The sequence below is a fragment of the Ischnura elegans genome, chromosome 8, assembly GCF_921293095.1.
Source record: "Ischnura elegans chromosome 8, ioIscEleg1.1, whole genome shotgun sequence".
Classification (NCBI taxonomy): Eukaryota; Metazoa; Arthropoda; class Insecta; order Odonata; family Coenagrionidae; genus Ischnura; species Ischnura elegans.
Window position 1 is genome coordinate 90,312,388 of NC_060253.1, and position 288,358 is coordinate 90,600,745.

Genomic DNA, 288,358 nt, shown 5'->3' on the forward strand with positions numbered 1-288,358 from the left:
AAGCACCTACCTGACACAAAAATACCAAGGTTATGTGGTTTTGTAAAGCTTCGTAAGTGAGGAATATGAGTGTTTTGATGAGGGTGGGTGGGAAAAAGCTTAAGCAGGTAGAGAATTTCAACTATTTAGGCAGCATGTTGGAGGAAAACGGTTACAGTAGTAAGGACATCAGGAAAAGAATTGCGCTTGCAAAGGAGGCGTTCATGAACAGGAATGACTTACGGACGGATCGCTATATTACAGTTTAAGGAAAAGGTTAGTGAAGATTCTGATCTGGAGTGTAGCTCTTTGCGGAAACGTGTACACTTTGGAAGAAGGATGAGAGAAGACTGGAGACATTCGAGATGTGGGTGTGAAGAATGGAGAAAGTGAAGAGGACGGAAAGGAGGAGGAAGGACGAAGTGCTAGACATGGTGGGTGAGGAGAGGCAGCTTTTATATGAGACATGGAGGCAGAAGGTATGAGTAGGGGGAGTACTTAGCGGGAAGGGGATATTGAAAACAGTGTTAGAGGGTAGAATGTTAGGAAAACGAAGGAGAGGAAGGAAAAGAATAAGATGTATTATATATAGAATGATATAAATTAGGTCTTACTGTGAATTGAAGAGGGAAACAGAAGGGGAAGCTCCCAGAATGCATCTTAAGTACTCCATGGAAACCTACCATAATCAGTGGAATACTATAAAAATAAACCTGACAAACAGGACCAGGTTTTCAAGATGGCCTCTTCTTTGACTCTACTCTCTTGCCCAATTTCCCACTGTCTTACCATCCTCTCTCACCGCGATTTTACTTCCATTCTTCTTGCTTCTATCTCTCTCTAACCCATTATGTAATCCCTGGATTTCGAGACTGTATTGCGTCCTTATCCTGCCTGGAATCCATTTTACAGCAAAGGAAACTTTACTCCAATAACATGAACTCTAACGCATGAATGACTAGTTCAGAATTGTCGCTTCCCACAATGAAAGGTCGTTTGTTCCTTAGGTCTAAGATATGTATCGGTCATTTGTTTTTGCTATAGGAATTTATAGTAGATGAATAGCGAGTAGCCTCAAGTATTCAGAAGGGAGCAACTGCTATTAACAACAATAAATTGTTGTGTAAGTGGTTATTCTTTTACTATTTGCATATTATACCACCCAAAGCAACTTGCAGATAAGGAAACAGTTTTGAAGCAGCTGATAATAATTAACATGCTATGTTTTTTACACAGAATAAGCCATAAGAATTCTAAATGTTTTCCAATCATGAAATTATATTTTAACTCTGTTTTTTTAATCATATACCAGCGTGACAAGGGTGCATTTTTTCGCAAAAAACACCCTCATCATTCCTTCTGCCATCTATTTCTCCATTTCTCTCGTGTCTTCTCAACTACTCCCTCAATCACCTTTGGAATTAAATCTTTAAGCCATTATGACCTCTACGAATCTCATTCCTCTCTTCAGTCCAAAGATAGCATTATTTAGTGTTTACAACATAGGATCATTTGCATCAATGCCGAACGCACTTCCTAATTTGATAGAATACTTAAAAATAATGCCTGGAAAGTTCCATGCGAATGTAGATATGCAACAGATCTGCTCTAGTTTTCTCAGTGAAGAAGTCAGGAACAGTAAGTAGGAGCAGCATTGAAAGTGATTTAACAGCAGCAGCGGGTGATATCAACAATTTTTCAATTTCCATTCCACATAAGTGGGAAAAAATTTGACATACCGTCACCAAAGACTCTCAACATCGGAAAATGGTGAAAAATAGAGGGTTTTTTCTTTATAAAACTCATAGGAAAAACAAAAATATGCCATTTTAATTTCACCAATCATTAAACTCAGTATAATACATTTCAGGACGTGTTTATCACTTAATGTTAGTTTCCAGCAAATATCGACTTCAAAAATAATCTATACGCTCACCAGTAAGAGAGCTGTACTTTTAACTCGAATAGCCTAAGCATTGACATAGAGGTAAAACATGCGATAAAGCGTTTTCTTGATATGCTTGGTTTGTTAGTCTAGAAAATACTCAATTGCTCCATGCTGCGATTTTTTTATTTCGCGAATCACGATTGCTCAAATTTAAGTATTTCTAACGACTTTAAATAAGAAAAAAATTATTTAGGTAGCATTGATGCTTAAGTTTCCAACGTTCTCTTGTCAATGTGAGTGAATTCCTCGCAGTCACACTCGCAAAAACACTGCTTCTTTTTGGATTCTGCAATTTTCCGGCTTCAGAAATCTATTATCAAAGAGAGCCCGAGGCATTTTTTTCCTCAGTGGAATTTCGAGAATTTTTCGCGCGAAGAACGCCAAGCCCAACGCCCACGAGAAAAAAGTGGTCACAAAACTAATGTAAATTCGAGGCACGCTCCTCCCTGACAGCAACGATTATCCGCAGAAGTTTTCTTCGCCTCAGACGAAATATCCATTACTGCTCACATGAAAAAGATGGATCAAGTAAAGACTAGATATTATTTATTCCAGGAAATAAAGAAAAAGCTTATTTTCATCCAGCATTATATTTTGTCAAAAAAGGTTTGGTAGACAATATAATCAGTATTGTGTGCTTAATTTCTCCACACATGATTCTTTAGGTGTGTAAATAAAACTTGTGTATGCTGCATGAAAATAAACTGAAGATGGGTGGGCAGAATTTGACAGTACAGAAGAAATTTGAACTGCTAAAGTATTTTGACGAACAATCGAATATGTTTATGATTTTTAGTTGTATCCTGCATGCATGCATTAGATAAGCCTTAGATTAGGTTACGGAGAGAACGATTACAGTATTACTAAATAATGATGTCTCATTATTTATATACATAGCGCAAGGATAAAATAGGCAAGAATATATATTCCCCAAAACACATAATTTTCATAAGAATAAATCAAAGATTTTATGCAAAGGGACACTGAGATATTAAGAAAAAGTGGTTTACAATTCAGACGAATTAAGCATTTTTTCTGAAAATCTAAAAGACTTGCGATGGTACAGATCTACCCTTTATGTTGCACGTGGATTTGAGCCGGCGACTTTTACTGGAAAGGACTGCTAAAGCTCATTCTCTGAAATAATTTCATGCAATTCATATGCAAAAATCAAGTTATAAATAAAAAAATTGGTTATAAATGTTGGTATATATGTGTATAAAATTTCAATGTTTATTTATCTGAGTTACCATGTGCATTGTTGTTTGTTGATTTTTTCAGTTAGAAATTCTTACAAGAGAGAAGCTTTTAAGATTCTAGTTACTAATTAGTTTCCATCAAGCTTGATAACCAACCCGAGAAAAAAATAAATACGCATTCAAATGTCCTAGCGGTGGCGTTATGTAGGTGGATTATTACAAAGGCGCAGCGAGGGGGGGGAGTTTGGGGATGAAACCCCCCGTTAGAACTGAACGAAACTTTTTAATTTGGTCCATTTTACTTAATTTTTCTGATGTACTTATAGAAGAGTGCAAGAATTATTAAAATATCCCTCAGAAAGCCATAAAACTCACCATTTTGAACCATTTATATAAAAAAATTTCTGGGGGAGGGCCTCCGCACCTCCCACTTCTCCTAGCGGGTATACCACACACCTCAGGTCTAGTTGCTCCCAAAACCCCCCTAGCCTTAATTCCTACCTGCACCCCTGGATCATTAAAGTCTGTCTATTTTATAATCGTACACGGCCATACATGAAAGTATTTTATTTCTATCATTATCTACTAGAATGTGAGAGCACATCGAATGTACTGAAAAAATTTAAGGTTATCGAATTCAATAAAATATTAATTCAAATATTTTTAGAAAATTGAGGGGCATCATTTATCAAACAATGACTCAAAATAACATTATTTACTAAACCAAATCCGCACAGTATTGCATGCATAAAAGGACAATCAGAACAACTGAGAAAAGCATTAAAGAAAATAACAGATTATCACATTGCACGTGATAATAACAATTATTTGTAAAATTATTCATTTACCAACTTTAAAAATCCCATTTACAAAGGTTTTAGAAGTTATTTAGTGATTTTTCAATCACAAGTAAAGATAGCAATTTAAGTAATGTGCGACAAGCACAGTATTATCTAAAAAGCAGGATATCACGACATAAATCTGATATAAAAAGTCAACAAATATTTTGCGCTCTACATGAACTTGCATGTAACTACCAATATTCTTCTAACATTGATAATACGGCGATAATAGATTATGAACTTGTTCATTATTTCAAAGGTTTTTGTTTTTGTATTGCAAAGTGTGGAAGCTTTTGATTGTTTTTATGCACATTTTCAACATTCCATGAAGGTTATAATATAATATGAAACATTAGCATGGATAATTATAACTTTAATTATTGACATGAACCTCAAAGAGTATTTAAATTTGTACTGAAAAACTATCTAGGTATCGAGATAAATTTTTATTTTAGGAGATGTCAGTTCGTGCTCACCGTGAATTCGTGGTCACGTGCATGAATGGGAGCATGGAATGTTAAGGAGATTCTCTACGTTGCATTTGTTTAGGCGTTTTCCGTGAGATGGCTCGCCGATCGAGAAGGCTTCACCGCGGCCGAGGGTACGGTTTCCATTGTGACGGCGATCCTCACGGTGAAGGAGAGGGAAGGCCAAGAGAGTGGTAATTTCCCAGTGGGCGGTCGAGAGGGCGGTATCAATGAGTGGGAAAGACATGACTAGTGTGGGAAGGGACGAACGGGGTCAATTGAGAGCATCGAAGAAAGGGTTGGATGGGGTAGATACGAGGGTAATACCTAAAGTAAAGTCTCCAATTTTTAAGGAAAAAACTACTTTCGATGATATATATATATATAATGTTAAAGATTGATCTATTATCTATTTTCTACATAATTGCCATTTCGTTCGATGCATTTCTGTAAACGCAGTTACAGTTTTTGTATGCCCAAGTCGTACCAGTTCGCCGCCGTGTACGCAATCTACACGACAACGCTCGTCCACCCTTTGCCCGCTAAACCGGCGCTGTCCTGCAAGGCTTTGGTTGGGACATCGTCCCAATAGTCCGGACATTTCCCCAGCGACAGCGATTTCGACCTGTTTCCTAAGTTGAAAGAACATTTGGCCAGATAGAGATTCAGCTCTGACGAAGAGGTGAAAGATGAAGTTCAACATGGTGGCGAACTGGTACACCATGGACACACAAAAACTGTCACAGCGTTTACAAAAATGCATCGAAAGAAATGGCAATTATGTAGAAAAATAGATAATTGATCAATATTGCAAACGATGTATACATCGTAGAATATAAATATTTTTTCCTGTTTCTAAAAATATTGGAGACCTTACCCTCGTATTAAAAAAAGGGAGAGACGAAGAACTATCGCTCATGAATTAGAATTTCATCACCTTAATATTTTCGACGAGAATAGCTCAAAAAATGGCTAAAGATTACTTCAAGTAGATTTTTCGTGAGCCGAAAGTCTTCTCTTTTGTTTGCTTGCTATTTGCCTTGACGATGTAACTACCATCCTAAAAAAACTTTCATTTCTTAACAGGCTTGGTTAACTTACGTGTTTCGGCGATTTTTATTGGGAATAATTCGCAACCATTTTTTCCATATTCAGTTCACAGATAAAAGAATTTTTTTCACATATTACATTTAGAAACGCTTTCCAAAATTCAGTATAAATTATCAAATACCAACGCCAACACTATTCCCGTGGTATTAATCAGCATTTCGTATTCCTTCTATTTCTATAATAATCCTTCTGAAAATGAGACTTAGGAAAACTACCATTCAGTATTGGTATTCCTCCAGTATTTCCAGGCATTCCTAATGCACTCATTGGTATTCCTCCGGTGCTTAACGGTATCCGTACTCTATGAATTCAGTTAATACGTTAATAGCTACTATTGGGTGCTAATTTCTCGTTCAAATGTTGTAAAATAGTTTATTCCAATTTCATCTTAAATTAGCGTGAAGACTGAGAAAAACGTATTTCAACATTTTTCAAGATTCCGGCCTCATTTGCGGCGAGGATGAATTCCCTGCCTGCCAAACAAAAGGACGCAGGCTCGAGTCCCGCCTGGATAACCAAGCATGGGTGGTTTTAAAATTGTTCCCCTCCTTGTTTGTGATTGGCTTAAGTGAAATTTCTTGTAAATAGAGGCACCTATTACCAATGAATTATGAAAAAAATAATTTCCGAAGAACTATATATTGTGATGAAACAGTTGTATTCCAGTGTCACACGGAGGCACATTTACTTCGGGGAATTTTGTAGCAAGAAAAGTGCATTGATTCCATTCCTTATAAACCAACCATAGCTACAGGTCCTGCCATTGTCAAATACAAGGTTTTCCAGCCATTTTATTAACATGGTATCAATTTTAGTGTTGACAATATTAGGAATCAACCTGCATAATAAACATGTTCAGTACTTGAAACGTCGAGTAAACTGGGCAATTAATTTTTTTCAATCGTCAAGGAGTACAATTAAGTACTAAGTACCATTTTAAAATATTTATATTTCAAATTGACCGTGCTATGTTTTATCATAATATCAATTAAGAAAAAAATTAAGTTTCAAATTGAATTATAGGCCATACGAGACCGAAATGAAAAGTGAAAAATGATCAAAAATATGCTTTGACTAAAATATAGAGACTTAGTAATTTGTTATGACACAGGCTATTATAACGGTAACTCATTGCATCTAGTAATTTGTTATGACACACACTGTAGTAACGGTATCACACAGCATTTTATTTTGAATCAAACACACGTCACATTTAAGATGTACCACTTAGGCATTTGAAACAGTTCGGATCATCCCAGTACCTTTGGCGGGTCCGACCCACTATATCACCCTGGATATGGAATAACAGAACCTGATTTCTCGCCCACTCCAAAAGACGTCGCCGAGTCGACCAAGACCGCGTTAATTTACAGGTGGAGAGAAACGAAATAATAATAAAGAAAAAAGAAATTGGCGAGACACTTCGCGCCGGGTATTCGCAGGACCGGGAAATTTATTCATCCCTCGTCCACACAACAATGCCGGGGAGACCCCGATAATGAGAAAGTGGACCCAGCATGGGCGGGTTTAAGCTCTTGCTTCGCCCGTCCCCTGTGATTTCGCCTGGGCGCGCCGCGCAGCATATAAAGTCACCGTCACCGTTTTTCTAGAATCCTCCTTCAGTGACGCCCTAACCGATTCCGGGCCCCATTCAACTCTGTACTCGCGACCCCCGCATTCAACCACTCCCGGCCCCCGCATTCAACCATCCGGTTATTTATTCAAATGCGCCCGCGGCCCTAAGTGCGACAGGTCTAATGGAAGGGGAGAATTATTATGCGTTTATATACAAATTCCCTGTGGTCCGTACGGCATTCTTTTAAGAGGCATGGCGCGTTTTTTTTTTGAGGGCGTGGGAAAAAGACGTGTGACCCCGCGCTTCCAATTACGGGTCATCATCTACGGTGCAGTACCATTGGGTACGGAGGAGACGGCACTCCAGGAAGTGATGGGAGGGGTGCGTTGCCATGGTTCCCCACTCCACAGCGTCCTCCCACACCCTCATCACACTACACTTCCGAGAAGACTCCGCCCCGATTTGAAACGCATATTTCTTCCCAATCTCCGATACCGTCCCACAACCCTCACCGTGCCATTCACCACTAAGTTTTCTCACCCCCTCTCACAAAAATACCAGGTCTGGTCGGTTCCATTTGGTATTTCATGTAACGTGGAAGTGACGGACAGATTGGGTCCTTTACGGCGAGAATGAGGAGTATGGGAGGATTGGAGAAAAAATTTGTTTATAAATTTTCTAAATTAGTGTTAATAGTTGCACGATGACATTTTGTTTGATTCTCTGTTAGCACTGGGATAAATAATAAATCAATGGTTAGTTCGCCCTGTCACCTTTGACACTTACAATCCTATTTCACTTATTAAGGGGCATTTTACGGTTTGGTCATTAGGAATTTAAAGAAATGTAATGCAACTAGGGTAAGTAAGTACTCACAATTTCTAGCATTTAATTTTTATTACAATGGTGGTTGCAGTATTTAATACCAGCAATCATCACATCTTCTTGTTTTTAATCCTACTGACTGAAAAATAACTTTTGGCACAGGATACACTCCTTCAAAATGGCATATTTATACGTAGCCTAGACCAAACCAGAGGCTGGAAGGGCATTTTTATTCCCTCAATAAAAGTAGTAGCACTCAAAATTGACCCTAAAGTAGATGTGTTAGACATCAAACTCCCTTTGAAATGAACTCAGGCATCGAAATTGATATCAAAATTATGACGAGCACTCAAAATATTTCATATTTTTAGGAAAAATAATAGAACCCACTTCCTATAGGAGTAGAAAAGTAAGATAGGTACAACTGAGCTATGATGATAGCTATCATTCTTACGCCACATTGATGCAGCAAAAAAATTAAAATAAATACATAAAATGGATGAAAAACATTTTTGAAAACAATTTTAATGGTTCCTTTGAGGAAAATTTCTCTATAATGGAGGTGACTGAGAAGTTTACTGTAGTTTCCAAGTTTTTACTGGTGACATAAACTCAGTATAGATAGCTAAGGCTACTTAAGCTCTAGTAAAAAAATCCGTCAATCCTCAATCATAGGAAATGTCATTTATAGTAATAATAAGGCCTTCATCGCTGATTTCAGATATATTATCCTGAAAAATGACTTTTGCATTGTACAAAGACCCGTGGATAACCCATCCATCTCCCTTAGGTGATTTAAAACTCAAGAATATCTTTCTCAGAAAAATCAATAGCTCCTAAAATCGTCTTCAAGGGGTGTGGGATATATATAAACGGCATACTAATGGTGATGAATCGTCGCTGGAATAAGCATCGGGGTGGAAATCAAAATGATGACCATAACTTCACATATTCCTCATATCGGAGGAGAAGGCGGAAGAACAGGCTTTAAAAGAAAAGAGGCAAAAAAGAAGGCCGTAAAATTCGGAATGGACACACGGAGCAGATGTAGCTGAAATTATATGGAGTCCGAAGGAGAGCAAGGGAGGGTAAAGGGGGGATGGGGGAGAGAAGAACCCCTTCCCTGAAATGATACACGGGGCACAGTGCGCTATCTGCCTCTCCTCATCTCTTCCTGCTCACAGACTGTCGCCATGGCTAACCCACCCACGCTTCAAACTCCTCGGAGCAGCTCCGTTTGCCCGCCTTATCTGCGCCGATATCCTACACCGCGTTTCATCGGCTCGCCTGGCATAGGTTGGTCGGTTGGGCGAGGGCGGAGGAGCAAAATTTACCTCCTAGACATATACTCAACCAACCGTATTTTTTTCCCCTCTTTTGCTGACCCTCCGCTTTCAACCCTCGGCAAAATTTCTCATCCCTGTGTCCTGGAATCTCCGCACACCTTCAGAGATTCCACCCCCGAAAGAAGTAGGTAGTGTCATTTCTGTGAAAGACATTCCATGTCCTCATCACTGTGCTCTATAAAGCCACCTATAAAGATATGCTTTATAAGCAGGATATTTATGGAATAATCGATGTGATTTGAGCCACTTTTTGAGGACTTTTAGATTCATAAATATTCCATCTTTTAGATAAATTCTCGTACCTCGTGTCCTGGCATCTCCGCACACCTGTCAGAAATTCCAGCACTAAAAGCAGAAGGTACTGTCATTTCTGGGAACATTTCAGAACGTGTCCTTATCATTGCATTCTTAAATCTACCACCTGAAAAGATGTTTTTTTATGAACACAATATTTCTGGATATAGCGATGTAATTCTAGTCACTTAATGAGGATTTTAGGACTCATTTCTATGTCGTAGGTTAATGTTACTAGGAAGATATAAGCGTCGACACATGCAACGTCATTTTAAGGTGTAACGCTGCATAAAAGAGAATAATTAGCTTCTCATACACGCTTTTAACCAACATTTTTTTTCCTCCCTCCTGAACATCATATTTCAACCCTCGGCAAAACCTCTCATCCGTATGTGTCTCGGAATCTCCACACACCTTTTAAAGATTCCTAAGCCGAAATTCGTAGGTAAATGTCACTTTCGGACATTTCAGGGTATGTCCTTATCGTTTTTATCTAAAACCTGCCATTAAATGTTTAATGTTTTAAATATATTTAATGAACAGAATATTTTTTGAAGTTATTGACGATATTCAAGTCAATTAGGATATTTAGATTCAAATCTTTGTTGATTTTTAACACTATATTTTATTCATTAATGTGTCCTCATCATTATGTTCTTAACAGTTCTACCACATGAACATATAATATGAACATATTATATGTTCATGTGGTAGGATAAGGATATGAACAAAATATGTCTGGAATAATCGATGCAATTCAAGGCATTTTGTTTAGGATTTTTAGATTCATTTATTTGTTTTGCCCTAATATGCTTGAGGAAGGTATAAGGTCCTTCTTGTTTTAAGCTGTAGCGCTGTTTAAAAAACCAACATTAACTTTTCAGACACGCTTTCAGCCAACTGTATTTTTATCCTCTTTGCCGACTCTTTGCTTTTGACCCTCGGTAAAATTTCTCATTCTTATGTGTGCAGGGATCTCCGCAAACCTTCAAAGATTCCGTCGCCGAAATACGTAGGCAAATGTCATTTTTGTGAAAATTTCAGAATATATTCTTATCATTGTGCTCTTAAGTCTGCCATTTATATAGGCGTGTTTTATGAACCAAATAGTTTTAGAATAATTAATGAAATTCAAGCCAATATTTGAGGATATATTCATTTCTTCGTTGTTATCAAATTCTTTCATATTTTATTTATGAATACGTCCGAGTCGTTGTACTCTCAATTCTGCCACCTATAAAGATATGTTTTATGAACAGAATACTTCTGGAATAATCGGTGTTATTCAAGCCACTTTTTGAGGATTTTTATGTTCATTTCTTCGTTGTACCTTAGTATTTTTATAAAGATATTTTTCGACCCTTACAATGTCATTTTATGCAACTACGCTGTATAAAAAAGCAGAATGAACTTCTCGTACACGAGTTCAACCAACCATTATTTCCTCTTTGCTGACTCTCTGCTTTCAACCCTCGGCAAAATATCTCATACCTATGGGTCGTGGGGTCTCTGCACTCCCTTCAGAGATTCCAACACCAAAAGAAGTAGGCAATGTTATTTCTTAGAACATTTCAGAATATCTCATTACCATTGTGTTCTAAAGTCTGCCACCTGCAAAAATATTGTACATGAACAGAATATTTTTTAAATTACTGATGTAATTCATGGCACTTTTTGAGGATTTTTTTAGGCTGATTCCTTCCTCGTAGCCTAATATTTTTAGGAAGATATAAGCGTCGGCACATGCAACGTCGTCAAAAAAATTGTGAGAAAAAGTAATCATAGGCATCTCACCATTGCAGCTTATGAAGTTTCAACAAATGAATGCCTTAATTGGTTAATTGGCCTTAATTGGCCCGAAACTGGTTTTCGTGGAATGTACTCTGTGTTCCCTTCCAGTATTGCGAAAAAATAAATGGAATTTAAATACTGATGAAAAGTGATAGAAGTTATGATTTCCAAAATGGCAAAAGTTCACAACAAAGGATTTAGGGAAAAATAGATTTTATGCATATTTTTGGTGATACAAGCGCTGTTACTCTCATTAATATCTATTGCTAGATATTATATAAAGTAAAGTATGCGCCGGCCTCGGTGGCGGCGGGGTAACGTCCTCGGCTACCAAACAAGAGGTCGCGGGTTTTGACTCCCGCCTGGGTAGGTTTCCCCGGACCGGGGCAAAGTTCTTCTTGTACGTTTACTTGCTACATTTGTTGAATACCCCGGTATAAAATGGCCAATAAGAGCTGTATCCGGTGATTTGAAAATAAAACAAAAAATAAAATAAAATGTGTTCTTGGGGTAAATTCGAATTTTTGGCTTCGCCAGCATTGAATATGCACGAAAATAATTGGTTTGTCTCAAAAATTTGTTTGACAGATTTGTACTGTTTTGGGATTAGTGGCCTCAATTATCGAATCTGCGTTCCTCCGTTATACTGATTGAAGGTAAATAACGTTACCCACTGTATAAAGCTCGGTCAAATGTTCTGGAGTTTTGAATTATCTTAACTTTACTTACGTAAATTATCTTATCTTATTATCCTACTGAGACTGAGACCAACAATAACATGTTGCACCTTTTCTTACAGCTCATGCTCAAAGATTGCCGAGATAAAAGGATAACAGCGAATATTAAACAAAAGAATCTAAACCTCTAAATGGGTTATCACTCACCGCGCATTTAAAATGTTTCATGAAATTCGCCACTCGTGCCGCTGACGGACAAAGTGATCCGAGTTTCACGGGGAAATATAGTATGATTAGGAAAGTAAACAGAAATTTACTTACATTATGATGCGATACATCAAGTTCAAAACTTTTCAATGATAGTCCTCGCAATAACAAACATAATGTTACAAAAGTTGAAATAAAAGTGGATCCCATTGCACTTATCACCACGCCGCGCCGTGGGCATTTTCGAAAACCGATTAAAATGCGGCCGAAGTGGCATAAGAAATAGCCATCTATGGGATGGAATTGGGCCTCCTCTATGGAGTCCCCTTGAGGGTAACAATGGGTCAAACTTTCTTTTAAGTGACCCTCCCGTGATCCCAGTGATTTGCGTGATAAAATGGGGACGTATGAATCCTAAGTCGATATCGATGTGAGATACAAATGTAAACGGAACATTCTTCCACCCGAATGAAGGTTCTTGCGTGGCACTTACTTTGCGCGCATTCATAAATCCGATGCCGATAAGATTCGAAAGTCTTCGGCACCCCAACCCGCGTTCAAGTGACCATTCACTAACGTGGTATCTCTTAGGGGAAGTAATATTTTTTCTTCGTACCAATGTTACCGGGCAGTAACTTGCATGGTGTTGAGGTTTTGTTTTCTCCGTACTTTCTTCTGAATGGAAAGACTCATTGAGTACTTTGAGGAAAGCGCATTCTGGTGAGAGGAAAAACTTAGACTGAGGATTCAGCCAATAGCACATAAAAACATCGCATTTTATAAAACTGAATGGATGGAAAAATTCTCAAAATGAATGAGAAAATTTTATATTCTACTCATACAAATATTATCTCAGCCTGTGATTTTTCAGAGCAACAATTCCTCTTTGAACAAAATTTTCAATAATGTTGGCATAAAAATTTTCATTACTACACAACCATTTAGAAAATTTCTAGTTTTTTTATTCAAATTGCAAACACATCACCTCATCTATTTTGATACCACCTCTCTCTTTTCTTTCATGACGAAATTATCTATATCATAAGCTTTTGTTAACTTGAAAGGCATCAGATAAATTAGTCTGATGAAAGTAAAATTACCTTTGCTAGGGGTCACGAAAGCCAATGCTGGTAGGCATTAGATAAACATTTCTATAATGATATAACAAAATACTTGGATGTTTTCCACTAATTACTTATTCTACTAGTCAGTATGCTTCGCTGCTTGAGCTCAGGTAAACATATCGCCTCCTTAAATTAATTTTATAAGTGGCAAAAGTGCCAAGTATTTCTTTCTAGTGTCACGATGAAATACCGCGAGTACTGACCTCTACGGTTTCAGTAAAAAAATCGCACCTACTTTAAAATAACACATCTCAAGCAGGGGATTTAAGCCCCTTTGACGGAAAAAGTGAGAAACATCTTCACTTATCTTAAGGACTATGGACGTGACCCGCGGAAAACAGTAGAAAAGGGGGAGGAATTTAATAAGATGAGAAAAAAAGAAAACGTTGGGTCATCTCTCTAGTATTTTCTCCATGAAAACGCTATAGAGATAAACTAATACCCCAAAAAAAGATATTAACTTCGCCAGGACTCAAGAAAGTCAAGATTATGGAATTACAGCGAAAATCACTCTACTTACCTATGATAATAATTTCATTGATTTTCGTGAGCACTAGGCCCATAAGGAAATAACTGTAGAATTTAAAAATTTTTAGAATTGATACATTCATAAAAGAGAAAGTAAAAAGCAAATAAAAATTTAAACAAATGCGGATCGCCGGCTGCATGAAGACCATTCGATAAAACAATACTTTATAAAAAAGAGAAAAGATTACACTGTGATATAACATACCATCTACAAAAAAATAAAGTGACAATAGTGTCGAACAAACAATATATTGCAAAATTCACTAGCTCATTCTTAACTTTGTGGTATCCCGTTAAAGATTTCTTGGAGAGTTCACTTTTACTTATACCAGCACTTTTAAAGTAGTGGGATAAGTAAAAGTGAGCTTTGCAAGAAAACTCAACATGATGTTATGCAACCAAACAGGTTACTTAGTAATGGGTTTTTAATGTTTTAACAATTTTCATAATCGAAAAACTTCATTTGTTAAGAAAGTTTTCTTTTGTAAATTCATGATTTTTCAATATTTTGGTTTCTTTTGTGAAATAAAATAATTGTGTTTTTATATTTCGGAGGGGGTGTCCTGACCCTGGCTATTTCCCCTGGCTACGCCATTGGTCTAGTCCACTTCATATTAAGTGCCGAGCCCGGGATATCACCCCATCCGATGGGAAAAGCGAGAAACATCTTCACTTATCCAAAGGACTATGGACGTGACCCGTGGAAAATGTAGAGGAGTGGGGAGAGGGGGCGGGGGCGAAAAAAATGAGAGAAAACAAAAGGAGTAGACGTGAATGAAACATGATATTTTTAGTGTTGAAATCCCTTTATGGCCGGCGAGAGCCAAAGGTCCGAATCGTCCATCCACAATCTCCGCCCGTACCCTATCTCTCTCTTCCTTTCTCTTAAGTCTCCATCGCCATTCCTCCCTTACCTGACTCCCTTCATCCCAAATCTTTTTCAATGGACCACACGTGAGTTGACGCCCCCCACCCATGCCTCGTCTTTTAACTCAACCCTCGGAGAGAGAAAAGAGCGGCGTCTTCACCTCCCGGAAGTTATTTTTATACGTACAAGCACCCTCCGCTTCGTCCCATCCTCCTGTCCCCGCGTGGTTGATGCGGTAGCGTATCTGTAAGAGGGGTCGCCCCGGATGGCGGGGAGAGGCGCCGACAGCCCCGTGAGAGATACGGACTCTTTTCCACCGTCCTCATCTTTCTCCTCATCTCGGGGAGCGAGGGACGAAATGCAAGAGGGCAGAGTAGGACGGGTTGGCTAGGAAAAAAATATCTGGGCGTAGAGGTGAAGGGGGTGAGGAGGATGTGACAGAGATATGCAGGGTGTTTTAGAGTTTTTGTGTTTAATGCTGGTTCTGTCATTCCATTAATCTAAAGAATATTTGAAGAATCGATTAATGTAGGATAAAATCGTTAAATAAGGGTGAGGAGGATGAGACAGAGACTCAGGGGGTGGATATCGTGGCGGAGTTTTTGAACCTAATGTTGGTTCTATCATTCGATTAATCGAAAGAAAATTTAAAGAATCCATAAGTTTTGAGTATGATCAATCATGAGTATTGAGTATGGAGGTGATGATGGTGAGGCAGAGATATTGAGGGAGCAGCGGATATAATGTTGGTTCCACTATTCGATTGATCGAAAGAAAATTTATAAAGTCGATTTATGTATACTACAATCGATAATTAGGGTGGAGTATAGAAATTATAGGAGTGAGGAGGACGAGACAGAGATATGGAGAGTGGATATCTGACTTTGTGTCTCATATTGGTGTAATCATTCAATCGAATGAAAATTTGAGGAATCGATTAATGTGTACTACAATTGGTTAAGAGGGAAAGAGTACTGAGGTGAGGAGGTTTAGACAGAGATATAGAGGATGGATTTCGTAATTTTGGATGTAATGCTGGTATGTATTATCTTTTGATAAAACGCTAGAAAAATCGAATAATCGATAAATGGTGACTGAAATAAATTATGAGAGCGGAGTAAAGAGGTGATGGGGAAAGGAGGATGAAACAGAGATATGGAGGGAAGATTTCGGAGTTTAATATCTGATGCTGGTTACATCATTTGATAAATCTTTGGAAAAATTTTAATAATCGATTAATGTAGACTACAATCGATTATGGGGGTGAAGGATAGAGGTGATGAGGAGGACGAGTGAGAGATATGGGGGGCGTAATTTCTAGTATTGTATCTTATTTTGATTCCATCATTCGATTAATCGAAGGAAATTTTTGAAGAATTGATTAATGTAGACTACAATCTATTAAAAGGGAGGTCTATAGAGATGATAAGGGTGAGACTGAAATATGGAGGGGGGATTTTGGAGTTAATAATCTAATGTTGGTTTCATAATTCGATTAATCGAAAGAAAATTTGAAGATCCAATTAACGCTGGCTACAATCGATTATGAGGGTGAAGAATTGATGTAATGAGGATGAGGGGGATGAGATATTAAGACATGTATGTTGGATCTCGGCTCCATTATTCGATTAACTGAATGAAGTTTTGAAGACTCGATTAATGCTGATTACAATCTATTATAAGGCTGCGGTATTTCGGTGATGGGGATGAGGAGGATGAGACAGATAGAGGGCGGGCTTAGGAGTTTTTGCATCTTAATTTGGTTCCATCCTTAAATGAAACGAAATAAAATTCGAAGAATCGATTAATGTAGACTACAAAAAAATATGAGTTTGCAGTATAGAGGTGATGGAGAGAGGAGAGATAAACAGATATATGTAGGGTGGTTTTCGGAATTTTCGTATCTAACGTTGGTTCCATTATTCGATTACTAGGAATATAATTCAAATAAGCGATTAATATAGGCTATAATCGATTATTCAATTCATAGATTCGAACTTCGATGATCTAAAATACAAATATTCCATTCATCAGATCTAAAAAGGAAAATTCAATGAATTGTATTCGTAATTGACGATTCAATTGTAGCGACCAAGCTTGTGAGTAAATCAGGCACGGGTTTCATAATATTTCCTATTTTGTTGCATGCCCCTCATTTTTTTTTAGTTTTCCAGGAGTATCCACCGAAGTTTTCAGCTACTCACGGGCATTCATGATGTCGCGAGGTTAGGTGCGTAAATATGACGGCGCTGGCAATATTACCCCGTGAAACTTCACTCACAAACCATATGGAATCTAATTTTTTCGGAAGGGTAGAACCTTATAAAAGTGCAATTATGAGGGTGTGAAATAATTCCGCAAAAATATATAATTTATACCACTGGAATATTCTCTCAAAAGATCAGAAAACAAATAGCAATCCCATTTGTAAAGAAAAATATTGAAATCATTTATAGTCACCTCCATTAAAACCTGCCTATACATATCCTTTCAAAAATATCTCTCAAATCGAACGAGTGAAATTCCAATCCCGTGGTGAAAGTATTCTTCCCATCATTTATTTGGTCTTATTAAAAGTAATCAGATTTTATGTTGCGATCCATGAATTATTTGTGCTAGCCTTTCAGGCGATAAGGAAAGGTATACCTGAATAATTGTATCATACCCATCATTTATTGTATTGATTATTAGCCTAAGTCCTGCAACCGGACTCATCATTTCCATAACTGCAATTTCAAATTATCTCCAAAGTAATGAAGAGGACACATTACACCCTTTCAATCGGTGGTATTTCACCAAAATTTCTGCGACATATAACTCGGTGAAAACTTAACGTATCATATGGAAGGCAGGGAGCAGATATTTATTGCTATTATCCCGCAACAGAAATATAAAAATGTTACAACTGAGACAATACTGAAAACATTCAAATTTTAGGTACACGCAAATTATGACGAAGGCTTAGAGAAAACTTCAAGATGTAAATTGAGGGTGAAAGCGAGCAATTCAGAATAAAAACTCTTTTGCAACATCTTAAGAGCCGGCAGCAAAATAAATATTTATGTCCAATTATTACACGTTGGCATTCATAGACGTAATAGGCACAGCTATCACTATCATTGACGATATCCCTAAAAATGATGATGTGAGATTGTGATCGCTTCATCTTCCGCTGCCACTATCGTTGAGCATGTGAGGGAAAAATCGGGAGTTACTCAACATATCTTCAGCTGACGAAGAAGCCTGAAGTGCTTCGATAGCTTCGACGAGTTTATTTATTCAATGTGAGTGTTTCTTTTTTGTGTCTCTGTGTTTATCGATATTAACTTGAACTATTTATATTACGTGCCACGTGCATATCATATTTTCCATATATATATATTGTTACTTATGAAAGACACCACAGGTGATATGAATATAAATAAATGCCATGATAGGCCACAAAAACATAGGCACAAATAAAAGAGGACTCACACGTTAGTTTCTTTCAAATTTTCGACCTCTTAGGGTCTTCGTCGGGAAGGAGGCAAGAAGACAGTCTCTTCTTGCCTCCTTCCCGACGAAGACCCTAAGAGGTCGAAAATTTGAAAGAAACTAACGTGTGAGTGCTCTTTTATTTGTGTCTATGTTTTTGTGGCCTATCATGGCATTTATTTATATATATATATATATATATATAGTGGTTGCTGATGTTAGGGTGAGGGAAAAAGTTTTAGATTCAAGCTGGGATTGGTAATTCGTGGAAAAGAATAGGGGGGGGACACAGTTTTTCAGGTGGGTTGTTGGGCTGGAGGATTTGGGAGGGTGATGAGCAATAAGGGGGATGGGTTGGGAAAGGTTATGTCGTTAACAAGGTTTCCATTTATGACTATTTCTCGAATTTCCAAGGCGTCCATCCTTCTTCCTTTACTAGTAAAATGGAGTATTTCGGGTTCGAAATTACTTCCGTGCCCCATTTCCAGGAGGTGCCGGGCGAAAGCTGACGTATCGACCTTGTTTTACCAAAATGCCCTGTGTTCCTTCACCCTGGTGTTGAAGTCTCACCCCGTTTGGCTGATGTAGCATGAATCACAATCATTACATTTTAATTTATATATGCCAGATTTTAATTTTGGTTCAATAACATCTTTAGCATTATTTGACAGTCTATCCAAGGTGTTATTATTATAAAAAGCAACTCTATATTTGTTTTTGGGGATAGCTTGGGGTACAGCATTAGACAAAGGGCCTATAACAGGTATTTTACACCATTTAGTTGAAGTTCTGGGTTCGACGGGTAGCAAGGAACTTGACTTGGTGTGAGCAATATGTGTTGGCGCTATACCTAAAAATGATGATGCCATTGTGTAATCATTTCATCTTCCACTGCCACTATCGCTGAAGTTGCGAGTGAAAAATCGTATCAAACAGGCTTTACTGAGTCTTGAGTGGGGAGGGATTATTTTTGGATCGTGTTCAACCTGTGTCCATTCATCCCTATCCCATTCATACTCTGGGGCCATCTATCGCGCCCACCACGTGACTCGGCATGATCCCCTTGTGGAGCCAATCCTTTTGTCTTCAGCGTCCAACTCGGTCGACGGCTCGTTTTTAATGGATAAAGAAACAAAAAAAAACAAATTCTCATCAGACAGAGAGATCTTTCTTACCCCGTCCCACGAATTATGAAGAACACAGAGGCGGGTGTTGATGAAAATTGTCTTTGAGAACGTTATAAACTATGAAGTACGTCATAATTTAACAATGAGGGATCTTGCAAACCTAATTGTGATAGGGGATTGTCCAAACCTAATTTCGGAAGTATTGTCGAATAAATCCTGCAACTAAAGTCGAAGTATGCTAACTGGGTTTCAAGGGTAATAAGTCCATTTTTCGCGGAAGAATTAAGCCTGAAATGAAAGAAATATTTAGACTAACCTGTAATGCTTTTCTCTATCTTTTGATATTGTTCCATTTCAATATGAAAGCGGTGCTCTCAAATAATTTTAACGAGATTATGATATAAGTATTTGTTTGCAACCGCATAAACCGTGATGGACTTAGGTCATGTTTGTTATTCCATTAGGATGGTCATGTTTGAGCTTCCACGCGAGACAGACGTGGGCTGGTGCTTCGCTCGAGACAGGCAGGTGCCTTAGTGATGTGTTCAGTTGCGTCCAGAGTATAAGTGCATTCAATTACGAGGATAACTTCCTACTCAATTTAGAAGCTCGAGTTACTAATATTAAGTGGAAACCGCAGTTTAAAATGGCTAATTGCAGTGTATGTAATGTGAATGTTCTTAAGCGCCAGCTAAGGATTACCTGCAGTGAATGTCAAACTCAGTGTCACGCTACTTGTGTTCACTTGTCCAAAGAGGATATCGAGTATATTGGCGCTGAAAAGCAAAGTTGGCGTTGTCCTACCTGTGCTGCGGAAAAACGTAAGAGCATGTCAGTAGTTCCACTGACGGATACGGACACTGCTAGTATCTCTCATATTATAAACCTTCTAGAAGAAGCTAAAGAGGACAGGAAACGCATGGAATTGGACTTGAACAAGGCTATTGAGTTTGTGCACAATAGATTAGATGAAAATACTAAAGTGCTTCAAGAAAACTCAACGCAGATTGCTGAATATTTAGCGACAATAGACTTACTTAGGCAAGAAAATGTTGGCTTAAAATCTCGAGTGAGTGAATTAGAAAAGAGGTTAGACGACCAAGAGCAATATTCTCGCGTTAATGACCTTGAAATACACGGCATTCCCCAGCAACCAAATGAAAATACCTTAGAAATCGTGAAAAGTGTGGGGGACGCCCTTGGTGTTAAAATAACCGACGATATGGTGAACACATGCCACCGATTGGGAAAGAAGGGACACGAAGGCGGAACGAGAGGTATCATAGTCAAATTTGTCCGTAGGTATACAAAAGAAGAAATTCTTCAAAAGAGGCGAGTGAAAAGGACCTTCTCCACACGGCACCTGGGCTTGGCGACCGATACTCCGGTGTACATAAACGAGAGCCTGAGTCCAGGTCGGAGGAGACTCTTCGCTGCTGCGCGTCTTGCGAAGAAAGAAAAGGGATACAAATATTTATGGCTAAGGCATGGGACAATACTCATGAGGAAGAAGGAGAATGATCACGTAATCACTCTGAAATCCTCTGATGACCTGGAGAAACTGTAAGCATTCTGTGAGTGAGTTATGTATGTCTTCAACCTATCTTTACTAACAAAATGCAGAGTACTGTTAATGATAATGGATTTAATGGTGGCAGGTTCCTTGTCTTGCATCAAAATATAAGAAGTCTAAGAGCTAATTTTGATAAATTTGTATTTCAACTAATTAATCTCGATATAAAACCCGCTGTAATTGTTTTGACAGAAATTTGGGTCAATGACACTGAAGTATCTATGTATCAAATAACTGGCTATCGGAGTTTTGATGTGTGTAACAATAACTATAGGGCTGGAGGAGTTATTGCATATGTAGCAGATACTTATGAGTGTTCTTCTATTGATCTGGGTGAATTAAAAACTGCTGATATGGTTAAAATATCAGTAGGGATAAATGATTCTTCTTGGATAAGCATTATTGGTGTATATAGACTTAATTTTAATCCTGTTGAACATTTTTTGAGTGAATTGGAGAATGTATTAACCATCTCTAGTGAGAGGAATTTAATTGTAATTGGTGATATTAATTTATGTTTATTACAACCCAACGATATTTCCTTTGAATATCAAACCCTTATGGCTAGTCATGGACTGGACCAGCTTATTCGAGTACCAACTAGAATTAGCAAAACGGGTAGTACATGTATAGATCACATTTTTTGCAGAAGTAGAGATAACTATAAGTATGAGGGAAGAGCGGACGATTGGGGTTTAACAGACCATCATGCTGTATCATGTTCTTTAAATATTAATGTACCCATTAATATATACGAACGAGTTTATCGAAGCCATTGCCGGATAAACTTTAACCATCTAAATAATAGTTTGCTAAGATGTGACTGGAATGATGTTTATTCACAACAAAATGTCAATGAAGCCTATGAAATATTTATAAATAAACTGAAATGCTGCATTGAAAAAGCTGAATACGTGTCAGACAGTAACAGATCGGGAGGAATGAAGAGGCCATGGATGACTTACGCTTTGTGCGGGAGAATTTCTAGGCGAAATTTTCTGTATAAAAAAATGAGGAAACACCCTGAAAATGAAAAGCTAAATAGGTACTACGTATCGTACACGCAAAGATTAGAATATGATATTAAAAAGCGCAAAGAAAAGTATTACAGGGACCTATTTGATAGTAGGTAATGTCAATAATACCGCTGCTCAATGGCGCATTTTAGATTCACTCACGGGAGGAAAGCAAGGAAATGAGAATTGTGTAAAAATTAGAACTAGTAATGGTATCGTTGTCACTAAGTGCCAGGACATTGTAAACGAATTTAGTTCACATTATGGTAAAGTAATTCAAGAATTGACCCAGAACAATTATTTTGAAAGTAATACGAATAAATACAAAGATATATTCCCAACCTCCAATTCAATTGACTCACTGTTTTTTGTTCCTACTGATGCGAAAGAAATTAGCAGCATTATTAAGGAATTAAAGTCTAAAAAATCTAAAGGTGTTGATAATATTTCCACACAAGTTATAAAAGAAGTAAATGCAAATATTTCGGAGGTCCTTGCCCATATTGCTAATCTAAGTATGTATACTGGAATATTTCCTAAACAATTAAAAACTGCAATAGTGATACCAATTTTTAAAAAAGGTGATAAAATGAACGTAAATAATTACAGACCAATATCCCTATTATCTGTATTTGCTAAAATAATAGAAAAAGTTGTTAAAGTCAGACTTCTTAAATTTCTAAATCAGCATAGTTTTTTCAATAAAAACCAATTTGGATTTATGAGTGGTAAGAGTACAGAGGATGCATTATTAAAATTCTGTTCAGAGCTGAACGACGGACTGAATAAGAACTGTAGAGTTGCTGGCTTATTTGTAGACATTACCAAAGCCTTTGATTCCATTAATCATAACATACTAATGAATCGATTATGGGAAGCGGGTATACGTGGAACCGCACATTATTGGTTTCAAAGTTATCTTTGTGATCGAGATCAATGTGTGCGTCTCAAAAATTGCTACAGTGAAAAGATTCGACTCACCTGTGGTGTCCCACAGGGTTCTGTGTTGGGACCCATACTGTTTTTAATATATGTAAACAATTTATGTGCTGGCAGGTTTAAAGGTCAATTAACGTCATTCGCAGATGACACTGCACTAAGTTACTCTGTTAATAGTGTTGATGATCTATATGAACACATACAAAGTGATCTATTAACACTCAATATGTGGTTTTCGGCTAATTATATGTTGTTAAGTGAAAAAACGAAATATATTATGTTTAGCATGAGTAAATCTACCTCAAACAAAAGTAAACTATACTATCAATGTGCAAATTGTATAAAAGATAATGTTACTTCCTGTGATAAATGTATTTTGATCGAACAGGTTAGTCACATAAAATATTTAGGTATATATTTTGACCAAAATTGTAAATGGAAGTCTCACATAAATAAATTAAAATCAGAAATGATTACTATTGTAAGAAAATTCTACTTCCTCAGATACATATGCCCTGAATCAGTGTTAAAAATGGTATATTATGCTCTCGTTAATTCAAGATTGCAATACGGAATAGCCTGCTGGGGTGGAGCATATTTTATCAACATTAAACCATTGATAGTGGCGCAAAAAAGGGTTATCAGGGTTATAACACGATCGTATAGGAAAAGCCACTCATTTCCTCTATTCAAAAAATTAGATGTCCTCCCACTAAGGCATTTATTCATTTATAAAGTCCTTAGAATATTCTATAACCGTAGTGGTGAAAAGGCCCGACCACAAAACTATGACATTAGAGCTTGGAGAAACTTCCATATACCTAGGCCGACGACCGAAATTTATCGACAGTCATACAATTACTTAGGGCCTAAATTGTTTAGCATGTTGCCGAGTAATGTAGCAAACTCGGAAAAAAGATGGGGATTTAAATCCGCCGTTAAAAAATGGCTTATGATGTGTGAGGAAGTAGAGTTTCTACTAAGAAAGGTGGGTTAAAAAAGTTTACAATAAAAGGTATATTGTATATTCTATGTATGTAATTATGCGTTTATATAAGAAAAATAAGAAAAATAGTTATCCTTGTCCAAATATTTGAAATACGTTTTGTAATAATGAATGCAATCGGCAATAGAACAAATAACTGAATACAAAGAAATTTTACTTCTCATGTGTGCTAGCACCAGACCTATGTAAAAAGTTTATGATGGTAGCCCCAAAACTACTAAAAGGGGTACCTATATATTCCAAAATATTTAAGTATGTTCTAAAATGTAATATTTGATTGTAAATGGAATAAATTATATATTATTATTATTAAATACGATTGCATACGTATCCAGAAGGCTGGGAACCTTAGGGTCCCGCACTTTGTTATTTGTCCTATCCCCATGGTACCACCTTTATGGATAGTTACTCGAATGCTGCTGTAACGGAGTAAGAGGGCGACTTCTTCAAAAGAAATAAATTACGGGTAAGGATTTAAATTATTTTCCGACCGTCATAAGTTGGCATTAGACCTTTAAACTGTCTGCCATTAAGTATAAACCTTTTATGCCGGTTGGGCATAGGAGGTGAGGTGAGGTATAATGCGAACCAAATATGAAATATTTTGTTTACACCAGCTTTAAGTGTCATCGTTAAATAGATTCCCTTACTTTATTAATAAAAGCAAAATATTTTATTTTAAATATAATAGTTTTATCATTTTATTGTATTGACAACCAACTTTGCATATTTACTTAATCATATTTGGCCACTTACGTGCAGACGACTGCGTTTCCACTCACATAAATTATAACCTCAACTAATACTTCCCTTATTTCACTCTGTCTTGCGAGTCAATAATGAATTATGAACACTAGAAATTATGTGAATATCCTTCACGCTGGGTTTTCTCCTTTGCAATAACCGAAAATGCAAGCACATCGATACTTCCTATGAAACTTTAATCAATCAAAAATTCAACAGTATAATTTCTTAACTATCGAAGTAATTTTGATGAGCGTATACGTCTAGATTCATTTCGTCTCATATGTGGGGAATTACAATATCTGTTGAGGGATATCATCTCTCATAAAGGATGCACAAGTTTCGATAGTAGCGTATTTCACTGATGACTCCCGTTCTTAGAAGATGATAACAGCCTATATACATACATGCACCGTATATAGATTGGACGGGATATATTATACACTTATTAGATATATTATACACATATAGGTCTGTCATTTCAATATTTTTAATTTCTTTTATCAGTTGCTTTTTTGCATTTTATTTTATCCTTCACAAGTATTGGTGATTTGGACCACAAATCATTATAGTTTGAGTTTATGATTATAATTTTACATTTACAAATAATATAGAAGGTCAAATAATATTTAAATATTTTATAAATTATTTTCCTGAGTCAATTGGCAGTAGCCTTGCCATAAATCGTATATCGAGCGTCAATTTTTTGCGGCTAGTATGAAAAACAATGAACGTAATGATAATTAAAATCACTCAGTGTATAACTCCCCCACTTTGGGTTAGAGACTACGAGATGTCTACCTCAACCGAAGACTATGCCCTAAGCTGCCTGTAATCTATATATTTTTGCACTTGGTGATGAAACATGTGTTGTAGTGTATTGATATTCAAAGACGTAGAAAGTACGATATCTTTGGGTATTATCTAATAAAACCCGTGAATAAAGTGAAAATATATGTTAACAAGATTACAATACTAATTAATACAAACTTGTGTGGAAAAAATATGCGGAAAAAGAAAGAAATATTTAGATATATAAAGATATATCGTTTCATTTAAATGTGAAAGCAGCACTTTTCAAAGTCACTCCAGCTTCAAGATTTCAACTGTTCATCCCCGCCTATCTTCCCTCAAAAAGTCATCCCATAAGCCTCCAGGATATCCAGATAACTCTCTCCCTCAATTCCTTTTCGTTTCACGAGACCTCATCCACCCCCTTCCCTTTCACCTTCCATCGGATTCGACCTCCCGCTGGTTTGACAGCCAACTGTCCATACGCCACTATAGCGCCACTCCCCGGAATCACATTTGACCTCCAGGCCCCGCTCCGAGCTTCCTTCCCCGCGAGACATGTTTGGCGACAGCACTGATGGCCATAAAGTTCGAAAGGACGAGCGGTTCGGAGGATGGGAGTGAAGGGAAGTTGAGGGAGTGGCGGAGAGGTTTACGTGGAGGGTGGAGGAATCGCGGGTATAGGGATGGAGGGGTGGGGGAAAGGGTTGGGTCCAAATGCGAAATGGAAGGGGGAGGAGAAGAAGTTAGACAACTTTTCAGAAGGATGAATGAAATTCTTAGTCACTACCATCGCCTGGTTCCGGGAGTAGTGATGTTTGACAAATGTTACGAAGATGCCTGTTTTGGTTCGGGGTGTTCTAACCGGATTTCCAAGATATTGTTGGGCATTCCGCTCGTCAACTACCTGCACGTTGGATAGCGCATTTTCAAAATAGCTCGATTGATCAGGGTCACAGTGATAGTCCCATTCATTATTCCTCGTGATAAGAAAATAGTGCCGTCGTTTATGGCATATGTGAATTTCATGTGAAGATGCACCATCTTCAAACACCCTTATAGTGGCTCGCATGATATTATGCAGTATTAATATATTTTATTGAAGTATTTTTTACCACCAAAAAACGGCACGAAGGCTTTTATATTGACTGATCGGAGTAAATAAAAGAAAAAAATAGGGATTAATTCATAAAAAAATGTGTGGAGCACCCGTAAGAAGCAGTTTGTTTTGAAACATTAAAAAAATCTACTCTCAATATTATATTTCAATTTGTGCAGTGCTAAAAATTGACTGGCTATTCTCTCACTTTTTACACTAATTATGCTATATAAATACAATTTAATGCTGTATCACCATATTTTATAGAGTTAAATCAATGTGCTTTACCTCGAGCTATCAGGGACGGTATTAGATGCGCAATAAAGGATTTTGGTCGCTGCTAAGGCGTAAGGTTGCATTCTTTTCTTGCTTTCCCTCATGATATTTTACTTCGATTTGTCCTTGGCTCTTTCATGGGAATACAATTTTCTAACATTTACCAAAAACGAAAACGCTAATTTCAATTTCTGTAAGTTACCTAATTTTATCATGCTACGTAAAGTGAATCTGCGCATTAGTTCAACGTTTCCAGGAGCGTGTTTGGTGAAAGTTCATAACGTCTGCATTTACGTGCAGTTCATACGTATTTATTTCGGGATGACCACGTCGCACAGTGGTCCCAAATCGAAAAAAGCTGGCCAAAATTAATAACGCCGTAATTTTAGCTAAAACAGCAACAAAAGTGGATATCTCCCACTGATTTTGATCGTCTGAATCTGATTTTGGCATTATTTTTACGATGTCTCTTCATTTTATCATTATTTGAGCTGTTATTATTTAAACAATTTTTAGAAAATCTCAATATAGATGTCTTTGCGATTGGTGATAACTTGGTGTTCATGGAGAGTTTAAATTAGTATAATTTTAAGGTAAAAGATGTATAAATTGTTGTTAAAACCCATTATAGAATTTACGACATGAAATTGGTGAGATTCGAACCCGCGACCATCAGCATAGTTGGTGAGATACCAAAATCGGAAAAAAGTGCTCACACTCACTCATTTTTGGCTTCAATATATTTGATAAGTCACATAAGATGAAATAAAATGACTGGTATTAAGAGCATTGAGGAAAATAATGTTCGAATTGCAATAAAATGGCTATCATGTATCACAAAGAACAAATTTAAAAATAATCGTCTCCCGATGTCACACCATCGGACTCATTATCGTTCTGCGAATCACTTAAAATTAGCAAATTTTCACCTAACCTGATAGGCTGACCTCGTTTTTTTGTAACTCCTGATGTAATTAAAATGTATGATTCAAATATTTGCAGGAGTCTTCGAAAGATATCTTCATAATTTAACATTCTTGGGTATTTTCTTGTACAATGCTCTCGGAATTTCCTCATGCCTATGTTCCTGGCCTCCAATGCTTCCTCCGTTAGAACTTCAATTGTAAGAAAGGATTCTTTGGAAATTGCTATTCCATGTATCAGCACTTTATGTACCATGAGCAGAGTATACTAATACCAACCATAATCGATGCACAGCTCAGCTATTTCAATGCAATACTGGATGAAGGCTTCATTATTTATCTCATAGCCGCAGGACAGAGATTTTAATATCACTGAAAGTCTATGAATAAGTCTTTCACCGATACCCGTCGTGAAAATTACAAATCACATTAATAATTACATTTCATACACATAAAGCATTTATTCGTAGATTTTTCAAAATTATAAAATCGGGTCCAATATTTCTTACTTATTGATTATAATTTTATATTTACACGTAATTTCATCTTGCCTGAAATGAAATCCTGAATCAAAACTTCACTTTTAAAAATATGATGATTGAGATTAATAAGTGATTATTTTTATACACTGCATATATTCACCGACTGTGCATACACGGTAATCATTTGCACTCACTAGATGCGAGAAGGAGATATTGATATGCCTCTGGAGGGAATTTCATTTCCTTCTGCAACCAGCTTTTGAACATCTCTTTGCAATGCTCATCTGTCCTCGAGCTTTGATTCCACTTTCTCAGGTATTTCGAGAAAACATTCTTCGCACAAAACGCGTCAGAATATTTTTTGCATGCTTGATTTCATTCAGTCGAAATCTTGTTTTCAAATATTCCACGATACATTCCTTCTTCTTCGCTTATGACTATTCTTTCCTCTCTGTATTTTTATTGTACACCGCAAGGTACGAAAAAATTTGCAGCACCCATAATTCAAATTTAACAGGAGTATTTACGGCTGAAACGATGATTGTGATTTCTATAAGTTGTCTATTTTTAACCAATAATAAACCGGAAATTATGATTTGACATTGAATAAAAGATAAAAAGCTTATATAGACTTGCCTCTGAGTTTCCGGCGTATCCTGAAATTTGAATGCCAAATATTGGCAAACCAAGTTCTTTAATTATCTGGACAGGAGAAGTTTCTCGAGTTAGCCGTGTTAACACAGTTCGGAGCACAGCACTTGTTCACATAGAAATTCATTAAGTAAAACTGAGTGGGAAATGTTCACCACATCCATGCAATGGCTATGGTGAGGGAGGCCGTCATCCTCATTCCATTATTATTAAAAAATGCACTTGCAAGATTCACGCTCCATTGGTGGGTTTAGACGAATTTTTCCCTCCGAATTCAATCCTATCTACGTCTATGGGCTGTTGAAATGATTCTGTGAATAATTCTTGGCATTAGGGAGCATTTATTTCTCTTAGCGCCAATACCTTATTTCGGAATAACGTGCTGACAACGCTGTACAGCATGCAAGGGATCTCTTCTCTATAAAAATATGAGGAAAGTTTTGCAGAGAAAAGCATCTTGTGGTTACTGTAAGGTTCTCGCATGAGGACTTGAGTAGTCACTTTTGATCACTCATAATGTTTCTCATTAAGAGCATGAAAACCGGCCCTCATTGGTTTCATGAATATTTGAAGGTGAGAGCACAAACGAGAAGTGTGCATACGATAGGCGTGAAGCACTTGATTTATGTAATCGTACAGGATGTAGAATTATGCTAAGTATACACCATGCAAGTTTGACTACCGATACAGGAACATTTGAGCGATAATGCCACTGTCTCCCGCCGGCCGCCGGCCAGCCGCCCTCAGCGGAGCGGTGCACCGCTCAACTTAAAACCCTCTAGATGTCGGATAGGCAAGTAAAGGCAAGATTTTTTTCTCCATCTTGTTGTACATACTCTTCCTAAGGATTAAGCATAGGAATCTTTGAGGGGCACGGAGGGGCACGAAACTATATTGACACATTTGACTAAAAATAGGCCCAAAAATAGCTAACATTATAAATAATTAAATATAGTTATAATAAAATCTGAAACGAACAAAAAATACTATAATATTGTGAAAAAATATGCAAACTTACCGTATTAAAATTGACAGATGAATCCCATTAAATTAAAATAGTCATTTATTAAGTTGAATTACCCTAAAATCGACTATTTCTACGCCTCGGGCGTTTTAGGCTGAACATGCCCATGTTTGACGGGTTACACAGGTCAACATAATCATCAAACAGACCTATCAGGTACAAAATATTATAGGCCATATCCTGCAGAATCCGAATACATAATTCAAAACTTCCTCGTAAAAAGTCGAAAAAATGACTTTTGGCCAGCTTTTTTCGATTTGGGACCACTGTGCGTCGCGATCATGAGGTGTACTGTATGCTGCTGCAATACACCTCATATGAAGATGCGCCATCTACATACACCCTTAACGTGGCTCGCATGATATTATGCAGTATTAATGAATTTTACTGAAGTATTTTTTACCACCAAATAACTGCTCGAAGGCTTTTACATTGACTGATCTGAGTAAATAAATGGAAATTAATAGGGATCAATTCTTAAAAAAATGTGTGGACCAATCGTTAGAAATGACTTTAGGCGCTGCGGAGCTGTGAAATTTTAAGATGGGATTCAGGGAAGATTGCAAAATAGAGACAGAGGAAATGGGGCCCAGAGAAGGATATTTTTAGTCCAGGTAAAGTTCTGGAAAAAAAGAGAGCTTTGAGAGAAGGAATCGGGGAAAATGAACCAGAAAATATTTCCGTAACTTGCGATGAGGAGCGTATAAAACAGAATAATTTTGTCTAATGCCTCATTTTTGCTTACACCTGAATCAAGCGATCAATTTCATGTCACTCAGAGTGATATCTCCAGGAATAGGTTTTCGAGCAGCAAAGGGGTTCATCATCGACCCATCTTTTTCTGAATAAAACAGTCATTCCCACCGTTCTTTCTCTCATTGCATATTTCGTCACTTTCCATATTGACAACTGTCGTTCAATTAAAACCCAAGCTTGGCGTCACAATCGCTTTTAACGGCCGTGAGGTCTGACTCGCTAAAACACAGTAACATCGATGGTTTTAGCGATGAGAATGAGTGCGAAAGATCCACAGAGAAAAAATCATCCGCCTTGATCGGTGTTCGAACCCGGATCCCCCGATTTCCGGTCGAGTGCTTTAGCCAGTTAAGCCACCGGGACGACAAACTTCCCTGTGGATATTTGTGGACACTACCGGACAAGTTGTTGCTGGACTGCTGGGCATATGATACCACAATCAGTCCAATCGTGCGCACAGCGCCACAGCCGGAGAGCAGGCCCGGACATAGAACACAAAGAGGTTCGCTCTTGACTAGTTTAAAGTATACCGGGACTAGCCGCGGTGATAACTTTTTCACCGTCAAAAAAGTTATCACCGCGGCTAGTCCCGGTATACTTTAAACTAGATGAGAATGAGGACGTGCCGGGTGATGGGAAAAGGGATGAGATATCCATCCCTGGAGCCATCGTGGGAAATGATGGGGTGAAAATGTCATTTTTCCGTCACCATTAGAGCGATCACTGCAGCTCTCGATAGGAAGAACGGAAAAAATGATCGTTTGAATCATGCATTAGATATAAATAACTATGAGACGCTGGCACCCCTGCATCGCGTCATCCCGACCGATTCGGAATATCGTTCTCCCACTCGAGAAAAAGAAATGGGAAGAGATATACAACGGAAGAGAGGAGAGAAAGAAAAAAAAGTTATTATCATTGGCCAGTAGTTTCCTAGGTGGGGCTAATGGTGGCCATTTGAGCCCATACATTGATTTAGTGCGTTGTAAATGATCAATGCAGGACTCAACTCCGGAGTCTTCCTCCTCTTCCATAACCTCGCCGCATGCTTCGCTACAAACGTCCTCAACTCATCCACCCTCTCGTCGATTTCTCGGTATAAAACGCATGTGAAGATCTCTCCCCTCATATCCCATACACCCCCCGGAGAATCCATTATGTCTTCCCATTACCCATTCATGGCCCCCGCCCAATCTTCATGGGTGAAATAATAAAAGAGTTTTAAAAAAATAGGGAAAAAAGAAAGGGATGAAGAAAAATGCAGAAACCTTCTCCGACTCTATTCACCGGTTTCTGGCTCCGACATAGCTTCCCTCTTCGACGTGTCCGCCATCGCTCGACCATAAATATGAGGGTCCTCTTCTTTTCGGTACTGCCTACCACTCATCCTCCTCTCTTCCCTGAGCCATAATCCACGCCAATGGTCTCATCCTACTACGCTCCCAGAATGAAAAAAAAGGAATACCTTCCCGTCACCCCTTTTTCTAATGGCTCCCCCCAAACCATATCTCCCGTTTTTATCTCCGAGGGATATCTTCACCCTCAGGAGACGCAGGTGACTCCTCGAGAAAGGATTGTTGCTGGGCCCGTGCTCAAGCGGACTTCTCTCTCCCGCCCCACGAGCATTGTCCCCTCCCCCGCACCCACAGCAACCCTTCCGATGCTTGACGGGAGGAGTACGAATCACGTCGTCGAGTGCTGAGTCGCCGCATGATTTTGGCACCCTGAAAGAAAGCATGACGACAGGGTGAGACCCAAGTGTTTAACCGTTTATAACCCAATGTTGCTTCTATGCAACATCGAAAATGTTTAAACTTTCAGCTCTATATCGGAGATATCTAGACTACCCATTATTTTTTAGTGTGCATTTGAATGACGAAATATTCAGCTGCCAGGATAATTATCATTGAATGTAAAATCTTCAAGTTTTCAAAATGAAAAATCTTGACATTTGATTTCTCCCAGAATCAGCTCTGGGTTAGAAAGGGTTAAGTCGAATGAAATGTTTATTTATATTGCGCTCACTCAGAGTTTCAATCTGAAGGTTGGTTTGGATATGTGAGGGGAGAGCTCACCTCGGACTAAACCACAGGGGTGAGTATAGGGGGGCCAGTTCCTTAACATGGACCACCATGCACTTCGATTACAGACTAATTTAGGGTGTGCGAAGGCTTCACCCGGGATTTGAACCTAGGATCCCAAGAAAAGCATCTAAACACTCTACCCACTACAGCGCTTCCCGGTTATTTGTATACCGCGTCATGAGAAGGTCCTGAGTTCGAGTCCTTCACAGATTACAATTTAACCCTCTCATTAATGGCTCCCTAAAATATTTGATTGTCCATTTCTCGATAGATATGTATTCCTACACCATTTTTCCCCTTTTCTTCAATCATATTCAAATGTGTGTGCACTTAAAGATGATGTAAATTGATTAATGAATAGACGGCCATATTGTTGTTATTTCTAATTTTCGGATGTTATAATGGCATATATTCCTTCAACCACAACATCAACCATGAGACGACATTTTTAATGTTTCTTGATGGACAATGCTTACATTTTTACTGCTCCTTATAAGTAAACTGGATGGATATCTTCCTTACCACTGGTTAATTTCACGAGAAATTTAAGTTTTCTCCAACTAGTGATTATCTAAGCCAAGGTTTTATTTCTAATTACCATATGTTGCCATTTTTAGTTTTCAGATGTCCTTTATTTGGCGACCAAATATTTTTTATGTTTCCTCTGTGCAACAATACTCTTCTGATCTGATGTTAATTAAATGAAGTGTCTTGAGCTGAAGTCATATTTTTCACTTACGCCAAACCAGTGTCTTCTACAACTATGCTTTAAGAATCTAACACACATTGGCTTATTTCACTTAGGCTCAGCGGACCTACAAACGCATGTTCCTATCGCTTTCCTATAAGGCCCTACTGTGAAAGATGAATGAAATGGTTATTTTTTACCGCTTCATCAGCAGGTCCTGTCAGGACGCAAGTTTATCCTCTCGTTTCTGGCTCTCCACCACCTTCCCTTGCCAATTTTTTTTGTGTTCCTAAACCATTTTTCCCATTTTCCTTACTTTTATTGAAATATGAGAACACCTAAGAATGCTATACTTTTATGAATGATTTTACGGCCATGCTGGCTTATTTCACTTGGGTTCAGGGTGCCTTCAAACGTATTTTCCTATCACTTTCTATGAGTGCATATATAGCTAAGTGTATACTTAGTTACCTTCTTGCATCTGCATCCTTGCCTCAAGTAGAGTTGTGAGCTGTCCTGCGGTTATTCTTTTAGCACCGCAGTGGGCCAAACTGCAGGGGTATTCTTTAGAGTAAACGCCCGCGATAATCCTTGAAAACCAGAATTTACAATAAAATTCTTGGTGGCGCAGGTAGCAAAGCATTGTGCTTGACATCCAAAGGTCCTGAATTCGTATCCCAATGAGGCCTTATTTCCAACCTCTAATTTTCGGCTCCTACACCTCCTAATTCATCGATATCATTTTCAATTTTGTGATAATATATCTTCCTTTCACCTTTTATCCATATTACAATGCGAAAGTGGTGCAGAAAAAACAATATGAGCAGTAGTTATTTCTAAACGTACGTATATGATAAATTTAAAACAGCTTCATATCCTAATTACTACTTCAGAGTTGCAAATATATATTATTCTCAGTTTCAAAATATCCACAAAATGATACGAAAAATAATATTTCCGGTTACAGAAGTAATTCTCAAGAAGAATATATAGTGTCTATTTCAGCGAAACACTCACTGTCTTTTCACTAGGGATAAGGTTTTTGTGGATGTAATCGAATACCAATTTCGTGGTACACGGTAAAACCTCTCACAGACAACTCTCACTTAACAACTTTTCTGACTTAAAAGTAATATTATTTACCCCTGAGATCTACATACATGATATGCTTGTTTTGAGGTACAATAACGATCTTCTCCATGAAAAACCCATTACATTATTGCAGACGCGTAGTCTCGATCCCAGTTGTCACTGGCGTAGCCAGAGGGGAGTCTGGGGGCTCCGAACCCCACCCCCCCCACCCCCGAAATATAAAAACACAATTATTTTTCTCCATAAAAGATAACAAAGTATTGAAAAATCATCAATTTATAAAATATTTTTTTTAACAAATGAAGTTTTTTCGATTATGAAAAGGATTAAAATTAGTTTAAAACACTCTTCTTAGTACACTGATTTTCAAAAAATTTTCCCCCTGATTTTGAACACCCCCCACCCCTCGAACGAAATTCCTGGCAACGCCACTGCCAGAAGTTGAGTGGGGAGAAAAGAGTGAATAGTTTCGACCCATTACGTGTGTCTGACGTGTGAAGAGGTTTAAATATTTCGCTTAAAATGAAATGGCCATTTTGCATACGCCGTTTTCTTAGTTTGGTGAAAAATATGAGAGCCCCATGCATCTAGTGGCGGTAGGCCGAACCTCTACTTCATTCAACCATACTTCGTACTCGATGGGTGGGTCGAAACTAATACGTTTGGCGGACATGATTGACTTTGGTTTCGTTTCGCTTCAGATTTATACTTTAGTTTCGACCCGAAGTAGTTTTGACTGTGATTTCGTTTCGACCCTGAGTTTAGCTCCCCGGGTCTAGATCCATTTCGTTTCTTTTCGTAATCACGTTCCCAGGAACAAAACTATTGAAATATTACTGGTTTGACTTTTAGTTTTGTTTTGAATGCCATCCCTGCCGGTATCAACTCGTGCGAGATTGCTTTGACGTCACATTCGCCAACGAATACGCACGAAATTCCTCGCTGGATTTTGAATGTGAAGTTCACCTGGCACACGTTTGATGCCATCACGCATCACGGTTAGCCAGTTATGGCATTTTGATGCCCTCCTGATTACTTTAGCCGCGCTGACCCGTTTGGCACCTTCCATGATCCATCGACTGAGTTTATCAAGGAGGTTGTAAATATTATGGAGGGGGCACCACTGGTTCCGAGCGTTGAGCACAGTGTGGCAGGAATGGAGCTTGGGTAGGATAGTCACGCCTACTTTAACCCAAACATTGATAATCCCATAAGAGTCAATGCTAACTATTTAGTGAAATATTCGGTCATGATCGTTGTTACGTTAAAATAAACTATCGCAAACGAACACAGTACACCTTTTTTATATTATTATGTGAAGGCCTCGTGAAAATATGCCTCGAATGCCACGGTTCCGCTGTGCAACTATAGTCTGTTAACTTTATGTCTACGGGTGAGCTTTCGTGAGATCCCGGACACTCTCGGATGGCTTCGCTTATAGGGGAGGGGCCGTACCGAGAAGGAGAGGAGGAGCGAACAAAACGTTGCCAAATGTACATAGCCGCCCTACTTTGTCACTGAAAACGTGTGAGTCATAGGTGGGCACAGGTATTTTGGCCCCAGCGCCGAGACAATATACCAAATCATTCGGAAGGTATTGGGAATAATCCTTTCACAGAAGCAAATTACATTGTCAGCATCCGCGTTGAATGAGACACCGCTAGTGAAAGGCATACTTAGTCACATACAAGGTGAGGTTTGGCAACACTGCTCCATGATCAGATTCACGAAGTTCACTCGGCGGAGATCTGAGAGCGACACACTGAGGCCACGCCTACTGTTTGCTGATTGGCAAAGGCAAAGTCAGATGTCGAGAAACTTTCCCTCCTCTCATCCCCACTTGCTTCGGCCACACCAGCTCACTTGCAGAGATAAAATGAACAGAGTATAGCGCAGCCGAAAATAACATTTTACAAGTGTAAAATATCCATTCCCCTGCACTTCTACTGGTAATTAATAAGATTACAGCCAATGGAAATCATACGATAGCGGACTAGTCGGAATAATAGTACGAAAGTATGTTCACGACGATATATTATCACCACGATATGACTATAAGGGCTGTTTAATATACACGGTAGTATGACGAACGATCGGAAAACTCCTGCGGCAATGAAGAAGTAATTGTTGCATTTTCATTTTATAAATCAGAGGCGATATAAGGAAAACAATACTTGATTATACACGTACACTGTTTGAGACCGTGAAGTCCGAGAATTGTCAAACCGTAGTCCATCGACTGAGTTTATCAAGGAGGTGTTAAATATACTGGAGGGGGCACCACTGGTTCCGAGCGACCTACAGCCAAATCAAAATGGCGGAATTCTGACCACGCTTTTGACTCGAATACAGCGCCTCCAAATATTTACAACCTCCTTGGAGTTCATTCGCCCAATTTTGCCTACTTTTCCTCCAAAACGTCATATAATATCGGTCAACCTTAGGTAGAGTTTTTTATCCGCAGTTGCATAAACGATTCTCATTTTTTAGTATTTCATCCCTACCTGTGAACAAATTTTTATAATCAATATATATGGGTAAGAATTAGGTATTGAGAAAATGGGAACGTAATGAGTAATATAGGAGAAAAAATGTTAGTCATTGCTGCTAAGAGAGAGGATGTTATATATTATTTGAACGCAGTACCATCTATTGGCTTGATATGACACTGAAATTTAACATAGGGCCCTATATTACAGCAGAATGTGATGCGTGATGCTATAGTCACCCTTTTATGTGTAGCCACTATATTTGAAATTAACTAGACTTAATTTCAGCTTTATGAGTCCTTCCCGACTCATGGGAAAAAATGATACGTAGAAGAAAAAATGCTTGGACAAGTTTAAAGGAAATAACCAGAAAAGAGAAAAAAATAGGACCTATGAGTATGCAAACACGAGAAATATATGAAAAAGAGCTACAAAGAAGTGAAATAACTTCAATACGCAGAAATAAATGGCCGCTTTATGCAAAAAAATAGTAGTGTAATTAAAAGTTAACTAACCAGGAAACCATATTATGGAATCCGACACAATTAAAAATGAGTGAGTGATTTTTAATATGGGGGAAGATGGTTTGGTAATATGAATGGTAAGACAACTGATCCACCATTACGATATATGGATTCGAATCCAACCAAATCATATTTTCAGACCAAATTCAGCTCTTGATGCAGGTAAACAAGAATGAGCTTATGTTTAGTGCAAATCCAATAACTTCTTTTGAGAAGGTGGAGCCATAAGAATAAGAATTTATGAGTTCTTCCTGGTGCACCACTGACAAAGTGAGTGAGATTACGGATGAACACGTTCTGTTTTGAATAAAAATAGCTCTCTCCTCACCCTCCGACGCGTAACTCTTTCAAGAGAGGGCCGAAAGAGAATTCCTACCCGTGAGGAATGCCCTTATGCTATTTACAGCTCCAATCCTGGAGCCAAGCCGTCCACACCGCACACTCTTATGGTTTTTGAAGGGGCTGAAAGAAAGGTGTGGGAGAGGGTGAGAAAAAAAGCACGCGAGCAGGTATCGTCATGAGGAAGAAGCACTCGCATAAAACGCTCTCTTCTTTTATACGAGCCCTTTGTCATCCACGTCTACTTCGAGGAGAAGTCCTTGTCAAGAGTTGCGGTTTGTTCCAGGGGCTTCGGGCTCTTCCCGCAGGGGAGATCAGTCGAGAAGGCAGGGTTCACCGAGGGCACAAAAGTTAGAATGCCCTTTGCACCTCAACTCAACGTGGCCTCTTTTAAATGCTAAAAGCAGTGGCGCCGACTCCATGGGGCCTGAGGGGGCCCGAGCCCCCTCAAAAATTCGTTATGGGTGTGAGGAAAAAATGTGTCAGGCTTGTCGATTTTCCGCGGAGTCCTCTGATATCGAGATTCGAGTTATCAAGGTTCTAATTTTAAACAAATGACTCTTCTAAAATACTTAAAAAACTTAAAACTCACTACTTATAAAATTTCCCGCGGCAAGATCCCCGGTTTGGGCCCCCCAATATTTTTTGTAAGTCGGCATCCCTAGCTAAAAGTAGGTATAAACACATATATATAAGTAAAAACTGATGTGATCATATTATTACACAATATCATTAATAACCAGACAATGATAATAGGCCAGATATAATTTTGATTGTAAAGCAAAATAGAACTTGTTACATTACTGATATTGCTGTAACACTTTCGTATAACATCGAAAAGACAATAGCCGGAAAAATAAACAAGTACCAAGAATTGGCATTGGAAATTAAAAGAATTAGGAAAATGGAACAGGTTTTTATAGCTCCAATTGTCATCTCTGCTACCGGTATCGTCCCAAAAAATATACAAAATAAACGATTTTGGGACAGCATAATTAAAGAAGGCATCGAGGTCCGCCTCAATCTCAAAATTTTCAATCGCGATACTGGCTTTTATATTAGCAATACATGGAGTCCTGTAATCAGTTGCATAAAACATAAAGGAATAACATAAAGAATTCCAAAAGACCTTCAGCCAATCGGACGACACCTGAGCCTTATTGTTGAGCTCGCTAAACGGTCGATCCAGTTCAGCGTGAAACTGGACTTTCATCGAGTTACACGCCTTGAAAACGGGAGACAAGTCGTCTTCCAAAACTTTGGCCTGTACGACTGAATTTACCTAGTTGAAAACCCGAGAAGAAATCCTCAATATACAAAATAGTTTTAAAATACTCAACCTTCATCCAAATACATTCATCAAATTGCAAAAGGCCGTAATAATTCAACCCGCCATATCGTAAGAAAATTTCTCAACGCAGTAGAGCTGTAAAGAGTTACTGTGTGGAAAACCCGTATTTACTATAAAAAAATAACTCAATCAAAGCTGAATAAAATGTAATGAAAAATATAATAATATTAACAATGAATTATCCAACATAAATCAACACTTAAACATAAAGTCATAGAAAATGCAATACCCTACTATAAATACACACCTAAACAATCCTTAAAAATGATTTCTGTAAGATTTTTTTAGACCGATCATTTATCGCCGATAAAAAAATCGATAAAAACCACAATGAAACGTACTTGATATATATTGCTATACCTAATACATACAACACCACGAAAATCTATCCAAAAAAATGGAAAAATATGAATGAATAATGTACTTAAAGAGGAAATATATAGATTATGAAAATCATAGAAATTGGACATCATACAATTATTATGTCTGCCAGAGGTGTAGTGCCACACTCAATGCATCAAGGTCTCAAAAATGGCGGATTATCGAAAAAATTGTTCTTTAGCATACAAAAAGCAGCAAATTAAATTACATGTTGAATTGTCAGACTATTTTAAAGTCATAATAATAAGACGAGAGTGCTTGCTAAAAACCGTACGTCGCCAAAAACCAGCAAAAATACTGCGGAAAAAAATAATAACGATGGATTTCATTACAGATTAGATCAATAAAATTATCATTTATATAATGATTTTTCTGGAATATAGGTACCCCTGTGGACAATTTCTACGTTTTGAGATCACCGACTCGACCATCACAGATTAACTAGGTAAATATGGAGTACGTGTGTCGCTACTACAATCACACAGATTACATCCTTGGTATTGGATAAAATAGTTATTAACCGATGATGTGAATTAAGGAATAAAATCAAAGTTGTAAGATACAATAGTTTAAGGACTTGTGTTTGAGCTAACAGAGGATTTGTTGCATTTCATAGCATAAACACACTTTTCTGATCTGCAGCAGTTATTTTTTACTTACGTTCGTTTTGAACTACACATAAGAAAATTATATAGTTGTTTTATAAAAACACCCAAGAACGTATTCTGCAGCAGTTTATTATAATTTTTATGCTTATTGAGTACTTGAACAGTGGCGGAAAAAATTAACGCAAAGCTCGTCGGCATCTGAGAGCGGCAAGTTCAGGAACTATTTGTCTTCCAAAAATTTGCCCTCGTAATGCTCTCATACAACCGGGAGTTTTAAAAGTAATATACCTTATATCGGGGCAATAATCTTATCTGTCGAATTAAGACAACAAGCAATAGATCCCAACTACGAATTCTTCGCCATATTCTCCGAAATATGCTTCGCCCACGACATACCTTGGATGGAGTTTACTTTCGTCGGGACATCAGTGGACACAGCCGACGTATTGGGCATTGAGACTGCCGTAGACCACAATTGTTCCGGAAGTGTAGTGGGCAAAGTATCATGCTACGAAGCAGAAGTTCTACGGACCAAGTCCCAGTGACGGACGGACGGACTTGATGCACTTGATACTGTAAACACTTTTCTGGTGTTAAAACTTTGCAATACCTATCACAAGGTCCATGGGATGTTGCATGGCTATTGAATTCTTATGCGCATATTGATTTACTGAAATTCAACTACTATATTGCATAACCATTTGGGCAGTTGACTGTGGTGTGAATTTTGACCGCCTTTTTTAAGTCGTCCTGCCCAGCTTCAAGGCCCCTAACATTAGCTTTATGTGCGATGTGTTTTGATTGTTTATGTTTATATTTCAAGTTTGTTACTGCGTCACTGTAAATTAGTCAGACTGTCATCAGCTATTAAATGTTTACATTCCTGTGACTGTACCAGGATGTGAGAAATTACTTAAAGAAACAAATTTCTCCCAATACTGACATTAAATTTTGGGATTATTTATAGGGTCTAATTGATTTGAACAGATTTATAAACGCTTAAATGAATAATTGTTCCTCTTTTAAGCATTGATTTTTACGGAGAGTATGCTGAGGTAAAGAAATATGTTCAATCAACTCAGCCGGGTTTTGCAAATATAATAAAAGATCAAAGTTTTTACAAAACAATTGAGAACAATGCTTTATTTTCTTCGAGGATCTGCAAATTTTTCGGCCATAAATATTCAAAACTATTGATTAGCATTTTTATCGAAAATTAGCACGCATCGTAAAGGCCTTTTTAAAATATTTGTGTGCTAACGGTGTCATAGCACATAGCTCAGCTGAGTTAGAGTAAGCAATGGACAATTTTCTGTGATCAGCATGTAATGGGAAAAGGTTTTTGCAGAAAGGGGTAATGATTTTTTCACAAAAGAAATTCAGCGTGAAACTTCATAATCTTAAACTCCACTTTTCTTAAAAGAAATCGGTTATTGCGACATGACCTCTTAAAATTGCTTCATGTTGAAAAAAATGACTTTTTAATTTTCGCATACATCATTTAGTTCTATCGGTATCATCGCGGTGTGAGATCCTCAGGCACAGTTGTAGGAAAAAAACGTATTTAACGGCTGAGCAATGTTGCGGCACGATTTGGAAAAAAATAGTGTTTACAAAATTGGCGCATGAGTCTAAGTTGAGATGGGTCATTGGGCATGAATCCGTGTAAGTTCAACTGCTATAGATATTTTTAGAATAATTATACTGATAAGTCAATTTTCCGACTAGATTGCTGCGATAAAATCTCGATGATCTGACACCAGCTTTCATCAAAGGAAAAATTAAAAATTCACTCATCGGTGTCATAAATGCCCCAACCACCCTTTTAAAAAAGTAGCATTCGTTGCATCTGATTTCTATAACATTGCCTCCGTCTGATATTATATGGCCTCAAAAGAAGTATATTTACCAATGCTGGACATAGGTATAACTTCTTTTTCGCGAGGTAGCATGTTGCACGAGCACGTATATATTTACAGCCACTTAGTATGTTCACTAGAATTCATTTCTTTTGCTATAAATGATTAAAAAGATTTACTTCTCTAGTTTTTCTTCAACCCAGGGTATAGATCATTTACTTTTTTACTCGCTAACTGTTTGCAATTTTTGCAGGTTTATTTTTTAAACAACTTTCCGTATCTATAGGTAGATTTCAACCCGTTTTAAATTCATTCTACTGCACTTTAGTATCCCAATCGTCAGAGAAAGATACTCTTCCTTCTCTATTGTCCGCACGTATGTAATCCGTATGTGTCGAGGGTTTCAAACGCTGATCCTTTTCCCTTTCCTTTGCTCCGACAACATGACGACAGGTAAGCGAAGATTACTCATGTACTCATTTGAATACATTGAGTGTAGCCCTGAGCACTCAGGTCTTAGCTATTAACCGAACGATGAACACGATAACTTTCGTGTGCATTGGTTTTTCAGAAGATAACGAATATCCCACCCAAGGGATCATGTAGGTGAAAAATCAGACCTTGCAGGTCCCACAAGTCCTCCGTGTGAAAAATCTTTTTTCTCACGTGTTATCCGTATGTTTCGAGGGTTTCAAACGTTAATCCTTTTCTCTTTCGTTTGCTCTGACTAAATGACGATAAGGAAGCGAATATTACACGTGTAATGATTTGAATACTCTGGGTGTAGCCCTCAGCACTCTGGTCTTAGCTATTAACCGATCGATGAACACGATAGCTTTCTTGTACGTTGGTTTTCAGAAGAGAACAAATATCCCACCTAGAGGATTATGTAGGTGGAAAATCAGACCTTGCAGATCCAAGAGGTCCCCCGTGAGAAAAGATCTCTCTCTCCCTTGCTGGCTGCCCTAATTGGTCACCAAGGCGGGCTACTTCAACAGGGAGAAGGGGAGAAAGCGTCAGGATCTTCGTCATCCACGGAGTCAAAACTTATTGGGAACGACGCGTAAACATGGCGACAGGGAGTCGAATATGGAAGCCTCGCCTGATTAGAGATTGGACCTTAAAAATACACCCAAAGGTAGGGTCGATGGAAGGATTTGGATTTTTTGAGGGAACTGAAGCTATGACCGATTCCCACGAGGATAGTGTCTTTGGTTATATGACTGGGAAAGGACATGGAGTAAAGAGCTGAGAGGAATGGAGGATATCTCGGGCGGGGAGAAAAGGCTGGCTGCGGAGACACGTATGGCAGTCAGGCGAGGGCACGTCTGGTTTAGCGCGAAGGTCGACATATTCGGATTGACGTCCGAAGATGCGGAGATAACGCTAAGCGAGGTTGACAGTGGAGGTAGGCAAGGCGGTGCGGGGTCAGTGAGCTAAGATAAAAGGGACGGGAATCCGGGTTAGGTGGTGTGTCATGTGTAAGGACCACGGACTGCTTTCCCGGTTGGTTGGGAAGGTTGTTTTCAGGGAATATAGGTGGAGGTATTGCTAATGAACAATCCCCACCTCCCAGATCACTCCAACAACGCGGGATGAAATTTGTGGGGAGATGGAAAAAATGAAATTTCCCACGACCGAATTTTAAAACGTACTGCTCAACACGAATATGAATATCCGATGAAAGAGAGCGCTACACATGGAAGGCTAGACCCTAACCGACAAGAGGCTCTCTCTAGACACTATGGAATAAAAACTTTGCTTTTTCCAAGTATTGATTTATTTTGTATATGAGATAAAATTAATCACAATGCGGGAAAAGCAAAGTTCATTCCTTCAACTCCTATGATAAAAGACTTCTACCAAATTACGCCCGCTACTATTACTAATAGCCTCTAACCTTCCACTTCTTGCATACCGATTACATATCAATCACAGGGAGGGAAATGTACTCAATCTATCGATTAAAAAGATTTTTGCTCTAAGAAATGGAAAATTTACGAATTATTTAGGTTATTTTCTACGAAATTCTATCGTAAAGTTACCTACAAAAATGTTTCACCTTCTGACCTATACAAAGTAGTGGTCATCACATGGCCAAAAACACGGAAAACATAAGTCACAAATCGAATTTGCTACAGTACTTTCATACGAAAGAAATTTTTCAAAAATTTCACCGAGTATTTTCATAATAATTTGTGATAAATGGATGTCTATAGTTGTTTCTGCCGTATTTGATGGATATCAGGTTCTGATGATAACAGAATACCATTTTCGTGACCTTCAGTCAAATGAAATAATTTCACGTTTTCATGTAATTTATGATTCGTTAGCCTGTTTCATCTCAAAGTATTGAGGCTGAAGAGAGGTGTAGAAATATGAGTGGATTAAGCGTCTTTCTGTGTGAGAGCCAGTGGATTTTAGCCAGGGGAACCCCTCCACCCCCGAAATATAAAAACAATTATTTTCCTTCATCAAAACAAAATATTGTAAAATCATGAATTAATAAAATTATTATATCACAAATAAAGTTTTTTCGATTATGAGAATTGTTCAAATTAGTTAAAAACCCTTTCATTTTCACCCTGTATTTTTAAAAAATTTCCCCATGGTTATGGACCCCCACTAGCGAAATTCCTCGCTACGCCACTGGTGAGAGCTGTTTAAGGAGGAAGAGAGAAGAGAAGAACGTCGATGGGAGAATGTACAAGTAATAAAATATCTTCAAAAGTTAATGCTAAAGTTCTTTCCTTCCGCAATGTCCTTTTTGTTTCGATTTCATTGGGAACTTTTAGATTTTCCTATCGTTCGGGCGGCCATCTTGCAAATTGACGTCATTGACCACAACGCCTCCATCGGTGATTTCAGTCCTCATGCGCGAAGCTCAAATCAGCGATGGTTGACTCTCAGGGTCCCACGTGGATTATTGGAGAGTGGCACTTTGAGAAAACGTTTTTTCGTGCAAGATGCTTATTATCTGCGACGGATTGTCTGGCAATCTTCACTTACTTGATTCGCCATCAACTCCACACCTTCCCACATCTCTGAGGCCTCAGCACTTTTCTTTCTTTGTATTTTTCCACTACCACCAGACACCATGCATCTCCCAGATTATAGCAGTTCTAATCTCTTTATCTTCCATCTTAAATGTAAATGTCTTCGAATCAACCCAGCGTCCCCGACTCACGAAAGGTTGATAGTTACTATTCCTGAGCAGAAATAAGAGGTTTTCTCACCCTTAATCTTGATATTGAAATGTTGTTACCTTATGTTGTTAGAAACACAGATACAGTGATAGATAGAGGAAGAGGATATCAGACCTTTTACTCTTCATGTCGTTTTGGATATCACCGGAAAATAACTCAATGCTACAATCTCCTATAGAGGCGACGTCAAAAAAACTAAAGACGCAATATGGTAGCAGAAATTGGTGAAACAATGAAGCTTTTCCTACCTCAAGAGTTAAGCTATTTAAACTCACTGGAAGGGAGGTCAACTTCAGCCGTTTAGTTGGAGAATGAATGTGAAAGTTTATGATGTAAAATAAAATGGCTAAAAATAACATAATAAAATAATAATAAAAATCGTAAATATTAATTTATTATCATTAACAAAATATGAAATAAAAGTCTACAGGTTTCAATTATCTAAATGGATTTTGATAAAGATAATTACTTCCTAATGATTATGATCACCAGGTATTGAGATTTCCTTCTCTCAGAGATATGTCACACCAAACAATATTTATGTTTCTGGCTTTCTCCATAGCCAGAAAATAAACTAGATGAAAACTTGATCAAAGAAAAATACAAATGATCTTCGGTATATTTACATAGTTGTACCAATATTCTTTAATTCGTAATGGCAAAGATAACAGCAGAAAAACTCTGAAAAAAAAACTTTTAAACCGATATTTAACTGCCAATGCCGTGAATGTGAAAAATGCATTAAGAAATGGGTATACATACGTAAAAATAAAATATTTATCATAAAAATACCGTTTAATAATTGAAGCCTGATCAGCAGGCCTAAAGATTTCCTTCCCTTATAGATACTTCACGCTCAATTATATTTATGGCTTTGGTCTTCTCCGTAGCCAAACCTAAACCAGGTGAAACCTTGATCAATGAATAGAAATACTCGTTAGCACATTTATAAAGTCCTTTATTCTTATATTTTTAACGGGAAAAAGAGCAGCGGAAAACCACTCGGAGAAGAAGGGTTGAAACTGATATCGCTACAGCTCTTGTCGTAAGTATGAAAAAGATTTATAGAAATATGGACAAAAAAGTAAAAATAAAATATTTATCATTAAAAAATTCCGTTAAATAACTGTTCTGATCAGAAGGATTTAATATTACCTATGCTTAAAGATACTTCACGCTTAGCAATATTTATAGCTCTAACTTTCGCCATGGTCAGAAACTAATGCAAACTTTATCAATGAAAGTGCAAATTGTCTTTAGTATATTTACAGAGCTGTATATTCTTTTATTTTTCATAAGAAAGAGAACAGCAGAAAACCACTATGAAAGAAAAGGGCTTTCAAACTGATATTTTTACGGCCTATTTCGTAAGTATGAAAAGACTCCAAACCTTTCTGCCTTAACCTGAAAATTCTGAGTGGTGTGAAAGCACTATTTCCCATACCCAGAGGAGGTAAAAATAGTCCCCCTTTCGAGGTGTCAAACGCAGTCGCAGCACGAGGCATTTTCCTCGCGACATCCCTTACCTCCCCCACGTCGTCATCCCCGTCTCCTCCGCACTATGCGCGTCTCCCTTCCTTCCCACACCACTCCGCGATCTTCTCCGCTCCCTTTTAAGGCCCTGCCACGCTTTAACCTCTGCCCCGGTTGGCGGTCGGTCGCGCGCTCCGGCTGCGCCGCACCCACCCACGCGGCGAACGCGAAAATAAAAATATAACCTCCCCTTTCCCCGATCCTTTCTGAAGCCATTCCTGTCCCTCCCTCCCACACTCGTTGTTCGACAAAGGGCAAACGGGAGGAAGGGGGGGGGGAATAGTGGTGTGGTGAAAGGGTGTACAAAAGGAGTACAGAGAACAGGGCGGTTGCATTCTCCGTCCCAGCTCTCGAGCTAAAGCGAGCAAAAGTCGACATTTTCCTTTACCGTGGTTTTCTCCAAGCGCCTTTGCTTACTTGACCTGTTCAACGGTTAAACCATGTTATAATTTCTTGGATTAATATCTACTACACAGTGAAATGCAAAGAAAGCTCTATTATTCCACATAAATTTAATCCTGTACGACCTAGGTTGCAACATGGCACTTCCATCATTTGGACTCAGTCATTAGTCGATTCCATGAAGTCTCGCCGGTAACAGCAAATTTTAATGAACGATGGCGATAGAGACTTCATGAAAGTCAAAACCGGGAAAATTTCAATAGTTTCGATCCATGTAGCGAAATGTAGGAACGAAACAAAATGGATTAAAACCCGGGGAGCTAAACTCAGGGTCGAAACGAAATCGGAGTCAAAACTACTCCGGCTCTGCAAACTCTGGGAAGAAACGAAACGTAGATAATGTTCCGCACCGGAGGGAGCACGTGCTTTACCTTTGGATAGTTTAGTTTCGACCCACATGTCGAGGACGAGGTATGGTTGAATGAAATACAGGCTCTGTCTACCTCCATAAGATGCATGGGGCACTCACATTTTTACCACTAACAGGAGAACAGTGAACGCAAACTGGCCATTCGATTTTTAAGCTTAACGTTTTAACCTCTGTACAAGTATGTCAAACGTATGACTGGGATTGAAACTTAACTATGAGCAGCGAGGTTTCGATTAATCTGCCGCCCTCGGTGCCGGTGGGGCAAAGTCCTCGCTTGCCAAACCGTAGGTCGCAGGTTCGAGTCCCGCCTGGGTAGGTTGCACCTCTCTAGGGTATGGGTGTTAAAGTATCTCTGTCAGTTGTTACAATCCCACGATGTGAAGGCCTCATAATGCTGTTTTAAGGGGTAATTGAAATAAATAAATAAATTTAGTTTCGTTCCTTGGAGTAAAGTTTCGCCCCGGGTCGAAACTAAACTCCTTGGTGATTTTAATTTTGCGCGGGAACGAAACTAAACCTAGGCCTCGTATTTGCGTTTCCTTTCGGGGCGAAATGAAACATTTTCGTTGCACTTGACAACCGAGTTTCGATGAATAATATTTATCATCAGGCAAACTACATAAGTTAAGATGTACTTATTACTTATGGTTGGTGATGATGACAATCCATCGAAATCCGGGGCACTTCATTTTAAAAAAGCATTGGAATAAGTAATAGGTATAAATCCAAGAAATCTTAAAATGAAATACCACATAGATAAACGAGAGTTAGTGATTTTTGGTCATCAACCATTACCCTTGGCAGTTGTTCTTACTGAATATGGAACACTTCCTCATCCTCTTAGTCAGTTGTTGTGTGATGCCTTTCCAGTTTTTCGGGGTTGATTACAATCAAAATAGCTGTGGATTTCATACTTCCACCTCCATTTAAATATACTGAGTGCAAAAAGTATTCGGTCAGCCCTTGTTTCCAGCTACTGCTATGTTGAATCCGCTGGACTTGTTTTTATAAACTGACTCCACTTTTCTAGAAATTGAATCCAATAGCCGAATATGCAAAAATTTCGCTCATTGAATAGTCATAATTTTCTTCAGTGTGATTTCATCGTGTCTTTGGCAACTTGACCTGTTCAACGGTTCAACCATCACCTGCTGACAGTGGTTCTTGCTGGATATATGACGCGCCTCCTCTTGGTATCTTGTTACATGATAACTTTCCTTATATTTTCGGAGTTAAAAACGATCAAAATAATCGTGGATTTCAGACCTCCATGTAAATACATCGAGTGCAAAAAGTATTGCTATTTTGACTCCGTTGGACTTGTTCTTTGGTCTCAACATGACTGTAGTATTATCATTGTCTGCTCTGGTAAAGATGCAAATTGAAGGAACGAGAAACTGAAACTGCTTTGACATGAATTGAATTCAATTGACGAACATCCATAATTTTCGTGCTTTGAAAAGTTCAACCATCACCTATTGACAGTTTCCTTGCTGGTAATGGGACACACCTCTTTATCGAAATATAACGCCTTTTCATTTTTTCGGTATTGAAAATGATCAAAATAGTCGTGCATTTCAAACCCCCGTGTAAATACTCACACTAAAGAAAGTAAATACTCACACTACACACACGTGTAAAAAATCACACTAAAGAAAATTAGGGTGTTTGTGGAGAAAATTGCTGTGCCTCATGAGGTTGTAGTGGAGACAAATTTATGCATAAAAATGGTGTCGCAACTCCTTAGTTACTGAGCTATGGCAACGCAAACATTTGTTTTGAATGCACTTTGCACTCACTATGAAAACGGTTTTCCTTGGGTACCTACCCTTTATGAAATTTTCTTTAGTATTCTGGACTTTTAGGGACATTAAATTATTAAGGGTGGGCGAAAATGTGCGATTTTGACTGCCTGAAACAATTAATCTCAAACTAGGTAAGATTGTTCAATCGCATTGTTGATAGTCGTTCAAAGCTCTCGTTATATTAAGCTCAAAGATCCGGAAAAGTCGGCGGGCAGCTGATGGCATTTTCATCACTAAAGGAAAGGTTTGGAAGGAAAAGGTCAGAAGAAAAACTTGGCATTTCCAATAGCTTGAGCTACAAGCAAACTGAAGAGATTTACACCTTGATTCAACGGCAATCGGGTATGTGCGTCAAATTCATTAATGATCTTAAAAAGATGAACATTATCTCCTTATTACTATAAGCTAGAGGGCCTTAAATCTAAAACAAGGAGGGAATGCATGCTTACCTCCTTTTTATATAAACTTTTCAATTGTAAAAAGCCGGAATATATCGTGCAGTTTTTTTCAGTCTAAATAGAAAAAATCGAAATGTTGTCATTCGAATGTCACCAGATTTTTTAATTGTACCATTACATCGAATCACTACAAATCCTTTTCTGTTGCTGGGACATGGATATGGAATAGTTCTCCTGGACTAATCAAAAGCTCCAAATCTTTGATGTCTTTCAAAAATATACTGTTCATTAAAATGTTATTACAAGAAAAATTAAATTTTACCAATATGCTTGTATTTTCTATTACCATTATTATATCATTTATCGCAAGTATACAATTTTTCCGTGTGCTCAAGCTCTGATACTAATACCTTTGTATGCTCTTAGTGGACCAAGGGTTCAATAACAATAAACATTTCTTTATCTTCATATTATCTTGCAAGAATGGCGCCGAGGACGCCACGACTAAACCTTTTATTAGTAGCCGCGTTGGGTATGTATGGCTCAAGAGGTTTTTTAATGAATAAATTTACATACTACTAAAAGTTAAATATTTTAGTACTTTGCGTCCCATGCAATCTCATATTTGCCTATTTCTTTCCGGTGGGTCATATTATTAGGCTTACAGCGTGGGAGGAAAAAATAGAGACTCGGGGTGTTATCAAAGCTTATTATATTATTCTTCCTCACTTATTCCCTTCATTCACGTGATACCTTATTTCCTTCTAACGTCGCCTAGTGCTGTAAAGAGCTAACGTAAATTTAAGCAACTGATGACAAATATAAATTGTAAGTAATAGTGGCGGGCGTGACTCGTTAGCAATCCTATATCATTAGAGTTTATGGAATATAAACTGTGCTTTTCCCACATGATGATTTATTTTCTTCGACCATGTTTTCGTTAAATTTTCAATGTGAGGTATACAGGAAAATTGAGCGATAAAAAAGCGTTAAAATTGGAGTTGGAAATATCGGGTTAGTAAGGGTTTGGTGGTCAGGGGAAGGTGGCGGTCGGGAAAAGCAAAGTTTTCATTCCTTCAACTCCTACGAAAAGATGTAATATTTAGCGCAAGAAATGTGATAGGATAAAAGGTAAGTTTATCACCAAGAGGGTTAGAGTTACACTATCAGTAGGACGATGGGCCTTTTTGACCCAGTACGTTTTCTTCATTTACATTTTTTCATCATTATGTCGTATTTGTTGGCACATTTAAGAAAGGAATGTTAATGAATGGCATGAACTTACTATCAATTTATTTCCTGAAAATGCAATTTAAGTTGAAGTAAAACTACAGTGAAATAGATTATGATTTTGGCTACCTGTGAAGCAAGGGAAGCTCCTCAAACGAAGTATAACAATCAAGCGGAATATTAAAAATTTCCCTTATCGATCTAAGTGTATTTATAAGCGATATTAATCCTGTAATCAATACATGCATCCGTAACAGAAGAAATAGTAATGAATGGAGAGAAAATATGACCTCAATGCCGGTAGAATCGATCAGAATGTCCCGTGCCATACACCCGGTGTTTAGAAAATATTTAGTGAACATCCGTAATTGAGGTATAAAATGTTCCTAAAATAATGTTTAAACATATGAGAGGAATAGAAAATTCCAAGTTGAACATTCAATGTATTTTAAAGCTTGTACTACAGTATTTCATATCGAAACGAGAAAGCAGGTAGTAATCCACCGAAATGAGGGAATTCGCTTCTCATCTCAATATGGATATTCAAAATTTCCTAAGAGAAAAGCCTAAAGTTATTTTTAAAATAACAGTCTTCCACTTCGAGGAAGGGCATGGCTGGAAAATGAGCATTGTCGTTCACTCGCTGATATCTCCCACGTACCCTTTTATCTTTCTTCGTCCATCATTCCTGTACAGAAGAAATTTAAAGAAGAATTGGGCAAGGAAAAATAGTATTTTGCAAGATTTAGGAACTGGTGACGGCAAGGAACATAATGATGGATATTAGGATAATATTTGCAAGTTTTTTTACATGGAGCATCGCATTGTATGGATGCGAACGAGGAAGTTGATTAAGAGATCAGAAAATTACTTGGAAAGCTCCGAAATATGGTTATGGCCAATGGCGGTTTTGGGGGGGGGGGGCACTTAAAAGACGCTTAAAAAATAGGCAATAGAATTTAATACGTTTACAATTACGATCGTTTAATTTTGTGTATTACGGAGTCTCAATAACTTAATTTAATATTAATAACTTCCATATCAAAATTAAGAGAATATTTTATACAGTAATAGATGTATTTTGTATGTAATCTGAAATATAAGAAGACCTATCAGACCCTTGTGCCCCCCACAAAAAAATTCTGGATCCACCCCTGGTTATAGCGACAAATGGAGAGGACTGAATGGAAAGATGAGATTTCGAATGATGAAGTACCAAAGAGAATAGATGAAGAAAGAAGTATACTGGGAGAAATTAAAAAGGGAAAGGCTTAATGGATAGAATAGGTGTATTTTAATGAGTGACTGCGTAAGTTAATAATGGAAGGGAAAAGAGGAAGAGAAACGAGGAGGCACGGATTGCAGACGGGTATCTAAGAAGGAAGGAATTACAGAGAAATGAAGAGAGAGGCCTTGAACTCAGTGTTCTAGAGTCAGCACTTTCATCGAAACCTGTCCACGGACAGAATCACCAATGATGGTGATGATAACCGAACTTATCGAGGCACCTCAAAATTATGAACCACCTCATCACACTTTCTGCGTCACGTTTGAACAACTATTCAAAGGTGGAGAAAGAGAATGTATATGCACACACGAGTTCGTGGAAAAGACCAACGGACAACGGGCGAGAGGAAATAATATATAAATTTCCGACTGCGGTGAATCCCCTTTGATATCCACTCATTGGACGATTATCAGAATAAAGAAAGGTTATTTCCACATCCTCCCATAACCCCGAGCATATAAAATGCCCAAAAACATCCTATCGAATGACAATGGGGCATAATTCGATTTTTCGGTTCCCCCAAAAACCCAACGCACGCGTCCCATTCATTCATCCCTTTGGGTTCGCGACAATCGAAGGAAATTATCGACGATCGATACGGTTGTTTGCAGGGGGATCGAAACCACGAGAAATCCACCCACCAGGAGAAACTTGAACAGACTTGTGGAAGAGAAATGTTCCCACAGAGTGTGATCTACCGTAGAGAATGAAAAGAAGAAGAAAAAAATCACCCATCCCAGGCGTTCGTCAGTTTTGTCTGTCCTTACGTCCATCAGTCTTCACCGCACGTAACCCAACCACCTCCAACCTCCCCCATAAGGCTGGCTCTACGTATTCGGGTTCCGCACCTATGTTCCCATTCTCTCACACACCCGTAGGAGGCCATAAAGGCAAACCCATCTCACCCTTTCCCCATGCCGACATTACCCGGCGCATAGCTATGATGATCGAGGAGAACCATTGGCGGTTATTAAGAGAGCTAACACTCGTCTGGGGAGAACGCATAAGGTCGGGGATGGAATAAGAGGACCATCTTACCAAAGGCACGATTCCCGACCGTGAGGATCTTCTATCCCAGCATCCCACGCGGGAGACCTCACCCCCATCTCCCCTCCGTCGCGGGGAACAATCGGCGACTTGAAAAGCACGGGACCATTGTTGTGGCGGCGACAATGGCAACCGACAACTACACCTGTTTCAAATGCCCCGGCCTCCTCTCCTCCCTTCCAAACCTTCCTACCCCCTCCATTGTCGTGGCAACTGCCATTATTTCCCCCTCTCTCACTCCGAAGACACCGATACAGCCTCTCCTCCCCTCCCGCATAGTCGGCACACCTTAGTCACGCCGAGGGGTTCCTCAGTGCGGAGGGAGAGAGACACCTCCGACGCTTTCATTTCCACCACCCACGCGCCCCTATCTTCCCCATCCCAAACTCTAAGTCATCCCGCGCCCCGCCAATGTCCCAGTCCATCCCGGGGAATACCATCGATGATCGCTATTATCAAATCTAATAGGGTAGTTTCCTTCATCAAAGAAAACGAAAGGCATTGATTTCGATTCATTACCCGCCATTAGTGTATGCATAATATACAAATTATTTTGTTTTATAATTCCCAGTTTAGACGAATCGCAATGGTCAATTTTAACTGTATTTGAAAAAGGCCAGATTGGCGACCATGAGATGTCACTCTACGTGGCGTCACAGGGACCTAGTTTCCATACGAGTAGGTAGGAGTTTTACATCGTCTGAGATTACCAATGCATGCATGAGGCACAGACTTCAAGGAAACATCTCTTAATAATCACCTATTAAAACTGCCTATGGTCGGAAAGTTTTCTTCGTTTGATAAGGCATTAATAATCCTTATTTAAGCCAAGCGCTACCTGCTAGAAGGGTACTCTGCCACCTGCTAGCATCCTGCGTCGTATCAGCGCTCAAACCCTCGCCCCAAGGTCACCTCATTTGCGGCAGCGGGACCCAGAACGACGTCACACGGGGTTTTCACAGCTTTCATACTTAGCCGTCGCGTTTTCGCGCGCTTGAAATTTTTAACTTTTTATTTAATCGCGAGAAATAGATGTCGTCATTTAAAAATCTAAAAGCGTGGAATTCGCACTCCAGGAGTAATAATCTTTCGATATAGGCAATAAAAAAATAACAAGAAACCACCCTCATCACCACAAGTGTTGCGTTAAGGCCGTTTTACACGGGGCTCGTACTTGCGCAGTCTGACGTGTGTACGAAGCCTCAGTCAAAATTGCGTCGTGTAAAGCGGTGAATTGCTAGAACACACGCGAGAATGCGTGAACGTGAGATGGCAAAATAGCCCCTGTTCTAATTTCGTTCATGCATCCGCGCCATTCCACGCCATTTTAGAAATTAATGCAGTTCTAACCTGCGCAATTCCGTGCCCCGAGTAAAACGGCCTTTAGGGTACGTGGTAGCCTGGGTCCTCCGTCCTCCTTCTGGTAGTGACAACCATGGATTTGTGGAGAAAAAGTTGTATGTCAATTCAAATTTAAATGAGGAGGTGAGAAGCCAAGGGTTGCAAGTGATTTTTATCGCAACAGAGTTAGGTAAAGTTAATTGCTAGAAGAAATACACAAAAACTTGGTTGCCAAGGGTTACGAGTGAGCCTATGTTCTGTGGTGACATCTAGTGGAACATCAAATGCACTCCTAAATATCTAGCTGATCTCGTTTGTTTTCTTGACCTAATTTCTGTACCTAACTCCGTTTGGAAAAAAGAAATAACTTGTACACCTTGGCTTCTCACACACTCAATTCAAAATGTATCACACACTCTTTCCCAGGGGAACTTATGTCCTAGTTGACATTTAGCCGCACCAACGATTCATCTAAATTTCTTTCTGCCTGTTCTGAAGCTCCAACCTTATCGAAATTTGATTTCAGTTGGTCCCACCATCTCTTTCTTGATCTTCCTCTCGGTCTTCCTCCAACTCGGTTTGCTTTTATATCTCCCTTCATCTCACATTTGTCTTCTTTTCTCAGTACGCGCCCAAACCATATAAATCACCGTAGCATAATTTGGTGTTATTATTAACTAGATTCACTTGAGGAGAGGTCAACATTAGGTGTGACACCGAAAAGGGAATGAGAATAGCTAGGGGTTTGTTTCGACTGTTTTCACTGCGGGTCAGTTTTTATCATAATCACTTGTGAAACTCAAAGGAAAGTTAATGACTTTGACCACGTAATCCGCAATAATTTCCTTTAGTTTCATGTGACTGTTGGATGATTTCCTAAAATATTAATATACCAAAAATGATACTGTCTGCGTCGTAATGACAGACGCTTTTCTTACCTGTGCAAGGAATGAAAGCTTAGCATGGAACTGTCCTAGACTATGGACAGACCATTCAACTCATAGTTTTGGAACCGCTACGCTCTCTGCCAGTGGCATAACTATGGAGGGGGATAAGGGGATAGAATCCTCCCAAAACCTCAGATAAATAAAAATATTATTTAAAACTATTTTCTACTTTTGACATATAATAACTGCACCTGCGTAAAGTTAAATTGTAAGAGCCAAAACGATGTAAGATGTATTTCCAGGCATGTCATTTTTCAAAAATTTTCCCCGGAACCTCCGTTGTCCATGGGGGTCCCCCCATCACCCTCCATCCCCTCTAAAGCCTATTCCTAGTTACGTACCTGCTCTCTGTTGCTCATCACTCATAGCTTGAATTATAAATTCACACCCAGGGTCTCAAATGTTCATAAGGTGATTAAATTGCATTTTATTCAGAGAGAAGTCCTAACAGCTTTTTTGCACTTGCACTGGGCGCCGCGATGACAACCAATGAATTCCCAAGGGAACGACTCCGTTGACAAATATTTCAATCATGTTAAAAAGTTGATCGTAGGTTCCACCACAATCTTAATTTTAATGCAGTTGATCGATTTCCACACCTTAAAAGTTAATTTGATGCTTAACTAGTGACAACTGCCCCCAAAAAGTTAGTGGATTGGAAGAAATAAAATGGATCTCTCCCAATTAATTCCATTAGCTGTTTCATAACTTGCACGCGGCAGACGGGATATTAAAATATTTTCCCAGACCAATCTCGGTTATAATACCAATGAATCATGGATTAGATAATTTAGAAAAAAATTATAAATGATCTCTACACTGGAAAACCTCTCATGATGGGTATAAATACACAGAAAGGCACAATGTGCAATCTTAAATCTCCAAGACAATCTTGAATATTGGCGAGAAAATCCTCGTTAGTTTCTGTAAAGTATATTGTGAAAGGGAAGAAAAATGAGATTTAACAAGGAAATAAATTAACCTTCTACAAAGGCAAACTTATTACTTATGGAATTATTCCTCGGAAATTTTTGTCAAATTTCATGTCTTCTTGCAATAGTAGACTGCCATGCGCTCCGCCTCAGTCATAGGCTATTCTGTGGAATTCCTTCCACAGTCACTATGATTCCTATTTATTTCGTCTCTTGTAGTGTAGCGCTAGGATTAATGGATGTACAAGTATTCCGTTCTTCTTCCGACATGAATGGCCTTGGATTTCAATTCTGAAGGAGAGGTTCAAGTTTCCCATGGTTATGTTTAAAATCTTAAGTTAAAGGTCATTAAGAAATATTTTTCCAAGCATGACTGATAAAAGTTTTCGTGAATTCTACTTAAAAACATATCTCATTACGTTTGCATACATTCTCTTCCACTATATCTGTATCTTGGAGATTTGAGGAGTTTCAACGCTGAGAAACGTCTACGTTTATCTTAAAAATTACCTTCCCTGCAACGTGGAGTAATAAACGTGGAATACTTGGAATCATAAACGTGCTAATTCATGGAAATATTGATTTTTAGCAAGAAATGTGAGCACACGACTACATGTCTGCAATTTTTTGTAACGAGTACCATAGCTCAATTAGATAAATTGTATTATACTGTCTACATAAAGTTATTATACTGTATTTGCATATATAAAAAAATACATACATTTCATGGAATGATAACATTTGAATACTTAGAGTATTCATTTATTTCACAATGCAATAATAATTTTTGCAACATAGGGTTCCATTTATTAATTAGGTAAGTTGAGAAAGCCCCCTATTTGACCCCAAAATACCAGCTTTCGAATGTTTATTCTAGAATTTCATTCAAATTTATCAGGCCAAATTTTCTGCAGCCACTTTCAAACAAAAAGTAGGAAGTAGGAATGCAGTTATCAAAGAATAAAATGATGTAATGATTTCAACCGGGTATTCATTTTTTTTGTAGGTGGAGGGACTTAATCAAATAGCACTTTAATCCATCTTCATTTCCGAAGAGAAAAACTATCTATTTTGTATTAAATGCACTAACTCAGTCATCCAAAATCCCTTTACTAAATGTTCTAAAATTCTTCTATCGTATATTGTCTCACATGTCCGTTATCATCGTAACAGCTTTTTTACGCTAAGCTTATGTGGGGTCATATCGCTGCTAATATGACTATGCAGTAGGTAGGAAAATTTGAGGAGAAAACGTACTTAATTTAAGTATGCCGTGACTAACCACGGTGATAACTTTACGGAGTCACCCGCAATGCGCAAACTGTGCAAAAATTCCACACAGAAAAAATCATTCGCAAAAGGGATCATTCAAAAATCCATACCGGTCAAGGCTAACGATTTTGTCCCGGTGGAATTTTCAGAAAAATTGCGCCTAACTTAATAAATTAATTTTTCTATTCACGAGATGCAAAAAGCGACATTTCGGAGCATTGATAGATTTTGTGATAATTTTAAGCACCCATAACTGCTGAGTCTTCTACTACCAACAGAAAAATTGTGTAGATGAAAAGAAATAGAGTATTTTTTTCATCAATAGGCATAAAAAAAATGGAGTTACAAAATTACCATTCCACAAAAATTGTGCATTATCAATATAAATAACCATTTTCAGAGAATACCATAACTTGTGATTTCAAAAAACAATTAGTGTGAAACAAATTTTCTAAGACACAGAGGAAAAACATCGACAGAAAATGAAAACAATTCTATGCAGACTTTAAAAAATCTCTGAGTCACAATTTCACCGCGATGCAATTTGTTTATCCCCACAATTCAAGTAGCTGGAAAGAATCGAGATCAAGGTTGCTGAAGCAGTAATAAATATACCAACAAATTCTTGCCATTATCTTTCAGCGGTGCTTATATACGAGAAGAAAAAAATATTTTTTCCCCATTGACATAATACGAATGTTTACAAGGGTACGATACATGGCAGAAGTTAAAACTAACACAATAAGTCCCTTGAAAGTGATTAGTGTGTACTACATGGTACGAAGCTGTACAAACAGGAGTTGAAAGAGGTGTCATTGATTTTTAATCAAATCATTTATCACCGTTGTATTTGCGTTTCTACCTTTTATTCGCAAGATAACCTAAGGTAGTAGATTTAACTTAGACAAGCACCACCAGTCTATGGGGTAAGACGTGAAAGGCAAGACGGAAATCCATTTCGCACTGGACGTTCCAGTGTCACATCCAGGAACCATTACACCCTCTAGGGTCTAGATAACATTGGAGATAAGCGCTTACCATGTTCGAAACCCATTAATTACCTACAATCAACGCAATCCTGTCTTCAAGCAAGAAGAAAACTCTGCGGCAGTTTACAAGTGTCTTGATAAGTAAGACCTTATATGGAGAAAAAGGTTTTCAAGCTTAGATGCTGTATATATTTCTATCAGAAAAAAAGACGACAAAATAAAACAAAGCAATGCGCGAGGAAACAAAAACGTTAACGAACTTAACGAATTTAACTTAGATAAAACTGTTTGAGATAAAAATTGATACTTGTCTTATACGAATAATGTAACTAGAAACATCATGAGGGCACATCACCGCTTTCAATGTCTGGATTATTTGCAAATGATTACCGGGGCAGAAGCCAAATCACCTATGTTACATGAAATTGGCACTGCACTTGGCTCCAACAAGTGGAAAAAGTATTAACGTACGCCGAGGGATGCGGGTTCTAGTCCCATCTGGTTAGGTTGCCGCCATCCAGGGTATGGCTGTTTGTGAATTTCCTCCGTAGTTGATTGTTTTAAAGTCCTTGTTGTAAAGGCCTTAAATGTGTTGCTTACGAGGAAATGAAGATAAATAAAATTAATGAATAATGAAATATTAGGATCCTATTATCCACATTTTAGTGCTCTCATTTTGACTATTTACATCGGTGGAGGTCGTATTTAAAGGCAAAATATTTTAGCAACATGTGCGAAGAGAATTTGTCTTGAATCGCCCAGTCTCAACACCATCTCCTCAATAGGTTTTTCACCACCGATCGCGCGGCAGGTTTGAGTGGGATAGGCGTATGCGCATACTTGACTGAACTCGCCCAATGTATCAGTCATCGCTGGGCACGTCAAGGGTCATATTTGGAATTCCTTAGCTTCCTCCCGGTCCCACCACCCTTCGTTAGTCTGTCGGCGATCATTACCGCCTGGACTCCTCGGGGTTAGAGGCTGGCACTGCGGTCACGTTTGAGGTGGGGTGTTCAGCCCCCACGGGGACTGCATGACTGCGTGGATTCCCCAGGGTTTTCCGTCTAGGGTCAGCCGAGAGGGGGAACCGTGAAGGGTGTTGCCAGGGATAGGGTCTGTGTTGCGGGGAACCACTGGCATGAGAGTGGGGTGATGAACCACCCCTCATTCATCCCGTAGCCAGTAATGTCAAATGCATTATTATACTCTGAGTAGCATTGCACTATCCAAAGTGCAAGAGAGTCTTTTTTTAGGGATGGATTTCTAATCACGAGATTTTTTAGAATTTTCGTTTCAGGTAAACATTGAAATAGGCTTGTACTTGATTATTAATAATAACAATAATTAATTCTCTTATTTGTCTAGGAGAGAACTCCTTTGGAACAAAGTATCGATTTACAATGGCGTGCAAGACAATTAATTCGGGAATAAGCCAACAAGACTATAAGGAGACAAATAAGGGAAATTTTCATAGGAATTGCTAACAGTATACATAAAGGTAACAACTATATCATTCAACAGTATAAAAAATGAACTGAATAGCTTCTTCTAAAACAAAAATGAACATTTAAGATATCAATAAATAAATGAAGCATTAACTCAGTCATTAACAGCGAAACAAAACTCAGTTACTCAGTCACTGCAACAAAACTCAATAAAAACGTAACAAGAGTATTTTGAAATCAACTTAGGTCGATTCTATTTATTTATAACCTCAGCACAGGTAAACATAAAATTTTCTGCAGTATATGGACCGTGGACCGGCGCATCGACGCGATGAGGATATTAGGAAAAATAAGTTAATAATTTTCGAATGATAGTATATTACACAACCTAAATACGATAAAATTCTGTGCTCCGCAAGATATTTGGAATTTCATTATTTTTATTATTATAATTTTCCTGAAATACCATAAGATACAGTTGTGAATGAACCATTAAAAATCAACAATCCTTGATATTGACGCATCATGCCGCTATTACCGGATAGAATATAAATATTATTTTAATGTATATGTTTCATCAAAAGCATCAGAAGACCTCAACGAGGGTTTAAAAAGTAATATGTAGCATTGGTACTGAAAAAATTGACATGGACGACAGAGTACTATTTTCTAGTTTTAATCTTCCACTGAAATGGTGCGGAATCTATAAATCGAAATTTTTATATTTTAGTATAAGTAAAAGTAGCTAAAACTTAGAATAATAATTTTCAGCGTACTACATTCGCTAAACGGACACAATTAGTAATCAAGTACCACAGAGTAAAATTTGCTCAAATAGAGGTTCAAGGGAGGTATCATCCTTCGCCAACTAGTGACTGAATGGTAATAAATCACTATTTTTTATAATAGAGCTTCCTATAAAGTACTTTACGGAGCTGCGCAATACAGCTAATTGCGTCTCACCCTTATTCCTGACCTCGGTCAGCATCATTTGCACTCATGTTTCTATAGGAGCCGATTTTCCTCTGATTACTATCAACTGCACAACTATCTGAGCCATTAAAAATTAACTTTTACCCTAATATTTACGCCTCATGTCACTTTAACCCATTCAGTGATACATTTTTTCTCCCTGTCGGTATAAATTATATGTTTGCCTTTTTTACGTATAAAATCGTCTCAGGCTTGATTTGGTGGAAGTTCGATATATCATGATGAAAGAAAACAAATGGTATTTCTACACATTTTAATATCAAAACTCAACAACCGACCAAGGTTTCAACAAATTGTGTCATTTTCAAGAAAATTTTAAGGAAACCTTAAAAATGACACGATGAGTTGTAATCTGGGTCGGTTGTTGAGTTTTGGAATTAAAAGTGCTGTTAAAAACATTGAGTCATTTTTAAGGTTTCCTTCAAACTTCCATGAAAATGACACAATGTGCTGAAACCTGTGTCAGTTTTTGAGTTTTGGTATTAAAAATAGTGGAAATTACCATTTGTGTTTTTGCTACTTAAATTGATATTTAGTTTTGTGAAGACTTATGCCAAAACCTTTCGTTATCTTTTATACCGAGGCTTTTGTGGTCTATGCTCGTCAATATGGACAGATTTACTTATGACGGCGTAAAAATTCCTTAAAGGTCAAGTCCATATTTGTGGAAATTATATCCGAAACGGTTTGTGGGCAGAATAGAACAAAGGAATGATGAGAACACCTTAATATATTTGGTACTGCATTTCAAAAATTGCTTTACGTGTCGCATTCATTTTGTATGTGAAATCATCCAAATGGTGTGTTCCTATGTATATTCCTTGTGAATATTCATTGGTGTGAATAATTCTTGAAAATGATTTCTACCAGGACTCTCTCTGAAGATCAAACTCTCATACACTCGCTTGAGCCACTGAACACCCCTATCCCTGTGAACCCCTAACATTTAGCGTTCCTTACTAAAAATATTTAAGCCGATTTTTATTCTGATTACTATGAACTGCATTACTACCAGGTCCATAAAAAATCAACTTTATCCTTTATATTTAAACATTGTAACATTCTAATAGACAGAATAGAACAGAGAAATGATTAGAATACCTTTACCTGTTAGATCCTAAATTTCAAAAATTGCTTCACGTGTGGCATTGAATAGGTACTTGCGTAAAAATAGCCCTTTTTTGACTTCGGTATACAATTTTATTACTTCGTTCCCTTATTTCTTACCTCAGCCTGTATTCTTCACATTCATTTTTCTATTTATGCGGATTTACTCCGATTACTATGAACTGCATTACTACCAGGGCCATTAAAAATAAACTTTTTCCTTAATACTTATCTGTTGTCGCCTCAACGGTCAGAATAGAACAAATGAATGTTTAGAATACCTTTCACTGTTATATCCTGCGTTTAAAAAATTGCTTTACGTTTCAAAATCATTTCTTATGTGAAATCATCCTATGGGTGGTATATTCCTGCACACTGATTTCTACCAGCACCCTCTCCGAAGATCAAACTCTCATACACTCGCTTGAAATTTTACACCTTCGAGAACCCCACCCTATCCCATTCCCTGTCAACCCCTAACCTCTCGCATCCCTTCCAACAAACTCGCCCGCCTCGCTCGCCAGGTTATCGGGTGTCGAAATCTCCGAAGGATTCCAAGAGGTGCAACATCTCGAGGGGGAAGAAAAATCTCCTTTTGTGAAGGCGTCTTGTTCTCGCATTAGCATAATCGTGCCACACTCGGGTGTCGACGGTGAATCCTACACCAATTTAAAGTTAATAGGAAAAATGGAAATATATTTGGGAAAGGTTTTATTCTTTTCTTTATCGCTTCGAATGTTATCGGCACCCCGAATTTCGCCTCGTGTTGGGCGTGCACGGAAGGTGACGGAGGGATGAATTTTTTTTCCCTTCCAAATTTGTTTCGTCACCTCTAGGTACTAGCATTCTTCCAAATTGATCGATGTGTTTTCTTTCCAGTGTCACCATGACTACCGAGATATGAAGGCTATCTATACATGACTACTCCAAAGGTTTCTTCGAGGAGAAAGATTAGTAGGCTCTGGGAAATGAAACCCAGGCGGTTAGGGTAGTTCCTGAAAATTTGGCTTAAGTTACGCTTCTGTAGTGAAGTTGGCAAAACCCAACACTAGACCTTAAATAATAGAGAACCATAGCCCTGTCCCTGTTATAAAAACTAGGGTGGATCAAATACCATTCAGCAAATAGCTTTGCATTTGCTATAGCTTCTTCCTGCCCAAAAAGTTGTGGGTTAGTGTAAATTTACTTTAACCCAATCTAGATATTTAAAAAATTCTCATCATTTTTGTTCAGGTATCTTTTTGCGAGTTATTAATCGGGAAAAGGATGAATAAAATCTGATGAATAAACAAAAGTAAATCATTTTATTACTGATCAATTTCGCTGGACTACTATTTGTAATCTGAGGATCAACAAAAGTGCCAGAAACGCTTCACAAAACGTGACCATGGATGCAGAAGGAAAATTGTTCTCTTTTTTTCATGCATTTTAATTTTTATTCGGTAAATCGTAAAACAAAAATTTTTTTTACATCTCACAGAAGATTGAATCTGCTCATAAATACAAATAAAATATTTGCGAACGAATAAAAAAACGAATGAATTCTACAATAGCTAGTAATTTTTCATCAGTGACTGGGCGGATTTCATGAAGAGTAAAGAGTTACTTTCCCTTGGCGTCCCCGTTCGAATGTAAATTTACTTTAAAAATTGGATTTTCACGGAGAGCTCAGTCTGCTCTCCTGTCATTTGCTTATCTTCATTACCTCAATACATCGTAAAGAAGCGGAGGCATTCATCTCAATTTGGCCTTAAGAGAGTGAACTTTAATGGAAAAGGAAAGAGGACTTTCCTTATTAAAGGCGGAGGGGTTTAATACGCGTGCGCGTGATCAGTATTTTAGATTAAGAAACGACTGCGCCAAAGTTCAAATTGTCACGTGCAGAAAGCGTTGCTGTACGGAGTGCCAGCATCCTTTCAAGGAAACGTCGTCATGGGTGTGCCCAAAGTGGTTTTGTCCATGCAATTCCCATCATGCACTCTTCGCGAGGGAGTATATTCATTGATAAACAGGGCCTCTGCCCAACCGTCGGAAAATTTTGTATCTAAGATGATACTCTCTCTGTCGTACCACCTGCAGATACTCCAACACTTACGATTCAAAGACATTTTCAGACAAGATTTTGAGTGCCAAGTAATATTCAAAGCCAAAATATCAATAACACTCAAATTCAACATTCTGAGCACCATTGGTATCGAGCTCACCATGAATAAGTTCTGATTATAAAAAATATATCAATTTAGGAGATAGTCCTGAGTTGGCCATCCGTTGGCTTTTAAAGTTACCCTTTGGTTATGGTGTATTTCCAAATCGGAAGATTTGAATCTAGCATATCTACAACAGCACAAGTTTACTTAGCAGGAATACGGAATGAACAATTTTCATGAATATCTTTGGGGATATAACAGCTGTTGCTTTGATTATCTTGGGATTGGGCAGAATCTAAAAGTATCATATATTTTAAGAGGAAATAATGAGGCGACACTTAGGTAGCTTTGCTCAGAAAAAGCTATTAGTGTCAAACAATCGCTAAATGTACTTGAGGTGTTTTGAAACTCACAGATTCCATTATTCTCCGTAACGAACGTTCACCATCCAACTTGTTCATCTTATTTGACGAGGTAATACTTAGTCAAGATAGAGTTTTTTTCATTACTCAGGTGATAAGAATATCTTCAGTTACATCAAAAACAAAGTAAGATTAATTTTTCTCCGTAGGCGAAGCCTCCCCCGTTCGTTTTTTATCCATATAAGACATATTAAGATTTAAACGAGGATTCGGGTCAGCGTGGTAGCTAGAGTGTTTGCTTCCTACCCCGTGATTTATTACTCAGGTGATAAGAATACCTTCAGTTACATCAAAAACAAAGTAAGATTAAATTTTCTCCGTAGGCGAAGCCTCCCCCATCCGTTTTTTTTATCCATGTAAGACATATTAAGATTTAAACGAGGATTCGGGTCAGCGTGGTAGCTAGAGAGTTGGCTTCCGACAACGTGAGCTCGGATTCAAATCCCGGCGTTGGAGGAGAATTTTCAGAGACTGCCTGATCCCTGCTTAAGTGTTTTGAGTAGGGCACTTCATGTACAGCACTCCGTCGTTCGGATGGGACGTTAAGCCGTGGTCCCCTTGGAACCTTGGCTAATTCTGGCGCTCGGTTTCTCTCCTCCCTTCCTTAGTTTTGACAACAAAAATTCTGCATCAAAAGCTCGAATTCCGAAATCAACTGCTAATATTGACCTCGAACAATTATAAAATGCATCAACGTTCTATGAGTTGTCATCTACAATAACTTCATTAATAATGAAATTCAGCAAAAGGACAGGTACACACAGTCTAAATTCACATTCCCCTAATATGAGGAGGACATTTTGAAAAGAAAATATTAAGTGTAAGTTCAAAGCGAATCTTGACGATGAAAAGGAGAGACAGTCTTTTGCTCTGATGGAATATTTTTTCCTTTGCGTAAAAAATTTAATTCTATTTCAAGATTCTCCATTTTGATGGCACAGAATTACTTCCTACTATGCAGCACGCTTAGCATAATCCCTGCGCTCAAGAACATCTACCAGATTTTAAAAAAAATCCTCTTCGCATTGGTATATCAACACTTCAATAGAAGAATTCAATCGATTCGGCTTTTACTTTGTGAAAATCCATGTTGAAATGAAAATACACAACCTTGGTAACTTTTCACTGGAAAATTATTTATTGGTACGACGCGTTTCGATGCTGAGGCGTCATTCTCAAGTACACGGTTTATTATTTGGACAATACAATAAATTTTGGCCGGGGGGAGGGAGAAGGGTTATGCAGGGGGGAAATTTGGGGTGGAGTGGGAGGGTTCCCTTCAATTACTTCTTACTTTACCCTTCAATTAAACTTACCCTTTCACTTCAATAGAATATGCTTCCATAGACCTCTAAATATCCTTAGCAAACTGAACTCACGGCAATTAAGTCTATTATTTTATTGACCCCTTACCTCAGTCCTAAACGTTACCTCAAAAAATTGTACCTACAAGAGTATATATACATTTCCCATACAGGAACTATGTTCACTTGACCCACCGAATCCACGGTTAGCTTACGACCGCAAGCTCACTTCCCTATGAAGGCTACTTTAGTGACCATCAGTGAATTATGTTTTTTCCATGTTTCCATTCACCCTAAGGTTCATTAACTTACTTTAAAATCTTCCCATCAAACCGTCTGGTTCCAAGTGTCTATTCAAGATGATATAGAATGACGTATGCCCCTCAGCCATCTTTAATTACACCAACTGAATTTAAAACCAATATCATATCCCGAATCAGAAGAATGGAAACCATCACTTTATAAGTAAAAGGCATTACATTCGCTCAAAAATATCTCCCAAAGAGTTACTTAACGGGACCATGTTCGTATTCTTTATTAAGTTTGATCGAGGATATAGAGCTGGGTTGATTATTAAAGCGCCGATTAAGCAGCGTATTATTAACATAACTTTAATGCGCTAGATATTCTTCACCGATAAATGCGTAACATTAATCAGTGAAGAATATATAGCTATATGAGGTACGTCAAAGACTGTAAGGATGCTTTAACCCGTGTTAAGACTGTTGCCCTCCGTTAAGTGAGATGACCATATATTAAAACCGATGTAATAACCATCGATGATGAAGTGTGTAAAGAATCAATAGGAATTACGCATTATGCAAAAGATTTAAAGACGCAGTGGCTCGGGTGTTTATAAATTGGTCTTTACCAGAGAATATGCACATTGCATGTCAGTGCCCTCATACCCCTAATGTGCATGCATGAATGCTTGAGATTTAGCATAAGAAAAAGTGCCGTTTTTAGATTTATATTGCATATAATAATATTGAACATAGAATAATATTGAACATAATGCTTCGGAATTAAGCATAAAAGAACTCGTATTTTCAAATATTAGTTTAACAAAGGAAACAATTCTGTCAATTCAAAATTTACCGTTGTGCAACCAACATCATTGCGTCACCTTTTACCTCTACATTTGACATTTAAGGAGGTAAGTCCACATCACAGCGCCATGAAGAAGCCAAAAATTTCCCTTTGTAACAAAAACATATTTTTTCATCGTTAAAAACTCAAACCAAGTATAGAAAGCCGAACAAGGTAAAAATTGATTATTTACTTGTCTTTTTTATAATATGACACCTTTTACTGAAATCACGGCCCACTGGAGTGTCATTTTCTTGCAACTAACGATATTAAGCAGAAATGATAGCATTTTATAACTACCAACGCAATTATGAGTCCGGTGATGAGCCTTAGTTTTATTTTCATCATAAGTTTTAAGCTATATGAAAAACATTTTCACTGAAGACGATGCACAGCAAATTCTAGCATTTATAAATATTTCTCCTATGCTTACATAAGCTTACATAAAAATATGTATTAAACAGAGGTTTAGATGCAATATGTCAAATATAATGCATATAATGTTGTGGCAGTCATTCGAAACAGTACTATCAGGTGGCTACATTGAAATTTCCTAAAAATGGCATAGGTATACTTAGCTCCTCGAGCGGACCCCCTTATGGGGAAGTATTACTGGAATCCATTGGTCCGTTATTATGATAACTATCTCAGAACATCAATACGGTGTTAGGAATCGGTGACATGCAGTTAATCGAAGGTTGGTTTGGATAGGTTCGGGTTGAGCAATTCACTCCAGAATAATCCACAGGTGAGTGAATTTCATAAATCAGGGTGTGGAGGCCATTTTTTTCCCTTAACGACCGTCAGAATTGTTTTTGTAGTTACTTATCTCTTCTATCGATACAGTTTGCGATACCAAAGAAGCTGTAAATTATCCAGCAGAGTTTTTGAACTCTTTGGATTTGCCAGGCACGTCATCGCACCGTTTACAACTGATGGTTGTATCTCCAGTTAAATATGCTTCGTAATTTGAACCCACCATGCCAATGCAATGGCACGCGATTAGTCATTTTAAAAATCCATGAAAAACGTTGTCGAAGCCAGTATTTTGAATGGAAAATTCTAAGGAAAAGATATTTTACTACCACAAATCCCTATTAATCCGATAGATGTGCCAATCGATTTCAAACGGGTTCAATTTCCAATTAGATTGACATTCGCAATGGCGGTCAATAAGTCTCAAGACTAACGATGTCTGTTTGTGGCTAAGATTTGGGTACACCGTGTTTCTCACATAGACAATATGTGGCATGTTCTCGCGCGGGTAAACTATCCAGTTTGTTTGTGTTGGCTAAAGATGGATCCAATGAAAATATCGTGCACTCCATTACACTAAGAGACTGATAATGTTTCATTTTTTTAACTGTCACGATTTGTTAAAAATATGTAATTGATTAATATAATAAAATATAATCAATTCAAAAAATTAATGTTTGGTGTTCTGTTATTTTTATCTGGTCATCATCTTTCAAAAAGCACCATCCGTCTTTCAGCCACATACCACATCCCCACACACCTACAATAAGTTTGTTATTTTTTATTTGACTTCCAAAATATTAACTAAAATAATTTAAAGGGAAAAACAACGTTTGCCGGGTCAGGTAGTTAAAATATAAAAAAACGGGCATGCCTTTGGTTCATTATTTTTGTACTGAGGTCACATAAAAAGGTTAGGAGGATATGAGAAAGTCGTAAGGAGAAGGATGCATTACGAATTTCGGAGGCGATACAGAAAGGCATTAGTCATCCAAAGGACATGTTAGATGTATTCACATGAATCATTCGCCGTTGCAGCTAAACGGCCAGGTCAATTTTGATGAGCAAAGTAGTTTTGATGTAGCATTTTTTCAGGAAGATTTTAGGCTCCAAATTAATCGCAATGTAATCTCGAATAATACCATCAGTTGGCACACTTTCATACTTACATTTTGAAAAAGCGCACTCGTAACAACTCATTAAATAAATGCATAGTTGTTCTCAGTATTATACTGGAAGTCTACTTGATTGCCAAGTGTATTTTACCACTGGCTATAAAAGTCATCAATTATAAATTGCAAGAATTTTATTCGCGGGGAGAGATTTACAGTCGCGCTCATTCGCTTTCCGGAATAAACCAATCAACCCTAACTTTTCACTTTTTAATGGATTTATTTCACAATCGGTTTCACCGCATAAAGGAATCATCATATGAATTGCCATATTTTTAAATTTCTCACATATAATTCATTAAGTCTATTCAGATTGAAAAAACAGACTCAGTAAATATATTTTGTACGTTTTATGATGCGTGATAGCAGAATTTTTTAATCGAAGTTAGAGGGTTCAAAATGGATAAAAAATTAAAATTTACATTGCTGCAAGAGCACAAATTCTAATGGTTTATGTCAAACGACACCAGGGCCACTTTCAATAAAGGATATTTGCTGTCATAGCCAACAGCTAAGACAATAATTTAATTATACTCCCAATATTTTCCTCGTGTTTCAGAGGTATTAGGTCAGCTCTTTTCTTTCGAGCTTTTCGTTGTCATAGCTAACACTTTAGATGGTAATTTCATTCTACCTTTGCCTCGTTTTACTTATGATGTATGATATTAGTCCTTTTTTTCTAATGCATCGAAATTCCATCAAGTGTGGCCATATACCATCTCTACGTGTTCATTTAGTGTTTTTAGAATCACTTTTCAATTACGCGTACTTTCTCGGTATTTTGGTAAAATTTAAGCCAATATTGAACTCAGGCCAAAGGAAGACCTAAGGAAAAAACACCAGTCATGTAGAGGGCGTTGGAGACACCGTAGCGTGGGGAAGTGACACAAAAAGAGAAGCCATGATGAGAGCTCAACTTCTCCGATGCGTTGAATTTAATCATGGGCGTGAGTCCTCGGTGAACTAACTGTGACAGTTATAAACACCCCCGCTGGGAGCCCGCTGTCAAGCAAGTCTTTTGACATTTTTCACAATACGTGACTGCCGGTATATTCAGTGATTTTTTAATTGAAGAGGTCATTGGTCCCAAAATAAGGCATTAAGATGAAAAAAGAACAAAGCAGGATTTCCTGCGCTGATTTTTTGTTAAATGCGTAACAAATAAAAGTATATAAAATATATGAATCTGTGCTCAACAGCAATGGAAATTTTACTTTTATATTCACTTGAAATCCTCTAAAATCAATAGATAACTTCTGCTGTCATCATCAATTCCAAATAAAATTTACTGAGTTTATATAAATATGAATGTATTTAATTTCGTAATTATTCTATACTTGACGCGCTAAATATAATTAAATAAACACTTAATGAATTTTAGATTATACAAATTAAATTGTAAGCTTTTTTTAAGTAGTGAACGTTTTTGCTATGTTAATTAAATTCTTGAAACTAACCATTGTGTCACTCCTTAGTGTTTTACAGGCCTCAGAGACAACGCTATTCAACTCATCTTGCGTATCTCCTCTTCCAATAATATTTTCACGGTTTCCCTATCACATTTTATGCTTCTAAAGCTAGCTGAAACAATTTTAAAAATATAAAACAACCTTAATTTTTAGTATTTACCGAAGTGAACAATCAAAGAATTCCCTAACTATTACCAGGCTATTTCACGTCGCCAATTCCCATTCCCTGCATTCCCATTTAACTGCAAGGCTTTTCCCCGTCACCAATGGGCCACTTTCAATACAGGATATCTGCTGCCATAGCCAAAAATAACTTTATTTTTTTAATACATACCAACCTCAATTTTGAGTATTTACCAAAGTAAACAGCCAAAGCATTTCCAAATTACTGCCGCGCTATTTCACGTCCACGTCATCAGGGTTCACGTCACTTTCATTACATGATTTCTGCTGTCACTGCCAACATTTTTAAACAATAATATTATTCCTCCTCTCAAATTTTACTCGTTTTTCTGGGGGATGAGACCCATCTACACTTCCAATAATCAAAATTTTTAGTATTAAGGGATGAAGCAACCTTAATTTTGAGTATCTACCAAAGTGAACGGCCAAATAATTCCCTTATTTCTACTATGTTATTTCACATCACCACTTTAACATAACTTTGCCGGCTTCGGTGGCGGCGGGGTAACGTCCTCGTCTGCCAAACAAGAGGTCGCGGGTTAGAGTCCCGCCTGGGTAGGTTTCCCCGGTCCAGGGTACGGTTGTTATTGTAAGTTTAAAGTTGTTACACTTGTTGAATACCCCGGTATAAAATGGCCAAAAACAGCTGTATCCGGTGGTTTGAAAGTAAAATAAAAATATAAAAAATAAAATAACACAAAGATTTTTGCTGTCACAGCTTATCTGCTATCATGGATACCCCTTTCGAATATAATCTACCGAGATTTTTAGAAAGATTACTGCATTGATGTTGATTTTACACAATAATTTTATTCTACCTCTCTCATTTTTCTCTTGTTACAGAGAAATAAGACCCACTCACAATACCAGTAATCACGGTTTTTTATTAAAAAATATGCAGCAGCCTTAATTTTGAGTATCTACCATGGTAAATAGCAAAAGCATTCCGTTATTACTACCAAGTTATTTCACGTCACTAGGACCACTTTTAATACAAGATTTCTGATGTCACAGTCAACATATTAGACACTAATTTTATTCTATCTCTAATTTTCCTCGTGTTCCAGGGGGATGACGCCATTTTCATCTCGGGTCATATCCATCCACAATCCCAATAACCTTCTAAGAGAGTTTTCCCCGATCGCCCATCACACTCCTATTCACGGAGCGTATCCACCCTTTTCTCTGATTACATCGCTTCATTCACAGTCTCACATCAATGCCACATCCATCGCCCGTACACTCTTTTAACAGCCTCAGTGACATGACTCAGCAATTGTCGCCCCGAAGGAAAAAATCGGTGCGCTTCAAGCGAACTCTTACAAACCTCCCTACCGGGAAGTCTCCACCCACATCTGACTGTGATTATCACCGGGAATCTCCAACTTCGAAAATATATACACACACATGCTTCAAGGTACGACTCATGGTTCCCTACTGAGTTTCCACGCATTTTTCACCTCGCGAGTGCTGAATAGATGGCAAATGTTAACCGCGTGAGAGACGCAGCAGTAAAAAGAAACCTTATATGTATATAGATGAACTCACCCGTTATACCGAAATGCCTCGACTTGAGTTCAGCTTCTTCACCATCTTTTGCTGGGTAGTGAAGGCATGATATCTAGAGACGAGCTATGGCGCCTAGCAGGGAGTACCTAACTGCTATGTAAATGGGAGATGTTATTAGGGACTGATATGATTAATTGGCAATTATATACTCGTTTTAGAAACATGAATTAACTTCTGCTTTCCCAGGCAACTCCCCGAGAGCCAAGTTAACTTTATACCTGTAAACGAAATGAATCATATTTTTTCCCGAGAGTATTATTTTAAATCAATATTTTTTTGCTTTTTAATACGAGTTTTCAAGCTTTAAATTACAGTTACTTTTACCACGCCTTAAAAAGTCACTTACGTGTTCTTTTTTTTTTGTTTGTACGACCAGGAAAAGTCTTGCAACTCAAATTCTGCCAACTTCCCGATCCGCTATTGACTAGAACTTTCAAGTAAACACACTGTCACAACCAGATGACAATGAATTTTTACAGTATTTCTTGGTCTTTGAAGGCAGTATGAGCCATAATTTTCGACAGTGAACATGTGAAGAGATTGATCAGTAGCATTGTTAATTTTAAAGATTTAATTCTTCGCTTTTCAACAAGTTGTACTACGGCAAAACGTATAATGCGTCGGATTACTTATCAAAAGATCTTAGGTTTAAACAAAGTCACTGTTAACACTTTTTCTTTATGTTTACTAAAATTTTTGTGTGACGCGTCATTCATCGTTTTAATCTTTACAATTTTGTACTTTTTTCACAGAAGTTTTTGGCGGCCTAATATGCCTCTCAATAATAAAATGAAATTGAAAAAATTATATCAGTAGTTGTTGAAAATCCGATAAAAACACGTTTTTTTAACTAAACAGAAGAAAAAAAAATTATTTTCTGGAGCAAAATTTCACAGGTGTTACACGTGAAACGCATTATTTGCTGCAAGTGCTACAGGGTTGGAGACAAGAGAAAAAAGTCATGAATTTAACATTTATTTTAAATAATAGACAAGGTTAATATTGAATGATATTTAGCTTATAAAATATAACATACCTGAAAAATTATTGCATTTATTATAACGTCAAGAAATTCAGCAGTTGAATCCCGGTGAAGCAATTAGGTTGTGCAAATTTCCTGTACACGAGTGAGAAATTTTGAAACGCAATATGGAGGTGTTCAATATTGATGTACCGTCCAACCTTTGGACAGATGAACGTCCTTTGGGAAATCCGCATCGGTTTGCATCGCTCGAGATCGGATTTGACTTCATTTCAAGACACTTTTCGATCGCAAAACATCGCATTCGAATTGAAGGCTTTCTCTCCGTAATATCGCTCGTAGAATGAACTTCCCTAACGAGACTGAGAAATTTATGCGGTCATCGAGACATATATTTCAAAGATACGAATAATCCGTCGGGAGATGAGCATTTATTTTTACGACTGGAGTGCGGTAAGCTATTGAAGACGTGGCCGCTTTCATTTTCAAGCCATCTTCTGGGGTCGCCCGGGGAGGTCACCCCTTTCATCCGTGTCGCTGGGTTCTCTGCGTAGGAGGACAATCCAACCTCTGCCCACTCCTCCAACACATTCTCCACAGCCAACCACCCGCGGTGCCCGTACCGCAACAAAACCGAAGGAGTCAAAAGACCACGGATTCATACTCATCATTGGGTAACAATACGGTAGAGCTCATGTCACCCTAGCTCAATACTTTCACTAATGGAAAAATAATCGATGATTTTTGTTGTACCAATGATGATTGGCTAGTCGGATTTAGATTTAAATAGAAAGCATGAGACGCTCAAATTTTTGTTTAAAATTATTTTTGTTTCTCGGTGGTCAATTTATATATTTTTATATAATTTATAACCTCAATAGTACATCGTAAAAATATAACAATGATGGATTATTCTCAGGAATAGAAAGCACTCAAAAATTCACAATCAACCAAAATATATCACAATTTATGACTGGCAGCTATTTATAAACGTCAACAGCAAGCAATCCGAATAATTAACGATCACCGATTTCACTTTTTTGAGTCATTGATTAATTTTTGCTATAATATGTTTTGCAAAATATCGCTCATTAAACGAGTTTAATGTACACATATCATCGTGATGAAATTGTATAATCGATTGATACTAAACATTAATCAATTAGTACCGCCAACAGCAAGCAGTCGCAGTAATTGACAACCACAGATTTTAATTTGTTGATGAATCATATCGATATCAGAGTTCATTGATTTATTTTTAGTACCTAAAGATTATTGTTTAATATAGTTCATTGGATAAAGTTTATACACCTGTGCATACCATCGTGAATATTCCTACGAAACATTAATCAATTAGTACGAGGTATGGATGTTTATAAACTAAAATAATTATTAATATATTTACCCAAAAGTATGTATACCTATATTTTTTCATTAATAGACTCAATAATATTCCAATTCCGTCGCAACTGTACATTATTAATATAGATTCGAGTACTAGTAGAGATAATCAATAAAAATTCGTCAAAATGCATGCAAATTACGTGGAATTTTGATGAGTATGATATTTTTCATTCGGTAACATCTCTTGTAATCTCATGGCTCAAAACATTGCCGCGGCATTAATCATCTCTCGTGACAATTGCCTCTCTTCGGAAACCTTAGCGCACCCTCTTCATCCCTCTCCGGTGTGGTCGCTCTCGAGTTTGATGTCTGCCGATTGTTTATCGCGCTGGTTCCTTAGCTTGAGCGGCAATAGAATTTATGCCAAATATAGGAAACCCTACCATTGGAGCACTAGCCAGGAGATTTATTTGATGTGGCGACTCTGATATTTAAGATGGATGGATGCACATATATCCTTCCTTGCGGATGAATAAAAACATATGTGATGGACAAAGATAAAAAGGAAGATATAAAATTCCAAATAACACCAAATGTACATTATATGTACACCAATAGCAGACATTACCAAGTCTGCAAATTGAAACGCATGCAGCAGCATTCCTGGGAGGAAAAATTTCTCACAATGATGTAACTCTAATTTCAAATCCTATTTTGATTTTTATTTACCTACTTTGGCGACTTTTCTAATAGCATAGAGAAACTTGAAAGAATTATGCGGCACCAATGTATTTCAATAGCAGCCTATCCAGAACTTATTGCCGTTTCCATTAATACTGTTATTTGGTTGTAAATTCTAGGGAATTGTTTCCAAATAACTCAAGGCAAAGGCCACAATCATCTTTAACCTATTTTCATCAATTTCCGATTAAAATATTCCATTTTTTATAATATGCTCCTCAGTTTAATCATTTCGGTGTATTCTTTTATCCCTGGTAAAAACTTCCTTTCAGGGTGATGCAACTCTTCAATAAAATCTCTTTTCTGGAAATCGAATTCCTATTTTGATAGGTAATCCTTGATCATGATTTTTGTTTTCGTTTAGATGACTTAATTCCCAAATTTTATGGTTTTCTGGAAATAAAATTAAAATTTTCATCCATCAGCTGCCCCTCATATTAGCCTTTACTTATAGATTTTCTTTAGCCCTATTCGGCTTCAAACGACAAAAGACTTGTTGCAATCCAAAAGCTATCAATTGAGCAGCTCAGAAATATTTCATAAGTTATCATAATTCTGTTTAGTTATTCTCTCTAATATTTTCCGTAAAGTGATGAAACCATGAGCAGCGTGGTAGCTTAGCATGTAAAGGGCTGCTGATAGAGGTGTGCTGGGTTCTAATGAAGGGTGAAGCCCTCTGACACCCGCAAAGAAAATTCTCAAAGTAAGAGGTGGCTCATGGAAGGGAATTTCCCCTCACCCCTACCCTGAATGTGTGAAATTCACACGCCAATGGCTTAGTTCGGTGTGAGCTCTACCTACACCTATCCTAACAACCTTCGGGTTGGGTCTCTGAGTTAGTGAGATAAAACCATTCTTTTATCACCATTATCATAAAATAAAATTTAATTTAACCATCACAATTTTAACGTAAAATTTATGATTCGGTAGTATTACAAAAGCCTGAATTCAAAATAAAACTTTTTCATTCCTTTTTTCTGTGGATGATTCCCTTGTTGAGCCCATTCCATTCCATTTCTTCGAAAGATAGGGAACATATTTGGGCAAGTCAAACACACAAAAAAAAACATTTTATCGGAGCCTTTTTCAGTGCTATTGAAAAATACGAACTTGGCTGTGGGAGAAATTGAGAACCACACGTAGAGGCTGCTGCTGATCCAAACTTAATTTCAAATGGCCGTTAGGTACTAGGAAGAGAAGGAGTTTAAGGACTCTAGCAGTTAAACCGAAAGTCCCGGAGACCTCTCCAAGACAAATATTCATGTTAGACAATATAATGATTTAAATAGTGACGAAGAAATTCCATGTGGATATTCATGTCTATAAAGCCATTCAAAAATAAACCACCAAACCAAGTAGCTGAGGTTTAATGACTTTTTCTGAATCTATAAAGCCCATGGCAGATAGAAAATTTAGCTGAGTTAGCGGGCGAGTTCCTTGCATCATAGGTAACCATGACAAAATATGGAAATGGAGATGTAAATGAGTATTCTCATTTTTTTAAATACTGACAAAATATACAAATCGAACACTACCAAATGATATTTAACTTCTGCATCGCCAAAAATTCCCTTTTGCGATTTACTTAGTTCTCTTAAGCACCCTAACTTCCCTGAGGTAAGTCAAAATTTCCTTGCATTCTAACGCTAAAACGCTATCTCCATATTTTTGTATGCCGAAAATAATAGAAAAAATATCTTTTTGCAATAGTTTTAGCTCTCATTCAAATTCATACGTCAATGGCCTGGTTTCGAGTGAGCTCTATACTCACCCATTCATATCAACCTTCGGGTTGATTGGCTTAATGAGTCAGATAAAGCCATCCTTACCACAAATAGTAATAAATTGAATTGAAATCCTAAACGTTCAATATACCCCAACATTTTTGCATGGTTATATTTCTTGCGTGCTGAGAGAATATGTTTTTGACATATTTAAAGGGGTTCTCCACCAATAAAAACAATGTTCAACAAACGAATTCTTCAGCACTAAATTATGCCGCGATTGCTATGAAGTATTTCGCCTTCAACCGCTGAATTAACCTGGTATTAAATATGAAATTAGCTGGTGAAACAAATTTCGGTGGTGATTTTATACTCACAGTCAGACATTGATTCAACTCCAAGTTTGTATCGAATAATTTAAGGCATTCACAAATTCTGGTTTAGGATTGATATTTTTGAACGGTGCGGCGTTCAAAATTATCAAGCCTAGACTGGGAATTATACATCACTCGCCAAGTGAATTAACTAAAAGTTATGAAAAGAATAGAGCTCTTTACAGACAAACTCATGGGCGTGTGCATTTTACATGCTCAGGTAGGGATGCCAGCTCCTTTTCCGGGGGCCACCGAGCAGTGTTAAGATTTTGTTCGGGCGTGTCCGAAGATTTAAACCGTGAGTATAATCGAGGCCCTTCGTTCAGTAACAAAGTACTCTAGCCACTAGACTACCTCGGTCATTGTGTTCCTATCAAGCGGGTGGTAATAAGAAGGCCATATTCGCAGATTTCCACGAACACTTTCGGCGACGTTCCGCGATGAATCCCCGCGGGAAAGCGGGGCCTGCAACCCAAGACGGCGACCGCTGATGTCCGCGGTGGACGCTAGCATTCAGAGCCACGCGCTCTCCCGCGCTCTTTCCGCGACCACGTGCTCGAAAGGAAGATGGCGGACGGCGGGTCGCGCCACACTTCGCCCCGGCCTCACCTCCCGCCGACCTCAGGAATTCCTGCGCGTCCAAATATTGTGCGTCGTGTTGCCATCAATTAGCTTTTCGTTCCCGTGGCGGCGGCGGCGCGGCCGAACGGAGCGCGGATGAGTCAAGGTGGGAGGGTGGGTTGCTTGAGAGATTAAGTGGGAGGAGGAGTAGGATGGGGAAGTATGCGAGTAGATTGGCAGCGCAGGAATGGAACGCAACGGGCAAATATCTATGAATGGGACGAGGGCCAAGCTAGCCTCTGCTCTATTAAATATATCTACGTATTCTGGAATGGAGACTATTTATTAAAGGTATTCCAGTGGTTAAGATATGTGTGGCGACCGTAGGTGGTGCCATAGCATTTTATATTGTTGTCATTGAGACTGGAAGGATAATTTGTTTATGTATCTAAGAAAATTCACTAACTTTTGCTTTACTTTGTGGTACTTATTCCATTATGAGTTTCCTGGATATCAGGCAATTACTCATACCACTTTTTTTATCAGAGCGCGACCCGGATTTCAATGAAGATGATGATAATTCATTGAAACCCGGGAAACTCTGATAATATAAGTGGTATAAGTAATTGCCTGATATCCAGGAAACTTATGTATCTAAGTCAGAGACTGGATTGTAGAAGGGTCTTGCTTATGGAGCACCAATCAATTACTTATGCAAACGTGGAGAGCTTATGATTTATCCATCTCCGCATATTTATACATGGACCATTTCACGAATCGATCCGACTGTCCAACATCCACAAAATGAACTTCTACCTTCAATTCCTCGAACTTAAGGCCAATTCTCTTTCCTTCTATATTTAGACCCTAGTTTTTCCTCCCTCTACTCCGCTCACACAACATTCTTCTCTTTAGCGCAGGTTTTTAACATTCTCTCCCCACACAGTACTCGTTCCACCTAAATTCTCTTTCTACTTCCTATATTAGATCAAAATTTTTCCTCTCCGCTCACCGAATCACTTCGTTATTTCTCCGCTATCTCCACTAAACCTTAGCCACTCCTCTCTAAGCTATCATCTCGAACGACTCCAATCTTTTGGGCGAGGTGGAGAATTTGTATGGGAATGAAATAAGGGCCACGAACACCTCCCCTTACAATCTACTTGCGCGGCAAGCTACATGAATATCTCCATCATTGCACCACTTTTGAAATTTTCACATTTTCCGTGACACCTAGAATCCGTATCACTACCATTATTTCATTTCATTTGAGCTTCAATCCCATAATAGGTCAGGTATTTCTCAAATACTTAGTTTGTACAAGAAGAAACAAATTCAGAAACAAACTCAACAAACAATGTCAATCTAAAAGGAAAATACAAAAAAATCTCCAAAAGGGTTGCAAAAACTATAAATCTCCTTTCTGATCCCGAGGGGTTGATAATTCAGTTTCTGTCTTCTAAAGATTTGTTAAATTGAGTTTTTTATTCTTGGTATTGGCCTCGATTTTGGATGTTGGTTAGTGTCATGGAGTGAAGATCTTTATGAATTAAATGCAAAAATTATTGGCCGACGTTTCGGTTTATTTTTGTACCTTCTTAAGGTTTTATTCAATGAATATGCTTTGTTCATTCATTGCAATAAAGAAGGTATTTATTTATTAACCACCACCATATTTATACCACTGAAAACAGCGCTACTTGGCCTCTACATCAGGGTTTTCATCATATTTAACAGTTTAACGTACACGAGCATCCATGCCATGGGTAGGGGCAGCCTACCCAGAAGGGACTCGGATAAATAATATATATTATACCGGAAAAAAAATTAGGACTTAATTCTCAAAAACCGACATTCCACGCACTAATCAAGGCCAAAGATGTGTTACACATCATGGGAAATTTAGAAGAATGAAGGGTTCAAAGTTGACGGAATAGCAGGAGATAACATGAATAGTAAAAAACGAGACAAGGGGTTAAGTTTGAAACGAATAGGAAGGGGTGGGCACGAATAGGGGATGACGGAGGACGAGGGAGGGAATGTAGTGGGGTGGAGGGTACGGCGGACAAGCGAAGCGCGCGTCGAATTTAGCCAGACCGCAATTTTATTTTTTCCATCCCTCCACTCCCCTTTACCTCAAAACCCTGTGGTCCATCCTCCTCCCCTTTTTTACCCATTCCAACAACGTTCCGCAGCTTCCCAACACTTCTCCCAAGCCGAAAAGAAAAAAGGAATAAAAAGCGAAAGTATTCCTTCCCTCTTCCTTCCTATTCTTCCCATTCCCCGTGTACTCAAGGGACCGCCCACGTCCTTTGATTAATGCCAGCAATTAGGGTGCCTTACGGGTTGTCCGAAAAATAACTCCTTCATCTTCTTCTTCCTCTTCTTTCTTTCCAAAAATTCACCCCTCCTCTCCCCCTTGCTTCCTTTCATTTTGTACTCATTCTATGGCTACAATTTTTAGCGTTCCTTAACATCCTCGTGGACCGAAGAAGAAAGCGTCACATCACGTTCATTCTCCACGTATTACACTATCCCATTCAAAATCGCCGTCAATTTTGCCAAACGTAAAGATTTCCTCGCAATTGCACATACAACATGTGTTTTGGCTTGGTACTAGAAAGAAATTGTGTGCTTTCTCGGGAAGGATACCCGGCACTGCACTACAGGCTTGACAAGTCACTACGAAATCGACAGTTGTCCTCACGTAGCCCTGAGGACGACTGGATCAGAGAGCCTGAGTTTTGGGAACAATGTGCTGCAGTACCCGATGTGTAAATAATGAAAAAGAATAAACTCACCAGGTAAATCTAACAAAAGAGTTACCGTATAAAAAGCAGATAGGTTTCTATATAAAGCCTATCTCTATTCGCAGCAAGAAAGCGAAATGTGCCGAAAGTTTGAATGATTTTATTGTCATTAAAGGCAAGGTGATGTTATAGCCTCCTCACTTCACTAGTCTTAACCATTCTTAGTTTCTGACCGATTAATCTTTCATTTTTAAACCCCGAAGTCTCTTTTATCTGTGCTCCAAGAGTAACACGCAATTTGGCTGAAACCTCGTCGTAGTGAGCTATGACTCGCGGCTGAAAGGCGGTTTTTTCATATTTTTGACTAACCTATTTTGAATATCAAATCACCCTTGAATACCAAACTTCATGCCAAGGCCACATTAAGAAGGTGATAACCATGATATCTGTCCTCTATGCAGTAAAAAAATGTCTACGAATGAGATCTGCTCTCACTGTACAGCAAAATTATTTAAAGGCAAAGTGACGAGAAGGGGGAACGGGGAAACGTTTTTTCTTTGTGGCCCACTCAAAAATATTTTATGAAAACTAGCGTTTGAAATTTTCTAAGCGACGCCATTTCTACTTTTGCCAGTAAAAAGTTGTGAAAAAAATTGGGCATCTGCTCCATTAAGAAAGCTCTCAAATGCCGCAAATTGCCTTGAAAAATATGCTTTCTATTCCGAGATATTTAAAAAACAGTGAAATTCGAATTTTCGAGCTAGCCGGCCCTGGTGGGCATCTAGCGGGCTGAAAGTGTGGGGAGGTAGGTCCTTTTTGATCCCAAATCCTATGCCCCAAGTCTGGGAACAACCCCAGAGGGGGACTTTTCATCCTCTCATTCGGCTATGCTCTTTAACGAAAGGCATCGGGGCTAAACAAGAAAAAAGAAACTGATTCTTACCACCTTCTATTGCGGGCAAGCTTGCCACAGAGCCAATCATCTAGTAGGACCCCGGGAGCCCAGACGGGTGCACACTTAGCACGATGGAGGCAATGGCAGTGTATGAGAAAGAAGAGACACGTTGGAGGGTGAAATAGGTTTTGCGCCCGCTTACTGGCCCCTGTTCCCTAGCAAAGAAGCCCAGAAACAATCCGCTCCTGCCCGTCATTCAGGCACCATCCTCAATGAGCCAAAGGCCTCGCCTCCCCTCAGAGAGAAACACACCACACGAACAAAAGCATTTACCTCATCACGGTGGAAAAAAGCGGCCAATTTCCATCCCCCGGGTGTCCCACTCGATACCCCCCCGTTCTCCCGAGTCACCCCGCTCCGGAAAGCACTTAATCATTAACTTCATTTGACGTCGGCCCTTTTTTTCCAGCTGGGCGGGGGGAAAACCAACACCGTTTCTGGTCCGGGAGGCGCCCCAGCCGAACCGCCTCTGATCGAAATCTGGAACGAAGGCATGGTGATGAGTATATACTCGTTTTTCGGGAGCGAGAGGCGGCTTCGTTACGGTCGTGATGCGGTGGAAGAGAAAAAAATCCGAGAGTAGCCAGCCGGCTACGTCTCACAGCACGTTCTCCTTGGGCGCGAGTGCCCGTCATCAAATCGGGAGCACTCCTTTACGCAATAATTACCTGCGTTCGTTTTTTTCTTGCTCCCTTTCAGCCCGGAGGGCCCTTAAACTCACTCCGTGGTACCTCTTTCCCCCTAGCTGGCACTACTGTATCACGTGCCCGCTGTTTCGCTCTCCCATACCATAGGAATAGCCTCGATTTAAATAGAAACAAGTATGATTTTTGGCTTCTAGTGTAACATGTGACCTAGATTAGCAAAATCGGAGACGGAAGTGATGGGAGTAGTGCGTCTGGTAGGCTAATTTCAACGATAGCGTTCGATTACACGTCCTATATTTTATTGTAAATGTTTTATTCGTGTGAATATACAATGTTGCACAATACCTTGAATATTCACGAAGATGGAAAAATGTTTGGATTTTAAAAATATCCATACATGCGTACATTCCCTTTGTTAATTTTGCATTTCTGTGCATGTGTGAAACGCAATCGTATGTGGCTTTCAATTGGTCTGCCGTGAGTTGTGATCAGACTTACCTAAAGCAGCCATCAGTTTGATTGATTGAATGAATGAGTGAGGCATAGGCAATAGATTTAAATGACTTGATGGGCTAAAAGGGTAATAGAATCGAATCCCATCCTTGCCTTTATTGATTCAAGACTAATAAAAACAGATGGAACAATGGTAACAGAAAAAAGCATACAGCCTCTATCAAATAGTAAAACCTCAAGCGTAAAAGAGGAAACCCTAGGTTTTACAGAGGTAGCACATTCCTGGTGAATGCAGCATGGCCATGTCCGATAGAAAGCGGTGTCTTTAGTAATTCAGACAACACGAAACATGGCGTTACGGGAGCAGTGTTCAGGTTAGCCCCGGCGAGCTTCGTGGCTAATGAGTTCCTGCATAAGGTCCCCAATAGAAGAACTTCCCCACCCCCAGATACAAGCCACTCCCTCCCAAACGAGGCGGCCGGGACACAAGCGCCCCTCCCCCTTGTGACTCGGCACTAAATTAAATTGGGCGGCACTCATTGATGAAGAGGCATCGCTACGCTCACTACAATGAGGTGAAGAGAAGAGGGGTGGAGGAACCATGGAAACTTTAGTAGAGGAAAAGTCCGGTCAATATCTATACCTACAAAAAAGAGATTGTCTGTTTGTATGTCCGCTATTTATTTCCATACGGCTTCACAGATTGCAACCAAAATTAGTACATGGGTGCACGTCATGTATCCAAATTCCGTAGTGCTACTTTCAGCTGCGTCCGACGCGTTCTTTGCAACGTTTTCCCATTAACGTTCGTTACGTTACGTCATACAACTTTTGCAGTGGGAAATCCTGTCAAGTAGGTGCACCTTTTGACACGCTCAAAGAGAAAACAAAAATCCTATGTTATCATGAAATTCATGTTCCAACTTCCAAGTTCCTGCTAGTTGACGAATAAAGCTTGAATACTTCATAGCACTCTAAGATAGAAGTGAATATCGTCATCTTCACAACTCTGTAGCCTGTGATGATCCCATGAACATATTTCCATTGAGTGATTCTCCTTATTTGTCGTAACTCTTAGCACAGCTCTCTTCACATCGAGTATGTATCTCTCCGGTCTATCTCTCTTTCAGATCCCTTGTTTCAAAGAATTGAAATAGGTAGTCCATAAATTTCTTTTTTTCTCAAATGGTTAAGCTTTTGCAGTCTTATTAAGAGAAGGAATATCATCATCCAAGTTAGCAATCCGAAGATTAGTTTGACATATCTCTCTATTCAACTTTCCTATCATCTCATCTTTTACTCTTACAATTCTTCAGTTTTTAAATCTTCATCACCTGCTCCATGTATCTTCCTTTGCCAACTTCCCTTCAACTTGTCCTTCAACGGCAGTCTTCCTAAGACCATGAGCCCGAAGAAGTTGTCCCATCTCTTTCTCAATGTTTCCGAGAGATTACTCATCTCTCCTGCGCTTCTTTAGATTTCTACATAACTGAAACGGTCTATCCATTTGACGCGTATAATGGTAAAGTCAAATGTTTATACTCATTTTCTTTTCTAGTATTGATTCACACAATTTTTATGCTCTTGTCTGTGTGCCAATGTTTTTATGAAGGTATCCTGAAGACAATGGCGGATACAGGATAGGGAAAAGGGGGAGGCTAAGTGGATGGTAACCTTCCAGCAGTATTGCGGGTTCGAACAAAATTACCAATCCATCCGGTGTAAATTGGATATTCAAGAGGGGGGCTATCGCCCCCCATAGATCCGCCACAGCCTAAAGATCGTTACTATCTTATAGCGTGGCATTTATCTCTGAAATATGTTGAATCCATAGGCATAATCGTCTGGAATCCAAGTTTTACTAAGAAATATTTATCCTCACCTACCCAAAAAATTTAAGTTGACCAAGAAATTTATTTTGGTATTTAAAGATATAACCAAAATTGAATTTTTATAAACAATAATTACGGTGTCAAAGATCAAAATAGAAGGATTTGGTGCTTTCCCGTTCGTTTGTTCGTTTGTTGTTCGTTCGTTCGTTCCATTGTTCATTCTGGCACCTCTGCCATTCGCCCTGATGACGACGGCATAGAAGGCCGTCGAGACGCTGGCTGCAATGTCCATCCTGACCCGGCTGATTTCCCGAGAAGACCTCATCATAAATATAGAAATTCATAATACGTGTAAAATAATTTTTGATTTCCTACAACTCGCCATGTCTTCTATTATCCAACGCACCACTGATTGCCCTATTGTTCTTGGTTTCGGTATTTCCCTTTGCTCCCGTTTCCTAGCTGCCAACGATGATGAACGGTTGTGATAGATACTTATGCATATATTCTTCACTTTCATGAGAAAAAATTCTTTGTCCATAATGTCTTATCCGCAGCCGATTGTTCCTAAGATCATAATAGGTACTTCATAGTTCATAAGACAAGAATGGTTTAATACTTCAGCTGGCAACAGAAAATGGTGCAACTTCAATTTTCAAAATCTTCTTTAGAATTTCTACTTTTATGCTCTAAATATTCTTTAACAGCCAGTGTTTAGCCATTTTTAGGTAATGGTTAATACCTCATCAAATCAATTGCTTATTTCAACGGGACTCGTTTGGGAGATGAAACCGAATCAATCTTTAAATGGCTGTTTACTGTTTTCTTTCGCGCTCTTATATAAAAAAGTTTATAAGTAATTGTGTATATCCAGGAAAAGCTTACATTTATTCCAACTGTATGTGATCTCATCAGATCAACTATTTAATACAGCGAAACTCGTTTGAACCTTAAAACCAAATCAATCATTAAATTGCAGTTGATATACGTACCCCAAATTCATATGAACTTCTTTTACCACATGAAATTAGGTCTAGTTACAACTTCCCGTCGAAGTGCGGCACAACTCCAATCGAAGAAAAATAACAAAAAGTAACTCCGATGGGAAGGCCGCAATTAAGGCGGGCGGTAAGAGGATATCGTGTAGCGTGGTATGTGGACTCGGAAGCAAAAAATTAATTGGAGGAAAAGATTAGGGAGAGAGGGAGGGCTGATAGGCGGGGTAGCAGTTTGGTTTGTTTGTTCTACAGATCGCCCGACATCCTGACTCCCAAAGCGAGTGTCGAGCACTCATTTTTTGCGGAGTGACCGGGAAATCCAGCCATTTCATGCCGCCAAACGCTGGGCCCGAAAGGACCCAAAATTATTAATGACTGGCTCTTCGGACGTGTGCCTTTCCATTGCCAAACACACGTAAGCACAAACTATATATTTTTTCCGAGAAGTTAGAAAGTAATCTCCCGCTCTTGGAAGGCTAAACATTTTTTTAGGAGGCGTGTTTGATGAAAATCATCAATGGCCTCGAATTTGCAGATAATTCTCTAGTCACACTACATTGACTCATAAAGGCCTGGTTATGTCGTGCGCACGCGACATGAATTGACGGATCACTTCATGACGCTGCATACACGTTTCAGGGATCTTGCCAGGTTGTCAGCTGACCAAAGATTAAGAGTATCTCAATCAAGTTTTAAAATAAGTTTTATTTCACAACGGCAGTTTGTACACCCAAGTAGTGAAATAAGGCGGGGAGTGCAAATCTTCTCGAAGCAGAGAGAGAATCGACTGTCTTAAAGTGGGGCTTCTTATTGGTTACGGCTTACCGTGGGTTTCTCTTCAGGATGGCGGAACTAACCCGCAATAACTAACACCGAACCTTGATGATGATGAACTCCCCCTGTCCTTCTGTGCACTTCCCTTTTATTCTACATTGGCCCAAGCTGGAAGGGGAGGGCCTCCGCTAGGCGTCCACACCTCCAAGATTAGAACCGAAAGTTGAACAAATATGAAAGGGCACATCATGACACAAGGCAACGGAATCCCACGGGACTGCGGGGAAAAGCAAAATAGAAATAGCTCCCGCTAAAAATTGGGAAACGAGGTTAAGTTGTGAAAACAGGCAATGCTCTCTCTCTCTTCCTCCTTCCGGCAAACGGCACTCATACACACCGCACCTTGTGCTCACAACAGTTACACGGTGCATTAACATATACAAGTTAATGTCTGTTTGCCTGAATGATTTTTGAGGGCCGGAACGGAGCATGCACTAATGCATGAACATAATTCGGACTGGTTCTACCTTCCGTTCATGCGTTCGCACACGTGGTGTGACTACACGGTGCATTTTCGGGTTCATTCACGCGTTCATACATTAACTTGTACGCGACATTAACCTGTACCTGTTAATGTATCGTGTAATTAGGCCTTAAGACTGTTATCGAATGACATTGAAGCAGATTGTTTGGACAGAGCCGTAAGGCGAATGGTAGTGTTATTTTGAGTAAAGGCATATTTTAATGAGAATCGGCTGCGCTTTTTCTTCAAATGTTTTCTGCTCTGGACACATAGTCACAGATACACCAATATTCCATGTTATTCTCTGCATTTCTTCAGCGTTTTCTTCCGCGTCAGCTTGTTGTCATCAGGGATTTCTTCAGGGTTGTCTTCAGCTGACGCGGAAGAAAATCCTGAAGAAATGCAGAGATCAAACCATCGCCGCGGAAACCTACGTTCTAACATTCCATGTTCATCTTCAAATTGCTCTAAGGACCTTCACAACCAATGTAAAGGGGAAAATTTGGACTTTTTTGAACAATTGGAAATTTCTCAATTACACCAAAACAAAAATGCATGTGTGGTAAACGACCTTTTTGTACCCCTCCCACTCCTCTCTTTTGCTGTCGTGTCTCCTGAACTTCAGGCTAAACACGTCAGCCTACTGACCCTGAGAAAGCCATTGCCTTGTTTTCTCTCCCTTCTACCTTCAAACGACCTGTCTCCTACTCCTCCTCACCTTCCGTAAAGGTTTAAATAAGCTCTCAAAATGTGTATCTTCACCTCTGAGAATGGCATACAGGTGAATAGTGTCGAAATCTGGATCAGATCGTTAAAACATTTTTGGAATACATGATAATAATGTATTTGTGATTATATTTCCTGTCACACAAAAAATTCGACATCCCCCCTTAAGTTGGTTTCCTGCACAATTCGATTCGAAGATGCAACGTCTGCTGGAGGCAGTGCCATAACCAGTGGAGAGGAGGCGATAGGATACAAACAGCCTTATATATTGGAGCGAAAACTTCCATGGCGTTCCTCAATGGATGGAAGTATCTTCCGGGGTTTCCAACCGTGTTCGCTGTTTGTTGTGACAACAGTTTCGCCAGCGTTCCAGCAGGCGTCTTCAGGTCAAAGTCTTTAGGAGTACATGTCGATGGGTATATGCTCCAGACAGATATCCCATAGGTGCCTCAAGAGATTAACTTATCGATCTTTTCAGAGAAGCGTGCCAGCTTTAATAATATATCTAATGAAATGTAACATGGAAATCTGGTTCAGGAAGGGGTAAACATGTTGTTGATGTCCCTGGACAGTCCCCGAAAGCGTACACGAACCGAATGCGATCAATTTGTTACTTTAGTCGATAAAAAATTTATTTCAGTCAAAAATTATAAGAGGAGAGTATATTTCTTGGAAGATATCTAATAAAATATTGAAAGAATCAATCGCAGTCTTCAGGGACACCGTAAAAAAATTTAAAACCACCAGCACCCAAGCAGTTTATCAACGCGATCACCTGCTCAAATCGTCGATTTTTGGCCGCCAGGTGTCAGAAACTTCGTTGGATTCACAAATATCTTTCAAATCCACGCCTTAAATGAAGAAACATGAATAACAGCACACTCATCATAAGCCAACAATAAATTATATTTACCATTCTCGCCCCTATTATTCAGCATCCTACATTACCGCACAGCAATTTTGAATTCTAATTCACTTATTATTGGAATTTAATTATATATTCAGCAAAGCATTGATGTGTGCGGCATAAGAGAGAATATAATTTTCTATTTTCACAGTATAACAAAGCAAAAGGAGTGCAGAACTAATGACATTAGGGTCCTCACTAAATGATTAATGTAGAGAAGGCCAAAATAGCAGAACATACCACAAGTTAATAAAAGAAAAATAGGAAAATAGTTGCAAGAAATAAGGCCCTAAAAAAAACGTTTCTCAAATGGAATTTAAGCTTAAAAATAAAATGTTTCACCTGAAAGACGATATTTTAGGAATTCAACGAAATTTTAGGGTGCGCCCGCATTTCGATGCTCTTTTTTTTTCTCCGATGCCCGCACGTAAAATATTGTAAACATTCACTCAGGCGCGCGGGCTCATTTTTATCCGCGCAACGAGCTTTTTGAACCCGTGAACTGAGCTAATCGACTCCATTGTCTCCCCTCGGAATACATTAGAAGCAGGGAGAGGTAGGCAGGGATGCGGGGCCTATTTGGGGAAAGCGATTATTGAAAAAGGAAGACGGGGCAAAAAATATTAGCTGTCAGAGTCGGATACTTGAGGTCCATAACGAACCTCCTGAGCAAACAACAACACCGTGAGCAAACTTGGGTCGGGCTTGGGCTCACTCTGGAAGAGAAGCCATCGTCTTCAAACATATTGACTCGACATTGGGTCGTTGCCAAACCATGGCTTCCCAGCGGTCGCTCTCCGTTCTGGGCAAGTCCATCAACATGGCCATTTTTCAAATATAAGCTTCGTTTTATGGGTATGAGGAGCTTTGCACGTACGTACTTATGAAGACTTAAAGTTAAGCATATTCAAAGGGAGATGTTGAAATGTCTGCCTCGTTTAACCCCGTCGTTACAAGAAGCAGGCATTATTTACTGCAGGGTAAAATAATTTAGGAGCTCTATTTTTGCTCCCACTTGTATGACGCTTGCTTAGCATATTTTAAACATTTGAAGAAATACTTGTAATTTTATCAAATATTTGTTAAAACATTTTGTAAAATTTTTATGAGTTACCCCAATAAATCTTTTATATAAAAATGGAAGCTTGTTTATCAAAGATTAAGACACTTTGAGAAAGCTTCTCCTAACACCATGAAAATTGGTATGATTATATATTTTTTCAAAGCGTAAGCTTTTGTACTATGTAAATTGCTGAAATGTGCCCTCAGGAATCCAGAAAGATTCCCTTGGGGCTCCAAATGGCAAAAACTTGATTCGTTTCCTGCCTTTTTCGTAATTAAATATGTGTAATTCCATATACTCCCATGAATGACTATCCCTCTTTTGTTGGTAAACAAAAGTCATTCTATTATTGATTGCTTTATGGGTAAATGAAAGTTACCTCATGTCTCATCATATATTAAGTCCTGGAAATAGATTAAACAGTGGTGAATTCAATATTTTCAACCACTTATATTTCCATCATGTTGGGTAGGTACTGTGAATTTACATGAATTACTTTTTCTCTTTCTTTTAGGTATTTTTATAGATTCTGAAGTAGAGATATACAAACAAAGAGAGGTTTAGCTCGCACCTCATACTTGTATACGCAACAATTTCAATTATAAAAATACGAGCAGTGAAATATATCTTATCCAAATAAACACTTTGATGCATATTTTCCCTCGTTTACTTATATTTAGTGCCTGCAAATAACATTTTATGCACTTCATGACGGTAGGATGATAATTATGGCTATGTGGGAGAATCATCACACTCATAGAAAGAAATAGCAAAGCAACAGGAAAGGCTGCGGAAGAAGAGCAGTAATAAAAATAAATAGTATTTTAGGTAGCGAAAAAGAGATGTCCCGGATGATTGCTTCATAAATTGTGAAAACTATTACACAGTCAATATGTATTCGCCTAATCGGGGTATTCATAATAAAATAGACTGTGGTACTTCTATTGCTTATTTACCAATCAAATTAGAACACGGCAAAACATGTAACAAAGGCTGGTACTAACTTTTTGCTCGGTTTCTCCAATTAGCCTCCCAACAAAAATTCACGCACGTACGACAAGCGGTTCGTAATTTTCTTCCACTCAGAAATTTTCCGCGGCTCATCCTGTGCATACAATTCCCGGAGAACGTTCCCAAAAGGGTCTTTCATAATATTTCACCCTCTCCACGGAGAGCTCACATTTTTAAGTCCCGATAACGCCCTTTCATTCATGCCTACACACCCTCCCAACCCAACCCTACTTCCTCTGAACATTATATTCCCCTCCCCCGTGACTTCCTAGCCCACCCTTAGTTTCCACACCCCCGCCCAATTACACCGCCGTAGTTCCTCCCTCGTCGTGCCTTGTCCCATCAAAACTTCCCGGCGTGCCCCGCGGGATAATGTGCTGGGAGGAAGTGAGAGATCAACTCGGCCAGGCACTCCCACACATTTCCCGCCCTCGTGGACCTTATACTCTTCAGGAGACGATATTTAGCCCTATAATTCCACATCTCTCGTCATTGCCACCCCCTCATGCATGTGGTACAGCGTCTCTGGATGTTCCTTTGTGAAAGAATGCTGTTCAATATCCGTGAGGGATGTAAAAATCGTTTCCGGCTTGATTTGGTGGAAGTTTGATAAATAATCTTGATTCTGATTAGATAGAAGATATAAATTCTGATTAGATGTTTCACGAAATATTTTTATGAGAGAGCATTTGCAGACGCTTTACCTTACATTAAGGCCGCTATACATGGTGAATGATCATGCGAATGATCGTGCTGAATGGTCACGTGATCATTCACAGGATCATGCGAGCAAAATAGAACATGCTCTAATTTTCACTGAATGATCATGCGCATGGTCATGCTGAATGATCATGTGATCATTCACAGGATCATGCGAGCAAAATAGAACATGTTCCAATTTTCACTGAATGATCATGCGCATGAAGGTTCATTCGCGCATTGTTTCGTTATACACGGTGAATGACCATGCGCATGATCATGCTTAATGATCATGCACATGAAATCATTCGCCGTGTATAGCGGCCTTTAGAATGACCTTGTATAAAATGCAAAGGTTAATTTCAAGCTAAGCTGAAATTGCATGGATATAAATTCAAAAAGAACCTCAAGGTACTCATTTACGGTTTTTTACTGCTTTTTTGTATACGTTGAATGTAATGCACTCATTATACGTATAGAATTGCATGAAATGAACCAATTTCATTGAATGAAAGAACATTCTGAGACCCTGTACCACATGCATGAAGGGAAGGCAATAACTAGAGTCCATTCTTTCAAGACGAACTCATTGTAAACAGACATTGTTTCTGTTTAGATATTATACGAAATATTTTCATTCCAAAAGAACCCCTGTCCCTTCTCTCACGAATCCATGATAGAAACAACAAACGGTAAATTCCACACTTTAATTCAAAACTCAACTACCGCCCATGTTTTCAACATACTACTACTCAATCAAAAACTTGTAGATGACACAATGTGTTGAAACCATGCTTGATAGTTGAGTTTTAATTAAAGTGTGGAATTTATTATTTGTAGTTTTTATCATGGATCCGTGAGGGAATGCACGTGGGTTTGTTTGGAATCGATTTCCGCGAAATTGCACCATATTTTTTAAATATTTATGTTTCCATTTTATGCATGTTTACTTTACTGTATAGTAAAATGTTAGCGAATGTTCTTTAATGAAAATACTTCGTGAAAATTCTAAACATAATACGGGTAAACCCTCAGTAAGTTCGTTTTAAATGGATTTCCATGCAGTTCCACAATGGCTCAATCATGAATTATGACTCGTACCATGAATTAAGCATTTTACGTACACTTGTTTTTTTGTGTTGTAGGTAGGAAGTATAATTTTTTTAATAGATTTATTTTAAGCTTTCCTTTATGACTTCCCCATTACAACAGTTTAAGTTGTAAGCGTTGTAAATAAATAATCAATATTCATGCTAGTTTCTCACATCCATTTTAATGCTAGTTCATCTCTTCATCCCGAGCATTGTCAAATTTATGCATAAAGAAATGTACTTTTGCAGAATGCTATCGATTTCCCTATGCAACATTTTCACGATTGAAACCGCACACAACGCACACATCCATCACATCAGTCATAGCCATCGTAAAAATACATGGCCATGCATAATTATTAGGAACGGAAACGGAAAGTGCGCATTTTATGCATATATTTGCATAAAACGCACTAATGTTAAATGAATCCATTTTATTGGTATTCAGAAATGTATTAAAATATATGGTGCACTTAAAAAACTGAGTTCATTTCCACATTCAATCCATACAAAAAAAAACAAATTTATCTTATTTATGCAAAATATGTGCATATATATTTCTCGTATTACCTATATAATGCGGGTTATGCGAGGCCATTAAAATGCTGAAACAGTGTGAAAATTTAATCTATTCCACACCCTACATGAGGTACACAACTTTTCCACAGAGTTGGGAGCCTTCGCATGGCACGATCCAACCCGCATGTCTCCCGACCCCAAGTCATCGCCACCCTCTCATCTGCCGAGTCGAACGCCTGAGATTGTAAATATGTGAGGCGCGATCCGCTCGTCGTGGTCGAAGAATGGATAACGCCCTCGCGTTTCTCTTGTCTTCGTCCACAGGGGAAGAAATTATGTCGGAGGAGAGGGAGAAGGGTTGAAATGACTTCGACGAGGGTGAGGCTCCTCGGCCACTTCCCGAAGACCGAGTAGGGCGGAGGTCCGATCTCAAAAAATGCTCTCATCTCGTGGAAGAAGATGAGTTGAAATCTTTGGGTCGCGGAACGAACCTTGGCGCACCTCTTTTGGTGGCGAAAACGCCCGACTCCCACTGAGCGGCGGGAATGGGGTGTTTTAAGGCGGCTCTACGGTGACTGTGGAAATCTCCAGTGTCGGTAAAAGTACTATGAAAAAGTAACTGGGCTAAATTACAGATACTTCGTAAAAAATTATCAATTACAAGTACAAATTATTTATTTTAAAAAGTAATCAGTAAAATTAAAGTTACAATAGAGGTGAGAAGCCAAAGGGTACAAATGATTTTATTTCCAAACAGAGTTAGGTACAGAAATTGGCAGGTGAAGTATTCAAAAACTTGGTAGCTAAGGGATACGAGTGAGTTTCAGTTGTGATCTGACATTTCGTAACAAATTAATTTTAAATAATAACCTTCAACAATTCCGAACTATTTAAGCTGCAAATAACTTTTTCTCAAAATAATGACATTATGACTTGTACCACTTGGCCTCTCATCCCCTCAATTACAATTACTTCTTGTAACTGTAACGTTTGCCCACTCTAAATACCACCTGCAAATTGTCGAATATTGGCGTGAAAATGTGGGATAATTAAGTCATGGAAATGGCTTAAGTTGAAATTTCAATCCGCGGTGCATGCAATTATAACTGCTGTACAACACAAAGGGTGTCATATTTTGTACCCACCTACCTAGGCTACAACATAAGCAAATTATGAGGGAGAAAGTAAATATAGATAACGGGTTAGTAACGATTACAATGAAAATAATGAGAAGGAGAAAAGGAGAAAATTACAAATAGAGTCAGTTGAAAATTACAAATAAAAATTACATTTCGTAAAAAGCAATCGTTACAAGTAAACATTACTACAGAATCGTCGCAAGTAATCCGATTACTTCTATTCGATTACTTACCAACACTGGAAATTTCCGTCTCCTTACTCATAGCACACGCAAACAACTTATTTTTCTTGGCATTGGTTTTCAACTAATGCCCTTTCTTTTGTACATATTCATAATTATATATTCCAAATATTGGTATACTGCAGCCCTTCATTCTTCTCTTTCCAACGCTTCAGTTCTCTTATGTTCTTCCTTGCAACATTCTCTACCTGCCCCAGGTCCCTATTTATGTCTAGGCCTTCCTCGTGTGACTTCTTCAATTTTTTCCTCAATTATCCTTGTCACCAAGTCATTCAGTCTTTCTCATGGCCTACATTAGATCCATGTCGTACGGTGCTCCACAATTCCCTATCTTCTACTTTTCTTGGCTAAACTATGTTTCTCATCCTATGCGTAAATTCTAATTTTGGTATATTTTTTCATATCCTTTTTATACTGTTTTTTCGTGGCATATTATCGTACATTCATTGTTGATTAGTCAATATTCACTCTTGAAACATTCTTTGGTTATATTTTTTGATTTCTTGAGATAAAAAAGTTTAATATTACGGGGTAAAGTACACAAATTCGTCTCAGTACATATAAGAATGAAGAAGGAAGAACTTGCACATGAGCTCATTTGGTATAGTAAGTTATAGGAGCTTAAGTAAAAAGAGTAAGTTAAGACGTGCCAGTGGTTTGCGTATTCTGCTTAGGTTGCGAAATCGAGAGAAAGTTCCTAGAGGAAGACGCTTGAGTAAATAAGTAATGGCCACAAGAGGGGATGCTCTTTTGCTTGCAAAAGTTCAAGTGAGGGCCAAAATTTTTCATTTTGAGTTCAAAGATCGAATCTGTTATTGATGGAAATCACTTAAACGCCATGCTTCGAAGTGCCGTCGTAAGCATCCAAAACTTATGATTTATAGTTTTTCCGAAGAACTCTCACCTTCAAAATGTTTTTGTAACCATATATATTCTGCCTTTAGAACTAGACTTCAATAAAACTCTTATCAACCTTTTTTAAGCGTACATTGAGGCATATCGCATTGAGTGACGTCATTATTATACGTAGTATTTGCATATTTGGAGTCATTACTTTACATTACATTATGATGATGTGATCAGGAAAATCAGTGACAATAAGGATCAGGGACAATAAGTGACGTCATTTCTCTATTATATATAGTATATGCATATTTGAAGTCATAACTTTACATTACGTTACGTTAATGTGATCAGGAAAATCAGACCAGAATCGTTGTGACTATCGCAAACCCCTTGCTTTCCTCGGAACACTATGCATGTGCCAAATGCGTATGCCAAAAGAGGTTCCTTGTTGGCCAAGTATAACAACAATTTACATATGAAAATAAAATACAGCAATATTGATAATTTCCATTTTTATCATGGTTACAATACTATCTTACAATAACATCATATTTCAATATATGCACTTTTAGAATCAATTCGAAAATAATGCTCCACAATATATTTCAAAGCTAAGCCGCAAAAACCGTTAGGAAAATAACATGCAAGAAGTTGTAGGGCCAGAAAATATTTTTCCGAGAATGTGGAGCTACTTCGTGCATTTTTACCTCTTGAATAGTGACTCAAAATATATTAACAGCCTCATTTTTTTGCAAACATTGACAACACTAACAATTGGGCACAATAAAGTATATTAATAGATCCTTAGGCGGATTTAGAGGGTACATGCCCCTCCAATACGTTTAAAAAATATACAAGATTTTTAATACATATACTAATAAATTATATATTTTCATGTAAAATTTATAAATATTTCCATATTAATTACTTCTATAATAAAATTAAGAGTAGGTACATTTAGTAGCTAAATTGTTGCTTATAATTTTTAATCCCAAATATGAGAAGATCGTTAACCTGTCAGACCCTAGTGCCCGCCACTAGATAAAATCCTGGATCCGCCCTTGAATAGATCCTGTAAACTGTAAGTTAGGATATCGGGGAAATGTCTCAACGATATTAGAAAATTTGGGAAGTTCGGAGGATGGGTGAATACTGCTGGATTCTTCACTCTGAGCACACAGATCTTCCCCTACGGGAAATAGCAGGAGCAATGCCACGGAGTCAAAGATGTTTGTAAAGGCTTGGTACCACTTTTCTTGTCTGCATGTGTTCGTTGTATTCATATTACGATATGTTGTTGGTTTAGACCTACATTCTACTTCAATATGATTCGTTGCAATGTAGAAACTATTTATTGATACAGACGAAGCATATGATTTGCTCCGTGACTGTGAGTGAGACCATATTTTAATTATCATTTTAGAATTCAGGAGGCAGAAACATGCTGAGAAAAGCAAGTTTAGAGAAAAAACTTTTTCGCTCTTGCGTGCATGTGAAGAATAATGGAGAAGGTGAAGTGGACGAAAAGGAAGAGGAACGTGGAAGTACTGGAAATGGTGGGTGAGGAGACGCAGCTTTTAGATGAGATGCGGAGGAGACAAGGTATGGATGGAGCGAGTACATAGCGGGGAGGGGATGTTGAAAACAGTGTTAGAGGGTAGAAATGGGGTAAACTAGGGTGGGAAAAGGAAAGAAGAAAAGAATAGGAATAGATACGATGAAATGGAGTAAGCCTTATTCTGAAGTGAATAAGGACATACTTGAAGAAATGGGATTTTCCCAAAATACTTCTCAAGAACTCCATGGAAACCTTCCTTCGCTCCATACAATCACTCCAATCCTTCAATTGATTTCAAAGCACTGCAGGAACTTTTAACTTCAATGGATATGATTTTTATGACGATACGGAAGATGATTAGACGAATTGAACGATCACAAATCACACATCCCTATGCAATTGTAGTGTTCACTCCTATTTCATCCCATTCGCCCAAATACACGCTGGGGGTCAAAGAATGAAAACTCGGGTGATTCCGAAAATCTTATGAGCATTGAATATTAATTTTCCATGTGTCTATAAAACTTATTCTTGGCTACCAATTACATTGAGAGTCATGATACAACGTCAGTTCGATGGAAGCCATCCAAGGCGGTTTTAATTTATGTGAACCATCAGTAGTCGCACTAATTAATTGAACAAATTGGACCAAATACCTTAAAGCCCCAACCGTTTCTTTACTAACGTTCTCACCAAACTCAATCGGCAACACACCTACCCACATAGTTTGGGGAGGTCAAAGATTCAATAACATAGCAGTTAGTATAATCGAATGTCTACATATCATCAATTGGCTCTCTATCCGCTGATAAAATGGCTCATGACCATCGAAGGCATCGCAAGTCCTCATCTTCTGGTTCGATGAATCAAACTCCTACACAGTTTCTTCGTTTGATAAATATTGTAGACTTTACTGGCATCATACTTTTTAGTATTTTCTATAGTTTAATACAGTGTGTCCCAAAAAGAATGACCCGATTTTAAATAAGATTATTTATTAGGAAGAAGGGCTTAATATCAACATATTGTATACTAAATTACTCACAAAAGACAAAAGTTTATAAAAACCCATCATAAATGTTCGATATGTCCTCCATTGGCTGCGCGGACGACATCTAGCCGATAGCTGAAGTCATCCCAAATTGAGCGTAAGGTGTCTTCTGTCTCTAAAGCTACAGCAGCTGATATTCTTGTTTTTAGTTCATCAATGTCACGAAGTAAGGGAGGAACATAAACACGCTGTTTAACATTTCCCAAAAGGAAAAAATCGCATGGTGTTATGTCAGGGGACCTAGGAGGCCAAGAGTGTAAAGCCTGGTCTCGCGATCCTGTACGTCATCTTCAGCGAGACTGGCTGCACCTTATTGTTAGACCTAATTGTTAGAACAATGGTCTAAGGGTTTCCACGCTCCACATCAGCACTCGTTGTGACATTCAGCGGATTTTTATAAAACTCTAAACAATGCCAATCACATCTGGCGCTGTTTCGCTTGCCTAGTGACATTTGTTTCAATATTATTACAAGTTCAAATCGGGTCATTGTTTTTGGGACACACTACTTACCAAATCAATTGTAACAATGAGAATTATCAACCAAAAAACAAATAAAACGACATTCATCAGCACTAAGCATGAGCCCCGAGTTGGAGGTCGAAACGTTGGCTAAAATGGAGAATTTAACCAAGTAGGGATCCCGAGAAAAGTTTACCCTCATTATTTGCTGGGAAAACATAAAATCTTATTTCATAGAGTTGACCTACCTTCAGTTCCTGCAATACTTTCGTGTGCATTAGCGGTGCACCCGTCCACATACAGATAAGGTCTGCACGAATGGACGTTGCCCGGAATAACCGAATTCCTTCAAAAAATATTTCTATCAGCCGAAAATATCTGACTCTTAAACAGTCCTCAGTAAAACGTTTCACTGCACCACCGAACCATCATTTGTTCACACACTTTTTAAGCTTAATGTTGCAATTTAAAGCTGAAATGCTGATTTGACAACGCAAGCAAAGTATGTGCCTACACTTTGCATTTTTTTCTATTTATTTCTGATGAGCAAGCGATCTTATGCAAGTTTTATGCATGTTCTCACGAAAATAACACATACTAAATAAAATATGTTTATTTGTTCTCTCTGCCATTAGGAAGCCTGTTGGTACTGAAGAGGTACTTCTGCACTAATAATAGTAAAATTCTTGAGCTACTATGATTGCAGTCAACTATGTATACCAAGCTCTTCGGTCTACGCACTCAGCGATTCCCTTCTCTGAACCCCTCTCCTACCCTTACCCGCCCCCATAAAACAATATTCTATCGGTGGTGCATTAATCCATACACACTATAGGGCTACAGACATCGATCAACCTAAATTGTCTGCAAATGTGTTTCGGCTAATGGGAAAAATTTGTCCTTTCGAAATAACCTATCTTCAAAAAGCCATATTCCATCGGTGGTCCACATAGGCCTGGACAGTGGACAATGCATCTAAATATCGGAAAAGGCCACTTTATTTAGATTCCACGAGAATCTGATTTAAGTTTAGAACAAAAGCAATACATTGTATTCTGATAATTATCGTGATGCACCAAACGATGGTAAAAACGGAAATATCGCGATTATTTTACCGGGATATTTAATTTGATCCAAAATAAGATATCTTCCTCTGTGTTCACTTCTAATTTTAAAATGTGATTTATGAACAGTTTAAGTTCCTGATTGATGATTTTCATTCAATAAGGCAAAACCATCTCTGAGGATGAACATGATACCTAATGATGTTACTGATAAAAGGTACTCTAATAAACTGAGAGAAAAGAAACTGATACGCTAAATCAAATATTAAACACCTCAAATTAGCTAAAGAAAACGGAAAATAGGAATATTTGGCTTATCTAGTCTGGGTTACCAATGATAGTTACCGCTCGGATGTAAGTTATTGTCACCATCATAATTCGATATTAAAAATTTACGTATTCCCATATTTAATTTCAATAACGCCCACCTACACTGACGCTCCTCCACAGTAAAGACAACCCAACACCCCAACAGTTCCGCACTCTTTCCAACTTCCTCCCCATTACATTCAAATATCGCTCGGAAAATACGACTACATTTTTGATATTTCGGGAATGAGATTTTTAGTTTAGAACATCGACTATACGTAGTTGCTAGATGTACATCGTGATGTTTCGCTCGACAATAAAAACAGAAAAATTGCCATTATGTTATCGGGATATTAATTTCGGCCCAAAATGTAATTATAGTTAGTTATAGTTTTTATTATCTATATTAGTTATCCGATATTAGTTATCGCCATGGTCAAATATCGGTATTGAAAAATAGTATACCTATTCCTACTTTTCATTTTAAATAACGCCCTGCCACTTCATTTAGATGTTTCGGGAACGAAATATTAAGTTCAAAACATTGACAATGTATGGTAGTCCGATAAAAAACGTGATATATCGCTCGATATCAAGAACGAAAATATCAGGATATTTAATTTTGCCCGGAACTAAGACGATATTTATTGTTCCAATATTAGTTATTGGCATCGTCAAATATAAATACTATCGTTATAGGTATATGTCGATAAGTATATCGATAGTAAAAATTTACGAATTCCGATATTTAATTTCAATAACGCCCACCCTCCCATATTGACGCTCTTCCACGGCAAAGACGACCCAACACCCCAACAGTCCCGCACCCATTACAACTTCCTCCCCCTTCCCTTTTAACCGCCCCATCCCCCACACACCACAGCACTTCCTCCGCTGGGCGTTGTCGCCTATGGCCTCTGACCCCAAGAAGGGTAGGTGGTGAGGGAGGAAAAGGCAAGGCAAAGCATTGCGGGATGGGCACACTCCATTGCTTCGGAGTGGGAGGGTTGAGTATTTTAAGTCGTTGTATATACGCTTCGTGGAGGGTGAAGTGGAGAAAAATGGGGGGGTTATAGGAGGAGGAGGGGAGGGCGCCAGGGGGACTACGATGACGCCGACCAGACTCTGGAATGGAGGAGAAAGCTCGAAAAAAGCAATGAGTTTTTAATGTATTGCCACGGAGACGTGTAATAATGCTTTTACGGGAACTTGAACCAACGGAGCTCTCTTCTTGGCTGGTGCCCTCGGGGCTAGAGAGCGCTAATCTATTTCCCCCGTCCCGACGCACAAATAGGGAAATCTGTCGTCCCGCGCGCGGGGTGGAATTTCACGTCTCTCTTGTTTTTTTTTTCTCGATTTTTTTTCTCATTCGGAAGGAAAGCATGGGAAAGTTGGTAGGCATGCTTTTTTTAAATGGGTAGTTTCGCGACTGCACGATGAAAAATAGGTAATTCTGGCGAGCACTGTCAAAAACAAGGTTTTGCAGTGATAGATGACATTTAACTAGGTTAAAAATCAAAATTCGAGCTCACAAAATGTTGATATATAGCCTTTATATTTTTTAGTAAATAGTTTTTTCCGACTTTTTGAGCCAGTATTAGCGCCGTATATATGTACTTGTGATGATTTGATTTCATTTAAAGCATTCCTTTGCTAATAACTTAAAATGCAATATAGTTTAAGTTTTATCATGATTATATTCGTATTGCGCATATTATATTAGTGTTTTTGTCGAACCGACATGCATATTCATATTGTAACCAGCTTTACTACGATAACGCAAAAACTGCCATGAAGTACTGTGGTGAAATTTAAATTTCAAAATGCAATTTCCATTTCCAGGTAATATTGAACGCAAAGTCAATTTTTGTGGCCATCAGTCACTAATTTACAAATATAAGACCCCCTAGTTTGAATTTTTCACGAACAAAATGCCATGGAATTCGCTTCTTGCTCCAGCGTAGACTAGTAAAAGATACAACAGGGTGAAATAAAAATAATATTCGGAGCAATAATTAACAAATGACATACACTGAAAGGGGTGTGAGGAAAATGGATTCTGCATGTCCTAACTCATCTTACCCACCATTATCAAGTGGTTCATAGCCATCACAGACAGAGCATTTTTTATTAAATAACCAATCATTATAATATCAATTGTCTTATAGTTCTATGCATCAATTCAAAAGAAGCATTATTTACCTCAATTTATTTTAAATCTACAAAATACTAACATAGGTAAAATATTCTGCAGCTGGAACTTCATTTCATTTTTCCCTCCCTTAAATCCTTTTCAGCGGAGAGATCAGGACTCCTGAGTGGGTCCTCTGAAAGACGACACACCGGGACCGGGAACAAAGTAGAGATTTATTCGCCCGCGCTCCCGGGGAGGGGTTTGGATGGGAAGGAACAAGGAAAGAGGCACCGCCGCGATTTTTCGCGATTGACATCAAAAATGAAAATGTAATTCTAAAATCCTAAAGCAGAAGACGGCACAACTTAGTTTGCCACATTATAAGACATGATGGCCTGATGAAAACAATCGTGCAAGGACAGGTGGATGGGAAGAAGGGCAATGGACGGCTCCGAATGAGTTAAATAGGACATATTGTAAAGAATGTAAAAGAGAATAAATACGTAGCTATGAAAAGCCTAGCGGATAAGAGAGAGGAATGGAGAGCTGCGTCAAATCAATCTTAGGATTGTTGAATAATGATGATGATGAATTCAAAAATCCCCATGAAAGACTTTTCTCAGACCTGGAGACATAGGAAGCATTTATTACACATTCTAGATTCAATTTTACAGTAGATCAAATTTTTACGGCCCCTGTCCTATTCTTTTACTCTGCGATTAAGAGCGAAATGCATACAGACAGTCAAGGAATTTGGCCATGATATCTTGGTCGAGAAGCTAAGTTGACTGGGGGTAAACAGGTTTTTTTCTTGTTAAGCCCTATATAGATATTACCATTTGCCTTTTATGGTCGAATAATGATACCGACTCATAAAGAACCCCTCTCGTCCAACCATGTCTAATAAGAAGTTGAAGGATAAAATGTGGTCATTATTTCAACATCACAACCGAAAAATTAACTGAATTAGTTAAAAGCCTTTCTATGAAATACCTTTAGGCTGAGAGTAAGATGTTTGAAAATAAAATGCCATTACATAGCTGACAGAAGGCACGAAGCCAAAACTTTTATCGGGCAGAGCTTGGGTGGTATGCGGGATACTTATACTGATATTAGTTTTTTCTTTAATTCGCATGCATTGTAAAACAATCCATCTCATTGTCATCAGTTATGTCTGCATAATGCTAAACGTTCAATTCATTGCGAGTAGTCGTTACAAGAGGAAAAAGTCAATATATTAATGCCAAAATCACATAAAACATGACCTTTTTCTTAAATGCATCTTGAAGTAAGAATTAGATGCTTCAATCCTATATTTTCACCAATTCTTGGAATAACTTATCCCTCCACCAAAAATCTCCTCACCTACTCTTTGCCTATTTCCATGGGGTACGTATTTATTCTGAATGGTGCGTCTTAGTTCTCATGACACTGCAATGTAATGAAACATATTGAGTCGCTAAACAAATTTTATGTGTGCATATAATGCATAGTTTTCAATTTTTATTTTCATTTATTATTCGTTTTTTGAGACCGAGAATCTTTTGTAGCGAATTATTCAGGGTCTCAAATGATACTGCTTTCTCATTTTCCGTTTCTTTTAGCTAATTTGAGGTATTCAAAATTGCTTTAGCACATCAGTTCCTTTTCTCTACTGTGATTGTTTACTTTCAATTTTTTCGTCTATGAGAGGTTCCATATGCACTTCAATTGTAGTTATGTTCATCAAGAGACAGCTTTGTCTTCTTGAATTAGAATCATCGAAAGGAAATTTAACTGTTAATAAATAAATTTTCAACATTGAAATCGAACATATAATGGTGGCATATTTAAATTATGATTTGTGACAGCTATTATCTGCAGCTCAGATCTTTATTCCGACTTCCAATCTTTCGCTTTAGGACCTGAAGTTCCTCTAGTAGCATACGCCACACTAGTAGAAATATCAATTATTATCATCCTTCACGGAACACCTCAAAAGCCAAGAATATGTGACATCGTTTACATAATGCTTCTTGAAGAAAAAATTATCCTCGTTTCCAAATGGCTGTGATGTCATGCTAATTCAAAATGGAAATTCAGAATGCGAATAAAAGCTTCGCAACAACAATAATTGCACTTGACTCTAAAACAACGAACAGGCAATGTAATTTAAGAGTAAAAACGACTTTTTTAAGTTTCGTTTTCAAATGCATTCCTTAAATCTTTCGTCTTGCCACCAATACCGATATGCCACGTTTCTCCTCTCCCTGTTCTCTTTATACATGAAGGGGGAATGCCTCTATCTAAATTTAATGTCTTCAGGCAGGCAAGTTTGTTTAAGATGAGCAGCATCTTGAACCAGCTCTACGTTAGGTATGATGGGTTTTTCTCGGGAGCTGACCAATTGGCGGATCTTTGTAAATGAAATACGATTACTGATGACTAATAACGAATCTCGAATAATGGGAGGCAAGCTTTTATGCATATCTTAAGGTGGCTGAAGCATATGTATTAGATGGTAATGGAGGATGGTTCCTCATATTTTTTAGGAGCTACATCCACACAGTCTCTGTAAAAATATAAACAATAAAAACCCGTAATAAGAAAAACCCATAAGCGTATGATACCTATTTCAAAACATATCTTTGCTACTCATCATTTCATTGCCATTAGTGATGAAATTATGAGGATATATTTCACTTAAAATTCTTTTCTTCCACAAGAGCCGTCAGGAAATTTTCCTTTGAACACCAATTTAGTGCCACCATAATAACATATTACAAATGAAAATTTGTTTATATCTTGATAAGGTGAGTAGAAGGAGGACAAGACCGGCCCCGTTTAATCTTAACACCAATCCAACACCAGCATATATACACCAATTTACTTGAAAACCAAAAATTCTGATTCCTTCATAGCAGCATTATCTTCCCCCGATGTAACGAATTCTTCCAACAGTTTATTGCTGGTATCAAAAAACGTTTCCACAAGTAACGAGTCTCTATGCTTTCAGGACCTCTTCCTTTCTGTACCTTGATTCATATCAGCATGACGACCTAATATACTTGATACTCCATGCCGTTACATTTTTTCCCACATTTGCCTTTTATGAAGGCACTCAACCTTCATGCATCTTGCCATCTTTTTTTTTACACATGCCAAAGTTTTAAAACTGTAGGTTACCCTTGGATAAACTCAGAGAGTTTTGCGCTGCATGTATAAGCGTTTTCTCGTTTCAATCGTCATTCTCTGCTATCAGAAATTCTTGATTGACGATTTCCTGGCTCCCATTATCCTCCATCACTCATCTGCCACACCTCAGGTCAATCTTATCCAATATTATCTTTAGCGTCGTTCGTAAGCAAAGTGAGGTCTGGTGGGATGATGTGGGCTTGGCCCTCTTAGACGCTGTACGGTGAGATGGAAGGCAGGCATAATACTACCCATTGCCTCACGGCCCGTGCAAATCAGTATAAGTACCTATTAGTCATCTTCTCTAATACTTCCGGATGTCATTTACGTTGCTACGCTAATTTCTATTTATCAATAACGTACGGATTTTGCCGTAAGGATGTTGCTATTTGTGTTCATACCTTTCCTCCCTTTATAGCTTATAGTATTCTTATTTTTTTCACTATGACAAACAGCTAACCATTCATAAACCATTATAGCTCATTGTATCTCACTTTTCTGTCCACCTCAAGATCTCGCGAAATTTATGTGCACATAATTTATTCCAAAAAATCTTTTTCGTATCCCTGTCTGTTTTCTGTATGTTTTTTGCCGTATCTCAATGTTATATTTTAGCTAGAATCAATTTTATAAACTTGGATCGAAAGTTACTATATAGCGTAGCCAAGCCTTTATTTCGTCGAGATTGAGTACATACATAAACGTCGGTATACACAACGTAGTAAGTTCTTGACTTTATCATTTAACTATCTACGTAAAATGGGCGCGTAATAGCTGCCGGCCATCAAAGAAGTTCCACAAGGTTGGACAAACAATTCTTATTCCGGATGGCCAATCATTAATATACTTAATTATCAATGGCTATGAATGTTTACTAATATATATGGCGTGTTTGATGATAGCATTAGATGCTGCAACCCGGGTCGTGCTATTTAAAATTAAGTGTGGAATAAAACAAAGTTATTTTATTCTATATTTTACATATTTTTGCATTGTTTTTTTAATAATGTCCATACATTTACTGGCAAAGCAGAATATTTTTGATTTAATTAACTATAGAGAAAAGCTAAAACTGTGATCAAATAACTTGATATTATCCTCACTGCTCTAAAATATCTCGCAAGTTCTTCCAGTAAAAAATAAATAATACTTTTCCGAGAGATAACACAGAAAAAAAATTATCTCAAAATTAATGATTACTTGAGGGGACGTACATTTATTTCCTTTGCCTGATAAACAATTGTCTTATCACCATGTTTTTCCAGATGAAGCAATAAAACTTCTACTTCATCGTAGTATCTATTTTTCTACTCTTAAGATGGGAGTATTTGGTGTAACTCAAAGGCAGTGCTTGTAGTTCGGAATAATTGTAACTCCACTCGCTAAGTATCATTGAAAAATGATTGAAAATCCTTCACCGTCTAAACAGACGTTCACGGACACGGATGACGACTTTATTCATATCAAAGCTAAGGATAACAATATATGCTGGCGTGTTTACTTCGTATTTTTCACCTGATTATATGGTTCTAAAAATGTTGTATTATTCTCGTGGCAATATGCTAAAAGTTCTACTTACATTATTTGTTTCAGATTTGTTTTTCTGTCGACCATAGGACGACTTTGAAAATGTTTCGCTTGTTTCCGAAAAAATACCTAGTTTCCAGCTAAAAATTGAAGATTCTCGGGATTCTTCGAAGGTGTAATATTTTTTTTCTGTGGCGGGGGGGTCAATGAGGGCTTTCTGTCCCTGAAGTCAATATTTGGTCCCTTGGCCAGGGTGAAATAGTCAAAATTTGCCACTTGTGCAGCGCAATCGAGTCAAAACAACTACCAACATATAAAAGTGGAACGCAAAAGTATTGCGCTACAGTCAATTCAGAAAATAGAAGTCGCCTTCGCCGGTCTTGTGGACCGAATTCTTCGAGCAATAGCAAATACAATGAACCTGTTTCAATCAACCAGTGTCGCGAACTGTGGTTCTGATGGATGATCGGTAGGGGTGTAGATATCTAGATAAGTTGTATGTACATGTGATTTCCAAGGACGAAGCGGCTAGATAAAACTGGGAAACCACTGAGATTTCGAATCAGCGGCGGATACAGATAAAACCGAAAGGGGGCGCAAAAGATATCTTAAGCTACCTTTACTGTTATGGTAATAAAAGCAATCAAGCCACGTGCAAAGTTTACAAAAGTTATAACTGAGGTTTCGCACAATTGTTACCGCGCATATGCATCCGCCACTGTCTCGAATCGATAATGAAGTAAGAACCGAATATATTTTAATGTTTTTACCGCTAAACCGAGAATAGCCGCTCTAATTTTCAGATGAGCAGTGATTTAATTTCCACATTTTAGTTCACTGTATAGGGAGAAATTTCCTCCGAATATTTGCTCGGAGTGGGGGGTGGTCTTCGAATTAGAGAATTAATTATCCTTTTCCTACGGACGCTACAATCGGTTACGGGTGACACTGATCTCTGATAGGCTTGGTAGCTTGGCAAGAGTCTTCGTTAGGAGAGTTTTCATTGTAATACTCCTCCTTCAGTCCTCCTTCACTCCTCCTAATAATACCAATAATAGAAATAATTATATTCAATAAGGTCTCTCGGGTAAACTTACAGGTCAGTCGATCCAACTCCTTTGACGTTTCGACAACAAACTCTTTTGTTGCTTAAAGAGTCTGGCCTTAAATAGGGATTAGGTCTCCTCCCGGAGTGGAGTCTGCCTCTTTTTGGATCTGATCAATCCCCTTCAAGATGGGCCTTCAAGCTTGGCTGAGGTGGAATCTGGTGTCTTTATTCATCTCTTCCTCTGCAGTTTAATCTCGATTGAAGAACAATCAGAGGCATGCTCTGCGCCAGGAGTTTTAAAGTACAACGCCAGGTAGGCTTTCGCTTTCTATGTACTACGCTCAGTACTCCCTGAGGATGGCAACACAATTAGTTGTTGAAACGTCGGTGGAGATGGATTAACTGACCCGGGAAGTTACCAGAGAGGCATTCATGAACATAATACACCCAGAAAGCCTGAAACACTTCAATAATAATCTTGTTTGTAGATAGCTTGGGGGTTTAGGTCTGAGAGGTCCTCTCTTACATTTAAACCAGTTAAAAATTCCCACACCATCAAGTCCTGGGATGCACAATGGCGGATCCAGGATGGGGCCAAGGGGGAGTCTAAGAAGGGTAAAAAATTCCAGCAGTGTTGGGGGTCGGAAAAAAATTACCGTTCTATCTTGTGTACATTGGATACCCAAGGGGGGTTATAGCCCCCTAACCCCCCCCCCCCCCCCATAGATCCGCCACCTTAGGATGGTATGCCCGGCGCAGATAGGAATTATTCCAATCGCCTTATATTCCGAACGATGGATTCCGATTGGTTGCAACGCGTTTCATTTCAAAATGTTCACTCTGAATACTAACTAAGAGGGCTCACATTTCCATTGGAATAAAAATTTTCAAACTTCACGCATTTCATTTGCACTGATAACCAATCGGAGTTTACCGTTCGGAATGAAAACCGATCGGAAAGATTGAGCGCCAAGCATACCCTAATGGTGAAGAGTCCACCATAAGCCCGCAAGCATAAGCAATGGTGAATAGTCCACCAAGGCGGGAATCGAACCCGCAGATCAGCGTGCGAGGATTGCCGCCAACAAGGCCGGAAGATAACTCCTCCATTTGACTCCGCAGAGCCCAGTCGAGGAGGGCTCTCCCCACTACAGACCCACCCGACGCCTCGCGACTAATGCCTTGTTCGCGCGTCGCTGGAGAGAGAGAGAGAGAGGGCGGGAAGGTGAGGCCGCGCGCGGGACAAGAGATAGTTGGAGCACATGGCTCGCCCGCCTCCCATGGCCTTGACAACATTTGGGCAATATTCGTGACCGGCTGGCATTGCGGAGGGATAGGGGGGAGGGGGTACAGAGATGACTTGGAGGGGCGAGGTGGGGAGAAGAGGGGTTGTGGCATTGAAATTGCGCACGATGCGAAAGAGCTTTTCAAGAGTAGGAAGAGAGGAAGAAGGGAGTTTTTTCGAGTTGCGCGCTTTGCCCATGTTGCCATGTCGCCCTGCGGCTTCATCCTGAAGCCAAATGTGTAGAAGGCAATTCAGTCCTCCCAATAGCTTATTCCTATAGGAATGCGTAGAGGAGGCAACAGTCTGCCCATTTGAATCTTGATACGGGCTTCCACTTCAATCCATTTTAATAGATTTTCAAAAATCTTCACCGCCATGATCGCAGAGATAATCGTTTACCCTCAATATCGCTCGCGGCCTCAACCTGAAGCGAAATGTATAGAACATGATATTGCAGTCCTCGGAATAGCTTACGCCAATGGGACGGCGTAGAGGAGGTCACAGTCTGCCTCGTTTAATCTTGATATTCACCCACTTTTTAATCGGTTTTCAAAAAGGTTCTCCGTAAGGCTATGATCACAGAGAGAACTATTTATTCCCAATATATCCCCAATCAAATACGGTACTTGAATCTGCGAGGAATAGCAATGAAAAATTATGAATTCAACGCATTGCTTTAATTGATTAGATTCAAATTATTACGTGTATAGACAAAACAATGTATTTCGCCAGTGTTATCAAGTTAATACTCTCCAAAATTATTATCTTAAAGTCTACTAGTCATCCCAACCGATGAACTTTTATCCAACGCGGACAAATTATTTCCAAACCAACGTATATTTTACAACAAATTATATCATGCCGAATTTTTCCCTGTTAACAACCCAAATTATAATTTATTTCCCCGTAATTCGGATCCCTCTACTGCCAGCGTTGTTAGTTTCCCCAGCTCTGTAGTACTGTGTGTGCTCGTAACGTGCAACCACTGAAGAGAAAGGACCCTCTTTCTTCCCTTGGAGCACTTGCAATTGCTTACGAATAACCTGTCGTCAGAGATTTGCATTCCAAGAATTTTATGTGGAAGAGAAATAATTTGGTTGAGGTTATACGTTTCAACGAAAGCAAGAAGCACAATACTAAATATCACAAGGTAAAAAGAAAGGGACAATTAACTCACAAAATTTATCGAAAGTATGCGGAAAAAAATATTAATATTTAGTAAATGTTATCATCCTATCCCAATCTTTCCTAGTTATAGATATTACCCTGGTTTACTGCTCAAGCATGCGAAAGAAGAAGGATGAATGGGATACGCTGACAAATTTTAACATCAATGTATTGGCAGATAGTGGGACGAGGAGGACCTAAGAAGAGAGTATGAGAAGACGGCCTTGAGAAAATAGTTACCAAAATATTTGCAAAAATTAAGTAACCATGGCATGAGACATGATGATCTGAAAAGGGCAATCGTTTGAAGACAAGGATAAGGTAAGAACACTATAGGCACGCCACGGATAATATGCAGGTATTAATTGATAAAAGATATCAGTCAATCATTAATTCAACTCTAAGGTTAGCATGAATAAGTGACGTTAGAGCTCACCCTATACTAAGTCCCGAATATGTTATTATCACTCACAGAATTGTAGGTCCTTAGTAGTAGAGGAAATATCCTTTCAAGTGTTGATCTTTGTTCGGAGTGAAGGATGGTCTTCGAATAGGGGTATCAATCACTCTGACAATTGCCATGGGAATTTAAGAACCCAGATATCGTAGTAGTCTGTTCAGGAGACCCGAAAGATAAAGGTGTATGGTTTTATTACCGATGCAGGGGAATTATTTCTAATGGTAATTAATGTGATTTTTACCGCCGTACACGAGGTAAGATCGAAATATTATCGTAATCAATGTCACTGTACAACAGCTGATTTGACGCTGCTCTACACTCAATTCTGTCAGCTAATCTCTTCAAACCTGTGATTTACTCCTCTTTCAGATCCTTCTATAACTCTTCCTTAAAGGTCATTCGAGGTCTTCCTTTTCTGTTCTTGCCATCCACTTGTCCGTCGAATATTGCCTTCATCAGGCCATCGTGTCTCAAGATATGGTCTATAATGTTGTTCCGTCTTCTTATTGAGATTTTCATGAGGCTTCCCTTCTCTCCCTCTCTTTTTAGGACTTACTCATCTTTTACTCGGTCGATCCATCCGATCCTCATTATTCTTCTCGAAATATTATGCAAATATTAGTACCTTCATCCTACGGACACAACGATCTATTACAGGTGAAAATACAGGTGGAATAGCATTCAATACATAGTCTTCACGCGATAACCGTGGTAGCATCTCATTAAGCTTTAGTCTTTGATAGGGATGGTAGCTAGATAGGAGTATTCGTCAAGGGAAGTTACATTGTACTAACAACTAATGTACTACTCCTCCGGTCCTCCTCCTAATAACATTAATAAAAATAATAATCTTGTTTGTAGATAACTTGAGAACTCAGGTCTGTAAATTCCTCTCTTACGTTTAACCAAGTTGAAAATTCCCAAACAACCAAGCCCGAGATGGTGGATTATCCAACCATGCAATTCCCTAGTGCTAGGGGCCACTTCCTTTCCCTAGGTCACCTTGCTCTTGAGGATTTTTGGTTTCATGCGGAATGTGAATCTTGAGCCAGTCAATCGCCAGCCAAACGCTCTACTTACACAACCACAACGATCATCCTCTATTAAGGATATAGAGGAGAAGAATTACGTTAATATGAAAATGCTAAATGATGAAAATTAGATTGTTATCTACAATAGATGGGAGAGTAGCCGTATTCGATGGTTGCCCTATGATCGCGCATAGTGATCATCAATAAAACGAAACTTTTCGCTTAACTAAAAATGAGAAGCGGGTAACATACTCAAAGGTTCCAAAATAACCTCCCTTAGAGCAGTGAAAAATATTGCTGTTCGACATAGTTTTTTTTAACTTTTCATTATATAATATCTACTAATCCTAACTAGTAACTTACATTTTGTCAGATTCAGTGATGCGACTCTTTCCGCGCTCAATGCAGTCTGTCGTCGCGCCAATTAAGCTGCTGCTGATGTGGAGGATTACCGTGCTGCTGCAGCATAAACCTTTCCGTAGCTGCACGTAAAAAACGACTGCTAGACCGGAGCCTCTTCGTGCAACTGCTGACTGAACTAGCTAAGCAACGGTCCCATCGAATGTCTTCCAGTCAAATAGAGAGCGTATTGTTGGCGCGGGCAATCCGCTCTGGCTGGCGACGCGACGACCTTATTTACCTTAAAGTTTACATTCAGTATGGGATCAGTTTTTCATTATAATCTAGGTATTTAACTATTTCATTCACTTCCCTATCTCTATCTTAATTAAATAATACTGAAGTTGAGAAGTTCAATGCTGTCCTCAGCTTTTAGCTACTGTGCCGCCATCTTGAACGACCTTGTTCATTTTTACTCTGAGAATTTATGAAATAAAATTTCGTGACCCCAGCTGCCACCTTTTTTACTAATTACTTTTACTACCTTTGAACGTATAACTCCCGAAAAGTTGATTGGCAATAATTTACAACTTATATCAATATCGTTATAATTTTACTCATTTCTGTGTCAGAAGCGGATATAATTTTCAATTTATCTGAAAAAGTAAAAAAAAATTATTTTCCGAGATTCCGAGATTAGGGAAAATTTCTAACACGTTAGAAGTACCATATAAGTAGCAAAAAATTAGAAGTAGTAGGTGATTATACATTTTTCTTTGGGTAATTATAGCCGCATAAGTTTATATAAAAGGAATTGAAGTATATAATTATGAAATTACAGCAGCGGAAACGATACGGTTGTATAACATTCAATATATGGTCTTCACGCGATGAAGCACTAAGCTACTGGCCTATGTTCCGGGGTTCATACAGAGGGTAAAATCTTAAGAAAACGCCGCGTAATGAGAAGTGGCCTGGCCCTTGTAACTAGCCTTTTCGAGCCGAGCTCCTTCGCGGGAAGTTGCTTCTGGCTCTACGAAGGGTTTGAGATTTTCTCTTTCGCCCCGTACGGAGTTTTTTTTCGGCTCGGGACTGACCAGGTAGTCGCTTCCTCCCCTTAATGACCTTTCCTAGTGGGGATAATCCTCAACCCTTTTCCCCGAGAGCGGCCCATCCCGGCGTACTTTTGCGGTCAGTTAATTGTTACCAGTGCAATTTTAATTTTTTTTAATTGTTACTGTTGCATTAAATGTCAGTTCATCTATGTATTCCTTTCATTTTGCAATGCCTGTAGAACTTTTAAACGAAGTTCTACGGTTATTTTTATGGTTTTCAGCAAAACGGCATTACATCATGGACCAACAAATACTTTAAAGGGAATGAAATCTTTCAATGTTCCTTTCAATATCTATTATTTTAAAGCAAATTTGCTTGCATAAATATAAATTCATATTACGCACGAAATAAGAAAAAATACAAAACAGAATAAATTTCCCATCCTTCTTTTGCATCCGGGCTTTGGACCGGCGAAGTTTCAGACACATCGCTATCCGAGCCACCATCCTCGTCTTCACTGTCTGTTTGCGTGAGTATTTCCAGGATCGATTGATCCGTTACTAGCCGGGACATTTTCCCAGTGCAAGTTAAGTCCAGGAAATTTGCCTAACGCTCCTCTCGGCCAAGCAACCCCGAACAGGTCGAGAACGTAAGCAAAACTAACGAAAGCGAAACGAAAGGCACTTCAAGAAAAAAATCCTGGCTGTATAATTCCAAGAAAAAATGTAATTCCACCGAAACATCATTTGAAAAAAAAAATCCTTGCAGGAGGAGAAAGGGGAATGCATACATAACATTTACGGTTAAATTTGAATACACGCCAAGAAAATTTTCAAAAGAAAATTAGCTTTTCCGAGAAGGGTGAGGTTATCATCTTCCACGTACATATTTCCGTAGGAGAATACTTACACCAATATACTCTTGGGTCTTCCAGTTGGAGGATGATAAGTTTTTCCTAGAAAACATTAATGCGCTAATGTGTCCCGAAATAAGCCCGTGAGGGGCACAAAGCAGACCACCCGGATCCTGACCAGAGAAGCAAGATATGAGAGTAATTACCTGGGTGGTGCAGTTCTCTTTCATTCATGGTATGGGCTGCATCGCACAACAGGGTTCCACAGAAACCATCACAATAGGTAGCGGAATGCGTACAGATAGTTAACGGCTAAATTTGAATACACGCCAAGAAAATTTTGAAAAGAAAATGACCTATTCCGAGAAGAGTGAGGCTATCACCTTCCACGTACATATTTCAGTAGGAGAATACTTACACCAATATACTCTTGGGTCTTCCAGTTGGAGGATAATAAGTTTTTTCAAGAAAACATTAATGCGCTAATGTGTCCCGAACTAACTCTGTGAGGTGCAACCTGACCAGAGATCCAAGATATGAGAGTAACTACCTGGGTAGAGCAGTTGTCTTTCCTGCAATGGTATGGAATGCTTCTCACAACATGTGTCTACGTAAAACATTCCTTATCATACATTATCGTACATTAAATTTACGAATTTTTAGGATATGCATTAATCAGTATTTATAGCGAAATTCGTTTATAATACCTTTGTATTCAAAGGTTGGTAAGAGGTTATTAAAAATAGTCGCTGTAATTTTGGCTCACGACAAAGAACTGAGAGAATCATATTTTATTACATTACGAGGGCTTTTTTTCATAGAAGTTAAATCGAATATTCTATTGAATTTCACCGCAAATGTACATCTAGAATGTAGCTAACAAAATAACGTATTTTTTTAGATGTAAATCATTACAATATCGCTCCTACAAACTTGCTAGTGAGTTATAAAAATAACAATTAAACATTTAACCTTAGCGTCTCCAAAAATTGTTCTAGGTGATGATCAACTCCGTTAATATGAACGCTAGAATTCCGTTTAAAATTTGGAACCAATCAGCAGAACATACAGAATGTAATTCTTCGCATTGATTTTCAATAAATGCAACATGAACGTTTTTAGTTATTTTAACTTATAAACAAATAAGTGACCATGAGCACCTTCCTTGAGTGGGTCACTAAGTGCCGGGATGGGCCGAGATAATCCCCACGCGGACAATAGGAAAGGGTCGGACCTCTCACGCCGAGAGACCCTAAGGGCGGTTGGGACCCACTTGGCATTCTTGACCGCGAAATCGTGAAAACACGGCCTTTGGACTTTTGCTTCGAAAACGTCAAGCCGTGATAATCCGGCCTTCCTTCTTTAGCATCAGAAAATTCAGGCCGTGAAATAACGCCCTGCGTAGGGAAGAGGCTAGGAACTGGCCCTAACACACTGTGCGTGGACACCCATTTCATCCACATATGCTTTTCCTGCCCTGCCTTGACGGGAGACTTTAAAACAAGTACCTTTCTCATATATTGCGAGAAAGAAGTTTTTTCCTTCATATAGCATGACATGCATTGATGTCATGAAGTATAGTCAATGTGGGCAGCGTAATGCTTAAATTTATTAATGATTATTTTTTATGCTGCAAAAGCCGACTGTATTGACGTTTTCGTGAAACCAACGTCGTATATCTTCAATTATCGCATTTATTAATTATTGTCAGCATCAATTACTTTCATATTTTACCTTTAATCAACAATTCTTCTATTAATAAACCAGTACTGCCATAAGAGGCTTTATTAAACGTCTACTACTTTTAATTTCAGAAAATGTAGCATGCAAAACCTAGTTTTCCTGATCGTAATTCGATTAAGTACCATAAAAAGTGCACCATTTTGGGTTTTCAAGAAAAAGTCATCTCTTTCGTTTATTTTGCAAACTAAAGTTAAAAGTTGCGTGAGTTCTGCCCTCGACTGTTCAAACTCAAATATCAGTTGTAGGTACACAATAATAGAATCTGCGAAGGACAGGCATAGTCCTAAATACGGGCTGGAATACATGAACAAATATTGTGAAGGCCTGTCCATGTTGGTACGTTATATACTATTCGAACTTAAACACAGAATCATCCAGGCAGCGGAAACTTTGCATTATCATTCTTTGGCCGAAATAATTGTATCAACAGCATCTACATATATTTTACACGTTATATTAAGTACTTTTGACCTCTCAGAGAAATATTAGCGCCATTTATCCTTTTATCTAGTTATCCCTTATCATCGCAAGCACTTTCTAAGAAACTGTACCGCCTTCAATTTTGATATCCTGGAAACACGGTGAACTATGGTCACGCTACATTGAAATTTTCACGTGAACTATGCTAACTGTGACCCTGCGAAGAATATCTTTGACTCCATTGCAAAAATATATTTCATTCAAATTTGTATTCCTAACCAACACAGAAATTATTTCTTACCAGATATCCAGATGTCTGCAGATCACTTACCGTTCAGAAGATGACGATCTCTCGCCATCGTTAGTAGAAGTGATACTTAAAGATGGATCATTACAGAATTTTCCTGGGTATAAGAAATCATGACATGGGATCACCTTAAAAATAATATCCTTCCCCGATTGTTTGAAATCTTATCATTTATTTCCACACAATAAAAAATAAAACAGTCAACAATGCACACAGCATATCTTGAACGTCACCCTCGACTTGGGAGTGGGATATTTTCCCTGAAATCGTTTATTGATTTATTTTTGCATCCAAAAAATAAATAAATTCACCACAACTCTCCCCTTGAAAAAAAAAACACATCTGCATTTAATTCAAGGCACTTTTTCGGGTTTATATATTATCTTACAGGCACTCTTTTCATTAAATTTAGTAGATTTATAAAATTGATATAAAACTCTATAATTTTTATTTTATTTTCACATATTTTACTCTCATTTAAATACACATAATAAAATATATCTTTTTTGCGATGCACCCATCAGGGAAATTCGGGAAAGGATGGGTATATTGGTAGATACAAACGTAGGTACCCTAGTCAAGCACACATACATCAGGCATTCGGAAGGAATATATCATCTTTCACCGTGATTTTGGATCACAGCAATTTCATCTGCTGGGAACATATATATATATTTTACTGTAAAGCAAACATTTTTCCTAAAGGTACGTATCATATAACTTTTCAGTCATTTACAATCACTTCAACATCTACAAAACACCTCACCAAAAACAACTTGCAAAGTTCAAATAGTGCGTACTCAGTTTCGTTGATAGCATCATACACATATGAACTAAAACACTTGAAATACGTACATGATAACCAAGAAAAGGCATTTTAGCAGTTTAGTTTCAGTGCATCATACCATTTCAAAAAATTTATCTTCGTTGGATCCAACTGCTTGCCTTCGTCACCTATTCCTAAGTAGCACTGAACAATTTATTCTTTCGTCAAACGTAAATATTCTCATTGTATAGCACCTTCAGTAAATATGAGTAATTTTTTAAGAAGCTACTGAGTATACAATTCTTAAACTGAGGAAAACGAATTTTTAATGGAAACATAAGACAGTATATTACATCAACATTAAGTCTAATTAATGAATTTAAGAGAAAAGTAACGGAAAAGATAAATGGCTTCAGGATGTCTCTACGGCCTCAACTAATCAGTTTCACCCCTGACTACAAAGCGTTTCACAATTGTAAATATAGTTATAAATAAAATAGAAAAAATAATATAATAAATCACACTAAACTCTCAATAGAGTTTTATCATCTCTTTTAGTTATTTTTTTATCCTGGGGAATTTTAAAGTCGCGGGGATTAAATAGTTCTTTATAATTGGGATCCTAGGCCGAATCCAATCTTGAAATAAAATTACAAAATTAAAATTCCCTTAAAATATGATAATCGTCAATACTTTATACAGGTTGAGATATCATAAAACTGTAGGCCGCGAAGAAAGGACATTCGACAAATTTCGCATTGTATTGCAGTCAAATTCAATTTCTAATACTTCTCCTAAACAATATAAGGGCAGCTCTTGAAAACAGTCAAATGGATGAAAAAACTATGCAATATCAGGACATCCTCATTACTTCTCTATGAGAACATCAGTGCTTCTCTTTCTTCTTCAAGATGGTTCTTCCTCAGTAATATCTTGAAGAAGGAAGCGTTTTCACCCATACACTTACATGTTTCTCTTTGACCTTTAAAGCAAGTATTTTGAAAAGAATATGATTCCATTGTACATGAAACATTATTTAGCCAAGGCAAATGATGAATAGGATAGGCGAACTTATATCATTAAGTTGGAATTTCAAAAATGTCTACTGACAATAAGTTATAAAAACTTTAAATCGAATCATTTACCTTGTTATTTTACGAAGGGACTTCATTAGACAAGGAGAAGCTCAACGTTGAGTTAAAATTATGCAACACGGATGCGCACTTTCAACAAAAATGATTTTTAAAAATATTTTTCGTTTAAACTGGCATAGGACCGAAATTAATTTGCAATTGTTACCATCGTGTAGAATAAAGCTATAAAATTACTTCAGTCGGTGGAAATGTTGTCTTGGTTACGCTTTGCTCACAAAAACTAAAAATCAAATGCTGCACAGTATTCTCGTTCTCTCCCAAAAACACATAGATCAAGTTATGCCACAGTCGAACGTCGTCTCTTCACCGCCAACACTTTTTAAAGTCTCCTTTTCTCAATCATGAAAAATATACACTTTCAAAACTTCTTAATATATTTTTTGAACATTCCCTTTCCTTCCTTCTTGTCCAATCTCAAATCTCTCGCGGGCACCTTCATATCCTGGCCATGAAGCCGTTCGAAGCTTTCCACGGTGTGCTGTGATGGAACGACCTGCAGCCGATGAAGAAAATAAAAAGAGAGAGCATTGGATTAGTTATGTGGGAGAGAATCAGGCTGATTTGTGATCTACAAAAATCACAGTTATTAAACATGCAGGGTATATGAGCACGAATAAGCGTGCTACAATAAAATACTTAGAGCAGACAGTCTTCGCTCAAAATGAGTACTAATGTAATGCGAATCTCAGACATAATAGGGTTTTGAGCAATAATTCCCTCAAAACTAGAAACATTCACTTAAAAAATGTACTTTTCTTCCCTATACAGATAGAATGGCTGGTAAAATAATTTTTTATCTACCAAGAATAACGAATATATCTAATGAACCCTCAAAGACATTATAATATCATATTTTCGTCCAAATAACGAAAGGAAGTCATACCAATCGTAGTTAAGAAAATAAATACTTCAAAAGAATATAATTTTAATGGAGAATCGCTTAAGAATGAAGACTGCCTGGACTAAATTAGCATGCCAAAAATCCTTCCCTCACATGATCACACTAAAAATAGATTATTCACCTTACAAATACAAGTATTGTAACTAATTAAATAACAATGAAGAACTAAGCGTGTTAGTCAAAATTTTTAACAAAGCGTAAGTTAATGAAAGGGTACATTTATTTATTCAAATTGCCACATCCTAAACATGCAAGCATTGAAATGATAATGTATGGAAATACTTATCTTGTTTGGAAAAAAAAACAAAGGCAGCACAACAAGCAATGGACATGTAGAAGCAACTGAGATGAGTTTGAAATAGGCTCTTTAAATTTCAAAGCGTTGCCGTACCAAAACAATATTAAAAGGAAATTGAGAGAATCAATTTCTTTTTTTTTTCTTTATGCGTTTCATTCGAGTAGCTTGAAGGTGAAAAAAGCGACATCTGTTTTCCAATCCATCGGAAAAAAAGAAAGCAATGAGAAAAAGTGGACGGAAAAGAAGCAAAAAAAAACAAAAGAATCACATAAAATAAAGAGGATGAGAAAAAACTAATGAATCATTTCCTTACAGTAATTAGGCTTTTTGACTGTTGAGGGTGTGGCGAGGGAACGAAAATACTTCACCGAGACCCACATCTGAACATGGAAAAAAAGAGAAAAGACAGAAGGAGACATTTTTTCTCAAAAATAAAAAAAGGCTCAAACAATTCAAAGGCCCGTGTTGGTTTTGCACCGCCATGAAACCCTCATCTCAGTGCATGAAACTTTATGTCAATTCACCTGATCCCTTGATACGTTCAACAAAACTCTTTGAACAAGACTGTGTTACCATTTTTCATACTGACACGTTGTTGATATTTCCGGCTCAGGGTTGTCCACGGGGTGGGGTCGTTGAAGGCCGATGTTTCGCAGCATCCTTTGCTATATTCTTCAGGGTACATAGACGATTAATACCCAGGTGAGTGGTCCTATATCACATGGTGAATTAAACGAGCGTACGATAGATGGCAAAGGTTGGCTGTGAATACGTCGGCCTTCAAAGAGATCAACCAGTGGATAGCCCGACGGTTAAAAAATATTTTTCATCGAAAATATACCATATTCTGCATGCACTCAAGTATATGTTTACCAGAAACGTTTTCTCTTCAACTTTCCATGCGAACTGATGGCGTAGTTACTCTAAAAAAAATACTCGCGATTTACAATTAACTTTGAAACCTAAAGCGTCGATTCAACATTTCTATTTAATCTGGATTTTAGCTTATGCTTGAGTAGGTAAAAACTTTAGCTACAACATAAACCAACTTATTTTTAAATATTGCTTCCTGAGCGAGAAGGCAGCTTCCCTACGAAAGTAAAACTAGCACCTGAAATTCGTCTTGTTCACGGCATATTGAAACGTATACAAGAGAGATTGGGCCGACAGTGCTTAAGCCTTGATACCTAATAAATTAACCAATGAATTGAGTTTTGCGAAAACCATTTTTGCTGCAATGCTTACTCATTCAAACAATTCCAGAAAAGACAATAGTTAAGTTGTCACTTACTAATATGCTAAAATAATATCTTATGATTATACACATAGAATTAAGACATCTTCTTCATTAAATCGTGTTAGGCTTAACCTTAAATAACAGTTTATATATTATCCTGATTTACCGCGGAACCTCAGAGTTTGTCTGCTGTTGGTATAATTTGAGAGAATGTAAGTAAAAATGATAAGTATTAAAGGTCTAAGGCAAAATATAACCTAAAAACGTGTTATGGAAATAATTTGCGCACATGAAAATTTCGATTTCCGGAAAAAAAGCGCCTGATATAGAGTTTAGTGAAATTTTGCTGTTGTCATTCCAATAATTTAAGTTGAATGTGCAACAAAATGATCAGTTTCATAACAAATACCTCTCCATTCAGGATGTATTCTCTCCAGAACAATGTAATTAGATTATACTAACAACTCACTATGAATATTAATATAAATAAATTGGCTAAAAATAAAAAAACGGAGTGGAAGGAATAAAATTTCCGTTTCTGAAAAATAACAATAGCATTCCTTAAACTCAGGAAGAGGCCCCTGAAAAATCATAGTTATTGCGCACATAACGTTACCGCATGTTACATATTTTCAATGACAAACTTTATCGAAACAAAAGCGAAAAAAGTGATTTAGAGGGGGAAGAAATTCTTTTGCGTGTCTTTAAATTGCGAATAAATGTACATAGGAGCACCGAAATCCCTATAGGCAATGGGAAGAAGCAGCATAGCATTTATTTGCAATAGAATAATAGCGCACTTTGCAAACGAGTCACTTCTGTAATTGAAGAGACTGTGATTCCAAATTGTGTATGCAAATGTAAGCAACTGTAATAACACGTGCCTTGAACATTTAATTAGATTCAAAGCCTGCTATCGGGTCGCCCCTTTGTGATATGAATTGCGAAAGACACCCCCGTATGGATAATTAGTCGCTTTAAGGAAGGGTAATTGATATGCAATGGGATCAAAATGGGTATCACCGCATAGAGATGAGCTTTTAGCCGGAGGAAGTGGCTTATTTGTCGTCTCTTTCCGTGGCCACTGCCATTCCTTACACCTATCATACCCGTCCGTAGAAGGTTGCCAAGGAAAAGCGGCGAACGCCTGAGTTCCCACCCGAAAATAATTCACTGCATGTGTCTGTTATGATTTTATTACACCGAGTAGATGCATTATATTCCATAAGAGGATCCTAAAACACACTCTCGGAAACTCAATTATCTATACCTTGTAATATTTCCTCCAAAAATTAGTAAGGAGTAGGGAAAATATAATACAAATATGACAAGCTGAGCTTTTGAAAGTTACTATTATCAAGCAGAGGGACAGAATTAGTAATGCTAGAATCAAAAATAAGTTGCGGTGATTTTGATGATTGATTTGAAGCCCCTTTAGTGAGATATCGTGAAATTGAGCTCGACCCCCTCGCGAAAATCTCACGTGAGATGGTTAAAATGAATAATTTCAGTTTAAATGCGTTAACATATACACAATTGCGTTGGATTAATTAATGCAACAATTAGTTTGATTGAAATTAAATAATTTGATGTAACAATAGAATGTCAAAAATATGGACCCACCTTTTGGCTGGCCGGTAGCTAAACAATTGAAGAGCTATTGCACTACTTTGTGGCGTTTGCATAACCGCGATAGATATTATTGAATAGAATTTAGTCATATTTCTGGATGACTCTTGCATCTGCAGTCACTTTGATTTCACGCGAACCCAGTGTTACAATGAACGACCTGACCTGTTAAGAAAAACACCTTGTGGCGAGCGAAAACATCGTAAAATCCGTTGAAAGAGCTCATACGGCATGTCGTTTACATTTTAGCTCCATTAATTTCAACACTGCAGCCTAGGCTATCACTCATTTTGTTCAATTAAACCCAATTTTTTTAAATATTACTCAGAAAAAAATTACGCGATACTTGCCGGGACCCCCCCTTTCCCGAAGGTGAGATAAAACGAGAATCGGCTTGACCCCCTAAACGCCTCTCGTCAGTAATGGATAGCCCCCAAGGCACTTGTACACATTTATGGCTCCAATCCCTTCAAAACTAACGAACACAACCGTTACTTTGTCCGAAACCTTACAGAATATATCGGTGTATGTGACGGCCAATGTATGCCCTTGGGAGCTAACTCGGCGACCAAGACTCGTCATCATCATAGACTCATCTACATGTACGCCACTTGCTCACGACGCAACGCTAAAACCATAAATTTTAAAAAAATTCTTTTAACAGCAATGAAACCAATGAAGGAGTCTAGCATTGCACGTCTGGGTATTTCTGTTAAATATAAGCATGACTCTCGCAACTGCAGTCACTTTGATTTCACGCGAACCCAGTGTTACAATGAGCGACCTGACCTGTTAAGAAAAACACCTTGTGGCGAGTGAAAACATCGTAAAATCCGTTGAAAGAGTTCATACGGCATGTCGTTTACATTTTAGCTCCATTAATTTCAACACTGCGGCCTAGGCAGTCAAATTATAGCGCAAAAACCATTCCAATTGAATAGGTGACGTTTATTTCCGCAATGAATATGTAAGGAACAGCAAAAAATGTGTTACTGAGTCTATAAGTTATCTCACCTAGAATATACACCATATAATTCTCATACTTAATTCGAATATAAAACTTCGTCCCACTTCTATTCGCACTTGAAGCAAAGACACCTCTTCCAATATTAAATCCGCAGCAGATTTCGTATTTTGCGATGAATATTAGTTTCACATTCCCTTCTCGAACGTGTAATTTATTTTTAATATTTTTCTATCGAAATATCAATAAACACCTGAAAAATCATAGTTAAGTGCGATGGCATAATTACCGGAACTATTTTAAGGCTGAGAATAATGCTCTTCTTTCGCGTTTTCTACCGCGTTGTCTCGAAGGAACTGAAAATATCTTTAAAGATCATCCCAGTACTCTCCTTCGGGAAGAAGTAGATGTCAAATATCCGAAAGATTAGCTGTCATTAATCTAGACCGCGGAAGCCTAGAATCTAACCTATGAGCAGAGAATAATTGCAAACTTTTATTTAACTAATTCTAAGCTATTATTGCGTATATTTATCGAGGAGTGATGCAGATATTAGCTCCACAATTATACATTAATTTCCATTGGAAAAAATTCTCCTGGTCCGGGAATGGATCCACGGACCTGAAGCTTTCCTGGCCACTGCGCAGACCACTACGATATCCAGGTTTTTTAATTCCCTTAAGGCAATACCGAGGCACAACGTCATAGGTGTCGGGCCCTTGCTGTCCGTCAAGGATGATAACATGAGGGTTTACGGCCCCATAACAGCGCTAAACGCTACTCTTGACGGTTAATGTAGTTTACTTCAATTCTGCCACGTGACAGCGCCAGTGGCCCTGAAAGCCAAAGGTCCGTCTTTCGATTCCCAGTCCAAGGAAATTTTTTCTCTTGGCAATTACTGTGAATTTCACCGCCGTTCACGCGGCAGGTTTGAAATAAATCACATCCATAAGTATACTAAATAGTTAATAATAAATGAGGTTTTTTAAGAGTATTTTACGCCTTGTTCTTAGCTTTCGATTTGTATGAAAAAAGAAGGTCGGCTCACCTGTGCTGCTTGAGGTTGTCCTGCCTCTTGAAGGTCTTTCCGCAGAGCTCGCAGGTGAACGTGACGTCGTCCTTGTGCGACCGCTCGTGGATCATGAGGTTGTAGGGCTTGGTGAACCGCCGCTGGCAGTACTTGCACACGAACTCGCACTTGGTCCTCATCTTGCGCCGAACTTCTCCGCCGCTGCCCGCTCCGCCTCCGCCGCCCTCGCCGGCTCCGCTGCCGCTACCGCCGCGACCCGCTCGCTCCTCCGTATCGACCGGCATTATGGCGAACATCTTAGCGCTTCTTGCGTGCACGGAGAGCCCTTGCTTTAGTCACAACCTACTTCCTTTTTCTCTAATTTTTTTTTTGCTTTTCCCAAATATTTGGGGCACCCAACACCCAACATTTTTCCGATGAAAACTTCCGCGGTAGAGTGGTTTCGATGTCTTAATGATTTATTTTGTTTTTCATCGCGTTGATTGGTGTTTAGAGTGATTTTCACCCAAGTTGACATCATTTTGGGTAAAAAGTGCTAATTTTGGCGTGTTCGGCCGGTGTCAGTATTAATCATGTGTCACCAATAATGCTCAACCCCGTCAAGAAGGATTTTAATTATTAACCTTTGTGAAAGAATTGTTTATCATGATTCTTTCATTTTAAAAGAGGAATATCTTTATATTTCACTATAAAGGAATTCGTAAGTGGATAAAACTGAGGGCTAACACCACAGAGAGTGAGGATTGAGGGGTTTGAACCCTGACCCTAGGATTTTTCGACTATTTTGAAAATTTTTGCTCTCTTCCTTTGAACCCACATTAAAGTTCAACCCCAACTGAGGTGAATACCCTCTAAAGCTAGTGATGAAGTAAAGCGATATTCTTAATACGGCCTTGCTGTGAGAACAATCAAAAATATCCACTTTTTACTTGAAGATGCTATCTAGGTATCAGAAAAAAACCACCTGTTCCAAACACCAATCAAAGCGAAGAAAAACTGAAAACCATGAAGGCATCAAAACATCTCCATCTTCGACCAATTTTTTTCACACGTGAACCCCAAAATTACTCGGAGGTATTACTCCTCTTTGTACAGAATGAACTACATTGACACCCCATGGAATATTAATTAAATCACCGCGGGCTAATTGATTACTCCCAGTTCCCCCTGCAGAACCAGCGCGCATGCTTTCGGGGAATCAATAATGCTTCTGTAACACTCTTCTTTGGTTGAGGGCTCACTTAAATATTACGCGAATGAGGACTGTTTTTGATGGTGTAAACTCCTTGTAACATCAAATGGACCTTTAACCTATAATTATTGACGCATTGATAGCAGCAAAAATGTTTCCCAAAAAATAAACCTTAAGCTTACATTCAACAAAAATATTGCCTACTGCATCTATATTATCGAACCGATTTAATCTTCCTGAAACAATATGTTTGCTTCCATTTAATTTAAAGAAACCCTGGCAAGAACTAATAATCTAGCTTTAGGTAATCCTCAAAGTATTTTTTTACTTAGGAGCGCTTTCAATTAAAAACTAAACAAATTAAATCTTTTTTGTGTGAAATAATCTTTGACCCCAAAAAACGTTTTAACGAATTTACTCCTACGTAATGAGACAAATAATAAGCAATAAATAATTATAGTACCATATTATAGAAATTCTTCGTACAAAGGAATGAGCCACAGGTCAGGTGGTCCAACCCAAGAATATATCCAATAAAATGATATGAATACACGTGTGCAAAATTATCTTACTTTTACCTCTCAAATAGGACATGATGTTACAGGATAACCATTCAAACTTCAAAAGGCTATTTAAATCGAGCAATAGTAAGTGTATAATCATTGGAGAAAAATGAAGGAAATTGACTCTTTCTTGCTAAGAAAAACGGTATGCTTTCAATGTACAATCTCAAATAAGTATGAAAAAGCTAGAATTCTAATTAGAGTAGAATTTACAAGTATCATTCTTGACCCAAAAGTTATTCTTCATCTGAATTATCTGAATTCTGATCGATTTATTATATGGTGTATTTATGAAAGCTATCAATATAAATCATGAAAACATCCATTGTAGATATTATGGTAAGATCTACACCAAAAAATGACATGTAAAACTGTGATATAGCACCTATAAGGGAAAATAAATTTAAGGCGTAGATGTGCCAACTACGCATGAATTCTTGCATTTTGGATTTCTTCAAATTATTCAATATGAATATGGAACTAAGGCTCAAGACGAAATTATACAAAACTACTGAAGAATACATCAGAATATAGCCTGAAAGAATATTACTGTAACGAACTCAATGGTAACACGTTAATCAATGAATTGCAATGGACATAATCTTCTGTAAGGGATATTACGTACAGAGAGAACTCATCCTAATAGTAAGGAGAAAAAGTGTTCCCTAACTTGATTGCCCCGAAATGCTGGTTTCTGCAGTTTCACCTGAGCATCATCATTCATCAACGCCATGAATGATTGCTAAATCTTCCCAACCAAAATTTTAATGGTGCGTTTTCCTATCCATAGAAGGTGGCGGCCGTACCAAAGTAGGTTGTGACTATTTCTAAAGGCTCCATGCATACCACAATATTACAATCACAGTGCAAACTCTCTAACAATAGAAAAGCCATAGCACACAGAAGTAAAATAATTTTAAGTCCCTTATAAGTTAAACATACGATTGATTAATTTCTTATTATATTTCTTCAATTATTATCACCTTTTTTCAACTAACAAAAATATAACTGCAAAGCAAATATTGAAAAGAAAACCGATTTATTGACAAGATCACTTGTAGTCATGATCCAATAATTATTTTCGGGTATTTCAACTATTAATTACGCAGTAATGACGCGGATGGAAAATTATTTCCATATTATATTCGTCGCTTTAGAACCTAAGGAATTTTCCTATTCTTCGAGGAAGTAATTCACTCTTAAAGTAGAAATAACATTTATTTTTCAATATTCTCACAAAGCAAATTTTCAGAGAGGAATCTGTTCAAAAATTTATAATGATAAGTTTCTATATAATGCTCGCAATAATTTTAAGAAGTAATTCTACAACATCTTCATTTTCCTTCCTATCTCCATATTACTACTACTATGTCCTACACTTCTTCACAATGAAGAGTTTGAAAAGTATATGGTATGGCTTTTCGACATGACAAGAGATGAAGGTTATAACAAAACGAAACAATCACCAAGAATGAGATTCAAATAAACCTGTACATCCATTACCAAAGAAATTGTTAATTGACAGAGCGTCAGTGAGCGCTCCAAATCCATGCATTTCTCTGCAGTGCCATGCTCGTATGTTCATTCGAACATCTTTTCTTTTACTTTTTTCTCAAAATTACTTTTATATACTACAAAGCAATTACATTCACTTACTCAATCTTTTTAAAGCTCAAACATTTATCTTGCTTACTTACTCATACTGTTCCAATTAAAAAAAAAACATCCACATCAAGTTAGATTGGCCTGCAGAAATTTCCATTGACGAGGAGTAGAAATGATTTTAAATTATGCTGGAACTCATGTTAAGACTGAAGACTAGAATAACAATTAGTTTTACAGTATAATTTATAGAACTCTTCAATTTCTTGAATATTATCGCGTAGACAATATTAAAAAACAGTAAATTAAATAACAAATTGAAAACGGTGGGTTGGCGAAATTATTAATCCATTTAGATATTTCCTCATTATTTCACAACGTGAAATTGATCTTTTATCCGTGTTTGTTAATGCAATGAAAGAAAACACAGTGAGATATGAGGGGAAAATCCTTCATGCAACAGATGAAAGTTTTAGTGAGAACAAAAGTCCATTATTCTTCATGAGTTACCGTAAGTTTCATTAATGTCAATTGAGAATAATTTTAGTGAATTCTAGCTTTGAGTTAAATTTGTGAAAGCTTTGGCTATTCCAAAAATGAAAACCCACATTCTTCCACCGTAGAAGTTTAAAAGTTTATATGCATTATTTTTAGCTCACAGTTTATTTAACGAAATAACTATGACCGCCATATTGTATGTGCAAAAAAAAGGGTGCCAGTTCTATTCTCAAAATTGGCCTCGCCGTTCGGCTGGCTCTTTCCTATTGTAAGTTTCTTTTACAAACTATAATGACTACTCACCTCCTGTTCTCCCTTTGTCTCCTGCACTCCCACTTCCCGCTCTCCTCCTTAATTGTTCTTCCCTCTAATTGTGTCGCGCTTAATCGGGAGGAGACGGGGATGAAGAATATTTCAAGGGCTACTCGTGGAGACTTCAACGCCTAAGGAGACTTCAACGGTCGTTAAGAAAATCGCCAAATGATTTCCCGAGCTGATGTCCTCTGGAACGGCCACCTGTAAAAATCATTGAACACCAACGTTAAGATTATACTGCAGTCTTCCGCGACGTCTAGTATCAGAGTTTCTCTTCCGGGTATACGTAACGGTAGTAGCCTTTTCGTGACAACAGTTTCGTCCTCAGTTCTGGAAACGAAAATGTTGCCACGAAAAGACAATTAACGCGACGTATACTCGAAATATGGACACCAACGTTAAGAGCCATCAAGAGAAAATATTGTTACGGAGATATGCGTGAATTACTACGAGAAAAAGTTCCTCTGAGCCGGGAATCGAACCGCGGACCTTTGGATTTTCGAGCCGTTGCGTAAATCACTACGCTATCCAAGTTCCTAAATTCCCAAGGCAACTGTAGCGAGGCTTATGGTACTAGATGTTAGTTAAAAGAGTTTCACTTGTTAAGGAGAGTTTCACTCTCTGATTAGACACGTAAACAGATGTGCTCTTTCATGCATTTTACCACTGAGGCAGTTGGTACCAACATTAACTTAGACCGCTGACGTAAGATTTTTTAAATTTACACCTGAGGAACCCATTTGTATTGTGGTTTTTAGCTAGTTGTTTCAAATATGCGCTTGCGCAGAGAGACTTATGTGAGGTGTGACGTTAGCAATATATGGCAAAATCCTCATGATCAAAGATATAACTCAATGAAAACAAAACTTACTTAACGCCGGAACTTTTTCGCCAGGTGCCTATTGTGGAGTTTTGTGAAAGGTCCAAAATAGGTTTTGGATACGTGAGTCGGCAGCTTACCCTGACTGAGACGTTAGCGAGCGAATTACAACTATTCCATTCCTGAGCCCAAATGTACTGGAAGGGCACGGGAGTGATTTAATGATATTCAGACATTCATAAGACTTCGCTAGGGATATGAACTCAGGACGCTTGATATAGTGCTTAGCCACCTCATTGTCAAAACTCTAGGAGCCTTTTTGCTTTCTTGTGGGTATATTTTCCTATTACACCTATTTTGCAGTGTTTATAATATTTCCGCCAATATAATATTACAATAACTGGCAAATAAATTTTTTGCAATACTGGGAATAGAGTGGTGACACCGGATCCCGGAGAAAATATATGCACGGACATAAGTGGAAACCTGAAGTCCCATTAAGGGCTAATGCATTTCACCACCAAGCGCAGGAAACCTCAAACTGATGAAGGCAAGCTATCACTTGCCAACCCGCCCACTGGAGCCTGCGGGAATGACCCGTGGGACACGGCCGTTAAGGCGGTAGCTACGTTCGTTTTAATCAGCCCAAGGACCCATTTTCCTCGTAAACGTCTATTAAACAATTCCTCGTTACCCGCACCCATTTCTCAATCCCTTTGCACTGCGGTTGCCTCGGGGAAGGACGCGGGTACCAGCGGGAGGAATAACCAAAGGGACTGACTCCTGGCCAACTTTCTTCTTTTCCTCACCCCATTTCAGTCAAGCCGACATCTTAAATTTCCAATTAGCCCACCGGGAGCATTCGCCCTTGGCGGAACGGAAACACTTTCGCGGCGGCCAGCAAGGGGGCGCCACCACAAACGAGCCGACCGAGTTAATTCCGTTTTAATTTTCCCCTTCCTCTCGGAGCGACCACGCCCACTTCGGCAACCCCTGCCCGTTTGCGTCCCCTAGGGGAGAGAAAATTACTATATAGACGTCGGGGAGGTGAGTTCTCGCCTCTTTAAATTAGAGCGGCTCTCAACTCCCTCGAAACTCATGAGGTTGAGGGGTAAAGTTTTTCGAAGAATGGATCGGTACGATTCGTCATCAATCTTTCACTCTGCTTTGCTTTCCTTTCTCGTTTTGGCGACCGCGTCGCCTAAGTCGGAAATGGCCTATATTGATCCTGCGGTCACCGTTTGCCAGATCCTAAGAAATATTACGTTTCGCATGGCAGGAGATATATATTTCCGAGTAGGGTCGGAGATGCTCCCGCACAGGTAACTGCCACTTTACTACGCAGCCGAAAGGAAAAACCCTACGGAGATGACGGTTCATCTCATCCCTCTTTCCATTACACCAATGGTTATTCTGCATCCTTCTTCCGGAATTCTGAAACTGATCACGAATAAAATCTATGCTTAGATTGCTGGAGACATTGTAAAACAATCCATTCAAAATATAAAATCATTTCGGAACCGCATACATTTTCACACGCGAAATAATCCCTTAGTTGGGGAGATATACTGTCGACCGGATTGAGAAAAGATTCGTTTTCTTCCTAAAGAAAAAAATGTCAAAAAAGAAAATGCGTTACAATCAAAATCTCTAATATAAATGATATTATTTTTTGAGTTCATTTCTAGTGCTGTTACGCCACATGCCAATTGATGCGGTTTTCACCAAAGTAGCTAATGCAACACACCAATGAGAGGGCGCTTAACATCTATATTGCCTGCGTAATATTTGGTTGTAATTAATGTTGACTTTGAAACGACGAAAACTATTTATAAACCCGATTCTTTAAAGAATTATATCATACAGCATTCTTCGTATATGATATAAGCTAGAATAACTTTATTATTTCTCCCCTTGTTTTGTTATTTACGGAATGACGCCGAAATGATAAATTAACGCTTATTCAAATTTCTAGACAGTATTGCAAAATATGCATAGCTTGCCCTCACACGAGTGAATCGAAGTGGATAGATCAAAAACTTATTTGACCTATGCCGTGCTCCATTGCAATATTGTTTCGAGGCAGGCGGGGTAACTATTTCCCAGCGGGGTAGAGAATAAAAACGTCTCTGCCCCTTAACTACACCACCATGAGAATGGATCCCCCTCTATGACTCAAATCATCTTTAACCTCATTTGAAGCACTCATCCTCCCACCAACTTTTCCTCAGGTGATTTCAGGTTCGCTTTCAGAGGTAGGAGGAAAGGTTTCTACCCATTCCAGTAACCTCGAACCTCCGGAGCTGCTTTCTCGGAAACGATACTGGCGGAATGGTTGGGTGAGAACCAAGGAAGGAGTAGGCAAAGCAAACAACACGGGCTAAAACTTCAGCCTGAAAAAGCATTTGTTCAGGTCAACAAAAGGACCTTTCTCTAAGTTCCAACCCTCATTTCCGTCCTTTTCAGGTTTTTAAACCTTTTTATCTCGGTAGCTGGGGAGGAAGCCATAGTTTTTGCCATTGCTTCTCAAACCCTGAAACATGGCATCCAGTCCCCACACAAAAGAGGTTCCCAGACCGCCCGAAAGAGATAAGGGTAAATAAACAGCTCATTTATCTCTAGAGGATTTGGAACTGATACGAACAAATAATGAAATTGAATAGCTCTGAGGTTCTTGTGAGTCGAGGGCGCAATCGTTTTCACCGCCAGCAGTGTCACCTTTCCGGGGAATATGGGAAACTAAAACCATCCTCCACTGAATTTAATTTAGACAGCAACGCAAATATTTATCTATTCAATTTCCTGTTCCAGTTTAGTTCCAAATTTATCGGGTATAATCGTAACTTGAAAACAATTATTTTCTTTCAACTATAATAAAGCATTCATGATTCATTATTCGATTGAATCAACAACAAAACCGTCCACAATGAGGGCATAAAATGTACTCTACAAGAACAACAGCCCATATAACGAATATTCACACGTTTGATCACATGGTTTAATGGTTAAATTATTCAAGGCTAAATAAATGTAATGATAAAGATTTTATTCCACACATATTTATTCGGTCTTTCAGAACACATACGAGACTATCGTGTCACTATCCAGAGGAAACTTTCTCTCTTCCTCATGTAACATAATGTAAACAAGCCACCATGTTGTTTGTAAATAATTTAAAACTAACAATGGTAGTGAGGGACGGGGAGATTGTTGTGAACGGAAAAAAGGAGTCGTGTATGGAGAGAAAGAGGAGGTAGACGTGTTATAAAGAAAGATCGGGAGAAAGACTAAAGTAGCGGTGTATTGAGAGAGCGGAGGAAGAAATACGGCAGAATTCAAGATCGGCAGGGAGAGGGAGAGAACGCAGAGAAAAGGAGGCGCCTACGAGAGGAGAAGAGAACGGGAGGAAGAGATACGGCAGAACTCAAGACCCCCACACTGGTGCAATTCATGGCGGTGGTTCCGTGAGTGGTAGTACGGATAATATAAATGGGATTGTGATAGTAATGGTGGCTTTTTGATGTTGTTTTTTGTTCCCAAGTTTCAAAATATAGAGCTTGTTTTTGAATTGTACTGAAATTATTTGTTAAGTTAGAAGTGGATATTACAAAAAACGTTACACTCATGATAATGATATGTGAGAGTTGAAAACGATCGAGGTTGTACCGAATAATACTTTGTGGGCTACACAAAGTTGTAATTTTATTTGTTGAACAATGAGCAAGTTCCACAAAGCTAAATCGTAAACAATAACTGATGTTTGGACCCGAAGACGGGAGCTGGAACGCGCCCGAAACTGTGGTCCGCAAAACATGAATCAACGCGGAGTAAACCCGGAAAACCATCACCAATAACAGATGTTAATCAAGTTTTTTAATCAAAATCTGGTGTAATAATTTGATTTCTGCGTATAATTATTTGAATATTTGTGTTAGATTTACATTATTCATTTCATCGACCAATGCTTCAACATTTATTATCAGCTTTCAATATTTCCAGGTTGAGTGGTTAGAAATAATTAATAGCTAACTAATAAAAATGAAATTTGCAGCGTCTATAGCGTTTATTTAACTGCAATCAGAGGAAAATTTCAAAAACAGAAGCAAGAACAGATTTTTGAAATATAATGGGGCCAGCAAAAAAAATCTCCCGTATTAATTGTGCCAATAAAATGATCCAGCAATGGGTAAAAATTAAAATACTGATGTCACATCCCTTTCTTATTACGCTCTCTACATTTTTAGTTGGAACTTTAAAAAAAAAGATTATTTCATAAATTTCTCAATTGTCTTCGCAAACAAAACTGCTGGCCACCGAACAGAACTGTGTTGGTGGGCCACCATTGGAACTGAAAGACCCCCATTGTGCCCTTCAATGCCCATTGCCGCAATCAGTTGAAAAAGGATCATTTTATTCCGCGAGCATAATGCGGACCGAAACACCGTGATCCAATAGCCGACGGAAACCAAAGTGAAGCGGTATAAAACCTTTTATTTATCGCAGTCCCTTCACACGTCCTTTCTCATTCTCTTGGCACAATCCTGCATGATACCCTAAACCTTAAAGACGACCACCCGGATATTTTTTTCCTCCGAATACGAAAACACGATTTCTGACCACGCACATGCGGACGATGAAATAGGAAGGGAAAGTGAAGGTGTTTTTCAACGGATAAAAAAAATAAAACCATCCGAAATCTTTCGGTAGACCAGTTCAATTCGGCTCGTGGTAACACTATACTTTCCTCCTTTATGTATTCCTCAACCGAGCCCAAGCCTCACACAATCCACATCGTCTAAACTTGTTACGCCTCCCAGCAATCAACCGGAATTTCCTCTTCGCCTTACACCGATGCCCTCATCTTAGCTCGCGCCAATAAAAGATTGTAAGAAGCCGGCGGTGGGTTCGGAGGCACTCCGTTAGGCTGACCATAAGAGGAGAGGATATCCGGATGCCTTTGAACAATACCCACTAGAATAAAAGGCCCAGGCAGACGGTCGTGTAGATTATTGGCTGGCGCCGGGGGCCATATAGATCTCGCTGGCTTCGCTTTATTCCCATCCAATGCGTTCCATCACCCCTGTTTTAATCCACAATTAACCTTGAGGGCACTCCTGGTGCTAAATTTTTGAGCCTCCTACCATTCCCCAAGACCGGCTCATCCAGAAAAAAAGATCGTTTTGTTGTCTTCACAGCGGCTGCCCAAACACAGGTATCATTAGAGCTGTCTCATTTTCACGCGGGTATCAATAATGAATCACCCATATTCATACGCGGTGATTATAATCAATGAACAGAGTATCTTTCACTTGATTTAATGATTCGAAGCTGTATAAATGAAATGTGAATCAATAAAAAACTGTTATAAAGGTTAAACAACTATGTGAGCTAAGTTCCAGGAACTTGATAATTGAAATCACACTACCAAAACTGTGACCAACTGCCTCTCGAACGCTGAACCTCTAACACACTCATTTTGTTTTTACAAAAGTGAAAAAGGAAAATTATGACGTCAACAAACATCAATGAAATTAAAACTCGTATATTTTCTCACTTACCCTCGGCTATTTGGTGTGATTACCAATTGCTAACTTTATTTTCTTCATGTAAACTGAGAAATATTTACAGAGTAAAATTTAAATAAAACTTAATTCCCAATAATATATTTGATTAAATTCAGGACAAATCTATTTACAAATTATCGTATAAGCTACCAAGAAAGCGAAATTCCCTCACGCATCCATGCTCAAGAATTCAGTCAACGCACATTTTGTATACAATCCTCATAGATATTATTTTGATCAGATTTTGAAATAAAAAAGAGCATATATGTCAAGGTTCTCCAAAAACACAAAATATATTACGATGAATATTTACGAGGACGAGCTACTCCCGCTCGAAAAATTACTCTCTTAATATTTATCTCATTCTCTCGTACCATTTCGATATCATTTTCAGAACATATAGGATAAATCCTTGCATACAACATTCCTGTGTCTAAAAATTGACTGTTTTACTCAAATGATTTTATTTTTACAAATGTTTATATTTGAGATACTGACTGTTCAGAAGGGTATATTCTTATATATACCACGGGAATCTCAATATCATATCCAAAGTTTAAACTAAGTATCACGTCGCAGAAACACAAAATACAAGTGATGCTTCCGCTAAAAATAAATATCTTATTACCTTTATCATACAATGTGGCCTAGAGGCACAAAAATCAGAGTGAATTTTCTTAATTCCTCCAGTTTATGAGGACCCCAATCACTCCCGCTTATTATCATTTTCAGAGTATATAAGTTTCAAACCCGTGCATTAAACATTCTTGTATGTCAAAGTTTAAAGTCTTACTCAGATTATTTTACTGTAACAAAGATGGAGAAAGTTCAAAAGTACGTATTGTATTTATCCCAGAAATCGATATTCTAAGTCCGAGTTTCATGCATTAAAAATTGAATATCATACCCTAACTATTCTATTGTCTCAGGCTCAAATTTGTGGAAGTTCATTTTATCGTTTTATGAAATGAAAAACTTTGTTATATTCCAATAATTAATTTTATGTATCGACTAGTTTCGATTCAGTGGCGTCATCCCTAACCCTGATCACATACGAGGATCATGAGTTGGATTTGGCTCATTGAATCTGAGGATGACGCCGCTGTGTCGAAACTAGTCGTGCCTAAAATTAATTGGTGGAATACAATTTTTTCGTTTTTATTTTTACTACGAATTAATTTTACGAATAAAGCCTGAGTATAAATTAGTAATCCATCGTGGAAACATAAATAATACGAGTGATTCTTCTGCTTAAGGCTGTTTTACACGGTATACGGAATTGCGCAATCTGACGTATGTGCGAAGGCGCAATCAAAATTGCGTCGCGTAAAGCGGTGAATTGCTAGAACACATGCGAGAATGCGTGGATGCGAGACGGCAAAATAGCCCCCGTTCTTATTTCGTTCATGCATTCGCGCAATTCCACGCCATATTAGAAATTAATGCAGCTCTAACCTGCGCAATTCCGTGCCCCGTGTAAAACGGCCTTTACAAAAACTATCCTACTGATTAACTTTATCATACAGCGTGGCCAAGAGGCATAAAAAGCAGAGTGAATTTTCTTAATTCTTCCAGTTTATGGCGCCCCCAATTCGATCGTTTTTTCCCCCGACTTTATATCGCCATCTCCCGAAGCGCCGCAGTGGGTGGCCCTCACCTCCTGGTAGCCACGCGGGATATCGAAAGGGACCACCGTGCTCGACCAAGAGATCACACCTGCCCCCTCCCAACGACTTCGATCGGACAGAGAGGGATAAAAAAATAAATAAAATCGACCTCTCGTCGTCTCGAGCGTTGAAACAAGATTCCCATTATCGCCTCTCTCTCTCTCTTTCCTCCGGTCCCGATGGGCGCCCACGCGTGTGGGATACGGCAAAGGAGCGCGCCACCTTGGGGGAGGAATATGGGGAGGCACCGATCAGAGTTTTTTGTCGAAAAGTGTCGGTGATACCGATCGGGTAAACCGTCTTCATTCCGAACGGTTGGATCTTTCAGGTAGGTAGGGTATTTGGAAGAAGCGATCGGTACCTCGAAACAGTGGAGTAGCCAGGTGTTTTGTTCGGTGGGAGTCCAAAACCAGGGGGGGGGGCGGAAGTTTTTGAAAAATCTGGTAATCGGTAGAGGGTTTTAAACAAATTTTAACACTTTTCGTAATCAAAAAACTTCATTTTTCAAAGACATCTTATAAATTCATGATTTTTCGAAGTTTTGTTTTCTTTTATGAAGCAAAGTAATTTTACTTTTATATTTAGGGGGGTCAGAAACCTCCGGAAATTTGCGCCACCGAGAAGGGTGAGCAATAGGTGCGTAGCCAGAGGCATGGGCGGATTTTTTTGGGTGGCCAGGGGGAGCCTGCCCTTCCCCCCCCCCCAAACTTAAATGACAATTCTTCCGAAAAAAGTACGATATCTCTACACTCAAATCAATACAGTAGCATTCAAAAACAATCCTCGTAGCGCATTTGTCCGTGCGATTTACGGTAATGCTAAGAAATTTTCATTTTGCGAGGTAATTTTTGAATCAACAATTGCGTGTATGTATTCCTTCTTCCATGTTGATAGCATTTCCGGGACGCACATTTATATTTTATTCATATTAACCAAACAAAAGAGGCAATTATCCCTCTGATAACACATGTGATTAAATAGAAGATACTTTTAATTCAAGCTTCATACATTAATTAAGGCATTTAATGAAGGGGGGTTGACAGTACAGCAACGTAGTTATGAAATCAATTGCGCGATAATTATTGTCATCACCGTTTGAAAAAGGATAATTATCATTAATCAATATCAAACCATAATGAGATAGGGTTTCATAACTCACAACGAACGCCAGCCTAACGTTAACAGAGAAAATATTTTTTCCAGAGAAAACTGTGAAACAGAATACGACGAAAAAGGGATCCTGCAAGCCAAAGCACAGAACCAAACGCAATGAAACGCTCAGATGAAAATTTTCCATGGTAATAAGCACGGTTTAAAAATTTGATAAGGTGGAAACCCTTGGAATGATGAGAAAAAGTTCATATGCATAATGCGTTACATTTTCATTCGGTGGCCTCGGTCACTCATGATCGTTTTCGAAGCCTTCAAACCCTAAATGTATACCACCATTGAGAAGCTGAAATTTAAAAAAATGTGATTAGCTAAAAACTTCTCAACGAACAAGCGAAAAAATTTTAAAGGATCGCCAAATAATCCTTCGAGTCCACTTGAAAAGGACACGAAGGATTACTTTCCTTGTGAGCACGCGGAAAAAATTTAAAGGATTGGCATGTAATCTTTCGTGTCCACTTTAAAAGGAAGAAAATTGTCCACAGCAGTACCTTTTCACTAGGGTTGTTTATCCCCTTCCCAAAAAAACTCTCAAGTTATACTATGGGCAAGATAATCAGCTCCAAGTGTGAGCCTTGTGGTGCCAACCGAAAAAGGATGTGTGACTACTTTCAATACGGAGACCAATGCTGAGAATCTGTGAAGATAGTTTAGGAAGGGTTAATCCAAGGGTAAATGGTTGGCTGAAATGGGAATCCGGAAAGCCCCTTAATTTAAGCCTGGTTTGCCATCCGACGTGGGGTGAAATCAGATAGGGTTGGGGCGATCGTCAAGCAGGAACGGGGTTTGGGGAAGGGAGCAACCTATAGGGTACAAGAGGAGGGGGGATTTAAAAAGCTTTTGGAACCCCTTCCCTTCAAAATGGGGTGGTTAAAGAGAGCGGCAATTTGTGTCCTTTTTTTAAGTGTGCAACTCTTGCTACAATGTCGGCAAAAGGCGGCATTTTCAAAAGACCTTCCGACAGAGGCCGATGTTGTCCGCTGCGGGGAGGCACGGGTGGTTGAAAATAAAGAATTAATAGCGCTTGGCGAAAGGGAACGGGGGAGGTTTTTAAACTGGAAGAGAGAACACCCAGGAGACAGAATCATTAAAGGATTGAACTACCCTAGGCCGGTGTGATTTTTAGACGCTTTTTTTTGTTCGTTTTAACCCTTCCCTGAGCGTGTTACACGGCAAGCCTTTTTATAAAGTGTAATCCAACGCCGGCACATGCCGTTTCACCGACCTTACATAAAGAGGCCATCAAGAATCAATGGAATAAAAAAAGACGTGAACGACCACCTGAATATGTGGCGGCAAAGAGTTCCATTAGGACAGAGTGCTTCGGTCGTTGCAGCCATGTATATTTCAGTACTTTATAATTCATCTCCTGGAGATGCTTCCTTGCACAATGTCTTCTTTACCCTTGCAAACCAGTGGGTAGGCACTAAAGGCTGATTTTATTCTGTAGCTGAGGAAATCACGTAGATCCAAAAGAAATGTTTGCAAAGCGAGGGTCTCGTTGGAACTTTATAAATAACCTAAGATATTCAACAGTTTATCAACACACATTAAAAAACTGAGACAAAAATCTCCAGCTACTGCAATCATAAAGTAATATTTATGCAAAATTCAACAGTTATCCACGCATTATTTCTATATTTCAACTAGGTATATATTATTTTTTAATGAAAACTACGTTTTCTAATTCTAATATATCAAACTGATTAAAAAAAGTGAAAGTTTTCACTTAAATGCTTAAGGAGAACACAATAGGTACTGCAAAACCGCACACTAAAATCTGTTTATTTTAAAGCACAGGATTCAATCCTTGAGCAATACCACGTATTCAAATTCTTAACTACAGTCAAGTACCCTAAGGGATCCACAAGAAAATGCATATCTATTTTTATCATAGACTCGACTGATATCATTTAAAAAGGAAGCCCAAAGATGGGGGAACATTAAGCAACGAGACCTTCAGCAAAAAATGCAACGGATAAATTTCACATCCGTAACTGTGGGTTCACATCTTAACGCTTGAAAAAATGGCGGCACTTATCGCCTTCCTGTTAAGTTCTGTAGGGCCAGGAGCCCTAACCCTGGAAGAATAAGAAGCAAAAAAGATAGACTGCACCATTTTTTTATTCCCTGCGAAAACAGAAACCGAGGCAATGGGTCTAAAATGCTACCGGCAAAGAGAAGCCGCGAGATACCTACCAGTTAAGATCTTTGAAAAAGGCTTTTGTGCTGAGCGGTAGGAAAGATAGTCCTCTGTCAAATGCCAAGTATCTGTTCTTTTGACAAAGTCTGCCCGTATTTTCGGAGGCCTTTCTCTTTTTCGCACGAGAAAAAAGGAATGCTGTACTATAAACCTTTTTTTAAGTTACTTTTGCTTTAGAGTTACCTCTCCTCTTCGATACACTCGATAACTGAACTCGTAATATTGCGTTCTCCTCTAAGTACCTACGTAGAGATCATAATGAATGTCACTCGTAAAATAAATGGTAAAAATATATCGTTCTGCTCTACCATCATCACCGCATTACTAGTACGTGCTGTCCATGGTAAATATCGTTTGTAAAATAAATGGGAGAAAAGTGAAACGCAGCAATTTTTCTGCCTTTTATTTAACAAACTTCGTGATTTTAAACGGCCTTTTATGATCATAAGACAAAAATAATTATCACGGCAGAAGACTTTGAAATAAAGATTGTCTCTACGGATAATTTATACTAATTCTCACTCAAATTATCGGATCAATAATGCTCACGATTTGGAAAAGCAGATGGACGTAAAAGGTGATAAATATTCAAGCTATCTGATTAATACTGCACACGATTTGTAAACGTACATAGGTGTAAAAGGAGACAAATCCCCCCATTCACCCCATCTGAGCAATACTGCTCAAGAAACGAGTGGAGTAAGCAATCACGTAAATTACGGTGCGTGTGGGCGATTCTGTCTTGCCTGGCCAAAAATAACAATAAAAAGCAAGGAAAGCCAATAAAAAAATAAAGGGAAAGACCTTACTTATCCTGCATGCCGCGCTGGCGTAGGCGTGCTCGGGGATTTATATACACCGTTTTTTGCCCCCACTTTGACTTTACCGGAGCAGGAAAAGGTTTTTAAGGTAGGAGGGGTTGTAATATAAAAACGTTGTGGCATAGTGGGCACAGTTATCTCTTGCCAAGTACCCGCAATAGAATTAGAAGGAAGGGGAAGTGGGAGGGAATCTTCAAAGGTCCAATCGAATGCTTCCTTTCTTTTTTTATACGACCCAAGCGCACTCATTAAAAAAATTCCCCTCTTCCATGGAGGGGGGTTGGGAGTTGTGGCATTGTTTGATGTCCTTTTGTGCTTTTTACGCGCTTAAAGTGCGTGGGTGGCTATAGACCAACTATGGACGAGGAGGCGCCGTGAAAGACGACTTATAAGAATGAGGAACAATATCTGGTAATTTGATCGCCACACATAGTAGTATACTTAGTATGACGCCCTGTAATCAGTTTCTGCCTTGGTTGGTATACCGCGATTTTGGCCCGTAGCACATCGATTTTTATTCTTAACTATTAGGAATGATAAGAGGTATTTTTGTATGGCTATTTACGGAGGATAAAAATAATTTTCAGCCACGCCCATTATATAGGAATTCAAGTTCCCAAATAAACTTTCCGAGACACACATATTTGCACTCACGGGCCAACAACTGCCGATCGAACTGCTAACCTTACGGCTTGATTATTAACAGATATAATAGCAAGCAGTAAGCTAGCTATGAAATTTAAGGTATTGCGCGGCGCAAATGAATCCTGGCAATGGCAGCATGTCAATTAAATATCAACAGGGTCTCATAGGCAAAAGTTGGGAACAGCGTATTAAGTGAACTCTTCGCACTGAATGGAAGAACAAATCAAATCTGAAGTCGTCAACTATGCTTAAAAAGTCCTCAAGGACACGTACCGGAGCATTGAAAATATTTTTAAATGAATCAAAAAAATAGAAAAATAACTTGGATACTCAACAAAAACCACAGGTGGGGAAAAATTCTTGTTTTTTAATATTTACTCCACGACTAAAGTAAGTTTAATAAATATTTATTAAGTAAAAAAATACACATTGCAGAGAATACATCATTCTCATCCATTACCGATTGCGATAAATCTCTGATTGTGTTTTTAGCGGTGAAAACAAACATCTCAGCAGTTCATTCTCAAGTCATAACGGGCATACACATTGCTACTTCTAGCGTAATTAACGTCGGAAAGCCTTCGAAGTACTTGGCGTCAATGAGAAGCCGTTTACATTTGCGGCTGAAGATAAATCATTTCCATCAATTCGCACAGAGATGACTGGTGGATTTCATTGATATTTATAGTGCATGCAAGGCACTTAAGAAGACACACTGCACATTTTGAGATGTAATGCCACTTAGATACGCAATCACAACATGCAAGTGACAAAGATTAATCCCGACACAGCCGCAAATTTCAGAACCGGTTTTAAATGGAAATACAACCGGAGTTGCATTTCCTACTAACTACTCCAGTAATCTCTAGGCAATCTTTTCCCAAGGATCGTATCGATCAGCAAATCACCGCAGCGATACTTCTCCGTACCATTATTCTTGCTGGGAATCAACACCGGATTATGGGCTCCTAATTAAATCATTGAAAGTTACATATTGAACTCCCCTTACATTTACTGTCTATTCAACCAGTCTCTGATATTCATTCCAGCGAAAGCTGAAGATAACAATCAAGACATCAGCTCGCTTCCAACAACGACTATTAAGCTCTATATTACTATAATTAAAGGGCACATATGGAAATGTCCATAAAGAGTCACGATACTTTCTTATGGACCATACTGATTGGCAAATGATTCTATAAATGACACAATCATCGCTGACCAAGTGAGATTTTTGCGTAATTTTTTTAAGTGTACTAAAAGTGCCCTTTAAAGGCTCGAATCGAAATGTCTCTTAAGTTACTTTATCAATTTTGTCGTCACTCATGCCTCATACTACATGGGGCTACCAATGAGCGCTCGAGTTCATGGAAGTAGAGTGGATACTCTCCTTGACTGGTGAGACAATCCATCTGAAGCGGTATGAGTAATGGTTATGATTGTGTCCATAGAGATAAACTCACTGTTGCCGGATCTGCCCCAAAAAGGCCTGCGGCCTGTTATGTCCCCTATGGAAGGTCTTATACTTTTTGTCTGCCATTTTTTACTTGAGGTTCATTTACTTTTCAGTCGGCTAAATTAGATATAAGCAATATTTCCACTTTCAAGTAATAAGAGCGCATGGTTTATAGGTTTCAATATGAAAATATTTTTTTATAGAAGAGCAATATTTGGTGCTTTCCCGGCGAATAGACGTAGTGATGAGTTCTCGGGATCGCCATCGCGACGTTTCGATTCCCAACTCCGCCATCGTCCTCAGAGTTAGAGATTAAATACTAGTCTGACAGAGTCACTAAAATTATTCAATGCAAACACAAAAACGTTGAGATCATATTCCCCTGTAACACTCAATTCATACTTAATAGAAATCCATTTAAGACATTTTTTTACGAGATAGAGATGGAACTTTCTGTTTTCCATTTAGTACATCAGGTTCGTCCACACCAACGAAGTCCATCGCCTCATAAAATGGGCTGGTATATGATGAGAAACCGCGAGCTTCGTAAAAGACGCAGATACCCTAACCCGCTCTTCAATCCCCCGCTGACTGCGTCGGCTCCGCTTTTTCCCTTGAGGGCGTAGGCGTTAGCGGTGAACAAAAGGCCTCAGGACTCAACCCTCAACATTGCGAGGCCGCAACCGAAGCCGCACGCATGTCACCATGGCCATGCAGGAACGGGAGACTGCTAGGTTGGATAGCGGAAGACAAAAAGGCTACTCCTCCGAAGACAATGGTGAATTCCTATATTTTTACACACAATTCTTACGATGTAGTTTTTCTCACTTTGAATAATATTCAATAGGTATCCTCACATCACCCTCGTCGCTAGAAACTACATATCACTATCATTTCATCCAGAGGTTGGTGAGGATAGGTCGGCTTATTGTTACTCTGCACATTTAACCTGCCTCGGCAGATATGAATGCCCGTTTTCCGCACAGTGCCTAAAGCTGTATTGACCGCGACTGTCCGTATTCCGCACATTTACTAACTTTCCTGACCGCGAGTGCTCGAAATATGAAGATTTCTGCTATTCCAACGAAAATAGGTCGTCTCTCAGATCTTAAGAAGGTATATTGATATTAGTTAAGTGATGGTAGTATCTAATGACAGAAAACATCTGGATATTTGTGGAAAAAAATCGCTTGTTAGCTGGTCGACGTATATATTACACGTAACTGACCAAATCAAAAACCAACTATACGCGCTGCATTCGTTGGTTAAACCTATCTTAAGAGGATATATGTACCGGCAGCGTACTCCGATGTCTCACGAGAGAAAAGTAGCCCATTTTTCTCGCTTAGCCTTCGCACTTCCCGAGAATTGGTTTCACAAATTGAGCAATCAGCAACTAGTCGTTTACGGAATACAGACGTACGGATTATTGGACCATTATTCGACACATTTGACTGTCAATAAATGTGCGGAATACGGTTGCAACCGGATAGGTAGTGGTCCATATGTTCCCAAAGTTATCCTAGGCCTGCGAATTCCACGTTTTCAAAGTAGGTCGTCTAGTTCCTTTTCCTGACCAACTCACAGGGCAAGGATTATATTTTGAGGTGTTCAATTTTTTCACCCAAATTTCATCCGCGACCCTTCACTCAGAAGCAAGCTCACTCAAATCTAACTTCGCCTATCCCAATTCAGCGTGGGGTTGAAGTACTACTCGTGAATTTGAATTGAATCAGCAAGGCTCTAACAGAACTTTTAAAGATGACGATTTACATATTCATATTTAAACGCAAGAAATGCTTCTATTCATGCAAACTTCTTCTCCATGAGCGGAATTCCACCTTTGCGTTCCCGTTTCACTTTTTACTCGTTCTTTAGCAGTATGCAATTAAGAACTTCAAGACGACCTACAATTCTTCAGATTTCAGGTTCAGATTTTCTGCATTCTAGTAAAAATATTGCCGAAAAAATTCTACATTTATTCAGCATCACCTCAGAAGCATTTTTAAAAAATTCTTCAAAATATTCTGTTATACATTAACCGGAATTCTTGAAAACTGCGAAGAATTTCACTAAAGTTACCCTCAAGACTTTTTCTACTGCTGATATTAACTGTTAAAACAGCCTGTTCCCATATTTTTTTCATAACACTTCCTCGGAATCCGATGTCTTCCAGCGCACCCTTCATAGAATATTTTTTTGGCAGGAAAGACCGACCCGTAACGCACCTGCCCGACCTCGGAGGCCAATTAATATCTCGAGAGGGAGAGTTTCCAATTTAAGGCATCGCGGAGAAAAAGCCGTACCGTACCGTCCATTTTTCTCGAGACCTATTCTCACCCGCATTCATAGGGGAATCAAACGCCTTCCCGGCAGTGACTGCTTTAAGGATGACCCTCTTATTTCGCCGACCTCATCTTGTTCTCGCCGCTGACGGCCCAAAGGGCGAGTCAGCGTTCGACCCCCCGCCAGCGCGGGGGTGTCTCCCATACCCCGTGGGGGACCCGTGCCGCGAAGATGAGTAATGAAGGTGGAAAAATGCACTCGAATCCTTGAGCCAAGCCCTCTTGACGCACCATTTTAAATATTCATGGCTTTCCGCCACGCTTCTCCACAAACTTCCACGGACCATTGGGACCTGCCGACCGCTTGAATTCTTTTACGCACGTCATCAGTTCACAGATGGGTCTTTTTTAGAATTTGCCCCTCGGTCAGAAAACTTAAGGGGGTTCTCAACGCAAAAAGAAATGGGTGCTTTTTTCTATCAGTAGGCTAAAGCATTGGACAACTTCTATTGCACAACTTCTGCAAAGGAAAAATTGCTTGCTTATAGAAGGAACGGGATCGCACCGGATGCTTTCATCAACTATGACCTATCAATTTATTTAGTATCGGCGTAAAATCTGCGGAGTATTGAACAAAAACATTCTTTTATACAAATGTATTCTAATTATACATCATTTTAAATTTTTTAAACCGTCTGCTTTAGATAAACGTCTATTTCTAAAAATATATCACGACACTTCGTTTTTCATGGACATTTACAGTTTTAATCAAGACAAAAATGTTGAGCTTTCTATCATAATATCCCTAAGGTTTTACCACTACGCCGATTTCGACTACATACATAGATTCAATAAAAATGTCATCGTATCAATTTAAAACTACTGGGAATACTAGAAACCAAGCTAAGCTAAACCAATACTTTAAGCGACAAAAAATTTTAACAAAGAATGTGAAATACTCCCGATTACCTCCATCCCTCCATCCCAGCCACCTGACGACTAGAAGACCGCCCAAATTCTTACCCCTAAGCGACCCTCGCATAGCCTCCCTTAAAGGATGTCCTCCGCCCGGGCCGACGACTTGTGAGGAGCCCACAAATGAACCAGATGATGGTGTCAGCAGTAGGGGTGATGGGGGGTGAGAGGATCTCGTTAGGGATAAGAGGGTACCACGGGGACGGCGCGGAGGTAGGCCTCTGGGGGCCTCCCCGCAGAGACGAACCCAGTAGGGGTCCGACGAAACTGTTGAAGGCTTTGGGGGAATCGATTTTTTCGCGCGGGTGGCTCAAGGGTTCGGATCGTATGCGGTAAGAGACCGGTGGTTTCATCGGGAATGCCAGATGATCTGTGACAAATGGCGAATCCTAACGGAACCGGGGATTTTTTCTGTACAGGGATCATCAGGGTGAGGATAACGCAAACGTTAGACCTAAGAATGCTTCAAAATTTTAGCCATCCTGAAGTGGGCAGTTAATAGCCACCTCGCTTTGACATTGCTCAGTAAAATAAGGAATTCTGCTCATTTTTTTCAAATCGATGGTATTTTTGAGAATCTATCATAGCATCAGTTATAAACTCTATCGAAGAGTATTCAGAGATTAATAATTGTCCTTATCGCAATACATGTTCCCAATTTAAATGAACGACGTGAAAAGCAAAAGCAGCTCAAAAATTTTCATGCAATGAACATATAAGCGCGGTACTATAATAAAAAATTTCCCTTGACTTACAGCTAGCATTGTAATCTTATAGAAATTCTACTTAAATAAGCACGTAGACACAAAAATAAATGGTAGAATTCCGGCTCAATGCAACTGTTACATTTAGCACAGAATGACTAGTATCTCGACAGATACTAAAATGCCCATTTCAATGCATATCCCCCATGATCACAACTGAGAAACCGCTGAACTAACAAGTAATACAGTGAATTGACTTTTCGAAAAATATTATTTACGGGATAGTGATAAATCAATTTTAACGCGTATTCTCACCACTCCACTCACCATCGCTGGAATTTGATTTGAAAATTCAAACTAGAGGGAGTAAAGCACACCCGATTAGTCGCATCGTCCAATTAAAGGAAGCGAAGGACAAGACAGATAAGGACCCATCTCAAGAAGAGTGAAGGGTAAGGGGGCTCGCAAAGTCCAGACGGAGATATTAACGGTCTGAATTCCTCTTTACCATATTCCCTTCCACTGCCCTCGGCCGTTTTCGGACAAAGGAATTTATATAGCTACTTAAAGAGAGAAATAGTAGCGGGGCCATTTTTTTCGTTCTCTGCATTGTGAAGCTTGGAAAAGAGGCAGAGTAAAGAGCTGGGGATGGTTTTTTTTTTTGGGTGAGTTAAGAAACCTTTTCCAAGCGTGACAGAAATCTATGCAAAACGAAAAAAATGTGGTTCTATTCTAGGTGAATTATACTTAAAATTGATGGGGCCTAAACGTAAAGCTAGAATGCAATGAAATGAATAAAGTTACGGAATGGCAAACTTGAGCTTTGTCGGCGGATATGTTGAAAACTCGGTCCTATTCGAATGAAAAAAATGAGAAAATCATTACTAATATATATTTCCTCGAGAAAATAGCTGCATCGTTAACCAAATATCTGTCACCTTCCGTCGGAAAAAAAATACCAGGGCAGTAAATCACAATATTATTTGCGCCTGACTCCTAAATGACTAATTCTGTGAAATTTATTTGTTTGCAAAGGAAATATATGTTATTTAATTATGTCATTCCTCACTCATTTCCCGACGGTAAAAAAAAATCCCCACAAATACTAAGAAAGTGACATTTTGAAACCATAAAGTAGCCCTACATCTACATGTTTCAATTTAACTTGGTACACAGCAGCTTTCCTCACGTCAATAAACTTTTGGCTCAAATACGTTCTTCTAAATCAGATATAGCATGAGTTGACGCAAAATTGTGTCCATATTAGCAAACTTTGCTATTAAGGACTTATTTCTAAAGTATTGAATGAAATCCATTTCTTAAAAACAACTTGGAATTTTAAGCAATGTGTTTCAAATGAAGTAATATACGTCTATCAGAACGCAAATATGTCAGAGATAAGAAATATGTCAAAAGGCTGTGACTGCGTACAAAGTTACTGGTCCGATGCTGTGCTTAAAATAAATGAGACTTGTGAACGGTAGGAGAGGGGAGAACGACACATGTCGGACAGAATTCGTATTTCCAAGACCAGGAAAAAATTGATGATGCAAAGGCCATTTCACACGGGGCACGTACTTGCATAGTCTGACGTGTGTACGAAGCCGCAGTCAAAATTGCATCGTGTGAAGCGGTGAATTGCTAGAACACATGCGAGAATGTGTGGATTTGAGATGGCAAAATAGCCCCTGTTATAATTTCGTCCATACATTCGCGCAATTCTACGCCATTTTAGAAATCAATGTAGATCTAACATGCTTAATTCCGTGCTCCTTGGAAAACAGCCTTAACTGGTGGCATACCTGACCAGAAATCGGGAGATCCGGGTTCCAATCCCGGCCTAACAAAATGTTGTTTCATAGCAAATTCCATCGTTGGTGTATTGGTGTATATAACTCATTCATTCTATTCATTCCGTCCTACCTATACTCCGCTAACCTTTCCTCTTTCCCACTTATGTTCCGGCTCACAACCCCATCGAAAGAGTTCTTCGATTTTTTTCCTCCTGCGCCCCAACCTTTTCGCTTGGTTTATGGTCATCGTCTCCGCGGGGGTCCGACCTAAGGTTAGCCAGTGACCGTGGAAGAAGGTGGGGAGGAGATCAGCGACGAATGACTTGGGGGTCGAAGGAAGACTTAGTGGTTTAAGGGGACTGTGCGCAGTACCTACCTCGGGAAAAAGTGCGGCGTTTGTCAGAGGAACTGATTCTGACGGGAGAAAGATAAGGAAAAAGTGGGAAGGGTCAAAAGCAAGCCGGATGGACCGGAGGAGAGAAAAAAAAGGGTCAAACCTAAAAATGCTGTTGTACGGGTACGGTGTCCAAGCAACAATAAAAATATTTTTCAAGTTTCCCGATGAGCGACCCTTAAGTCATCAATTTTTATTTTATCTTTCTCGCCTGTGCCTTCGGCGATGGACTGATCCAGCCATCGTAGCGGCTTCACCGGAAATGGCCCGAGCAGTTAGACGGAAGACATTTTTTTCCATATCCACATGTAAGACCTTAGTATTAGTTGGTGTGCGATAAGATGCAGTTTTATTTACAGCACTTGAAAAAAACTAACTTTTAAGGCGCTACAAGTATCTTATATGAAATAAGGCAAGATGCAATGGAAGCTCTTACTTGATATTAGTTAAATGATTAATTATAATGTTGTTGTAACAACAAAATGCGTCGTGTTAAAATAAATCCTGTGGAAATATTGCATTATCTCATTTAACATATAGTACAACAAGTAAATGCACTCAAAGGTTATTCTGGGCATCTATCTGTGATATCGATTATGAACCTGCATTCCATGCAAGAGCATAATTAATTATATTCCCAATTTATCATCTGGTGGTACAACTTTCTTCGTTAGTATTCAAAAGAAACATTTTTTATGGAAATGATATGTATTCAATTAAAAGATAAGAAAGTTATTTTATCATTTACTTACGTGGTACTCCAAATACAAATTTATCCATACAATTACGATGCACAACCCAATGTAAACAACTTAAATGAAAATGGCAAAGAAAAATCGCAACGTATTTTATCATAATAGTCATAATTTGCGCATGCATTTAACTCAATTTTTTTCTGCGTAATTTAAAAATGTGATTTGTTCCACCTAGTCTTCAGCTATGGTTCTGAATATCAATTTGTGTGCTAGTCAACAAAGCAAAATCATCGCTCCAAAAAAAACATCTAAGTAATTACACGAATAGTCACCAGAATCCAATATAATGAATTCAAAGAACACCGCTGCAGCGTTGCACTATAATAAGAGTTAAACAGCGCTTTCTGGCCGTAAAAATGTTTTAATGAACTAACATAGAACTCGTGTAATTGATGTTATCAATTTCTAAATCGTCTTAGTGAATTTATTCCTCTGAGTTCTCGTCGAGTAATTTAGTCTCTTTCCCTCTAGCGGTAATGGACTATCAAGAGTTGCTCCTTTCCACACCTCGCATTGTTGATCCGGAATGAAATACGCTATTAACAGCCCACGCTAACGGGAAAAAAATAGACGTCGTATTCCGCAAAAGGAATATTCCTTCGATTTGCGTTCATCCGTAGCGGTTCAAGCTCTATTCACTCGTGATGGTGAGCATGTCTCGTGGGATTGTTGGGTTGAGTATAATTTATGGCGCACACCTATTAACGTTAAGATACCGATGTATTCCCACGGCTAAGCCCCCAACAGATTCAATTCCATTGCCGTGATTACGAGTAATGAATGGCCTCCTACTACCTATCATCCAAGTGATTATAATGGAATGCATTACCATAATTACAACATGTGGTGCCCATGTGTACGTTCACAGATTTTTATCACCGTATTTTTTGCCAGCGGAAGCATTTTTATAGTATTGTGCTCCTTCAAGTAAACCTTTGAAGATTGATATTTTAAAGTAAAATACAAAATTAATAGATAAGTCTCAATGCCTCTTTTACTTCCACCCTATCTTTCAATGTCATCGAAACTTTTTAGAATAGTTTGAATAGCATGAGTAAATTATACATTATTTATTCAATCATGTATAAATTTTATGCTGAAACATATACGCGATCATGTTTGATTAGAAATTAATAGTTTTTTTTTCATTTTATTTATTCACTCCAACCAAAAACATCCGAGGCCTTTATATTGGGTTAGTAACGATATTAAATAAAATGTTGATGTTTCTTTCGCACATATTACGATTAGGGATCAGTATTACTTTGAAACATCTCCACCGCGGCTGTGATATAATCCCGATTACTCGCAGAAGGAAAGTTACACTCTAGTTACCACGCAATCTAATTTTCATTGCTAATGATCATCATGTAATCAGCCTGTCATTGTCATCTTCTTCCGGCTAACTACACGCCATGCTCTGTCATTTCGAAAATCATAACTTTGGGGTTGCATTCATCCTGATATGAGCCCGGGACCCTTCCGGAAACCTTGCCTTTCAGTGTTCTGCTTCACAGGACTGGGGTGGTGACTACCGAAACGCGAGCCGAAATTGTCGCGTAAAGCCGAAATGGTCAAACCAGGAAATTTCTGGGTGAGTTCATATCACAAGGGTGGTACTTTAAATCTGATCTAAATACGCTCAAAATAGGTGAAAACGGAGAGCTACGTAGATACCATGTACTTGTAACATCCGACGTCATAGTTTTTCCCATGACATCGAGTCTTTAACATGTTATGAGCGGAAAACATACGTTTTCAAATATTCTATCTTCCTGTGATTTGCTATTTAATACATTTGATGTTGAAATATAAAACCAGATACTTTTACAGTAGTTATATTTTTGTTCTAAAAACATCTAGCGCCTCTTTGTAAAAAAAACCATGGTTTAATCGAGTATATTAATTTGTATGTGGGGAGAAATTTTGGGACATGTTGTTGGCTGATAAGAACTGCATAAAATAAGAAAATATTATACATGATTTAACACTTTCCCGGCGAACAATATTTGAAAAATCTTCTCGGGATAAGAAAATATTATGAAGACATCTGCGATGACATTGATAATCGATATCTCCGTTTATTTTATCTAATTCGGTGGATTTGCGCGCCAATCAAGGTTATGCATAATTAAATTTAACTATGTTTGACACTATTAATGCACTCCTCTCTCCCAAATGCTGATAGAAACCTAAGATAAAATATTTAGATGAGAAGTTTGAAATTTACCAGGACTTTTTTAAATTAAAGCCGTGGAATTTATCCTGCTAATTCGAGTCATAGGTCCTATTCCTTAGGTCCTTATAGGCATGCCTCCCATTCCCGTCGTCTCTCGCGCTTTTACTGATAGAAAAAAATAGGCAGAGCAGTTGATCCGAAAAACCTCTTCCCCAGCACCCAACCCTACTCACTCCATGCACCCACTCCTTCCACATGGTTCTGCTCTCGCCCACTTTTCGGCGGACTCGCCTCCGACCTGCCATCTCGCGGCGGGGGACCGACTCATTCACCGGTCCCTTATGAGGACCAGCGGTAGCCCCTTCTCCCTCCCCTCCTCCTCCTCTCCAACTCCTTGCATAACCCTAACTCATCCCACCGATACCTCTTATTTCTTCCACTCCCCACACCACCCTTCCCCCCAAAAAAGAAACCTCTCCAGACTTTATGGCGACCGCGTGGTATGGGGCAGGTTATATTACTTCCCTACCTCTCCCGCCCCATTCAACGGGGCACATCCATCCCCTCCTCCTCCTCCTCCTACCCTTTTCCACATATATTCATTCCATCTCCATGTCTCCCTTTGTGGTGGAAACTTCCCGACTTTTTTCCCCTTTCTTTCCCTCTCTCTACGCGGCGGAAATATAAGGATGGTTTCCATCTTTTTCTTTAAAAAAAATATATTCCCATTCATTCCATTGCTCAACTGGAGCGATGGTATTGCCACGGATTTATGGATATTTCGCCGGTCCAGAGGAGGTGGTGATCCCTTTACTCCAGAAGTCGTCGCTGCTTTTCTTCCCCTTTCCATATGGTCTCCCTCATCATTCCCCTTCTGTCTCTTTCCTCCCACCTTGCTCACGTTATGGCCTTCCCCATGGACCACCTTCCGAGACCCAGATTGCCTCTGCTCCTGTTTGTGAGTCTGGACGGGGCGGCTCGCGGAACTACAGACGCCGCCCCCCGCGTGCTTTTCTGAGTCCGCTGGGACGACTCCACACCCTCGCCTTCCAGGAAAAGAACTTCTCATTTGCAGCTGCGAATATTACTCATAAAAATCATCATGCTGGACATTTTCAGATTGCCACTCTCTCGGAGAAATAACGTTTTCAGCACGTGCAGGGGAGCCGTACTTATTCCTCTAGCCTAAGTTAATGGGGTTTAAGTGAGTAAGATAAAGGGTAGGCACTGAACAACAGTAGTGAAGTGTAAAGCTGGTCGGTTTCTATGAGCAGTCGAGCGACAGTACAGATCAGGGGCGCAGCTAGGAATATAGGCTAGGGGGGGTTTCAGGCGCAACTAATACTGGGGGGCTGAGGGTGTGGTATACCCGCCAGGGTAAGCGGGAGGTGCGAGGGCCCTCCGACAGAAAAAAACTTAAGATGAATTCTTCAAAATGGTGAGTTTTACGGCCTTCTGAGGGATATTTTGATAATCCTCACACTATTCTATAAGCAATATTAATCCAATTAAGTAAAATGGATTTAACTTAAACATTTCTCTGAGCTCTGGGGGGGGGGTATACCCCAAAACCGCCACTGGTACAGATCTATGTTGAAATCCAAATTCCCCGTGAGAGACATAGCTGGGAAAGGCAGAGAGCAAGAAAAAACTTTACTTGGATAAAAGTCCTTAACGATATGGAGGATCAGGATAATGAGGATTTCGGCTACGAATATTACTCATAAAATCATCGTGCGTCATCAATGGTTCAAATATGAGTGAAATTAAAAAGACTTCAACGGATTCTAGGCCAACCAGCTTAGAGAAACCTAACAGAAGATAAGTGTAGTCTCTTTCTAATCAAAATAAACGGTTCATAGCATATGGTAGCATGGGAAAACAAAGAACGAGCTAATGAAATTGATTATTATTTTCACTGATATCGCTCGGAATTAACTCTGGTCTACACCACCCTCAGGGCTGCGAGCCTACTGCGCATTTGCACTACCTGGTTTAAAATTTGGCCACATGAGATCATGCATCAATGACTAGTAGGAATAATAGCATTCTTATTCTTGAGAGACAAACGGGAAGAAATTGCAGGCACACGACAATCCACCACTAAATGACAGACTGATTTTTACAAATGTTTGGGGTGAACGAGACGAGATACGGCCAAAAAATATTTAATCGACTTCCTCTAAAATCATCTGAATCCCTGTGAAAATTTTTCAAGGCACTACATTTATATTTGTTGCAGTGTTTTAAACTACCTCGATTTTTTTGGGAGCATTTGTGGGTAAAAAAAATCGATTTTTCAAAAATATCATTTTTTGAATATAGACCACGTTATACGTGGATAAATCAAATTTCCGACCGATCGTGCCATTATACTATTTCGTAAAATGTTATCTCAAAACGGAGGGAGATCCGGTGTTAGGTCTTATGATTCAACAAAAATTGTAAAAACTGGCATAGTGACCACAAAAAGCAGCATATATATTTAAAATCTTCTCAACTTACCGCATCTAGATTTTAGAATTCCCTACTGCTAGATATAAAAGCATCGCAACACCTTAAATAATTTTAAGAAAGGCTGTTTTATTATTTGAATATTAGGATTAAAGTTCGTTTATCATTCTTATTTTTTGTCGTTATCACAACTTTCTATTTATGCATGTGTTCTTTTCGATTAGATAGCGTTAAAACTTATATTTTTCATTAATATTGAATATTTTGACTGCTAATTTCCGGGTTCTCCAGCCGCGTCTGTCGTTTATAGTTGACTACAGTTTCGGAAGCCATCCTGCTTCCGTCTTCAGGTCGAAGGTGAGAAGTGTTCATTTTTTTTTTTTTTCATCATTTTTAAATTCCATTTTAAAATGATGAAAATTCAATTAAATTTCATTTTTAAATCATATGTTGGCGAAACATGCCGAGGAATGGCGACAAGGATGAAGGAGCATGTGAGGGCTACCAATAAAAAACAACTGCACTTGTCAGCCATTGCAGAGCATGTTTGGAGTGAGGCCGGCCATAACATTGAATTTGAAAAAGCGAAGATAGTGGCAAAAGAGAGTCGCTACTACCCAAGGCAAATTAGGGAAGCGATTGAAATCCACAAAAGGCAAAATATTAACAGGGACAACGGCTACCCAATCAGCAACGTTTGGAAGAGAGTTCTGACCAATCAGCGCACAGGAGGAGATCGGCCAGTGCTATATAAGACGGCAAAAAATGAACACTTCTCACCTTCGACCTGAAGACGGAAGCAGGATGGCTTCCGAAACTGTAGTCAACTATAAACGACAGACGCGGCTGGAGAACCCGGAAATTAGCAGTCATCGTGAACGACGCCGCGGAAACCTACGCACTAATTGAATATTTTATTGTGCTAATGTCCAAACAATTTTTACTTGTTCAGTCCTGCGATGATTTCTTCAAAACCGAATATTTACGTTATGAATAGCTGATATGGTGTGTTTTGTCGAAATGTTAAGATTCAGAGCAGAAAATCACTTGTATTTTCTTTTCTTTGCTCTTACAGGTTTTTCCTAGAACATAATAAATATTCATTCAATAAATAAAAAGGCTGCAACCTCCGGAGAGGTCTGAGGGGCAGCATCAATCTCTCCCTACGAGCGAGAGCGAATAAAGTATTTTGGAGCGTCCGAATTCATGGATATGAGCCAAGACGATTGATCTTCAACGGATTCTTCCGATAATCGCTTTAGCTGGTCTACTACTTTCGCGCCGTCAAACCGCCCAACCCCAGTTCCTCCTCGTAAACCATCCACGTCGCCCACCCTAGACTCGTTTCTCTCTGACCTTGAGAAGCGAGAGCCGTATGGCGATGCAATTTCTTCTTCACCGGCTCAACAAGTGCGAGGTCGCTGTATGAAAAAAGCACCGGCGTGAGAGGGACAGGGAACGCGTATACACCGTAAGTGTATGACATATGGTTTCCTTCTTCCTCACAGAAAATTAGTATTCCACTTTCCCTGGTTTAAGAATGCACTAAATGGCAGTCAAACTGAACAAATATAGCTGTTTTTTCAAGAAATATGCGTTTTTGTTTCACTGTGTCACATAATTTTGTACCGAAGAGAAACAAATGCGTAAGAACATCAAGCTACGGTTTCATTTGCGATGAGTACTCTGAGCTTAAGTCCTAATGCTGGAGATCAGATGTGGGGTACCTACCTTGGTACTTGCGAGTACTCACAAGTAGGGAGATTGAGAGGAAATTAATATTAGGAATTTTCTTGCGTAGATTTTTTTTGATCATCTATGATTTAGTTTCTGTTACTTCATGGCATGAACAAAAATAAATCTTGATTAAGTTCGCAATTGTGTCAAAGTTGCGGAAGAGTGAACTGCTACGAACTTACTCCAGATAAAAAACAATGGCATGCCCAGGTATGAAGTAATAAATGCAATAACCGAACAATAACAAAGGAATATTTGCTTTGAAATTGCAAAACCGATTTTTGGGACGATTTGCTCTTTCTTACATTCGAAAATTTTTACTGATATTAAATGATCATTGATATTCGGTCAAACTCATCCAATGTCTCATCAAGGCGTTTCCGAAAAACTGTCTCCCATTAGAAAGTTTGAGGCGTCATCATCGACACACGGAAGAGTTTGGAATGCCAATTTTTCTGATTACATTATTTTTCGCAGTCCGTAAAATGAAGTATACAAAACCTAACTTTGCAGCAAAAAAATCGCAAGTAATGCCATAAACACAAAAAACCGTGTAGAAAATGCCATAATGCATTCGTGACAATTTCCATTTGCAAAAGTATTGCAACCTTTATTATTGTGCGTGGTCTCAAATGACGTCACGAAATTTTCTCCGATTGGAATGAAAGGTAGTTCCACTTTTCCACAACTATAGTTGGAAAATTGTTCACAATATATAATTGTGGAAAGGGGCAAATGCATTTTACTTAAATCGGTCCACTATATCACGCCTGAAACGGTGGAACATATTCGAAACATTTCTTCTACTATCCGTTAAAGAAGCAAAAACTCCGATCCTTGCTGCAGATACCTCGAATGACAGGCAGCGAATCGAAAAACCGGAAGATACAACTTTTGTTTCAGACTAACAGAATCGTCGATAGTTAAGTCGCAGAGCCCATCGGAAGGAAGGTGAAGGAAGGATGATGGAGGTGGCGAGATGAGGATGAAAGGCGGGAAAATGGACCGTGGGTCGCAAGTCACGTGACAAAAAGCGCGGCCGAAGGACTGGTGAGAGGGAAAGGGTGGGGGAGAGAAAGGGGAAGGGCAACCGGTTCCCATTCTCATGATGCGCGCGAGCGACGTTCATATTTCGACAACCAATCGACACGAAACTCGTTTTTCTCCTCGTGTGCGCATGGACCGATGAAATGACCGCGAGGTAGATCCTTTCGGCAAAAGGACACCGGAGGTGAGGGGTGATAATGGTTAAGACTACAAAATGGGCTCGATTGACAATAGGGTGGTTTCCTATTATTTTTTATTGCCTAAATCGAAAGATTAGTACATATTTCACGCTTTTAGATTTTTAAATTACGATTTCTATTTTTCGCGATTAAATGAGATGTGAAAAATTTCAAGCGCGCGAAAACGCGACGGCTAAGTATGAATGCTGGGAAAAGCCCATGTGACGTCTGGCTGCTGCTCTGTGAGGCCACATGGGTGCGAGGCTATGAGCGCTGCTACGATGCAGGCTGATTGCTGCCGAGCATGGCGGTAGCGTAGAGTACCCTGCTACCAGGTAGCGCTTGGCTTAAATAAGGATTATTAATACCCTATCAAACGAAGGAAACTTCCGACCTTAGGCAATAGGTGATTATTAAGGGATGTTTCCCTGAGCTCTGTGCCTCATACACGCATTGGTAATCTCAGACGATGTAAAACTCCTGACTACTCTTAATAGCATCTAAGTCCCTGTGACGTCACGTGGAGTGGCATCTCATGGGCGCCAATCTCCTCTTTTTCAAATGAGGTTAAAATTGACCATTAGCATTCGTCTAAACTGGGATTTCTAAAATTTGTATGTTATGAATACAGTAATGTTGGGTAACGAATCGCAATCAGTGCCTTTCGATTTCTTTGGTGAAGGAAACTACCCTTTTCTATTTTCAAGGGAAATGCATAGTGGAGGTCCAATTCCATCGTATAGATGGCAGATTTCTGTCGCCACTTCGGTCGCATTTTAATCGGTTTTCAAATACATTCAATTCTTAACTTCACAAAAAGGCCTAATCCCTTTCATTCTATCTATAAAAAATGCAATTTTTGCCTTCCTCTCCCGCGTTTAGCTAAAATTCTAGCCTCTAAAACAGTCTTCAACATGCCCTCCCAGCTAAGTACTCCCTCCATCCACACATTGTCTCCTTCCTATTTCATTAAAAGCTGTCACTATACACCCGAAATACCTAGCACTTCGTCGTTCCTCCTCCTCTCCGTCCACTTCTCCTCCTTCCTCTCCTTCTCCTCCTTCTTCTCCTCGTCACCTTCTCCATTTTTCTAAGCACCCACATATTAACGCTTTCAGTGTTCTCTCGTCCTCCTTGCTAAGCGTCCATGCTTCCGCACCGTAAAGCGCTACAATTCAGAACAAACTCTTCACTCACCTTTTATTTTAACTTTTACATAAAGATCCTCTCATAAGCTCCTACCTGTTCATGAAAGCCTCCTTTTCTAACGCAATTCTACTCTGGATGCCTTTACTACTGTGTCCGTTTTCCTCTAATGTAGTCATAGAATTCGAAAAATAAGAAGACTCATATTTTTCGTCTATTCTCCAGCTATTCACGGTGAAAAATAGACGGCCTTATTCTTTCACTCATAAGTTGATGATATCACGAGCTAAAGCCGAACGCGTCACTACTCCTCGGCCTTGTGCATGCACCACGTTTGGTTCGTTGTTGTTTAAACTGATGCGAGCGATTCCATCCTTCAATCAAAACGTCTCCCTGGAAGAATAAATGGCCCGATCTCTAATGACGCCACCAAATCACGAAAATTGGGAGGCAGCATTAGAGATGATAAGTGCATTACAAACGAATGGCTGGATGGAAAAGATGTCAGTTCTATCTGAATGAGTTAACGAACCAATCAGACAACCTGCCAGAAATTTTCTCCGGTGGTCACCCCTCAAGGATTCTCTACATTCGTCCCCATTTATTAACACTGGCATGAGATATTATATACATGTTTTAATTTAATCACATGTATTTAAAAATATTGGTGATATCCAATAGCCTCAAAAAAATTCTCACATATTTTTACTCAATTTAATTACTTAAAAAAGTGCTGGATATTAATCGTAAAAGAACAAGTTCAATTCATCAGAATACCGGCCAATTTTGGCCTTGATAAGCAATGGTTATCAACGCTAAGTCATTCATTCTGTCTCAAAAGTAAAATGAATTAACAATAACAAACCAGCAAGATGATTCTTGCCAACAAACTTACCATGTATATCACCTTTTTCACTTCCTTAAATGGAATGACTCTCAGCAACTCACCTGGAAATGAAGAAGAGAAATAAATGTAGCTGGTACAATCAAACAATGGTAATTACTGCCAAATTATTCGTTGCATAACAATATATAATAACATTATGTATAACATGATGATGCTATATGATAACATTGAAGCTATACATGAAGTAACCTAGAGCCACATGCAAGGGCTTACCCGGGATCAAAACTAAGGGGAGGGGCTAAGCAATGATTGCTCAAGTTGTGACATTTAAGCATGGAAAAGGTGAATGAAATCAAAATTTAAAGAAAACTATAACACCGCATTCTTAGTTTTTTAAATTATTTGCTTAAAAAAATATTTTTAGCTAGATGTATTATAATAATTTCATTTTTCGTGGGTTTAAAGAAAATTTGTTGAAAACTTTCATTTCAATCCAGCCCTGATCTTCCTAAAATACTTTTGCACTTTTTTGCTTCTAAGGGTGGGGGGGGGGGGCAGCTGCCCCCTCCTGCCCCTCGCTGGGTACGACCATGGCTACATGCTCTCCGTATATGACTCCAGTGGTTTAGAAATGAACAACGCTTTGCCAAGTGAGTAAAAGATAAAAGTACAACACAATTCATTGAGTTCGGAAGATAAGCAGTGGCAAGAAGTACTGTGTGCGTAACTAGAAAAAAAATTTTATACAAAAAATAATAAAAACGACAAAAACAGGCTGAAGTCTGAAATGACTTCATGAAAAGATCAAGTCATTAAACTTTCAAGGAAATAAGTTGAAATTTTTCCAGCTCCCATTTAGCATTTTTAAATTTTACTACAAAAAAGGCTTCTGATATTCTTCACTTGATCATAGTCTAAGACTTAATAAACTTACTTTCACTCGGTGAGGAATTGCCATGCATTTTAGTGGGTATATTAAGGAATTCTTTGAAATACATTCAGAGGTAATGATCTAAAATCATGTGCCACTCGACGCATTAACATTTCACGGGTCCAAAAACTGTTTCACATTACCGCAAACCAAATTTCACACGAGATCAAGCGGGGAGTGTTACTGGCCTCTTGTGAGTTGACACGGAGTCATTCCCACATTTCTTTTCACCCGAAAATTTAAAGCGTTGGCAAAGACGCCATTTAATCCCTGATTCCATACATTTTTACGACCACATTCGATACGAGAACGACTTATGGCATATCTCGAGAAGCGCTAGACTTCCGTTAATCCGAGGACAAACGTTTTACTGCCGTTATGTTGCACGCGTTTCGGGCCCCAGTCCATTGTTGAGAGCGTGCACGGTTGTCACTCTCGGAGTGGGAATAAAAACGCAGAGCGAAAATCCTTTTACGGTAGGTTTTAACGAATATGGAGGGAATGAGGAGAAATGTGTCACGCTTGATAGGTTCAAATGAGTTTTCGGGCCATCGCCAATACGAACATCAATCGTCGCGGGCACGGTAAAAAAAAAAAAAACAAAAAAAAAACGTTTTGCTTGCTTCGTGAAAGGTCAACACGAGGCCATAGCGACAGGTTCATACCCGCGTGGAATAAGGTAGTTAAAACACTTTATTGCCACCTTTCGACCCGAGCAGTGCCACACAAAGCCCAGTGCTCTCGCCCCACTCCCTTGAAGCTCGAAAAAAAAGGCATGGCATAAAAGCTTTTTCACGCCATCTCGGGAGGGATGAATAATAATATTTTTATGGTTCCATAACGCAACCTCCCTGATGTCCGGTTGTCATTTATGAACTTTTAAAGAGGACTTCCTGAGCATCAATTCCGAGATTAAACCCGCGGTCCTTTCACGGAATGATTTTTACATACGCACCGTCATTTGCGGTGACAGGATTTTTTACGAAGGCTCTACTTTTTATGGTTCTTAAATTTAGATGAACTTGTAAAATAAAATATTTTCTGCGGTCATTCCTTGTCCCCGCTTTACTTTGAGGTCACTATTCAAAAGTGTGCCGCGGTTAAGTTCAACAGATTCAGACTTCAATTGGTGGAAGTTAGACATATTTAAATAAATAAAATATTGTAACACTTTTCCACTAATTGTTTTACTGCGTACAACGCGTTTTTTAGATGATGCCTCTATGAGCCGAAACGCGTTGTAAGTAGTAAAAACGTTTGTGTAAAATTGCTACAATCTTTTATTTATTTAAATGTGCCACGGTTCCTACATAATTAGATTGTTTCATCAAGATTAGCTTATAATACGATTCGATTAAATTCACGAGAATACTTATAAATGAAAATGCCATTGGCGTCCTCTATGCTTATCTCCTATCACTAACAGCTGACTCATGATCAATTTTGTCATTAAGATTCCATGAGAAGAAAAATAAGGAAAATTATTGTCTGCCCCATATGTAGAATCTTAGGGTAAAGAGAAATACTGGCAACTTGGCCGAAAACTTATTCCTCAAGCAATAAAAAATAACCTGAAACTAGTATGCTTTACGGGATTTTGAAAAGTAAAACACTCTATTTAGCATAGTTGCTCTCTTTCTATTATGTAAATATCAATTTCCATTTCTGTTTTTATGACGACTGACTCCGCATTTACTTGCGATGAAGCGAACAATTGGAAACTTCTAATTCTAAATACATTGCATACAAATACAAATTAAAATTCTGGTGGTAGATGATCCAAAATCCCTTCACCTTTACAATTTTAATAAATATGCTGAATTTAATAACATATTTCATTGCACTAGGAGTAATGAGGTAAGAGTAAGTATTTTGGTAAGAGTTTTAATAAAAGCAAAAAAATATTATTAAACATTTCCTTGCGGGTGCTACGAATGAACAAAACAGTCAGTCATAAACACAAACTGCACGAAAATTTCAAGACTGAAAGTATAGTTGCTTTTAAGGAAAAAGAAAATATTTGCTTCCAAGAATATTCTTAAGTAAGATTCAGCAACCAGTTTTCGAGAAAGACCAAAAACGCGGGCGTAACTCATCATTTTTTGTACCTTATCTTTCACTTTTTATCTAGATTAAAGTAAATAAGAAGACACCTTAAAGAGATATCCCGAGGATATTTATGTATGACAGGTCTTTCTATCAACTTGCTATGAGACTAACGGTTTACGAGAATAAACGCGCTCCATAATTTTAATCGCATTATCATCGGAGCTAATTGAAAACCTCTAATTAATGAAAGCCAGCCCTAACTCATGCTACAAAGACCAATTTTGGGACCTAATTGCCCAAGTCCCAAGAAACAATGATATCCTCACCACCGCAGATTGGTTGAGATATCGCATGTTAAACAAAGAAGATCTTATGTGCACGATGATATCTCCCCAGTCACTCCCGTCGGAATAACTGCCTACAAAGGAAGATCCGACAGCAGGCGCGCCTACGGCAAATCAACTCGGCAGTGAATCGGTAAAATTAATGCTTTCGCTCTCTGCTCAAACGTCTGCGTGTGCCATGCATCGGTGAACGGACCAGCAAATCATTCTCCCTCCACGGGCAATTCTCTTGTAATGCCTCGACTTGAAGCAGGAGAAGAGTGGGAGCAGAGGAGCCGCGAAGAAGTGTCGAGGTGGGCGACATTCCCTCGCGCGACAACCATTCTGGCGCGACCACGCCCCGCTAAAACATTCACGCTTCCCGAGAGTCATCTGTCTTTTCCCGCGCGGAAAGGACCTTCGTCGCCAACGTGGCGCCACCAGGCGCAGCTTTTTCCGACACCAGGCAGATCTTTTCACGTGAGCTACACCAAAAAGACGACAGTAAATCCACTATAGCATACAATTAAAGAATATAGAAGTCTTCAGGTAAGAGGAAAATAAATTCAAAGGGACACGTTTTCAAAAGCATAGCAAGTGCTTCGTTATTAACTTTAAATGAGAATTAGCGGCTTTCCACGAACTTACGTAGATTTTATTGATATGTAGTGTGGAGTTTTAAAATTTGGATGAGACAATGTAATTAAAATTTTCCACACTTTATTTATGCGTATAAGTTCACTAAACGTTTTTTAGCGTTTCCTAATGGGTATGCTTGATTTTCACCCATGCATAAAGATAATTCCCTAAACTACATATCGTAAAAATAATGCATGAAATTAGATTGCCTTTTGGAAAAGAGTCTAAGCATTTTAATTTTTGCTCTTCTTAAAAATGGCAAATTTCACTATGTATACCCAATGTACATTCAAGCATATGGTGGGATATCATTTCGAATTCAGAAAACTGAGTTTTCTCCAGCCTCGAGTTCTCAATGTTTAAAGGGAAAAATGCATAGAAATCAAAAATCTATATAAGTGTGATCGTGTTATCTTGCCAAGTGATGGGCCACTGTCGACTGGTCTCATGGTGAATAAAAATGTTTTCAGAAAAGAAGTGAAACCTCTGGTTATGAATTGACTATTGGATGGTTGGAAATAGTAGGAACCAAGAAAGTAGGTTGATACAAAAGTAGAATAAAAGACACTGAAAGTAATCATTCGGTATATACTCGCCAGAAATGAGCACGGTAGCTTTCGCAAAGTAAGATGTAGCAATTTTAAGTTGCAAATGGCAAATTGAAAAAAAATCCCCCAAGTAACACACAAAAAGAACACAAGTGACATATCTTATTGCGATCTAGAATCATAAGGAAGTATGGATACTGCCGTGAGAAAGATAGAAATGGAAGGATAAGATGAAGAAATCCTTGGATGATTAAGCTAATAATAATAGTATGATCGACCATTGTGCCGAAAGCTTAACAGCTATTCACCCATACAACTTGCTGATAGAGGTCTGGTGATTGAAGGACAAATTACTATACCGATGGCAGGGAAAATAACTGGGCCAAATAAGATCACAGGAAAGGGAGAAGAAGACGGACCCGAAATTAATACCGCACGCGGCGGTGGTGTGGGCGTTTGGATAACGGAGGATGGAATCGGATGGGTTGCGTCAGATCGGATCGTCAAGGAGAATTTTTGAGGGCGGTGAGAAAGAAAGCCTCAGAAAGGTTTCCCCAGGTCAAAAACTTGAGGAGGATGAGAATTGGATATGGATCCCCGGAACTGGATTGTTTCTCAGGGCGTGGGAAAATAAAACGGTAAGGAGGGACCAACACGTCACTCGAACAGTTTCTCGGAAAACGAGAAACCATAACCCTCTCGCTTTAACGACCCGAAGCTTCTCACCTATTACCCCTTTCGGACCTCGAAGAGAATGCTTCTCCAGGATAACGCTTAATTGAAAACCCCGCAAAAAGCACGAGAACTTCTTTGGCTATTGAAGGATTTCTCTGGCTGAAGTTGAGAGTATATCAGTAAACAGCTAAGGAAGGTAACTCATTTCTTAGTTTTTTGGGCTATTATGATCATATTAAGCGAACATGAAAGTATGACTAAAGATAAATAAACTCCAATGGTTTTTTCCGCGACTGATCAGCAATAATGGCTCTCACACTAAACGGTCATTGTCCACTTCATTTGCGATTGTATATGAGTGGGTTGGAATCCCAGGGGTACGAGTGATTTCTTTTTTCTAAACAGAGTTAGGTACAGAAATTAGGTATAGAAAACAAACGAGATCGAGTAGATATTTAGTAGTGCATTTGATTTTCCACTCGATGTCAGCACAGAACTGAGACTCATTCGTACCCCTTTGCAACCAATTATTGTATATTTTTTCTAACAAGCAACGCAATCAGCAAATGTAACATCCATAATTGAATTTATACTCATTGGATAACTTGGAGGCATTAAGAACACGATATCCATCTGAGATTCAAAATAAAATATTCAAGAAATTTGACAGATGCATTGTATTATTCTAGACTTTTAAAGCTCACAATACAATTAAAAACGTCATTTAAAGATAATTTTCAGTGTGTAGCCATGGATATCCTCTATTAACGGTCCAAAAATTCATGCATACAATTATTATTCAACATCATCCGTTTTCCTGTAAGCATCGCAATTGAGCTAAATGTGGAAGTACCGATGCTACTCCTTCAAGAGCATACATATATTGCAACATAGTCGGCCGAAGGTATAAAATATGTATCGTTTTCGATGAAATATTTCACAATAACTTCAACTTCTACAGAGTGTATAAATGTTCTGACACCTACGGTGGTAAAATGGCTTTGGATTTTAACGTCGTTCCCCGCATACGGGTGCCCATTTTTAGACACAACAGAAGAGGATGCGATGACTTATTTTCCGATGCCGTAAGTTGCTAACACTGTGCCATTATTAAAATAAGAATTACGAACGCAGCTGCAATCATTTTTATGGATTATTTTTCCTTCGAGAATAACTTGAGGATGCCGAAACTCTAGGTGAAGTTTAAAAACATAGCGTGATATAAGTCAAATTTTTACTTGCAATATTTTCTAACTAACAAGTAAACTCACCGACTGTTGAGTTAATTCTTCGTATCCACCTCTCCATCAACATTTTTCTCATTGTTGATGTAAGGAATAGGGTAGTTTCCCTCATCAAAGAAAACGAAAGACATTGAGCGCGATTCGTTACCCACCAATAGTGTATTCATAATATACAAATTATTTGGTTTTAGAAACACCGGTTTAGACGAATGGCAATGGTCAATTTTATCCTCATTTGAAAAAGGCCAGATTGGCGCCCATGTGATGCCACTCCACGTGACGTCACAGGGGCCTAGATTCTATACGGGTTGATAGGAGTTTAACATCGTCTGAGATTTCCAATGCATGCATGAATCACAGAGCTCAGGGAAACATCTCTTAAGTAATAATCACTTATTAAAATTGTCTAAGGTCGGAAAGTTTCCTTCGTTTGATAAGGTACCTATCAATAATCCTTATTTAAGCCAAGCGCTACCAGCTAGCAGGGTACTCTGCTACCTGCCAGCATTCTAAGTCGTATCAGCGCTCAAAGCCTCGTCCCAAGGTCACCTCATTTGTCGGCAGCGGGAAACAGAACGACGTCACACAGGGTTTTCCCAGCATTCATACTTAGCCGTCGCGTTTTCACGCGCTTGAAAATTTTCGCATAATCGCGAAAAAAAGATATCGCCATTCGAAAATCTAAGAGCGTGAAATGCGTACCCCAGGAGTAATGATCTTTCGATTTAGGCAATAAAAAAATATTAGGAAACCACCCAGTTGGTGAAAATCGCATGAGTGTGGTTTATTGCGGGGTGAGCTATACCCTCATAGTTTCAATCAATAGTTTGATTCACTGAATTGGTGAGCTATGTTTTAAACCAATTAATACCTTATTGCATAACGAATAAATTCAAATAGTATTTGTCGCGCTGGAGCAATACGTCCTTATAAATGTTAGAATTCCTCGCGGGCAGGTGGACAAGGCCAGGCGGACTTACTCGGAGACACGGCCCGCCACCCAGAGTGGAGAGAGGTCGCGACCTCAGATCTCGATCCGATGACCCAAGCCACACACGACTCGAGAGCGTTCCTCGGACGACTATCGTCGGGAACTCATCGCGGGGAGATGACGACGATCAAATGGCGGCAAAGGGCTGAGTGCGCCGTGAAGTGGGGCGGAAGTGTGTTTGTCCGAAAGACGGCCGAGAGAGGGCCCTCAGGGTGTGTGGGCGTTTCGTGACCTCGAATCTTTTTTTAGAAACTCGGTGGATGCGGGCAGAAAAATGGTTGCGAAATTACCGCGCAGGTGAGGTGAGAGTCAGAATCGGACGCCACCTATCGGGGAGGAGTGAGTCATGTGGCGGTAAAGCACAGCGGCCGTCACCATGGCTAAAATGCAAGTATGATTAACTTATTTGTGCTCAAAGCCATCAAGAAAAAAAGGTTTAATCAAGATTGCTTATGACGCGTGTTGATAAACTTTCACATTAAAAAGGTTAGAATTTTTTAGTGGACTGAAGTGTAACCGTAGTCACCTGACAATTTTCGATTCTAAGTGATTTTCTAATCACCCTCCCCCAAGTGCCGAATACCATGTTATTATCTGGAGCTTTGTTTTGATAAAATATTACAAAATGTAACTGTTAGGTGACTTTTACTATCGTTTAATTAGGTGACTTGTACCATATCATGATGGCTTTTACCATCTCATGGTAAATGTCACCATGATATGTCTTTTTAAATAAAGCTAATCATCTTTGAAAAGCAGCATTAAAGGTTTGAAATTCACTTGCATATTTTTTTCACGGGTGGTTAAAGAAAGTAAGATTGGGGAGAAATATATAATAGTTCCTTCATGTACAAATTCTTTTTTTACGTCTATTTTGAGATTAAGGCATTTAATGGTCAAACACGAATATCCTCGCTAAATACGGGGCTCAATCATAAGTATAATCGTTTAAGTAATGCCAACTGGCTCTTATTCATTGAAATTGAATCATCACTGAGTGGTTTAAAATAAGTGGCTTGGTTTACGTTATTTTTTTTTTGAGAACCCATCTTCATTGTAAATCCGGGAAGAATCTATCTAGAAAAATTCGTGGATGAGAGAAACGGTGAATGAGACGCCACCTCTCGGGGAGATGTGAGTCACGAGCCGGTAGAAGACAGCAGCCGCCTCGTTTCATCTCGCGAAGAACGCCGAGCACAACAGTCACGCCTTCCGAGAATTTCAGTGAAACAACACCGGTAACGCCACACCGATCCGCCCTGATTGACCAGCGGGTATTCGAAAGTCTTCAGTTTCACCAACTTCCGTGATGAATGAGTAGTTGTGAGCTCATGTCACAACAAGTTCACCGTATATTTAGTGAATAGCCCCATTCTGGGTTTCCGTTCTTAGAACTACACAAAGATCCGCACGGCACCAATGATTCAGTTGCTCGCCTATCAAACTCTTCTGCCAGAAGGAGGAAAATATTTTAGCTTAGTCACATTTCGCTACGCTAATGCTGCTTTGCTCTCAAATCTTTGAATAAAGGTGAAATTCCAACACCATTCTGGTATAAGCAATACTAACGCGGGGAAAAAATCATTACCTTGCTAGATGAACAACATTAGAGATGAGAAATGTTTTTACGGCATATGGGTTCTTCGTCGCGAGGGAACATTAGTGTGGGCATCTAAAACTCTGTTTGTATAATCTATGTACTTACAATAAAACCAACTCCACGAACTGACAGATTGACTGATTCATACAAATGTTTGGGGTGAACGAGACGAGATATGGCAAAAAAATCATGGAATCGACCTTTTTCAAAATCGTCTGAAACACGAGGAAAAATTGTCGAAACGCTAAATATGTTGCCAATCGGCTTTATGTCTATACCTTTTGGTACATTTGGGGGTCTAACATAGATTGCAATTAGGAAAATGACGATCGCGGAGAAGCTTGTTAATCGCACCAACGTCATTGTGGCAACCATCAGTCCACTCCTTGTAACAGTAAAAAAGTATGGGAGCCAAGAACTGTTTGGTATTCCTAAAATACAATTTAAGTAGCTTAGATATCGAGCGAGCGAAAGCGAGTAAAATAATAGAAGTCTAAACTGAATAAGTATTAAAAGAATAGAGAGATGGCACTTTTCCACAGGTTTATTGAGAGTACGACGCGTATCGACCGTTTTGTCATTATCAAGTACAACGTCTTATCTTTAATGTCTTAAAATCAATCTCTAATCTAAAGTAAATTCTTTTAATACGTACAGGATGTCATTCCACTGTATTTCGCCTGCTTTTGTTACTTTTATTCTGAACTGAATAAGTAAAATTAGTTACTTAGTGCTGATGAAGGGCGTGGAAAGACAATAAATGGAACAGTTTAAAGTATGAATGATAAAAATTAAACGATTTTACACGTTAAAAGTATGAAAACCGTATCTCATGGCACTTAATTTAAAGTTAGAAAACAAAAAAACCCGAACAGCAGAATTAGTGAGAAGCACGAAGAGCAGCAACAAGCAAGAAATAAAACATTTGCGACGCTTCTACCCGACTTTCATTCCAACGGACGCATAACTTTCGAGAGAGACCACTGTCAGCGAAAGCCAATAGACTGAGAAATTCCGTCTCCGACCTTACGGCCAATAAATAATAAAGCGGCCAATATAGAGAGGCGCAAACGTTACGTTACAAGGTCCCATCGGAGTATAAATAAAGTGGCCGGAAAAATGTTCCCGCCGCCATCCTCCCCATTTCACGGTAATAACACTCAACCGTTGGCCGCGTAAATTCCTATCCCAGCATTCCAAAAGGTGGAGGCCGCCGCAAACCTCACACTACCAACCCTACGGAAAAACGACGTATTCGACCCTCTGCTCACCCCTTTTTGGGACCATACCGGTGCCATTATACACCCTTCCCAGCCCCTCCAACGGCTATACCCCTCCCACTACCATATTCTCGCAACCCTTTCACCCCCTCCACGAGAAACCTCCCCCATCTCCTCACAGACTTCCTAATCCGCCTTATCCTGTCATCTTCTCCAGATGAGATCTCCTTATCCCCGCAACTCTGCCTTCAACAACACATTTCTTCTCGCCCGCCTACCCCTTCCACCACACCACCTCGCGCCGAACAACTCTTAACACATCAACCCCTCTGGCGGGGGAAAAATAAACTACAGAAAAATATGAAACGCGAAATACGAATAAAAAAAAATATGAGCCACCTCAGACCAATAGCGCTTTCTCCTCCTCTTTCTCACTTCTCACTCGCTTATGTATGATCACGACGATTGCTCCATTTTCATGCCAACACGGCCCATTTTTGCTACATTTTCGATATCGTTATTCACAAATTTTCTCGGCTCTCTCGGGACGTGGATTCGTGAGTCGTGTGATCGTTTGTTGGCAAAATATTTTTGGTGGAAAGAATCATGTTTTTCATTTTTTTACCAATTATTTAGAGCCCTTCTGAAAAGGTTCTTGAAGAAGTCAGGGGATAATGTGCTTCAGTCACGATTTAACCCGGCGTTGGATACTATAGCACGAAGGCAACAGGTTGAACAATACTGTATTACTTTAAAGGGCTCAAGAAATATTACCACTAATCAGCAATTTCTTCATTAAAAATATCATTTACACGTTAATTAATTTAAGGGTGCCAGCTGAATTACCTTCCAAAAATAACAATACCACTCTTTCGAAATTAACGGGAAAATTTTTGTACACTGCCAACTATTGACAAGTGAATACGAATCACGAGATAGCATTTTAATCAGGGTTCTGCATGGCCACGGTAGCTGTCTCTTAAAAGCGATTTAATTACTCGGATGAAATTATATAGCATACTCTATTTATGTATGTCATAGCATACTCTAAATATGTCATTAACTGCGGCCAAGGCAGATAACATCATATGGTATGGAATTATTGAGTTGTAGTCGCATATATTTTACCATATTTTATCATCTTTAAGTAACTGTTTTCAAAAAACAAGTCTCTTACGTACTTACGAATAATTAGGAAATTTGTTTTTAATATTGCACATGAAAAGATAATGATATAGAAAATTTAAGAAACTGATATTTTTTGCACTTTTCCAACTTCTGATAACAACTGTGCATCAGATACGCAGGCTTAAACCTAAATTATTCACGATTATTATAGCGAAATTACGCAAAATCTAAATTAAATAATTGAGTTTGGAAACTCGAAGATCATGGCTCAATCTCGATTTTCTTGATCTTAGACTATTAACAATCGTAATAAAGTCAACTTTTTGCGGAGAGGTATCATGGAACAATATATCGAATGATAAACTAAGATATCGAACTGCCCACTAATTTTATTTTAACAGCTCACAACACGTGTTTTGATTTCTATACAATCATCACCAGGTACATCCAGATAGTATCACATGACGGTTGTACAGCTATCGAAACAGCGTTGTGAGGTGTTAAAATAAAAATAGTGGAAACTATAATATTTATGTTTTTCATTAAAAATTATATCACAACTCGATGTTCGATTTTAATCGATATCGATTTTTCCATCACTAAACAAACCCATTACTGGCGATTTCCCCATTACTTAGCATGCGGCAAGTGGAGCGTGAATGGAGCTGTGATTGTTCACCGGTGGTGGCGCCTCCGTCAGAGATCGTCTTTGGAGCGATCTCTGGCTGCGAGAAGGGCTCCAGCGTGTTGCGGGGAAAGGAGGGTTGGTTTCCCGGGCTGATGGATGGCGGGGTTGAGAGAAGTTGGCTTTGAGCGAGCGCCGTCATTTGTTTCCAGCCGAACACAGGTCACACGGGCGAAGTGAGACATTGAGCTGGGAACGAGGCGTTGGGGGGGGGTTGGGGGGGGGGGGAGAGCAGAACGAAATAATTGGAGTCAAATGAAGTGGGGAGAGGATACGACGGATTACAAGAGGGCAAAGGTGGCTCAAATACAGGGGTCCCACCGATATGCGGGTATGAGGGTTGATGCAGCCAGTTAGTAAACCAAGGGATGGCACAGATTAGGAGAGTTGGCTCTCCGATGGAATTAAAATTTAATTAATAGGTCATTCGTTACATTTGATAAACATTCTCAACAGAGATAACGAGACGATTTGAATTTCTTTGAGATCTAGTCGTTCTAACTCAGCCGACAAATTAATAAATTAATATTAATTATTCTACTGAGTCAATTTACATATAGCCAATGAATTTGAGCCTTTTTGAGACCTTGAGAAGGCTAAGTAGCCCTTTCTATAGAAAAGCTAGTATCTAATAAATAATAAACAAAAATACGGTAATTGATATCGGAAAACTAACTAATTTTGTGTGATTGCTCATGAATTACATGCATTCGAGCCTGGGACCTAATATAAGTACCTTCTTTTCCAATTAAACATATATCGAATAACTCCTTGCATTAACAAAGTAAAGGAAACTGCGTTTAGTAAAGAAAATTTTTCAAAGACTCTAGCATTTTATCCATAGAAACATGGTAAAAATTAAATAAATACGGCACCTTAACAGGCTACTTACGATATTATTAACAATTTAATGCTATAACTAAAGTCAGGTCACTTGAATTATAATAGATCCACAGTCGACTCAAACGTATGGATAAAGTGTGCACGAAAAAATTCATGCGTTGCATTGTCCCCATGTAACGATGATAACGAAAGCCATTTATTTGATTTGTCATTATATTAACCGTGAATTAAAAGATATATTCAAATAACTTTAATAAAACAGTATTACACGAAAGACGGAAACTGAAAAATCTATCAAATCGAACCACATTGCATGAAAAGCAATTCATCATCTGCTGGATCTTTTCGTTTGGCAATTAAATATCTTAAACAATAGTCGGGTAGTTGAAGTAAAAATAACTGAAAATACTTCAAAATACCACGTACCTACAAGGATGCATATTTAATACGGATATCTATCTCATTGCGTAGTACACATTTTCTGCCTCAATTGTATTTCGGTAAACCTTTTTGAATAGCACGATACTAATTATTTCATGTTTACTATGATAATCTTAATTTTAAAACGGAAAACTGCAATTACTCCATGTTCCGAGTGGCAGAATTGTCCCACAGCCAAATAGGCTCAATTTTTTTATTTCTACACTCCAATTGTTTTAGCATCGGACGAATCTATTTAATAATTAATAATATAAAAAATCAATAACTTCAGCCCAACAACATGTGTCAAAACTACTTCCTTTGAGCATATCTAAATCTAAGGCTATTAATCAGAGTGTGAGAAGTGTATGGGTGATGAGATGAATAATAATATGTCTTTATTCGGGCGAGTTTGAGACTAATTAGTCTCCTCTTCCACATAACCCCTCGATAACGTCGATTCAAGCATATTTAAAAACGGTAAACAAACGTTTACAATACAAAAAATATACAATATACACTATTGGTGAAATGTCAATTAGATAAACAATTATATGTGAAAATTATGTGCAAGAGAAAAGATTTCTGTGTGGGAAAAAACATTACGATAAGGGTATAGTATCCTTCAGAAATGAAATGGGGAAATGGAATGAAATGGGGAAGGAATTGAGCCCGGGCTCTTCCTCGGCCCGCCGGCGACGACGTCTTCGTCTCCCGGGTGAATCACGTCTCCGATGGCGATGGAATGATGCATAGAGTGCCCACTCAGGTTGCATTCGCAGAAAAAACGTTGGTGGGCTCTTAGACTATCCACACTTTTAAACGCGCTCCTGACGGACAATTGCCCATCGTGGGAGGCGTGCCTGGGCTGAGATCATTTCGACCTATCGTCCTCGTGGAACATCCACCTGGAGATCGGAGGTTTGATAAAGAATTATCTGTGAGAATCGGATGACTTCTAGGATAGAGGTCATATGAGATCCGGCTTCTGCGTCAGCCAACCGTAGGGCTGAGTAATTTTGTTGAATTTCCCTTCATTTCGGTGAAATTCGGTAAAATTAGTCTTCGCTCGGTTGGGTCTTGCGGGTGGAGTGGGCGAATATTCGAATGTCAGTAGGAGCATCAGAAAGAGCCTCTGCGCTTCCCAACGGAGTAATTTGGAAAGGATTAGCGAGGACAAAAAAATAAATGTTTCATATGAATATAAGCGTATCGTCACTACCTTTTGGGTCAGAACAATATTTCTCGCTCAAATTTATTGTTTTATTGTTGCTACATTCACGATATTGTATTTGCAGCCTACATTTTTCCGTGTAAAATCGGAATCAAGGACTTTAAAAAGGTGAAACTTATCCAGAGACTTTAACTCTTCCACAATCGGCCATATTTATACCTTCTTTATGGTTCATTTCTAGTCATTAATTCCTCTTCTATGCTGTAGGTATGCTTTATTAATTTTGGCCTGGATTTCATTTTACGCGATCATTTCCTTGAATATTAATTATTCGGTCTATAATTATCACTAGCAGGCTTTTTAGGAGAATAAAATTGATCTATTCTCAGACCCTGTTATCTTATTATAAGTGAATTTTTAGTGCTTATTATTGTAACTTTAATATGCAAAACTATTTTTATTTGATAATTGGCTCGAGAAATATTTATCTTGCTCTATTTCCCGAAAATTCCCGCCTTAACTGCATCATACTTGTCATTTACTACTGTCGCTGAAAAATCAGGCGAATAAAGCACCATTTTTTCTAATAAAATGAAGCTAAGTTCGATGAAATTTACGATAGATATAAACAAGCGATTGAGACTAAGGAGTGATTACATCTATATTTCTTTCTCTGGAACTTGATTGGGTGGCTGAACGGTTAATGCTTACGATTTTTCAATATATGATACGAAGATGTGTTCAATGTTGGCCAGTAAAAATAAATCTCCTTCCAACTCTTTTTTTAATAATATTCTACCTCTACTAATGTGCTGTATACTGTCATGCTTTTATTGTATGCATAATTATACCCGCGTGATTAATTTCGAAAAATTCAAACCAAAGGCTGAGGATATTGACTACAAATAAAATAAAGCGGTCAAGACTCGCAATTGTTGTATCTCTTCTTCAGCAACGAAGGAGCAAACTTGAATCAGTTGATGACTGGTTATTCCATGCTTTGATTTATTATTCAATTTCATATTTGACATAGGCATATAAAAACATGTCTTCACTTTATTCTATTTTTTTCGTACTTTATTGTCAGTTGTATATCATTATGTGTCTTTTTTACTGCTATGCATAGTAAACCATCATACCAAAGTGATGAATTCGAAAAATGCGAATTCCAGGCGGATGAAATCGACATTACTTAGATAAGATGAAGCAATTAATACTCAACAGTAATGTCATATCTCTTTTATGACAACGAGAGTAGGAAAATGAAGCACTCGATGAGGGCTTGATACCTACCTTTTATATTCATGGCATAAATATACATTTGATGTGGACCAATTAAAATTAATTGTTCTTAAAATGTATTTTTATAGTTTACTATAAGCAATATATCTGCTTTTCCATTGCCAATATTCTGTAAACAATCACCTCCAAGGTATGACTTCGAAAAATCCGAACTCTAGCCTGAGGACATCGACGATAGATATAATGAAGCGATTAAGACTCGGCCATGATTTCATACCTCTTTTACGGCAACGGAGGTACGAACCTGGGTGGAGGTGGAGGGTTTGGCCTCATCGGAGAGTAGCGTACCGGAATGGAGACGGTGGTGTTCCCACGGTGCTGGGCGAATGGGTGGCGGCGGGAGGGGGAGAGGGTTGATGGCCGTGGTTAGGGATGACGGTGGGAAGTGGCCTTAGGCGCCACGGCCCCGGCATGGGTGGCTGGCGATGCGTGGGAGAAGCGGTTTCCAGCTGGGGAGGTTATATGGGGATCGTGGGGGCGTATTGCTGGGATTGGACGGTGGCGAGGGAGGGAGGGCCCTGCGGAGTTGGCGGCCGAGGACGCTGCGGAAGGTCCACGCGCGATGCCGGCGGAGGAGCGCCGGTGGTCGCGCGACGCGTTCACGGTACACGAGATATATCGGGGTATTGCAACTTTGATTGGTACCGATAACTTCGACTTTTCGACTTCGTCTATTGACTTTAAGATTTTTCTATATTCGATTGTCGTCGATAGTCGAATGCCGGAGAGGAGCGCTCATGGTCGCCGCACGATCAGGTTGTATAAGATATTTCGGAGTGTTGCCTCACCAACTACGGGAGTCGGTACCGACAATTTCGATTACTATCGTCTTTAAATATTTTTCGATATTCGATAGATGTCGATAAATGATGCCGATAGTTGAATGCCGGAGAGGAGCGCCCGTGGTGGCCTCACGACGCGCTCACTCCGTAATGTCTCTTAGTTAGGAGCGCTGTAACCACGATTGCGAGAGTAGATATCGACAACTTCGGCTTTTCGATTGACTTTCAATGTTTTTCGATATTCGATGGTCCTCGATAGTCGAATGCCGGAGAGGAGGGCCCGTCGTGGCCGCACGACGCGGTCAGGGTGTATGAGATATTTAGGAGTGTTGCAACTCCGATTGCGGGAGTCGGTATCGACAACTCCGACCTTTCGATTGCTATCAACTTTTAATATTTTTCCATACTTTTTGGCCGTTGATAGTTTATCGTCAATAAAGCCTGGTTTACACGTAAAAGTTCGACTTCTAAAGAGGTCCACTATAACGCTCTAGCTGTAAGTGTTAATGGTGATTGTGAAGCACCATCAGGGCACTAATCTCTTCGCTGTCACTATCCACGGGATCAAGACGAGCATAATAGTCGACTGCTGATGCTGTCAGCTTCTCACGGGTAAATAATATTTAACTGTTAATGAAAAGTCATTGTGGATTGTAATCGACAGTCCTGGCCTGTCAATAGACGGCCATTGACTGTTAAGGGCATGTTTATTAATTATAATTATCAATTAACAATTATCATCTACTGTCTTATCAGGTTTTGAAACTATATTTCGAGCAAATCATAATTCCTCCACCCCAAAAGACCTGAAAATATTACTAATCTCTAGTTGACAGGAATTCAAGCATATATTCATGAATTATTTACGTAAATTAGGTACTCTAAAATGTATGTACATATAAGATTCCTCCCATTATAGGCGAGGTCTCCGATGCTCGCAATGCTAAATTCATCTGGCCACAAATTGATGCCAGGCGTTGACTTGCGCGGCGCACAATACAAGTAAGATTCCTCGGATAAATGTTTACTCCCTTATTCCACGAAGGAAGTTATATTCGGGCAGTTATGGGCCACTTCACATGTATTTCGCGAAGGACATGGCGATAAGTCTCGGGAAACGAATATCCTGAAGCCTTTAAGTTATCCTATCACCAATATAAAGGACTGCTGCTAAAACATTTTTAAATCGATGAATTTAAGATGCGATTCTCAGAGAACTAAAATGGTCTTAAATCTAGGAATCGATAAAATTTCATGAAATTGCTGTTTTCACACGCTGGGCAACATAATATTTCACAATGATGTAACCTCTGAAACGGATGACGATTCAGCATAAAATTGTGTGCTTTCTTATTTTTAAGTCTGGTACACAGTTGTCAAAGATTTTATTGTTCATACTTATGTAAAAATAAGAACTGTTTCATTTAATAATCATGAAGCGACGCTTTCATGAAATGAGCTTGAAATGTTGATTATAAGAGCCAAGAAACGCTTTGAATCAAATATTTTAAATGAGTTACAGGGTTGAAAAATCAATGAACAAGAAAAAAAGTCTCTTGGCTTTCTAAACCATCGCGTTTGCAGTTTCTTTTAAGAACTTTTCGAACAAAAACTGCTTTTTTAGGGTCTCTATAAGCGATAAATAGATGAAATAAACTAGAGAACGCAAAGATCCATGAATTCTCTCTTTTTACGGACGTAAAAATATCATAAATAGTCGCAAATACAATAAAAAACCCAAAACTAAATTTCCAATACAAGAGTATTTAAAAAAAAGCTATTTGGCCCTCAAAGAAAGAGTGTTGGTTTGACTAAATGCAAATAAGATATTTTATGCATGATAATCTTGTAACAAGCTACTATTCTTTTCACTACTATTTAAACTTAAAACTGCTCATGTGACGCCCATAATTACTGAGGTCGCCTTATTGATGTGAACGACTCAACTCTCCATTCCAGAGATGTTTTCGTGAAAATTCCACGAAAAGAAGAGGCGATTATCTTTGTACATGCAATAAAATCCTAAATGCTCATCATTTTATAGATGATACTTTTTATCAAGGTTAAGGGTTGGTGTCCAAATATCTGACGCCGATTGGCGCGTACTGCAGGGTTGTTTCTCCATGTAAATGAAACCAGTCCCCATCATTGCAATGTTTCCGTGACAATTCCTGGGAAAGAAGGAATCCGCATCTGTTTACATGCCATAATAAGCCCAGAGCCGCAACCTTTCCCCAACACTACCAACTCTCCCTCGGACTGGAACGAGAGGGAAAGGAACGCTTTCAAAATATTTTGGGGCCCGAGATATACCGCGAAAAAAGGCCCGGGGCGGGGAAATAGCAGGGGGAGGAGAAGGAAAAGAACGGTCGGTCAGACAATATAAAAAAAGGAGGGATGGAGGAATGACTTTCTCACTTTCCCACCGGCTTAGATGCTGGGGAGCGTGCCGTAAACTGTGACGTCTTGTCTTGGATAGGAGGAAGGCCATTTCGAGAGAATTGCCGCTTACGGAAGGTGTCGCACGTTTCGTGTTCGAGGCTCCCGGCAAGCCGAGAAGGGAATGCCGGGAAGGAATGATTGGAATGGCTCGAATGAGCAGTCCCTCCGAGTCGTAAAGGAAGACATTTCGACCACTCTCGACTACTTCCTCCCATCCAGACACATCGTCATCAACTCCCATCTGCTCCTGACGCAATGGCAGAGAAAATCATGATGCGTCAAGCGGCACGCTAACGCCGTGTTTCAACAATAAGTTAGGGCTGCCAGAGGTCCAACCGATCCCGAACGGTTTAGCAATCCCTTTTTTTAGCAATCAGGAAGAATATCTAAACAATTTTAAATGCCCTTCTGAGAACATATTCCCTTGAACCAGCAAATCCCGAACAGATACTTAATACATTTTTCAGCAAATGGGAAGAATACCTAAACAATTTAATTGTCCTTCAAGGAGCATATTTCCCTTAAAAGTGAAACTTGCAAGTTCCGAGTTGTTTAAACCTTGACCTTTTAGGTATTCCCAATGGCGCTTAAACGAGAGCTTTAAAATCGGTCGCAGTGCTCCCAAGAAAGTTTGTGAAATCAACAAAGATTATTCTATTTTTTTCAACCATGAAATCGAGGCTCAGCAAAGTAAACTCGCGAACCATTGAAGATATGTACTTTCAGGAAATATACAAATGGTATCGTATCGTGCCAAAAATTAAACTTTAAAACTTTGAATTTCCTAGAGTTCCATGACTGAATCATATAATGTGCATGGAATTTCTTCAATATATCAGTAGAATATCAAAATATAAATGAAAACTTACGCGGTTCATAATTATTTTATTGTATGATTAGGAAAATGGTTTTATGTACAGTAAAAAATTACTCGCAGCCAAAAAAGTATGCAAATATTTTGGGTTTCACCCTCTTAATTCCTTAGGTCCAACAAATCAGCGCAACATCCTCTATTTTATAATACCGTATAGGAAATAATACTCGAAGAAACTGATTAAAACTATTTTTCTATCACGCACCCAGTGAACGTCTTGGCTTCGGAGAAAAGTTAACTTTATTTCACGCTAAAAAACTAACTTTCTAGATGAATTAAAATGGATCGCATTCAACATCCTTCCCTGAAAAATCACTGTTATGATATTAGAGAATTGGTGTCCGGTTAAATGTTTTGGGGAGAAGTGAAATAATGAAAAAACAAGAGTAATTTTGAATGCCAGAAAACCAGAAATCGAGGGCTATGCAATGCGTGAACACGCGGGATATATTTCTCAGAGAAAATTTCTCCATCATCATTTTTCAAATGTATATTGGTCGAGTCGATCGCGTCCCGGCGCAGTCCAAGATCAGATAAGGGAGCCCGTGGCGAGATTAGACCCTCGGATGAAGCGACGGGAGGAATTCAAAGACGAAAAGAGGCTGGGGAAATATTTAAGAGAGGAAGTTACGCAGCAGCGGATGGAGTGGAGAGGTAGGACCAGGTTAAGGTGGTGTGATTGGCAGGGAGCCATGAGTGAGACGGGTCCAGTTCTTGCGAAATGTAACTCCATATACTAGATGCGCAGGATCGGGGAAGTCTAATACAGTACGTTTTAGGAGGAATCTCCAATACTCCATCAGGTAGTAGGGGAGATAATAGGGTGGTTTCCTATTATTTTTATTGCCTAATTCGAAAGATAATTACTCCTGGAGTACCTACGCATTTCACGCTCTTAGATTTTCGAATGACGATATCTATTTTTCGCGATTAAACGAAAACTGAAAATTTCAAGCGCGCGAAAACGCGACGGCTAAGTAGGAATGATGGGAAAAGTCCGTGTGACGTATTTCTGGTTCCAGTTTTCGCCGTGTGAGGTGACCTTGGGGCGAGGCTTTGAGCGCTGATACGACGCAGGATGCTAGCAGGTAGCAGAGTACCCTGCTAGCAGGTAGCGCTTGGCTTAAATAAGGATTATTATTACCATATCAAACGAAGGATTTTAATCAAAAGAATTTAATTTTAATGGGTGATTATTAAGAGATGTTTCCCTGAGCTCTGTGCCTAATGCATTCATAGGTAATCTCAGACAATGTAAAACTCCTATCTACTCGTATAGAAACTGGGTCCCTGTAACGTAACGTGCAGTGGAATCGCATAGGCGCCAATCTGGCCTCTTTCAAACGAGGTTAAAATACACCATTGCCATTCGTCTAAACTGGGATTTCTAAAACCAAATAATTTGTATATTATGAATACACTAATGGTGGGTAAGGAATCGCAATCAATGCATTTCGTTTTCTTTGATGAAGGAAACTACCATATTTAAGCATTTTTTGTCCCATAAATATGTGGTCGCAACTCTTTAGTTACAGAGCTCCGGCAATTCAAACATTTTGTTTGATTTATCAAGAATTGATCTTTGAGCTTAATTAAATGAGAGCTTTGAGCAAGTATCAAAAATACGCTTACGCAGTCTCATCCATTTTGAGATTAAATGTTTCAGTCAATTTTAATGCACATTTTCGTTCAACCAATATTATTTTATGTCCTTAAAAATTCAGAGTATTGAATAAAATTTCGACAAGGCTGGATAATCAAGAAAAACAGTTTTCGTCGTAGCTGCAAAGTGTATCCAAAAGAATGTTTGCGTTGCCATAGCTCAATGACTTACGAGTTGCAGCCCCATTTTTATGGAAAAAATGCATAAAATTGTCTCTTCTACCATCTCCTGAAGTCAGACTGATTGTCGACGAGTTGACTTCGTGGAAGTCCATGTATAGTAATAATTGAAACGGCTGTAGTAATTTTCCACGCTTTTTTCAATCTTTCTCGGCCTGTTTCAATGCTCACGCATCATTTTCTTGACAATGAGACAGCTCTTCAAAATGATGCGTAAGCAATGAAACCGGTCGAGAAAGATTTTAAAAAAGTGTGGAAAATTACTACAGCTGTATCAATTATTACTATCTCATGAAGTATTGAAGATTCCTCCAGAAACACACTGAATATTGAAGGTGTAAGGGATGAGAACGCATGTGAAATGAGAGCACAAGGAACTGTATATTGGACCATAGTGTCTTAAGCCTTAATCATACGATTATTTTTTCATCCCTTTCGAGGGACAGCTTCTGAGATTGCTTCGATGACGGCGGAAAAAATGGCAAATTGGGTTTCACGCGATCATTTTCCGCGATGACTCCAAGGATGGAAATCCCATACCAGGAAAGGGGTCTAATCTTCCTTCTGAATTTGCAATATTACAAACCTATGCTTTTTGATGGGTAAACTTCACCCAAGCATTTCGAAACTAGCCTTCTGGTTAAATCTTTAAGCGAGTAAAAGGGCATTTTAGCTAGCCGTGAAACAGATAAAAAGGCGGCAATGCCCTGCGGTTCCTCCTAAAGCTACATCAGAAAAGGGACAAGGCATCCTCCCCAACAGCATCTAATAACTCGCTTACTTATTCAATCAGAAGGTAAGTTTGTTTTCTTGTTTGATTCATGGCTCAATGTAACTGACTAGGCCAAAAGCGTGTGAACTTCACGCATTGAGGGTATGGGGGATATATCCTTTCCCTGAGATTCCTCGCGCAACGAGGATTTAAATATGAGGATGTCCAAAGCTTTCACCCGGAATTTGTACCCGGTACCCCTCAGATCATCACCCAAATACTCTACCCACTAAGCCACCGCGCACGGTCCATTAACTGGAACAGGGTTCCCACTCTAACTAAAATATAAAATTCACGGTTTTTTCCCGGTTTTCACGGTCTGAATGTCGTCAAATTCACGGTCTGTTGATACGCCATTTTAGGTAGAAATATTGATCACGTAACAATCATCGGCCGCACATTAACTACAAATTTAAAAAACGCGACAGACCCCGTGAGAGCAAACGCAACAATGACAGTGCTATCTCACATGACGTCACCGAAGTGAAGAAGTGTCTGATTTTTCGCTAGGGTTAATGAACACTTTATCGGTTACCAGTCTTCCAATCACGGGTCAATGTGTCGTCATGGCACACGGACCAATAACTGACCGTTGAATACACGTGTGTAGATAAATGCGTGGACAGTGTCTGCGCGTGACTCGCGTGGCCTTGAAACATGATCGAAATATCGATTTTTCTTTTCATCTGTCAATCGTGGTTCTAAAACCAATTTGGAGAGATTTTTAAGGTTTCATGATGAAATTCACGGCTTTTTCCAGGTTTTTTCACGGTAGACTAAATTCACGGCTAATTCACGGTTTTAAGGTTTTCACGGTTAAGTGGGAACCCTGTGGAAGCAAATGACATCAATCGATCGAAAAGGAAGCGCACGAAAAATTTCATAGTTGGCAATGAAAATCGTGAAAATTAACCAATCCCCGGAATAATCCTCCACGAGCACTATAGCATGAATTTACTCCGAGACCAGCCGAAGCGGCTACAGTCCCGAACGTACGGAATATACTAGACCGTTTGCCGGCGAAACCACGTGTCGGAGACGGGACAGGTTGGCGGCGAGCGAGGGAGGTTGAGGTGTCGGCGGACAGTTTGGTGGAAGGGGGAGGAGGGCCGGTTGACAGGCGCGAGGCGCAGATGAGTCCTGAGATAAAGGTGGCCGCATGGTTTGGGGAGGTCCGTTGAGGAGGTCGGGGGAACTCGCCACCCAACCCTCCCATCCCGGTCCAACAGATAAGAGTCTTATTTCAAGATGGGTTCCCCTACGATCTAACCTCCGGTTGAAGTATAAAGAAAGAAAGCTTAGGAGAAGACTTGCTGAAAAAATCATATGGAACAGATGTCCATCACATTACTTTCAATTTTTAAGCATATAACACAATTACCCATACAATAAAATACCTTGTTCCAGCATTACTTGAAATGCTGATTGATAACTGGGCTGCATGACGCTAAGACGAGTTGGGTACATATCTGTTATATTGGACATTATTACACTTAAATCTATATAGTATTTTTTTCTTAAACGTGGCAAATGTATAGCTGCAGAAAGTGTAAAAATATTAAGACGTTGAATAACAGAAAAAGGTGATTTCACGTAGAGATTTCTGAATCGGAGTGCCAGAGTTTAAAAAAAATATTGGACAAGATCCTTTTTTATATTAGTTTTCTTTATTGCCCAAGGAAAACCGTCTTCAGTACAATGTAGATGTCAAATCAACCAGCAAATTTTTCGTTATGTCCTGTCTGAGTGGATTGCTAATATGATTTAAGTATCCACTTTGATTTCCTACCTTCCCAAACAACTGTTCCATATTGGATATAATAATCCGACATTAAATTGAATATATTCAGAATCAACTCTCATTCTCAAATATAGGTGCAATATTTTTGCTCTCCGATAGGCATATTTACCCGCTCCAACTATCCCCCAACCTACCATACCTAAGGAAGGCAGCAGACAGAGCATCAAGGAATGGGGAACATGGTGCCCTTTGCTCTTCGTTCGTTTGAAAAATTACTCCCGGCGGGACTCAAATCATTCGTCTTCAGTACACAGCGTGTGTCCCACTCTTCTTCCTGAGACTTCCGTAACCTTTGCGAGACCATATTAAGGGGTTCAAGGAGCGATTGAATTCAAGAGGTCAAGAGTGAGATTCCAATGGCTGCAATGACCTGAGCTAGGCGTTGTTTGGTCGCAGATTACACGCATTAGAGAGACTGATATTCCCTGAGCTGGCTCTTGCAAGGTAAACGAACGTTTTTTGCAACATTTGTTTCAGTAAAAGTCACAAGTCACTCAGAAAAGCACCGCTCCCGAGTAGTAATAATATGAACGCATTGCAATATAACACTTCCACCGCATTAATAGAATATTAGCACGACGCTTCCGAAGAAAATTTACCATTGGCTAACATAATGAGTAGTAATAAGGTATTAAAATATGTAAAAGTAAGAGCAGCAACATGCTTACGGTTTTTTTAAATTTCGCCATTTAAGAGAGTCTGATAGCAAATTTATCTCATTATGTTGGTGTTTATATCCCTGAAGTATAATAAAAGTTTCAGCTGAATTCATAGTTAACTTTGCTTTCGGCGGCCGCTAACAATAGTGTTTTCTACGATCTCGGCGATTTTCGTTCGTTAAAATAAATGGATCAAAGAATGATTGCAAAGCAAAGAATTATCAGAAAATAAAGTGTATCAAACTGTGTGAAATGTAAAAAAAAAGGTTTATAGAAAGTATTCAAAACTTGTAGACTTATGGAATGATAGATATGTATTGTTTTCAATGAAATGGTTTACTCTATTTGCACTAATTTAAGCTAAAGTTGCCTTTTGATCTCTCTCCATTTACCAAGAAAAATCTCAATCCACCAAAAACCTAGTGCTACTACTCAATTCCTACTTATTTATCAGGAATTTTTCGACCAAGATGCACCATTGCCATCATTCCTTCAGGCCGTTTTACACGGGGCACGTAATTGCGCAGGATAGAACTACATGAATTTCTCATCACGACGAGAAATTGCACGAATGCATTAATAAAATTAGAACAGGGGCTATACTGCCATCTCACGTCCATACATCGTCACAATCGTCTAGCAATTCATCGATATGCAATTTCACTGCGCCTTCGTACACACGTCATATTGTGCAATGAAAATTCCCGTGTAAAACAGCCTTTCGAAGTCTCTTTTGAGCAAGTTAAGATTTTGCTGGAAGGGACGCCCTCGTATCCGCAATAGGCCAATAACTGAATTCGCCCCGGTCCACTCATTTCGCGTGTTTGCGAGGACAGTGATCTCGACTTGGAGGACACAAAAGATGTCTTCTTTCCTCCCATACCAACCAACCCTTTCCCCACACCCTCAGATTCCCCTCGACCAAACCCGACCGCATTTTCCAAGGCGAGAATTCCGAGGAGGCTGGCGGGAGTGGAAACCTCACGTCCAACGGGGTCCTTTTTCGTCCTGTAGGACGCGTATACACTCCTTGTCCACGTCTCCTAGAATCTCTCCACTGCCTTGTCCCTCTCTTTCTCTCCCGGCGCCGAGACACCCCCACCACGCCGCCGCCATTTGACTAATAAGCGCGATCCGTCAATGTCCCCGCCCGTACAAGCCTTGACCACGTGCTCCGTCCCAACGCAGGCTTGCCCCATTTGATTTACAAATGCCCGCTCGCGCGCCCCTCCTGCCATGTCGTTGCGTGGTGATTTCCCCACACCTTTCCGGCCTCGTCTTATATTCAGGTTCGATCTGAGAAGCGTTCATGAAACTACTTCTTGTCCCATTCATGCCAAGTTGCAAGGTAAACAATAAAAGCGGGCAACGTCATCAAAGCAGCAGTTGATTCCATAACTTGCACTAAATTGAATAGGTTTTCTGATATTTTGCACGAATGAAATTAGAATCACAACACACTAATGAGCAATTCGGTTCAAAATTAAAGAATTTGAAAGAATTATGCATCAAAATTCTAGACCACATCGCTTGCGTTTCATTTTCATACCACGCCATCAAACTTGGCAAAATATTGTAAGAATGCTGTCCCGAGGAAAAAAAGGAACGAACTTTTAGCATGCAGAAATATTTGGATAACAATCTGGTTATCAATGCCCGAGCCTGGCCTTCGAACAGGGCTTAGTAACGACTCTCATACCGCTGCAGGTTGGAGGTCACTTTCATTGAAAATTTAATTACTTAGATTGGAGGATACTTAGTAAAACGTTCACCTAGACATCAGGGAAAATGGATGGATTGACCAATCTTCTATACATTACAGGAAAGTAAAAGAGTTGTGACATAACGCGCAAGAAACTTAGGTATACGCACACAAAAAATATAGCCCATTGTTAAACGAGGCCCACACAAGGATATACCCACGGTTGCAAGAATGCACCTCACCTACAAGTTCGATAGGCGATAGCGATCACAATACTCACTGGTAATATTTGTCGGGCTAGATAATCACTATCACACTGATACGGATCGAAGCTCACTTGGGACAAGGAAAGGATATTGAGGACAAGAAAACACGACCCATCCCCTCTCCGTTCCACACAGGCAATACACCACCGTCCCCGATAGGAATTGGAGGGTCCACCTCCAATCGGGACTAACAACGTGTAAGAGGCGAAGGGGAGCAGGAAGAAAAGAGGGCGATGCAATTTTTCCCACGCAGTCTCCGGCCGACCCTTCCCAGCCCCGGAATGCAATGCCCCACCCCCGCAACCACCTCTCACGGAGGGCCCATTGAGGGCCCGGGCACGACGGCTCCTTCGCCCCCGGGCGACCTCAGCTAATGATCGGAGAGAAGAGGTGGAGGCGAAGGCACGCGAAGGTATATGGGAGTCTTGTCCAACACTCTTCCTTCCACTAAAGGGACCACTCCATGAAAATTTAGTATAGCACAAAAATGGTACTAGTAATTGACCAATGCCGTTTTGGCATTATCAATTAAACAGTATACATCATCAATCAGGAAAGAAGAATTATACACAAGGAGTTTTACATTAAAATTCGTCGTATAAATATAGTTCGAATTGACCAGGATTAGAGACAGAACTAGTCCTAGACGAGCAAAAAATGCTTATATTTTCTCCCAATCAACTACTATTCAAGAATATTTCAGATTGTCAGGCCGGAAATCCGGATTTCTAGATTTTACTGCAGGTCAGAACAAATAAATTATTCCTTTTTTTCTTCGATATTTCATGCCAATAATTTCAAATTCAAATGGTACAAGATAGGCTTCATCTGTACACCAGTGCGTGTGACGATTTATGAAATCAGTGGAACTTATCGCGCGTTTACATGCAAATTAATTCTATTATACATGAAAAATGAGAGCTTTAAGGATGTTTTTATAGTAGATAAAAGTGGTTTAAGGCTAAAACACTGTGAAGACCCATCTGCGACAAAATGTGATGGGGTTTTCACTGAAATTACACGCTTGTCATCTTTTTCGGTGATACAACGTTATAAAATTATGTCTGTCAATATGTATGAATCAGTCTATATATTAATAACGTATGAATTTCAGTATTTTGGATTTGTACGTATAATAACTACATGGTCACCCAACCGTCGTGTCTGCCGTTTTCGATGCAGAATTTTGATCCTTAATAACAGTAACTTGCGTTTATCGCAAGACAAAAAATCAGCATAAGAACTACTCTCATAAAATTATTTACAAGTACCTGTACAATTGAGTTAAAAAATTTATTTAGCATCGAAAATGTTTTGAATGATAAGCAAGGAACGTACTCAGCTTTATTGCCCTTGACAATGAAACTAAGCGTATGTGACTGTCCACCATCTAACGTAATGCCTCGCAGAGTCCCACACCTCGTGAACCTTATCGTCTTCTACACCCTTGCCTCCAACCCCAAAGAGTTAATATGACGGCCGGAGTTTATATGAGGGAAGGGGTTGGCTCTTAGATTTGCGAGTTTTCTATCCTCCTCTTCCGTCTAAAGCCGCTAAGGTGAGTGCAGAAGGTGTTCGAAACGAGAAAAGGCTGAGAAACGTATTCGCGAATGAAAGAGTTAATTAACTCCGAGGATTGGCGAAGATCTGTGGCATGGGGATCGGGTTCTCAGGCTCTTACAATCTTCTGGAGAAATTAAAGGCTAAATTTGGAATATTCTGCAGAATCCAATTACCTTGAAGCAAAGGGACGGCTGTGAAATGCAGAGGGGAAACCATTATATCGTGTTGTTTCAAGTAAGAAAATGGTGGATATGATGTACAAGATTTTTGAGCAATTGAAGATAAGGATTAGATACTTTCTTAATAATGTGTTTGGTACATGTTGTGATGGAGAAAACCGTTGATGACTTTTCTTTTTTACTCTAATTACATGATATATACTTGACTATAATTATTTCATACGTATATTTAAATCTGCACTTGCTCTTTAAAGTCAAGCCAACATTAGTAAAGCTGTACTTATTCTAGTGATATTTTTTTCTGAGATATATTTACTCAAAAAGGACATATGTATGGTTGTTTGGGTATGTTTACCTAATTTCGTCTTGAAAAAAAGAGAAACCGACGTGGTTATTCCGCCACGTAAAATACGTATATAATCCTAACCAAAAAGTTTCTTCGTCGACTAATTAAAATTCATCAGCGCCTGTGATTCTGCAGACACATACATATCACCGTGCAATCATTAAAAATCATTTATTGACCTATACAAGAAACCAATGGTAGTTTTTAAGGAGGTTTGGTATTTCTCAATCAGGTATTTACGTCGGATAGCGAATTGGCTTAGGGGTTGAATTATCAGCAGTGGGATTGCTGTCTCCTTATTCATCTTTCATAGAAACTCAATTAGTATTTATTTCATTGCCTTTAATTCTGTTTGCTTGAAATTTTTACCTCAACGTTTCCAATTCCAAACAATCATAAGTATGAGAGGAATGAGCTCCTTTAGGAGAGGAATTGAAATTTATAAGATATGATTACACAGGTACCTTAAAACTGGAAAATTCAGTGAAGTTCACATTTCTATCTCTCATTTGAACAACTTCAAAAATAAATGCCATTACAAAATGGTACCGCTGGCAGCGCAAATAAGGTAAACACTCAACACATTGAAAACCCTCCGAAGAAACTCGCAGATATGGCAAGAGTATGATAGTACAGCTAAATTATTCCCTTGGGATTTTCATACAAAACTTAGCGTGATGTTACCGGCCCTTTTCAGCCGTTATTAATAGCACGGAAAATAGATATGTTCCGCCGGGGAAAGAAATCTTTATCTAGAGGAAAGAAATTTATCGCCGAGGAGTTTGTCAGCCCATCTCATGACAAGCGTCCATTCCGCGCCTGCGGCAGCAAATATGCACCTTTTACCCTTCCCGCTCCGAGGTAATGACAACATATGTCACTCCGCGCGGCACCATTTGCCTTCACGGCTGCGGAAAACTTGAGTGAGCAGTTTTCACCATGGCGTCCACAAACACACGCTCTCACACCGGGACCGTCGTAATTTCCGCACGAGAATTCCGCACTCTTCCCACCACGCACTGTTTGCCGCAAACACTTCACGAGAGAGACGTTCGTCTTTTGTTTGCGCTCGACGCGTCCCGCACCGCCACATGCCCTCGTGGTAGTTCAAAGCGAAGCCGACTCCATTTTACCACCCCCGCGGAAAACATTTGAAAGCTACGGTTAGATGGGGTGGGTCGAACAGAATTTCGACGAAAAAAAAATGACGTTTCCCTCCGTGGAACACACTATGTTTCCCTTGTCGAAATATTGATTTGTGCGGGTGAATGAAATAAAAACATGAGAGGAAAGGAAACTATCCCTCTCGGCTTTCGAGAACTACATTCTTTAAATAATTAAGTCCCTCTGTTTGCATCCGCTGGCGTTGTATTTACTTTCACGGGCCAAAGAACAACCAGTTGGGCGCTTCGAGAGAAAGCATACAAAATTCTGTGTTTTTTTTTTGCTGCCACGAGGGGAATGGTGCTTCAATGATCAACGGCGGGGTGAATGAGATTCCACGAGAGGCAACTCAACAACGAAGCAACACCATATTTACTTATCATGTAAAAGGCTGGTATAGCCAAGAAAACCGTTCCGGTTTGCGGCCACAGCTTTGTCTTCAATGTCTTACATATTAGTACGAAATATCGTATCTATGAATGAAGCTCACTTCTTGAGCAAAAGTCACCCAATGACATGTGGCCACTCATAAAATTCTTGATACGCATAAGGGGAAGGATAAAAAAAATGAAAGAGATAAATAAGAATACACGAAGGTTTCAGGGGATGGGAAGCAGATGGACGAAGGAACTGTAAAAAAATGAACCGTGGAAATTCTTTTGCATTGACGTCTTGAGTTCATGCAGTAGTCCGTACTTATATCTAGGGTAACCATGAGAAACAGTCCAAATAGCAGACATTCTTCATAGCTTCCATTATTCCACCGAGCCTATCATAGCTTGCGAACGATTTGGTTTCACATCAGAACATCTTCAATTAAGAATTTTTTACGATTCAACGATATTGGCTGGATGTAGGGCAAAAGAGACCATATAATTGAAAGCGGTAGACAATATAAAAATCAATAAACACCGATTACTCAAGTACAACGGACGTAGGCGTATAAACCTATGTACCTATATGAATGACGGAAGGGTTTTGTACAGAGCCTGTAGAATGATAGATGGAAAGCTAAATCGAACTAACCTTTGTGTTGAAGATTAGTTCACGTAGTTACTAGTACCTGAAAATAAATCAATCGCGTACATTATCATGGCCGTACAGGTTGCAATGCATACACAAGAGGATTAAGTCGAGCCAGTGAGGGAGGGTGGACCGAAGAAACTTAGCGAGCGAAAAAATGATTCAAGAATTCTAGAAAATTATATTAAATAAGGAAGAAGTCAGACTCAACACGAAATGGTGTTGTAGGCTGAAAGGTAGCTGATTCATCCATATCAAGAGGGGAAAACATATTGAAGTGAGCAACGTCTCGACGAGCGTAGCCGAAAAGCGGACAGGTGTTCGATGCAGAGGACCTGAATTTTTGAGTGAGTTAATTTAGCTCCCCGGAACCATCCGATAAAGAGGTATAAAAAAATTGAAGGAACGAGATCAGGTCGATTGCGGGGGCGAAGCCACAAGATCTCCCGGGAGAGACCCCCCGCTTCGCCGGCCAACACGGGAGCAGCTTTTCCCCCGCCTTTTCTCACCCGTAGTGGGGAAGGGGGGGGGGGGCACTCATTTTGTTTCCCGCCGTGCCTCCCGATTCGCTACCGGCCTTACGTCCCCGCCCAAAGCCGCAGAGAGCTCTTTTCCCCTCGTCGCCTCTAACCACCCCGCCTGCTTACAACCCCTTCCACCGTCATCTGCTCAACCTCCTCCCCCACTACCTCACCTGCGGCCGACCAATGGGCTGCTACCGGTCTTCCGCCACGGCTACCGTTATACCCTCCAACTCCTCCCCACCACAGACGCAGGCTCGCTCAGCCGTATAGCCATCCAGGAGGCTTGAGGGGCTTCACCACCTAAAAAATATTTTCAGTTTTTCAACGGGTTAAACTTGGTGTGGGGTTTGCTCGTGTCTTAATTTTGGCATCATCCCTTTCAATGCCTTTTTATTTTTTTTAATCTTCAACGCCACCAGCGCGTCAAAAGTCTTTACATCGGGAAAACTAACAATAACGTCAGACGATCTCAAATACCTATACTCTGGATAGAGGCAACCTTCCCAAGCGGGACTCGAACCCGCGGACTTTGGTTTCGCTGGCGAGGACTTCCCCCCACCGCCACCAAGGCCGGCTATTTTCTTTAGCATGAGCTCATTCTTTTCCTCGATGTGTTCTTACACCAAACTTTCTCGAGAGTTTGCACTGGCATATTTCAGTCAATAAATAAGCGCCAGAAGACATGTTAGCTTGGTATTTGATTCGTTACCTGTTGAATTATTGGTGACGATGTATCAAAATTCTAAACTCTTTTGCTTTTCTTGGCCCTCTCTGCTGCCATCCAATTATAATTCATCATTTATGAGTGACGCTAGAATCCCCTACCGAGAAGCAGATTCGCCCAACCGTGTGGGTAGCCAGGAGGCTTGAGAGAGTTCGATCCCTTCCCAAATTTTTGTGTCGAATCAAGGTACCTACTTGGTTTCTGTCAACTTGATCAAACAACTCAGTAAACAAAAAAATAGGAGAGCAACTGGTTCAGATGAACTCAAAGCGCTTGACTCGACTCATAATAGCCATTAGTCGACTAAGGACAAGCATTTTCAACCGCGATTTTCATTGAATCTGAAGTTTTCCCTAGCCATCATAACCTGACTCCGCGTCTTACCTGAGCGGCTTTTTTTTATTCTACCGATTGAGCTAGGTTTTCATGTCGTACTTAAAGAGGATTGTGGCAGCCTCCCCTCCCTTCACGGACTTTTCTCTTCAATTCACAAAAAGGCCTACTCCCTTCCATTCTATCTAAAATAATCCCTTCCTTTGCCTTCGTCTCCCTCGTTTACCCAACATTCTACCCTCTATCACTGTTTTCAACATCCCCTCCTCGCTAAGTACTCGCTCCATCCGTACCTTATGTCCCCTTCGTATGACATTTGGAAGCGGAGGAAACAGAAGGTGCGGATGGAGCGAGTATTCTGGCAGTCTCCCCTAACTTAGTCCTTCAATTCACAATGAATACTACTTTTTGTCTTAAAATCCTATCCTTTTCCTTCCTCTCCCTCGCTTACCCAACTTTCTACCCTCTAACACAGTTTTCAACATGTCCTTCTTGCTAAGTAGGTACCCGCTCCATCCCCACCTTCTGTCTCTTCTGTATGACATTTGGAAGCGGAGGAAACAGAAGGTGAGGATGGAGCGAGTATCCTGGCAGCCTCCCCTTCCTTCATGTACTTCCCCCTTCAATTCGCAATGACACCTAATCCTCTTTCGTCTTCAAGTCCTATCATTTTCCTTCCTCTCCCTCATTTACCCAACATTCTTCCCTCCAATACTGTTTTCAACATCCCCTCCCCGCTAAGTACTCGCTCCGTCCAGACCTTCTGTCTCCTCCGTATCACATCTGGAAACATTGTTTGATGCTAGAGGTAAGGAGGCAAGTCGGCATTACTATTTCCTTAAGATACCCTCTAAGGAACAGCTCTTGCCTGGGAAAAATAGGGAGAGAGTTGAGAAGGAGCGAAGGGGTAAGAGAAGTGGTTGGGTATCTCACCCACGCCCCCTTCCCCTTTTCGGCTGATAGGCGGGGGCAGCGGGGATTGGGCGTAAGACCGGGGGCAGGGCGAACAAAGGGAAGAGCCCACCGCCATCTCCCCTCCTCCGGCTACCGTATTGCGTGATTGGCTCCCGGTCTTCCGCTGGACCAGCCAGCCCTCCCCTCCATCCATCCACCACCCCTTGGCGCCTTCATTCCCATTCCTGCCTGTATTCAACTCAGTGGCGAGCATCAGGGGCGTACGTATAGAGGAGTTAGTGGGCTACATTGTGAGGCACTATAGCCTGATAAAAACAATTTTGAAAGGGCAGGTGGAATTAAGGAAGGGTGAGGGACGGTCCCCGATGAGTTACATAAGACTGATTATAAATGATGTAAAAGAGAAAAATTACGTCACTATGAAAAGGGTAGTGGTTCGGAGAGTGGGATGAGGAACTGCGTCAAACCAATCTTAGGATTCTTGTCTTAAGATTATGATTTCAATACCAAATTTAACATCAGTATTCTCCCTCAGGGAAAATTTTCGTCTCATTCTCCAGGTCGCAATTATCCTAGGAAATTCTTTTCCAATAAGATGCCGTTAGCTCTTTCTTCATGGCCGTTTTAGGGTGATCTTACCGTAGGGTATACCGTAAGGTATCTTAATGGTAGTCACCATCTTGATGATGATGACAACCGTTACTTCCTTCAAGAATGAAAATAGAGAACACTATGATAGAAGCTAAACATGGTCTTAGAGGGTAAGCGTATCAATGAGATAGCCGTCTCATCAATATGCACCTTGATTGAGGACGAATCACCTGTCGGGAACGTCTGATTCGCCGCGTTCCCACCCCTTTGCTCACCTATCGTAAGAGCTCCCGTGCGCGCGGCCCCAGCCAATCGTAGTCGAGGCTGCTACCGCGGTTGGCGCCCAATGAGCGGCTACCGGTGTTCCGCCTCCCCACCTCAGACACCGCCCACGGCAAGAGCCACAACCTCAAAGATGGAGGACTAGGGCTGCGATATTCGTCACATGGAGATAAAGAAGATAGGTTGGCCTGCCCTTTTTCTAGTATTTTCCCGAACCTCCCCTTGCCTGTGGGGTCGCCCCCTGAGGCCACCCCATTACCCCAACAGCATAATCCTAGTTACGCCACTGTAAGTTCGCAATTCAATGCTATTACATATATTTTGGAAAATTGGAAAGGGAAACGAAGGATAATTCGATCCTTATATTCTTAAATAAATACTTTTCAAATAAGTTGAGTCAAACGTAGTAGCATTTCATAAAACTGACATGGTTTGACTTCAATTACAGTATTTTTACGGAAGCGACATAAAATAGATATAGCATGAACCAGATTATTTGGAAGACTGAAAAGTAGGAAAGAACCAGCATGGAAATATGTAAGTATTTGAAAACAAAATTTATAAGTTTACAAATTTAATTCATTGAAAAGATAGTACGGAAAATATAATTTTCGACTGTGAGTCTATTAGGTATAATTATAACAGCTTATTTTAGAAATTTCACGAAAATGGCACAGTTTCCTTTTTAGAGCCAAACTTCTTCAGCATATTTGAAAGCCGTGAGAACAGAAGGCAATCTTTAGCCATACTTAAAAATTTAGATTGATAAAAGTGCAGTGCTCACGTAATTATGAAGCGAAATACAAAGTTGCATTTGAGGATTTTGTGCACAAAAAAGATTTGACGAAAGGAACATAGTGCAAAAAAATAGAGAGGATTAGCGAAGACTATTTCGTAGTGTCACAACCACAAATATAAAGGACTTGGACCGCGATATTAGTTTTACGGAGATTAGGGAGGTGGGTTCGCAATTCAAAACAAACACTTTTCGAATATGCGATCAAAATATATTTTGCAACCATAGACGGCATTTATTTACTTGAGCCCAACGTATCGGCAAAGGAACTGCATTGAGGAGGCCCCATTCCATCCCACAGAAGGTTAATTTCTGTTGGAACTTCTGTCGCATTATAATTGGTTTTCCAAAATATTCGCAGCGCCATGTTAAGTGCAATGCGATCCACTATTTTTTCAATATTTTGTAGTATAATGTTTGTAATTTCGAGAAACAGCATTGAAGAGTTACAAATTTTATAAATAACACAAATGTAAATTAGAGTTGACACCCCTAACCATGCCATATTTTCCTGTGAAACTCGGATCAATTTCTCCGTCAGCGACACGAGTGGCGACTTTTGCAAATCCATTTAAATGCGCGGTGATTGGAACACATTTAGAGGCCGACTTGAGGATCCTCTTTTGTAATATTCGTGAATAGCGGCATTACATGTAACCAACGTGGTTTGAGTTCAATATTAAATTTTTACGGAAGCGAAAGACAGTATGAATACACATTTCAGGAAAAAAAATGTACATTTAATAGGAAGGCTTGTCTGACGTTGTGTTCTTGTGACCGCTGGACGCGAAGGTAGGGAAATGTGGACGACGATGAAAGAAAAGTAAGGATATAGACACAATGATATGGATATTGTCTCAGCAGTACGGATATCAGAAAGAGAAAGGGCATTTGAAAAGGGGTTTATGGGCGAGATATAATTTAATGAAGAAACATTTATTTTTTTAGAAATTTAGATGTTTCGGAGGCTAATGAATTCTGAAATAGAGCGTCGTGCGTAACGGGGCGATAAGGTTAATTTCTATAAATGAGGAAAATAGTATGATACAAGTTCTCGAGATGCGGTTGGATGGGAGAAATGAAAATGAGATGGACGGGGAGGAAAAAAGTGTAAGGAATGGTGGCTAGGAAAATGGGAAATTGCTAATAGAGATAAGGGGGTAGGGTTATGATGAAGCGTAAATTAATGAGAGAACCTCATCCGTGGAGGCGATGTCACTAACTTTGTTTTAGGTAAGCAGCTAGGAATTAAGGCTGGGGGGGGGGTTTAGGTGCAGCTAATACCGGAGTGTGTGGGGATATGGAATACCCACCAGGATAAGCGATAGGTGCGAGATTGATAAATTGCGGAATTTTAAGATAAATGGTTCAAAATGGCGAATTTTACGGCTTTCTGTGGGATATTTTATTAATCCTTAACCTATTCTATTAGTAACATCAAACCAATTAAGTAAAATGGATTAAACTTAAAATTTATCTGAGCTCCGGGGGGGGTTTTATCCCCCAAAGCCCCCCCTCGCTGAGCCACTGAACCAGGGTACCCACGGGAGATGAAGGAAGACAACAGGATTGACTGAAGAGAAAAGAACACTAATGCCGAACGGGGGATGGAGAATTTATAATGCTAGACCTTAGTTCTTGTCATTCTGACCAACATAAGGTAACCATAGATGAAATAGAAAATATAGGTATTTTAACCAAAATAGCAAAAATAATTGATATATAAACGCAAAAACCAAAATTCATGCTATTAAAAAAAGAAATATATTTTAGGCATCGACAACAAAATACAAATTAAAAATAGAAGCCAAAAGGAAGAGAGAAGCAAAAAGGGTATAAAACAATAGATAAATGCGTGCTTGTATCTCTCAAAGGAACATAAAGTCAGCTCTAATTTCCTAAATAAAACGCTCATTATTGATTTTATACTAATTTATATCCATAAAACCGAAAATAGCGCATCACTCCCTTTGCGTCAGCGTAATAATTAACAGCATACGAGCGCAAATACCCCCGCGCTCGGGACAGTGGTAACCTACCGTGGCGGGACTTGAACCCATGATCTTCGTTTTCAGAGGCTATGCCTTTATCCCGTTATCTCCGAAGCAATTGCCACTGTTTCACCTTATCCATTTATGTAGCTAACATTTTATGCACTCTTACAAACAAACAACATGTACTAGATGTGTCCAATCGACCAGGGGCGCAGCTACGAATTAAGGTTGGGGGGGGGTTTAGGTACAACTAATACCGGGGTGTGTGGGGGTCTGGAATACCCTCCAGGATAAGCGGTATGTGCGAGATTAGTAAATTGCGGAATCATAGATAAATGATTCAAAATGGCGAATTTTACGGCTTTCTGAGGGATATTTTATTAATACTTACACTATTCTATTAGTATTATCAATCCAATTACGTAAAATGGATTTAACTTTTAAAACATTCTGAGCTCTGGGGGGAGGGTTATCCCCCAAACCGCCCCCTCGCTGCGCCACTGTAATCGACGATCAGCCAATGTTTATTCAGTCCAAATACGAACCAAGATTTCAAATGTGATGATAGTTTGCGGCAGAGTCTAATTTGAAAGAGGAAAGAAACTGTGAATTGAGGTTAGTGATTAGACTACGCATGCCGAAGACCGTGAAGAAACGAAAACAAACATGATGAGGCAAGACAAATCTCTTCATCGGGAAACCGTGAGCAGTCGAACTAACGTGACCGCAAGTGGTAGAACTCTTTGATCACCCTGGAGCGAGGGAAGACAAATTACGGTGAAAGTAGTCTCTCGTAACAGTGTCATGGGAGAAAGGCGCGACCTACCAGACAAGTGAGTAATCACGGAAAAAAGCGCTAGTTGCTCACAGAGTTCCTAATGAACATATAATCGTTAAAGTGAGGACATATTGGACATCTCCAGTAAATTACTACCTCAACATGCTGAGTAATCCAGCTCCTACTCAATGAGTTCACGGAGGATGCGACTTAATTTTCCCAAAGATCGGCTTAAATGATTATCCACCCGGAATGAAACTGTTTTTTTTACAAAGGCTATGAGATACGTCGTTTGCAATCGCTAACTCTTGGACAAAATCGTGCTCTGCGAAGGAAAGAAGTTCAAACACCATTACTCATAACTAAAAGGAAGTTGCTTATCATTATATTTCAAATGAATACGTCAAGTTTCTCGTGTGCGGTTATATTATTCAATAAGGTAATTCAATAGCATTATTTCCTCAATATGAAGCTACATTTCCATAGAATAAAGATGGGTATGCAAAACGTTAACTTACGGAGGTCAGACATTCTTCAAGGACAAATGAAACTGGACCGTGAATAAATCTAGAGCTGTTCCCCAAAATATACATTTTTTTGTGAATCTTGAACGAACAGCTAATCATTGACAGTGATAAAGAATCAAAATAGTTAATGGTCATTCGAGGCATAAAAATTTAAAAATTATTTCCTCACATATTTACCTACAAATTAAAACCTCATCTATACTTCTTGTGTTGAAATTTGAACAGAAAATGTATTCAAACGCCCAATTTCAAAAAGCAGAAGTCATCCTAAATTTCATTTTTTTGGTATTTGTGTCATTCTATATTATTAATATCATGTATGATCCGTTAATTCCTCATGTATGAGTTTAAATTTGTAATTTCTGTAAATGGTAAACAGACATATCGACTAGTGACTCTAGTACTATTATGCATCACGGTTCAGTCACATGTTACTTTAAATTGGTGAACTTTCCCCATTTCTTAACGTATTCCATGAGTGCTCGTGGAGCTTTTTGTGCTATAGATCAACAATACTTCACGTTTAGTTGTGTGTTGGGTGGAAGTTAGTATTGCTTTACGGCAGGCACTATATTTTATTTTGAATGTAATATTTTTGAAGAAGTTCTTCGATATTTATCATTTCTTATTTTTTCTTAATTGTACAAGCAAGCTGAATGCTTATTTCTTTTAAGTCTTTAGGACCTTGTGGGTTTACGACCATAAGCGTGTATTATTATAATTTCATTGATGAAAAATTCACTTATTAGAGCGTTGCATCCATAAAAAAATGAATGTTACACGAAATTACCACATGTAACCAAAACTTCCACGCTGTCTCAAGCACGTTTGACGACGGAGCTTGATGTGAAACCCCGGCCACCCAACGTGAGGCGATTTCCCCAGCTGCCCATTGACAAGTAAGCGACTACCTTTGCCCCTCATGATTCAGAGCACTTTGGATTGGAAAGGCGAGCTGACACCCCTCGCTGCAAGCGAAGAAAGCTCCCGCCCATCAGGTGAACTCCCGCGAAGATTAGAAGTGACATATCACGTCTCTCCGGTCAACTTGGCAATATTTGAAGCGAAGCCCTGGGATTTGGGTCGGCAACTCCCTCTGCCGGCTTACCCGGTTGTCGCACATTACTCTGCTCGACAACGGCCGCGCTAGCTAAAGAGAACAATAGACGATCACTGGCAGCTCCACTGACAGGCAAAGTATATAGCTATTTTAACTATAGGTAGGTGATGTAACTTTCTCCACAACGGGACAAGGAAATATTTTTAGGGGATTGAGAGAACATGGATCAATGTTAGTATGGAATAAGTATTCACTCGTATTATTAATGTCCTAAGATTGGTAAATCGAATTCCTCCATATCTATTGTATCTATATCGATGCTTGAGGAAGTAATCAATAATGAGTAGATACCTATGTATAATTAGATTTATATGCACCTCTTTTTCTCCCCAAAACTACAACTTAATAAGACCTCGATAATTTCTATTTCTGGCTCATAGTGAGCAAAGATTTGAAACCCCAGCTTCAAACTTAGTCAATGATTGCATGTAATTTAGCTCGAAAACCACTGATTATCATTTAATCGTTCTCCTGATTGCGATTGAAGTATGGAGAATGAAAATATATGATTCAATAAAGTATTCCGAAGGAAAGTAATAAATTGTATTGTATTCATTGGACTGTAAGAGAAGCTACCATGTAAATTCCTGAAGCCCAGCTACAGACCATCTGTCCATTCACAAGGTGGAACCTGCAACAAGGAATTCCGGACAGCGAGCATGAAAGACTTCCCTCGTAAATGCCAGACAAGAAAGCCCAGCCTCCATTCTTGCCCTTCGACGATAGTTAATCATGCCCCAATTCACAGGCGACGATGTCCCCACTTCTTTAGCCCTTGTCTCTTGCTCGAGAGCCCCCGGTAATAGCAGCCCGACAGACGTCTACTTATAGACGAACCGCATCGTAATTAGAGTCATGCATGCTCACCGCCAACACGAGTTTCATCCTTCCTTCAATTATTCAAAAATATACCTCATGGCCTCATCCAAAAATGATTTATTTTATAGTGGCTAAAGTTGAACATTTTTTCTATCGATTTTTATTATACTAAGTGGTAGTTTTCAATGATATTTTACAGTTAAAACATCGTTCAGGGGTCAATATAAATTCGGAAGGTGGCTTATTATACTATTTACTAATGACAGAGAACTTGATGCGCCACTTCGGTGGAATATGAACGTCGCTAAGACAGTTTACATCTACAGGTGATTGTTTTAACAGTCACTACCCAACAGTTTTCCTTGTCATAGACAGAAAATGGCATAAAGGCGTGGGAAAAGTGAGAATTTTTAAAATTAGGTTTAAAAAAAATAGCACGGGAATAGCATTTTTCGAAGCAGAAAATACTAGACAAATTGTAATGGAAATTATGCAGCATTATTGAAAATGAATGACATCATGTTCTTGGGTTGGGTCTCATACGCTTGCTGGAACGCAGGCGAAACTGTTGTCGTTAAAAACAAATGAACACTGTGGGAGACCCTAGAAGATGCAGTCATTCACTACGCAACACCGTGGAAGCTTTCGCAACCAATAGATTATTGAAATTATGCCAATTGACAAAACCACCAAACAGGCGGAAAAAATCTACGAAGTCGTCCTTAACGGCCAGGCCGGTTCTAAAGCTACGTTTACACTGAGTAACACGATATATTAAAAATGTATACATAATATGTTTAACGAAAAAGTAACAAATCCGTGTAACATGTTACATGTAATACTGTGTTATAAAACAAAATTTCGTGTAACGCTACAAGTTTTTGGTTTCCCAATTCGTGCGGGAAACGAAAAGTTTTTTTTGTCACAAAACACAACGTCACATGTAACATGTTACACGAATTTGTAATATTCCCGTAAAATATTTTATACGAAACTTGTTTACATTATAACATGTTACTCAGTGTCAGTGTAAACCCACCTTAAGACATTTTTCTGGTATAAGCAAACAATATTCCGCCACCAATTCCAAACATAACCTGAGATGTCGCAGGGATTCCCTTCGGATACACTTAAAAGTAAATACAAATACTTAAGGAATAAGGTTCGAGACTTAAAAATCAGCGCGAATCTATAACGGTATATCCTTACTTATACATAAATTTTTGATTTTCTCTTGCCGCTTCGGTTGCATTTTATTCGGCTTTCAAAAAATGTATGCGGCGCAGTGATGAATGCAATGCGATCTACTTTTTTCCAATATTTTGCAGTATAATGATTTTAATTGCCGGAAATAGAATTGAAGAGTTATGAACTTGATAAATAACATCATCCTGAATGTAAAGTTCGGTTGACACACCTAATTTTTACCATATTTCCCAGTAAAAAACTCGGATCGTTTTGTACGTCAGCGACGCGGGTGGCGACTTTTGTAAACCAATTTAAATGCGCGGTGTATGACAGCACATTTGGAGTCGGACTTGAGGATCCTCTTTTGTAATATTCGTGGGCCCAATCTTCGCCACACTGCAGAAACCGTGGTGCTTCAACAGGGAACATCTGCCACACGAAACTGGGACTAGCGTAACTCCGGTGGCAACCGTACACAATTTTTTTCACCGGGGTAACTCGACCCCTGAGGGAACACCACGCCCCTATTCCACCCCTCTCACTATCCCCACACAGCTTGTGCACAACCTCCACGCTTTTTATTCACAACGCCATAAATCTGGCGCGCCAAACCTTCTTGCACTCAACTCCTTCCTTCCCCTGGATCGCCCGGGGCCTGGAGCGAAACCAGGGCAAAGGAAGAAGACACAGCTGTGTCTTGGTTTTTTTTTCTATCCCTTGAACACGCCTATCCAGCTCGCCTCATCCCATCGGACAGCGTCCAAAAACAAACCCCCAGGGCAGGAGAACGGTTAAAAAGGGAATGACATACTCTTTCCTCACCGCCTTTCACGATCGCTAACCTGGCGAAACCAGGACGTCGAACCGCAATATTTTGGTTTTGAGATCTTCCCCTCTCACCTGACCAGGTGAGGATCCAAACGTCACATTATGGATGAGAATTACAAATGCAGGGCCGGTTCTAGAAAACTTTTTGAGCAAGCTATTGTCCGCCCTCCCCCTTCAAAAATAACCTGAGATGGAGTATGGATTCTCTCTGGGTATATTTTTTAATAGATAAAAATACTTTACGAATACGGTTCGAGACATACATATCAGCGTGAAATTAAAACGCGCTGGCTCTTATATATTGAATGTGATTTTGTTAGAGTTTAAAAACCTGAAGTTGCTGGTTTCCTGCGATACTTTGAGACGTAAAAAAAGTTTAAAAATCAATTACACATATGTTGTATATTTATTGGACTGAGCGCATAGGAGCCCCTTTTGCTTGGGGTCCTACGCAGCCGGATACATTGCTCACCGCTTAAACCGCCGTGCACTTAAGTCCTCTTTCATTTCGCTCTTTTTAATGAAAAAAACATTATTCATACGAGTAATGGCATTAGCACTAAGTGATAAAATTAATGTTCACTGCTCATATTAAGGCTGTTGCCCGGATAACAACGCGAATAAACAAATATAATCAATTCTTACTCTATTATGGGTCTTGTTTATAAAAACATTGTATGTATTATTCAGAGGTTCTTCAATACTAAAAAGCAAATAATGGTAAAGACCGGTCCATAGAGGTAAGTACCTACTTTAAACAATTTTTTTTCCAACGAGTTGTGAAATGAAGGTGAAACGAACTGCATGCTTAATATTTAAAGCCCTGTGGAAGACAAAGAAGTTATCATTGACAGCTACAAGCTGTAGCCACAAGACAAATTATGGTGGAAATTATACAGCGTTATTGAAATTATGTCAATTGTCAAAATCATTTTGAATAATGCTTTTTCCCGGAGTTTAAGTCGAATGCAGTCCCATTATCATCTTAAAATAGTAATTTATTTCAGTAATTATTAATTTTCAAATAACTTATAAGGTGGAAAAGTGAGGTGCTTGCGTATCAATTTTATCAACATTATCGTTTTAGAGCGCATCTTCTTTATTTATTTTATTTATTTATTTATTATTTATTTCCATCGCCCCGAAAACAGCTCACATGGCCTTTTACATCGGAGGGTATAACATGAAACAACAACTATCACACCCAACCATGCCCTGGATAGGAGCAACCTACCCAGGCGGGACTCGAACCCGCGACCTTCGGTTTGGCAGGCGAGGACTTTACCCCACCGCCACCGAGGCCGGCAACCTTTCGTATTTATTCTCTCAATTTTCGTCCGTAAAATTCTCAATGATCATTATCTCAAGGTGATTCCAACATACAATGCGTTCAAAAGGCACACAACAAATCCGGTGGTCCTAACAGTTGAAATGGTCGGAATAATTCTTTGAGAACTCTGACTCGGGATCCATCCTCATAGCTGCTGCTGACAATGAGAATGATCCCCGAGTCGGAGCACGAAACGTCGGCCAAAATGAAATTCTATCCTGGTGGAAATCCTGACGGTAGTTTATCCATTTAATTCCCCGGAAAGCATCAAATTGTTTTTTCCTAAAAACCACATTCAACTACAATCATATTTGACAGTTTAGTCAAAGATATTATTTTTGCTGATTTTGGTACAAGCCCTTTTTCCACTATTTATAAGCCAGTGCCTAAAATAATTTTATATAATTTTGGTAACCTAAACACAGGACCCCTTCTAGGTTACATGAAGCTCCTTACATTTTCTATAAGTCTTTGTTTGTAATTAATAATGGAGACATAAATATTAGTATCATTATTATAAAAGGCACACGTATAAAAACACGGACCAAAAAACTTGTAATTAGAGGTTTGGTTGTCACTCTAGGTAACCTAAACATAGGTCCCACTTCTAGGTTACCCATAGCTCCTTACATTTTCTATGCGTATTTGTTCGTAATTAATAATGGAGTTATAAAAATTAGCATCGGGTTATAAAGGATGTAAAAGAGAAGAAATAAGAAATACATCGCTATAAAAAGGTTAGCGGATAGGAGAGAGAAATGAAAAGCTACGTCAAACCAATCTAAGGATTGTTGACTAATGATGATGAAACATTATTATAAAAGGCACACGTGATAAATATACTCAAGAGGTCCTCCAGGGCGAAACCAAAATGCTTGCAGTTGGAGGTACGGTTTTCGCCCGAAAATCGCGAGACCACGCACGTTTTGGGGGACGTGTCTGGACCGGGAGACTGCGGGCAAAGAGAAGGCAGTCGTCGTCGGAATGAGGTGGGAGTGAGACTTTGGGATGGGTAGGGAACGAAGGACAAAGGGCAGGCCGAGGGAGTATTGGAAAGCTTGCAGACTGCCCACAGCAGCCTTGGAAGTCTGAGGAGAGGGGAAAAGAATGAGGGAGCCGCGGTAGACAAGAGGCGGACCTTCTCTCGAGGTTGAGAATCCAGTGGGAAAAGCCACCGAGAGATTGAGGTGGCTGGTTTCTGATGGGGGGGAGGGGGTTGGAGGGGTCACGTGAGGGGGAGAGCAAGCAGCCTTTGAATGAGAAATGACCTTTGGGACTGGAGGGGAAGGTGGTGGCATTGAAGAGAGGCTATAGCCCGTCCATCGGCAAGGAGGAACCTATAATCACTTGACTCTTTAATGTTCGTAATCGCTGTAGTAGCCCGTGTAATGTCCCCCGAAAATATTTAAGGAAAAGCATTAAAAAAATATATTTTCAAAGAAAAAGAATGGTGGGTGAGGCAAGGAATCTTTTCAAGGAGATAGATACGTTTGGTTGGAACCAGTAATAAGCAGAGAGGGGACGTTAAAAAGGCGTATGCGATAGTAGAATGTTAGTGCTTATCCGAGAAGGGTAAAAGAAAGAATAGGATTCATAAGTTGTATGAAAGGGAGTAGACTGTGAGGGGGGAAGGGAGTAGAAAATATGGATATGGGAAACAGTCAGGGCTATGTACAAAATTCTTCATGTAAACCTATCGTAACAAGTAGAATAGACTCTTTTAATATCCTACCAATAATTCTGTATGGAATCGTATCAGATGGGATATGCACTTGAATGACTACGAACACGAGTAGACTTCTATCGTTTGTTAATGGTAGCTAATCTGCATTACTTTCTCAACTTTGAAACAACGCGCGATCGCAATATGGCCAGATAGTGATAAGCAGAAGGTGTTAAAAATTCATTAGCATTTTCAATTATTTCATAGTGTATCAACGTTCACACAAAATTGTCAAGGGCGTTTTTCACATTGTGAGTTAAGAGACATTTAACAAAATAACAACAGCTCCCACACAGAAAAATATCATTTAGTGATATAAGGGTACAGTGGTGAGAGGCATTACATCGTGGAAACATTCAGTGAATCCTTTTAGTTCAGAGATAACACCAACTCACACACGAAATAAATCAGTGATCTCCGTAAAGGCGAGCGTTACTTATGTAAATGGACGACATGAGTGCTGAATATAACGCCGTTACGCCATTTGGTTTTTGGTACGACATATACTAAATTCAACAGTAATTTTCAATTAAAAGACCATTGAACCTCGAAATATTCACGGCTTACTCGCCTACAGGTATTGAAAAGAAAAGCTTTGGTTTCTTTCCGTCTAAAGTGACCTTTCAAAGAGCTTTCTTCGGATACTCGCCAAGGATCCTCTCTGGCTTAAGCTTCGAGCAGCCGAATCAATCACGGAAAGCGATGATACACCACGTGGGCGACCTTAGAAGTAGGAAATACCACCGCGAAGGCTTGGCGTAAGATGAAAATGAGCAATCAGGTTTTGCCGTCACCAGAGTTCTCATTTTTACGTGTAAGATTCACATTAGTGAAAATCATCCGACCATAGTATCAGCCACAGTAGCTAAATCAGTCAAAGAAGATGCTACCAACAAAATTCATCCTCTTGATGGCTGTGTTCACCTAAAATATGTATAATAATTACGTCACCTCCGATCAATGGGGAAAGATAAAAACATCTAAACTACTACTGCTCATCAACTTCTTCTTAAAGCAGTCGTCTATACAATCTCCAGTGGCTGTATACTCAAACATCAGTAGTAGTAACAGCATTTCCTGTTGTAAACAACTCGAGACTACAGTAAAGTCGCTTTAGTATCATTATTTCAATATATTTCATCATGAGCGATGCAAAAATATACCCTAAACCATTTTGTCACGATCACAGTCTTCCAAGAGGGAAATGGAGTCTGGGTAAAAAAATTGAGAACGAATCAGAGCAGAGAAAATTGCGTGAAAGAAGAGAAGTGTAATAATGATGACGCAAGTGATGGAGAAAACTCTACCACATGGAGCATTATACAGCCAGAACTTCAAGTAAGAACTGCTGCGCATATCTATCAAAAGGCCCAATACGTAAAGTATATGAAAGAAGTTGAGTTAATATCAAGCTTGTCCTGGGGCAGTAAGGAAATACAGAGGCGTTTCGGAATGAAGAGGCTCACCAATGTCACAATAAAACAGAAAGCACAGGGAGCCTGGGTCCCTGTAATCTGTAGCCGAATACTTTAATCCCCAGGCCACCGCGTCCCCAATCATTGATGCCCTAACTGTTGCGCCTTTTAGGGAATTTAATTCACACATTAATTCATTTGCACTGTTCTAGTTATAATTTATTAATTTGAAATTAAGTTTGTTCACTATTTAAAATTTCGTATGCATGGCAAATATTTTTTCTATCGCGCAATACTACCACAAATTCCCATTCCCATTTTGTTATTTCCGTGCCAAGAATAGCAATATTTACTGTATTTCATGATCTTTTTCCTTCGGCGACTTGCTTCAAAGAATTCATTTTAATTATAAATCACGCAAATACTTCAATATAATCCTTATATCAGTATAATAAAAGTATAGAGCGATACGGATGGTTTCAATCCGAATATTTCTTTGCACCAAGCTCCTGAGCATAAAGTGGTTCGAGAGATAACCTCTTCAGACCCAAGGTACAAACACACGTTAACACCCACGTTATAATCATTATTATTATCCTTCAAGTGTGAGTTACAGTCGTTTAAACTGGCCAGGGGCGCAGCTAAGAATTAAGGCTAGGGGGGATTTTAGGCGCAACTAATACTTATGGGTGTGGGGGTATTGCATACCCACCAGGGTAATCAGGAGTTGTGGGGGCCCTCCTCCAGAAAAATTTTAAGAATAATGGTTCAAAATGGCGAGTTTTACGGCTTTCTGAGGGATATTTTATTAATCCTAACACTATTCTATAAGTAATACTGATCCAAATAAGTAAAATAGATTAAACTTAAAAATTTCTCCGAGCTCTGGGGAGGGTTTTATCCCCCAAAACTCCCCCTCGCTGCGCCACTGAAACTGGCCGCTGCACTTCTTTGTACCCTGTAATACACAATTTTGCCACTGAATGCCACATGTGTTTCGTTTTGCATTCGTAAAACATGTTGGATTACAGAACGACAAGCAGATAAATATGCGTCGTCAAGTTTTTTCATTAACCTATGTATTCAGTTGTTTAATACTAATAAATAGTGTTTATAAATATTATATCAATTGAAAATAATAATGCATTCTTGATGAGAATAATTTTTTTGTATTACCATAGTGCATAAAAATTTTATCGTAAAATCCCAAGAAGCACATTTGTGTGCCATAGTGTAAAGTATTTGTCAATAATTCTTTCAAATTTCACTGTGACGTTATTTTTTCCATCCACTATGATGTCATTTTTTCCCTGATTAAGTATGAAAGGAGCCTGTAGTATGAATAAAATAGCTCAGAGACTCATGGATCTGAAGACGATAAGGCTTGAGGAGCCGTGCAAGGATTCTTCACTCTTCGTTAACCCAACCCTCTCCTCTCCTTGCTCCTAATTCCCATCCACCCGAGGCCTTCTCCACCAATCCAGAAGGCCATCGAGTTTTGTCTTTAACCCTCCTCCACACTTGTGGGAGCCAGTGTGGGAGAACGGGTATCAGCAAAAAAAAAATTCCTTCGCAAGAAATACTCCAGAAGACGAATGCGAATAGGAACAGCTTATCCGATAACCCCATCTTCCCCTTTCTCTCGTGGTCACCTCATTTTCCCACTCGGCTGCTTCCAATTTGGTCAAACTACGAGTCGGACCGCCCCCACAAGAAAAAAGGCTAACTTCCGCCGCGCCAATTATCCTCCACAGGTCGGGTGCCCGTTCCGGCAGAATTAGCCTCCGGGATCCCTGTTGGGATCCGTCTTTCCTGAGCACGGTATCCCTGGCCGGACCGTCGAGAAAGGAGGAAAACTGTTCTTGCCGAAGGGAAAAAAACTAACATCCGACTCCTACTTTTGAATGGTATATCCGAACTCTACACTAAATATTTGAGACTATAATCGGTGTAATCCAGTGGGGTAGCCAGGAATTTTGTTCGAGGGGGTTCAAAACCAAAAGGGAATAAAAGAAACGGTACTGAGGAGAGATTTAAAACTAATTTTAACATTTTTCGTAATCGAAAAAAACTTCATTTTTCAAAAAACATTTTGTAATTTCATGATTTTTCAGTATTGTATTTTCATTTATGAACATATTAATTGTGTTTTTACATATTTCGGTGGGGAGGGTCCGGTGCCCCCGGATCCCTCCTTCCCTATGCCCTGGTGTAATCGGCATAATTGTATTTTAAACCTCAGTAGTGTATATACCTCGAGGAAGTGATGTATATTATTCAATGCACGTGACCGTGACTCAAATGCTATGTACGAGATATGAAATCATTTTTTATGTTCATCATCTACTAGAGGAGCGGCTCCCAACCTTTTTTTCCTCCCGTACCCCTCAATATGTATATAATTAACATTGTACCCCCAAAAATTTAAGGTGCCCATTTTAATACATAATTTCACTATGGGTATGTGATACTTTTAGTTATTAATTATTGCAGAAATAGAAATTTTGTTTTAAATGCCCCGTATTGCCCCAAATGCATACAAATCGCCTGGTTAAGAGATACCTAGTTCTTGGTGTCCGCCATTACCGCTTATTTTCGGCGTACCCCAAACGGGTTCGTGGCGTACCACCGAGGGGTACGCATACCACCGGTTGGGAACCGCTGTACTAGAGCCCTGAAGAAGTTAGGATTCGCCAAGCGTATTATGGGAAGATTTTCGGATGAAAAGGTAAAATAACGGTGCTATTTCGCACTCGTACGACCACACCTGAATATGGGATCCGATGCAGAAACACGGAATCCATGAACTGAATAAACTACAAAGGAAAGCTGCTCGGTCCGTCAAAAACTGCCACTGGCGTATAGACAGCGTTACGCAGATGTTAAGCGAATCAGGCTGGGAGCCCCGAAAGACACCGAGGCTGCGCAATAGGCATAGATTGCTCGAGCAACTGCGAATATGAAGTTCATTTTTTAATTCGATTAGGTACCGTTTCCAATCTTTAAGAGCGACATGGAGAACAAATTACTAGAGCCCCACTATATTTTCAGAATTAACAGAAGCGACGCATTGAGAGAATGTTTCGCCGAACGGATACATATGGGAATTCGTTTTTTCCCCGAACCATAAAAGAATTCAATAAATACAAGACGTAATTTTGTTTGAGCTTTTCCTTTTGATGCATAACCGGTTTGTATCCTAACATCCCCTGCCTTTTTAGGCGGTTTCCGGAATAGTGTGTAGATTCGTCCCCATGCATCGTCTATTCCGGTTCGAGTCAACGCAAGTTCCCCGGCTGATTTTACACAATAGGGTAGTTTCCTTCATCAAAGAAAACGAAAGGCATTGATTGCGATTCGTTACCCACCATTAGTGTATTCATAATACACAAGTTATTTGGTTTTTGAAATACCGGTTTAGACGAATGGCAAGGGTCAAATTTTATCCTCATTTGAAAAAGGCCAGATTGGCGCCCATGCGATTCCACTCCGCATGACGTCACAGGGACCTAGTTTCTACACGAGAGGATAGGAGTTATGCATCGTCTGAGGTTACCAATGCATGCATGAGGCACAGAGCTCAGGGAAACATGTCTTAATAATCACCTATTAAAACTGGCTAATGTCGGAAAGTTTTCTTCGTTTGATAAGGTATTAATAAACCTTTTTTAAGCCAAGCGCTACCGTTCAGCAAGGTACTCAGCTATCCGCTAGCATCCTGCGACGTATCAGAGCTAAGCCTCGCCTCAAGGTCACCTCACCGGGCGGGAGGGGGAACCAGAAATACGACGTACGGAGATATTTCCCGACATTCATACTTAAGCGTCGCGTTTTCGCGCGCTTGAAAATTTTCACTTTTCATTTAATCGCGAAAAATAGATGTTGTCATTTAAAAATCTAAAAGTGCGAAATACGTACTCCAGGAGTAATAATCTTTCGATTAAGGCAATAAAAAAATAATAGGAAACCACCCTATTACCCCCAGGGTAGGATAAGAACGAGCATGCCTTGTCAAGGGGCCGAGTGGCGGCAACTGATTCGGCGAGAGGTGTTCTAGGGGGCGTCTCCCTTTATCGACCGCTATGAATGAGTGCCAATGAATGTAAAACAGGTAGCGGGGGAATCAGCCCCGCAGCTACCGTTGGTCCAACGCGCCAGCTGCTACCCCCATCCTCCCTTCTCCCACGGAACAGATCGGCCCCGCCTCCCAATATCCCATCATTCCACCGGCCCCCTCCCATCCACGAATAACCCCAGCTGCATTTCCTCCGCGATGGAGGCTTGAGTTCCAAGCGTCCGAATCGAGTTCAGCGTTGCCGGGGTTTCCAGTCAGGGCCACCCGTAGGTATGGTGAAAGTTGAGAGAAAAATTGAAGTGATCACAAATTTTAGGTGAGAAAAAACTAATATGATTAGGGGATTATATATTATTTTTACTTCGACAGCTATATTATCCTAACTCAAAAACCAATTCTCAGTGAAGAGACGTTTATGTACTGTTTAGAAATTCCCGGGCTAATTTGAAAAATAATGGCATATATAGTAACTAAATCCAAGCATTTTTCCCCGTTCATGATAATTGGGTATACCCACCTACTTGATCGGAAGAATACTCTTTTACTCTTCGTACTCTTTTAATATGCAGTATTATAAATAATTTTATCAATGACCAAACAAATTAGTCATGAACGTAGCTACACTATATAGCTTCTATAGTTCCTCACATGAGGATTTTCTTACCTACACTTTGAATTTGAATACTGAGGAACACAAGAGAATCCAGGAATCTTAGCGATGAAATAAACCGAAAAAACTTTTTATGCCATTTTTTGCCATGTCGCGAGCGAATATTAAATCCAATTATTTTTTTGGAGAAGACCACAATTTAAGATGATATTCATCCGTATTTTTTGATGCCATCAGGTCACTTATCTCCTTCCATTTACTGTATGTAACAAGAAACCAAGTATTAAGATATATGGGCTTTGTTAGTACTTTGTTCTCTCAGAGACCCGTGATTACATTTTCAACCACCATCGGCTTCGAAACATTGTTCTTCTGAGTAAGTACACGGCGCTGCGGCGAGATAGAAAGCCAGAAATCCCTTCCTATTCCATCGGACGCTTCCCTCAGAGCTACTCAAGACATTCCGTCCCCTTAGTCTTTAGAAACAACAGCGGAAACTTTCCACCTCCTTCAGGAGACAAAAAGAGACCGACCACACTTCGGAAGGTTTAAGTTTACACTCCTCGCTGGCACAAGCTAAAAGGGTCCCTCGTTTATCTCCCCAGAGTATATCATGCTTTGTGTGCACTCTGTAGACGCTCCCTCTGGCTATTGCTTTACCCGCAAACGTGCCGTCGCCTTCCGGTCTGACGGCGGAAGTGACACAGTTCTCACAGGCCAGCGAATCAATATTGTCCGAGTGGGCGTCATTTAACCCCGTTCCATTCAACCACGAAGGGAGAACCGTCAAAAACCCTGGAAACCGACGCAAACACTCGTATCATTGAGCCTTCCGCAAGGATTTTAATGTGCATTGAGTCAACACCCATTTGTTTTGACCTGGTGCCCAGGTGTGCGGGTTCGTGCACCGGCTATGAGCTTCGAGCTGGCTCCGATGCCCTCGTGGCCGTTGTCCCTAAGCAAACGTCGGTGCGGTGTGGAGGGACTTCGGAGAAGGCCAAAGAAGGAAGCATCGTGACTCAGAGAGACCGAGAGAGGAACTCTAGCGGAACAGGTAAATTGCTAAACTTATTAGGATATTGTGCGAAGCCTAATGCAATTCACCGTGCATTACAAAAAGCGAGAAGGGAAATTAGTAACTTATTAATACAAGATAATGAAGATTTTCCCAAAAAATGATATAATTTTTATAATTTCGATATATTTCGCATCATAAGCAGCCACCTGCATTATGCAGCAGGCAATTCATATCAGGACCTACCTACATCAGATTTAGCCTAAAAGGACGCTCTATCGTGATGGAGTAACTTAGGCAAGCAAGTTACCGATTCTATAAGAAGATATTGTGTGAAGCCATGTAAAATATGAAAAAATTATCTTCTACATTACCTACAAAAAACACAAAATATTCCATCTTACTTTTTCAACAGTTTCTATGTTAATTTGTCATGGGGCGAGAGGAGCATTTCGTATGGTAGGGGAGCAACCTCAGCGAAACATATAATTGATTGTTCTTGTATGAAGCCGTACGCATAGCGCCACATACAGGTTGTAAAAGACGTAAATGTTGCATAAAATACTTAATATTTTATCCCTACTTGTAATGTATTTAATGTAATTTTTCCACCAATTCTGCCTCTAGTTTTGGAATTACTTACTCACTTGTTGTAACCTTAAGTACTTCTCCTTATAAATATATTTGCCTCAGGCAAACTAAAAGAAAACATACTATTCATTATAATATTCCTTACTAAGAAAATTACTATGGCTAATATATCTCAGTATTTATTTATTTTTAGTCAACTCACATATACTCATTTAATTCGTAAAGACGTGCAATATCCCTATTACTATAAAGAGTAAAGTAATCTCAAACGAGTTTGAATTGTTTTTTTTATTTACATTGTCTACTTTGCCTAGTTCGTTTAGGATTTTTCTTGATACAGGCAGACCCATGAGAAAGCGGAATAAAAATACACAGGAATTTAAAAAAAGTGTCCATGCTGCAACAAAGAGCATAAGTAGTTATGTGAAGAAATATACCTCAGCAATTAAAACACATATGCGGCAGATGCTGGAAATGAAAAGGGCCACTACATTTGAAGAAATAAGTTAGACACAATTATAGCAGAACTCATCCATTTTAATGGCTCATATACACGAATATCAAAAGTTCGTAACAGAGAAAGCGGAGATATTCGGCAAGTGATCTCTACCTTACATACTTACAATTGATAGATATTACTATAAAACGTACAGATTAGCAGAAACAGAAAAGGTCTCTCATGAACCTATCAATTTTTTCTTGTACTCTCTATATGATTTCTTAATCAATTAACTTCTAAATACAGTACGATTTCGAATCATCTTTTTTTATCACTATTTCATGACAAGGCGTTTTAAACTGAGTTAAAAGTGAATAAAAGTTCCAACATTTATAAATATGAAAGATTAGCGTGAAAAATCGTCCTTTAATGACTGTTTATTGCATTGGATCGTTAAACTACGGGACTTTATGTAATACGCGAACTTCAACCCGCAACTACAGACTTCGGTACAGCGATATTGTTCAAGATTGAGTTTGAAATACGGCTTTTTCAATAAAAGCAACATGCCACAGGTTTACTCATATTTTCCTACCGCATAAGGGGCTAAACTTCTGGACAAGGGTAAGAAGAGGCAATGCTTTCACATCTATCAACGCCCGCAAGACCTGGGACTTATGCTCTTCAGACAAAAGCCGTGACTATTTTATATCCGTCCCTACACTTACTTCTTCTTCTTCGGCCAATTTCTCCGCGCACTTCCTCACGTCGGTCCGAGCCGTAAGAAGGGAATACCGTGAACTGCGAATGTCTTTTCAGCACCGCGTAAAATATTGAGAGTGAAAAAAAGCTCGGGGTAAAAGCTCCTCATTTTACGAGTCCGATGTCGTTCGCGGCCCGGCCTTTGTTCCGAGAAAGGGAGGGAGACACCTCATCTTCCACCCGCAGCAGAATTGACTCTTTCCGCACGTTCGTAAGGGTCCCGCCCCGGGCGTCCAAACGCGCCCGTCGGCATTAGCATTTATATTGGCGGTCGTAGAGGTCATACTGGGACGTCCGTTACCGATGGGTGGCACTCAAGGGAAGTTGGAGATTTGGTGGAGTCCTTCCTTTCTGCTCGGATCGGAACAGCACAGCCGAAAAGTCGAGGTGCATAGGGAGCTTGGGATACTTAGCTCCAAAAAGTAATATTTTTAACTGATTATTTCATGCCTAACTTCGTGAAACCGTTCCATTATGGAAAATGAAAGAATAAACTTACTTAGGTTCACTAATATATGTTGTATTAGTAAACCTAACAAAGTTTAATATTTCATTTTCCGGAAAGGCAATACTTAGCGATGGAAAACTTATCACTTTCATCATCAATGTATTTTTAAAAACAGTTTTGAAAAATATGGGAATTAAATAGGGAAAACTGTCTTAATATCGAGAGGACAAAGATGAAAATGTATAAAAAATTTATAATTCCACTTCCTAGAGCTTCCTTATTTTGATTTTCACGCGAAAGGGTTTTTAGCGCATTCCTGCTGTAACATTCACTTCCTTTAACTGAAACATGCAATTTACTTCAACAATAATTTACCGTTATCCCTATTTTCTCTCGAGGGGACCCTATAACTTCTTTTACCTCTTGATATTGGCCTGAAAAGGCCTAAACCGATAGTTTTTTTTTTAAATACGGTGCGGAATACAACGAAGTAAATTTTTTTAAATCTATAATGTCACCATTCCACGAAGTGAACTCGCAAACGATTGATTTCCTACATTAATGTCATCACCTTCAAAAAAAGTCTACTTTAGATGTTATGCGCTTGTGCCAGCGCTTCTTCCAATAATCGAAGCACTTCTAAAACTCGATTTTTAATGTAGCCTTAGGCTCTGTCATCGATTTCTTTTAAAATCATCTATGCTTGTAAAAAGGCGGCCCTTTAAAGGTATCTCCATTTTTGTAAATAGGAAAAGTCACAGGGACCCATGTCTGGCGAATATGGAGGCTGGGGCATCGTTGCAGTATTTTATTTTGGCTAAAACTTCACGACCAAGCAATGAAGAGAGAGCCGAAAATCGCCGAGCTCATAAAAAGGCATCTAAGCTTAGCGATTGCCACAAATAAAGTAGGTAATCAATGAATAAAGCTGAAATTTTTATCATACTTCAGGGACATGTATACTTACATCATAAAAAAAATGACAATGGACTCTTCCAACTCGCGACAAATTGAAAAATTTATAACCCGTAATTTTCTATTCATACCTAGTAGGACTGGCTACGGAACTAGCAAGTAGCGCACTGAGACAATAGTTGAAATAGAGCTACACAGAATAGATCCGCGGAATGGAAACTATAAAGATAAATTTTACCCTGAATGAGGTCGGAAAGAACCAATTACTGAAGAAAAAACTAACCTGGGCAAAGATTCACGAGTTTTTAAGGCGACTTCAAGGTGGCGAAAGATTAAAGGGGAAGCATTTCTGCACCAAATCGCTGCACCGTAGTTTGGTAAATCCCTTCGCGCGGTACCCAACACCTGGCTCGAGGAGTTAACGCCCCGCGCCCAAGCACAAACTCCGAAGGGAACAGACGTAATTTCAATTCCCTCTCTTCCATTCTCCTTTCAGCACATCGTCGTAAAAGTCTTGAAACACACAAGCGCCCGCCGGGGCACGTTGCATCACGGCGAAGAGCGCGCATCCACCGCCTCTCAGAGTGCTGGGTTGAGGGAACTCTCCGAACATAGTGGGAGGGGACGCGGGGTCGTTAAAAGAAAAACCGACGACGGAGAAAGGCCCCGAATGAAGACGAACCGCTGCCATCCATCAGACGACGCTCGACGGAAAACTTTGCATCCACAAATGAGAAGCCGTTCGGAACCAACTGCTAGGCTGGGGCGCCGGTAACTTCCACGCGGGCGGAGGAAATCTTTTTCACCCGCCGTAAGCCGTGAGCCATTGTTCGCGAATCGCTTCCTTCCTCGGGTCTCCTGACGGTCACGTGAAACGATAATCAAGTCTCGGATCTGAGCGTACTAAAATAGCTCACTCGACTCGTTTAAATCACTAACGGAGGCGGTACGTATTCACTAAAATCATGTACACACCTACTAATGAGCGTAATGCATTACGCCAGTAAACTTTTCGATGAAAAACGAAAAATGTCTTGACAACACTAAATTTGGGAAATAAAAGCGGAGTGGCACTGCACTTAGATATTAATTATCACCACCATATCGGCAGAAATCTTATCATAAACGCAAATGGGAGGGCTGTAAAATAACGAATATAGAGGAATATAATGGGAATTTTTCGGAGCGGGCAAATTTCACATATTTCAAGCGAATCTAGACCATTTTTGTGCGTTGAAAAGTTTCATGCCAGTATTCCAACGCGCACTAAAGGTCATGTTTAATGAGAAAATATTTTAGACATTTAAACCCAAAAACAGATAATCATGGTTATAATTATAAAAAGAACTAAACCATTTCACAGGAGATTCTACAGGAAACATACTTGATATCCAGATTAACCAACTGAAACATAGTAGTAATAAGGACAATGAATCGTTATAGCTAATAAATATTATATTCTTGGAAAGCTTTGAGAGACTTTTCACGTACCAAAATAGATGAAATAGCTAGTGATGAAAATCTCATGGATGAAAAGGATAAAGCGTTCTCGCTGGAGAATTTCATATGCTTTGGTTGTTACAAGTTTATTTGAACACAGCCAGTCAGCCAGAAATAAAGTAGGCGTCTTCACGACGCCTCAAGCAATTCCGATACTCTGCACAGATAGCCAGCACAAAAGCGCATAACCGTAAGAAAAGTGTTTTAGCGCGCTTGTTCAAAAGATATGTTCTATTTTATTTTCCAAAAATGTGAACACCAAGTTTATGAAAGAGGGCTATATTTCTAGTTAAGTGACGACACCGATGTAAACATAACGTTTGAATGCAACAATTTTGGCCCAGGACGCAGATTTAAGCGGACCAATAAACCACGATGACTTTCATTTCCAACAATAACGCCACCCTGTTCCACATGCTTGAGAAAGAAATGAAGCCTAGACAACGCCTTATGCAATTCCGTTACTCTGCACATATATCTCGGTAATAAATTACGAAATATACTTGACCATCCATAGTTCTGAACGTAAAACTCTGCGGAAGGAGACGAAAAATATCGCCGCTATTACTCAAACATTCCTTAAGTGCCAGAGTATGCCATGGTGAAATATAACGAGATATTGCGCAACTTCCATGAATTACCGAACATTAATTATGCATGCGTACGTGACGACGACACAATCTCGACTCAAAATCGCAAATTCACTTCCCATATAGAGTTCGAATTAAAAGTTCACACTAACACAGAAAAGAGGACCATTTGGTCGCCACACGTACTGAAAAAGATAATTAGCTCGTGAGGTAAAAAAGTCATTAAAAGACAGAAGTTATGATGCATAAAATGTCAAAAGTAAGTCCACGACAAAATCATTAACGTGACACATATACTACAATGGTAGAAAAACAAGAAGAGGTCTAGAATTGCATCAACGGTATAGGTCTCTAATTTAATTCCCCATTACTTTCTCTACAACATGCCTCTCCAGTCATACTACTGCACATTGTGGCGACAGGAATCGGAAGAAATATAATTTTTTTACGAGAAACCATCGGCTGTTTTTCATTCGTCAACTGTATCATTGAGGGAGATATATTCACGTCATAAAATCATCGAGCAAAGCTGAAAAAAAACTCCTTTTCACTTCGCAAAAATCTTAATCATTAAATCTCACGCGAACTCGGCCACACGTCATCAAATGCGTAGTACTGACGGATACAAAGAAAGCCAGAAAAACAGTGTTTACGAACGTTAACTGATAGCAGAATGAGATGGAAAAAATGCCAAAAAATACTTTTACCGGCGATTACAATGGTAAACAGAAGAACAGTCATAGCCATGATAACACAAAAAGGCTACGCGGCAAGACAAGAGAGGAAATGATAGGTGCCCTGTGTTGGAACGACCCGTTGCTTGAGAGAAAACTAACGAATAAATCAATAATTTTCCCCAGGGCCTCAATTAGAAAGTTTTTTTCGAATAAGCAAAATGGCGAATCTTACCTCTGCTAAACTAAAGGCGAATAATTCTCACTTAGGGTTCATTGCCAACTTCTTTCCCTGGATTTCATCTCACCACGAAGATATTTGCTGAGTGATGCTTAAATTTTTCATTTGAATTAAAACTCAAGACCCTTCAATTAGTGTCAACGTCCTGCCCAATAGGCATCAATATAGCCTTAGAGTTTCTGGGAAAAATTTACTGAGCTATGAATAACTATGATTCGACTTAGATACAGCGATATTGAAAAAGCTAGAGACGCTATCATCAAATCTAGACGCTAGAACACGCATGTTACATATGTGTCAAACATAAGCGTGAAACGACATTGATAAAAAAATTAAATCAAAAATTAATATTCCAGATGCATAATTTGGTGCCCTTTAGAGAGAGAGTGTGATCAATAGGTACACAAAGAATTAAGTTAGACCATAAAAAACTATTCGAAACAAGTTTCTAACTTACTAAAAGAACATAAGTATTCATATTAACTCCAGACTGAGCAGTGCCAAATCACGATGTATTATAGGGCTGCAGCCGGATGCTACCAAAATCTAGAATAAAGTGACTTTAACGTAGAAACGAGGTAAATTAGCATGGATAAGGAGTAGGAATACTTTCAGAAAAAAGAATATTTTCAATAAAAAGCAGCAAATCTCACAAACGCGATTACGAGTCATTAAATTAATTCGAACAAAAAGTGACGCAGCTACTTCTCGATTGCTACTCCCCAATACAATAAGGCGTGCTATATATTCGTGAGAGAGTGAAGTCGCGAAGCCACGCATTGGGAGAAGGCGGGGAAGTATGAGGCGTCGATAAAATGAGTCACGGTTCGGAACGGTAAGTTTTTATTGGGAACCCGCCCTTTTCCACGGGCGTATACCGGCAAGAGCCGATGACGAGTCCCGGGAGGAACAGCTTCTCAACGCAGACACCGCCATCACAAGAAATCGATGGGAGAACATGAGCAAGCACTGTGAGCAGGGGCGGTGTGGAGTGCTTGGAGGCCCTCGGCTGGGGCCCCGCTTACCGGGGAATTCGTGGGTCCCACTCCGGAAAAAAATTAAAATAGCATGCCCGGTAATGGACTTTGACGCTATTTTGGCTATTAAAAACAAGATAAAAGTTAATAAAAATTAGCAATTACGAATGAAAAAAACAATGAAAAGTGATAATTTCAAGATTATAAAATTTAATAATGTGTTACGGTCCAATTATCTACTTATTTAGTGAATTTGTTCCTTCAAAGTACACTGAAATCTAAAAAGCTTCTGAAATAATATTTTCAAATAACCCTTTCAAAAAATCATCAGGTTCTCTTTTATCTTCCGACACCTTTATTTTATTAATTTTTACAAAATCTTTTTACAGTGAGTATATAGTAAATATATCAGCCAATGAAAACGCATAATTATGCAATTGCAAAAAACTTGGGCTTCAAATCATGTGTAATTTTTATTTCGCCTTTCATATACCCTTCACGATAGATGCGAGCGTCGTCGGGCCCCCTAAGCTCGGGGCCCTCGGCGATCGCCGACCAGCCGACCAGGCCACCTCCGCCCCTGACTGTGAGTAAAACTTAACTCGCGAACGACTAACACACCAATCATTCTGATTTTATGTTCACAATGAATCGTTCCACTGAATGGACACTTAAGCCTTGATTACAATAAATACAACTTGGTTTGACTTTAAAAAATCAAAAAGCTCGTCTGTTGGTTAAAAATATTTAATAACGTAGTATACCATTTAACACGATTTATTTGTAGGAAAAGCTAAAATTTCGCAGTGCTGAAGTTAAGCAGTAGAAATGAAGAGTTATCTAGAGCTTTCATCTTTCAAAAGATAAAAAATATTCCTAGACCTATTAGATCTATTTTACTATTGATGCGAGGTTTTCGCTGCGATTAAATGGGTTGATTGCTCTATTTTTTATTGTTCTTACTCTAGTTTGTTTATTTATCTAGTTTACGTTACTAATAATCCATGTTACACGTAGTTAAGTTGTTACAAACGAGGCTTCATTTGTAGTGAACTAAAATATTTCTCGAAGGGAAACTACTTTTCCACAGAAATAATGTATTAAGCATGTTGATTTAGGCTTATGGTGCTAAGGAGAAGGTAGCAACTGCAAAGGTAATTTCTGCAATCCGGGAGAGGTAGGGAAAGAGTGGAGAGGAACCAGAACTCTAAGTTAACTTGCTCATATCAAATATTTTGAAAAGGACTGGGGATTAATGTCCTAAGAATCGCTTATCCTTCACTCGGACCAAACAAGGGGTGTCACTTCCTCTATAAAATCTCCACCCACATCAAGGATATGAACACATACTCTTCACATCAGAAGGCACCACAACAACTAAATCCATGAAATATCCCGATTAAAATGATTCCATACTTCCTCAAGCCTGAATATTACAAATCATTTTTTTGTCCCTCATAGTGAAAGCTCCAGCAATAGGTTTTCAGGGACCATTAGAGTGATCGATGGACCCATCATTTTCTGAATCATACGGCCATTACCACTGCCTGCTTTTCCACCGCTTATTCATCACTAACCTTATTTACAACCGTCATTCAATTGAAAACGAGGCGTGACGTTACAATCGCTGTCTAATCTGATTGGCTGAAAGATGGTACCAGCGATGGTTTTAGCGACGGAAAAAGGGGCGTGCCGGGCATTGGAAAAAGGGATAGGATTCCCATCCCTGAAATCATCGCGGAAAATCAATGTTTGAAACTGTCATTTTTTCGCTATCATTCGAGGGATCACTGGAACCATGGAGCTAGGAGGCGCCACTATTCTCCACTCCTGCGACTTCATTGATTCTCGCCGGTCGCCATAAATAATGGCGCTCCAATCGCTAGGGTGCATGTCAATATACTTATTAGCCCTCAAGAGGTGCGCTATGCAGCGAAATTAATCATTTATTGCTATAAATTAAACTAATGTATCTAAGAACATATTATCGTAAACAAACGATTATTATCGCCGCCTAGCGTATCTCTTTCGGGATAATACGTTTATTGACAAGCATCCTAGCGACTAGAGCTCCACAATTTACGGCCACCGGTGGGAATCAATGGAATCACGGGAGTGAAGGATCTTGTCTACAGTTGGAGCCGTCGATCGGAAAGAAGGAAAATTAATGTTGGGATAAAGGTATTGAATCCTTCATACTCATCGATGCAGATTGAGCTCCGTATTTCTCAAAAAATAAACAGCCACTCGACAAGAATTTTGAATTATTACCAATGAATTCTACGCAGTTCTTCTTATTTTAATGTTCAATACATTCCACACATTATTTTCTAAGTTAAATAGACCCTCGACTCATCACGGTACACGCATAAAAGTGCGAAACACGATGGAAAAATCCTCCCCTGTTTCTTCTGAACATCCCCACGGAATCGGAAGTGGCGAATACATCATCGTCGCGTAAGCCTTTGAAATTAACTCCCAAGCGTCACGAGAACCCGATGAAGATAACGGAATCTCGGTGCGACTCTCCCAAGCGGGAGGAGGGACCCTCCAGACAGAGTCGTCAACTGCAACCGTCGTGAATAAAAAAAATGAGTCGACACGGTCAGGAGACGTCGTCCGGGTCGGCCATCGCGTGCCTGCTCGACACGGGGACCAACCTCGGCGGCCATAGCGTGCAGAGCCGCGGCCGACGCCGACTTTGACAAATCGTGTGCGCTCACACCGACCCAGACGGATGGGCTACTTAAAACGTACTAGTAAATCCCCTTCGGTGTAACGAGGAGCATGTCAGACGGGGAACAAGAGTGAGGAAGAAATGAGGTACGAACGATTGAGTTCTGGTCCGTACAAGTTCTGATGCTGATGAAGACATTAGCTAGTCCCATTAATATCGATACGGAAAAAAAATCAATGCAGGTCACGGTGTACTACAGTAAAATTTTCTCCACAGTACAGAGGACTTACATGAAAACTCTAACGGCTCTGAGACATGCGATCCCTATACTCAGGCCTGAGAAATAATCCATACTACAGTTGCTTATGGTTGAGAAAAAATCAATTGATTGGAGCGGCATAAGAGTGTAGGAAAAGGAAAGATTTCGGATACTGAGAGCTCTATCAAAATGAACTCCACAAATAGACCTTTCTTAGTTTAGGCGAGATAATTCTAAGGAAACAACTTATTAAAGTTTACTAATTAATTTTTGTTTTAGTTCTCGATTTTAAGGGTAGGAGTTCCTACAATTGAAGAAAATTATTAAATGAATTCTCATCATTAGGAACATATTTAATTGAATGTATTTCTCTCTACTTCTCACCGCAATATAGCATACTCTTTGTCTCAGTATGTTAATGGTTACAACGTAGTGGCGACATAACCGTGGATAAGTTTTTCTCCTTTTTTCTCAAGGTAACATTTAGATTAAGTACCAGCATTATTACGTTAAAAGACAAAAAAAATCAGTACTTAACTAAATACAAATTTTAAGCTGAACCTTGATTAAGGTTGAATGCGTGGTAAATTTGTACTCTCATTGCAGAATGCATAAATTTTACTAATTGACGTATCAATTTTCAGCTATTGAGTATGTGAGCCTTCTTTCTGAAAATGATACAGACTGTTTCGCGAGTTGAAGTCTCCGTTCTTGCGTGCAGTCCCGACCAGTGATTTCAGCGCTCGAATATGAAGTCACAAGTTGAGAAATATGCCACGTACATTGAGAAATCGACACGATATGATAATGTCGTTTTATACCGTTCGCCATTCACGGGAGCAATATGGGAAGGCAAGAAGACCTTTGGAATCAAAGCGACGGTGGAAATTGAGTGCGCTCACTCAGTACAGGCACGTAAGCCAGGCGAGCCGTCGGGAGATATTAATTACTCAGAGCGGTTGCGTGAGAGCCAACTACAAGATAGAAGCGTGCACACGAATCTGAGCTCAACTCTGTTGAGAACTCATGGATATAATAAGAGAGAAGATTCATGAAACGAGGGAGACATCCATTGTTCAGTGTATGGTTTTAAAGAAAGGGAAAGAACTTCACTCTTGTCATTCCGCTGCACCAAACGCGTACGACGTCGTCTTAATTAACTCATCCCTAATGAGGGAGTTTATTTTTATGGAAGGCATGACCGACTTAGATTCATTTCTAACTTGATGCGTTCTATTCTTTCCATGTTGTGCACCTTTTTTCTCATTCCATCTAACTAGTAAATCCCCTTCGGTGAAAAAAGGCAAAATTACAAGAAAAGGTTGACAGAAAATGGTGTAAATACAGCGTCATCTACAAGATACCACGAAATATAGCTCAGAGTTTCCTTCCTTGCCGCCACGGCAAAAAAAACTTCATATTCACCCCATTACTTTCTTTTTCAGCCAATTAGTAATATTTAAAATCGCTGGAATAACTTGAGTGAAATGCCAAGCCATGCTCGTCTGAGGCAACTCATATTCACACAATAATTCTAAGCTTCAAAAAAGAAGAATTACCTAGATCTTTTATTATTATAATATATTATCCCTCATCATCATTAGAACTAGTTATTAAAATGAAATAAATTCTAGCAATTTTCCTCGATTATAAACTTTTATTCCCACCTAGGTTTCTATGTTATATCATCATCTTCAAGGTTGAAAATGGTTATGAACCTTGTAACATTAGTTGGTCACAAAAAACATTTTTTACCTTGAAGATGATGGCACGCTTTTATTCCAATATGAAAAATATTACACTCCACCACGCTTAGTTCTTCTGCTTTTATCACTAGCTATTAGTCCCACCAATAACAGGACCATTGGAAATCAAACCCACCATCACGGCAAAAAAAGATGATTGATGATGAATCCTCGGGTACAACCTTCTCATTAACGATCCGCTCATCTTAAATTAGACCTAACATATCAACGAGGAATGAATGAGACCAACATCGAAGTAACACGACGACATCATTAATAAGGGAGCGGATCGCGTAATCGTCCGGAAGCACGGGAGATGGCCGGCCGCAATGCTATCCTCACCGCACTCGCACGAAGGTCTCGTGGAAGTCTCCGAGCCGGCGAAACACGCTTTTCCAAACCCCCGCGCAAACCAGGCGCCCTAATCCCTGCACCTCCCGTTTCGACCACCCTCCGGGGCCACCCGCATTAAATCCATCCCCGTGTAGCTTCCCACATGCTGAATCCATGAGTCTCCGATGCAATGCTCCTGATTCCGCACGACAGTCACTCCCACAAGGCTGTGCGTGCGCTGGGGCCGCGTGTCGGACTGCTGTCCGCTCTGCAGCCCACCCGTGAGATTGTTCCGTGACCGCCTCTCTCGGCCGTGCTATCGGTTGCAGTGGCTCGCTTCTTTCTTTTCCATTAAAGAGATCCGAGGGAGAAAATAAAGAGTATCAATTGGGAACTCAAAAGCCGACTCCCGAAATGGTCTTTCGCGACACAGATACACCGGTTATGGTCACCACCTTGGAAATGCTCGCATCAGAAGAGGAAGTGAAATGGTAATCAATTAAGTTAAAACGTGTTTTACTCCGATTCCCAGACACAGAGTTTTATAATCTCTGCAAAATGTGATGAAAATAATGAAACATTACTCTCACATCGTATTTGCTGCATTTGTGAGTCGAGTTCTGAAATATTGCCATATTTTTTTACAGAAAAAACTTTATGACAACACTATTGATAGCAATGACCCTGAATTAGGATATCCTTAAGAGGAGGGCTTGATTATACGTCCGCGTTATGCATTCTAGTAGTTCCGGATTCCATTGATGTATTAATAACGCCAATAAGTTTTTCAATTTTGAAATGATTGATAGGAGAATAGATCTCGAACACAGATGGAATAGCGATTCAAGTCTGCCGCATAAACAGAGAGTTGTACAAACTGTTCACTGAAGATGATCACATTTTCCTTAATTTCACGCTTGGTCATAATTCAGAACGTTGAAATCGTAAAAAAATCTCTCATAAGACCTTAGAATGAACTTTATACACCCATTTTTCCATAATGATTAAAGCCTTAAATTAGAATTTGGATTAAGAAAAATTTCTCAAGCAAGTTCATAGGAAACTCAGAAGCAAGGTTACACTTACACTCCCCACCAGAAGCTTCAAGCGTACATCTTTCGCCGAAAAAATGTTATCTCCAAGTCTCGAATACTTCATCGTCCTACTACTCTAGTACTTAGTAATTGTCATTGAGAACGAACTAAATGAAATTTAATGTACTGGAGTACATTAAATTAAAATTTGTGGAAATTGCTCCTGCTTTGTCATTTTTCATTATTTCACGTTTCCACTCCATCTCGCCTGAAACCTCAGATTATGAACTAAATAAGTTTACTAAAAATGCAAATAATTACACTGTAAATAATTTATGGGGTTTAATGCCACATATTTTCCATTTTTCTCCACAATATGTGATGAAAATAAATAACCACTTGGAGCCATTCGTTGTATTTATTGCATTTGTAAGACGAGTTTTTAAAAGTTGGCATGTTTCAATAATCATTCCCGTAAAATCCTAAGAACCAAGCGTAATGGAGTGGTGTTTTTCCATGTTGAAATATAAACTTGCAAGAGCCTATTTCAATCATACCTTCGTCGACCTAAAAGCCAACAGTTTCATGTCAGATTTCATAGAAAGATACCCAAACCGTAATTGTTATTTCGGAGTTAACTTTGGGTGGAAAATTTTATCGCTAGTCAATTTATCTCCTTTTACAGAGACGCATGAACTAGCCGAATGTTTACCATTACCGAACGAAGGATGAAAATAAAGAAGCATGAGGAGACATCCGATATATTTACTGCATTTATAAGTCGAATTTATGAGCTATTTTTTATTTTAAGAAAGAATATGAGATTTTATCGTAAGATAACGAAACCGTTATTGGCATTTCGGAGTAATCTTCGGGCGGAAAATTTTATCTTCAGCCAATTTATCTCCTTTTCACCGACTTTTAATGATTACCGAACGAATGCCGTCAACTGATATCTTCGAACGAGACAAGCCCTCGCCTCCATATTGCAAATCGTCCATATGGCCGAGTTCCAAAAAGCCACACTCATTCGCGGTGGCACAAACGCATGTGGGAGTATATCTACCGAGTCCTTGCATCCGCCCACCCACCCCGCCTTCAAATTCCCCAAGCAGCAATCGATATCCCAACAACATCCAGACAATATTTTCGGCGTTAATGTATGACATCCGTGCAAGATCCATGCAAGTCCCATTAACGTTATATGAATATCTGTCAATATCCAAAGGACCCAACTAGCAACGTTGCAGCGATGTCCAACTGTAGACATGGAGGTTCGTATTACCACATCTCTTATATATCTTCACAATAAGTATCTGAGTACATAATTGGTGAACTTAAAATGTTTTTTTTTGTAATACCCAGAAATATAAACAAAAAAAATGTGCTCTTCAATTCTGCAAAAAATCCACAGAGAAAAAATCATAAGCCAGAGGCGTCATTTTCCCCTGTGGAAATTTGTGGACTATACCGGACAAGGTGGTATGGACTACTGAGCATATTATGCGACTAGCAGTCCAAATTGTGCGCACGGCGCACCGACCGGAGCCCGAACTTAGAACACAAAGAGATGTTCGCTCTGCAAGTATTTAAGTATTCCGGGACTAGCCACGGTGATAACTTTACGGGTGCTCCCCGCAATGCACAATTTGTGCGAAAATCCACAGAGAAAAAATCATTCGCCAATGATTTGATTGATTTTTTCGGCGAATGATTTTTTTCTCTGTGGATTTTTCGCACAATTTGTGCATTGCGGGTGACTCCCGTTATCACCGTGGCTAGTCCCTGTATACTAAAATTCCTCTTCGATTCTATACAGAACATATGCTACCTATGGATACTGCTTGGAATATAACAATTTTGTAATATTATAGATATTACAACTTGGATATCCATGCAACTTTATTTTAACACCTCCTCATGGATGTTACGAGTAGGATATCTATGAAATGTTGTCAAAATATCCATCGTGTTATAACAACGTGTTTTGGTTATATAAACCTTATTTAGATATCTGATGGATATAGTCTACTGCTTAGGTCATAGCCACCGTCTCCTGTGGTGTTCCCCGCTCTGGATCACGCCTGCATCCGCGGGGGAGGACGGCGGAGACCCGGTCTGCAGAGCACACTCCCTCGCCCGGCGTCCGGCCTCAAGTCGCCGGTCAGCTCCACCCGGACCTCCCGCTTCGTACTTTATTAACCCGATCGCCCGGATAATTCCTCCCGGCTGGGACCGCGGGTGGTCGGCATGAGGACAGGTTTTCAGCCCGCCGAAGATGGCAACGGTAGCGGGAATCGAGGAGTTCGCTCCCCGCCCCACGCTTACGCGGTGCCCGGAGGGTTTTTTTTGGTATATGTCGAGGGTTGATAGGGAGCGCATATATATATGTTTATGTAAGGGAGGAGCCGGGGAGTTTGGTTATAAAAGGTGTGCGGAGGCAGTAAGCCATGCGTCTCGCTCGCGTCGCAGCGGGGAACCGGAGTATTGGGCGCGAATTTCAATTAAAGAGACGCCGCCTCACCCCAGCTACGATCGTCACTTTGGGCTTTCCTAAGCAGCGCCACCGCAAATGGTACCGTTTTGTGTCGACTACAGTTCACTTCGAGAGGGAATAGAGGATTAACATTGGACTCAACGAAATCACACTATTGCGAACCTATTTGTTGCGCCTTACCATGTCAATACCAAATTACGCAGTATTTAATTCCTCCCATGATTCAACATGATACTTTAAAAAAACAGAATGAGCTCAACAGCTGAAGGAAAGACGTTTTGAAACTACAAACTATCACTACAAATTTTTACCTTAAATGAAAATAACGGTAACTACTAAAAACAAAACATGATTAACACAAATGTTTACGTTACAGTATTGAGAATTATCATCCTCAGAATGAGGATAAAAAGAATTTTAATAAGCCTTGTTCATCGATGGCAAAAAATATAGAAATCTCACCATAGTTTCAGCGCACTAGTAAGGTAATATAGGTAAGTATATGTCGTTCCTATTCAACACCACAACTAATGCCACTGTTTCCAGGTTGGGAATTTTATCTAGCAAATTAATGCTAAAGCTATCGATTTGAGTCGGCTGTTTCCTTTCGAAGGGAAATAGAGTTTATCTACTGACGCTAGCAACACACACTGGTCACACACCTAAGTGTTTCATCATGGCAATTTGACGAAACTAGGGCCTTGTTTGATGCACACGGATACCAATGCATGACTTGCTGATTTCATACCCTATGTGAATGCAAATGCTATTCTTATTCAAGTTTCGATCAACCCGCTGTCTAGAAGATTAAATTGACACTGGGAAAAGACGGTGCTTAACTATGTCTTTAGCCCTAGTTGCGCCTTAATATGCCAATACCCAGTAACATAGTATTTGATTCCTACCTTGTTCAACCATTAAAACTTACATATAAATTATAGCCAGACGAGGAAAATGTCGTATTCGTTTTATTCATGCTGACTTAACTGAATAATATTCGCAGTTACAATTCATTCTGCCATTGCCAATTACGCATTTTTTTCCAGCGCCACCGTTTATATATATTTTTTTTAATTTTCAAGAATTTTTACACAAGAATAAATAGTGTATTGTTACCTGACAACATACACTCAGAGCGATATATTTATGTTTATAATTATCGAGCACTGATAATTGATAGAAAATATTTTGTGAATATAATTCGGCGACTATTGCGCCACAGGAAAAACTTAAAAAACGGAAAGGTTAATTCGTGGGATAGGTATGAGGATGAGATGGGAAGATACTACAATAAATCTGATGATTTTGAATAAGACATTATTTTTGTTTATTCGTTGAGTAAAAAACTCCACATTTCAAATCAATGGCGAGGGATAATATCACTCATCACACAAAAATAAATTAACAATAGAAAATTTAAGCGCAGCACAAACTGAACCCTGCTTTATACCAATATTTTCCTTGACAGCTAAAATATTTCGAGCCTATAGAGGTGCCAATGACACCGGCCTGGATATATGTAACTTGCATAGAAGTTGTTTATTAATTCAGAAGAAACGTAATCTTGTCTTTCATCCATGGACGAGCGAAAACCCAAAGTTGGGTCACCATGCTACCGGAATTAATAGGAATGGTACGTGCCAAAATGTTTCAAAATAAATCAAAATATTAAGTACAATTAGCTATTCAAATGTTACAATTCCTGATATTTTACCTCAATTCTTATGGTTTTTTTCAATCATCCATTTAGAAGACACCAAGTTATTGCACATTCTGAAGATCAGTCACATGTCAAAAAAATGTAACCTTCGAAAATCTCTAATTTTTTAAATTTACGAAAGGAAAAAAACTATCATTAATTAAGGCAAGCATTTATTATGAATATTATGAATGTAATAAATTGCATGAGTTGTTTCTATTACGAAATCCCAGTTAGAGATATGAAACCAATGCATCATACTCCTTGAAAATGATGAAATGCCAATTTGTATCGTACTACGACACTCATACTTCATACTGTTTCAAGTAATTCCAATACGGAAAAGATTTATCGGCAACGTCACTAATAATAAATGTGGAGAAACAGTAAAAACCAGATGACCTCCGATTGTGACTGATATGTAACATATTTCCTTCACCGCAGTTATGAATTGCAATACAATCCCTTCCATATACAGTCAAAAATATTTACCTCGAATTTATTCATCCATCCATTCGAAAATCAATGCACCAGATACCGTCATTCGTCATTCGTGGCACGGGAAATTTGAAAAATGTATAGCATATTGTTCATTACCAAGCCCCGGGGGCATGATTAATGAGTCAATTGAAGCAAAATGTTCAAATGATATGCCTTTCACTACACTTCCTCTGAATTAAAACAATTAATATCCATACTAAATAAATTTAAAAAGCTAAAATTAATCAATCCACTACATACTGGTATAATAGATTGCCTTTAAAAGTCACTATTTTGACAAGGCGGAAGATAACCAACTCATGGCTTAAATTATGCATCTCTTTCCATAAAGCAGAATGATAACACAACTCGCGTCCAGTTCTCTTTCAAACCATTCACACATATGGGTGTTGAACTATCTAAAATAGCACAACCTTAAAGCAGCATTTTAAACTTGTGTCCTATAGCATCAAGTAAAAATCTGATACGTTAGCCAAATCTTGCCTAAAATATCTAAAAATGAGCCAAGAAATAAAAGACGATGTAGTTACTAATGTTTCAATTTCAATAATAGAAATGAAGTTCAACTTTCTTCCTCATATGATACTTTTGTATCAGGATTATCTATCGCGACTATGTTTTAGTCCAATGGCTTACGCAACCATTTGAAACGCTCGCAGCTTCATCCCTAGATGATTAGTATTATCATTTCTGACATTATAGACATAGAAAAATAAATTCATTTAATTGTTTAAGAGGATGCAACGAAACATTTATGTGCTATCAATTCTACACCACTCAAAAGTAGAGATTAGTGATTTTAATCTGGTCTCTTTCTTTGCATTGTAGCTAACTGATAGGTTCTCAATCCCACATACACCTGAGAGTTTGTAGTCATTACTGTAAGAGAATGATTATCTTGAAGATGATAAAAAGGTGTTTCTAGATGCCTCTTTGGCAAAGATTGTGAGGTACACGTTGGACCATATATTCAGAGTAGCAGAGCTGAAAACAATACGTTTCTTTCCATTCAGGAAAATAAGAATATGACACGAAATCATTCACAAGACGACAACAAAAGAAGCTAAGAGTAACTTAGCATGTGCGATATTGATGTATTGTCACATTTACCAGAAGCCCTAGAGAATTATGATGCATAAATTCACTAGCAAAACACTGCAAAAGATGCGGTCATTTAGAGGGAGGCTTATGATCATATTTAGTGAAGATAATATTGAAGCATGGCATAAAGCAAAAGATAAAATGAAAACTTAGAAAACTATATTAGGTATAATGCGAGTGAAGGACTCGGCCTATTCCAAATTTACGCATATAAGCATAAAGAGATAGTAAATATAGCCCTCAGAAGAAGGATATCTTAATCGGAATTCCCATCGGGCACAACAGGATAAACCCTCCCCTGTAGCACGCCTTATATTCAACTCCGTGTAGAGCCCAGGGACACTTGATCGAACCTATTCGCCGGGAAAGACTGAAATCATTAATGACGAGCATCCTAATTCTTGGAAAAACAGTAACCACGCCAGCGCGGTGACGGGCCCTCTTCAACCGGCTTCACCAACCGCTTTCGCCCGGGAATCCCATGCGTCCCTTCCGAGCCGGCGGACACGCCGCCAAACCCGTCGACCTCCGTCGTTTCTGGCGGCCGCGACGAAAGATATCCGGGCCCGGGCCAGGTAAATGACCCAATAAACTCGCCGAATATCACAGAGGTAAGTGGCTAATACTTTCTTAAATCCTCCACACAATGAATATCTATACGTAGCGTAGTTGATCGTAACAGTCTCCGGCGTAATTTCACCAGATATCAGTCAGATTATGTGGGCCTCTAGATCTTTCGTTAAGTCTGGTGCATATGGGAGGGGAAATGATAATGGTAACTGCGTTTATGAACAATGAAAAGAATTAGACCGTGCCAATTCTATTTTAACAATGGACATTTTATTGCAATAATCAATTTCGTAGCTGTTTTACGGGCCTTAAAAAATTATTTAAAAAATAATCCCAGTTCTTTTATTCCCTAGTGAAATTTCAGCAGCTATTTCCTGCTCTGTCCCTGAAAACCCGCCTTTGTATCGAAATAAAATCAAGAAATAATTTAATGAAAAACTACTGTCCAAATACGATAGTTTTGGAACAACTTCTATCTCAAATTACTACACTATGGACACAATAAGAGTTTATTTTCCACGGAAATGAGCTACTTGGGGATACATGCTTCCTCTAACCGAAAGCAAGCCCACTTTTGTATCTAAATGCAATTGGGTATTCATTAAATATCAAAACTGATGTAAGACTAAGATAATAATTTTTGGAAAAACTTCTATCCCAAATGAATACACAATGCTCAAATTCACAGTTTATTCTCCACGGAGATGAGCCATTCCGAGATCTATGCTGTCTCTCGCCGAAAGCAAATCCATAACAAAGGTCACAAGATGTCCGTCATATCGTGGGTCCCGTGGTCTTTCGTTAACTCGGGTGCGAGAGGTGAGGGAAAAATAATGCGAATGCATTATTACGACCGCGGTTCCCTTTCAAAGCCACTCGGGTAATAAGCTGTAAAAACGCCGGCTAGTTTCTCTTATTTTGTTTCCGAGGCAAATGTGGAAACGGACGCTATTTTTACGGCCACGGAAGGTTGCATCCCGGAGGGAATAATGTGGATTGCCGTTCAGCCCGAGACCTAAAGGAGGTGCGACTGGAATTCATCCCTTTTTCTTCAGATCATATCTCGAATGAGACGCTACCTTTATTATCTGCTCAGTGGGGAATTGAACGACGGTTTAAACAGTCGGCAATTCCGCGAATGCTACTACCCTCGCAAAAGAGTGGAATACGAGCAAAAATTATCCGCAAGTGTTTTCTCCGCAGTTTTCCAACGGCACGGGAAACGTTCGATGAAGACATTACAATTATGCAGTATGCTCGCAAAATTCATTCCGTTTCAGCTGTAATTTCAAAATTTATCATTGATCAGCAGCCACGCATTGCGTCCAAATGTTAATTTTAGACAGGAAACGTCATCTTTGGCAATTATCGTCCTCAGTTTTCCAACATCACGGGCGTTCTATGAAGGCATTACAGTTATCCCTGTATGTTCGCGACATTCATTCCGTTACAATTGTAATTTCAGAATTTAGCATTAATCAATTTTCACTCATTGCGTCGAAATCTTAAATTTAGATAGGAAAACTCATCTTGGCGCATTGCAGAACTCTAACACCATAAAGGTAACTTCAATTAACTACAATATAAAAGTGGTATCAAATAACAGAAACCTTAAAATATTCTAAGACGAATGTAATTGGTATCACAAAAAATAAGATTTTAAGTGGGTGTATTAATTCCCCGAGCTTGTAGAAAGGAAATGTGGGAAGTAAGTTTTGTTTTATAAAGAGAGTATATTTCAAAAAAAGCATTCGCTCCATTACTGCAGATTCTTCAAAATAAAACCGATAAAAATATACTTACAATTCAAAACTCCATATTTCAATAGTAACATTTTTGAACGTGTCGTTTAATTAAGAAACATCTAACGTAAGAAAAATAAATAATCAGCCGGTGATAAAACAGACAGTAAAAGCACATTGCCATCTGGCTGCAAATCATTAATATACATGCTCGTCAGATACACCCTTTTTTATTCAAATTACGCCACGATCAATAATATTCATAAGAATACTTCCTAAAGAAACTGATTCAACTCTTCAGAATCCCTATCTTTTGAAATAGAATAATTTTTTTAAAAACCTACCAACGCCAACTACAACAATTTTAAGACGCTGTTCATGTATTTTCGAAAAAAATTTTTGTTTCATTTTATATTCTGAGCCCAAAAAATAGAGAATCGAAAAGCACAAGAAACTCGGCACCCAAGAAAAGAAAATAGCATTATAGTCAATGGAATTTAAAAATTAAACAAAAATACCTAATTACAACTGAAAATCATATATTTGATCAGTAAGTACCCGAGATTTAAATCAATTAGTTATAGAAATTCACACATAACGATTAAACAGATAAATGCATACTCGATTTCGTATTATAAAAAAATCTGAGAGAATACGAAATTTTATAATCTCTGAGAAAATTATATCTATATCAATAATGCTAATGCAGATCATATCATAGATTGTAGTAACTTATTGAAGGTTGGATAAAATTCGCAAACAAATTCAACAAATGAATCACCTCCGATGGATAACATTTCAAACATACTGTCGAAATATCTCTCGAACATATGATTATAATGCAACTTGAAGCAAAGGTAAAACTTAAAGAAAGACAACAATATAATAGGAAGAGAAGCACGTATAAACGGGGCAATATCAAAAGAAAAAATCATCGACGAATCCTTTACTAGGCGAAGCGCATTTTATGCCCACATAACCATGTAAAACAAAGAGCAGTAAGCTGACTGCCTCGCCGAACGCTCCGTTTGAAATTATTCCCATTAGCAGGGGAATCGACAGGTAGTCGAGCGTCCGCCGTGTAGTTTCGAATTTTACGCTGATAACAAGCCTTTTAAAGGAGCACGGCCGGCCTACCACGCTTCACCAAATGCCCGGCGGGGGTCTGAGGGGAGGAAAAAAAACCTTCATAAAACGTCAGGCCGGCTACTGTGCTGTGCTCTCTCCCGCCCCATTCACGCGACCAACACAACCCGTTTGAATGGGGGAGCCTACCCCATCCTCCCCGCACGAGATTGACTCCGGAATATAGTTCATAAACACGCAGTCAGCCACAAATCAAGAAAATGCGAAGCCGCATAGAATATTCGGTCCTTTATTGTGCTATTTGACTCCCGGACGAAAGTTATTCCTGCATATGCGAGCGTTGAAATCTCCACACGAATACTATAAAAAGATACAAAAACCACACGGACTGTTTACATATACCGTTTTTAATGCAACCGGAAATTTAAACAAGTTGGATATTAAAAAAAAATTGAAGCGGAGAATACCCATACACGTATTAACAATGAAAATTTATCTTCCGCATTGGCTAGGTAAGACGCCTCAAGAACAAGACAAAAACACGCTAATATAGGTGCGAAGAATGCTTTATAATAAAGAGGGGATTAAAATAAAATCGAAAATACATAAAAAAGATAACACTTATAATATAGGAAGATTTTTCTAAACTGTGACCCTTGAATAAATCTCCTCGCGTGAGGCATATGAAAACTTAATATAGAATGTATTTAACTTAATCTACTCCGTCGGAAATTCAAAATCAGCAATAAATAAAAATATTACCCGGAATTTTAACCTAATCTATCCTCCACTTACACCATACTATCTTCGGCGCACAAAATTGACTCATATTGAGCATCAACAGCTAACTTTTCTCCACAAAAATATCATCCAAACATAATTTTTCAATGCTTTTACGGAGAAACGATTCCATGAACGCTGCGAAAGATGTATACATTGTAATTCTCCAAAACATCGGTGACTAAGTCAGTAACAACGGCAGAAACGCATTCTCTTCAACATCGAGACGAAGATTCGAATTAGAATGTATAACTGAAAGGCTACATTTTAGATAAACTAATACTGATACGATCTACCAAGGAAATATCTACGGGGTGGATATTTCGGCAGACTATGTCGCGATAGGATGGAACTACCTAATAACACCGATAAAAATCTAAAAATTGATACAAAATATTTTTAGAATTGTTTCGTGGTTCGGTGCCTTATGGGACCGCGAAGGTAGTTAGATACAAGAGCCAAACTTTAAAGTGAAAACAGGACAACCAAAAATCAATGTAGAGATGAGTTCCTTAGATTACCATGCTGAGGATCAAAATATCTATGACGAAGCAAATAGTGAAGTAGAAAATGGAAGAAAATCATACTATGGGAACACAAATGACGCAGGATCAAATTAAAAGTTGAAAAGTAAAACATCCTTTTCCACTTTACGTCGAGAAATAAATGAGAGAAAGCATCTTGAAGGGATAATCACGATACAATGGAACAACCTTTTCACGTAATAATACTAGCTCTTAGAAACGTGGCAAAAAGGTCTTTGATTCGGAATTGGTGGCACAAAAATAAACGAAAAATGAATTTGAGTATACAAACACACAGAAAAACACCTTGAAAAGAAACCAAAAATTGGAAAAAGCTACATTTAGGATCAATACACCAACGGCAAATCTAGCAAAAACGAGCGAAAGGCTGCAAACTTTTGAAACAGCAGAATACCTTAAGCCTAATGATAAAAACCGAAGCATTCATTACTGATTATTTCAGGCTAAACCCTGTAAAACCATTCCATTATAGTAAATGAAAAAAATAGCTTGGTTTGTGTGTTTGGCTCAATAATATATAAGTGAACCTAACCGTAGCATCTACGATACCAAGAAAATTGAATCAGCATCAATATGGAACGATTTCACCGTATCATTTAGCGGACTCTTAGAAAGTGATAGAAGACATCCACAGATTGGAAGCCGTTTTTAGGATTAGGAGGTTGTTGCTACCGGAGGATGGGATTCTCTGGAGTGGGTGGTGGGTGGGTGAGGGGGTGGCGGACACCGGGAGGAGGGGGAGGGGTAGGCGAGAGTAGGGGGGTGGAGAGGGGTGGGAGGACAGATAGCGAGAGCGGCAGACGTTACGCGAAATGGTAGCCGGTTGACGGTATTTAAGCGGCGAGGAGGTGGAAAGCTGAACCGGTCCCCAACGCCATAAAAAACACGCCGAAAAAATGTCAACGACAATTCCAGGACGGGTGGGCGGGCTCTGGAGGAGGCCAAAATATACAGGCGATGCAATAAAACATCGCGCGCGATAGCCTAAGAATAGACCGCGGCACGGATCCACACACACCGTGCCCTAGACCTAAAAATCGTGCACAAATCATAACACTCACCTCAATTCGCCACCGGAAAGGGTGTGAAATGGGCCCTCGAAGCACTCCCGACGTCACCAAAGCGGGCGGAAACCTGGTTTGGACGTTCCCGGAGGGTGGAATATGTCTGCACGCCGGAGTCCTCGCAGTGGGGCTGCCGAAACGTCTTCTGGGCGCTTTCCGACCTCGAGTGGGGAGCTTAATTTTTTACCCGGACCTCGTGGGCGTCTCTTGAACGGGCGATACCTTCTTCCCAGACCTCTCTCTCTCTCTCCCACTCTCACAGCTTCTTTCCCTTCCTCTACTATCCGAGCCCTCTGCGACTGTTGGGTTCCGCGTCTGCCCTCCGTCTGACGTGAGGTGGCCTTACCTGTGACTCCCTCAGGAGTCCAAGAGTAGGGAAGAGGAGGAGGAGGAGGAGGGGAGGAGTAGGGCGGCCGTGCAGAGAGGTAGGGAGGAGAGCTAGGAGGAGGGGGGAGTGAGAGAGAGGAAGAGTGAAAGAAAGAGAGAAGAAGGGATATGGTAGGATGGGCTACACCGGTGGCCCCTCCCACAATATAACGTCCCTTCTCCCGCCTTCACACTCTCGGGGCCCCGGAGTCTCCCAGGGGGGTTTCGCGGGGGTAGGAGAATCCCCCCCTTACCCCCTCCAAACACTCCTCCCCTAATCTTTACCGCCCCTGACTTCCCCAATCCACGAGACTTCGACTCACTCCGCCTTCCTAGGTTGTGGGGGGACTGCCGTGCGCGCTGCTATGACGACTACCTCCGCGAAGGGAGAGAGAGTTTGGTAAGAATACGTCCGATGCGGTGGTGGGATTAAAAAAAAGGAAGGCAAAGGTATGACTGGGCGGTTGGTGGTGGGATAGGGTTGGGGGATGGATAGGTTGCCTCCCGAGTTGGGATGGGAGAGACGAGGGGAAGGTGATATACGGATCTATGGAGAGGGTAGTGATGGGAGATTGGGAGAGAGTTTGGCCGGGAAGGAGAGCGGTGGTTCCCCGGCAACGGACTGAGCGGGTAGGGGAGGATCACATTCTGGTGGCACGGCACTCAATTTACAATACCGGACCTCGATTAGAAAAATCATCTTTGAAGATAGATTAAGCAGATAGAAAAATCGTTGCTTCAAGAAATTTTTCCTCTTTCAGGCAGTTAGTCGATTTCGATAGGTCGAGGGGTATCGATTGATCGAAATCCGAAGCTATTTTTGTCGCCTTGTACTGATCGATTGTTGGTTCAAGTTCTAATCCTAGTGGTGGCAGAGGTTATTCAATGACGGCCCGATTTCTGGTTCAATGCTTTTCTGTTTTATGCAGTTAGACGATTTCGATGAGGGGTATCGATCGAAATCCGAAGCAATTTTCGTAGCCTTCTAATTATTGATTGTTGGTTCAGGTTGGTGATGTGGTCAGTGTGTTGGTCCCCCTACCCCGTAGGCTCAGGTTCAAATCCTAGTGGTGGCAGAGATTTTTTAATCATAGCCCGATTACTGCTCTATTGCTTTGAGGACGGCAGTTCAAGTACGTCGGATGGGATGCTAAGCCGCAGTTCCTTTGGCGCTTTCCGTTATCAGTAGGCCAGCGCTAACACCGTGTTTCTCTCCGCCCTTCTTTTCCTACCCTTCTCCATGATGTAAACGACTACGCTGTCGATTGCCTCCTCCAAAAAACAAAAAACAACATCAGTAGTCCTCAATGATCAACTCTGATCGATTTTCATTATATTTACCCATTTTTCCTTAGTAGCGGATACAGAAAAAACTCAAGGGGGGTGGGTGCAAAAGATATCTTCATCTACCTTTACTTTTGTAGCAATGATAAATAATTAAGTCAAATGCAAAGTTTAAGAAAGTGTTATTTAAACTGATACCGGACAATGCTATATTATGATATAAAAAAGTTACAATTGTGGTTCTGCATTGCTAGGCAATGCGAGCGGCCCCACCAGGGTCCCCCCCGTACCTACATATGTATATATCGAGCACTGGTCTTTTGAGTCTCGATCGATTAATCGAAACCCGAAGAGCTTTTCCCCGATCGCGGCCGACTACCAAATGCAATCGATGGTTAAGTGCCAATAGGGTTGTTTCCAGTCATTACTTATGGCCATTCATATGTCAGTGGTAGATATCAATGCTAATTGATCCGACAATCAATATCCATCGACAGATGGCGATAACAATAAACACCAAAACAAATAAAACCTTTATCGCATAGGAGCCCGCAAGTCACTGCCATATCGTTAACGAGCAAACTTGTAAGCAAAATCATAGAAAACAGTTTTCACTGATTCAGGCCTTTAATAACCCTGGGAAAAGAGAAATATGCACCATATGCAGTCATACAAATGACATATTTCATGGGAAGTCTAATTTTTCAACCAGTTAATTTGGTCACCTCTCGTAATTATATCTAAAACAAATTCAACGCATCAACACATATTATGACGAGACGTATCCTATTTTTTAAAATCTCGAGTGAAGCCTTCAGACAACCCACATAAATAAACCTTAAAAATTCGAGGTGGACGAGGGAAAAGGAACTGGCCCTCTAACCCGGAATTTCACACTCCCGTAGGTTAGTAATAGGAAGCTCTACCATCACCCCACAAAAAAACCTTTGGGTTTGATCACTGAGTGAGTTTGCCAAAATATCCGAGAACTCGATTAACGTAAAGCGACGAAATAGGTACATCCAAAGGTCTAAAACCGTTCAAATAAAGCCTACAAGTACGTCTCGGATGTTTTGGCCATGGCAACGACAGAGGAGGAACAGCCTGCTGTAGAGTTATGAGCAGGATTCTCCCATCAGCTTCGCATCCGGCGTCTGACTATCCATGCCCCAACCGCCCATTGCGAATTGTCGCTCCGTGATTTTCAACGGCCCGAACCACTCACAAACGCAACCTAAAGGGATAATGCTGGGCCCCGTCGGCGGATCTTTTGTTCCCAACTGATCGAGGACGTTTCCGCATCTGCTATCCGCCGCGGCTTCGCCAACATCCTCCGGGTGATTCGAAGTTTGGGGAGTTGTAGGACGATTTTTGTGGGCTGGAAAATTCTCTATCCTCAAGAGCGAAAAATACACGAAAGGGGCCGTTCACTCAGACCTGAAATCGCATTTCATTAGACGAATTAGAATGCGAGAGGAAAAAAACACGGTGTTCTAGAAGGAATCTGCAATGCTTCAGGAGGTGGTAGGGGAGAAAATTACATGAGAATTTTATCTACTCCTACATTTTGATTTGACAACTGAATAACAAAGATAACAAAGCGAAGGAGCTTTAGGTGGTCTTCAAGTTTGACCCACCATTAAATAACAAAAATTTATACCAATAAAAGAAAATAATATTACAGTAAATAATAGGCGAGTTTTTAAAGAAATAACATCAAAATAAACGTTCAATTATTTCTTGTGAGAAAAGCTAGTCTTTGGCAAGTCTTAACATTTTGTTTCCCTGATTTATATTTTTTTAATTTTAGCGGGCAGTAAATGAAATAACTTTGGACCCATGTAAAGAAAACGTTTATATAATGTTTTCTTGGGTCTGTTTGTTACTACAAATGAATCAATTTATTTAATTAGTTTTTGTCCGTAAAAATGGGATCGATACTCCTATGAGTTATGGCTACGTAAAAATGTTTTGAACGCACTTTGCAGTTACCATGGAAACGGCTTTTCTGGGGTATCCAGCCTTTTAGAAATGTTATTTAATTTTCAGGATTTTTAAGGACATTAAACCGTTAATATGAAACGAAAGCGTGCTATTATAACTGTCTGAAAAAATTAATCTCAAAATAGGTGAGATTGCGCAAACATATTGCTGATTCTCGTTCAAAGCTCTCCTTTTATTAAGCTTTAAGATTTAATTCATTCAGACAATTTTTTGGGCCAACCTTAATTATATAAAGCCCTTAAAAATTCCAGAGTTTTAAATGAAACGTCGAAAGGGCTGGATACCCAAGAAAAACCATTTGAATGGTAACTGCAAAGTACGCCAAAAATATGTTTGGGATGCCATAAATCAGTAATTAAGGAGTTATTTTAATGGACAAAAAAGTTTAAAATTGTGGAAATAGTTTATTAAATTGTGGAACATGACATTGTCTTTCCTTTCTGATACATCATGAAGGAGTTCCATCATGTTTCGCCTGACACAATTGAATTAATTTGGTGTAACTTTGAGGAATATGGACACCTTAATCACGCTAAGTGGTTAAAAAAAGGAAGGTTGAACAAAAACTCATACTTAATTTATGTTTCACGAATCACCCAACGCTCAATATTATCCCTAGCGCATTTAGGTAGGTTATAAATTTTCGTGGACAAAAGATTTTCAATTATGTGTGCCTTACCATTATGTGTGTGTAATACAATACATCATAGATTTCTATCCCAAAAGAACAACTTTACCTAATGTCATTACCAGAGCCGATCCGAACTATCTCCATATATATCCCATTATAGGTCCACAACCTTTCAAAAATCATTTACTGTTGCCGCTTCACAAATATGGAATAGCCTCCCTAAAATACTCAAAGAATCTTCATCCCTGCAAATTTTCCGAAATAAACTATACTTACTTAGTATTAACCAGCTCATCTTAATTGACTACATATACATAAACATGTTTTGTAAGTCCTGCATTGTTATTTGTATATTTTTCTTCCGTTGTATTTGATTAAGTTGAAAATATTGTAAATGTTCATTTCTGTTAATTGTTTCAAAGTATTTTCTTCTATTGTATCAGATTAGCCTGAAATTTCTGTATATGTTAAATTTCGTTAATTGGTTCAAATTATTTTCCTCTGTTGTATTTGATTAACTTGAAATTTTTGTAAATGTTCATTTCTGTTAAATGTTTCAAATTATTTTCTTCTATTGTATTAGATTAATCTGAAATTTTTGTACGTGTTGATTTTTCTTAATTGGTTTCAAATTATTTTCTTCTGTTGCATTTTATTAACTTGAAATTTTTGTGCATGTTAATTGTTGTAAATTGGTTCAAATTATTTTCTTCTGTTGCATTTGATTATCTTGAAAATTTTGTACATGCTCATTATTGTTAATTGGTTCAAATTATTATTCTATTTGTTAAACTGATTGCTGAGCTATAAACTGTTTACATAAAAATGTTCCATCGGATGTAAAAATCTGAGAACAATAAATTATATATTATTATTATTATTATTACCTACCTTTACTTGGTAAGATCCTTTACAACGAAGTTAATCGTTGGAATTGATAAGGAAAGTAAACATATTTTGTAGAACCGGAAACATATGAAAACGAGTCTAAAAGGTTTGGCATTCTCTTATTTCGTGATTTCCCTAAATTTCGCGTCTACCCCAATCGACACAACTTTTTATTCTACCCAAGCTTTATTCCTCCCCGAAAATTTTACAGCAGTATTACAAGCGGGAGTTTTACGGTAGGTGTAAAAAATAATGAGCCAAAAAGTAAACATAAACTTCCACACGCTCTGTCCCCGAAGCAGAACCAAAATTTACTGAAACCTGGCTCCGTATCTTTCATTTTTGGTCCTCGTCAATCCACTAATTGGTAGGCAACTTCTTCTCTATAATTGGCAGTGCAGATTATTTCTTTCAGAGAAAAATAGACAGTTTGGGAAGATACGATGAGAAATTTAAACGAATGAGACGCTTCCTGGAAAAAATAAGTCTCCTGCGTAGTAATTAAAAGTATTTTTACTGATGAATTGAATACTTCTTCTGGTGAATAACTTCATTCATCGTGAATTTCCCATTTTAGTACATCCTGTCACGCTGTCAAAGTTCCCTTTTTTGAAGGTTGGTTCCACTGATCATTGCATGCCTTCATATTCAAAACACCTTAATTTATAAAAATAAGTGATACGAAAATAAATGCGACATTTTGCCATCAGTCCCCATTACCTAATAAATCAAGCGTTTAAAAACGGATCTCTTTATACTTTCACGAAGGAAAGTAAAGCGCTTATATTGTATGTCTATTTTCCCAACATTAATCTCAAATTATTACCATCAATTTCCGCATCAAATGAAGTCCCAAAATTCTTACGTGATATCATTTCTCAAAAATAGCATAAAACCTATGAATGGAATAATACAACGCTTTTGATATTTTCCGAGGTCAATAAGTCATTATCTTAAAATGATACTGAAAATAATGTGTGGGCATTCGGGAGATAACAACTACAGCATGGATACGAAAAATAAATCTCTAAGACCAATTTTATGCACTAGTTAAAACACATAAGTAATTGGGAACTTGTTTACATACATTAGCCCGTAAGTAACGAAGCACCGTACATTAGCAACTATTATTATTATTAATACCAACATTATCATCGGTATCTGCCGATGAATATTTATTACGTATAAGCGAGATCGAATATCTCATAAAATTACATTTATATCGCATGCATCTCGCGTGCGACAAAATGATTCATTTTTTTAGCAGACTCCACCTCGCTGGCTGATAGAAATCAGTAGTAACACAGTTGGCTTTCTTCTCTATTAAATTAAGAAATAAATTGCCAAAGTAAGATTCATTGGGTCAGTCACAATGATAGGCTCATTCTGGATGTCGCTTATCAAATCAAAAAATATCTTTAAGATATCAAAAATTGATTTGTTCCAACAAAAATGAATTTTACTCTGAACATAATAAAAAATGATCGTAGAACAGTTATGAATACGTTCCAAATCATTTTTATAAACGCGCAAAACTTAAGGAGTCAAAGTTTTTTTCCTTTCCATTTCCAACATCAATTACTAATTACATTCTATTTATAAGTATTTCGCCATGAGCACGACAGTTTGATATATTCATTACCGACACAGCATATTTCTTCGGGCTTCTCCCTTTCGTTATTTAACTGCGTCTCTATCGCGTGGACCTTATGCACGCTCTTCCTGTTTGATCTTTCCTTTCGGGTTTCCCATTGTTGGCCAAGGAAAACGCACACAATCAGGGAAACGGGAAGGAAACAAGAGATAAGAATGAAGGACACGTTGAGACAGTGTTAGATAGTCCAACCTCTTGAGAACACGGCACGAAAATACTCATCCCGAACATTCCCAACGTCATGCCACCTCTGCCCAGTTGAGGACTCATTTAGCTCACCAGAAACATTGGCGAGAAATTTTTCTCGGAAGTATATAGCTCGGTGAGTATCATCAGACGTTTAAACCGTCATCTTCCTTATCTGCCTCTACTTCCTCCGTCCGCACAAAGCGCTTTCCAGGAGAAGTGATTACGTTAGCAGGACGGCGATCCATTTGCGTATCTTGTGACAGCGGCTATAAAGTAGAGTAATGCACTTGTGCATAAACCATTCCACTGAGACATTGTTGTTAACAATCAATTTTTCTTCAAAATAAGGCCTATAATTTTAATGGAGAAAATAAAATCTTAATAATACTCCACATTTCTTTACTTGGATATTAATATAATTTACTTGGTAAATGAAAACGAATAAAACCGAACTCCACTACGCAGAAAGATGAGGGTAATTTAAGCTAAAAAGATTATTCCAATGACAGTCAGAGATGCATCAAGATTATTTGACAACCTTCTTTTTCATCTTCCAGCAAGTAAGTCAGATCAATTATTATCCTATTTCTGTCCAGTGATCTAAAAATGACCATCAAGTGGAGCCCTGACTCATTGTAAAATGATCACGTACGCTTTGCGTACTACTAAGAGCATAGATGTCAAAGGTTTTCACTTTTGGGTAACGATGTCACACTTGCGTAGCCTATAGGTTTGTCTTCATCACGGTTGCTCTCACGAAGTTCTTATTTTAATTTAAACGTGCAACTTAACTCAAATCCACAGAATTCTATTTTCTTGGAAAAGCTAAATGTGAGATATTATGCGTCGCAGTGAAGAATATCAAAAGAAAGAACTATTAATATTTTTACTAAGGAGATTTAATTCCTTAACACGTTTCAGTTTGGTACATCAGCATTAGGTGATCAAAAATTGCCATAAATGATTTAGATAATTATAAAATCTTTCATCGGAGTACAGCTTCAAATCAATTTGACAAATAGCCATAATAACAACAGTACTGTCGGTTTACCTCCAAGTACCACTATTTTCTTAAGGACTACATATAAAAACATAGATAGAAATGATAACCAGCAAAGCTAATGGAGATTATTGAGAGGACACTATTGATCAATAAGTTATCTGCATTCGCAGACGTTTTGCATTGCGAAACATTAATTTACGACCCTTAACCAACACATTTTTGCCTCAAAAACGCTTGGGGTGGGAAGAAAAACAAGCTAAATTTTGACATCCAAATGGTTGGATAATTTTCTACAGTCAGTAATATAGTTAACTTCACCAGTTGTATTAAAAATGTGACTTTTCCTAAAATGAAATACACCCATACAAGAAAACCGTAAATGGTTTTTGTATCCGTAGAAGTCGACGAACAGAGCAGCTATTTCGGTCCAGTGATTAAACCGTCACACGCATACGACCATTAGAGGAATCCACAGAGCCTCGGAAATGAGTCCCTTAAGGCGATGGGCTGATGGGCGGGGGTCAGAATTTCTCGGATTGAGTCCCGAGGGAGGGAGGGGTACGGGCCGGCATACCCATGACTCCTTGGCCGTGGGAGACCAGGGCGGAGGCGGCAGAAGCAACACGTGCACACGTCCATCCGAGCGAGGAATCAAAACCTCGTGAATACAGCGATTTAATCGATTAATCCGAGGGTTTCATAACTTTTTCAGTCCGAGGGCCGCACCAACAGTAGTTTAATTGAACAGTAGTTTGTGGGCCAGCTATGCACTCGAGGTCCAAATAATAAGGAATCAAAACACAGCTGTTGTCTATTTAATCTCCAACATACAGTAAGGTGCCCTCACTGACTCAACATACAGCCCATACTACAAACGATACAGTCATGAACTTTCAGGATAAATTGTTCGTGTCTTTTTATGGGCCTCTTAGAAACAATTTTCGCAAGAAAAAATTTTGGGTTCACTTAAACTCCATAAAATTTTGTAGTTACTATTTTAAATGAAAAAGCATACTATTGACGTTGATATCATAAACGTTTTAGAAGATACTCACGATTTGATGAATAGGAACATATAGGAATGGTACGTGGTGAAAACAATTCTTGGGGTCCTTTCCATCCCATAAAAGTTAATTATTACTACATTGTAATTGATTACATTTCTGGCATTAGTTTTCAGAACTTTTAAAGCTATAACACTCGATACAGTACATATATTGAAGCAGACTTTTTGTATTTTTAAAATCATTTTTGTTAACTCCCCGTTAAATTTCCACGGATAAATTCCAATAGTCGTTTGTATAATATTATATTATTCAGTTTTTATTCACGAACCCATTCACGCACTACAAATGAACATCTGCATAAATGGGAACGATGAAATTGTTCCCTAAATGCCATTGTAGCACGCAATTTTGGCCTTAGAACTCAAGTTCACTAGCCGCGACCCGAGATCATCACTAGATAGGTTTGTTTTCAAATTGTTCTACATGCATTTCCTTCTTGAAAACTTAGTTTGCACAAACCTGTTTCTCATATTGTGTGAAAAATCCACAGAGAAAAAAATCATTCGCTTTGACCAGGATCCGAACCCGGATATCCCTCGGTCGAGTGCTTAAGCCATTTAAGCTACTGAGACATCATATTTTCCTGTGGAAATTTGAGGACTATACCGGAAAAGGTGGTATGGACAGCTGAGCATATGATGCCATCCTGGTCAAGGCGAATGATTTTTCCTCTGTGGATTTTTCGCACAATTAGTGCATTACGGGTGACTCCGTAAAGATATTACCGTGGCTAGTCCCGGTATCATTAAATATGTTTCCCATAGTTGTAAAAGATCTCCAGTAGAGAGGTCGCCGGATGAGAGGGCCTTGCGAGCCGCCCGCGGCCGTAGCTTGAAGACCCATTGATTAATCGAAACCATCATTCTATAACATTTTTTAAACAATTCATCTCCATGACGAGTCAACCCCTATTTTCTTTCTTGAGTTTCCCTGTTTCACCCCAACCGCCTTTCCCTCCAATCCCCACGCCATCAATACATCCCCCTCCTTCATTCACTCTCTCATTCAACGTCACCCATACACCTGTTACCTTATCTGTAAACTATAAAACTAACTTCCGACGACTTTGATGCCTCAGTAGCTTAAATGGCTGAAACACTCGACGGAGGGGTATCTGGGTTCGGATCCTGGTCAAGGCGAATGATTTTTTTTTCTCTGTGGATTTTTCACACAATATGAGAAACAGGTTTGTGCAAACATAGTTTTCAAGAATGAAATGCATACATAACATTTTGAAAACAAATATGTCTAGTGATGATATCGGGTCGCGGCTGGTGAACATCAGTTCTAAGCACTGCAGGAACAAGTGACTTTGTACGCAGTCACGCGCACGGGTGCAAAGTTAAATACACCAAAGGATGAAGTTATCAGTAAACTATAAAACTAACTTCCGACCACTGACTGAATGATTCATACAAATGTTTGGGGCGAACAAGACGAGGTACTACGGCAAAAATTCATTGAATCGACCCCCTCTAAAATCGTCTGAAACCGTACAGAAATTTGTCAAAATGCTTCATTTTCTATCTATTACAGTGTCGCTAACCACCTATCCTTTTCGAGAGCAGTAAGAGGTAAAAAAATTGACGATAATGAGGAATTTCAGCATCGCGGAGAAGCTTGTTAATGGCACCGAAGTCGTTGTGTCAGCCTAAGTCCACACATTGTAAGAGTAAGCGAGTCTGGAAGCCAAGAACTGCTTGATTTCAAAGGCGTTCCCAGGATCAAAACTAGGCGGGAGGGGGGCAAGACGTGGCGGTACAAGTTGCAACATTTTAGCACAGAAAAAGTTAATGAAACCAAAATTTTAAGAAAATTATGACAGCAATTTATTAGTTTTTATAATTATTTGCTTTAAAATATAATGATTTTTAAATTTACGACTGAGTAAACCTAGCTGAGAACCCGAGAAAAATTCCTCAATTAAATATAAGTAGTTAATAAAATAATGGATTTATTTCTGGAAATCAATCGAAAAGCATACAGTGCGAGTGAAGTCGTTAAAATTGACGAAATCCCGTGACCGTTTAGAGATTGTTGTAGCCTCAATCAATATATACGGAGTAAATCTGCTAAATATGGAATAAACATATGCTAATGCGTTGTGCAAAAATATTTTCACTCTCTTAACTGTACTGCGGAAAACTTATGAGTTCATATTAGGTCTAAAACTCACCACTCACCAACAGACATAATAAAGAGACTTGAGAAAGAAATCTGTAGGTATCTAACTGTATTGTTACCACATTTAAGCTCCCATTTACCTACTTACCAAGTATCTACTGACAAAAAAACTAAGGACGCATTGGCCTGATGAAAAAAAATTAGAGAGAGATTCCTCCAAAATTTTGGCTAAATGAGACTCATACAAACATACTAAAAAAGACGTAACACTGCTAACTACGTTAAAAAAGAATAAGGTGATTAAGTAGCTTAAAACGATGCATGATGAGGAGACAAGAGATGAAGCTTCAAATAAACCGACCGTAAAACTAAATAACATTAAAAACTAAATCAGAATGCGACGGTGTAGATCAAATTATCAATTTGCATTCCGTAAACAGAACAACAAAAAGGTGGCTGTTGATTTTATTTTATAGATTATTGGCCATTGTATGAATTCATTTCTTTATATATCTGGAGGAAAATTGCCCTTCGTATAAAATCAACAGGAGAGCTTGAAAAGAATTTCTTATTCTCTGAAGAATGAACGCAAAAACAGGGAAAAAATGTTTTCCATGCTAACTACATCATATCGTATTGCTTGCTGCATACTGGTGATTGATCACCCCCTGCCAAACACCTGAGGTGGCTTGCAGGGTATTATGTAGATGTACATACATTTAAATGTTTTGCCGAGTTATATGAAAGTACAATTTGAAACTAAAAAAAGGAAGCGAGAAGATAAATAAAAAACAAGGGAAAATGCGAACTGAATATCCGAGGAAAGACGTGTGAACCACTATAACACGCGGGAAGAAGTGAAGTGATTTTCCCTTTCTGAAAGTACTATTAAGCATTAATTACGTCTGGAAAGTGGGAATACCGATTTTTCAGAATCTTAAAGCACAAAATGTTTGAACTTCCATTCAATATTTGCAATGCCAAAAAGTAAAAAATAAAGAGGCACTGCGTATTATGAGAGCTATGCCAAACGTAAATACTAGTTATACAAAATGTCTCTGGTGATAAAGGAAAATGTAAATGTCCTAATAATTTCATTTTCTTCGAAAACATGAGAGAAAAAGCAATTATCATGCATTGCATTGTTTGCTCCCGCTGGTTTCACGGAAAAGGGCGCACCCGCTACAGCGTCACATAGTTGCGTGCTATCTCATAGGTCACAGAATCCGCGTACAACTATTATATGCCTATCATTGACACAGGGGAAAACTTAAAGCGAAAAAAAGCAAGAAGCCAAATAAAAAACGGGGGAAAATGTGGATTGAGTATTAAAAGAAAAGATGCACGAACCACTACAATATGTAGGAAGTACAGCAATCTTTTCCTGCTGAAAGCACAGTTAAGTATTCATTCCGTCCAAAGAGGGTGAATTTTGGTTTTTCAGAATTAAGTGCACAAAATCTGTGACCTTTCATTCAAGTTTTACAATGATAACAATCAAAATAAATAAACGATCACGGCTTGTAGCAGGAACTATAGTGAATGTAAAAACTAGTTATGCAAAAAGTAACCGATGATAAATGAAAATATAACCGCTGAATAATTTTATTTTCGTCAATAAAATGAGTGAGAAACCAAATGCTACGCATCGTCAGCCCGCTGGTTTCACGGAAGAGGGCGCGCCAACATTTGTGTTACATAGTTTCGGGCGAACTCATAGGCCACAGAATCCGCGTTAAACTAGCATGATGCCCATAATTGACGCAGGGGAAAATTGAAAGTCAAAAATGCCCCATCGAGCAAGCGGGGGGGCGTGCGACCTGGCGTGGGATGGAAGCGGAAATGATCCATCCATTTGGTCATTGGCATTCGTCATCTCCGGTCGCATATCTCACAGCGAATCTCCTCTCTCTGTTCTATTACTTTGAGCGCTTCCTTCCTCCGATTTTGCGAAACCGCGGCGATGTGCAATTCACTCGAGGGAGATTCCCGTGGATTCGACGTCTTTGCTCACCCGAACACGTACCCCTCCAGACACTCGAAGGCTCAAGGCGGGCGATAGATTATTGCGCCCTGCTGTGCGTCAAGGCGCATAATCACGAGTGAGGGATTCACGGAACTTGGACCGAAATAACGCGGATCCTTCCGGAACTCTGGGATAGGTTTAGATTCTCGAATTCCAGGAAATATTTGACTAGCATTTTTTTCCGACAAGATTGAACGGGTTCATCTTTCTGGAGCCGAAATAAGCATAGATAGAGTAAATACTTTAAGGCTTATGAAATATTAAGCAATACTGAGACTTACGTCGCTGATGAGAGTCCATTATGAATAGCCATTGAAGAACTGGGGACTTTCGGGAAATCCCCGGCTCTTTAGGGCCATGGTTAATCTGGACGCTTAATCATTTATTTATTTAGAAGCCTGTGGATAATTTTCCCTGAACTTGTATTGCTATTCTTTGGCCACAAATATTCAGCTCCTTAGCTTGATTTCCAAAACTTTAAAATATCACAAAAATTATTTGCCGAAAAATATATAGAATTAGCCCTCAGTATGACAAGATTAAAAATTTCAAGCCTGTGATTCCGAAATATTATTCCAAAGTCAACGTTTGTATATATTTCGAGGATGTAATTACGCAAAAGCGTCGATTCTTCTCCGCACCGGACTTAAAAAGTGAATTTTGAGACGTAATTATTGTAATAATAACAATGCATAGTTGCGTGGTATTACAATCTGGAAGAGACGATTTGAAGTCATGCCGCGAAAATTATAGGAACCAAGTAGCTATAGAATAGCCAAATCATCACTTTCCTAAGCGTCTATTGAAAAAAAATCTTTAAAATTTAATACATTACCAATGAAAAAATAGAAGAACGTAAAATTTGTACATCATCCCGTAAAGCAGGCAAGAGGAAGGGCAAACATGCTCGAGCCTAATGTGTTAAGATACAAGAAAGAAAGCTAGGGTTACTTCTCCTATAGAAACCGTACATACTGCATGACTAGTACATGAGGGACTCGTTAGTAGCCATATCAACGAAGACATGCTTCACTATTACCAGAAACCCATTCCAAAAACGGTCGTGGGCAAAACCATAGTACAAATGGGGCTCACTTAACTGGGAACTTCATCTTAGGGAGAGGAACTCCGAAAAAATTAGCCATGAATGAAAAGTTATGACCGAGAAATTGGTTCATTGATATCCACAAAAATGAGATCATGCTGATAAGGAGGCGGAACCAAAGGAACTAGGCGGAAAAGCTGTCCTACTATCCCGACGAAAGGTCAAGCCTAAAATGGTAGGGTTCATGAGGCCACTCCACCTAGGGACACAAACACATTTATTACTCCTAGAAGAGGATTTATCGTTGTTTTTTTTTTTAATCCACAGTTCAAAATTATTTATAACGGTAATACGTTTCCGGTAATGTTCTGTGGCAGAGCCACTTATGACCGTATTGCACCAACAACGATTTTGTTTTCGTCAAAGGGAGAATCAAGCAAAAAACTCAAAAGCCCTAACATCAACAACTAAAACATACCTACTTAAAAACCGAAAAAATAAAATTACAAAAATATATATTTCATTTTGTAGTGATCAATGCAAATAATAAAAAATTGCTCTTGATCAAATTCACATGCCATAACACATTGCGCAAATATTATAAAATCATCCATTTTTACATGAAAAATTATATCGCAATACATGCATTAACAACATTTAGCTACCAAAAAAACTTTCACTCGTCTAAAAAGCATTTCAACAGCAATTTAACATGGTCTGATGTCTTATAACATGTTAAGCAAAAATTAATAAGTAAAATTTTAGATTATAACTATTCGTTTGTACTTACAATTAGGGTCTTAACCAATTATATCATGGAGGGATTACTAATATTAGCAGATTTTCTGATGAGTAATGTAAAAATGATCACTCCAATGTAATCTGATGAGGAATTAGAATTGTTTGCTAAGGATCCCGCACAATTAATAGATTTTAACAAAATTCATAACGTAACAACAACGCAGAATGCAAATTTTGAACACCTTTGTTCACCACTTCTTTTCTTTCGGCCAGCGAAAAGGAAGACTAAGTCACATGCTCGTGCGAACTTCTTTTATCACCAAAACTGGAAAATCATCTTTAATTCATCACACAGCAACGAATCAGCATTCTGCACCATTTTTAGAGTTCATATTTAATTAAATGCTGCCGGAAGGAAAAATACCCACTTCCTATGCTGTAAAAACTAGCAGATGTCGCGCAAATTCAAAGAGCCTTAACCCAGTGATATATCGATTAATACTGTCTACATCGCATATAAGCAATGCCTTCGAAAATATTATCGCCGACAATATTATGGCCATCGTCATAACTTCCAACATGGCAAGCTTTCGGAATAGTGAATCCTTTGAAAAAGGGTTACAGCTCTACATTCTCAAGTTCAGAGAATCAAAAAAACTAAGTTGATACGTTATTTTTGAATTAAAAGAAACTATTTTAAGTTAAGACGGAAAAAATTTATCCGAACTCATGCGGTTTAACCGAAATGCAGTATATTTAATACTTAGACGCCCACGTCATCTCGGGCAAAAAGTCATTTTTGAGGGTATTAGCTGTCATGCCTAGCTGTAACGGAAATCTTATAACTACCTAATTTTCAAACTTAGGGTAGATATAGCAACGTCAGTCACTTATTTAACTTTCAGTACACATCGGTATATATCACCGGACGATGCGTCCATTGCTGCAATATTGAAAAAACAATTATCACAATTGAATTACGCGCAGGAGGGAAACCAGCAATAGCTATTTGGAGTTAACTTAAATACACGGAGGCACCATTCGTGCGGTAGACTTCACACGACCCACATGTGTTCACTTAGGACGGATGGCATAGGATGAAGTCGAATATCTGGGAATCTCGAAAATTTTCATCATATTATATACAACAGTGTAAAATGAACGATTTATATGGAGAAGTAGAGAAATCCTAGCGATAAGGACTTACCTTAGGTTATAACCACTGAAAATACATGTAATTTCAGTGAAATGGAAAGAGAAATAACAGAGAAATTAAAATACCAGGACATTGTGAGAGAAATAAAACAAAGAATCATTGACGTAGCATATATACAAAGTTATCTAATCAAAATATTACCGTCCCCTCCCTAGCAATACTCACTAAAATAATATCGTAGGAAATATAATGGCTTCCCAATTTTCATTCCAATAGAATTATCAACGATTTTTCGTCAATATCTTCTTTCGACCAGTCACCCTTACAATGCAACCGAAATTCATGATTAAATATTCGATATCCCTCACAATTTTTCCAATCAACTCCTCATCAGAAAGGACTGTCAAAAGCCGCACTACTATATAAAGGTATTCCTTCGACCCACCTCAAGAAAAACATTTTCGGATCCGTTGAAAAAATATTTTGAATTCATCCGCTCCCTTATAATGATACGAGACTAAGGGCCAAGATTACAGCATGAGCCTTGAAATTTTTCAAGGCTCGAGAAGAAATCACGACCGAGAATCTAGAAGCAGTTACCTCAAGGGATGTGGTGCCATTTTTGTCCCGTGATAGATGGGATTGTTAAGGTCTGATCGAAAAAATGTGGACCCATCTTCAAGGACGATTTGGGCATCATGGTACCAAGAGAGTCTTAATGCAATTATCAAGGATATTCATCACAAAAGGAGTATGGAACCCAAATATGATATTTATTACATACCATTTTGCCTTCGAAAGCAATTTTAAGAATCGACTGAATTGAACCGAATTGCTCATATATAGAGTCAAATTAATGCTTTCAGCCTCATAAATTAAGCCTCCATCACAATTTTTAGTCAGAATATCTTAATTTCATTAAATTGGGTCAAATATTCAAGTTTTTGTCGCAATGGTCCCACAATGCGTTAATTTAGTAAGTAACGCCAAGAATTAAGTTTTCATAATAATAACTTGGCTTAGCTCGTATTTAAACACGGAATGCTTGCGGCATGATGTGTTCAGCAGTCCATACCGCCTTGTCCGGTATAATACTCAATTCCACAGGGAATGATAGCGCCTCGGTAGCTAAACTAGCTTAAGCACTTGACCGGAAGTCGGGGGATCCGGGTTCGAATTCCAGTAAAGGTGAATGATTTTCTTCTCTGTGGATTTTACTCATACTTCAAGCATTGCGGGTGACTCCGTAAAGATATCACCGAAGCTATTCCCGGTATTCTAAAAAAAAAGCCTCCCAATTGCAGAGCAGCAGCTTACATACTAGTGATGGAAAAGCTTCGATCGAAATCGATTTTTCGAGCAATTGATTTTTAATATAATTGAAAATTTCTACTTTTCAACAAAAACCGAAATTTGAACCAAATATCGATTGACAGGAAAAAAAGTTGACGGGTCTTTTGAAAAAAAAATGCTAAAATATTCTAAAAACACTCAAAAAACATATTTAAGAAGACAAAAAAATCTACTCGGTTTACTTGCTAGAATCATCAGAAGCAAAAATTTACAAATGCACGCACATTTAAGTTTGGGGATAACTGCTTGTAGACATTTGGCTTCACTAAAACTAGTAAGAAAGATCAACAGATTGAGACGCTTTCTTGATGATCGAGGGCGTTCTTTCCAATTTTACTGGCCTTACAGAAAAGTCTTCCGCATGGGCCGGATGACTTTATTACTGGCGGGTAGTGACGCTTCTGAGATCAAAGGAAATGATCAAGGTCGAATTTGTAAATCGAGTTTAGATCGAAACTCGGACAGGGATAGCTCATTCTCGATTTCCTCGATCTTTGACTGCTAAAACTCGATTTTCAATTTTAATCGAAATTTCGAAAAAAGCATTTTAACAGATATTTAACATGGAATGATGCCTATATACTGCCCACTACTGGCTACTAGTCATACCTTATAGTCCTGTCACCTCTAATTCCTACTCTGTAATCGTAACATAAGCATTGAAAAGGTCCGGCAGCAATAAAACACCCTTTCAGCGCTCCCTTCCCAAATCAGCGCTTCGGAAATACGATTCGTTTTTCGAGAATAGCTGAGCTATTTGGGAGGTAAACGACACAGGTTGGTGTCGTGACTAGAGTATTGGCTACCCACCCCATGGGCTCGGGTTCAAATCCCGGCGGTGGCAGAGAATTTTCCAAGACTGCCCGATCCCTGTTTGAATTTTATGTGGAGGATTCCTGGTCCAGGGAATTTTTTCTCAAGCCAATTCATTTATATTTCACCTAGGTAGTGAAACGCAGCTTTGTGTCGCCTCCTCCGAATGCCATACCGAGACAGGGGTGTGGTTTCTGGAAAATGGTCGGGGGAGTAGCAGCAGAGCGGTGCCGAATCGGGAAGCCTGAAAGTTGAATTGACGGGGGAGAAGAGGTGGAGTAAGAGCGTCCGGGCTGTTCGCAGCCGGGGAGCGAAAGCATGGGGAGTGGTCCCGGCGGGGAAGGAATATTCCACGCCGGAGGAGGTGGGAGAGATGGAGGAGGAGGCTTCAATGCAAAGGGTTTAGTGTGGGTGGCACCGTGGGAAGAAGGCTTTCGGGCCCTCATCGACCACATCTGATCGAATGCCTTTCACCCTCGCCTTCCACCCCTCCCTGACCTCCCAGGGGAACTGCCACCCCTCCCCCCAAACATCCCCCTCCAGTCCCGGCGGCAGAAGGTAACGACAGGAGACTTCTCCAGATAAGCATTGGGTAGGTAAGCTGAAAAGGGCGGAAGAAAACGGAATACCCTGCGGGTAAGCGGGGTGGATGGGCTCTGCGGAGGGATTATTCCCATGCATCGGCACACGAAGGCCTTTACCGTCTCTCACGGTGAGGTTGGGAGATCAAACGTCTTCTCCCACTCGGCAGACGGGTCACCCCACGCTCCAATACCTCTCCGCCCGCTCTCCGGCTTTGACAAGCGATTAAACTATCTCCACCTCGGAGCGGTTTCTCGTACCTCCTCTCCCCACTCCAAGCCCTCCTCCCTCTCCTACGCCCTGACTCACACCGAAAACAAAAAAATAAAGAAAAACGTTTAAGTTTCACCCGCACATCTCCCACACTCCGTGGCCGAATCAATCGCTCAAAAAAATCACTGTAAAAAGTCATTAATTACGCCTCGAGCAGCGCCTCATTTTGATCCTTAGTACATACCAGAAAGGGGAAGGAAAACTGGCCCCAACACAATTCTATTTATTTATTTATTTCCATCGCCCCGAAAACAGCTCACAAGGCCTTTTACATCGGAGGGTATAACATGAAACAACAACTATCACACACAACCATGCCCTGGATAGGGGCAACCTACCCAGGCGGGACTCGAACCCGCGACCTTCGGTTTGGTAGGCGAGGACTTTACCCCGCCGCCACCGAGGCCGGCAAAGCTAATGCCAAGTTTAAACATAATAAACGAGGACCACGTACGTATATTAATTTATGAACTAAAGTTGGGAAATGCACAATAAAAAATAGACTTAAATGAATTTAAATTTAATTTCGGTGGCGCCTTCCTCAGAGTTAGGAAGAGGAGTGTTGGAAAGGGCCTCGAAATATGCATAATTTTTTATCACCTCTTTCCAACACCCCACACTCTTGTTTATTGAGGAAGGTGGTAGTGCCACGGAAAATTTAAATTCGTGTGTCTCTTTTTTATTGTGCCTTTAAACTGTGTTTTATCTAACCTGGGTTATATTTGGGGTAAATGCCTCATCGAGGAATATCAAGAAGTATTTATTATCTGATTGGTTCAATTATACGTATACCCTTCCATGACAAATTCACTCATTATAAGGCAGCAATGCGAAAATTCGCTTGACCTACCCCTCCGATCCGCTCTCCCAACACCTAAGCATTGTACTAATGCCTGGTACATTGTATCCATGCATATGACCTTACTAGTCCTACAGGCACATATGTGGAAAAAATAGAGTAAAATCTCTAAGTACTTACAGCTATAAGTTTTCAATTCCGTTTAATATGAGCTTTCTGGCGCAAGACCTCAAGTAGATGGGAGCACTGATTCTTCTTACAGTGATAATAAAATTAACTACATCCCAATTGAGCATTTACATCTTTCGGGCCCAAATCGATCACTCAAAAAAACACAATTCAAATTTTTTAATGTACTAACTAGCCTCAAATATCGCATTTTGTTCCTTAATCCTCACAAAGCATCGATCCAAACTTCCCGCACTTCTTACAGAGGAAAAATCAGGCTTTGTATTTAAAAACATAATTTCGACAAGCTAGTAAGACTTCTTACCAGTATATTCTTTCGTCCTAAATGGTTGACCCAACGAAATTTTGAGCTCGAATGATTGGGATCGCAGAGGTCCACTAGATAGAGCGTTGGAATGCTGACAAGTTGGTCCCGCGCTCAAATCCTGGGAGAAGTTTTCGGAGACCCCAAACACAATCATCGACGTGCGAGGTAGCCCAGGGAAAGAAACTGGATCCCTTACCCTGAACATGTGATAGTCACACGTTTGTAGCTTAGTTTAGAGCGGGCTCTATCCTTATCACACGATACCAACCTTCGGGTTGAATCTCAGAGTGAGTGAGAACAAATTTATTTTCGTGAAAAGAGTTTTTATTGCATTTCCATTAGTGTATTTGTATTAATATATCATAATAATGTCATTTCTTGTTCGTACTATCATTTCATCAAGTTGATTTTCTATTTACCCGAAGCAAGCATGATTTTTAATTTCCACATTATTAAAGGGGAGCAAAAATTATATTTAAAAAATAATGATCCAACAATTGGGGAAAATTTATTAATATCAGTACCTACCAGTTCCATTTCTCAATGACTACGGAGTGACGACTTCGAATTTTTTCCGAAGACCCCCTCCGCCACTTTCCCGGCAGGAGGGAACCACAGGCGGTGAGTCCACAAGACACGGCCGTAATCAGATTTGACGGCTTTCCGAAACTACGAACCGTCAAATTCGATTTGGAACGGGTGGTCGAGGATGTGGGACCGATGCGTTTCAGCCCCAAAGTGATCGAGAACGAACCTAACGACCGATCAAATGAAAAGAGGACGGAAACCATTTTTGCACTCAGGGCTGAGTCAGAATTTCCGAATTCACGAAAGCATCGCAACAAATAACCGCACTACCGCATAACCCCAGCACCAGGCGCGGCAAGAGAAACTAAAATAAAGCCAAAAAAAGTAAAATTTCAATAGTTTCGTTCCCGGGAGCTAAATGTAGAAATGAAACGGATTTAAACTCAGGGAGCTAAACTCCGGGTAGAAGCGAAATTGGAGTCAAAACTCAAGGAGACTGCATGGAGGAGGTCCAATTCGAACCAAAAGAAGGCTGATTTCTGTTGCCACTTCGGTCGCATTTTAATCGGCTTTCAAAAATATCCGCAGCGCGGTGATGAGTGCAATGCGATCCTTTTTATTCCAATATTTGGCATTATAATGTTTGTAATTGCGAGGAATAGTATTGAAAAGTTATGAATTTGATTGATCACATCATTATTTGTATACATTTTTGTTTAAGCCCTTAATAGGGTGGTTTCCTATTATTTTTTTATTGCCTAAATCGAAAGATTATTACTCCTGGAGTACGTATTTCACGCTTTTAGATTTTTAAATGACGATATCTATTTTTCGCGATTAAATGAAAAGTGAAAATTTTCATTTTTTTTTTTGAAAAGTGAAAACGCGACGCGTAAGTATGATTGCCGGGAAATCTCTCCGCGTGACGTATTTCTGGTTCCCGTTGCCGCCCTGCGAGGTGACCTTGAGGCGAGGCTTAGCGCTGATACGACGCAGGCTGCTAGCGGGTAGCCTAGTACCCTGCTGGCTGGTAGCGCTTGGCTTAAATAGGGATTATTAATAACTTATCAAACGAGGAAAACTTTCCGACCTTAGCCAGTTTTAATAAGTGATTGTTAAGACATGTTTCCCTGAGCTCTGCGCCTCATGCATGCATTGGTAACCTCAGACGATGTACCTATAACTCCTATCTTCTCCTATAGAAACTAGGTCCCTGTGACGTCACGTGGAGTGGCATCGCATGGCCGCCAACCTGGCCCTTTTCAAATGAGGATAAAAATGGACCATTGCCATTCGTCTAACCCGGTATTTCTAAAACAAAATAATTTGTATATTATGAATACACTAATGGCGGGTAACGAATCACAATTAATGCCTTTCGTTTTCTTTGATGAAGGAAACCACCCTATTATAACATATTTGTCCGCGACTCTTGGATCAATTTGTCCGTCAGCGACGCGAGTGGCGACTTCTGTAAACCCATTTGAATGCGCGGTGGACGACAACACATTATGTGGGCGATTTGAGGATCCTCTTTCGTAATATTCGTGTCAAAACTACTTCGGGTCGAAACTAAGTGAAACTCTGGGACGAAACGAAACGCAGATAATATTTCGCATCGGAGGGACCACCTGCTTCGCCCTCAAACGGTTTAGTTTCGGCCCACACATCGAGTACGAAGTATGGTTGAATGACGTTGTAACATAACATAAACAAGCCACCATATTGTTTTTATATAATTTAAAACTGACAATGGTAGTGAGGGACGGGGGGATTGTTGTGAAGGAAAACGGGGAGTTGTGTATAGAGAGTTGAAGGAGGCAGACGTGTTTAAAGGAAGAATCGGGATAAGGACTAAGAAAGGTGGCTGTGTAGCAGAGAAAGGAAGAGAAAGCAGAGAAGGGGAGGCGCCTACGAGAGGAGAAGAGAGCGGGAGGAGAGGACTATAGCGGAACTCAGGATCCACGCTGATGCAGTTCATGGCGGTGGTTCAGAAGTGTGGTGGTGGTAGATATAAATGGAATTGTGATATCATGGTGGCTTTTGATGTTGGTTTTATGCAAAAAGTTTCAAAATATAGAGTTTGTTTCGAATTTTATTGGAATTATTTGCTTAAAAAGCAACGAAGATTTTAAAAAAGTTACAACGTAGGGGTTCGGCCTACCGCCATTGGATGCATGGGGCACTCATAAATCGAAACTATTTCTTCTTATCCCCCACCATTCAACTTTTGGGATCGAAACTAATCTATGAGCAACGGAGTTTCGTTCAATTCATTTTCATTCCCGGGAGTAAATTTTTGTCCCGACTCGAAACTAAACTCCTTGGTGATTTTATTTTCAAGCAGGAACGAAACTAAACGTATGCCTCATAATTTAGTTTCCCTCCACGTAGAAACGAATCATTTTTGTTTCGTTTCAATTGCCATCCCTGATCAGCACTAAGGTCAAATGCCATAGGGATTGAAGAAGTCATAAGGAACTTACTAAGCTCGTCATGATCCGATTTCACTTTGATCGATGTCCCCCGTGAAGTTATAGATCATTCGAAAGTCCCAATGTATTAGAAAAGGGATTTCACAGCATGCAATAGAAAATTTGGTGGAAATAAAAAAATTTTGTATTTTGATTTTTCTGAGATATCTCTCATTTTGGTCCTCTGATTTAACTGAAGAAGATTAGAAAAGCAAGGTCCTATGGTAAGAAATAAACCTTTAACGACACCTCCCAAGCGGTAAAGAGAGGGCAACGCATTAATGGCCAACGGAGGGAGGGACAAGTGCTCATCGGGATAAGCATTAAATCCGAAACTTTATGAAGCAGAGCACTCTTGTCCTTGGGTTGAGAAACGGCCAATGGAGGCGGAAGAACCTACCAACATTAGTCAGCAGCGTAGACAGAAGAAGGTATGGTTATCAGCTACTGTAAGGATCCTAGAGTTTTGCCGAGTTACGACAGAAAGGAAAATCAATGAAAACCCTCCTGAGGTAAAAAGGCGATGAATGTAAATGTGGGGAAACACATCTACATTCAATCAAGCTACAGAAACTGAAATTATTCTGATAAATTATTCCTAAAACAATTCTATTCCCATGATTGAGTTTTTTTCCAAATGATGATATTCAGTGCTACAACTACACGACACAGCATAATTATTACAAGTACGCCTGAAAGATGCGATATTCTGAGGCTAAATACATATTAAGAAAACCGACTTTACATCTTGCAGACACTATTAGCACATGGCTGTTTGTGTACAGACTTGCGAACTAGTGTCATAACACAGCAGTGTAACTAAGGCAGCAGCATAGAATTCGCAATATTTAGCAGTCTTATTTTAGATGGAATAAACGAGATACAGAAGAAAATAATATCGTGAACCTTAAACATGGATGTGATGGACTTCACAGAAATGTTTTCATGAATTCTTTGACTTTCTGGGGCCCTGTCAGTGATTTCAGGCTCTTTTTGGCAGAGGAAGTAAATTAAAAATAAAATAAATAAAATTGAAAAACGTCCTTTTTCCAAAAACAGTATAAACTGCACCCAAAAGTCAAAAATAAGCTTTCCATCCCTCGGAGAATAAACCGTGGGTGCTGATTCGGTTTGTGAGAAATGAGTGTGGAATAGCCTGATGTGTGAATATGGATGGGAACGCCTTATTAATACCTGAACATAATCAGTAACCACGCTTTACTCCTCGAGAAATGAAAAGCTTATTTTTTTACTTTTTAGAGCATTTTATACTGCTTTGACATCTTTTTTATTGATTCTACCATTAGTTTCTACTTTTCACTGGTATATCATGAAATCGATTAAACCAGATACGGATATTTCTACCAAAACATTGCAACAACGCCACCTATTGAGTATTTTTAACCAATTTCCATATGGAAATTTAGTGAACTGATTAGAGGACAATCGGAAAGCACTTCAAATCTAATTATATTGAATCTTGTATTTTCACCAGTGGCAAGCAAGCGTGAAAATTGAAAAATTTCAAACTTTCCGACGGTGAGAAGTGGGTTAAAAATCAAATTACAAGATTCCATCGATGAAAAAGGAAGCGGGTTAAAAAAAGGTCGAAAAAATGAAGTCATCGACATACTTGAACTGCAGGTCAAGTCACCTCCGCCACCATCCACACGTATCATCCATATCACAACTCGCCCACGTAAATTTCCAAAACCATGCCGTAGGCACGGAAGCCAATGGTTGGAAACCCACCGAATTGATGGCCCCCGCGACCAGCCATGCAATCATCACCTTTACGCGTGAAATACCGAAAAGATTTCAACTCGATCCCGAATTTATACCAGCCGAGACACAAATGAATCACGGGGAAGGATGGTCTTGGGCGCCGTGGGTAAAAGAGGGAAACACTACTAGCGACAGAGCGGCAACGAAGTTCGAGTACTATAGGAAAACTACAGCTGTAACCCAAGGTGGTTTGAGAGTGCGTTTAATTGCATCCGCTATTGACTAGGTCAATCTGAATTGCTCGTCCGTAAACATTCATGCATTATACTTCAAGCTAAGAGGAAACAACCCTAATTAATAAAAACAGCCAGTAAAATCATAGGAAACGGAAACAAACTTTTTTTAAACCAACAAGTAGGTCTAATTTTTATTGTAACTGTACCTACTGGATTCCCACGCAAAATAAATAATGGGAAAAGACTATTGAAGGAAATGATTCCGAGCTAAAAAAATCTCTTTCATAAATCACTCAAATAATTTTTCGATATCCATTCTAATGGGATTGATTCTGAGGAAATGTCAGCTCCATTGGCAATGGGATTCCAATCTAATTTGAACAAAATATTACTCAGATAATACGATTTATTGTTAATGTCCTTTACTCGAAGTGAATTATTTTAACACTAAAAACTGTAGGCTTAAAAAAAATAAACTCGCATGCCAAAGATACAATTTTTTCAGAAAATTTCGGAGATACATTCTTGGTCCCGCTCACGTGAGGAAACGTTCTTCATGCAAATCATTAATGAAAAGCTTCCAGTTTAATGTGGCAGGAAAGCGGGGGTAAGGTTGTGATTGATAAACGCACAAACGTCCAGAAAAGAAATCAATCGTTTCATTGAGAAAACAAAGATTCCGTACGCATGCATGACCCCACCGTTGCTTTTTTACTGGGATAAAATAAATTAATTCGTGTAGGTGAGCGGTGGCTATTGGGAGTTTAATGCTTATAAAACTGACTGTCAGAACACAGTGAAGGGAACTTACAGGGAAAATGGGAAAGCAAGATAAAATGAGGAAAATCGAAGGTGTACTTCGTGAAAAATTTTAATTTTGCAGAACAACTTAGTAATTTGTAAAACTATTGTAAAATAACACTTTCTGAAATAATTATAATCTTTCTGAAATTAAGGTCTTTGAAATGATCTATGGCATGTATTTATACCTCCCTTATTAACGGAGATATGGTGCCTATTGCGAAGATGTTTTATTCAAATTGCTGTCTCACAACATCTTATTACAGTTCCATGCAAAATAAAAAGGCCTTGGTGTTTTCTTTCTCTAATAAAATTAATACTATGAGACAAATTCAATGGAAATCGGTGGACGTGGTCGACTTTGAGCGGAATGATCCAACGACCCGTCCGTATTTGAATTCTTTAGCATCCTAACTGTTAAGCTGTATTTGGGGATTACTTATTCTACGTCTGATATAAGATGAATGAAGAAGTAACAAATCATAATCTAAACATAATGACAATTTGCAGTAAACGTCTAGCGAAATTCATTCTCAATAAAGCAAAAACCAAAACAGCAGCATACCACGAGCACTGTCTTAACGAATTGCACGTCATTTCTTGGCACTCATCTTAAGATCTGCTGCAGTATCTGTGTGATCAATCAATCAGATATGTTGAAGTTAAAAAAAAAAGCAAATCCACGATAATGACGTAAATACGAGGGTGGTTTGATAAGTCCGCGACTTTTGTAGAAAAAATACATTTTTTGGCAAAAAAGTGTTTTCTTTCTATTCATAGTCTCCCTATAGGTCGATACATTTAGTCCCACGTTTTTCCAATTTTCTACTCCTAATTTATAGCTTTTATCAAGGCCCTCAAAATAGGCGTTCGTCCTCTTGGATCGAGCCAAATCTCCCACCGCCAAGCCATTTCTGCACATTTAGAAGCGGAAATCTGTCACAGGGGGATAAATCTAGAGAACATGGTGAATTGGTTTGCATTTCGCAGCCTAATTTATGGATTTTTGCCATGGTAACTACACACGTGCGCACCTGTGCATTGTCTTGATAGAACAGAACTTTTTTTTTTCGTCAAAGGCGATTTTTATTCCTTTAAATCTACATCAAAAATACCCAAAAGCTCTGAATAACATTTGCCGGTGATAGTTTTACCCTTTTCAAGACAATCGATGTAAATGACACCGCGTTCATCCCGCAAAACCGTGCCCGTGACCACGTTGGTCAACAGAATCACCTTAGTTTTCATTGGTGCACGTTCACCTGCAGAAACCGATGGTCTTGAGTGTTATTTGGTCTCTGCTGTACTTAGATGGACCCATGCCTCTTCCACGGTTACTTAACAACGCAAAAACTCGTTCGAAATGGGACTGAACATCGCCCAATGCTCCTTTGTAGTGGTCATACAGTCGTGTTTATGCTCGAATGTAAACAATGGCAGCACCCATCGCGCAGATATTTTTTTAATTTCCAAATATTCTCGTAAAATGTGATGTACCCACTCATTTTAGATGATTACAGTATCAGTTATCTCACGCACTTCCATTCTTTGATCGTCCAATATCATTTCATGGATTTTATGGATGATTTCTAGCATAACGTCCTCTTTCGGGCGTCCGGAACTTTCGACGTCACTTTTGCTCGTACGACCACAACGGAATTCAACAAACCATTTCTTCACCATTTAAAATTGATGGTGCAGTTTCCAAAGTTATTATCAAGTCTTTTCTTGGTTTCGGTTCCGGTTTCATGACGCAAAAAAGAATGTTTAGGTAGCACACGAAATTCACTTTTTCCATCATTTTCGTTAAAATCCCCAACATTGTCTGCTTTCAATGGCTGTAAATTGCAAATTAAATAGCGGAACTACCTCAAAATTTCACAGCCGCAAGCTAACAGATGGTATTTAACGGGAGTAATGTCGTATTTATAGGTACTACGCGGGAAATACAAAAAGTCACGGACTTATCAAACGACCCTCGTATTTGGCCTTCGTGTTCTAGGTAAGTGCGTGTGGCCAAAATCGTCATTTGGTTTTCCCTCCACCCTTCCTCGCCTTTTCTGCATGGCACCATTGGCTCCACCTAGCGATGCTCTCCTCCACACATCATACGATTCGAGAGACTTCTGGATGAGAAGGCTAGCATGGGAAAAATGAGGGGAATATTTAAGAGAAGCTGTGCTCGTGGGGGAGTCGCGTGGAAACCATCGCACAACAGAGGAGGGGTTGAGAAGATTTGGAAAGTGTGCGCCACCCTGACCCGTGGTTAAACGACCAATCATAAGATTTCCCCAAAGCACGCATCCAAACGCGGCCGCGTCTTTTAAAGTGCCGCCGAAGAATGGAAAAAAAGACTGGATCCTTCCATGGGGACGCCAGGGCGGGGGTGGAGGGACACAGACCGTGGAAGGGGTTTGTTCTCTTGGCGTTCGAGGCCGTTGTATGGGCGAAGACATATCGACAGGGAGGGCCCAGGGGGAGGGAAAGGGTATGAGGGTTTCGTAGGATGAGAGGCCAGGGATGAGGTTAGGGAAGATGTAGGAGCGCTGTAGGGCTTTCTCTCGATAGCTGGACCCACGCAACGGCGTTCCCTCTGGCGATGAATCAGATACACGCATTTTAGCACCTTTTGTTGTAGAAAGACTTAACTAATTATATTTTTTTAAATCAACGCATATTTGTAAACAATCAATGACGTTTCTACCAAGATGCAGAAGACTAGCCAATAACATGTGTCAAAACTAACCTCATTCGGGCAACCGTTGCATAAAAAAATATTGTTTCATAAAAGATACAATAACATAATAACGGGAGACCTATGAACCTTAATATCAATACCCAAAGAGGCTTAATACATGATAAAAGTAAATTTCGTATAGTCAATACTACGCATTTAATGTTAGCTAATGTTTAAACTTGAGATTTACTTAGAAAGGCTTGAGAATCCGGTATTTTTAGAATATGCACTAAGATATATATGAACCAAGTAGGGTAAGTAGGGTTTTAGCCTTATTAATTATCATGATATATAAAAAGGAAAGTACTTACCACTGTAGCATAGACATCTTGAAATATTATATGGTTTTTAAAAGAGCTCAAACTCGTGTGTCTACACTTTTGTTACTAAGAGTAATTAGTGAATTAAATCTTACTGGCAATTTCCCTTATTTTCTGAGCAAAATTGCAAGTAAGTTTGAATTTATTAATGCGTTGGAATTCCGCCAGATAGATTTTGAAACAACTCTCTGTAATATAATCCAACTGTGAAAGAAAACACAAAACCATTGATTATTATGAGAGAAGAAAAGGGGAACAAAGGTTTTGTAGGCTTCGTAATTCGCCCTTGATTGAAATAATTCCTTCAACAGATTCTACAATTATCATTGTAAAATATTCAGTCTTTCATAAATCCATTAACACTTTTATTAATTCATTTTTTTCTTTCCCAATAAATTATCAGCGTTTTCCTTCAAGTTTCTCTTAATCGCTAAAATGAATATTGGCATGTAAAATACGAAGGCTTCATAAAACCATCAAAAACGCCAGACAGGGATTAGATCAGTGATTTGATAAAGTTATTTTTGTAGAATTCTAAACATTTCTCGTGGCCTTTAAAAAACTATATTTGAGAAAAAGTATCAATTTACTCAGTGATGGGATCCCTGGTGATGCGATGGTCAAATTCGCTTTCGGACGCTCATAACGTATGCGGGCTTTACAAACGAGGTATTCAGATATTTGAGCGTCAGTGAGGCTATGACGTCGAATTAATTTTCAGGAGGGAAAGAAGATAGTTGTCAGCCATTTATGATATAATCCCTTGAGGGCTTGATAAAAAAAATACCTGAACATAAAACATTAACAGAATCGGAAAACATATAAAACGTTAATGCTCTCGAGGAGAAAATTGATGAGGGCGCCATTTGCATCGCGGGGAGAATGTTGTGGACCCCGTTGAATGGAGAGGGCACATGACCCACACCCGTCTCCCACGGGGCCCGCCGCCGTGTCCGCAGGCGACCGGCGGGCGCCGCCGCCGCCGTCGACCGCCGCCCCCGCGAACCCTTCCCCGCCCATCCTAATGGAGATGTGGGCGGGTGGATCCAAAAGCCTCACTCCCCCAAATTAAAGACTTTCTTCTCCACCTTATCGCGGACACGTGGGAGAGAGGATGGCGCCACGTCCCAGGAGGACGGAGGAAGGCGGGCGACTCCCGGGAGTGCATGGACATGTTTGTGCAAATCACTAGCCCTACACAGTCGCAACGTTGTTTTGAACTTCGCGGGGAAACACCCTTGAGGCACTGTACCTCGGGGACTTTTCTACTCTTTCAATTCAAAGGGGTTTGGAAACGAAAAGGAAGATCACCGTGATAATGAGCATTATCATAGTAGTAATAATGAGGTATTTATTAAGGCCGTTATACATGGTACACGGAATTGCGCAATCTGACGTATGCGAAGGCGCAATCAAAATTGCATCGTGTAAAGCGGTGAATTGCTAGAACACGTGTGAGAATGCGTGAATGCGAGACGGCAAAATAGCCCTTGTTCTAATTTCGTTCATGCATTCGCGCAATTCCACGCCACTTTAGAAATTAATGCAGCTCTAACCTGCGCAATTCCGTGCCCCGTGTAAAACGGCCTTTACAAGCGAATTTAGGACTTATAAATAACTTTTTCATTGTTTTGTTCACTATACATCCATGCCCTTGTAACACTTAATTTTGAGTTGTTTTGAGTAGGGTGTTGGAGTGACGATTGATGGGAGAAGGACAATGAAGCGGGCAATAATGAGCAGCAGAGGTGGAAGGGAGCAATTGTTGTTGACGGTACTGGCGGGACAGTAAGAGAGTATGGTTGTAAAAGTTGTGGCGTGCGGGTGTGGCTTTGCTCCCGAGTTTTTCGCTGAGAGGTACGTTGCCTTTAACTTATAATAATTGTTTTTAAAGTGTATTAACCATATTTGCGAAGTTTAAAGAGGATAAAAAACGTTACACCCTCTATGGTGGTAAATGCACCAAAGCGGGATTCGAACCAGCGACTTCTAGGTTGGCAGCCACCGAGGCCAGCATACACATTGGGTAGAGATAGGATAGGAAAGAAGATGGGTGGAACTAAGGCCATGCGAACTAACACTAGCGAACCAAAATTTGATATTCCTAGAGAAAGGAAGTATCACCCTTAAGAAGAGGTGGCCCAGACGCTATTTCCTAGATCAGGGGTCTCCAATTTACTAAGCCACAAGGGCCACATTCCAAGTTCCGAATCGCCCCGCGGGCCGGATAGCAAATTTGCCGATGACTGACACTGAAGTATTCGATACCAACGTCTACTGAAGTATCCGGTGGCGTATTTCTTAATTACGAACAGTTGAAGGCAACTTTGACGTGTAGTACAGCGCCGCAATGCTCCTAGCGGCGTCTCACAGAGTTAAACGAGCGAGAATCGCGCGCTACTTGAAACGAGTGCGCGGGCCGGATGAAAGCCCTCCGCGCTATTCGAAAGCACTATTCGAAATTTAAAATGCATTTTTGCTTTGAGATCTAGTGATGAAAAATATTTAAATTGCAAAAATTATTCTGAAATTCTGAGATCAAATTTCTCTAAGCCTCTCCAACTGAGAACTGTATAATTTAACTTAAACAGTGATAAGGGAATCGATCTAAGAGCTAACAGGATTAATTCAATAGAGGTAGAATGCACCAGATCAATTTCAGGTAAAAAAAGTGCAAATTTCCTCTTAACTAAGTGTGTTTCAACGGCTTTATGTCCCAACCGAAGAAAACCCATTTTAATATTTCAAAACGTTTCGTTCTTAAGTAAGATCTATGGGAGCGGCTACTCCTATTATCATGCGGCCCAAATAACTGTAATCTAATCCATGAGTGAAACGTCGGCAAAGGTATGTTGTCCTATTTACCATTGTTTTTTAATTTGGAAAGGTAGGCGGAAAAAATACCATTATCATTATGCGAAAAACCCTTGGTTTCTAAGCTTACCTTCCAATGAGTGACTTAAAAGAAATGGGTCGCATATTCAACACTCCTACTGCATGTAATAATAAAGCACACATGCAGAAATTAAGTGTGTTAAGGTTAATATTAAGCAAAAGATAAGATTTAGCATAATATGCAATAATGTCTTTAAGACCACAAAATAAATTTCGAATTGAACGTAACCACTTTCTAAGATGAATCAATCATCGATGAGCATTAACACAATTGTAGGCGTTTGAACTTACATTTTTTTACTATCACAGCCTACAAAAGGAGGCCTAAATAAAAGACGCAAAACACCAGCTAAAATATGTGTTGATCCTCAAAATCACGAATGTTACAAAAGAGGATCCTCAAGTCGGCCTCTAAATTTGTTGTCACCCACCGCGCATTTAAATGGGTTTGCATAAGTCGCCACTCGCTTCGCTGACGGAGAAATTGTGATCCGTGTTTCACGGGAAAATAAGGAATAATTAGGTGTGTTAACCGAAATTTTTGCACATGTTGTTGAGATTTATCAAATTTATTACCTTTCAATGCTAATCTTCTCATTTGCAAAGACCATACTGCAAAATATTAAAAAAACGTGGATCACATTGCACTCATCACCGCGCCGCGGACATGTTTGAAAACAGATTAAAATCCAACCGAAGTGGCAACAGAAATAAGCTTTCTATGGGATGGAATTGGGCCTCCTCTATGCAATGGATTCGAAACCCTAAGGCGGCCTCGCGGGGTTACACACTGGGCCGAGGTCCGAGGCTATGAGATCATCACCTCTGCACCACAGAAGGGGGAGGACTTGAAGGAACAAGGAAGGAGGCGCCGCCGCGATAGGAGCCCGACGACGCCTCCTGGGACGGGATAGGGAAGGAAGGGAGGGGAAGAGGAATCCCGCACCGTCACAAAGGCGGGCGGGTTCTACTACTAGCGAAACCAAGCATAAGCAATTAATGTTCTAACGACCTTGGAGGATTATTCTATGAGGAAGAAAAATCCAACGATCAAATCGCTATCCTCCTCTATCAGAGTATGAGGGTTCAAGGGGAACCCTTCAAAGATACAACACACCGGGGCCGGGAACCAAGCCATCAGGCGTAGTCACTGCGGTTCTCACCATTGGTGGCGCCATTCTTCACAAGCGACATTTTCCTGGGTCTTCTCGGCCGTTAGTACCCGGGCTTCTGGACCGTCAGTATCGCCCATTGCACCCCCGGGGAAAGCGGCCGGGTCCACTTCTTAAGGCCGTTTTACACGGTACACGGAATTGCGCAGGTTAGAGCTGCATTAATTTCTAAAATGGCGTGGAATTGCGCGAATGCATGAACGAAATTAGAACAGGGGCTATTTTGCCGCCTTGCATCCACGCATTCTCGCATGTGTTCTAGCAATTCACCGCTTTACACGACGCAATTTTGATTGCGCCTTCACACGTACGTCAGACTGCGCAATTCCGTGTACCGTGTAAAACGGCCTTTAGGGACCCCAAACTGCCCTCCCTGCCATCCCTAACGCTCCAGATAGGCCGCCATGGACTCCATGGCGGCCTTGGACGCCAACGTTGGAAATGAAGAATCCGTCAGCAAAGAAGATGAAGACATGACGTTTACTGATGAAGAGGTCGACTACTTATTCTCAGCAGCAGCGCAAAAGCCTCATACGGACCAACTAGAAGACGGAAAAAGCCGCCAATCAAGCCCTACTCCACAAACCTCAACCAACATTTCAACCCCCGCACCACCATCTTCAGCCACTTCTGCACCAATTAGAAAGCTTATAACCATTACAGTTCCTGAAAAACTCACCCACGATTCCCGTTTTCGCAGTTTTCTCAACCTACCTGCAGAGGCAATGCCTGAAATTACCTGAGATTCTGAACGGCCCCCTTTAGGGCCTTTTTCAACTCCGTCTAAGCGTAGGCGTATTAGAAACACGCCTTCGCCACCGTCTCCGGCTCCCATTTTGCTACAGAACCAGTTCGCACCTCTGTCATCAGACGATACTGCAGCCCCTGAAAAAGAAACAATGCCACCCGCGCAACCAAAACTTCCGAAAACAATCCAACAAAAGAAATCATCAGTCCCGCCCATCTTCTTGAAGGAGCCAACGGGCTGGTCCGTCAAATACCGAGCCATTAGAGCTGCCTGCGCATACCCACCAGTGTGCCACTCCACCGGCTCCTCGGTAAAGATTCAAACATCATCATCATTATCAGATTTCCGCGCTCTTGTGCGCCTTTTCACTGAAAAACAGTGGGCATACTTTACCTACCAACTACCGGAAGATAAAAAACATTCCTGGTCATTCGCGGACTCCGCATAGACACGCAAATCAGTGAAATCAAAGATTCCCTATCAGAAAGGAACCTCCAAGTTCAGGAAATCCGGCAGCTAAAAACCACCCGCCCCACTCAAAAACAACAGAAAGAACTGGAAGCCACTCAAACCGACGATCCTGCTTACCGAAAGCCGCAATACCCACCACGGAACCTTCCGCTGTTTCAGATTAAACTAATACACCCAAACGACGTAGAACGCCTAAAAAACGTTACTTATCTCTGTGGCCTTTCGGTAACTATAGAAGATTTTAAACCGTCACCAGGACCACCCCAATGCAAGAAATGCCAGCGCATTGGGCACACGGCTAATTCCTGCGGCCTTCAAACTAGATGCGTACGCTGTGGCGGCCCGCATTCCCACAGAGAATGTACAGTTGCAAAACCGGAACCGGCTAAATGTGCCAACTGCGGAGGTGAGCATTCAGCAAATTACCGGCAATGTCCAGCGTACAAGTCGTATGCTGAAAGACTGCAATCCGCCAAAAAGCAATCCTCTACCCCAGAAACGCCTGACGTTAACTCCACAACAACTTTCCCTTCTCTTCCGTCTCCTGCTCTCATCCAGCCACAACCACAACCCCCTGCTCCACCACAACCGGCCTCTCAACCCTCTCTTCAAGAAACCATTGCCTCCTTCACTCCTTCCATCAAAACGAAACTTTTCTCCTGGCTAACTAATCTTGTCAAAAAACTAATTACTCCATCGGAAAAATCTAAGACAGACATATTACTTGAAGAAATCATCCAGGCAGCGCTATTATTCATCAATGATGGATAAGCGCAAGGCCGTTCAACTAAGAGCACTGCAATGGAATATTAATGGAATTGGCTCAAAAACAGAGGAACTTATGAACATTCTACAGGAACACGTAATTGATATTGCAATCATCCAGGAAACATGGCTAAAACAAACAAGAAAAAAATCTACACCCCCGGGTACCACCAACTTCGTCGCGACCGCGAAGAGAAACAAGGCGGTGGCGTATTAATTTTAATCATAACCTGCCTTATCTTCAGCCAAATTCCATTCCCGGACTTGGAATCCTTGGAAGCAATCGGCGTAACCGTCGGAACCAGCATTGGTAACATAAACTTCTGGAGCTTCTACTATCCCCCCAAAAAGATCAACATGAATGACCTCAAATTCATAACAGAATCATTAACAGGAAGAACCTTCGCCGGTGGCGACTTAAACGCGAAGCATACCAGCTGGGGAGCTTCAACTACCAACGCCGCTGGTAGAAAAATTCATTTCATTGCCGGAGAAAGAAATGCCAAAGTTCTCACCCCATCTACCTTTACCCACTACTCCATCCATGGCTCCGCTGACATCCTCGACCTAGCTCTCACAACCAACCTTCCTGCAATAGAAAACCCCATCACTCTGGACTCATCTGCCTCCGATCACCTTCCACTCCTCTACTGTATAAACTGGGATAAAAAAGTCGCCTCCCTTTCCACGGAGGACAATTCAATCTGGAAGATGGCCAGAGCCTTAAAAGCTCCCCTCAACCAGACTCCACCTCTGAAATCCGGAGACACAACTGCCTCAACAGACTACGGAAAAGCTAATCTCTTCTCGGACATGCTTGAAGCGCGATTCACCAACACCCTCGAATCCGAGCTTGAAGAAGAAGCAGAAGCACATTGGATGAGCCTAAATTTCTGTCCAAACGATCAACCAGCTCTCACCTGCGACCACGAGATCATCGAAGTAGTCAAAGGACTCAAGAGGAAATCTGCGCCTGGCCCTGATGCTATATCGAATAAGCTACTAAAAAACCTCCCCGCCTCTGCCTTTTCCTTTCTTGCCACATTCTACAACTTCCTATTTCACATCTCATATTTCCCTACAGCATGGAAGCGCGCTAAAGTTATCATGCTGTCCAAACCTCAAAAACCTGCAACGAACCCTTCCTCCTACAGACCTATTTCTCTCCTCTGCACTCTTTCCAAACTGTTTGAAACTCTAATCCACAACCGCCTCAAATACCACCTATCCCTAGAACATAGCATCAGGCCAGAGCAAACAGGCTTCCAAGCAAAAACATCCACAACACACCAGATCCTACGACTCACTGAGAAGATTGCAAATGGATTCAACGCCCGACTCATCACTCAGGCAGTTTTTCTAGACCTAGAAGCTGCGTTCGACCGGGTTTGTACCTTGGGCCTCATCCTGAAAATTTCATCCTTCCCCATCCCAATGTACCTGCAAAAAATAATCAAATCCTTCACCACAGACAGAACCTTCTACGTTAAATTCAATACAGCCTCTTCTATTACCCTTCCTATTACCTACGGCGTCCCGCAAGGCGCCATCCTATCCCCTACCCTATTCAACATGTATGTCAATGACCTTCCCTTAATCCGCGGTAACGAAGCTTTTCTATACGCAGACGACACCACCTTTATCGCTCAAGGTTCAAACCCGCGAACAACATCTGACTTGCTTCAAAGGCAAATAGACGCATACGAAGATTGGGCAGACTCGTGGAAGCTAACGGCAAATCCAAACAAATGTATTCACATGACTTTTAGTAGGCGCCCAAAAGCGGGCACCGGAAATCCCATATTTTACGGGAACAAAGAAATCAGACGGCAAGAAACATCAAAATTCTTAGGTGTAACCCTTGACAGAAAGCTGATCTGGAACCACCAAATCAACAACGCCATTGGAAAAACTAAAGCCGCGGCAGCAGCGCTTGGGCCACTGCTCCAAAAAAGTCGAAATTATCGTTAAAAACCAAATGCCTACTTTATAAAACCATGCTAAAACCACTCTTATCATATGCTTCCCCAGTCTGGCTAATGGCTTCAAAAACCCACCTATCAAGACTACAAAAAACGGAAAATCTACTACTACGGAAGATCGTGGGCGCATAAGGAATAAAGATCTGAGGAAAGACCTCAAAGTAACTCCGCTATTAACAGAACTGAAAGCAAATCTTCCCGTATTCAAAAGGTCTCTAATACGCACTGGAAATGAAAAAATAGTTGATCTCTGGGAATATACCCCAGACCAAAACTATAGACATCGCACGCCTCTCTCTGCCCTAATCCCTAACCACATCCCCTCCCCATAAACCAAAATAAGTAGAAATACTGAAAAATCAAAGATAATTTAAACAGCAGACATGAACCCTTAAGAAATCCACTGGAGACAGCCAGAAGGCTGGGGCTAGTGATTCATAACAAAACAGAAATTCCGGCGAGGCGGGAACCAAGCCAGTGGCTTATACGCCCGATAGCCCGGGGAGGGGCTGGAGAGGAAGGGAAAAGGAAAGAGGCGCCGCCGCGATAGGAGCCCGTCGACGCCTCTAGAAAGGGATAGGTTCGGAAGGGGTGGATCGGGGAAAAACACTTCAACGCTATAGAAGCGAAGAAGGCCCACTAAATAGCGAAACCAAGCAAAGTAAATAATATTCTAACGATTTTGGAGGATCATTCTATGAGGAAGAATAATACAACGATCAAATCATTAGATCCTCCCCTATGCAGTCCCATTGGTCAAAATACTATGAAAATCTTTCATAAACAATTCTATTCCAAATTATGCCTACATAATCAGTTAACAAAACCACCGCCGGCGTCCATCGGTATCCGCGTCGGGAGAGAGCGTGTAAATGAGTGCACGACGCCATTTCTCTGGAGCAACAGGCCTTATCTCCGACCTGTCCTCTCACGTTTGTCACCGGGGCTGCGCCAGACGCTCTATTGAGCAAAAACACTCCCAAAGTCTGAGTCATGGGCAGAGCGAGGAATTCGAGCCCCGGCAGAGGGACACCGCGCTGCAGAGAGGAGAAAAACAAAATATGAGGCGGGGAGTGATTCATGCGGTCACGGGCGGCGTGGACCGCATCCGAGATTCGGAATTATATTCCGACCACGTCCCTCGCGTTCCGTACCGACCTACGCCCTAGAGCAGGGGAAAAAGAAAGGCAAAAATGCCCCGCGACGCGACATTAGCATCCCTTCGTCCGACAACTTTCTTCCCGCCGGCGCAAGTGAAAAGGAACAGCACCAAGTAGGTACAGCCGAGGGAGCGCACATCTTTCACAATTTCAATAGAGTGGAACACAATGTCAGAATTTTTATCTAAGGAATTTGTTGCATCGAGGCTTGAACATACTTTAACTTTTAACTTGAAGGGTGGTTATACTGAAGGGTAGTAATCATTTTAAGTAATGCTTTGTTCATGTTGAAATTAATTGATAATTTCATTCAATATAACCTTTACCTATATTTATAAATACAACTGAGTATTTTTTACAATCCATTTTAATTTTTTTAAAGCGGACGCGTCGCTTTAAAAAAAATACACTGCCCTGGCCTGCCACAAGCCACTCGGTATGGCAAATATGCTGCTTATTTCCATTCAAAAGGTAATAAGAAATTTCAAATGCATAATGGTGCTGACTAAAACATCAAAACGGCCAGACTTAATGCAGTGTGGTGATTTCATGAATAAAACACGCGTTAATGCTACAAATAAAATAGAAACGCTTAACCCTTTTCATGGGTGTTGGTCTTTTAAGGTAAACATGTGGCAGAACTCAATTTCTACGAGAAAAAATTAAATTATTCTTCATCAGATGAAGAACCATAAAAAATATAAGTAGAAAAATGAAGACGACAGAAAAAATTTCAGGCAATATGATAAAGTAAGCAGAAGTTATCCGATAACATGACGGATCTGGACGTTTTAGTGTTCAACAACAAATCTTCACCAGCATATATCAATTTCATTTCGGAATGTTTTCTTATTATTCCTGAATACACGATACCAACAGGTACCCAACCTGAGAAGTACAACACAAGTTTAATCGATAAAGAAGTGTTAAAATTAGTTTAAAATCCTCTACTTAGTACCCTGTTTTTCAAAAATTTCCCCCCTTGGTTTTGGACCCTCCCTGAACGAAATTCCTGGCTACCCCACTACTACCACCCTTTACATCGCTGAACTCCTCTCTAAAAGTCCATTTTTTCTGAGAGGTATCGTGGAACAGCATATTAAATGATACACAAAGACATCGCACTGTTCACTTCATTCAACAGTACCTGATGATGATTGGTACTGATTATGATTGCAAGCCAATCAAAACATGAGTAGCAGAGTTTGTGAAATTAAAATTAAGTGGTCAGTACAATATCTTCGTGTATTATTATCTCTAATATTTGCAGTGAGACCTATTATTTCCAATCCATTACCTTCTTTTCTTCCTGGTATGGTATTTGCGGAAGGCGACCAACAGCTGAGGTTATTTACACAATGAGGGAAGCAAGGATGGAAGGAGAGAAACCAGGCGTCGGCATTAGCCTACTCTTAACGAAAAGCGCCAAGGGTATCATGGCTTAGCGTCCCATCCGATGGACGGAGTGTTGCGCTTGAAATGTCCTCAGCACAACATTCAAGCAGGGATCGAGGAGTCTGATAATTCTCTGCCGCCGCCGGGTTTTGAACCCGAGCCCATGGGGTGGGAAGCCAACACTCTATCCACCACACCAGCTCCGTCCCCATTTTCTTCCCCCCCCCCCCCCCCTTCCACCGTTACCGAAGTATATTTTCCTCTCCAAGTACTCACTCCATCAACACCAAATTTCTCCTAATTGTTTCCTGCAGGCGATTTCTCCCTTCAACAACCAAATCTAGAGCATCCTTGTTCCTTTTCCTCTCCGTCCATGTCACATTTCCATTCTCCGACACATCCACGTTTAAAAGGTTTCTAGTCTTTTCTCTTCCCCCAAATGATTTACTTAAAACAGAAACTTCATCAGCATATAAGTAATTTTATTAATATTGGCTTAGAAAAAACATCTACATAATAACTCGATTTAATAAAAGCGTAAGAGAAAAAAAACAATACAAGCCTGGTCCAGAAGGTTAGGCCGTATTAACAACACGGATATTCTGTAATACATTCTGAACTTACTTATTCCCTTCACAATGCAGTAAAAGTCTCCAATATGGGAAACAGACAACAATATCAGCGACGTAAAGGATCGTAAGAATCTATCCCAGATAGACTCATTTCTCTTAACATTAGAACCTGATATATGTTAATTTTCCATTGCATTTATGCCAGTGATTCACAATGAAACATAACTCTTTGTCCTCACAGGGGTAGACCAAGAAAGTTTACGCTTTTTTGAAATTTTTGTTTGATGCAGAGGACAAATAGATGGTAATAGGTAATTCTTTAGTTGCTCTTTCCAATTCGCTCCTCTTTAGTTGTAAAAAATTAATGTTCAAATTGCAAAATCTGTCTACCAATTGTGATCGCAAGCTGCCATCACTAGGCTATTAGCAATTTAATTTTGATGATTAATGGTTATCCTAAGATAAATGAACTTCTACGAACGCAGGATAGAGACACCACGCGGACTGATTTTTTTCCACCAGTAATATAAGATTTTCTCACCAGTAATATTAGATTTTTATAGATATTTTTATCTATCTATATTCCTTATTCCACTCCTTTTTTTCTCAGCGGCAGATTCAAAAATCGTTCCCTCACCGTGAATCAACGGACAATAAAGCGTTAAAATATATGTTTCATACTGAAAATCTTGCACAGTTGTTACGGAAATTTTTATTAAATTCATGCACCTGTACCCATCGCTCTATTTTTTATGGGAAGGACAATTGTAACGATTTAACGCACTGCATTACTCACAGATACGTGTTCTATTAGAGAAGTTCCCCAACTGAACCCTATCCTTAAACACGCCATTGTGACTTACTCATTGATACAGGAGGATAAATTCACTTTAGAAAATAACTAATAATCTAAGAATAGAACTTAGGAGATTGAAGTTCTAATGACGAAAATTTATGCCATAAGCGATCTCCAATACATTTAAAAAAAGAATTTTCTGGAATCTCCATTGAAGAAATAAATAAAACCTTTATTTTATGATAAAGGAGTTAGTTTTGGGTATTATTATTAATATCAAATTCCACAAAACAGCATTATAATACGTGTTTTCCAAAATAAATAGAACATAAATTGAGCTGTAATTTGACGATTTTACACTCCAAAAGTCATCGGTATGTAGCCAATTGTATTTGCCGAAAATTATCAAAAAAGCATCAAACCCACATATGTTTCAGCACCGTAAAGTAAGTACCGAAAGAAATGTTGCTATCCGCATACACCAATCGTCCTTAGCACCTCCTCTGGAAAGCATACATGTTATTAATATTTAATATAGTAAGTACATGCTATTAATATTTAACTGTAAAATAGTAATATTTTGGATGAAACTCCTAGCTTCCACAAGTTTTGACGAATGCCAACCACAGACAATGATGTTTCGTAATGGAAGGGACTATAATTGACGATGCATCACAGAATTTATCCGCAATTCACCCTCTTTAGAGCTTATTTCGCGATTCAACTTTTTTGCAAAATATATTCCACAAATGCAGCCAAAAGTAGTACGTTTCGAGGGTTCTTTTCGGCTGAAACATATATTGCACATTGTCACTGTACACAACTAATATTCTTTCATACATTTTCCTTCTTTGATTTGACCTCCACAGCAGTCTAAAGTGCAGATAAAATGGTTCCTATACACGAAAGACTCCACAACCCTTTTAAAATATCTTTAAATACGTCAATCGTCATTTTCTATGCTTTGATGACGAAACTACGATTTTGACGCTAGCAAGTAACGACTTCAACGTTCCCCAAAACGTTGCCCCAAAATGGATTTATCAGTAAGTATCCGTACGTAGATTTGGGTTTATCAGTATAAACCTTGATACTTTGTAATAGAAATTAATATTTCAATTATTGATTCTTTCCGGAATTTATTACCACTTTTTCTCAGGCCTTTTTCTGGTCTTTAATTAACTGCAAAGAGATAAAACATTTGGAACGAAACTTTCCGACACAAGATTCGCCTGCAAGGTGAAATTATTGCCATAATATTGTTGTCTTTTCAAATTAGAATTTTGGAATATTTTATTCACTGTCAAGCATTTCAATTTCAGTATCACTACATAATTCGATATAAAATATAACTCCTTCAAACTGCACCTGATTTAAAATTAGCTTTGTGTCTGACACAAATTTAGAACTATTCTGACTTCAAATTTATGTTTGTCAAGTCTGATCTGATTTAATTGAGGAGGTGAGAAGCCAAGGGGTATTAGAGATTTTTTTCTCAACAGAGGTAGGTAAAGTTAATTGTTAGAAGAAATACACAAAAACTTGGTTGCCAAAGGATACGAGTGAGTTTCTGTTCTGTGATGACATTGAGTGGAAAATCAAATGCACTACCAAATATCTAATTGATTTCGTTTGTTTTCTATACCTTATTTCTGCACCCAACTCAGTATAGAAAATAGAAATCACTTGTACCCCTTGACTTCTCACCCATTCAATTGAATTGAGGCATTCAATGAGGGAGATCAGATTCGTCTTTACCATGATAAAATGCTTATTATTATGCATCTATCATGTCAGCAGAATCTATGCTAGTACACATACTTTCCACAAAAAATTAAAGTAAGCACTTGATATTTGGATTTTTGATACTACATGTTTCATTAGGGCCTACTTAGTGAAGCACTATATAAGTTGCCTAATTTCATTAACAGTCAGCATATTTATTAAATTTCAGTATCTCTCAGGAAATCGCTTTCAGGTTTGTCGCCATGGCAGAAACTTCGTTCCAACCCTTATGTAGACTGTATGCAAGAGGTTAGTGATGAGCGCTCATAGAGGAATACAAACGACGCTGACTTCCACTGGGCAAAACATGAGCAGAAACATATGAACACTCCTCGACCCGGAAGCGCGTTCTTTAACTGCTTTCCATTTAAAATGATGTTTCAAATTAATATAAGCTGGCTTAAAGGAAACGAAAATTCAAACTAATACAGGCTGCAGCGAAGCCCAAATATTCACATGCATTTTGCCGTCAAGCTGATGAACTAGGTTCATGCGCTGAGGAGGAACACGCTCCAAAATCATACCAGGTTTTCGAGACTTAAGATTCGCAACTGAAAATCTCAATAACATAGGAGAAAAATCAACTTTAGTCCCGTTTTTGAAGCGTTAAGTACCTTTATATTTTTCTCTGTTGTTTATCTTCAACAGTAGCTCGCGATTTACCATTCCTTTTATGGCTTGCTCTGTAAACTGTGCATTTCTACGTGGAATTTTCGACTTTGCACGTAACTTCTGCCATCTCTATGTTCCAATCAACAATTGAATAAACAAACGTTAGCTAAAAACTATTTCAAATTGAAGGAAGTAGTTAACATTTTGAATTCAGAGATGAAATGATTTTAACGAAAATAGAAATGGAGGAACTGCATAACATAGCAGTGTGTTAAGACATCAATTTCAAGACATCAGACAATGCAGGTTAGCAAGATGAACAGTTTAATAATTTGAATCCATCACGAAGCCCTTGACGACTTTACATGAAACTTTTGTATTAATTTTGAGATCTCTTGTCGATTTAAAATAATGGGAATAAAAGGTCCATACATAAATAGGTAAAATAGTTGAAGTGCAAAAAGACAGTGAAAGAAAGTAAAGAGAAAGTGAGGAACAATAAAAATACATAAATTGCGCATGATGATTTTTTGACGGAAAATCCATTAGGAAACTCTTGATGAAACTGTTACATTAGCTATGGGAAACAAATGTTCCTTTAATTGATTCAAAAAATGAAGTGAACGGACGTAAATAGAGCAAATTTGACAATAATGAATTATCCTACTTCATTTCAAGTGCTGATATCATTTAAAGATCATCCTTTCTTGCAAACGAAGCTTTTTCTGGCATTTTATTTTCAATAGACTAGAAAGCTTTTCTTGTTACTGGAAATTATAATAACCGTTATCACCGTCGGGTATGAAAGGCAATATTTCAGACAACCCCTTGGTGCTTGTACGATTACAAAATGAATCATATGTTAATCGATTACAAAATTCCTCACTAACAAAACTAAAAAGTCTAAAATAATATTAAAGTCTTAAAATAAATTTTTGATAAAAAACACTTTTTGTTAAAAAGAAGAAAATAACTTCCTACGGCAACTTCAATTACTGAAAATTTCAAATATGATGAGAGAGATGGATTGATGAGACAGAACAATAAGTTTTAGAAGAACATTTCAGATTTCATAAATGAAAAACGTGGTACGCATGTAAGATTACATTAGCTTTCTCAAGGAGGAAAATCTGATATAGTATATTGACCAGCAAATTTTAATTTTATAATCTCACAATATATTTTAGTCTCCAAAAGACATTTTTTCAGTTTAGCATTAAACTTAAACCTTGCTCGATCGTCAATTCCATTTCTTTCGTGACAAGAGCGAACGCAGAGGTTCACAATAACGGACGTCTTGGCGCTTCCACAGCTTGTAGAACACTCAATTTTGTTTTGAGGCAAAGCTTAATGTCCACCACACCTACTTCAAGTTCTTTAGATGCCATTCCGAAAAACAGGCGTGATGTGGGAAATTCAATTGTGTTACTTTCGGAACGCACCCTGGATGACCAATTACAACGGTTAAAACAGTCACTGTCCAGATTTACAATTTCAAGGAAGATAGAAGTTTGTAAGCATGTCTGTTTCTCATTGGTAACGGACGTATAAATTTTTTTCGGATTTGAGCCGAGTAAGTAAATTTTAAATAAAACACCCGAAAGAAATTGACTAATTCGGGAAAGGGTTAAATCAAAAATAAAAATGCTTTCGCGCACTCCTCCGCGTAGTCTTGTGAAAAGGTGACAACAGTTTCTCCAGCCATTCTGCTGGTGTCTCCAGGTCGAACTGTCGTCGCCTTTGGACAAGACTACGCAGAGAAACTCCCGAAAGCCGTTACCAATGTATACAAACTCCGCGGACACATCAGATCCAATCAATAAGCTTCTCCTTTATTTGCGATACTAGAGGTTAGAAAAGTTGATTCTCAAAAGATAGCAAGTATTTCCAACTAGTATGAAACTATATAAATATATTTATACTGTCCGGAACATTATTGCGAAAACGCCCAGTCACACACCCTAGAGGTGGCTCGCAGGGTATTATACAGATGTATTGATAGAAAAATCTAAAATGGATACGTATACTGACGGTAAGATATACAGAATTGCAGAGGATCGTGGGTTACGATGCTGAAAGAAGCCACCGGTACGAAGAGTCGCAGACAAAAAGGTGCAGAAGAACCACTAAGAGTATCCTGGAATCTTCGAGAATACAGGATACGCTTTCATATTCCAAAAAATCTCGCCCTTAAGTAGTTGAACAAAAGTCGGTCCTTTTAAGGGCCTTAAATATCTTAAACATTCAACCGGTTTATTGTTGAGGGAGATAAGAGGGGTTTGGTAACACGGGCGTAGGAAGGGAGAGAGGAGAGAAGAAGCCAGGATGGACGACCGGGTTGCTATTACGAGGCGGAGGGGGAGGTTCGTGGACTGGACCCGCGGGTGAAGGGTGGGGAGGTTAGTCTGGACGGTCTGAACAGTATGAAAAAGGGGAGGCCGGCTGGATTCCATCTCTACGGTCGTGGGAGTCGAAGGGAATTGTGTGGCGAGGGTGGCATCAAAGAGAAGACGGCAACAGCGGCATCGATGATTGGGAGAGGATCTTTTTTGGTTTCGGAGGGGGGGGGATGGGGAGAAATCTCACCTCCCACACCACCACGCAAGGGATCGTTTGGGGGAGCCAAGGAGAAAGATTAGGAGGTGAACGTGGGAGGTAGCGATGGGCAGTTTAGTCCTCCTTCTTCGGTCTCGTTCACCGTAGGGAAAGTGTACAAGGATTCGCTCCTTGAGATCCAAATGCTCCCTCTTCAATTTCGCTGCGCCTACGAAATATATGCTTTTTATTAATGTTACAGACCTATTACACATGCCTCGACTGACTATTCTGTTTTCCTGCGTTGGTTTTCAGGTTAGATAGATATTAATAAGTAAACTTCAACATTAAAAGGACACGTATTCCCTGAAATAATGAAATGAAAAAAGCTTTGTTTTATTCCCCCAATTTATTTATTGTACGACTACTTTCGATGCAGCGGCATCATCATCACATATAGCATCTGAATTCAGTGTCAGGAATATCATCAGGTATCTGATGATGACGCCTCTACGTCGAAACTAGTCATATCTTTAAATAAACTGGTGGAATAAAACAAAGTTTTTTCATTTCATTTTTAAAATGAACTTCCACATAGTTGAGTCTGAGGCTGCAGAGGTAATCAAGAATGCATATGTAGTCTCCGTTTTTTAGGATTCACAAATACACTATAATTTTGAAAAAAATCAACAACCAACAATGCAAATGGTAGCTCAAAGAAATAAACATTTTAATTTCACTCACATACACCCCAACACCTTCAACGAATTATCGCAAAATTTGTGTAAACTAACTAATAAAGTACCACATTACCAAGACATCAATATGTCTTCTGGCTACTAACGTTGCTACCCATAGCTTACTGAAGTTTCAATCGTGTTAATGTAGAACATGCCTTACAAAACAAGTATCTACTGAGAAAGAAAACATTTTTGGATTTTTTTAATATTTCACGTATCAACTGAGTTTTCTCGCATCAGATTTCTAAGCATGATAAAAATGTGAATAAAATTTGTAACCAAACAAAATCAATAATCACCTCGGCAGATACTAATGATAGCTTTTACTTGCTATTTTAATTTTTCTAAAATATATAATGAGGGATATTCATTGTGGAAGTACACGAACAAAATATTCCAAATTATTACATCATCATTTGTTGAGACACTAAAAATAATGTCGCTTCACAAAATTTATTGTATCACAGCACATTTTCTGTAACCATCTGGATTTGTTCCCCTCGTTCCTCCATCGGATTCGTTCCAAAGGAACGGAACTCCCTGAAAAATCTCCAGCGGGAGGGGAAATAGGGGAGTGGGGAGGCGTGGAGGCCGGAGTGGGGGGTAGGAATGGGAGAGGAAAACAGGAGGTGGAGTTAGTGAATGGAAGAATGAAGAGGTGGACGATTGTGGGGTTTCCTTGTGGAGAGAGAAGGCAGGCAGCCGGGGTTGGTTGGGTGGGGACGGGAGAATACAGGCTGGCGAGAGAAGTTCCAGCGGGCCGGAAAGTTGGAATGGTTTGGGGATCTGCCACTCGTGTTACCCGACCACGCCGCCTCCTTTTTTATATCTGGCTACCGGGCATTCGTCTACGCATCCCTTGCTTGGGCATCTCTAATGGCGGAAGGACCTCCCAAACCACAAACACCGTATTGGAAACTGCATAGAAAAGAGGCCCAATCCCATATCATTGAAGGCTAATTTCTATTGCCACTTCGGTCGCATTTTAATCGGCAATCGAAAATGTCCGCGGCGCGGTGATGAGTCCAATGCGATCTAATTTTTCCTATATTTTGCATTATAATGTTTGTAATTGCGAGGGATATCCTTGAAAATTTATGAATTTGAAGGATCACATCATCATGAATATAAATTTCAGTTAATAATCCCTAATTATTCCTTATTTCCCCGTGAAACTCGGATCAATTTCTCCGTCAGCGACGCGAGTGGCGACTTTTGTAAACCTATTTATATGCGCTGTGGGTGGAAACACATTTAGAGGTCGACTTGAAGATCCTCTTTTGTAATATTCGTGCATTCAGTTCTGAGAATAGGCATAAAAAACCCTAAGCAGGTGCGATTACTTACAATTCAGTGACATTCATTCTTTCATGTAACAGTATTGCGAAATAAATATAACAGTGAGCAGAGATTACCAAGGGCACTGTTTCGTTAAATTATTAATCTTATCTTTTCACACCTTGTATCGTACTTTCGCTAAATATTTTATACTTAGAAAGAATAGGATGGTCATTTTCGGGATCAATGCTGGAAAATACATATGATATCTTTGTTTATCCGACGGAAATCGAGGCTGATGAAAGAAATTATTTCAGACTATGAGGAGGGATGCTACAAGAGAATCTAGATGATCACATGGATCGATCGAGTTAGTGATGAGGAAGTCCTCAGAGAACAGGAGAGAGGATGTTCTTCGTGAAAACATTTACAAGAATGCGGAACAACCTTATAGGCCATATCTAGAGTCCTGATGAAGACAATCGTCCAGGGACATGTTGATGTCAAGAATGGAGAAGGAATACCTCAATTGGAATACATGGTACAGGTAAAGAATAATATGAAAGAGAAGAAATATATAGGTGTGAAAATATAAAATTCGAGGAATCAAGCGAGATGGAGTGGAATTGATTCATAATGAAAGATGATTTGCAATTTTCCACAAAAATAAATATATTTTTTGGATATGAAATTTATTTTTGTGGAAAATTGCAAATCATATTTCATGAGGTGTGAAAAGATTGGCTGATAGGAGAATAGAGAGGAGAGCAACGTCAAACCAATCTTGTTGACCTTCGTAGTCAACAAAAATCCTTTAAAAAAATATTTCTGTTGCTGCGAACTCCCTTCTCATGTTTACAATGTTTAAAAACAAAATAACTTCTATTTCGCTCATTTCAAGAATTTTCCGTCACCGTGTCTCCCTGAAAACTGTGACCCGTCCATTAGGACTCAAAATTGTTTCATTTATTTCTCAATGGTCATCGATTGGTAAGTACAGTGCCGGGCCCTAGTAAGCGGGTACGTATGAGATCATCCTTGGTCAATAATCCTCGGATTACTGTGATGCAGCGTTCCACTTATTCTTCCACCAGCTCATTTTTCCATTGATTTCAGTTACCTTGATAGTGACAGTGTATACTGTCGAAACCCACGTCAGTTAAGAAATAAAATCTGTGGAAAAAAAACAGCTGTTTTATTTTTTAATCATGATATTTTTTTAAGTTAACGTATTTACTTCACTTTATATCATGTTCGCAATATAAGCAATTAACTATTGCATAAGATGCCTACATATTGTCATTCCAGTCCACTTTAGTAAAACTGAAGCTACATGATGCCGTGATACATGGTATTTCTCCCCGACATGCTCTTCTATATCTACATACTACCTCGCAAGCCGCCTCCACAGGCATGTGGCGGGGGTTATTACTGTGTGAGGACACCAGGCGTTAGAAAGTGAAAAGGAAATGCTCTCACGAAGTTCCGCCCAGCATTTATTAAATTCCTTCATTTTTCGGGAGGGGGGGGGGGGAACGAACTCTTATATTTATCAGTCATCAAAGTGGAAATTTTCAATTCCAAGAAAAAATCTTCATTTAGTCAGGAGTTAGAACTGAAATCACTCAGAGTCGCGTCGATTACTTTCACTAATTCAGCCTCCCAGGAGTTTTTCTCTTCCGCTAATATTATACGGGTTGTAACGTCGTGTCCATGATGTTTGGCGTGATTGATTATGCATTGACGTTTGAATTATATTTTTATTTGTTTGCGTATTTGTGTTTGTATTGGTGTTTTGGAGTGGAGGGCGCTATGATGATGGGGGAGTAAACAGGGGATTGTTAGTGAGAGAGCCATTTTGGATGGTGGAGAGGAAATAAAGCTCTAAAGATTATAAAAGATTAGTATTGTCTGAGAAGAAAAAAGGTTGCGACATCACAGGGTGTAAAATAAGAGGGATATAGAATTTAAAGCCCTGCAATTCATTCCATAGACAAGCGTGTCGACTAGCATCCGACAAGATTAAGTACAAGGAAATCAGATTAGTGAAACTTGATTCATAGTCTTCGCGTAAGTAAGCATCAGTAACTCCATTAGTACTAGCGCTCGACAATATTGCAAATGCTCAGAGCTCAACTACGAGTCAAGACAAATTAATTTTCATGCATGGAATGTTTTACATGAACAAAAGGTTGGCCATTTACTTAATCTACCTCCGGGCCTGGACGCAGTTTCCTATAACTTAATAAAATAGAATTTTTAAAGGCTTGCGTTGATTTGGATTGGACAAACCGTCTGCAGGACGTGCTCCACCCACTCAACTTTTATAATCAAACTCCTCCGTAAAACGGATTTTGAAAAGGTCCTTAGTGCTATCACATTAAGTAACTTCTATTAAAACAAGGTGTTATTGCCGAAAGGAGTAAGCAATTCTGCCAATGCTGACAAGCTAGTTTGGAAACTATTCATTTCTAAATGCCTGTTCACGTGGGCCAAGTTCCTGTACGATCTGACGTTCATACGAAAACGCAGCCGAATTTGCGTCGAGTAAAGCGATGAATTGCTGGAACGCATGCGAGAATGCATTGACGTGAGATGTCAAAATAGAGCCTGTTATAATTTCATTCGTGAATTCGCCCAATTTCACGATATGTTGAAAAATAAATGCAGTTGTAACCTGCGCAATTACGTGTCCCGTATAAAACGGCCTCTAGGGTTGGCTTCTTTTTTAAATGAGTACACGCGACGTAAAACGTACACCGCTGGCCACTCCGCGGTTATATCCTTGAATACCCCTTAACTACTTCCACTTCAATTTATTTTCTAAATATCATACTCTTATCCTCTACTCATTTTTTTTAATGGTTATTTTCACATGGAAAGGTAGGTAATGAAATTATATTTTGTCGTTTATAATCAACGTAGAATGGTGAAATACAAAGCGATAATTAAAAATCGAGAACATAGCTATCGCTACTTGTATAAAATCATTTTATTCCTTCCAATGCATTATATTTCATGAAATATGAGTTATTTATGGGCATTATGGATTTTTTAAAGATTTTTCAACTTTTAAAATATTTATATTGTTTCCCTAAATAGTGCTAAAATTATGAAAAACTGATGACGAGCTACACTCGTCATTGCGCGATTTGGCATCA

The 288,358-nt window shown here is 39.3% G+C and overlaps 1 protein-coding gene across 3 annotated transcripts; it reads right to left on the reverse strand.

Moving 5' to 3' along the window:
* Positions 1-116,593: 116,593 nt before the first annotated feature.
* On the reverse strand, positions 116,594-237,416 carry LOC124163746 (protein drumstick-like). Of its 3 annotated transcripts, XR_006865835.1 has the most exons (5): positions 236,974-237,416; positions 128,580-128,792; positions 124,440-124,727; positions 119,875-119,941; positions 116,594-118,855 (listed from the first exon to the last, which is right to left on the reverse strand). XR_006865835.1 is itself a non-coding variant. In XM_046540824.1 (4 exons), the coding sequence occupies exons 3-4, from the start codon at positions 124,715-124,717 to the stop codon at positions 118,798-118,800; spliced, it is 336 nt and encodes a 111-aa protein (XP_046396780.1). In that variant the 5' UTR covers positions 124,718-124,724; positions 128,580-128,792; positions 236,974-237,402; the 3' UTR covers positions 116,594-118,797. The 3 variants fall into 3 exon arrangements, 2 of the variants coding, with proteins under 2 accessions (XP_046396780.1, XP_046396779.1); XM_046540824.1 differs by lacking the exon at positions 119,875-119,941 and having other exon boundaries at positions 124,440-124,724; positions 236,974-237,402; XM_046540823.1 differs by lacking the exon at positions 119,875-119,941 and having other exon boundaries at positions 236,974-237,402.
* Between the last annotated feature and the right edge of the window lie 50,942 nt (positions 237,417-288,358).

Excerpts from the sequence above, each read along its gene's own strand:
- LOC124163746 (XM_046540824.1), bottom strand. The coding sequence starts at position 124,717 with ATGTTCGCCATAATGCCGGTCGATACGGAGGAGCGAGCGGGTCGCGGC. Across the intron at positions 118,856-124,439 it reads GACAACCTCAAGCAGCACAG|GTCGTTCCATCACAGCACAC; the intron begins GTGAGCCGACCT and ends CATCGGCTGCAG.